Here is a 243793-nt window from a genome sequence, read left to right as displayed (position 1 = left end):
CCATATGTATGAAAATAAGATTTATTTTCTCCTTTTAATCTGCCTCATGTCAGTTTGATTCTTAGTCTAGCTAGAAGGACTTTGAAGGGCAGGGAAATTCTTTTTCCCTGATGTATAATACTAAAAACACTTGTTTGCTGTTCTGAGCAAGCAACTACCTAAGAAAAACGAAGACGTACTCCCCTAAGCCCTATATACTGACATATTTAGTACACCACTCTAGAATGTAGGTATATTATTATTATCATCCCCAGTTTATAGAGGAGGAAACCGAAGCACCAAGAGGTTTGGTAAGCCACCTAGCGGCTAGTAGGAGGCTAAGGCAGGATTCCCATGAATGCTATCTTCCTGGAGTACAGGCTCTTAAGCACTATGGTGGGCCTCCTATGGAAGCTTGCTGCTCCATTTCTGAAGATGAGTGGGACAGGACTTCTGCATGCTGTTTAGTCTTCTGTATGCTGCATAGCTATTATTTATCAAATCCTTGGCTAGTGCTTTCTAAGATTATGCCAGTTATCAACTCTTTTGCCTCTTGGTTCTGTAGGGGTGGCCTGCCCTTGGGCCCTACAGTTCTAAATCCACTCCTTATTGCCTTGCTTGTGATCCAGGAGCTGGACCCTATAAGCAGTTCTCTTTAGCCATCTCGCTTTGTCACTGGAGGGACACCACAGGAGTGAGGAAGGGGCTTTTTCTTCGCTCATTGAGCATCCCTGTGTTCTTGCTCCTGTGGTGCTTAGTTGGGGTGTGGGACCCCCAGAAGCCCTCACCCTCAGTTTTGGCAGTAGCTTCCAGTCCAACCTACCCCCGCTGGCTCCCCAGATAATTCAACAGTATCCCTGCTGGTACCCCAGCCAGATTCTTAGTGAGTTCAGTGGCACTCCTGCAGGGGGACCCCTGGCAGAGTGGCCAGCACCTCCTCTGGAGCTCCTCTCTGGCTCTCCAGTGTCCCATAGGTGGCTTCTTGCTGCCAGCATCTCAGTGAACTTTTTGACCCTCAGTGGACCACAGGTACACCCTCCTCTAGAGGATCAGAATCTCAGCCTATGGGGCCAGGGTGAGTAGGGGTGGGTGGCTCTCCCAAACTTGTTTTTTCCTTGGACAGTCTGCCTCAACTCCAGTGGTAACTGTCCCTGTGTCTGCTATTCCTGTACTCTTTAGTAGCTAATCCCTCGTTACTAATTATTTCTTCTCTCATTCATAAACACCTACACACACATAAACACACATAAAAAAGAACATATATATAAAGTTTCCCTATATAAATTTATAAAGCTTTCCCATTGTAATTACTTGGTGGTTACCTGACCCATACAAAGTGCCAGGAATTATTCCAGGTGGTTTGCAAAGATTAACTCGTTCAGTCTTTACAAAAAACCTCCAAGGTATGTATGGTTATCAGCCCATGGAGAAACTGAGGCAATGAGATGTTCAGAAACACGCCCAAGTTTACACAGCTGGGAAGTGGTGAGGCCTGGATGTGAGTCAAGCTAGTCTGCCACAAAGGTCAAAACTTTAGTAGCTCTGTTCTCTTCCCATCTTCTTTAGAATTGACTTATTGGATTATTTTGGATTTAGACTCCACAATGTTCTAGGCATATTGGAGTTGACCACTCTTTCCTATCTCTTCTCTTGTATTTATTGAGTTCCTACTGTGTGTTAGGCATTGGCAGAGGGGTAATAACATTATTGGCCAGGTTGTTACACAGTGATACTAATTTATAGAAAGTGTATGTTCTCACAAGAGACTAGGAACTGGTAAATCTAATTCAAACTTAAGCACCTGAAGTTAAAAATAGGTATTTTCTGTTTTTGATGGGAGGCACCTTTTACACTCATTTTCTGTAGAAATTCTTTGGTCATTGTTGCACTTACAGTGCTGAAATAATTATTTTTATGTGTGAGAAATCTACATATTTTCTCAAGCAAAGAAACAAATTTGCTTAGAACCTATTTATTCCCTAAAAACTGTGTATGGCAATGTCACCTGTGAGATTTGAACTTACTGGTAGCACCAAAAGCTGTGAGAAGCAGAGTTCACAAGCAAGGGGTCCTGTGAAAATCAATCACCAAAAATAATTTATAAGAACCTGAATGATGAAAGCAACCTTGTGTGCTTCTTGGACAGCACGACTGGGTCCAGACCAGAGTGCCCTTTGCCTAGGGGGCTGCTGTAATGGGATTAAACACTGGTTTGGGCTGATTTCCTCCAAGGACCAGGGAGTTCTTTGAAACTAAGAACAGACAGAAAACTTCCTTAGGATTTATAAAGCCTTGTTAGAAAAAACAAAAGGATGAAAAAAAGTTCCTTCTAATAGCTTGCAATGAATAGTATTAAAATCGTGCTTCAAATTCTGAGGTAACAAGAATCCCTGGCATTTAGCAACTCTTCATATTTTTTCTCACCAAATTAGAGCAGTTAGGATGGCTCAGTACTTTCAGGGAGCAGCATATTAGCCAGATGAATGATTTGGATGGTGATGATGAGTTTGCTGAAGAAATGTGGGAGCAGGTAACTGGTTATTTCTCTTTTGTTTCACTTTTTTGGTGCCTGGGATAACTCTGGAGTCCTAGCCCACCTGTGCCTGCATTTAGATATGGCCTCTGGATGCTCTCGTTAGCGTGTCTGTAGAGAAGTGAAAATCTTACCATCTCTAGACACAAGAGGGCACTCTAAACAGGCAGGGTAGGATACAAGGTAGAAAGGGAGAGAGGGAAAACTCTCAGGCAATTGAATTTAGGTTTTGAATTTAGGCACCCCTACCTCTAGTCTTTAATCAGTTCTCCCAACTCCACTGACCCTTCCCCTACCCCAGTTGCCCTAGGAAAAGAACTGATCAGGTCCTAGATTCCCTCTTCTCATGATTAAATTGAAATTGAGGCTCAAATCTAGGCTTTCAGAATCACAAGTTCCAAATCTCTTACTTTGGCAAAAATCTGCAGGTCGCTTTTGGTCTGGCAACTTTTCCCATTAACCTCATTTGATGTTGCTTCCCTAGGAATATTTAATTAGAATCTCTTTTTCTGATGCCAGCAGAATTGAACTACTTGTGAACTGAGCTTTAATTTGGATATGTTGTATTTCTAGTTTCTTCCCTCAAACTGTCATAATGTCTTTTATTGAGGATGAATTTTGTATGACTTCTGTTGAACTTTCTAAGTGTTGCTGCATTCAGCACCCCTAGGATAGGCTCAACAGGACAGAGCTGGAGTCTGCAAAGATTCTCAAATGGAATGGAAATTTGGAATGTAATGGGAACCCAACAGGGAGGTTTGAATTTCACAGATGGGGTCTTGGTACAATGTAGGTGAGTTTTGAAGTTATTCAATCTTCATGGGTATTAAAATGTTTTAACCTCTACTAAAGAAATGTTTAAGAGTGAAGAATCTATTTTTCTGGCTATTGTGCATTAAGCAGAGACAGGAGAGTGCTTCTGCCTGTGGATTTTTTTTTAAAGGAGTTTAAAACATTTTAAAAGAATGGCAGAATGCGACAGGATCACAATGGTTCCACCTGAGCAGACATAATATAGTATTTAAATGGCCTGACAGTGACACTACAATATTGAAATTACCATTTCAAACATACAAATTAGTAAATGCTCACATGCCCAGGGTCTCATAAGAAAGGCAAAATCTAGGAAAAAAAACCATAATTAGGTCTGAACACTTTTTAGCATTCTGTTTTATTTCTTTTCTGTGAGCTGGGAGCATTTGCAATGTGCTTACGAATGTGTTTGAGCTGTCTTAACCCTGAGAGCAGTCAGTCAAGGCTGAGAGTGGTAGGGGCCAAGGCTCACAAAGGCAGGTACACTCCTGACCTGGAAAATGTAGTGTTTTCCTGCTGCAAGAATTATTTGACTCATCTTTAAAGCGGTCACATATTAAACTGACATTTTTTCAGTGGCAGGCCAAATCTTGCTACACAAAATTTGTGCAAAGTCCTTCTGTCTTGTAAAATATAAATTCAGGGCCTCAGATGGAGTAAACAGGGATTGCAGTCCTGAACATTTATCTTTCTTATTTGAACGAACACCTCTTCCTTCCTTCCTTCCTGGAATGTGACTTAACATTTAAAATTCCTATTAAATCTCTAGGTACATCCAGAGACTTCAGAAAGCTCTCTGCGGAGAAGGCAAACATCCTCCTGTACTTGGTTGTGTGGCTCAGGGCCGCTGCTCAGGGCCGCTCTGTGGAGGGGAGCCACTGAACCCGGGCCGCCAGAAAAAATGTTAACGCTGAGCTCAAAATAAGCATTTGCACTTGAAAGAACCCAACCAATCTGTAGGACACAAAGAAGTTGGACGGAAGAAGTGCCCTTATTGAAGTGCCCTGCAAAGATAGGGGACGTGGGGTTCTGTGGGGTTTCGGCCCTCCAGTGTCCATTCTCTCTTCCTGAGGAAACAGTAGCCCTTCCCACACAGCCCCTGTGTTTCTGCGGGGCTGGACTCCCATTAGTCTATGCTAATAAGTATATCTTATTTGCTGCCCTCTCCCCCAGTCTGGTGATTGATTGGTGTAGCGACAAGCCTACCTGCAATCTGGGCCAATGATTTTCAAGACCCTTGCAGGGACTTCTGATAAGGATACTTGCTCCCCATGCATGCTATCTGCAGAGCATCTCTTTTCTTCTAGACAGTGTAGGGCATGGACTTGAAACTTAGAAGCAAGGCAGCTATTTGCCACCACTCTGAACACACTGTCAGCCTATGGAGGAAGGAGAGCGGAGGTAATCAAGAGAAATGAGCTGGAGCCCTGATCAAATTGGACCCAAGGCATAGTTTGTTGCTGGACTTTTCAGTCACTGAACCAATAAATTGTCTTTATTGTTTAAGCTAGGCTGAGCTGAGGTTTATGTCACTTGCAACCAAGGTTTCCAAACTACCACATTGTGTGTAAGATGACTGGGGTGCATATCCACTTATATGCGGGCAATGTACTGGCAGGGGCCATTGTGAGGCATTATTTTTTTTTCTGAAAAAAGACTTGTCCGAAGAGAAAGAGTATTGTGGAGAGATCTGTGCCACAACCTCTAAAGTTTTCCTGAAAGTACTACATTTAATAATAAAGTAGGCATCAATAAAAAAAAAAGCAAGCCAGGTGTCAAATGCAGCATATTTTAATTTGTTTCAAATAAAGCAATATATGTATATATATATTTTTTTCAGAAAAACACCAGATGTTAAATTCTACAAAAGCGCATGTGTCTTCAGCAGATCATGTTTGTCTGATCAGTAAGGATTTTTTTCTTTCCAACATTAACTCTCTAAAGACAATCAATGGACTGACATCACTGCTACAACACAGGTTGCTACTGAGCCTCTGATCTTTAGCCACATCTTGATTTTCCTAACAAATGAGTAAATACTGCCTGGCTAAAATGCTGCAATGTCTTGGTGAGAAAAAGCATCAACAGATCAAGCAAAGCCATGAAATGTTATGAAAGCAAGCTAGAGCTGATTATTAGAATTAGTAAAAATGATTAAGAGAGGATGACACAACCATATAGGGTTTGTATATTCTGATTGACTCTCTTTTGGCAGCGAATTGGGTCAGCACCTCGGGCAGGGAACCAAAACTGAGTGAAAACTGCTTTTTTCTCTCCTAGCTCAGGCCACCAACGTTACAGCTGGGACTGAGAGGACTGCGGCATCTGTGGAAACTTCTATTCTTGTAGGGCAGAGATTGCACTGTGAAACCCTAGTGACATTACCCCGGAAAGGCCTGGCCTCCGAGTTGTCTACAGCGTGCTGCCTTCGCCGGGGCTTTTCTGAGTGGGCCGGGGCCTCAGGGGTCTTTGTTCCCAAGGGGGCTTCTTGGTTTTTGGCGCCACCTTTGTTTTTGGGACGGAAGCCATTGTGCGGCTGTCTTCTGTGTTCATGGCGGTTGTTGCCCTTCATCATCAAATCAGCTTCATTACCACTGCCCTGGGGCTTGGCAGACCCATTTAGCCGGTTGTTATGGTACTGTGGATTAAATCTTCGTCTTTGGCTAGAAGATCCATTCTACCAAAAGAAGAAAAGAGATAGGTATTAGGTGCCAACAAACCGCAGATACCATCAGGGAAACCAAATTTCTAAGCCACAGGTAAGCTTTTTTTACATCCTAGAAGACAATGACAAGATGAAAATGAGGTCAAGCTGATAAAAGCTTAAAAGAACAGTGGACAGTCTTGCAAGTGGAACTCCAATTACTGATGTTGGAAGAGAGGTTTCAGAGTATAAGACAGACAAATCAAGAACCAGGATAAAGAAATCCCATAAAATATGCTTAAAATATAATGTAATGAATGTAACACAGAGGCAGGATAATGATGATTCTCTACCGTGAAAATTTCTTGGACCTTCTAAATAGACTAGAAATATGAATTCTCATTACAATGTATGAGGAAAAATGTAAAATTCTGTTTAAAATTCGGTTTGTAATTTTTCTTGTCTAAAGCAGTTTTTCTATTTTATCATCTTGAAACAAATATCATAGTTTAGAAATATTATCTTGGGTAAGTATAAGGATGAGGTGTATCTGGTAGATCCTGGCAGGATATAGAAGTAACATGTATTTTCATGGAGGTAATTAGTTCTTCTAAACCTTATATAGTTCTTAGCCAAAGAGTTTCGAAACATCATACTGGAAAATTGGCAGCCTTCAACAAATCAGCAACCAAGAATATAAATGGAAGAGTAGAAAGGAAGCAATGGTTAGCTTGTCTGTCTCTGTACAAGGGAAAGATTTCTGAACTCTATGAGGTCAGTTACAGCCAACATTTATTGAGGGCTTAAAGTGTTCCAGGCATCAAGCAAGGTACCATCTCATTTATCATCACACTGACCCTTTAAGACAGTTGCTATTATTTGCTTCATTTTATGGATGAGGATAATGAATTTGAAGGACTTGCCCAAGGTCTACAGTTAGAAAGTGGTGGAGCTATTCCCATTTCACATACTGTCTCCTGACAAGATTCATAAATAGGTTGTTCCATGAATACGGGCCTTGGATGAAAATCAAATCTCTACTATTAAAATGTGTAATTTTATGACTTACAAATTTATAAAGTTCTACATTTGTGCTTTGTGATGGGATGGTATAGGTTTATGGCAGATCCACCCCTAATAATTCAAGGCCCAGGCCAAGAGCACAAAGGCAAGCCCATGTACCACGAGTGAATATTGTCTCTTCCTCCCTCTGACTCCTTCCAACATTGTGAGTGGGCCTTGCACACACAAATGTGGACACTTCAGCCTGCACACTTAAGATTTGTCCTCACACCCATGAACAATCATCCTTTGGACTTAGGAGTGTGCATACTGGTAGTATGGTCTGCCCTGAAGGTGATATATCCAGGGAAGTGGTCCAAAAAAAAATCCTGAGAGCAGGCTTGGTGCCATTTGGGAATAGAATTCCAGGATCTTGAGTACTTGGGAGAATACAGATTCTGAGTAGTGACATCTCTTTGGTCTTGCTCCATAGGGATGGCCGTGGCTGGGAGAAAGCACAGGGCCTGATACAAGGGCCTTTCTTCCCTGGGTCTACAGGGCTCTGGCTTGTGTATATGTTTCCATTTAAATGAGCCTTTGCCTGAAATGCTTTGCTGAAAATGATAACAGTGAGCTGAAAAAGTATCTATGCGGCTAACATTTAATCTGGCTGCTTTTGTTTTTAAAGAAGTGAAAGGGAAGCCCAGACTAAATTTTAGACTTAATTTTAGTATGGGGTTTAATAATGACCAAAGAACAAAAGCTGTGAACAAAAGCTATGAAGATGTGAAATATGAAATGCTCCTTGTCGAAATGCTGTTTTAGAGTTGGTGAAGATACCTGGGGCCAGAGAAATGTCTGTCAGTGTAATTAATGAGAATTCTAAAAGACCTAGACCACAAAATCCAACAGGGCACTTGTTAGAAAACCAGCATTTGGGAATGCTTTAAAAAAGTCTCTTTATTTGAGCTCTCTTTCTTAGAATTCATGAAAGGTGTCTTTATAGCATGCCCAACGTCTGTTATCATCAAATTCCATTTCCTGTTCATTCTCCTATGATAAGAGGGAAATCACTTCTCAAGCATATAGTGGAGAAGCAAAGGAATGAAGGAAGACTGACCTTTGGACACTTACATTTTTAGGTGTTACGGCAGATGAGAATTAATAATGTCATTTTGAAATGTATTCTCTTTACCAAAAGCCCAAGAGAGAGAAATTTGAGCTAACTTTGGCCTCTTACTGATAAACTACACATCAATGGGAATTAAAGAATCTTCAAAACCAAATGTCAGATTCCCTCCCTCCAGTAGCGTCAGTGGCCAGGTACAGAGTCTTGTTCCCACGTCTGTGTGAGTCCCCTTTGCACATGGGCCAGTGACCAGGGCTTGGGGGTGGTGGCCCCAAAAGCACAGGAAGAGCTGGCTCATTCAGGTGGACTCTCCTAATGCCACAGTGTACGAAGGACACTTCCTCCACCTAGGAAAGTGCCTGTGAAATGTGGCTGGATGGACCAGGGGAGTTCTGCGAGGCCAGTGGCTGATGGAGGCCTCCGAGGTCAGGCAGGTGGTTTCTGCCCGGCACCTTGCACCAGGGTCTGCCTGCCCAGAGCGGCTTACCTGCTTATTAGTTGGCACGGCCTGGTGAGAGCTGTCGGCAGCACTGGGAAGATTGCTCGCCATTTTTGGGTTTGCTGCTTTACCCTCTGAGGCCTTGTTGTGATTGGATGATTTTCGAGTAAAGTTGCTCTGTTTTCCAGAGGTTGCTGCATGGGCGTTCAGCAGCGGCAGCAGGGAGCTGCAGGGAGTTCTTGAGGAATAGTTGTTCTTTGGGTGTGTAACTGCAACAAGAAAGCGCGTGGTGTTATGGGCTATGCCATGAACACTCCTGCCTTAGTAACCGGTTAAAAGATGGGAAAAAGTGGCAGAAGCTTCATAAAAACATTCCTTTTTTTTTTTTTTAAAACTGTTATTTGAAAGGGCACTTTTGTGTTTGTGAGGCCAGTGAAGCTCTTCAGTGAGAATCACTGAACTGTCATTACAGCATAATCATCCAAGTTGGGAAACATTTGTAGGAAATAAGACATATCTGAGCAACGTTAATATTATTCCTTAGGTTAAGCACCACAAAAGGAAGAGAGACAATGAAATCTTGGAAGTATCCTCTCATGCCTGTCCACAAGTGTATTTTGCCTCTTGACTGCCCCATTACCAAACCCATTCTTTGCCCTCCTTGTCAGACCCCTAGACCAGTGGGTGCTGCAGAGATGCAGAAAAACCAGGAGGCACGTGGACACCTGGCTCATCAGAGCCATGATGTCCTGTTGGGTGTCAGGAATTTTGTCAGCCTGGGTCATGCATATTTTGTGACAACAGGGCCAGACCTACCAGCCCCAAACATGCCCTAAAGCATCTTGCATATTCCATGAGAGCCACATTATCTGGCCTTTTCTCAACCCCATTTGCTACAGCTCCACTGCAAATCTGCACCAGTTCCAATGCTAAAGTCAATGCAGACTAATCAGACAGATTCCCAGCAGGCTCAGGCAGGTCTGCTCAATGTTTATTATCACCATTCCCGCTGGTTTTGAAAGAGGTGGTTTTTGATGGGATGATTTCTATGTGATTATGCTGAATCAGGGCTGGAGGGAATCACTCAAGGATAAAGTTATGACCTCCCTCTCACAGTTCACCAGAATTTGACTGCCATGCTGGACAGTAAGACCTTTGAATCTTAAAATTGTCACCAATTTTTAAAAGTAATTTTCTCTGCTACCCTTGTTGGATCAGATTTAATCCTAGGGTTCTTCCAGAGGATTAGCAGTGACTAGTAGGGATCATAGAACATTAGAAATGGAAAGGACAGGGATGCATCATTTATCCCCCAAATAAGGGATAAATAGTCCCCTTATTTATAGGTAAGGTGTGACAGCACGTTGGGGGCTGTCCGAACATGACCAGGGGGTTTCAGTGGCTCTTGTGCTCACTAGATCAGTTTCACGGGGGTCATTCTTTCCTACAGCTCAGGGACAACTATATCTGGTTCATTAGCTGTGGGTTTCCAATATGCTGTCAACAAAGCTGATCTGGAAAGAGCCTTTAGAAGACTATTGTCTGCAACAGGGGAGGCTGACTTTCATGTGGACCCTTGGAATTTGGTAACGGATGGCTCCTCCCACTAGATGGCACTGGACGTGCTCTGGAGGAAAGCAGGCAAGCTGAGCTGCCCACCCCTCTTCAGTCACTTGGCATCAGGGTCTTGCTCATCACCAGGCTGAAATGGAAAGTAGCTTGGGCAGTTAAATTGCCAACTGTGGAGCAGACTGTCTGCGTTTTTAGAGATGGGGCAAAAGCTGGGGGTAGAGAATGATAAATGGGTAGATTTTTATATATGGGAGAGAACATGTATTAAAAAAAGGAAAATAATTTAAAGGAAATGCAATAAGGGGGCACTTGGCTGGCTCAGTTGGTACAGCATATGACTCTTGATCTTGGGGTTGTGAGTTTGAGCCCCATGTTGGGTGTAGAGATTATTTAAAAATAAAATCTTTAAAAAAAAAAAAAGAAATGCAGTCAGAAAATCAAATAACTGCCAAAGATATGTGAACAAGGATGCTTACAGCAGTGTTACTTTAATGGTGAAAATCTGGGAGCAACCTAAATGTCCAAAATCAGGGGACTGTTCACATCAATTATATTTATATAAATTATGAGTTAAATATATTGACATGGAAAAGTCTCAGCCATATGTTATAAAATGGTAAAAGCATCTCATATTACTATATATTATGTAGTATAGTATAAATTGTAACATGTAGTATAATTATAGATGTAATATATAACTTACACAAATTAAACATGCGCATAAAAAGTGCAAAAGCTACATAGAAGTAATGTCAAGTTCTCTTTAACATAGTTCTCTAATTTTAGATCAAGCTTTAGATCAAGAAAAAAAGCACTTTCGACTCTGAAAAAAAAAATGCAGCCAAATCTCAAATTTTCAGCTGACTCTGAGGTTGTGGGTATTCCATGTCCCTCACTAGTCCTTCTTTCCCCCTTGTGCCTGTCCTTAAAGCCATTTCACTATTCATTCCCACCTCCCCTGGTGGGTGGGCTGGAGTAGGAGAAAAAAAAAGATCAGCCAATTTTGTTGCACATTAACTGCTCTAATTAAGGCTTAATAGCGAACAAGACTAAAGCTAATGGCTGAAGCGAAGTCTTTCATTATCTTCAGACTTCACTCAGCACAGAGAGCCGACCAGGGGAGAGGCTCCCAGCACTGCTGAGCAGAGCACATATGACAGCTGGGCCCTTTACGACAAGAGCCGATTGTTCCCAGACTTGTTAGGGAGACTGGCTCTCAGTGTAACAGGTCTCCGTGGAACCAGACTATTTGAAATCAGAGAGGCAGTTTATCTGGCAGTGCTTAAGAAAAGTTTGCAAAAGATATAGACTAGTGGACCTGTTCTGTTCTGCTTAATAAATCCTGGGGATTTACTGATGGGCAGTGGCATTTGAAGACTCTACGTTCAAATCTTGACATTTCTAGTGACTTGTGTCATGACCTTAGATCATTAAATCTCTTTAGACCTTGCTTTAACCCCGCTGGGGGACCGCACACCTGACATTTCCAATATCAACTCCAAATAGCACCAAGCTTACTCACACAGAATTATTTAGCAAGTATGCAAAACTCACTTTCTCCGCAGAGCATGATTTGGGCCTTTAGCTGTTCAATGTCACAGGAGAATCGGGCAGCTTTCCCGAGCTCTTCATCATATTTACGCTCACTGACAAAGTGCTGGAGGAAAGAGAAGTAAAACAGGAGCCCCACAGTTACAGAAATGACTGAGGCACACTGCAGATTCATTCACTCTGCTCTTTGGCTACCACTGATGGTGTTAACCAGGAAGGCAGTCATGCCGGTTCTGTCACCGTGTGGCTCCATTAATCAGGCTTGGTTTGACCGGTCTGGAGCATGATCACCTTCTTGTTCTGGGAATAGGTGAGGATCCTGTCTTTCCCCTGCCTAGACTTGGAGAAAACCGTGATCAGGCAAAATGTGTGTCTGGACTCATGTATTTAACCTTTAGCACCCCTTGTGCTCCTTCTGGCATGTTTTGTCCTGTTACAAATTTTGGGGCTGCATTCTGTCAGTCTTCCTAAGTTGGCCAATGGCTTGCTCAGGTATTATCCCTGGAGAGAAGACATGTCATCCTTCCCTGTTGTGATAGGGAGCCAGGAACCAGGAAGCGCAAAAAGCCTTTAGTAACTAGAAAACATTATCTTGAATGGTAGAATTTCAAGATTTCAATGTCTTCAATGGTAGAATTTCCCACTTCCTGTTAAAGGAAGTGGGAAAGAGATTATTTTTCAATTCATTTAAAATTTAGATCTGTGTGTAGATGTCAGAGTGAGAAATACAGAAATAACTATGACTCAGTCCCTCCTGAATTTTCCAGGGAGTTTACCACATGGCAAGGGAAACAGATACCACTAAACATAATATAAGGTAGAATGTGGAAGGTGCTTTAAGAATATAAAAGAGGAAGAATTATTTCCTACAGAGGGGAACAGAGAAAGAGTTATGTAAGGGGGAGCATTTGTGCTGGAACATTAAAAAAAATTACCGATCACTTACCAGACATGGGCCAAATTCTTAACAGATAATCTCATTTTCATCTGATCACATTATTACAAAGTCAGTACTATTATTATCTCTATTTTATATAAGGGGAATCAAGGTTCTAGGAATCTAAGAGAAAAGTAGTTTACCCAAGGTCACACGAGCTGGACTGTTTGACTCCAAAGCCTGCGCCATTATCCATTTTATGATGAGTGGGATTTTGGTAGGCAGAAATGAAACTTGGAAAATAAGTAAATTTCAATAGACTAGGAAACTGGCAACTTCATATTCTTCACCTGATGTTCTAACAAGGGATGAGAGCTCGAAGTTGGAATATATATACTGGAGTCCAGTTGTGGATTTTATTCTGATGGGAAGGGTGGACCAAACTGGGGGAGAACAGATCTGCTCTGGGGTGTAACTCTGGTCTTAGGGTGGATGACCAGGCTGGAGGGAGACAGCAGAGGGAGAGAGACTAGTTAGGAAGAAGTTGCAATTGACTGGTTGCAAGCAACAACGACCAGAAGAGCAGATGAGGAAGGAAAGGCCACTAGGACTTCACAGGACCCTCGGAGGAAGTCCTTATCCTCACAGGGCTCCCCTTCATGCTTCACCAGGGCAGAAGGGACTCAAAAGTCACTTGCCACTTTCCACCATGCCCGACCAGGTTTTGCCTGGATAAGCAGACAATCTTATGTAAAACCTAGTAGCAGCTGAGTCCTCAAGGTACTCGAGACTCTCGAAGGTGGTTAGAAGCCAAGTGCATGTATACATGTATGTATGTTTAGTATACTGGGGAAAGAGAAGAGGAGAAGGGAAAATGTATAAATTGTAATTTCCTGGTTTGTATAGATACTTGTTTTCGCCTTTCTGGTAACCATTTTTTTCTGGTTACTGTACCCCAGTGCAGTTTCAGAGATCCGCAGTGTTGGCAGGTCTGTCAATCAAGGCATCCCTTGGCCAAATGGTGTATGTGATCCAAGTGGAGGCCAATCAGAATCTCTTTCTTTGGGATGCGAATCGGGTGGGGTGGCACAAAGGGTGATGACATCTGAAGGTGACGCACTCTAATGGTGCCCTGAAGAGTGTCTGGTAATTACTGCTGCCTGTATTACCCAGGTGGCTGCCTGGGTTTCTGCCTAAGTGTAGCCTGGAGTCTTCAGATCACACTTTGGTGAGCTGCACTCATATTCTTTCAAATTCCACTTGTTCTTGAGGTTAGCCAGGGTCAGCTTCTATTGCTTGCAACTGTAGAAATCCAATAAATACATATTTGTGGTGGTATTCTCAATAAAAGGGCAAGTGAGCTAGAAAAGGATACAGAAAAGAAGTCTCTGTATATTGTGTGTGATTTAGAATCCTTACTGTTACACTCAGTTCATACTCACTGTGTACTCACACGTGTGTTTATATACATACACCTAAATTACATATGGTGAAAATAATACCCCCATTCCAGCTATAATTCATGGTTGAATAGATTTTATTTGGGTCAGTCTCCACTGCCTAAGAAAATAGCTCGTACTTCTCTGTAATAATATATCCCTTCAAACCATAGCATACTTAAATACAGTGATTAAATTGGTTCTTCGCCCTTCTGAATGCTCTAGTTCAACACTGTGAAAGAGAGCTGGGTATATGATGTTAGGTCCTCAGAGAGCAGCACTCTATGGATGCAAAACAAACATAATGGGGATCAGATCTCTGGCTCAGAGTTCAGGCTGGGATATTTTAGAACTGACCTTAATTTCTGCCCTGAGTTCAGCCAGCTGCATCTCTGCCATCTGACTGGCTAGATCTGTCAGTCTCTTTAGTTCCTCTGCTTTCTTCTGACGAGCAGTCAGGATTTCCACTGCCAAATAAGAAAGAATACTACGTTAGGGCCAGAGACCTAAACATATTAAGTGACCTAATTTCTTGGTATCAGTTCTCTCTCAACACACTGATCACTCTGTTGGACCATGGCTATGTTTTCTGAGTTGGTCACCGAGGTGGGTTTGCTCCTGGTGCTCATGACCAATCACCCATTTCTGTACGTCCTTATCTGCCAATCCCCAAATCAAACACGGTCCCTTCTGATTCACTGTACACCCACAGTCTTCTTTGCTTTCTTCACTGGCGTCTGATCTCACTTACTTAATTTGGACTTTCAAATTTGTGCATTACTCAGAACAACTATCACCAAGAAAAATACACTTAGTAAAATCCTATCTGAATGGTATTGCAAAGAAAAGGAGTCCACTAAACAAAAACCATTCTTTGTGTCCACTATTAAATTCTAACATTATCAGACCTTTAACACTCCTTTAGAGCAACTAGGTTTATTATTGGAATACGACATAGAAGTTTTACTTTACTGGCTTTATGTGAGCTAAAAAATGCTTCTGCTTTTGATACTCTGCAGATCTGTTTTCATTTTTGCAGTCAGAGAGAAGTTCCAGACCAGAGAGTGTCTTGTCTTTGTTTTAAGTGTCCCCCATGGAAAAATTTCAAGGTTAAGTAAAAGCCTGCTTGAACTGGATTTGTGTATACTCTTTAGCATCTGCACATGCAGAGAAGACACCAGGGAGTTTTCTGGTGCCATATTTCACACATCTGTCAGATGACCTAAAGGTTCAAGTAAACGTAGTAGTCCACAGGTGAACGTGTGTTTGTGTGTGTGTGTGTGTGTGTGTGTGTGTGTGCGCGTGTATGTGCTTCTCAAAAGATCACAGAGCTCAAAAGCAATGCATACAAACACATAGGGTGAGATTTAAATATGAAATTTCATCTTCCAATAGATAACTTGAAGTTCTTGAATTTAAATCACATATGAATTGCCTTCATTTCTTTTGGACAAGCATTTTGAGTTACAAGAAAAAAGAAGTCCATTCAACTAAGATGATATCCATGTTGGATTCACATTACTTCTTGGTTGAACAAAGGCCAACTGCTTTATTAGACCAGATTTATAGCACACCTGCGGAGCCAAACAATACAATTTCTGATTGTAAGAGTTCTTAATTTATAAATGTCAAAAAGTCACTTTAAAAACTCCCAAAAAAGTTCAGAAGCAATCAAGAGTTAAGATCTCCTGCAAACTATAAACTATTCCACAAACAGAGAAACATTGTCTTTCTATGCTGATACCAATGTTGAGAAGTCAATAAAATAAGTAATCTGTAACTCATAAAGCCTAATTGTTTGCCAAACTACTCTAATCATGCTTTGATTTTTTACCAGGACTCTCCCTGCTTCCCATTTACAATACCATGTAGCTGAGCAGAGGCTGATCTGTGCCTGTAGTCTTTCAAAATACAGAGGAGCTAGTGTAAAATGTGTCCCTACGATGGTTGTGAAAAGAATTTCCATCTGAACACAGACGATGTATTACTGAATGATGTCCCAGTTACCCAGTCAGACCAGAGGTCACAAAAAGGTGGCCTACTAACACTTTGGGCCATAGTGTACCTGTGTATTATTTGGTCCACACATTACTTTTACAAATTAATTGTCCACATTTGAAAATTAGGAGATTCCATTTGGAACCTGGATTTCTGGCTTCCCTTAAAATATTGGCATTTCTGGCCAAAGTTGGCCAGCATTGCCATGTGGCAACCGTTGGCTACCCCTGAGTTGTTGTTGCCCACCCCTGAGTTGTTGTTGCCCATTATAGATGGAGCATGGCGCCCAGCATGCCATGGTCACCCTCTGCCCTGCTCATTAAGGTTACCAGCCTGGCCCCTGTAGGCGTCTCCAATCATGGCAGAGGCTGCACTTTACGGTTGTGTCCATGCCGACTCGGACCTGGTACAAAGTGGGTGCCCACTATGTATGTTTGCTGAATGGAGGACTGAATGAATGAATCAATCCATTATTCAAAAGGAATATGCAAAGAAGGAGAGAAGTTCCTTTTCTAGAAGGGCCACTTATATTCAGCACTTATACCTTTGGCTGATTATTTATTTGTCTGCCATTATAATTCACCACAGGAATGGGACTAAAGTCTGGAGTATGAATAGACGATTCTCAAGCGGGAAGATGAAACAAAGTATTTTGCTCCTGCAAAGATAAAAAATTCTGAAGGCCTAGACTTGATGAGCAGATAGTGAAGGGGTCAGCAGACCATGACTACACAATTAAACAGATCTGACTTTTCTTAATGGATCATTTGTGGGACCGGTGACAATTAGGGATAATTGTACTTTTTGAGAAAAACTTGGGCCTTCACACAAAAGATTTTGTAGAAATAGATATAAATGGGCCCTAAAATAGGAATGCAGGTGCAAGATCACCAATAAACTCTGAGTTTACCCTCATGCAAATGTGCATGGAAATGAATATTTTGCATCAGCAAGTGTTGGGATGAGTTTTACATATAGTCTCATTAACATTTCAAAGCATTCCATTATGAAAAAGGCTTAAAACTTGAGATCTAAAGCCAGAATTCTGTGGGGACACCAACATTTTCACCTCAAAAACATCAACCACAGAAACAAAAAGCAAAAACAAAGACAGATCAGATCCTAAGATTCATTGATCCCCAAATTTAAAATAGAATAATAAGTTATATTTTGCAAGCACCATCCTTTTGGAAATCTGTAGAGGGAGACAGTTTCATAAAGCTTTAATTTTCACTGCATTCATGACTTCATTAATATTATTTAGGTGCTTTTATAAACAGTATCTGGTATGCTGAAATCCATTTTCTCAATAGGATTTATAAATTCCTTCAAGTTTTTGCAACACATTGGAAGCTTGCTCTTGTTGCTTGAACCATGGAAAATTTTCGGGCTTCTCAAATAATATTCCTTAGCAGAGGGTGGACTTGAAATAGGCACAAAGCTTTCAAGCACAAAGATTCTTTGGAACCCTTTTTATTATTGGGAATCCTGCATTTTTACCTCATAATATATCTGTGTTTCTGTTAATATAATGTTTTCTTCCCAGATCGGCAATCAATTTGATATCCCAAGAACACACCTATTTTGGCCTTCAACAAAATTACCCTCAAACAAATTTCAAAAAAATTTCACTCAAAGTCCGAGACCACAGCACTGCAACATGCTTTGTTTCTTCATCTGTAAATGTCATGATCATATATACCTTGTAAGGCTGTTGTGGAGCTAAATGACATCACTGACGTGACATGTTCAGTATCATACACTAAAAGATGCTAACCTCAAATGTGATTAATAAAGTGAGATATAGTCATCTAGAATATACGTCCTCTTTTTGCAATTACTAATATTGGATCCGACAGCCTACACTAACTAATTACAGTAATTCATTTAACAAATATTATGAAGTACCTACAGTCTTTTCAGCACTGTGTTAGATGCCATGACAGATAGAGGGGCTTATGTCATAATTGAGGAAATAAGGTTTATAACATGTGCAGCAAATAGAAAATATGGAAAGTACTTGAGATCATAGATGAGCAAGCTCAAGATGGTGGTTGTAAAGACAGTTCAGTTCTTAGTGGAGGGAAATTCAGTGGTTCCTTGTGCCTGTGGAGAAGACATATAGTTGACACAGGCATGTCACTTGAGAGATGCTGCATAACCCCTTTGGCTTCCATTTTCTGGCTGTCACATGAGAAGGCTGGACAAACTTCTTTACCAGTAAGTGCTTTTCCCTTTTTGTACTGTGTCAGGCACTGTGCTAAGTGCCTGGCATATATTTCTCATTTTATCTTTATAATAACTATTTGAGATACATACTATTCTTATTCCCCCTTTTCTGATAAGTAACCTTGGACTCTGAGAAGTTAACAAAATGGTACAAGGTCACACAGCCAATAAACAGGTGGAACCTGGATTTGAACTCAGTTCTGCTTGCCTCCAATGCATGCAAAATGGCTTCCCCACATTCTGGGCAGTTCTAAAACCAGAGCTATGGCATCAATTACTGAAGTTAGGCAAACCCTGCCAACCGTCTTGCCATTTCAGCTAGGCTGAAACTCTTTATGTGCAGGTCCCAAAGTTTACTGTTTGCTGCTTAACACAGTTTCTGACAGTACATAACACATACAAAGCACATAGTACATGTTTATTGATTGAATGAACTTGAAAAACAAGGATGCTCTCCTGAGATACTCCAAATCCCATAGGTCTTGGCACCTAATATTATTGTCTCAAGGAGATAGAATGAACATGTGAAATCTGTGGTCTTTCGTTAACCTGTTAGAAAGTGACGTGCTAGTAACTTTGCATTTTGGTACTAGAGAAACATTTGTGTCTGTGCTGGCTGTGAATATTTTTATCAATAGCACATGAAACTTAAAAGAAAAAATAAGCTATACCTGAGAAACAGGGAAAATCCCAAATCATGTAGTAATCAACTTTTACTGAAGAAATCAACAGATTTCATAAGAGTAAAATAATTTCACAATCAAAGGGATTGCATAACTACCTAAATATTCCACAGCTGAACCCTGGATCACATTTAGTTTTATTTAATAAAACTTGCTGCATTTTAGATTCTAACATATTACTTAAGATTATTTTTAAAAGACTGTGTAACAAACACACTGATAGCTATTTTCCATAAAAAGTGACTACTGAATTATGACCAAGGGCCAGGCAAGAAAAATACAAAAAGAATGAAGAATCTGTTCTGATCCTTCATTCTGATAAAAAGAAAGGCATTGCAGTCAAAGGGGAAGGAATTTAGCTGAAACCAGGTTGGGGTACAGACTGCCATTCATTCAATTAACAAGATAAAATTTGGGTAAGGATGAAAAACTTTAAATGCCCAGGAGATAAGAACTATAAAACTAAATCCCAGCTGAAAAATACGGTTTTAGCACTCCCATTAACAACTTCAGGCTGAATTCGATAATTAAAAAGGGCTCGGCAACTCCACTTCCGGCTTGGTGTTGAATCTGACTGAGCCATCTCGTCTCAGTTAAAATTTCCAGCCCATGAACCTCAGCCTATTTGAGATAGTCCTGTCCTACTGGCTGTTGAGTTACCTTACAACAGTGGAAAATTCAGAATTAGAAACAAGTATAAAGATAAAACAAATCAAACTGAAGGTATACTGATATTTTGTGTTAAATTTAGGAGTTTTGCAATGATCAAGATCATCTGTTTATTGTTTAAACAGTTACATTATTACATTAAACCATCCCCATTTGTGATTTTGATTTAAAACACATAACTGATTTTCTTTTGAGGTGTTAATCTGGCAGGTGTCAGCCGATTTGACTAAGTTTGTAAACAGAAGCGGGAGGGTTTTAAGAAAACTTCATTTAGTATAATTCTAAGTTTGAATTATTAATCTTATAAGAGCTGCTTAAAAGCTTGGAATATGTTGCTCTTAGGTTTGTGAGTTTGCCTTGTCAGGCATCTGAAGTGCTTGAAAAAAATCAGATGGATTAAATTTATAAATGTACTTCAAAATGTTTGAGGGAATTTAAGTAAACTTCAAATGGACTAAATTTTTTAGGGGAATTTAGTTTGTTAAACTTGTGTTAGTTGAACCTAAGAAAGGACAAGTGAAAAGGACTGTATAAGTTACATAGCAACATGTGTGAATTGCTGGGGTGTCTGGGTGGCCCAGTTGGTTGAGCATCTGACTGGCTCAGGTCATGATCTCATGGTTGGTGGGTTCCAGCCCTGAGTCAGAACCCTGTGACAGCTCAGAGCCTGGACCCCGCTTTGGATTCTGTGTCTCCGTCTCTCTCTCAAAAATAAACACTAAAAAAAAAAAAAAGATGTGTGAGTTGTGAAAGCTTAAAAACTTATGTTTTAAAATTTAATTTTAAATTCAATGTCATGTTAAACCTGATTAAAACTATCAGTAGTCCTTTATACGCACAAAATTTTAAATAGCTAACAGCTATTATTTGCCAAGTGCCTTATTCTGCTGTGCGCTCAGTGGTGCTACTCCTCTGACTTTGTTCCACATGAGGTTCCTGAGGTTTCCAGGGGCTAAGTGACTTGCCTAAGGTTACAGAGCTCATTAATCAGTGTGAGTTTTAGGACCCCACTCAGAATCCATATCAGTGTCAGTCGACCTATGGATTGCTTCTGGCTGGGAGGCTCCTGACCAAACAACCATGTGTCTACTTACTGGCTTCTTCTTTAACTTTATCCATTTCTGCCATTAATGAAACTTCTTTGTCAATGATGCTGGGGGGGAAGGGGGAGGGAAACAAAAACAAAAGCAAAGAATGCTTAATCAAAGATAAACTTTTAATAAGCGCTGGAAGCAAAAGAAAAATTATTTTCATTAAACAAAAGACAAAATTATCATAAATATTTCTATGTTACAATGCCAGCAGCACACTCTGCCTTTTCCAAAAATGAGGCAACACGGAAGGGATGCTCTCAAGTATTTCATAGTGACATCTGCTGATTAAATCATTGTCAGCAAATCTAAAAAAAAAAAAAAAAGCCTTTTCAGACTTTCAGAATTGTGCTGCTTTGAATTTAAATTTGGGAGTATTTTTGCCCTATGAATTCCAAAGTTCCACAACAATGTAATGAGTATTTGAAAAGCTGCCATTCAGGTTATCAAGGGCGGTAGTTCTCAAATGTCTCTGTGCGTGGCTCCTCCAGATTCTGGCTGGGAGGCAGGGAGGTGAGCCCATCTCTGATTCAGATGGTCTTGGGACCTACTTTGGGAAATATCATCTGGGTCTACCCATCCACATGTTCAAAGAGTCTATGCCTTATCATTCCCCCAAAGAAGCATTTCAACTTCAAATTACTTCGCCCTCCCCACCCCACTGTATTATTTTTTGGTTAGTTCTTTGAAAAAAGTATTACCTGCATAAAGTAAATAATTATCTGTCTAGAAGTTTGTTTCTCTTCCATCCTGACTCCCAGTTCCCTTCACAACAGCAACACATATGAGATTTCCTTTATACAGTTGATTCTTGAACAACATGGGTTTGAACTATGTAGGTGCACTTATATGTGGATTTTTTTGAGGGGGGGGGGAATACAGTACATTACCATAAATGTATTTTCCTTATGATTTTCTTAATAACATTTTCTCTTCTCTAGCTTACTTTATTGTAAGAACACAGTATATGATACATACAACATACAAGATGTGTGTTAATTGACCCTTTATGTTATTGGTAAGGCCTCTGGTCAATGGTTGGCTGAAAGTTAAATTTTCAGGGAGTCAAAAGTTACATGCAGTCTTTTGATTATGCATGGGGGGAGCACCCCAACCCCCCCCCGCATTGTTCAAGAGTCAACAGCATATCCTTCCATAAGGATATATCCTTATGTATATATAAGCATAGATGTGAGATGTTCTTAAATTTTCATTTCCATCATAAATATTTCAATACATATCTCAAAAAGATAAGGACTTTTTGGGACTATAACCATAGTATTACCATAATATCTAAAAATATTAACAATAATTTAATGTTATCAGATATCTACTCAGTGTTCAAATCTCCCTAATTGTCCTATACAGATTTTTTATCAGTTTGACCAGGATCTAAATAAGTTCCGAGCACTGCAATTGGCTGATTGTCTATTAAATCTGTTTTAATCTATAGATTCCCTCCCATCTCTTTTTTTTCTTCTTTGCAACTCATTTGTTGAATACACCAGGTTGTTTGTCCTGCTACACTATCCACAGTCTGAATTTTGCTGACTACATCTCCATGGGTATTTAACCCATTCTTTTAATTTTCCTATGAATTTGTGATGAGATACAGAAATTTGATTAGATTCAGATTTGTTTTTTCTTCTGAGAAGAATACCTTGTTATCTGCTTCTATTGGCAGACACAGAATGACACAACACAGTTATAAATATTCCTCTTGAAAAAAAAACCAAACCTGAATGTATTTGGATTCCTCCATCTCACAACAAGTTGATAGGAAATACAAAGGACATCTCCATTTTTATATTCACCATTGATGATTGTTGCCTAGATCAATAGGGTTTTAAAAAGGAGATATTCAAATTCTATCACTCCTTCATTTATTTACTGGAAGGCTTTCACAAAGAGAAACTTTCTCTTATCAGCTATTTGGGTTATCATGCCGTTTAAGTAGGTAAGGCAGGGTAAATGCTGGTGTATCAGTTTTCAAAACGATAGTTGGTTCCTTAGCATCCCCCCAAAGTAACCAATGAGGTTTTTTTTTTGCTTGTTTGTATAGTTTGATTATGAACTCATAATTAACATGCTTTAATACACTGCAGTTATCTCCATAATTATTATCTGTTTCAACAGATGTACTTTTTTCCCCATCGGGTGTACTTTTAAAATTTAAAGTGATTTGAAAATTTATTTCCTCTTAAGAGTAATCTTTTGTAATCTCTGTCAAGGTAAGAAGGGATATATCTATAGGAGTTCTGGGGCTCTTCATCCAGATGATGTAACCTGAACACCTGGAGAGCAAGGACAGTATGCCGAGAAGCTCAGCTCTTTCCAACCAGGAAATCCTCATGGAAAGAACTGACATGTAGAGTGAATGGCACATTCTCCAGAGCTGGGCTCTAAGCCTAATCCATCAAGTATGGATATCAACTATCCCCATGAAGCATATGGCTTAAGGTCACTGGATATGATCACTTTGGTGTAGCCAGCACATCAGGATACTTGTACCTTATTTATTGACATTAAATAGGTATGATGTCAATGTGCTTTAAATACAGGGAATACAAAAGAAGGAAGTCTTTATCCTGTCTCTGTCCCAGCTTATTCAGTTCCCTTCCTTGGAGGTCTCCACCATTACCATCACTAGCTTCTTGAATTTCTTTCCAAAGGCCATCTATTCATAAACCAGCGTTTATTAATCATATGAAATGCTGAGTTAGGCCAACAGGCTTATGCTCCTGTGATTATAAGGTATATTTAGCTTCTCTGTCAAGTTCACATGTAGCCAATACAGGCCAAGCAATTTGTTGTTTTTGTTTTTAACAACCCTCTCAGAGAGGGCTGTTCTGTATTAGTTTAGGGAAAAGAAGGCTAATGGATGAGCTATTAGGGAGATAAGAGGAGAACCTAGAAATCTGGACTCAGGAGCCCCAATTACAATGCGATTAAGCTACTCTGCCTAAGAAAATGTTTTGAATTTCCAGCCCCTACAGAAAGAGAGGCAGAAGAGAGAGGGAGAAGAGTCATCAAGAAGGCTGGGAATTGTACAGAGTGAAGGCCCTGGGAGAAATCACCAGTAGTGGGATGGGCAAGAGAACTTCCGGGAGCCAGAAGTCTAAGGTGTGCACTGTGAGGACTGTGATATGAGCCTCCCTGGGGACTGCCCGATCTTCACTGTGCTTGGTGCGGCCGGTCTGAATGTGCGCAAGTGAACACACACATGGTCAGCTGAGGAGGTGGCTGGGTTCCACGTTTGGGTCAATTTGATGCTGAACAGACGGGAAGGCAGACTGAGGGTGAGAATGTGGAGCCCACTCTCAACCCCGGAACTGGCACAAATCTTAGAGAGGGCTTTTGACTTCCACTGGACGTGAATAGGAGTCCAGGACCACTTCTTAGGAACTTAGGAGCAGGGACACTCCAGCTGAAGGATGGGCTACAGGTCATGTGAGCCCTGCAGGTAGCTTGTGCTCCATTCTCTTAAGCAATGGAGTGTAGCAGGGTTGCACAGGTTTGGGACGGCAGTGCAGGAATGTGCCACAGAGAGCACTAGAAACCACACACACTGCACAAGTATTTGCTGAGTGCCTGCCATGTGCCAGCGAGGGTGTTGAGGCAGGGAATGCTGCTGTGGATGAAGCCCCCTGCCATCCCTGTGGAGCCTACAGTCTTTTGGGGAAAGCTGAGACGAAGGGGAGAGGACCTGCCAAATTTACTGGGGAAAAGCAAAAAGCAGACGGTCAGGGAAGAAAATGACGGCAAGAAGAAATTCCTCCACCCGAAACCAATGTCCTAATTAGAGTCTGTGGGATCTGAGGGCACACAAGGTACACATAACTAAAGGACATACATGCACCCAATACAAGACTGGGTGTCCTTAGCCTTCCCATGGGTGGGGGAGGAGCACAGCACGGGGAGTGCCCTGGCAGGGTCCCACAGTCCTCCCACGCATTCAGTCCCGGAACAAGGCCGAGACCCGGGAACCCTGCAGCCTGTGTGTGCGTGTTGGGAGGAGAGAATGGTGGAGGAATGGGCCTTTGCTAATTTCTTTACTAGCTACAAGATCATGGTAAATTCTTGTTGATTAAATTTGTTAACATAATTATGTGCCCAGAGGGTTTACGAGATGGACATTTTGGGTATAACACATATCCCCAGGTCTAACGCATAACAAAGCTGGATATTCATACAGTGGTTAGTTTGGGCCTTCTGGGGCCCAACAGGAGGAATGAAGGTTTTCACAATAAATTGTTAATCTGCTTAATGCCCACTTGAGGGTGTGATAAAGCTGTGAGGTTGGCATCAAACCATGCTTCCATTCCTCTGGGTATTTCAACAAAAGATTGTCCTCAAGCGTCTTAGTAATTCAAGCATTGCTACGTATGACTGCTTTCAAACCTCATGTGCAGAAAGGCAAGCCAGGAATCTCTGCTGAGTCAGGACCCTGCTCAGAACCCATGAACTGAATGCAAACCAGGATTAGGTGCAAGACTGAAGCAGCTCCCTCCAAACCTCCCTCAAGAATCTCAGTAAGATACACCTGAGGGTTTTTGGCTTTCACTTCCAAGGCAGCAGGATTGCGGAAGGGAAGTAGATACAGAGGGTGAAGAGGATTTCATAGTAAAGGCCAGTCTGTTCCCTAGCAGGCTGTCAGACAGTGAGGAGCCAGCATTACATCAAGCTGAGAACCAGATCGAAGGAAGGGTATGAAAGACTGTGTCTAAAAAATTCCAAATGCCCTCAGGACCTGAGGTCACATCCAGCTTCATGAGCACTTTCATCAGTGCCCTGCATGAGTCCTACTGGATCTTCTTAGAGGTCCTAGGACAGATACATACACTGGGTGCACCTGATGAGAAACACTGCAGGCCGGTAAGGACAGAGGGTAGTACCAGATATGCAGGTAATCTGGAGTACCAGACATGGAGAGCAGGAGGGAGGGTCTTGAGAGAAATGACATCAGAGAGTTGAAGAGTCACAGAGAAATCAAAGGCAGTGTCACAGACCACATTCCTACTGAGGAACAGAAAGGGCACATGTTTGCTTTTTAGGTATACCTGTGCAGACAAGACGTCAGCCCTGAGTTGCCTTAAAAGGAGAGCTGATCATAACTGACACATCCTTAGTGCTTACTGTGTGGCAGCACAAGTAGAGCACTAACACTTTACTGGAATGACCTTGTTTAAGCTTCATGAAATCCCAGAACGTATGAGCTCTGTTCTCTTCTCACCACAGGGCCTTGGCACATGCCCTTCCGTCTTTTGGAAGACAACCCTCCTCCCCGACCCTGCCTTTCTTCACCTCATTAACTGTGAGTCTTCCTTCAGGTCTCCACTAAAATTATCACTTTTTCAGGGAAGCTCTGAGTTTAAAAAACTTCTACTTTATGGTCTTAGACAACTGTGGGTTGCTTGACAAGAAACTGCTCAATAGTAATAATAGCCAAATTATGGAAATAGCCCAGATGTCCATCAACTGATGAATGGATTAAGAGGATGTGGTGCGTGCGTGCACACACACACACACACACACTGGCATATTACTCAGCCATTAAAAGAATCTTACCATTTGCAGTGATGTGGAGGGAGACAGGATTATGCTAAGCAAAATAAGAGAAAGCTAAATACCATATGCTTTCACTCATATGTGGAATTTAAGAAACAAAACAGATGAACACGGGGGGAAAGAAAAAAAAAGAGGGAAGCAAACCATAAGAGACTTTTAACTATAGAGAACAAACCGAGAGTTACTGGAGGAAAGGTGGGTGGGGGGATGGGCATTAAGAAGGGCATTTGTTGTGCTGAGCACTGGGTATTGTATGTAAGCGATGAATCACTAAATTCTACTCCTGAAAGTCGTATTACAGTATATGTTAACTAAATAGAATTTAAATAAAAACTTGAAACATTAAAAAAAGAGAAACTGCTCAATAGTGATAAATGGGAAGGAAGACAACATATTCATTTTTTTCCTGTGGGATAGCAATAATGAAACTTTTTAATTGGTATACTGTAGTGCTTGCATATAAATCATGTTTAAGCAAAAATTTATATAATTTTTGTCACTGATGGAATCTAATCATTTGAGACATAAGCTTATGAATAAAAGTGCAATGATAATCACCAAACCACACAGGGTTTGGCTCAGAATCAAAACAGGTAGTTGATGATTCTGTACGCAAATTAGGGCGGTAATAAATTATTGAAATTTGTGCTTTCCCCCACTAATCATCTGGTTTTGAACATTTTTGCTTTGGAACTGCAATCCTCTGTACTTGACAGAAATACAGAACTCTTGAGCCTTTCACTGACCACTAAACTTCTTTAAACGGTTGGATAAAGTCCTCTGGAGGGCACCAGACTTAAGACACATTGAACATGTTTTACATAAACTGAGCTCACATAAAACCTATGCTGACCTCACATGTTTCAGATGTGCCCTTTATCCTTCCAAAAACACATCTTCTCATTTTATCTAAACTGTCTGGATAGTAAAATTTTATTCTGTTGCCATAAAAAAGCTTTTATTATTAAAGCAATAAGGTGTAAGGAGGAGATTACCATGGCAAAGCCTTTATGGTTTATTATATAGTTAATCACAGAGATAAAGTGTCATTTTATAAAAATGTTTCCACTGTCTTGATTCTTTTCTGTAGAGGACTTATAATAACAATAATAAAAAGAATCAGAGAGGCACTTCAGCAAGAAGAGATTTATTATTTTCTGCTCTGTGAAAGGCTCTTCTCTAAATCCAGAGGCTAAGACACCGAGTGACGAAATGGCTTCCTTTGGAAGCTGGGTGCACCACGTTGAGTCCAGTGCTCTTCGTCAATAAAGATGCTGTGATGGGGAGGCAGCCACAGGACTGTCAGTGGCTGATAAGCTGGAGAGCAGAACCTGCTGGTGGGTACGGGGGAACGAAAGCAGGATCTCAAAGGGAATTTCAAGACATCAATCTGCAACAGCAGCCAGACTCCATGTTAAAGAGTTAAAACTAGACCACAGCTCATCGCCATGAGTTTGCCTCAGGGAGGCTGTGGTGAGAGAAACGGCCCAGACCATCTGATCCCTGACTATCTGGCTTCAGGACCTTCTTGTGGATGAAGTGCTTACCTCCTAAGCTGCCAAGCAGAATAAAGTGGGCGGAGCGGAGGGGCAGGATGAGAATCCTGCAGAAGAGCTTCCTGTCCCCCCCCCCCCCCCCCCCCCCGCCCAGTACAGAGAACGGGAATGTGGGAACTGCTGGGGGGAAAGAAGGTGATGTTTCAAGCTTTCTGGCCTGTACCAAAGAGCATAAAGTGGGCAAATGAGTGATAAAGTCACAAAGCCAGACTTTGTATATAATTTCTCTCTTTCACTGAAGAGAAAGAGTAATGTAAAATCACCCCCCCCCCCCCACTGTGGGCTGTGCCCCTTCCTACTGCATCAGGAGTAGGAACTGTGAATGCCCAGAGGAATGCCAGCTGAGCTCCCGGCAGCCTCGTAGTGCCTGGTGGCTGCCACGTGGGCCTTCAGCTGCGGAGCTAGCACTGATGGAAGAGGCTGCCTGTCCTGCCCGTGACTTCCCCTCTCCTGGGTCAGAGGACTGTGCCCACCAGGTGCCACCTTTATTAAACATTTAAGGTGCGCTACACTGTTACCATGGGTACCATTTCCAGTCCAACTCCCCAAGTACTAGCAGGAATTCTTGGACCCAGGGTTTCAGCTCACCCATTTCTCAACTATTGCTGTTGTCAACAGAGCTCCTGTCCTGGCTTGGTAGCCACAAATGCCGTGAGACTATGTGTGGCTTCCTAGGGTCAGAGGACTGGCACCTCTACCACTTACAACAGGTGCCTGCAAACAGCACCCGTGACCTTGTATGCTGCCAACTCCCTGTTCCTCCTCTGTTCTGCTTCCTGAAGGGTAGCAGAGTATGCCCCCCACCCCCAAATATGGCACTTTGATGTACTGATGATTGTGAGCTGCAGGCACTTGAAAAACAGCTGGTGCAGGGAGATGTTGTCTCTGAACTCCCCTCATCTGCCTGAAGGCGGAGCCTCCAAAGGAACTCAGTTGTCATAAATCCCCTCCTGGGGAGTTTTGCCAACCAGGTAAGATTGCTGACTCCTGTCTCGGGAGAGGAGCCTAGAAGTCAACACCACACTCAGACACACTTTGTCACAAATGATCATACCTTCCGTCTGTTCTTCTAAGGGCCCACTCATCTTTTCTAAGAATCACTTACCCTCCCCTGAAAGGCCTATATCCCCCTCTCCCCTTTCCCTGTTAGCATGGTATTTAGTTCTGAATTCTAAGCCACCGTGGGAGCTCCTTGCTTCCTCCTGGGTATCTCCTCTGTATACATGAGGTGCACATGTTAACAAACTTGTTTGTTTTTCTCTTATTAATCTTTTATTACAGGGGTCTTGGCCAAGAACAAAAAGGGTAGAGGGAAGATTATGTTTCCTGCCCTATATCCCCATCTTGTCCCCTCTCCTGTGCCCTGGAGGCTGGTCACTGGTATCGTCACTCACCCAGTTTCTGTGACTCCTTTTCCTTCTCTTCCCACGTGATCACGTCCTCTAAAGTCTACCCCAGAAATGTCTCCCCCACCCTACTCCTTGCCCACTGTGGCCGCTTACACTCCAGGCTCAGTACTAAGTAGCTGGTTATGTTGCATTCTTCAGTTGTACAGGAATCCTGGGGTCTGTCACATTCTACTCGGTACCTTTTTACGTTTAGATTTTACAACAAGTGGCATTCTTTTTGAAAACTGGGATTCTTCTTTTCTGAATGCAGCCATGGTGACAAACTGATCTTTCTAAAGACTTCCTGAATCCCACACTTTTATTTGGCAAACATAACAAAACCAAACATACATGTCTACAGCATGTAGAGTAAGCTGAGACAGCCCTCTGGAAAGCTGCTTAGTCATTGGGACTATCAGGGAAATAAAGCAGCGCATGGTGCCTCTGAGCATGAATCACACTTAAAATGTAAAGCAGTTAAAATCCCTCTGGCTGTCAATGAATGCAGTAACTGCACTCAGTTTGCCAATCAGGCTGAACTCGTTTTAGTTCTGTTTCTTTTATCAGAGGTAATATTATCTGTTAATGTTAATATCTCTTAGTTTTGTATTTTATATTGGGATCCTACAATGACTTAAATCACGGTCAATGAATATTTCATCACACTGTGTGAGGTGCACTTGTGGAATGAGACACGTGCAGATTTTAGCATAAGGAATGACTTCTAATACTTATAAAATCCAGGGTTCCTCAAAAAGCAAATAGCTAATTGAAAAAAAAACAGGGATTCTTTTTCTTCTCGGGATTTTAAAAATGATATCAGAGTTGCAAAATCCTATAAATTGTACAAATTCTGCAATACCCCACGTTCAGCTGAAAAATCTATACTCCTTATATACCTCCATTTAGAGTTTTACATATGATTTCATTTAATAACATAATTTATCTTTACTAATTATTTCTTAAAAATTTTTAATGTTTATTTATGAGAGAGAGAGAGAGAGACAGACAGACAGACAGACAGAGGTGAGTGGTGGAGGGGAAGAGAGAGGGAGACAGAGCTGTCAGCACAGAGCCTGACGTGGGGCTTGAACTTACAAACCGCGAAATCATGACTTAAGCTGCAGCTGGATGCTTAACCGACTGAGCCACCCAGGCGCCCCCTTTTTATTTTTACATTTGTTTATTTTTGAGACACAGAGAGAGACAGAGCACAAGTGGGAGAGGGGCAGAGAAAGAAGGAGACACAGAATCCAAAGCAGGCTCCAGGCTCTGAGCTGTCAGCACAGAACCTGATGCGGGGCTCAAACTCAAAAACCGTGAGATCACAACCTGAGCCGAAGTCGGATGCTTAACTGACTGAGCCACCCAGGCACCCCCTTAATATAATTTTTTAATGTTTATTTATTTTTGAGAGAGACATAGAGTGCAGGTGGGGGAGGGGCACAGAGAGAGGGAGACACAGAATCCAAAGCAGACCCCAGGCTCTGACCTGTCAGCACAGAGCCCAATGTGTGGCTCGAACTCACGAACTGTGAGATCATTACCTGAGCTGAAGTCGGACGCTTAACCGACTGAGCCACCCAGGCGCACTACCAGGCGCACCTTTGCTAATTATTTCTTAGTTTTGTTTCTTTCCCTGGGGATCACTATTCAGGGAAACTGTATTTCAGTTTCTACAGCTGTAAAAATTATCATTTAATCCCACCCCCTTATTAAAAAAAAATGATACTAACTCTGGAACAAAAAGCAAACTTTTTTTTTTTTAATTTTTTTTTTCAACGTTTATTTATTTTTGGGACAGAGAGACAGAGCATGAACGGGGGAGGGGCAGAGAGAGAGGGAGACACAGAATCGGAAACAGGCTCCAGGCTCTGAGCCATCAGCCCAGAGCCCGACGCGGGGCTCGAACTCACGGACCGTGAGATCGTGACCTGGCTGAAGTCGGACGCTTAACCGACTGCGCCACCCAGGCGCCCCACAAAAAGCAAACTTTTATCTGTGGATGTTAACTGTCTTATCGCACAAAGGTGCCATTTAAGGAACAGAGTTAACATTCTTCACATTTTAATTTCATTTTACATGCTCATTTAAAAAGCTGGAAAATATAGAAAGCAGGATAAAATAAAACACATTTCAAAATAAAACAAAATGAGGCAAAATATCTCTTCGTTTCATACCCAAAATAGAGTCAACCACTCAGAACACTGTTGCATTTCTTTCCAATCTGGGGGGTTGGGAGGGGAGGCATCTATGCAGAAGCCATCAGTGTTGTTGAACACAACTAAGAGGAACAGAAACTGGAAGAGACTGATGTGGCACAAGGAGTCACAGCAATGCTGGTCCACATCCAGCCCAAGGCCCCAGCCTGGCGGAGATGGCTCCTGGCCTCCCGATGGGCTCTTGCGTGAGAAGGGGACCTGGGCACCTGATGCTCTTCACCGCCCAGCACCTCCAGCCTCACATGCCAGCACCTGCCCTGGTTTTCTGGCTTCCCAAGTGGGGGTAACAAATGAAATGTTAAACTTCATATACTTTACTCTTCATTTTAGAAAGTAGACTTTCCTCATTTCTAGTATACAGATTAAACAGTGGCATACATATGTGACTTACAAATAAGTTTTCTGGTTCGAGAGGGATATGCTCATAGTTCATTTATTAATGGAATGAGACCCAGAGAATGTGCTCCTCCCAGAGAGTGCACCGGGGTCTCTCATGCTTGTGGTTCCTTGTGTTGTTTCTTCTGCATGGAATCCTCTCTCCCTTCTCAGTCTGGCAAATTCCTAGCCTTACTTCAAGTGCCAGCTCCAGCATTACCTCTGTGGTGGACCCTTTCCCTGCCAGACAGAAACTCTACCCCATGCGTGCTTCCCAACAGTTTTCGCCACACTGCACCACACAGCTTGCTTCTGTACACTCTCATTAGACTTTGGACCTTTTTTGTAAAGACATCATCTTCTATCCCTCAGTATTACTAGCAGTGTTTCTTCAAGTGTGGTCCTGAGGCCAGGTACACTGGCACCCACTGCACTCATTAGATGCAGATGCCTTGAGCTCCACCTGCACCCACAGAAGCAGAGCCGCTAGGAATGGGGCCCAGGTGCCCCCTGTGTGTTCCAAAGTTTGAGAAACACCAGCTCGCGACACATTCATCTCCCTACTGGATGGGTGAATGAAGAAAGGGGAAGAGAAAGCAGAGAGAAGGCAGGGCAAGGTGTGAAAGGGGGAACGAGGGTTGATCTGGTGGCCATTCAGAATCAGGGGTCAAAAGGCTTTTGCCTTACTTCTCTCTTCATCAAGCAATGAACAGTAAAAACTTGTGTTGAGATATCCATATCTCATAGCTGGGATCCACTGCATGCTAAACAGAAAAGTGGAGGACAACTTCTTCCCATTGTCTTGGTACAGAGAGAAATAAATTTACTAAATGCTTATCTGGAAGGGAAGAGAACCAACCTATATGGGTCAGGCTACAGATTTACCAGAATAATCTGAGAAATGCATACATTATACATGAATCTTGTACACAAATCTTCATAAAACCTCTAGATAGTGACAGTAGTACCCCATTTTGTAGCTGAGTAGAAGTTAAGAAACTCAACCATCTTCAGGGTTAGAATATGTGGAGATGAGATTAAAACGCTATTTTAACTGTATACTCCATGCCTCCTAATTACGTGGTTAATAAGCCTTGGAAAATGTGACTTTTGTTATAATATGGCTTACTAAGAACCAAAAGTTTACAGTCACTGAAAGAACAATGTAACTGACATATAAGCAATTCTGTTACATGACTTCAGGCACAGCCTGTTCTGTGATTTCTTGCTGTCCTAGGTGACAAATTGCCCAGAATGATTCCTTAGTCTCACCCTCAGAGATTACAGTCTTACTCTATATCCGTGTAATAAACAGAAATAAGTTCTAAGATCCATTCTGAAGTTGTGATCTAGGATATCCCACTTTGAAAACTATACTGTATTTTATATCTATACTAATATACATGAACAAATTTGTCTTATTTTCCTAGTGAAAATAGATGATACTATAGAGTGAAACACACACACACACACACACACACACACACACACACACACACACACAACACATACTTCCCATATGGGATTGTACAGAGAGAACAATTTGCTTAATTCCTTTTTCAATTTCTATTCTGTGGTGAAAACTAACCCTGTATTCGGGAGCACGTTTCCAGGTGGGTATGATTCGTAGCCTTCCTTTGCTGAAAAGATTCAGAAATCTTTTCAGATTTCAAGCTGAAATCTCAATCAACTTCTTGTCCTCCAGCTCTTATTGTGGGTCTGTTATTTCACAGAGAAGGCTGCGGTGAAAGGGAAGCTGACCTCCACTGCCGAGTGTGTGACGAACATAACGAATGGAGGTAATCACACACGCAGCTCAGAAAGACTATCAATACAGGGTGCTATTTATGCTGGTTTCCTGGGGACCATCCCCAACTGAAAAGGCCAGTCCTGTACTTTTTTTTAATTTATCAACCTGCTCTTCCTTCATGTCGACTGATTCACTCAGTCCTTGCAGTGGCCCTGGGGAAACATCTAATGCAGAGGAAAACCTCGGGGAGGAGAGAAAATAGGAAAAAAGAAGCGTTCACCTCCAAAGAGTGAGCTACACCTATTTAGAATGACACATATTCACAAACGACGCAAGATTTGAAATACAGTGTACCACAGGGACTTGCCTTAGTCACAAAGTCACAAGAACCTTGAGTTTCTCCGTGGTTTATGGTATTTACCCTTTTCACAATTTCAGAATGGATGCCGGAGCTTATTTCTGTTTATTGGACTGGTGCAGAGTAAGGAAAAGGAGTCATTCTGGGCAATTTGTCAGCTAGGACAGCAACAAAAACCATACATATGGCTCTCCTGAGGCATAAATATATTTATTAGCCTCTTCCATCATTGCCTCTTGATATCCTTTGCAGGTGTATGTTTATCTCCATACTGTGAGTTCTTTTAATATGCTAGCATAACATCGAATATTGGGTGTGGGGAGGAGGAACAGGCTTGTTTAATTTCCGTTGTATAGTTCTTTGTACAAGTCGCAAGCAGGTGGGCACTTAGAAAAATCATCTGATGAGAAGGAAAGAGATTAGTCAGAAAATCTTTGTTGGTATGGGTTTTGATCAATGGGAAGATTATATTTATTTCCAAAGCAGAAAGGACATAGAGACTTTTTTTTATTAAATTTCTTTAAAAAACCATAAAAAATACAACGCAGAGTCCTGACTTTGTCTTCATTACACGTCTAAGGAGTTGGCAAAATCTAGCAATCATTTAACACATTGCTGGTATTTTAACAGGGAAGCAAAGTCTGTAAATCATTACATCACAATGGCTGAAAAGGTTCCCAACGTCAGCTCTCCTACAGGGAATCCTATTACAAACATCCCCTGTTGAATGGCCTGGAGAAAAGGACAACACTCTCTTCCAGAACTCTTGAGCTCCGCGGTGCAAGAGGAATGCGTACCACTTCAGCCATGGTTTTAAAATGGAGTCTCTACCCCTTATCCACGCTTACGTCAATATCTTCCATGTGACTGAACTCAAAAACCAAGTCTGCTTGTTGTCACAGCATCTGTTCTGTGGTACAGTTCTGATTCTAGAACCTGCCTCACCTAATACATATTTTTCCTACCCTCACCCATCGAGGTATACGTAGCGCCGGCCGCAACTTCCATGATTCTCCTAATTAAACAGTCACCAAGTGTTTGCTCAACCACAACTGCACCATAAGGCACAAAGAGACCTGTTTTCATTCAGCTTAAATAGCTCAAGGGCTGGCACACTTGAGGATGTCACTGGCATTACAGTAGCTGGACACAGGCCACGTATGCCCAGGAGCACCAAGTAATACTGCTGGCTGGCTGAAGCCAGAGAAAAATAATAATCCTTTAAACAGACACTTAATGAAACAATTCCCTACTGTATTTATCTTCACGTACCTCAGATCTTCATCCTAATCCTCGGCTCCCCCACCCCCCACCCTGCGGTATTGGTTTTATTGCAAAATGAGAAAAAGACTCAGGTAGAGACAGAATGGCTAATGAAAGGGACTGCCTGTTGTTAGCTGCAACCTTTGGTTCTTAATTTTTCCATTCTCTCCTAAGGACTGAGTTGAATTCTCTAATGCAAAATAGACAAAAAGCAAAGCCCTCAATTTTCTACACTTCAACATAATTGTTTTTTCTGGTCTTAAGGAAACAAAAATGTAATTTAACCTGTAAAATGTATAGTTAGAAAGCTTACATTTAAAATTTCCTTGGAAAGAAGAGGACACTATGGTTATGTTTTTTTGGGTATGGAAATGACTGGAAAGGAAATTTCCTCTCTCAGGTTTCCAGCAGTGGGTTAGGAGGGCAACTGAGAGAGGGGCAGATAGACACTCAGAGGTGCAGCAAAGGGGAGGAACCCCGGTCCCTCCTTCAAGGAGCCACAGCAGGGCCTGTAAAAGGACTGATGGACTCTTCCTCTCACTCTCCTCTTGCCTGGGCTTTCCCAGTGTTATTGATGTCTTGGGACAGATAATTCTTTGTTATGGGTGCTGGGAGGGGAGGGCTGTTCTGTGCATTGTAGGATATTTAGCGGTATCCAGATGCCAGTAGCACTCCCTTCCTGCAGTTGTGACAGCCAAAATGATTTCCAGACGTGCCAACGGTCTCCTGGGGGGCAAACGCATCCAGCTGAGAATAGTGCGCTAGCCCCAGATGTACCACTCCCTCTGTATGACTCTCAACCAGTGGTTTTCTTTTCTTTAAAAAAATTTTTTTCAACGTTTATTTATTTTTGGGACAGAGAGAGACAGAGCTTGAACAGGGGAGGGGCAGAGAGAGAGGGAGACACAGAATCGGAAACAGGCTCCAGGCTCTGAGCCATCAGCCCAGAGCCCGACGCGGGGCTCGAACTCCCGGACCGCGAGATCGTGACCTGGCTGAAGTCGGACGCTTAACCGACTGCGCCACCCAGGTGCCCCTCAACCAGTGGTTTTCAACCACAGAGGCACAGAAGAATCACCCGCAGTTCTTTAAAAAAAAAAAAAAACAGCAACAGCCTATTCCGGAGTCCCCGTCAGACCAGTGGCATCCACATCTCTGGTGGTGGCACCTAGGCGAAGGGTGACCACAGTGCTCTCAGAGCTTTTAATTATAGTGTAAACACATATACTTCAGTATGGAGAGAAGTAAATATTAATTTACAAGCATGATCTTTCAGTCAATGCTCGGTTATTCACAAAGAGAACGTCCTGGGGAAACCAGGCTCTTAGCATTAAATGGGAAGCCAGGTATTGACCAAAGATCAGCTAAAAGTTTGGGGAATGTGGTGGGGGGGGAGGGGGATGGTGGGGACAACCAGCCCGGGACTGCTGGAGGAAAGAATCCTGCTATGTGTAAACCTTCAAGGGAAGAAAATTGGTCTTATTTGGACTCAAACTGAAGCAGTTCCAAGGTGGTATGTGCCAATATTTTTACATTATTCAGGCACCCAAGGAGCAGCAAACTGGGAGTATATGGCACATTGTTGCATTGCTTGTTCTTAAAGTCTCCACTGGCAATTTCCCCTTCAGGAGCCCTTGGAAAAAGGACATGATGTTTCAAATGTCACAGTGATGCTATCTGGTCCATATGCGGTGCCGCCCAGCTGACCACCCTGTGGTCTATGTGTGGTCTTGCACGGCTACCAGCGAAGCTTCCACAGCAGATGAGAAGCCCCCTTTGTGGAGTGGAATTTGAGGGATGACGGAAGCAGACACACTTAATCTCAGAATGGCTTTTTCTTCCGCCTGAAATTCTCACTTTTATAGGGTTATTCTCTCGGCTGATGGAGAAGTCTCAAGAGACTCTGGTTAACACTTGCGAGCATAAAAATATGTCACTGTGGGAAGGAGGACCCATGGTCATCAAAAGGATGAGCTTATCAGTGACACAACAGTGAGTTTCAACCGTTAATATGGAAAAAAGGAACGCGATACGGGGACCCCATTACAAGTTCATCTGGTAGCCAGTGGTGTGGGGAGGAGCCCCCGGTCTGTGAGGAGCTGCAGGAGGTTCACCTGTCTTTGCTGGGAGGGAGGACACTCACAGTGGAGAGAAAGCAGGCGAAGAAAGAGGAAGGCAAGGGCTGGGGGGCCAGGGCTGGAACTGGCCTACTCCAAATTCTGCTTAAGTATGACTTGGCGCCACTTCAGGAAAAAATAAACATGAGGTGTAAGAACACTGTACAGGAATCATGCTTTGATTTCCCTTTCCTGTATGGAAGCAAAGCAGCCTAAAAATATTGTCCCTTCCAGCCTCCATTCCCTATGGCCCTGTTACCCCATCCCCAGCACACGTTCTACCCTCTGGCTCATCACCATCTTCCATTTCCTTTTAGGAGTGCTTTTAATTAGATGTTAAATTGACAATAGCACCTAGCAATTTTTACAGCTCTATTCTGGAATACTTTCTCCCCCAGCATATGGCACAGCTATCAAGTATTATTCTCCTGCCTTGATGTTTTTTGAAGTTAATGTTTATTGTTCATTTTAAGCCTTTACCATCAACTTGGACACGCACACACACAAATTTGTGATGAGAAACTAGACTAGTTTGCACACAAACCAATTAAATCTGGCAGCTATGATTCCAAAGGACGAATATTTTCCAGTTGTGGTGGGGGGCCAATCATATAGAAAGGAAGCCAGCTGTTTCATGTTAGTTCCTGATGTGACTTTTCATAGACACTCATGTTGCAAAATTTATTTTCTGTTAAGACAGTGTGGGATCACCGTGTCATCTTTGCTGCCCTCTCAAATCCCCGATTCTTTCTGGGAAAAGAGAATGATCCACATAATGGTCATTTAGCCCTATGTAACTGTGTCCTGGCCAAATGCCCACTTTGATATTATAATTTAGCTACTTAATGGTTTTCTTCAATAACTGCACTGAAAAAGTATTCTTCACAGCCAGACTGGGAAGGACAAGCATTTGGTTCATCTCGTTCTGATGTGTGCCCGCTGGGTACTGAGCACGTGCAAGCAGGTACTTTTTCCCAGCCCCCCAAAATCACCATTCCCATGAATCCCGGCAGGCTTTGGGGAATCTGATCAGGCAGGATTCATCTCCTGAATCTGGGCAGCAAAGCGAATGTTCAGAATTTCTTACCTGAGAATTTCTTTTTATTTCTAAACTACACACAATGCCTGCTGAATGCTTCGGTGAGAGCACCGGATGGCCCGGAGTAAGGACAGAAGGACCACAAGTGTGATGTCGCTGCGTACCAGGTGAGTTAACATCTGTCCCTGAACCAGCATTCATTTTGGAACTCTCTGAAAGACTGTCCCACATTTTCCAAATCTGGATGTGCCTTACAATGTGATCCTGAGGTTTAAATGTGAACAGCACTGCATTCGCAAGTCTCTCTAATGCCTGGGGTCCATGATTTCACCACCAATAGGAAAGCTGCATTTTTTAAAACATGTAAGCTGCCTTCTTCAATTCTGTGATCCGCTATTTTTTTTTAAGAGTGCCAAAATCCCTAAAATTCATCCCTTTTTCCCCCTCAGAAAACAAAAGGGAGTTATTCAAGTAAATCACCATGTTGGCTGGGCTGCAGGCTAACTTGGAACAGAGGTAAAGTTTTTCCATTTGGTAGAAATGTATGTTAATGGCCTATTAAAAAGAATTACTTTTGTTTTATTTTTAAGTTAATATATATGTAATTATTTTGGGATCATTTTATTAAAGGTTAGATAACAAAACAAGTGCTGCTGTTTACTAATTTTGTAGCAACAGCATGTAAAAAAATGGTTAATCTATATTTGTTCGTCTTCAGTTTGGAGGAAATGTGCCATTTGTTAAGAGGTGACTTTTAAGCAGCAGTACTGCTTGGTAGAGCTCATTCAGGAGTGATCTTTACCCATCAGTTTAAAACAAAATGTGAATTACAAGCAGAGAAAAGATACACAACTTCTCTGGGTGCTGACTTTCCTGGCCCCACACTTTCAGATCTCGAGGAGTGAAACAGTCAAAGAGTCTGTTATAAATCTCGAGATGTCTCGTGACCCATGTGGTATTCATTTTACTAAGGAAATAAAAAAAAGTACTCAGAGCAGCTGGAGGAGAGAGGTAATTTGAGGTCACTGCTACACTTTGTCAATTAGTGTGAGTCACTCAGATGGAAGGTATCATACAGAGGCCTCAGAGGAAGAGTTTACTCTAAAATGCCACACAAAAGAGTAAGACAGAGTGGTCTTCTCTGAATAGTTAACTAATGCCTCCAGAGACTAGCAAACTACGACCCCCACAAGCCAAATCTGGCCCACTGCCTTTCTTGCCGTAACAGTAGAGCTGAATAGTTGCACAGAGACTTTGCAGACTGTAAAGCTTTAGATATTTACTAGCTGGCCCTTTATAGATAAAGTTTGCTGACTCTGGCTCTAGAAAACAGGCCTGGAAGTTGAGTGCACTTATGTATATTAGGGTAATTTAAGGATAGATTTAAAAAGTCATAGAACTGTAAAATTTAAAAACCAACCATCATAATAACACCTTTCATTTGTATAGCATCTTTATGTTCTCTAAGTACTTTCAAACATAATCTTGGAGTTTACTTTGAACAATTACTTGGTTTATTGTCTGATCAAACAGAGAAGAGTTCCACTAAGGTCGAGATGACGTGACTGGGTGGAGGGTAAGTGATTCCTCACTGAATGATAACCGAAGGAGACGGTTTTCTTTCAAGTTTCTGGTATCTTATGCACATGGGGATCTTATACATAGCAGATGGTTTAAAATTCAAGAATTTTAGATTGTGTTAAGCGTAATCCTTGGTTTTACACAACTATAATCTGCTAAAAAGCACATCTATGTCAAAGAAAGGACTTGGAAAGGAAAACCATGCAGAAGATGTGACCAAATTCTAGAATCATGGGAGGCCAATGAGATACAGAGAACACATGTGAGCCTGGGCACTGCGGACATGTTTTTCTGTTTTTAGCACCCTGATTTTCCTCTGGGGAACTCTCCAGTGATTTTCAACTCTCAGTTCATGGGGTTCAGGTGGGGCTCACCCCACCACTATGTGGTAGGCACAGGACCCAGCCTAGCTAGTGGGAAGACCCTGTCCCTCTTGCCACAGTGACTAGTTTAGGGACAGAAGATTGACCCAACCCACCCAGTGCAAATTAGCCCTTGGATTTCCGTTGGAACACTAGAGCAAAAGCTCTCTCTCAGATCACAGGAACTAAGGATTATGTAAGGTTGGAGCTGCTTGGGGGTCATCTTTGCTACCACATGGAGAGATCATACCTAAGAATCAAGCCAAGGATAAGCAGAACCAGGAGACTGTAGGAGACACTGAGAGAGGAAAGGAGGGTGAGAAGGGGAAAGGGAGAAAGGTAGAGAGAAACTGAATTCTCATAACATAATTTGGGCTTAGAACCAAATTCACCTAAAAGAATCTTGTGGATTTCTCATGTACATCATCAGCCAAACAATTCTCCTTTGTCATTAACTAGTGTGACTTGGGTTTCCATCACTGGAAACTGAAAAAGTCTTGACTGATACACTAAGAAGTTTTCCCACTTATAATAACTTAACCTTTACCAGGAGATATTTCATTGCAGCTGTGGACATGAGCAAACATAGATGGCTCAAAGAGATGCCTTCTTTCAGCGTCAGTTGCAGAGCAGGGTAGGGCAGGACCAAAGCCACACCAGAGTACCATTTCTTAATTCCAGCCTTCAAGACACCCCAGAATGGGATTCTATCACTCAGCTTGCCTAAGATGTTTCTGAGTTTTGTTAAGGGAGTCTTTCTTATTTTGTAATGATAAAGCTGGAAAATATTTGTTCTCAGTATCACTCATTGGCCTCCCAGGGATTTGTCAAAAATATCGTTTGTTGAGGTTGTGTTCTACATCATTCATATACTTTGGGGCCAACTTCAGACTCCAATGAATTATGTGTATCAGGTTTCTTTTTATTCAAACACTTTCCCTTCATTTTTATTCCCAAGATATATGCCTCTGCCTATAGGACTTAAAAAAAATTCACTGAGGAGTTGTTCTGTGATGTTTATGCATTAAATAAACAATGTTTTCCATCAGATGCTTTTACCTGTAGGAACAGCTCAAGTGCCACAAGTTTATAGTTTCTAAGTCGAATTACTTACCAGTTGTGTAATTCAGCAAAGGCAGCTTTGATCTTCTTCACTGAACTATCCACTTCTTCCTTGATCATGACACGATATCTAGTTAGAGACACAGTGCAGCGTTGCAAATCCTTCACCGATTTCTCAATGTTTGGGCCTACAAGTAATGTCATGAAAAAAATGTTAAATTGTCTTTTTACTTGTGAGCTAAATAGCAACAGTGACAAAAGCAGCTAACTCACCCCACCCCCTAATAAGAGATTTATCTTTTGTTTCTCAATGAAAAAAAAAAGTTCTGTCAAGAAGATGTTTATATGTTTATAACCCAGAGTTTTAAAAATCCACAGTGGGGATATGTATGGCCCCTGAGACTGCTGTGATTTTACCAGTGGGTTCTGTGGGTGGGCCATTCTGGGCATACGTGTCTCCTTTGTGCTTTGGAAAGAGGCTCTGATCATCATGTTCTATCACGAACTGCAGTTTCTTAGAATCTGATATGTCTAAAGACCATTTGTGCTGCTGGCTCTCACCACTCTGTGTGGTTAGAAGCCAGCAGGGCTTTTGGATGAGGAAAATGACATGGAGATTGGGAGAGGTACAAATGAGCTAGAGAGAGGACGGAGCATTGGTGCCAGGTACGCTGGCTCTGGCCCATCAGTCCTGAGCCAACCCTGTAATTAGAGCAACAGCACTGAAAGCTGCTCTGGAGGCGCCAATCTTGCCTGACTTCCTGAAACCGTCACCAAGGTATACAGATAGTACAGTGCGAATAGGCGGACTGTACTTATCCCAACAAGGCCATGTTTCTTAGAAGAAAGAAATCTCCCTCCAGAAAAGTAAGGAAGTATATCAAACCAAAGCCAAGGAAATCAGATACAACTAAGGCTGAATGAGAAGAATATTATTTAATCTGCTGGGAATCAGAAAGGAAGTGATTTATCCCCTTTCATTTTTAATGCTAGTTATGTATAAAGTATAGCAAAGCTCAAAAAATAATAAAATATAGCGTGTCAGATATAAAACCCTCTTTCGGTGTTACATTGTCTGAAGGTTCTAACACAGAACTGAATTTACATGAAGAAGGTCATCTAAAGAAGACATCATCAGCTTCTGGATTCATCTTCATTCAATGCAAGTTAAGAACGTGTGTGTCTGGGAAACATTCAGCATTCAAGTTACTAAAAGAGCTCCTGCATTAACATTTGCTTCCTAAGACATTGGGGTAGAGAGTACTTGTGGTGCAAATTTATCCATGCCTACAAAGAGAAGAATGACCACAGAGAGGCAGAGAAAGGGGATGTAATTCCTCTTAAACACTCGAGACCTTTGATTTATATGGGAGGAATCACATCTACTTTTCAATCTATGTTGGTCACAGAAAGAAAGGCAATTTCATGTGCATCTCTCTTCACTAAGCAGCATCTTTTGGAAAGTTCTATCATTCTGGCACTTCTCTGTGTGTGTAAAATAGGTTGAATCATTTGTGCAAAAGAAATCACTTTACCTCTTTTCTTTGCCAACTCATCTGGCTTTATTTCAAGATGAGCTGCAGGGGTATTGGACTTAACAGGAGATGTTTTTGCCTTAGGCTTGCTTGGGTTACAAGGCTGCTCAGCTGACCACTGTAGGCCATCTGACCCCTCTGGTGTTCCATGTATAGGTTTGGGGTTCCCATCTAAGGACAGTTTCTGTTGCAGTGGTCTGTTGCCTTCTGTAAGAAAACACCAAATAATGACTGTGAAGTGATAAGCTAAAAACACTGATGAGAAAGTGATGGGGGGGGGGGGTGCCAAGATTTTCATTTTGTTTACATGTTGGCAACAATGTCCTTCATTGCAAGCAGTGAGGAAACTGTTTTAATAGAATCTCTAGAAGATTTGAGGATGTACTAGAAAATAGAGCCTTGCACTTGGGAGTTGGTAGACCTGGGGTGGGTGTTTTGGCTCTGGTAATTACTTGCACGGTGACCCTGGGCCAAGCCACTTAACATCTCTGAGCCTTGGTTTCTTCACTCATAACAAAGGTTATTTATTAGGAGATGAGAAGATTTTTTTTTCCCCATTCAGTAAAGGTATAGGCATCTTTAAGTATGATTTCATATGGAGGCTATAAAAATGCAGCCCTCCTATCTCCAAGCGCTACATTAATGTCTTGTAGTATTTTATTCTGAATTAATGAAGGCAGAAGAGTGATTGGAGATAGGGCAAGAATGAAGTGACAACAGGTACTATAACCATTTCACTTAATTTATGGAGGGATTAAATTGGGAAACATCATAATATCTCAACTATATTTAAAATCTAGGGAGTCAAATTCTCTCTGGAGCTTTAATAGATGTAGCAATAAATTAGCAGCACATTGCTTTCAGCATCTTTTAAAGGTAGGTTTCTATTAGTTATTGCTGGAGTGAATTAAATGGCACCTTAGTGGCCTGAGAAGGAAATGTATCACCCTTAACATCTTACTCACAACCAGAGAAAGCTATGGGTGTAAAAAAAGGGAAGCCAGCATGTTTTGAAGGCTAGGTTCTTAGAGAAAGCTGAGTGTAGTAGAAAGAGTGCAGGTTTAGACCCAGGAGACCAATGTTCTGAGCTTCCCTATGTCCTGCATGAGCCTGTAGGAATGACTTCACTTTTCTGGCTGACTGTGGCTCACTTTCAAACAGCGCACAACGTCATCTCTATGAATCCCAGCCCCTTTCACCCTGCCTCACTTCTCTCTGCTCTCATGTTGCCTCTTAAAAACTTACTGCCTTGTATTTTAACACAAGGCTTATGTGTCTGACCTTCATCCTTGCCTTGAGGAGGCTAGGACTCCCTTGAAGTCAAATACTGAAATCGGATTCATTTCTGAAGCCTAGTACTGTGTCTGGCTCAATAGCTATCTGTAAAATTGTGACTGAATTAAAGTACTCTTAAAATGATTTCATAGGAAAACAAAAACAAAGAACAAAGAACATTTTTCCTAACACTTGTCACAAACATTATAGAGACTGTACTCAGAAAGTGCAAAAGAATATGATCTGGGTCTTAGTCAATTTGATTTTAGACATTAGCCTATTTAAGACAAGTGTAAATTTGACTTTACTTGAATCCATCATTCATAATCTATATATCAAGAAAGCACAGCATACATTTTATGGTCTGAATGATGAATACTCTTTAAAGGTAAACTACATTACACAATGAAATGTTCAGCAAAGGCAGTGAACAAGTTAAATACTGAAAACACCATTTCCTCCAGCAATGATTTAAATGGTAAACAGATTTAAATGGTACTTAATGGTAGTAAACAGATTTAAACAGATTTAAATGGTAGTATACAATTTTATCTTTATTTATACTAAAGGAGAACTTCTGTATAGGGCAGTGGTTGTCAAGATTTAGTGTGTGTGAGTTCTCCCTCAGTGCTTGTTACAAATGCAAATTCCTGGACAACACATCCAGGGATTCTGATTCAGCAGTGGGCCCATGATTCTACTTGCCAGGTGATTCTGTTGGGGTGAAGGTGGATGGCACCACCCACCTGGAGAAACTCTACTGGAAAAGATGGAAAACTAATTTTTTGATGAGTCTGTAAATGTTTTGTTAAAATTGTGATAAAGGACAGGCTGGCTCCAATTCATTCCCTCTCTAAATCATAGAGAAGATTCAGCCTTGGTGAAATAGTATAAATTGAGAATCTAAAATACAGCTTATTGTGCATAGTGTAGTAAATTAGTCTTATTCTTGAAAATAAGGGGATTTGTATTATAGCTTAATGGAAATAATGACCTTAGAATGAAGGGAAAAAAATTATTCTGTTGGATGCTTTAGAATTTTAAATGGAAGGCAAGCATGCAAATGAGCATGAGTTCAGTGACCTAGAGCTGAAAATATTTTGTTTGTGTCTCAGAGAACTGGTATGTGGGCTACTGCTTCGTTTCATCATTCATGCAACAAATACCCATTGAGAAATCTGAGTAGCAGGTTTTTTTTAGGGTCCTGAAAAGCTGTCTCATTATTGGTGGAAATCACTGAACACTGGGAAGATCTGAAATTCTCAAAGATGACTTGGATATATTTGCACGTTGGCTGTACAGATCTGTCTCCAAATATAGTAAAGCTCTGGGGCTCTTTCACATAAAAGCTGGTGGTGAGTTACTCAGCTATAACAGAATTAGGTTCATCTTAACCACGAATCCTGACATTTCTAGCAACAGAATAATGGGGGTTCTTTCCTGGATACAGTGATTTCCCTCTAACATTATGGCCAGAAGTACCATCGGTTCTTTATCTTTCTGGAATCTACTTGTAAACTTCACCAGCCTGTAGCTTACCAAGAGTTGATTCCTATCCCTGTCCAACAAGGTAGTCACTAGCTATATGTGGTTACTGAACACTTGAAATGTGGCTTGCTTAAATTGAGATGTGCTGAATTAAAAATATTTCTTGGATAATTTAAAAAATATTGACCATGTCAAAATAATAACATTTTGTGTATATTAAATTACATAAAATATATTACCCAATCTAATTAACCAGTTTCTTTTTACTTTTTTAATGTGGCTGCTAGAAATTTAAAAATTACATCTGTAGCTCACATTATATTTCTACTGAGGAGCATTAATCTAAATCAGAAGGAGCGTGAGATTATTGGTCTAAAATCTGCAATCACTATTAATTCTACGCTAAGAGAGTATTGATTTTAGTGAAACCTTAAAATATCCTCTGCAATTTCTACATGAGATAAGTGGTGATAGAGTGATATATGTCTAGTTCATCACTACATGCTTGGTGCATAGTAGGTACCATGATGAATACTGAAAAAATGAATGAATGAATCAGCATTACTTTGGTACTTTCCATGCCTGGGACCCTTCTAGTTAGAGGGAGCCTAGTTTGATATGTGTCCCTGGCTGTGACTTTATCCAATATTCATCAAATACTTGAACCCAAGTAGTTACATCTTAGAAAGAAACGTTATCTCTGGAAACACCCAATCTGCCCAGATTTCAATAAATATTATATACAATTTAATTTTTATATATTTTAGTTTAATCTTAAGAATGGCTCTTAGAAGCTTTAATGTTTTTGAATTTAACTATCACCTGAGCCTTCCCTTTGTTAAAGATATTTATCAAATCCTAACACACATGGTGTATATCTTCCTGAGTATCATTCTGGTTTCTGATTCAATCTAACTCAACAGACATATATGGAGGGTCCACTACGTGCTAGCACTGGCTTATTCATAGGAGATAAACGAGACACAGTCTCTCTGCCTTTAACAACTAATATGTAAAATGTGAAAATGTAGCCTAAGACCATAGCATAGTAAACCTGAGTTCACCTTTCCCCACTGAATTATGTTGGTACCTTCGCTGAAAATCAATTGACTATATATGTGTAGTCTATTTTTGGACCACATTCTATTCCATGGATGTAGTTGTCTATACTTACCCCTAACACCACATTTCCTGTTTACTGTAGCTATATAATGAGTCTTAATATCAGGTCATATATGCCCTCCAACTTTGCTCTTCTTTTTCAAGATTGTTTTGGCTATCTTAGGACCTTTGCTTTTCAATGCAGATTTAAGAATCAGCTTATTTCAGGGCACGTGGGTGGCTCAGTTAAGCTTCTGGCTCTTGATTTCAGGTCATGAATTCATAGTTTGTGGGCTCAAGTCCTGCATTGGTCTCCATGCTGACAGCGTGGAACCTGCTTGGGATTCTCTCTCTCTCTTTCTCTCTCTGCCCCTCCCCTGCTTGAGCTCTCTCTCTCTCTCTCTCTCTCTCTCTCTCTCTCAAAATAAATAAACTTAAAAAGAATCAGCTTACTTCTACAAAAACAATCAGTATCTTTCTACAAGAAATCGGATGGGATTTTGATTGGGCTTGAGTTGAATCTACAAATCAATTTGTAGATAATCAGTATCTTAACAATATTGCATCTTTTGATCTTTTAACATGATACATCATACCATTTATTTAGCTTTTCTTTAACTGGTCTCAGCATTGTTTTTCAGTTTTTAGTGTCTTGAGCAACTTTAGTTAAATTTACTCATAGGTATTTTACGTATCTTAGGTTATTGTATAGTATTTTTAAAAATTTCATTTCCCAATTGTTGGCTGCTAGAATGCAAAAATACAACTGAGTTTTTATATATTGAACTTTATACCTCGATACTTTGTTAATTTCCTTATTAGTTTTTTTTGTAGATTTCTTAAAATTTTCTTTATAGGCAATAATAATGACATCCTTAAATGCAGTTTAACTTCTTTCTTTCCAAAGGTTAGGAATCCTAGGTTAGTGCAATGTAGAATTGCAGTCCTTGCATTGCTCTGATCTTAGGGAAACTGCATTCAACATTTTATTATTAAATATGATATTAACTGTAGGGCAGATTTTTCATATGCTTATTGGGAAATTCTCTTATATTCCTAGTTTTCTGGGAGTTTTTATTATTTTGCCAAGTGATTTTGTTTCACTAATTGAGATGACCATATTGCTTTTCTCTTTTGTTTTGTTAACACAGAAAATTACATTAATTGGTTTTTAAATGTTAAGCCAACGTTGCATTCCTGGGAAAAAGCACACTTGGTCATAGTGTACTATCTTTTTTATATATTGCTTACTTTAATGCGCTAATACTTTGTTGAAGATTTTGCTTCTTTATTCATGAGCAGTATTGTTTTGCTTCTAATCTTTTTCTTCGTTATAGGTCACATTTGATTGCTTCTTGTGTGGATTTATTTTACACAACAAAACATAAACTGTGGTGGTTGTTTTTTTGCTAACAGTACCAAAGAAAACAAATCTTCCTCTTGGGAGAAATACAGGACTTGGATTCAAAGATTTTTCATAATATATGTATAGACATGTATGTGTTCAGACTTGGAAGTTTCTGAAAACTCTTTTTTCTTGTTAGACTTTACTTTTCAGTGAAAGTTTTATGTACTTATAAGTAGGCTGAAAGAAGTATACATAGAATTCAGATCTAAGTTTAAGAAATGTATAACCATAAGAGTAGGTCTAAAGAAATTATTTTAAGCCACTGAGTTAAGATCTTCCTAATACACAGTAAAACACATTGTCTGATGATGATTAACATTGTAAAGTATTGTGAAGTAGTTCTACTTAGAAAAAATTGATAAAAAGACACAGTACAATTTAGTTGTTATAAAATTATGCCTAAAATTTCTAATGTCTGTGTTGCTTAAAGCATATTACACTCACTTAAAAGTAGTTAAGTGAATATGTTAGTGTTTTATGATAACTGATAATAATAATAATAATAATAAATTAGTTCTTTGATCATAATCTTAGTGTTTTTAAATATTCACAAAGAACAATGCAAATGGAAATTAAACATTTTAAAATGTTCCATTGCCCAATTGTCAGTTTTACAAATGAAAACAATGAGATTAGTCCAATCTTTGTGGACAGCAATATATTAAGAATTACAAAAATATTCATACTCTTTGACCCCAATAATTCCACTTCTAAGAAAATATGCCAATTAAATAATCATGGTTGTTTATAAAGATTTATATAGAAGAAGTATTCACTATAGTATTATTTATAATAGTCATAAACAAATGGAAACAATCCATAGGGACAATAGTTTGGGAATTAAAAAGAAATATGTCAAATTCATAAGAACACAATGTAGCCATTAAAATAATGTCTTTAAAGAATATGTAATGGTATGAGGTAATGTCTGTAATGTCATGCTAAGGAAAAAGAATACAAAAGTTCACATACTACATAATGTGATCTTTGGCTTAAAAAATCCTATATATCTGTGCAGTTAAGAAATTATGAAATGAAATTTAACAGTGGTTGTTTCTGTTTTTTTTTCTTAAACCTTACTGCATTTTTAAAATTTCTTCATTAGTATAAATTTCTTTTAAAATCAGAAATACACATCCTCAAAGGCAAGGGAATTAAAAGCAAAAATGAACTACTGGGACCTTATGAAGATAGAAAGCTTCTGCACAGCAAAGGAAACAACCAACAAAACTAAAAGGCAACCAACGGAATGGGAAAAGATATTTGTAAATGACATATCGGACTAAGGGCTAGTATCCAAAATCTATAAAGAGCTCACCAAACTCCACACCCAGAAAACAAACAATCCAGTGAAGAAATGGGCAGAAAACATGAATAGACACTTCTCTAAAGAAGACATCCAGATGGCCAACAGGCACATGAAAAGATGCTCAACGTTGCTCTTCATCAGGGAAATACAAATCAAAACCACACTCAGATATCACCTCACGCCAGTCAGAGTGGCCAAAATGAACAAATCAGGAGACTATAGATGCTGGAGAGGATGTGGAGAAACAGGAACCCTCTTGCACTGTTGGTGGGAATGCAAATTGGTGCAGCCACTCTGGAAAACAGTGTGGAGGTTCCTCAAAAAATTAAAAATAGACATACCCTATGACCCAGCAATAGCACTGCTAGGAATTTACCCAAGGGATACAGGAGTACTGATGCATAGGGCCACTTGTACCCCAATGTTTATAGCAGCACTCTCAACAATAGCCAAATGATGGAAAGAGCCTAAATGTCTATCAACTGATGAATGGATAAAGAAATTGTGGTTTATATATACAATGGAGTACTATGTGGCAATGAGAAAGAATGAAATATGGCCCTCTGTAGCAACGTGGATGGAACTGGAGAGTGTGATGCTAAGTGAAATAAGCCATACAGAGAAAGACAGATACCATATGGTTTCACTCTTATGTGGATCCTGAGAAACTGAACAGGAACCCATGGGGGAGGGGAAGGAAAAAAAAAAAAAAGAGGTTAGAGTGGAAGAGAGCCAAAGCATAAGAGACTCTTAAAAACTGAGAACAAACTGAGGGTTGGTGGGGGGTGGGAGGGAGGGGAGGGTGGGTGATGGGTATTGAGGAGGGCACCTTTTGGGATGAGCACTGGGTGTTGTATGGAAACCAATTTGACAATAAACTTCATATATTGAAAAAAAAAATAAAATCAGAAATACAAAATCCCTAATTATCTTTAGAAAGCTGCATAGCCACTTTACTAAATTTAACCTGTACTTTACATATTCTATCACTAATAATTCAGTGAAGACCATGAGAAAGGCTTGTTTGTCTGAGTGCCTATTGTGTCCGGTGTCTGTTTCAGGCACCAGAACAAGAATGGTGATCAAAGACAGATGTGGCCCCCATCTTTCCAGAACTTGCAGGATATTAGGAAGACATATAAATCACACCAGGACACAGACAAATGTAGAATTACAACGATGGTAAGTGTTATGAAAGAAAAGTACATAGCATTCTGCAATCTGTAATTGGTATATTTGATGTAGGGACAGCAAGGAGTAACTCCCCAAGAGATAGATCCTGTGAGCTCATCAGGTAAGAAGGCAGGAAAGTGCACTCCAGGCAGAGACAGCATTTAAGGCAGGAGAAAGCCCTGTGTGCCAGTTATCAAGTTATTTTCTCTTGGCTCAAATCCACCCTTCTTTGCCTTACTTTGGGATACAGGAGCTGGCCCCTGCAAATGATTCTCTTTTGCCAGCTCACAGAATGTTAGCTTTATCAGTGGAGGGCAATAAAGTGACCACGCAGGGCTAAGAGGACAGGAATACACTTCTCTTCTAGTTCCGGTTCTTTGTTGTTATGCTTATTCATCACAGGAGGTGGGGGCCAAGCAGAAGGGCTCCAGCTGCAGTCATGCCATGGTCCCTGGATCCCCCGCACTGGCAGTGGCTTCAAGCAGTTCCAGTCTATCTACACCCTCTGGCAATGGTAAAGTTCTTCTACAGAACAGCTCAGTCCATGCCCTGTGACAGTTTTTGTTTGTCTGTTTGTTTGGTTTTTAGTGTAGTTGTTTTGCTGCCACAAGGTTGCATGTTCCACATGCTTTCAATGAGGTCACAATCTCAATCGTGGATTGGAGGGCTCTCTTTATTGTCCAGCCTTTCTAGAGACAGTAACTACTCTCCTGCCATGTCTAGAACCCTTAGAATCCTCATTTATTCCTTTCAGTAGCTAATCACCTCTTCGTGTTTCTAGTGTTTTAGTTAGTAATTCCCTGTATTACATTCCTCCCATTCAAATAAACTGTGTGGTTTTGGTCTCTGGACTTGAACCTGACTGGACACACACAAGTCTATATGAGGGACTGAGAGGGGACCAGGAGGGTTGGAGTAGAGACAGCAAGAAGGAGCAGGCCATTCAGTGAGCTTGGAGCATCACTTAGGGGCCAGACCACGCTGGGCCTGTAGGCCATGGTAAGACTTTTGGTTCTTATCTTAAGAGTTCAGATTTGTGTTTTGAAAAGATTTCAGGATATAGAATGACTTAGAGGGGAACAATCTAAAAGCTAGGACATTAATTGGTGGACTCATACAGCAACATAGGCAAGAGAGGATGATGGCTTTGGTGGGGAGGCACAGGTAGAGACTGTGAGAAATAGATGGGTTCTAGGAACATTTGGAAAAGAAAATCGACAGGACTTGATGGATTGGATGAGGAGACGATGTCAGGACTGATGTCTAGATTCCTGGCTTTCACATTGGATAGATAGTTCACTAAGATCAGGAACACTAAAAGAAAGCTAAGACTGGAAGGGAGATCATGAGTTTGCTTTAAGCATATTGTCGAAGTGCTTTGAACTGTTGAAGTGAAAGTATCAAGTAAGAGTCTGGAACACAGAGAGGAGCCTGGCCTGGGAAGAGGAATTTGTGAGCCAGCTTACATAATTAAAACCTGGGCATGGTTGAAATGATCTAAGAAGACAGTACTGGGTCTTATAGGAGAAAGGACTTGGAACAAACCAAGTCTTGACAAGCTGTACCAATTAACAGCCTACGTAGAGAAGAATGACCCTCAAAGGAAAAAATGGAGCAATGAAGATGGAGGGGAAATCAGGAGGGTGTCATGTCAGAGGAACTGAAAAGAAAAAATAGAGTCCTTAAGGATCGTGTGATCAACAGCACTGAATGTTACAGACAGAAAAAGATAAAGTACAGATTGGAAAATGCGTGCTAAATTTAATCCACTGAGGCCATTGATAATCATCGTGGGAGCAATTTCTTTGGAGTGATGGGGCTGTAAGCCATACTGAATAAGATGATAAGTGAGAGACAGAGGTGAAGAGATGACGGTGAGTAAAGATAATTCTTTTAGATGTTACAGAGTAACGGTCTAGTGATAAAGCCCCAAGAAAACTCTCTTCACATTACAGTGACAACGCACCTGGATTTGCATGGTCCGTCATTCTTCTGTCACTGCATGACAGGATAATTAACAGAGAGTCAGAGGAACCAACAACTTTGAAACAGAGACCCAAACAGACAGGCTTATTTCAAAGACATAATGTCTGTTGGTTCTGCCTCTTTGTAAGTTCTTTATCAAAGACAGATAGACTTTATTATTTCAAGTCCTATTAAACTTGATCAGATCGGTGGGCATAAAGCTGGTAACTTTCAGATTGGAAGCAGACCTTTTAGTTTTATTTACATTACCTTTCAAGGTCTCATTTGTTACTAATACCTTTACAGGTTTATTTATATTAAAAGATAATAGATAAGAAAGTCAATGAATTAAGCTGACCAATGACACAAGGTGGACAATTTGCCTTAATTTGTTTCACTGACTTATTTCACTGCAAAACAGAGTCAATTCTCATTATATTTTGATAGAACCATTTAAATCTTTGTTCAAAAATTTAAAAAACAATTTTTTTTGGAAGGCCTTTTGTTCTTTGCAAGGAGTGCATTCCATTTAATTAAGTCTCTTTGTTACTGAAATCGCCATAACAAGGTATGGGTGGGAAGTTATGAAGATATCAGCTCTTCAGAGAGAGTAGTTTTGTGTTTTTGCTTCAGGGTTGCAGCAAAAGTAGTTTTCAAATGAGAAGGAGAAGGGAGAGGCTGTGGATTTCACTCTACCCAGGTGACAGAAAAATACCCGAGGGGTTGTGTGTTTCCTATGCCCTCCTGTCACTACACCCCATGTCTGTGTCTGTCTCTTTCTGCTTTGTCACACCCAGAGAAAGGAAGCAGAGGTCTTGGTCATGGAAAATGCAGTTGAAGGCCTCCCCTAACGTTCCCCAAACAGTTCTGACATGGTGCTGCTGAGGGTGTGAAACTGAGGGTGTGACTGCACAGCGCACAACCATGAACAGGAGCTAACACTGAGTATTTAGATGCTAAAATAATCATTAATGAGGAGTGAGAATAGCAATTACTGTGCTTCAAATGTAAACTTTCAAAATGCAAGTTCATAGGACACTACTTAGTATTGGCTACCTAGATTAAGAAAGTATTGTATCTTTAATTTTAAAAAAGAGTAAAAATCCCATGGTTATGGCTCTGCAAGGGTTTCAGCTAAAGTCCTTAATTAAGGTTTAAATAAAACATTGGCTGCTCGGACCACTGTAACCTGGTGTGAGAGAACCTGCTCTGAGGCCTCTGGGTCTCAGCTCCCATGTCTCCTCTTCAATCACTCACGGGACATGACAGCCTTATTTCAGGTTGCTACACACGTGATCTTGACCCCTGCCCTGATCTCTCTCCTACTCACTGCCTTCGCAACACTTGCTATCATCTAGAATTCTCATGGTAACTTAGCTGTATTCTGATTTATTATGCATCTCTTCACCTCACCTTCCAAAACGTATGCAAACTTCATGAGGGCAGAAGTTTTGCTGTCTTGTTTGCTTCGTCTAGAATTCCTGGCTCATGTCAGGATGCTTAAAAATGTTTACTAGACACATAAATGATCTGAGGGTTGACTCTGTGCTGGATGCTGTGCTAATCACTTTAGACACCTCACTTACTGCATACCACAGTCTTGTTAAGTGGAGTCATATTTTCTATTTTGCAGGTGAGGACACGGAGACACAGAGTGGCTAACTTGTCCCGGGTCACACACCTAGTAAGCGATGAGGCCAAGACTTGAATCCAAACACCTCTAACGCTAAAGCCTGGTTCTTAGCTACAATATTATATTGCTTCCATTGGAGGGCTGGCACTGCCGAATCCTGGAATATACACATTTGGCTTTACTATTAAAGTTCCAGGCAAGCTGCTTTCATCTTGTTGATCTTTTCTAATCCTCTGGTCCAATATAGGGGCTTAGAGAAGCAGGGGAGATAATCTTGAGGCTAGGACTGACAGTAGCATTAAAAAAATCTGCTTGGAAATCCTATAGGAAACCGCATACCATAAAAATACTGTGAAACAGTTTGGTGAGGTGTGTGTGTGTGTGGTGGTGTGGGGTGTTAACAAGACGCACAAATGAGGGACAAGCAGCGAACATTCTAAAATAACGGGATCCTTTCTCTCATGTTTGGTTCCGCTCACTTTGAGAATGAGAAAGCAGTTCTGTGCCAGTGCCATGCCCAAATAGACAATGTGTATTGTCAAGGCAAAATGACTGGGCTGCTCCTGTTCTGTGATACAGAGCAGATTGTGAAGTCCGGTTTGTGCAGGTCAGTGAACACAGCATGGAGCTTTCTGTTTGAGACAGGTAACGAATAACACAAGAGCTGGCTTCCCAGGATGCTTCACAAGACCAGGGGACATAAAGGAAGCCTGCTGGCGGTCAGGGGAGCTGGAGCCAAGAAAAGCCCCGCCTCAAAGTTTCTCTCAATGGAGTCAGTTGGTGGCCTGTAATCTGGCTCCTTTCCTATTCAGTGGGAATTGTGTCCAGTGAGAGAAAGCCACATAGGAATTTGAATTCTTATTCTGACCTATCCGGTGATAACCACCTAAACATTTCAGTAATACACGCCTTAAGAAAAGTAGAGCAGGAAGAATATTTAGGAAAATTGAACCCTAAAGTCATAATGTGCTTTAGACATTTAGATGGACTTTAGGAATAAAAATGATCCTTGGCATTACTTTTGGTAAAAATAAATCTTAATCTATTCCTTGTCTGACTTTGTACTTGGACACAGAATGATCATGATTGGATTATGTAAAAGATCTAATTTGAGCTGTTATTAAAAATTCTGAAATACAGAAAAAAAAAAAAAAAAACTACTCCAAGGCTTAAAGAAGTAATTTTGTACTAAGTTTAAATCAAACTCCCAAACTTCTAAGCTACATGCTGACAGGCAGCATTGTCCCACTCGACAGTGCTATATTTACAGCCTGCAATGATGATGCGTTTGGTGGTTATTTTTCACGTAGGAAGTCACACTAACACCCCTGAACCACCTGCATATATCTTAAAGCTAACTTCTCCCCTACCAGAAAGTGATTCTGTTTAAAATTTTTGAAAAAGAGAAATCTTGAATGTCAAGGTGTTATAAAAAGATAAAATGTGTGTTCCACATGTTCACAGCCTGCTGCCCAGCTGGGCATTCAGGGCAAGCTTTCTTGAGCCAGTTTCATTATTGGAAAGATTGATAAATGCTCCACTGCAAGCAGACTGGAGATTTCTTTTACACTCATACTTTGAACCCACTCAAGTACAGAATATCATTACATGGCTTTTTTAGGATTACCTTTTCCTAATTTTTCAATTATACATCATTTAGGAGTTATGGAGCCCACGGTTTCAGCAGAGACTCTCTGAATGCATGCATTAAATTACAGGCTTTTGCAAACTAAAAAGAGTTACCCCAGGGGTGCGGGTTATCTTCTCAACCTGAGGGGCTCTAGCTTCCTCGGCAATAAAGTGAGGAGATGGGGTTCAAGGATCACTGCCATCCTTTCCAGTGCCAAGGCTCTACATTCAAAATGGGGTACAGAATGTCCAAGACCTAACACTCATCTGTGAAATACCTGTTAGGGGTCTCGGGGTTTCCAATGGATTGGATGAGCATTTCAAGGCCATTTCACAGTTTTGGCACCACGTTCCTGATGAACTTTCATTATCTTTGGGAAGGAAAACCTAACTAGTGACAAACTCATTTTTAAATTTATGAGTGAGCTGCTGCTGATGTTAATGGTCAACCAGGAGGATTACCTTCCTTTTGCAAAATCATCTAATAATCTTCCATGATCATCATTCAGTCCTTAACAGGAAAACTTACGTGAAGTATAGATTTGAAGTGAACCAGTAACATTAACAAATAATACTGACATACTTCAATGCCTTCATGCTAAACTTACAAAACTGAAAGGATATTGGGATGGCTCTTTGTGCAATGAAGGATTCTTCACACAAAGTTTCATGTTAGAGTTTACAAAAACCTCCTTGTACAGAGAACTCCTCCAGTGGGTACTTAACTTTCAAGGCAGCTATCCACTGTGAAGTGAAGCGCTTCAATATTGAATTTGCTCTAATGTCATATACTTGATAGAGTTACCGAAATTGTTTTAGAAAGAAGGTATAAATTATAAGTAAATGAACAAATATACGTGCTAGGCTTTTAGTCTGTGATTGATATCAAAACAGCAACTTGAGTAATTAGATTTTGAAAGTAATTCGTGTGAAAGCAATAACAAGCAAAGTTGGGAATCTGCCACTCAATTATTTAATTTCTTTCCCCTGCCCTTACTATAAATCAAAACATTCTCAAAACTGTAGGCGTAGTAAAAACTGAATTAAAAAATTCCTGGAAAATTTAGATTCTAAAGGGAAATAGGCTATTTTTTTTTTAATTTTTAAGTTTATTTATTTTGAGAGAGAGAGTCAACACAAGTAGGGTAGGGACAGAGAGAGGGAGACAGAGAATCTCAAGCAGGCTCCACACCATCAACATGGAGCCTGACATGGGGCTCGAACTCATGAAACTGTGAGATCATGACCTGAGCCGAAATCAAGAGTTGGACACTTTATCAACTGAGCCACCCAGGCGCCCCTGTTGGGTTGGTTTTAAGGAAGCATTGCACAGTAAGGATGATCTGAATTATGACACTCACTATTAAGAGAGTTGGTAGGTAATGTGTTTATGGAAGAAAAAAAAATTAGTGCTTTGTGAGCAAGTTGCAAACTCACTAGTGTGCTGTGTAGCATGTCAGTTATTTAATGTATTGCTTCCTCAGTGGAGCCCTGATTTGGGACATGTCACCAGGAGATGTTCTGTTTGCATCATCTTCTATTGGACTGAATTGTTCCTAGGCAGGGCCTGTCTTACTCAGAGACTGCAGACATACAAGAGTATGGAGTCAAGTTTTCTCCACTTCTTTTCAACCTTCCAAATCCCCTCTCCTCATTCAAATTTATGGGTCCTTCAATAACTACTACTCCCACAAAACTTCCCCGGATCACTCAGTTGGATGTAGCACCTGTCTTCCCTAAACTGTAAACCCAGCCTTCTCTTCAAGAATAAATAATAGGATGTGATTCCCTCAGGGCCTCAACCATACCATACCCTTCTCTGAATTTACTGTGGCCTGAGAGCACAGTGCTTTGCGTGTAGGAAGAATTTAAAGAGTCACTGAGTCAATAAAAGCAGGATTTTGTAACTAGAAGGACTTCAGGAATTATCTGGTCCTCACTGGGAGAATCTACCACCGCTTTGAAGGCATTTTGAAAAACTGATGGGGCATTTTTAAAATTTGTGTGTGGGAGAGTGGCCTACACCTATAGCCAGGTGACTTACAATCACAGGCATCCTGCACAACAAAGAATCATCCTGTGTCCTGAACTTTCTCATGTCCTGTTGGACGCTTTACATATAAACACAAGTATTTTTTAATATAATTTTCCTACAGATTTCCAGGATTTACTTGGATTTCTGGGATTTAATACTGGGTAAATTAAGAAAAGATTGTATTTTATGGTGTTCGGAACCAATCAAAAGTTTTGCACCATTTGGGAAAATCACATGGCCAACGACACCTGTAGTCACGGTATCTAACAACTAGCACCCCTGCATCAGCCTGCATTTGTAGTAGCTGTTTTCCTAGCGATGCTGTGTCTATATACAAACATTCTCATTCAGCTCTTACATCACAGGTGAAATACAAAAAAAACCACTGTCTACAATATCTTGTTGGCCACTGTTCTCTTTTAAGTGCAAAGCGATTCATTATAAGTGGGTGTGTATATCAGACCATTTTATCAGGTTTTCTATTTTTTAGTGGTTCCTGATTTCTCACATTTTTTGCTTTATTGAAATCCTGTTTCTAGATAGATTATATAGATTATATTATCTATGAATTTTATTTTAGGATTTGTTATCAAATGGAGCATTCAGTAAGACGGTATTGAGGGCCACTGATCTAGTACATCGTAGTACAGTTTCCTTATTTTACAGAAAGGAAATGGGACACTAGAGATGAAATGATACACCCAACGTCATACACTTGATTAAAAAGTAGCCTTTGGTGGACTGATTAAGATATAGCTATAGCACAAATAATTAATATTCCAGATTCTAACACCCTGGAAGGTTAGGTTCTGTCACATAATATAAAATAACAAAAGTTAAAATAATTTGATCTACCCTTTAATAACATTTGCTCTTGTCATCAATTATTTCTCCCTTATCCCAGGAAAAGGTGTCTTGAAAGAAAATTTCTTTTAACTGGAATTTCTGTTTTCCCGATGATGCTAATACAGATTAGAACTATGTTCCTTGGAAAAAATAATCCTCTGACTTAGTGCGGGGCTAAGCTGAGTTTTATTCTTTGGCCCTGCAACATCCTCCCCACCCCCTTCCTATGGGAAGATGTCGGCATCCCTGCACGATGCAGAACAACCCTTCTCTTTCAACAATATCAACAGTAGAAACAATCAACTCAGTGGGTTCCCTCTGCATCCTTTTCTTCCGTGCCTTCCTAAGCAACTCTGTACGAGAATTACTGACCTGTGACCCCACGAAGGGACTTTGAAGGTTCCTCGAGTATCGAGATCTTTTTCTCACGAGGGATAAGGACTGGTTTTTCACTGGCAGAATCGGTGGATGAGTTGTCCTTCTCACAGCCATTTATGTGGCCATTTTGTATCTGGGGCGGTGGTGGCTGCAGGGGCCCTGCTTCCGGCCTCTCTGCCTTGTCTTTAGCATCTTTGTTGCCTTGATGCTGCTTAGACTTGCTTCTTTTTCTTTTATTGTTCTAGAATGAGAAACAAATGAGAAGATAATATTATTCAGCTCAGACCCTTTAGATACAAAGTGAACCTAGACATCAAAATGAAGTATGTTATCTTGTTTGCTTTCTGGCCCTTTAGAATGGGCGAAAACACCTACATTTTTATTAACCGCCCACATTAATGTAAGTATCTTCTTTCTCACAGTAAGTTGTGTAAACTTTTACCTCATAAACATAGTGAGCAAATAAAAGTTCCCTTAAAAGGAAAAAAATAGCAGGGAATGGCCTAAAAGTTGAAATATTATTGGAGCAAATTGAAGCCATATATATATATGAACGGTAATGTAGTAAAATCTTGTGAGAACTGCTTTCAAACAACTTGAATTCAGATATTGTGCCACTGGAGAAGAGCTCACATTTCTTAAATTGGTGATGTGGTGGTGGGAGACAAGGGTTCTGATCCTCCGGGGAGGATAGGAGGTTGAGGAGGAGAATCAGTAGGAAAAGGGCAGGCAAGTCCTTGCAAGATGAAGAAGTAGAAGGCAGGTCCCCAAAGTCCAGGTTGGGTCTGCCGAGATAGATACCAATCAACCAGGAGATTCCTGGCATGGCTGCCACTGTCCACGGAGTGCAAGGCAGCCACAGGACACATAATCATCCCCATGAGAATTTAAGCTGGCACAGACAACTGCTATAAAGCCATGCCAAACCGATCTGGGTCCACCTGGATTTGGACTGTGCAGCTGGAATCCTGGACGACCTCTCGGCTATGAGGCGAACAGCATTACATGGTTTCACTTTATTTACTTTGAAATAACACCACCCTGCATTTTAGACCATTAAAATGTTTTTGGACCCCAATTATCACAATATGGCAGGGTTTTACAGTACCTCTCCTAAGATGCCCTAATGGATGATACATAATAATATACAGGAAATTAAGAAGATGTTCCCAATTATGTTGCACGCTTTACTTGACTTTGGTTTTGTACCTTCAGGGTACTCAATGTATTTAACATTCAGGACGGCGCAGACCTTGGCCAAGCAGAACAGATGCCTGACCCATTAGAGCAGACCCTGTCCCACCCACCTGCTGCAGCAGTGAGTGCCAGTGGAACATCAGCCTGGCTTTGTTCTTCAACACATTTGAACAGAAAAAATAAAAAGAAACTGTTTCCTTTTAATTCTCCTCCTCATTCCCTTTCTTTCCCATTGAAACCACAATCATTCCCCCAGTAGTGCTCCTCTGGCTGAGAGAAGCCATTCCTTGGGTGAAGGGAAGGGCTGGCGGCACAGGTTCCCATGCAAGCTGCATGTCTGCTGGGCTGGGGAGACCATTTTCCCACTGAACCTCTAAGGTGGAGGCTCAGTGAGCTGGGTCTGCAGTTGTTCCTCTGCTCCTTTTTTCACATCAGAGAAATCTGATACCCAAACTGCACATCTGAGATTTTTCCACGGACATGTCAATATTGCCTTTCAACCACTTGCAAACCATTTTCAGCTCACACAGAAGTCAGGGAAACCATGAGTAGAGATAAGCAGAGATTGTCAAAAAGGGTGACACACAGGGGTTAAAAAAAAATTTCCCAATTCCTCCTATTCCACAAGAAACTAAAGAGAGAACAGAGGGCAAAGGGTAATTTCAGTAATCTCAGTCATCTCAGGATTTTATGGAAGTAATGCTGCCTTTTGTTTTCTCAAAACCTGTTCTGTGGGCCTGTGATCTTCCCTCATGGGGAAGGGCAGACTGGAGTATTATATTGTGGGATACCCAAAACACAAGGCCTGGCTGGGAAATTATGGGTACGGATGGGGCAGTTCCTTTGAAAACAGAATCAGACTAAAACAGGTTGCAGGCCAAGAACAAGACCGGTGCACTTTGTAGGAGCTAGTGAGCTCCATATATGTACACAAGATTAGGCAGGCATGTTCTGGAGACAGAGTGCCATGTGCACACAGGCGCACCTCACGTGTGCCCAGAAGTCAAACCCTTTGTGACTAGCCAAGAGAGGAAAATAATTCGAAGAGGGCAGAGTAAAATCTCCTTCCCTCTGTTCTCAAAGAGTGGTTTGCCAGGGTTATCAAGAAGGAAGAAAATTGGTCCCTTTCTTACTATGGCTTTAAGGTATTTTTTTGTTCCTTTGTTAAAGATCTAGTTTAGAACTCAGCAAAACAAAACAAAACAAAACAAAAAAAAACAACTCAGGGCAGCTTTGGACAGATTCTTTCAGTTGGAAAAACATGTGAAAATATATTTAGAGCTTTTCAAGTATCTTTAAAACACTCCCTAATTTTTTCCTTTGTGCTACGGAATATGTTCAGGCAAGTTAACGTCTTGAATCCTTTGAATTCTCCGGCTGGGTTCCCCTTAATACTTAAAAAGAAAAACTCTGGGACTTCTAAAGCACACCTGGTGGTTAAAAACACTCCAACAGAAAACAAGGGCATTAGTAGTGAGGGTGGCTGGTAATTGAAGAGAGTCTTGAATTTGCAAGTTTTCTCGGTCTACATACCAACATATTTGAAAGAAGCATAAAATTGGTAACCTTGTTTAAATGGTAACAACCATGGATGTTTTGATTGGAGATGTGATTAATTTACAATCAGTATTAATCTTACCTTCTTTTTTCCTGTCATATTCCATTCTTTTAGAACTTGAACTGCACTGCCTAGACAAAGACAAAGAACCTTCAACACGTATTCACATAATAAAACACCACACAAAATTCATCTCTGTCTTTCCATCCTGGTAGCAATTTTTTTTTTGTGGCTTTTTCATTTGTTTTGATACATCCTACCTTAATAAAAATGCCAGTTTCATTTTTTATTTCCAGACTTTCATTTAATTCACTGCATGATCTTGGTTTTATCAAAGTATTAAGCCCCACTACATGAAGCTTACCTTTTTATCATTATGTTGTCTTAGAGAAAATGAAATATATCTTGAGAATGTTCTGTTAGCTTCATTGCCATAGGTGGAATTAAAATTGTTCTGTTTGATATATGAATCAAAATACCTATAATCTTCCAGACCAAACATGGGATTTTGAATATTATTAACCAAGTGCGTCAAAGCTTTTTGCTTGGCCACTCCTGCTCTTTTTCTGCCCCCACTCATTATGTTTGCAACTTGAACTTGAGCAGCGTGATAAGGAGGGCAGATTATCTGAGGTTGGTTTTGCTCTCGTCACTGTGCATAAGGATGGGATGTGCTCTTTGCGAGGCTTCTACTTTGAAACAAAAGAAATTCATCGACTGACATATTAATCTCAGGTTTTCTCCATGCTATTCACATACATATGTGGCCTTGCACAGACTCAGAGGAAAAGTCTAACCTGATTAAGCTGTAAAATATTTTAAAAGACATGCATACTGTTAGTCAGCTATGATAACTGTTTTCCACGTGGTGTAACGAAGTTCTTCCCTCATTCCAACTGGGCTGGGGGTAATTTCAACAATACGTTATTGGTAATGAGTACATCATTTGTTTTCCTATAAATAGGTAATTCTAAAAGAGTAGCTCTTAAATGTATTCTTTTAACAATTTTAAGCCTTTTCATACAATCTCATTATACTAATAGTTCTGTACAATGAGTGTGTTGGCTAAATAGAGATAAACTTCAGGCCGGTCTTTATAACAAATTTCAAATTAGTAGGGTCCCAATTATTGAGTCCACTGTCACTGTTAGATAAGCAGAAGGCCATATTGCTTTGACAAATGTTTAGACAGGCTAATTATTCCTATCTATTCAAAGTTTCCAATTCAATGCCCCTCTTAGGCTTTCTGAGTTACATGTACTTGAAATAATAGCACTGCACTTAAAAGTAAGTTATAATTCAGACTTTTTATTAACTGAGCTGGTCTTTCTCTCATTTTCCCAGAGAATTAATGTTTCACAGTATTCTCCTTTTGAAGAACTTTAGAAAGTCACTTTTATTAGGCTTTTTTCTTAGCCGATCCAGTGGCTAATAATCATTAGGGTAGTTTTTACTTAGAGCTAAACTTCAGTTTTCTAAATAAAATAAAATTTAAAAGCACCGTTAAATAATGTTCTTTCTAATCAGAGAAAGGAGGTGAGTTGCTTATGGCTTTACAATTATTCCTCTAATTTTCACATTTTGACATAAATTCTATTTGCAATTTGGACAATGAGCTTTTCGAGAGCAATTCTGAAGAAGAAATACTCATGTTCACAGAGAATTTTGAAAGTGTTATTATTAAATTTTAATTATACTGAAACTGCTTGAAGCTTTTGAAGCCACTCAGAAATAGTGCTTTTAATATGCCTCATAAGTGATTCCTAACAAATATTTTTGAACTTCAGTGGTTTTTAAACAAGTTTTCCAACTGGTCCCCAACCAAAGTGATATGAGATTTCTCAGCAATCAATGGGTTTTTTCAATGAGATCTCAACACTGACAACGAGGTGACAATTTCAAGGACAAGCAAGGTGCTCTATTTAAATACAAACGGATTTGATGACAGTCTATCAGTTACTGAGCATCTGTGCATTTCATCAGGGTCACTTTGTAATGAAAACTTTCATGATGGGGAATGTGGGGGCTTCAATCCAAGTGAGGGTGGGGAAGAATGGGGATAATAACCTTTTTCCTGTCCTAAAGCTTTTTTCCATGTGAATGACGTTGGCAAGTGAATCTTGAGAGTTTATCTGCGCCAGTATGTGCAGATTTCCAAAATTTTTTTGAGACAAATTGCACCAAATGCTGCGAATTAGATCAAGATCAGATTTTCTACTATTTTTTTCTTATGACTAAAAACTCTGTATCTGCCCGTCCATGAGACAGAGAGAAACAGAAAGGTTGCTCATTATGGGTCTGCTTGCAGGTCTATTTTGAATGACAATCATTTTTTAAATCAGTTAGGACCCTAAATCTTGAGATTAGTTGAGAGAATTTAGATTTAGAGTGTGGCCTGGTTTCAAGACCTGGCCTGAAATGCAACCATACTTGTAGAACTTTAGGAAAATTATTCCAATCCTAGGAAAATAAGTAAATCAAACCATCCTTAACAAAGAAAGTATAAATAGGATATAACTGAGAAATGTGCTGACAGGTGTTCCCTGACCCGATTTATCAGATTATATTTAGCCAGTCCATATTTACAACATAGAAACTAATACCAGGACAGAACCCATATGGTAACTGAGGACAAGTACGAGACCTCTGTCCATAAGTGGAAATTGTTCAAATAGGAGGGGAGAATTTCCCCATAATATACAGGAAATATAAGGTAGTAGGTTACAAATTTATAAGATAAACATATTCCTAAGACTTTGGATTCTATGATATCACTCGCAATTGCTTGTCTAAAGAAAATTCTGTTTTAGACAGCAAAAAGGATCTAGAGGTAGATGAGCAGAATTGATATTCTGATTAATTAGGCAATCTCAAAATCATAGACTAAGGCTACTAAGGAATAAACCAGTACTGGGGCACCTATGTGGCTCAGTTGGTTAAGCATCTGACTTCAGCTCAGGTCATGATCTCATGGTTCATGAGTTTGAGCCCTACATCGGGCTCTGCTGTCAGCGCTGAGCTAGTTTCTGATCCTCTGTCTCCACCCCCCCCCCCATCTTTTTCTGCCCCTCCCCGGCACAGGGGTGTGAGCATGCTGTCTCGAAAATAAATAAACATTAAAAAAAAAAAAAAGAATAAACCAGTCCTCTCAGACTATGTAAGCATCGAGTTCAAGGACTGCAGCTAAGTACAGCTATGCTGAAGAGTTGAGGAGGCTTTCCAGATCAGGAAGGAAGTGCATTACCCTCCATTCACAAGGACACCATCAAATAAAGGGCATGTTTAATAACAAATTGGAAAGACTGGTGGACAATGGAATTAGCATCATTATAATAGGTGTCTTTCAGAAACTAGGTACAATCTTTTTTTTTACACGAGGGAGAAAAAAATCCCAAATTCTGCTCTTATTGAGTATATGGATGTGTTTTTAAAGCTTAGCATATTTTTATGAGAATTACATTGTCAGTAGCTAACTGACATTCAATGCATTTGAGGAAAAACACAGAACATATAGAATATTTAGTTCTAACAGGTTCAGGGGTCATGTATGCTTACCATCCACGAAGGCTTGAACTGCTTTATCTACATTAAAGTCAAACTGTTGTAGCACCAGCACGATTTCATTATTGCTTTTGTTGGGAACAACTGAGCGAACTGCATAGATCTATGAGGAAAAAGAAAAGAAAAAGAAAGGTAAACACTTTAAATATTGTCCATACTGGATAGACTATAACTGTTAGAAGGCCTTGAAAAGCCAACTAATCTATCTTGCCATCAAGCAGACTCAAGCATTTCAGACCAGCAAAAGTTCATCCTGCTAATCACCTTGATACCCTTTTTATTTATGTATACACGTCCACCAAGAGCTCCTTGTTAGGACTGTGGTAGTAAGTGTGAAAAGCCAATTCTGGTTTTTCACCCTCAACCTATCCCCAAGACTAAGGATGCATACAAGAGGTGTTTGCAGTGAAGACACAGATCGTTTTCTGTCTCAAGCTCTCCTCTACACTGGCTCAGGGGGCATCTTTGGAAAACTTACAGAAATAGCCCCATGCCTCAGCTTCTCTTATCTGCACAGTGCAAGCAGTCATCTCAAAGCTCACACAAGTGTGTTGTAAAACTCCATTAATGCTTACAAAGACATAAAAGTGTGGGGCATTGTACTTTTGAAATGGCAATCTTAGCCATAATACAGAATGTTCCCAAACACATTTCTAAAAATCAAACATTTAAAACATCCTAAAAGTAAATACATATATGAAAGCTAAGGATTTTAATAGGTTAAGCTAAGCTGATAATAAATTTTTAATGACCTATATGTATTTCTTAGTTAAATTTAGCATGTATTCTTTACTAATAGAATTCATTGACCTCTATCTCACAGAACTTGGAATTACTACAGTATGCTCTACTTATCTGAGCAAAACCTAACTCACCCAGCTTTCTATCAAGGGGATTACTGTAGCTGCTACTGATAGATTCTAGAGTCCTCATGGTGCAAAGGTAAGTGGTAGCCATAATGATGATCATGAAAGCACAGCACAATCTTTGTGTGTTTTTATCAATGGTTAAATTATGGCTAATTGAGTTTTAGAGTTACATGCAGTTTACTGTAATCAGATTCATGGACTACAGATTATATGGGTACGATATGTGTAATGTGACTCTCCTAACCAGAACATTTAGTTAAGTATAGTTAAATATAGCCTAGTTCCTAATTATGTCAGAAAATAGGCAGCCTATCTCATATAGATCTGTACATGAGAGTACTTAGATTATAATGAGAAAACAGCACAAGCTGGAAGTACATAACTTACAGAGGTTTGACACTATTGATCAGAAAGCTGGTTTTGAATCTTGACGTTCATAAACATGTGGGTTTAACCAAGGACTCTAATGTAATATATGAATTTGTATGTATGTGTCTCAAGATTCCTTTGCTTTTTTTTTCTATTCTCACCTTTTATAGTTCTTACTTTTTTAGATTCTATATTAAAACACTTATTTCTTCAGATATAGGTTCCTTCTCACCTTTTCTCTTTCCCCTCTCTAAAAATCCACTCAGTGAACATTTTTTGAATGCCTATTGTGTGACAAAGGCACCAAACTTCCTGGAACTTACAGACTAGAGGGGGATGTACGTGTTGATCAAATGATCACATAAATAAATATATATGTATACATTGTGATTAATGCCATTCAATCATATGACAAGGAGACTTGACCTTATATAGGTATGTTAACATCTGAAGGACAAGTGAGAAGAGATGGGTAGGAAGTAAGAGGAAAGACATTTTAGGTAGAGGGAACAGTATGAATGTGGAGTAAGGCACAGAGGGAGGCAGAACTGAGGCTTTTAGAATATAAGCCAGGACCAGTGGTGGGCAGGGACTAAATCATGCACGGCCTACGAGGCCATGCAAAGGCCATGTGAGGATCTCTCAACTATCCTGTCTTTTGTTAAGTTGTACTTTCTTATTCATTCATCATGTTAGAAAGACAGCTTTCTCTCTATCTCTATTATTGTGTAAGTTAAGATGTACAAGGTGTTGATTTGGTACATTTATATACTGAGAAATGATTACCACCATACCATTAGCTAATACCTCCATTCCATTACATAATTACCATTTCTTTTTTGTGGTGAGGACGTTTAGGATCTACCCTCAACAACCTTCAAGTACAGCATATAGCATTATTAGCTATAATCACCATATTGTATGTTAGATCCCCAGAACTTGTTATTCTCATAACTGGAAGTTTGTACTCTTTGACCAATACATCCCCATTTCCCCTTTTTTTTAAAGAGAAGCTGAGAGAAAAACAAGAACAAAAACACCTGCATTTAGCCAGGAAAATCACTAACAATGTGTGTCCAACAACAGATACAATTGGCTTAATAGTTACCAGTGCATTGGAGTTACATATAAACATTACATGTTACCCTTCTAATGTAGTTCTTTTAAATAAAATTCTAACATTTCAAGCTACTATGGTTGGTTAGTGTTATACAAAAATCTTGAGGTGCCTGGGTGGCTCAGTTGGTTAAGAGCCTGACTCTTGATTTCACCTCAGGTCATGATTTCACGGTTTATGGGACCGAGGTCCCCCCTCCCCAGTCAGGCTCTGCACTTACAGCTTGGAGCATGCTTGAGATACTCTCTCTCTCTCTCTCTCTCTCTCTCTCTCTCCCCCCCTCCCTCTCTCTCTCTCTCTGAAAATAAATAAACTTTAAAAAATAAAAATAAAAATAAATAAAATTTCTGAGGCACCTGGGTGGCTCAGTTGGTTAAGCATCCGACATCGGCTCAGATCATGATCTCACAGTTTGTAGGTTTGAGCCCGCAGCAGGCTCTGTGCTGACAACTCAGAGCCTGGAGCCTGCTTCAGATTCTGTGTCTCCCTCTCTCTCTTCCCCCCACTCTTGTGCTGTCGCTGTCTCTCTCTCTCTCTCTCTCTCTCTCTTCTCTCTCTCTCAAAATTAAACATTAACAAAACCTTAAAAATTACATTATTATTTTATCAGCCATACCCTTCTAAATAATGCAATGATTAGTTATTAATTACATTAACTGCATTATAATTACATTAGACCAAAGATTTCTTTTTTAAAAATATAGTTTATTGTCAAATTGGTTTCCATACAACACCCAGTGCTCATCCCAACAAGTGTCCTCCTCCTTGCCCATCACCCACTTTCCTCTCTTCCCCACTCTCCATGTAGTTTGTTCTCAGTCCTTAGGAGTCTCTTATGGTTTGCCTCCCTCCCTCTCTGTAACTTTTTTTTCCCCCATGTAGACCAAAGTTTTCGATCCACCTGCACAGTTGTGTGATCAGTAAAGACCCAGAATTATGGAACAAACATAAAATAACTGTTCTCCCTGCTTCCAGTCTCTCCTCTGCAAAACATATTTTACTATATTAAAGTAAAACATAATATATAAACCACAGCATATAGGGACAGTTTCTTTTTAGACGTTTATACAACACTTGCCTATTCCTCTTTAAAAGGAAAAAAAAAATAAAACCACGGTCAGATACAGAAAACATCTATCCTTGTCATTTTATATATTCTAGCTCCGAACATATCCTAAGAAAATTGTCAATAACTGAGTTCTGATACTAAATCTAACTATGAATATTGCACACAATTCTCAGAGGAAGATACTTAAGATAGGAATGTCAAGTTTTAAAGAAATGGGAAAAAAGAATCTCTGCCTATTCTTAGGTATTCCATAGTAATGTTGAATTCTAGTTGTATTTCTGGGCCAAGCTCTGTGTCTGCTTTAATCCCAGGGCTTGGCTAATGTGAAGGGAGTATTGTTTTTCCACCCTCTTATTTATAAATGCACTACGTCTACTTTCCAATGAAAATGTCTTTGAGAAAGATGGAGAAATTCTGCGTGCTTATACGTGCACATAAAAATACAGGAACCTCACAGGGTCCCTATTCATGACGCAGCAGAGTTATAAAGGGTCTAAGCATTTAAATCTAAAAAAGATCTCATTATGATGTAGCTTTAAAAATAAGGAGTGGATGACAAAGGCAGTGTTATAGTGAGGTTGTACTGAAAGGCTGCCTTTGCATTTGGAAATGAAGCTCCTGGAGGAATGGATCAATCAATGCGTGACTAATGGTAGTTTGCATACGGGGAACTCATAAAATTCACGCCTGCAGTGACTGTTTCGCAGAGGCTGTTTCTGGGGCTGCTTCAGACATACAGCCTTTACTCCACTGCCACAGCCCAAGCTGGTGTGCCTGCTGCTGCAGCTTCACGTCGAAGCCCACTGTTTGAAGCTGCACTTGACTGCATCCCTCCAGGGTTCTCACGCTACGAGCAGAGCGGTCCAGGAGGGGTGGAGCAGGCGGCAGTGCAGGCTGCTGGGCGACCGTCGGGACCTCTAGGTAGCGGTTCATTTAGCAACAGCTTTACCTTTCTCAAATCGTTCCCTTGTTTGGCTTCTACTAATTTAAATCTGGTTTGGCAAATTCAGTTTGCAATTGAGAAATCCGCCTTTTGCATCTCAGAAGTTGTTTTGATTTTACCTTCAGCGGTTTAATCTCTCCTGCCTTCCTCTCTCTGGGGCTTTCTATCTGGCCGGGCAGGCTTTGCCCCATTCTGCCTCAGGCCCGCCCTGCTGGCGTTTCGCCTGCGCTGAGCAGCCAGGCAGAGTGGCTTTCACAGACGCTGCTCAGTTTCAGTTTCCCACATTAACCTCCCTCCCCTGGACTGGCGCTGTCTGCTTTAAGAGCAGTTAGCAGATTTCCTCATTCACACTGTGCATTTTTTGAACCTGTCTGTGATGACTCCTTAGAAATTCTTCTTGGCTTACTGATGAGTCACTTAGACTGTGACCGAGTTTCAAAAACGGTTCTCTGACCAAAGTTTTCAATCCACCTACACAGCTGTGTGATCAGTAGAGACCCAGTATTATCAAATAAACATAAAATAACTGCTCTCTCTGCTTCCGGCGTCTCCTCTGCAAATTCATTCCGAGGTTCCTGCCAGACTGCATTTCCTAAAGTATAATCATGGCCATTCTACTCCCTTTCTTGAGAAGAAAGCTAAATCTCTACAATTGAGCATTCATGGCCATCAGCAGCTCCAGCCTGCCCTTCCCAACGCCCCTCACACTCTGCCCAGTGTTGGCTCCCCACCCCCACCCCTGTGAGCTTTGTCCTTGACAGGAGAGGTGTCTGCTTGTCCGAATCTTAGAGTCCAGCTGAAGTGCCACGTATTCCGTGGGGTCCTTCTCCACTAGCCCTGCCAGAAGTCACCCTGCCTCCTTACAATTCCCACAGCTCTTATCAGCAGGTATCTCTTTACACTTAGCGCCTTCTACCCTACATGCTGAGTGTGTACGTGCCGTGCTTACTAGATGGTAAGCGGCATGAGGGCAAGAGTCCTCCGCTCAGACACCTCTGCATAGTCAACATGCCCACCCCGCCTGACTGATCATGTGCATGTGTAGGTATTTAACAACTATTTGCTGAGTGAGACCATGCCAACTTGTAGCTGTATCTAGCTGCTGTTTGGGGTCAAAGGCCTATTCTGCGAGCAGGTTTGGGCCATCCTATCACTCTGCGTTTGCCATCCACAATAATATGGGTGTGGAGGTCAGGTGACTGTGATGTGACCTAAACATTATATGGGTAGAAGAATGTGTATATATCCTCTAAATTTCAATAACAGAGATGGGAGGAATATTTATGAGATCTGATCATGTTAGGTACCGTATTTTGTGAAATTTTAAAAATATAAAATAGCATAGTAAGTGCCTATCATTCCAAAGGTCAGCCCAGCAGACAGATGTTGGTTGAGCCCCCACTAAGTGACAGGCACAGAGAACACAGAGGGGAACAGATACAGTTCCTGCCCTGAAGGGGACAGTGGAGCAGTGGAGCCAGAACTGTTTGCACCTGAAAGTGTATAGTAACCCTGTGCTGTCTTTATGAACAAGGTACTGTGGTACTCCAGAGAAAGAGCCAGTAAAGTTTGCCTGGAGAAGGCAGATTACAGAGGAGACAGCTAAATGTCTTAGGAGCTTTGAATTGAAACCAACCTATATTCTAATCTTGGCCCTGCTCCATCCTAGCTCTAGGACTCTGGATGAACTGTTTAAACTGTCAAAACTTGGTTTTGCAGCAGTAAAATTAGGATATGACCTGCTAGAGTCTCAGTAAAAATGAAAAGAGATGATGCATGTTAAGTGTTGGATATAGAATTTGGCACATATTAGCTGCTCAATAAATTTTAAAAAGAAAAGGGTTGGCACATTTACACTGGGCCATGAAGGAGAAGGGTCCCTCTAGGTGTAAAAGTCGGCACGTCTTTGAAATGGACAGAATATGTGGCTAGGGTGCTGGTGAAAATTTATTTGTATACCTCTCTCCTTAAGAACCTTCCTGTACAGCCTCACTGAGCAGTCAGCAGACCCGAGGCTCTCCCTCACCTGCAAGCTGATGTACCATAAGGAAGCCCATCACTGCTTCCCCTCTTCTGGCCTGCTCATTCTTTATTTACTCACCAAATGCTTTCTGTGATCAAGTACCATACTAGTGGCTGGATATAGCACTAACGAAACAGATACTGTCATTACAAACCCATAGAGGAAAAGAGCAGTGAATATATAAATTTAAAATGTGTATTACTGCAACTCACACTGAGTGATATGTAGGAAGCAATCAGAATGTAGTGACAAAGATCACTGAGGTCAGGAAGTAACCTGGCAGAAAAGCCAAGTGGGCTAATCAGAGTCTCTGTCTTGGGAGTCTGGACTTTTTCATACAAAGGGAGAGAAGAAAATAGGGATGAAGAGGGGCTGTTCTGGAGCTGCCTCACTTCCTGCCTTGCCTGCTTCTTTAGCTCTTCTTGAAGTCCCATAAGACCCTACCCCAGACCTTTATAATAACTTCTTTTACATGCACTAGTTTGAGAGGGTTTCATTTTCTACAATAAGCAGCAAGTGCTAGACACAACACTAGCAGCCAGGGCTGGAAATAAAAATAATAAAGCCAAATAATCAATTCAATTGGCAAAAGGGAGAAACAGACGACTTTACAGGTAAATCCAGTTAGAATGTGAAGGACAGAACGGAGAAGGCCCATGAGCCTTGTTCACATACCTCTTCTAGCAACTTGTGTTGGCATAATTACTTATGTGACTATTTGTCCCACTGGGACATGAGCCCCTGAGTGAGAGAGATCACATTTACATATCTACTGGGTCTAGAACAATGGGTGGCATCAGAAGATGATCGATGAATGTACAACTGAATGAACTAAAGGAAGTAGGAAGCCTAGTAATACGGCCACTGAAATATTACAGTTTTATTTGTCCATTTTCCCCCTAGTGCATTTCTGAAATTCAGTGTAAAGTATTACAGGATTAAAAAGTATTCCAGCCCAAAGTGAACGGCGTGCCTCCTAGGTACCAGGAGGATGGTATATGGCTGTATACCATGTATGTGGTGTACATGGCTGGTCCTAGCCCTGAGGAGCCTGCAGTGTTGTCGCTCCATCCCACCCCCTACCCTAAGGACAGCAGTCAAACAGCCAGCAACCTCCTTTGCACACCAGTGAGAACCAGAGTTATTTATGGGTTTGCCATTCTTGCAACTTTGAAAGGAATTTTATAATCAGCTTTGGTCACATTTCTCAAATGCTGAGCTGTTCAGAGATGCCTTAAACACAGCTCATCTGTGTATGTTTTGCTTCACTTGCTGGACCACTAATATCCACACACTAATGAAGGCAGTTCTCTCAAGAATCTTCTTGAGGAAGAAAATACTCTTTGTAGACCAGTATCCCGGCATCATGGATAATGCTATAATTTAATTGCCTTTTCTAACATCTACTTTCTGCCAGCGGGAAAAAAAAATATGCATGAGGTGTTGTCATGTTCTACTTGGCTGACTTTTTGGGAATTAACACCAGGGGTACAAATCAAAATTAACTTTTTTTTTTTCTTTTTGGCAGGAAACCAGGATTAGAAGGAATAATGAAGATTTGAAGGTGGAAAAAAATGAGATGTGCCTTCTCAAACTTTAAAGTACATTCACATCATCTAGGAATCTGATCAGAATGCAGAATCTGATTCAGATGCTTGGGGTGGAGCCCAAAATTCTGCATTTCTAATAAGCTCCCAGGGGATATACATGCTGCTTGTCCGCAGATGTGGTTGGCATAATAATGGCCCCCAAAGACATATATGCCCCCAGTCCCCTGGAACCTATGAATATGTTAGGTTACACACAAATTAAGATTGCATAGAATTAAGGTTGTTAGCTGACTTTGAAATGGGGAGATTATCCCGGATTATCTCAGTGGGCCCACTATAACCACAGCATCTTTCTAAGTGGAAGGAGGAAGAAAGTCAATGTCGGAGTATGCAATGTGGGAAAGACCTGACCAGCCACTGCTAAGTCCGAAGATGAAAGGGGGCCATGACCAAGGAGTGCAGGCAGCTTCCAGAAGCTGGAAAAGGAAAGAAAACAAATTCTGCACCTACAGCCTCCAGAGAGGAACAAGCCCTTGCCAACATCTTGATTCTAGCCCAATAAGAACCATCTGGATTTGCAATTCCATCAATGTAAGATAATCAATTCATGTTATTTAAAGCTACTAAATTTGTGGTGATTTGCTACAACAAAGGGAAACTAGTACAATGGGCCACAATTTGAGGAGTGAAGGTCTACACCGTTCTTCTTCTTAAAATGGAGATGTCTTTCCCTTGCTCACCAACTAATCTCTTTTAAAAAAAATACACCATCCTGTTCCCCCATCACACACACATATTTTGAGGGAATTCTAACTATTCATTCAAGCCAGATTTTGTGAGGTAAAGTGACATGAATCTGACACAATCTTTGCCTCCAGGAACTGACAAAACAGTGGGAAAATAAGGCAAAATCATAAATAACAACTAGTTCAAGGATCATTTTGACAAAGAAATCATCTGATTTCACGTGTTCTCTCTCCTCTCCTTCACTACCCCCAACAGGTTCCCTTTGCTTTTCACCTGGACTCTGGAAAAAGCTTTCTGATTGGATTCTCTGGCTTGCTTTCTCCTCTCTCCAATCCATCTTAAAACAATCACTGTACAATTAATCTCCCCAAAATGGTTGAGTGTGCTAATCTGACCAAGGGAAGGAGCCAGCAATGAGAAAGGATTTGAGCAGAGGAAAGACAGGAGGTGAATTCTGAAACAAAGTCCTGGAGGAAATGAAGGAAAACGGTATCAAAATCCATGTGGAAAAACAAGGTTTGGAAAGGAGTGGAGATTCTTCTCTCTCATTCTCAAATTCTAAGAAAGTGAAGATATAATGGAAATTTGAGATCGTGAAGAGGAAAATGTAAGGAGACTATTTCCTAAGTGAGAGTGTTAGAGCTTGCTTCAGGGCTTAAAAAGTGGGAACAGGCTTAGAGCTGCCTTATGGGAAGGTGATGGGAGTGGCCTCTATACATGGAAGAATGCTGAGCAGGAGTGAGCAACCACGAATGTTGGATAGTGCAGATTTGTCATGATTTTCCCTAGACCGTTCAGTAAGCCCAGAGCAGAGAAAAGGAATGATTCAAGGTTATAAACTCTAAGGAACACACTAGGACATCCTAGAGCTCAGGGATATGGGGCATGAGAATCATAAATGTAGCCGATCAAGGCATCTGTGGTCTATGAAGAGGGATGATGGACTGGGAGTAGGGAGAGGCTGAGGGATGAAAGATCCTGTTGAGAACCCAGAGCAGATGTCAAAGAGAGCAAGAGGCTGAGAAAGGTCATTATAAAAAGGATGTGGCCAGAGAGAGGATGTTAGATACTTCCAGTCCGTGGTCCTCGTCTTCCAGAGTGTAAATATAATCCTTTTCCTAAAGACCAGCCCTTCACTTTTTTCAAGGAACCAAAAGTATGCCCCAGAATTCCATCTGTTACGGAGTAAATGTATGTTCTTCAGCAGTTTTTTTTTTTAAATCAGCTGTGCTTCCCAAGCTTTTACCACATTGGCCAAGCTCCTCTAAGTGTATCTGACTGAAATGTGCTTCTATAAAAGAAGCTTATTGTTCCTGAAGTGGTTGGATCTGAGCAGAGGACTGTGGGACCTGCACCTGTCCTGGTTGGGCTCCATTTATCCATTAAAGGAATCTAAGATGGCACTAACACTTTTAGGAGCCACACCAATTACTGGCTGAGATGGAGCTTACTTTGCTGCTAACACACCCTAGGTTGTTTCTGTGACCAGTGTCCCCTGTTCCGTACTTGTGCACCAACTAGAATGCAAGTGTAGGATTTTGCATTCACCTTTGTTAAATTTCAATCTGTAAATTCTGACCTATCCCTCAAGCCAGCTGTTAGCCTTTAGAACCTTGCTTTCGCCACCAAAATCAGGGAGTGCATTAGCCATTCCTTCTGACCTTGCATCATTTTTTAAATTAGTTGAGATCTTGTATATCTTATCCAAATTGATTTGAATTCGGATGGGCCAGAGCCAAGTACAGAAGCCAGAGTATTACTACAAGAACTTCCTTCGGAGCTAATATTTACCTCCTAATCCATGTTCATTTGTTTATTCATTCAGTAAGTCACAATGTACAGACTATGCTAAAAGCTGGACTGTAGGTGGTGACAGATAACACTCCTTGACCAGCTTTGGAGTTTATAGTGTAGGAAGGCAGATGGTTGATGAATGCTACAGAAGGGGAAATAAAGATGCTTTGGGTGCTGATAACAGGAGAACCTATCCCTAGAGTCAGGGAAACCCCCACCTGAGAACTGAGGATGAAGGGTGATTACGACCCAGAGGGGTCGGGGGGAAGAGATAGGAGTGTTCCAAGAAAAGCACACAACATCTGTTAATGGACAGGACAGAGTGACTAGGAGCACGTTCAAAGCAATGATGGTCCAGGATTGTGGGAGCATTAAAGGTTCAAAGGAAGGGGATTTTGGATGAAGCTGGATTGAAAGGCATGGGGCAAAGATGTGCAGGGCCCTGCAGGCCATCTTCTAATTTTGAGCCTTATTCTGAGGGCAAGCCATCGAACAGTTTTACTCAGAAGAGGAGAGTGGTATTTGCATATTCGAGAAGGTCACTGTGGTCTCTATGTGGATTAGCAGGAGGAGGTCAAGTGGATGGCAGGATTCTAATGCAGTGTCCAGGGAACAGAAAATAGACAAAGATGGGGCAGTTTAAAGAATGACTCACTTACAAATTAGTTGGGAGGAAGTGACTGATTTGTATGTAAGGAGATGCGAAGAACGAGGAGGACAAAGGAATATGGATGACCCAGGTTTCTGACTTGAACATTTATGTGGATAGCGGTGTCATCTGAGAGATGAGGAGCCATGGTAGAGATGGAGCACTATTCTTGAGGTATCTACATATCCAGATACTTAGAGAGCAGCTGGACCTCTGAATCTGCAGCTCCAAGGAAGAACTGAGCCAAGAAAACAGATTTGGGCACTGTCAGCATCAAATATTGGTTCTCAGCCCTGACTGCAAACTGAAATTACCTGGTGAATTTTAAAAATATTCCTACACCCAGGCCCCATCTCCAACAATTAAATCTGGGCCTGGTCATTGATTATTTTTTTGTTTTCTTAGTGATTTTAATGTCTATCCAGACTCTGAGAACCATGAATGAGAGATATGGGAAGTCATAGATAGGGTGGGGCAGTGTGGAAGAAAAAGAAAGTGGCATGGGACAGACCTCCTTTTAGGTATAACTGCTCACCTACCAACTCATTTACCTGAATGCACTATCTAGCCGCACACACCTCCATTATTTATGCAACATTATAACTTCAAAAATATCAGTTCTAGTTTAGGACAGTTTTACTTTTAGAGAGGGCATTCCAGTTATCTACTGCTTCATAAAAAGTCACCCCAAAACTTTGTGGTTTAAAAACAGCAACCTGTAATTTTTCAACATTTTTGTGGGTCACGAATCTGGGAGGAGTTCAGCTGAGTGGGTCCGGCTTGGGGTCTCGTGTATGTAGATGGAGGAGCTAGTAGAGTCAGGCAGAGGAATGCAGGTACAGGTGGGGTCTGGCTGGGCATCTCTCTGTATTTATGTATCTCAGCAATTCTCCGTGTGGCCTCTCCTTGTGGGCTAGTCTGGGCTTCCCCACGGCATGGTGGGCTTAGAACAGTTAGATTGTTTCTACGGCAGCCCAGGGGACCAGCACGGGTGTCCCAACTAGTAAAAAAAAAAAAAAAAAAAGCTGAACCACCTAGCTTCAGAAGTCACATAGTGTTACCTCCTTTTTACTGTCCTGGTCAGCTAGTTCCAAAAACCTACCTAATTTTAAGGGGAGGGGCACAGACCCCACTTCTCAATGGGAGAAATATTGTTATAGCTATTGGAGAATACAATCTACTCAAAAGGTTGAAAACAACAGCCACCACCCAGATTTCTTTCCATCAATTCTAGATCTATACCTTGCAAAGTCACTGTACATTTGAGGGAAGAAAAAGCAAATTAATTTAACTGTTGTTATAATACTAAATGAAAATTGGTATCTTAAAGTTATACAACTTCTCTAATTTCTAGAAATAACCTGATGACTTGTAGACCAAGAGATACTCACATGGACTTTTCTCCCATCTAAAGAAATAGTCAAATTAAAATCAGATAACCAAATGTCTTAAATCTTTTAATTTAGTCCATGATAAATTTTTCATTGTAGAATTCTGACCTTTAATCTGGCACTTGTAGGTTTAAAAAATATGTATCAAATGGCTGCTATTAGCAGCACTGGCCCCTGTAATCCACATGGAGACAAGGAATGAGCTTCATACACATTTCATTTTATCCATTTAGCTAGCATGGATTCAGTGTCTCCCTGCATGTTTACTGTACTTGTGCTTGATCCCTCATATTTTCCCAGAACTGCCAGTTAGATTTGCACAAAACTTAGGGCAGGGTGAGCCCCTGAGCCCACTGGAAGCCTGTTTTCAGCCAGCCTGTTACACCCACACCGTGTTAGGACTTGGGTAAATATTCTGTCTAGTTATTTTCTCTGATGAATTCCACATTTGGACTTATTAGTGAGGACACAAAAAAAGGGGGGCAATGTTATTTTTACAGGGAATTTTGGTTTTGAGATTTTAATCAGAATAGAAAAGTAAGGTGCTTTTAATTGATCTTCTGCTTCTAATTTAGAATATTCAGTAAAAATCATTCCTCCCTTTCTTTGGAATTTAAGCTCTCCACTTTGGGGGAAAAAGGTAATTAATGAAGTCTACTTTCCCCATGGATTTTTTTCCCTCTGCTCATTCACAGAACTTTTCAGATAAAGAGTACCACGGAGATATAAGTCACTATTACCAGTTAATCAATACCAGAATGAAAAAGTTAATGACCCATTAGTCAATACCAGAATAGAGGAGTTAAATTAATCTCTAAATTATATCAACTTTGGATATTTCTTCATTGTGGCATGAAGTAAGGAGACTATCTGAACGCCACAGAAACCAGGAACACTCACTTTGGGGGAAGTGTACTTGTTCACCTACATACTATGTTTTAATTCCAATGGGTTTGACCAAGTCAAAACACACAGGCTGGTTTCAACATCAGTAAAAATTATCACCTGACTGATTAGATTCTGTTTTCCCCATAATTTAATGAGTTTCACTTGCTTTTCCTCTAAAAGCGGTAGAAAGTTAAAACTTGTTTGCACATTCAGCCTTAGTTGAAGAGCTGAAATTACAATCTCAGCCAATAAAAAAGCCAAACGGGAACAAATGTCCACTGATGGATAAGTGGATAAAGAAATGTGGTATGTACTGCAATGGAATAGTAGTAGCCTTAAAAAAGAAGGAAATCCTCTCATATGTGACAACAGGGAAGAATTTTGCGGACACTATGCTGAGGGAAATAAGTCAGACACATGACGAATATGGCATGACTCCACCATATGACGTATCTAAACAGTCAAACTCCTATAGAAGCAGAGAGTAACAACAAGGGTGGCCAGAGTCTGGGGGAAAAGAAAATGAGAAGTTGCTGTCAACAGGTATAAAGTTTCAGTTATGCAAGACGATTAAGTTCGAGGGATGTGCTGTGTGACACTGTGTCTACAGTCAACAATAACACATTGTATGCTTAAAGAGAGTAGATCTCATGTGAAGTGTTCTTACCACAATAAGAGAAACACTGTTAACTTTAAGTTACATAACTGATCCCCATCATCATTTCAATACATTTTTACTGGTAATTATCTTCAAGGATTGAGAAGCAGAGTTCTGAAGGGTCTGTAGACAGTGTGACATTAGAAATGCCCTACTAGTGAACAACAAATGGAACATAGGGCTGGTTTAATCAAATTCCTTTATTTTACAAGAAAGCAGGTACAGAGACGTTATGTCCCACTTTTGAATTGAGGCAGCTAATTTGTATCACAGCTAAGACTGCCTCCATGGTCTCTGATCCACAAGACAGTCCCCTTTTCCAGTCTTATAAGACACCTATAAGGTGGGAAGGACCATGAATTCACCCAACGTTAGAGTTGGAGAGGGTTTTGGAAATCCTCTACATGAATTCTCTCATTTGGCAGATAAAGAAACTGAAGTCCAGAGAGGTTACACAGTCTACCAAAGGACACACAGTTTTTTCAGTAGAATGAACATGTTAGAAATAGACTACATTTTTAATAGAAAATGGGACCCACAAATCATCATTGGTCCAAGAAGTTAAGAACCCCTATACTAGTGGCAATATGGCTCAGCTTGCTAAGGGAAGGAGGATTCTGGAGTTTGCATTTTAATTTACTAATTAACAATGGTTCTCAAACTTTCTATTAATTCTTTTCAATGAACATATAAATCTCATGCTTTTCCTATACGATTGAATTTCAAAATAGGTATTTCAATTTCATTTTTTACTATAAATGTTTGCTATATGCTCAAATATTGTGGTACCATGGAAATCTCTCTCTGCGGGAAGCGGAGCTGAACCCAAGCCACGCTCCGCACAGGATGCTCCCAGCCAGTGACTGTGATGGTACATGGTGGTGGAAGATCATTCCCAAAGGATACAGGACCCTTCCAGCCGACAGCTTTGGCCTCAGGACTCCCCTTCCGCGGAAACATCCTTCAAACCACACTCCAAGCTCAGACTCTTCCTACCCGACTTTCCCTTCATCTCTCTCTTCTTTCAAAGACACCAGACCTGCACGCAGTGTGTAGACTCTCTCTGCTTGCTCATGCTTCCTCTCTCTTTTTATAAGCACTCCCTCCCTTCTCCTACCTCTAAGAAATCTCTTGCTCCTCTAATCATCTGGCATCTACCTCTTGGAGGACTCAAACAAACACAAACAGGCTTTTTCTAATTACTCCTGTCTTTCCCCACTGACATTCTAATGCTTGCCCCAAACCAGGGAGACATCGTCCACTCTTTCCTCCCTTCTTCCTCATGGCTGAGGACCTCCATTACAGAATCTTGGCTCAGTTATTTAGCTCTATATTGGTTAACAAATATTTTAGGGGCATAAAGTCTATGATACTGCTATTACAGGAGTCATTGGGTACACAACTAAATTAAAAGTCCATTTGTGTTTATAAGGAGCATGTAATCAAGTTGTAGAGAAATGATGTACAGAGAAAGAGAAGCTTTAATAATAACGCAAGCAGCACACTTTTAAGTGCTGAATCTATCTAATCTCATCTAATCTAACGTATCTGGATAGATTTTTAGTGCTCAAGGTCAGAAGAGAGAAAACCATTGTAGCCTTGTCATTTTTAAAAAAATCTGTACCAACTGGATAATTTAATATGAAGGATCATTGTGAGAAACAGCTAGAGTATTGGTGAAGCGCCCATAAATTCCAAGAGATTGCCAACAGAGGTAACTTCTTCCCTGCTGCCCAAAGTCTTAATTTTTGGTATGTTCTTGTATATTTTAGCATTAACCATCTCTGTTTACATATACCTCTCAGCCATAGTGCAAAAGGGGTTCCTTTTCTAGCAAAAGGCTGGAAGCAGGGGGGCAGGAGAAGCCGAACAGAAACACTGTGAATTCCAATCATGTAACCTAGAAAAAGCAATGTGATGCTAATCCTGCAATAGTAAATTTCTTCTTATCCCCTGAAACTGATGCTGACATTTCCATTTATTCATTCAGTTCCTTTAGACTCCCTGTCAAATCTCTTCTAGTTGCCAAGCAACAATAACAGCAGTTCTGTACATAAGCATTAGGCAATAACTATTGTCAATGTTTCTCCTTCCTTTGAAAGGGAAATTTAATGACCCTTTCCTATGAGAAAATGATGACAAGAACCTGTCTGTGGTGAAACTTCGAAGCTGTTTGTGTGGTTTGTGTTTTTGCTGTTCAAATTCAAGGACTGGGCTCAACTGATTTAAACACTCCTACAAAATTATGAAATTAAGATTTGCCTCAAAGCTTGCGTGATTTGGTCTTTAAAAACAACTGTGTATCATACACCTGAAACTAATATAATACTGTATGTTAACTACACTGGAATTAAAAAAAAACAAACACAACAGTGTATCATTAAAACTATTCCACATCCTATGAAATGAGTTCTCTGTTAAATGAAGTTAATATTTCACAGATGCTCTGATCCTGCTAAAATTTCTTTAATCAAATGCTTGGGTTTTTCTGATCATACTCCACTCCACATAAAGCCTTGAACTATATTTTAGTACTTTGTGAAAACACAGATCAAGATAGTTACAGGGAAAAAAAAAGATAAAATGAGACATCTGCCCATCTGTTGAGGACAGACTCTAGGACACACAGTCTACCTCAGTCATCTGTAGAAATGTTGAGATGACACCTCTCTGTCCCCACAGTGACTAGAGGCTCTTCTATTCTTCCTTCTTCATTTTAATGACTCTCTATGATTACTGTTTACAACCCAATTTACCTCTATAACTTTACCAGCTCTAAAAGCTATTTACAATAAGTGGTATATCCCAACAAGTATATTCTAGACTAAGCTATTCCCCATTTCCATATCATTCTGTTTTCTAGCCTCACTTATTTTTTGTGAAGCTTAGCAATAGCTATAAAAGTTTGAAAAAGTCAAGTCCAGTTTTATGTTATTTTTCTCATTTGGGATTTTTATTTATTTAATTTTTTCTAATCTCAATTCTATGTGAGTTTATATTTTGAGTTCCAGACAAAAATGCTAATTAGAGCTCCTCTTCCATTTTTTAAGTTGTAAAATAAACAGATGAACTCCCCAAGATCTTTTATAGTTTACATGATTCAGAGCTCATAAAGCTCAATTTGTATTTGCTGACTTTGTTAAGTGGTATTATTACCATGTCCAATCTACAGATTAGGAAACTGAGGCCCAGAAAAGTTAGGTGACTTGCTCCAGACTGCTCAGTTAGTAACTGGGGGGCTAATAATCTCTGCCTCTGTCTCCAAACTCCACAACCTTACCTCACTCGAGATCACTTCCCAAGCATACATGGTTCCCTAAAGTTGCATAGGGATCACTCTTTGTTGGAATTAGATATCAGTTCATAACTGGAAAGTCAGCAAATATTTTGTAACCCCATTTTACAAGCAAGGATCCCCTCTGCTTTCCATCACCAAATTGTACTGCAGAATTGTATTCTATTTAAACTGATTTATAATAATGCATGAAAATATCTGACTAAAAAGTTTGCCTATGTCAGTTCTAATAATTTTTCTTAGTTGACAATTACATATAAAATTTTATATGTCAATTTAGCTTGATAATCTAGTGTTTTGTAGGAGAAATAATATAATAGTAACAACTGAGCCCTATATCCTTAACTCATCCATGAGTTTCTAGTGTTGAACTTTCTAAAAAATATGTCATTTAGAAAAGAGTTGTAAAAAGTGACTATATCCCAAATAATAAGTTCCCTGATTCGTGTAAAGATTTTGTTCTGGGTATCTGTCCTTAACAAAGTGAGATATGGGGATTGTTTTTTTCTTCCTTTGGGTTCTTGGGTTCTTCTTTTTTTGTTATTTCTTTTTTTTTCTTTTTTTGGTACATCAGGATAGGACGAGTTTTACTCACCAAAGGACCTCATTTGTTATGAGGACACCTTCCTGAAGCCACCTGTATTTGACAACCATCTTATGAAGATGCTGCTTTTTTGCAGAACTACAGGTAGTCAGTCAACCGAAGCAACCCTACTTTCTGTTTTTAGAAGCAATTTAAAACTTGCTTTATTTAATAGCAAAGAGAGTACTAACATAAGATGACAATTCCATTAGCCTATATTTCAGTTTTCAAGAAGGCCTGAGATTTTGCAAAATATCATGAATGGGAAATGTAGTCTCTAAAGAACTTAACCATTCAAGTAGGCATTGTTCATTCATTCATTAGTCATTCATTTGTTTAACTGTATTTGGGGGTCAACTCTGTGTCAAATCCAAGAATATGAAGATAAGAGGGGCCCAATCCCTGCCCCCAAGGAGCACATAGTCTCATGGCGAGAAGACAGAGCTAACCATTGCAATCTGCATAGTGGTTTTGGAGCAGAATGCAGAGAGCCCTGCTGAAGCTAAAAGGAGAAGGGCAAAGAATTCAGGTAGGGCAGAAGGAAAGAGAGAGGAGATATTCCTCTGAAAGGGCTCCTGAAATGGAAGTGAATGAGGGCCAGGTGTCTGAGGAGGAGATGGAAACGACTTTTGCTAAGGCGTACAGGCAAGGAACATTGGAGGTCAGGATGGTGGCAGTGAAGGGGGTCTGTGGGGAAGTGCCAATAAGTAAGGTGCAAAAGAAGACAGGGTCAGATCTCAGAGGATGTACGTCACACTAAGGAGACTGAACTTTGATGGGAACGCAAGCTGGTGCAGCCACTCTGGAAAACAGTATGAGGTTCCTCAAAAAACTAAAAAGAGAACTACCCTATGACCCAACAATTGCACTACTAGGTATTTATCCAAGGGATACAGGCGTGCTGTCTCTAAGGGACATGTGTACCCCAACGTTTATAGCAGCACTATCAACAATAGCCAAAGTATGGAAAGAGCCCAAATGTCCATCAACGGATGAATGGATAAAGAAGATGTGGTATATATATACAATGGAGTATGACTTGGCATTCAAAAAGAATGAAATCTTGCCATTTGCAACTACGTGGATGGAACTAGAAGGTATTATGCTAAGTGAAATTAGCCAGAGGACAAAAATCATATGACTTCACTCATATGAGGACTTTAAGAGACAAAACACATGAACATAAGGGAAGGGAAACAAAAATAATATAAAAACAAGGAGAGGGACAAAACAGAAGAGACTCATAAATATGGAGAACAAACTGAGGCTTGCTGGAGGGGTTGTGGGAGGGGGGATGGGCTAATGGGTAAGGGGCATTAAGGAATCTACTCCTGAAATCATTGTTGCACTTTATGCTAACTAACTTGGATGTAAATTAAAAAATAAAATTAAATTTAAAAAAAAGGAGACTGAACTTTAAGCCCAATGGCATTTCCAACTTAAATCGTTACAGTTATAATCCAATAATAGAAAGATATTTTAAAATAAAACAGCCACAGAGAGTGTCAACTATAAATTTCAGTTGTCTTGGATATTACACCTTAAGCTGTTATTTTCTCCTTTGGACTAAAAGCTGCCTGAGGACAGAAATGATTGCCTCAAAAGTACCTTCTCCTTTTCAATTCATCCAACAGTGGATCCACTAGAGGTAACTGATGAACTCATTTCATCACAAGGATTTTATTAAGTATTAATTTCCCACAGTGCTCCATTAGGTATTGTATAAAAATACTCCATACACCTGTTCTCAGGTCTCTGAAAGCTTATAATTTAAGACAAAACAGTTGTTATTATTCTTAATTTTCAGAACTAAAATGTCATTGCCCTGTGTGACAGATTGAGAAACAAACTAATCATAAAAAGGCCATAAAAGCTAATAACTAAAGGAAATAAATGCACTAAAATAAATCAACGTAAAATTATAAATGATCACAGAATTTTCAGTTGTTTATTATGATTTATTTTATTGAGTTGAGAGATCTATTAACCTTTTGCTATAGGAAGACGGAAGGTACTAATTGAGTTGGAGGGGCCCTACTCTCATTGTCATGCAGATTAATAATATTTACAACTTAAACATCACCCTCTTTCAAAACAATGCCAACGTTTTGATAAGTTACTGAACTGCAATAGCAACAACACCATCTACTTTTAATCTTCATGTGCGTATGTGACATTGATCATGACAAGTGGATTGGTGTGGCGTCTAAGCCAATGCAGGGAGCATTCACACAGAACCTCTGTGGTTGGGGTGCTGACAGATCGGCCTCCTTCCCTTACTGGCTGGATGTCACCTCTGTTTTGAATAAGACACTTTTTCGGCTGAGCCTACAGTATCGCTCTATCCAACTAGCCATGTTTTGCAAAGAATCAATTACCATGACTCTGATTCTTTAAAGTGCTTTTCCTTCCCATAACCCAACTTTAGAAGCTGTTCAATCCGTCCATCAACAGGCATTCAGAAGAGGGCTAACCTTTGGTCGGTACTCTGGTGCCAGACCCAACTTCTCAAACAGGGAAACAAATAGTCTCACCCAAGATTAAGACTATGAGTCAGTAAGAATGTGAAGCCATGATATAAAAGGGGCACGTCGTTCTGCTATTGTTTGTTCAATACTCAATAAGTAAAAACAATTTTGTATTAAAATAATATATGCAATATATTACAGAATACAATGGCTAAAAATTTGCATTGATATCTAAGGTAACCCATGAGACTCCAAACAAATTATGTATTGTGGAAAATGGTTTTAACCATGTCCTCGGAGACCTGGAGTCACAAGTTTGTTCTCCTGCCCTGAGGGTATTTTGGTGGAAAACTGTGGGAAGCAGTAATGTAGTGGAAAGAGGACAGGCTTTAGAACCAGACACAGCACAGTCTGAACCCCTGCTCCTCCACATTTCCTGAGAGTCTGACTTTGACCAAGTCACGTCACCTTAAGCCCCCTTGTCCTCAGAATGTTATTTAATATGAAGATCTGTAAAATAGGTAGCACAGTAGTGGACAGAGCTAGGGTGAGCTCTAAAAAATACCACATAAGTCACACTCCTGCTTAAAAGCTTTCAGCAGTTACTTTTGTCCTTTGAATAAAGCCCTACATGGCTCTCTCTCTCAGGTTCTAAACCTTTTGGGGCACAGATTCCCTTTGGCAGTCTGGTGAAACCTATGGGGTCTTAGAATGTTTTAAATAAAATACATATAAGTATAAAGGCAACCACCATTCATATTGAAATAAAGTTAAAATTTAAAAAACGTATGCTACAGTAATATATGTGCTACTCTATTAACAACAAATCGCACAATGTGGCGGCCATTTCAATAGCTATCGTAATTTTGAAGTAGTGAGGAACAAACATCTCAGGGTTGTCTGCAGCAAATGTAATTTGATATGAAGAGATCTGTGGTTTCTAGTTGTGAAAGTCACAGATACTCCTGCTGCAACTGTGGGTTTTCTCCTTTCCCTGCATTCATAATCAAAGGAGATACTAAATTTCACTTAGATGTGAGTGAAGATGAAAATGTGTTTTTTCTCATGCAAGTTTGTGGAGCCCTGGATTCCACCCGTGGATCTTACGGAGGGCCAGGAACACAGATGAAGAGCCAATATCCCACCAACACTGGTTCCTGCTGTGCTCACTTATCTCATCTCCCCTTCCCATCCCTTTGCCCATTACTTTCTGGCAAGAGGAGCACTTGATCTTCAAACACATTCCATTGAGCCCACCTCAGGGCTTTTGCCTTTCTGGAATCTGCCCTCAGGTCTCTGCATGGTGCTTCTTTCTTGTTGTCTTCATCTCAGCTCAAGAATCACCTCCTCTGAGAGGGCTGCCCTGACCAACCCCATCTAAAGTACCCCCTCCCACAGCCACCCTCATCATTACACTATCTGAAATTATATGTTCTCTATTGACTCTCTGTTTCTCTGTCCTAAAGAGCAAGCTCCATGGGAGCAGGAATCTCCTCTACATGTTCAGCGCCATCATTCCAGCATCCAGAACAGTGGCACAAAGTAGCAGTCCAACACGTCTTTGCCAAATGAAAGAAAAAACGTGGAGACTCCATTAGTGCTACTTCTCTCATCCTTCACACTATGTTTTAGGTACTGTGAGGATACAAGGAGATAAAAGACAAACTCTGGCCTTCAAGTAGTTTATGGTCTAGTGGAGGTGGGAGGTAGCCCTGTGGAAGGTGGAGAGGACTTCTCACTCTGCTGTACAACCATGGACATATCTCTTCTAGGGCCTCAGTCTCTACAGTGCCAGATAAATGGCTTGGACAAATTTATCTCCGTGGTCTCATACCATGGTCTCATATGGTTCATGATCATGACGAGCTAACAGTGCAAGGTAGCATATATAGGAAGTGAGGGGTTTTGACCCTAAGGGGAGGAAACTTCACAGAGGTGGACAAGACTTGGAAGGGCTTTGAAGTGTAATCAGCCTCCAACAAATAACGAGAAGGGGGATTTTCAGAGTCATGAACTTCCAGCTGAAAGAAACTTTATAGGTTATCCAGCAGGACCACTAGGTAATGCTATGGACATCTCTGTATGAGGCCATTTCTGGAGATGTAACATAATACCCCAGCCCTCAGATGTAACCCAGAATGTGGCTGAGAGTATGAGCTGTAGAATGGCACTACCCGGGTTCAAATCCCAGCTTTGTAGCTTACTAGCTATGTAAATTGAGGCTAACTGCTTAACTTTTCTGTGTCTCAGTTCTCCCCTCTGTTAATAACAACAGTATTAACTTCATGGGGTTATGGTCAAAATTAAATGAGAAAATGAACGTAATGTGCGTTAACACATATTTACTAAATGTTCCTTATGATTCTTTCTGTTGAATGTTTTTTTAAAAATATTTTTTAAATTTATTTTTGAGAGACCGAGAGCGAATGGGGGAGGGGCAGGGAGATGGAGACACAGAATCTGAAGCAGGTTCCAGGCTCTGAGCTGTCAGCACGTAGCCCAATGTGGGCCTCGAACTCACGAACTGTGAGATCATGACCTGAGCCGAAGTCAGATGCTCAACCGACTGAGCCATCCAGGTGCCCCTGCTGAATGGTTTGCTAGCATGTCAAACTTACTATGTATCCCCCAAAACCACTTTTCTCTTCTTCCACTGCAATTGAATTTTTACTAGCTGGAGACTACATTATCCAGTTTGTGAAGTTTCTATAAGCCAATACAGAAATATATCGTACCTTTTCCTTGACATTCACATGAGTATTGAGTTCAGCCATCTTGCTTCTAGTGGAATAAGCCCTGTAAAGAAGGAAGAAAAGATTAAGTCTAAAGTTTTAAAATTGATTTCTCAATGTGTTATTTTAATGCTCTCTCCCATGCTGAAATGCTCTCGTTCAGCCATAATCATAAATACCATTTTAGAATGTAAAAATGCTTTCAAGCTAAGCATTCGTCTTAGATATGTTCTAAAAGCATATTATAACTCTAGAAGACAATGTAAAATCTTTTATTCATACTATATTGACACGAAAAATGACAAAGATAGATGGGTGTGTACCCAAACTGTGTTTTTTTATTAAGTAAAAGAAAGGTAGTCAAAAATAGTGAGAGGAGGAAAAGCATACCTATTTTAACTAAGCATTGTCATCCCAGTCCTTGCTGTCCCAAAGCTTTTATTAGCCGCTAGTTAATTTAACAAACATTTATTGAGTCTTTCCTGCATATACATAACTATACCAAAGCACTCGAGGAAGAAACAGGAGAAATGATTCCAGATTTAAACATAAACACTGGACATAACAGTTTTTAAACTGGCTTTTTCACTTATCAATATATGAACAGCTTTCCAGATCAATGCATATATAACCCTTCACCATAATTTTAATGACCATAAATTCATGATCTCTATCAAATGGAGTCTTAAAATTGCCCATAATCTTTGTTTCCCTAAATTCTTTAGGCTTTCTACTGCTGGTGTCTAATCTTTTTTGTGAAGTGACCCACTCAGAGAAGATCTATATTCTTAATAAGAAGCAGTGGTGTTTTCTTTCTTCTCATCTGGTCTAAACCTTTCATGATTATTACGGAAGACAGATCTTAAGTCTTTAATAGTTTCAATCTCTTTTTGAAATAGAACATGAATGACTTAAATGGCCAAACAGATTGGTTCAAAAATTAGCAGCAGGACAGGCCAAGGTATCGATATACTTCCTCTTTGCATGTTTTACACTTTTTGTCAATCAAAAACCCCTGAAACTCTTTCTTATATTCTTTTTGACTTATGCTACAATGAGTGCATCTAGAGTTGATACATTTCAGGGATAACTTCCAAAAATTCTCTGATTTCTCCTCATCATTTTCTTTTAAACCTAGGTCTTAAATAAAACATAAATTCAGATCTATTACATTTTGTTGATTCAGGATGAAAGCTTAGCAATATGTAAACTTTATTACCCTTCAAATAGGAATCCACATATATTATTATGCATTATCAGACATTATAAACAATAGGATTTCATTCTTGTAAGTTTCCAAATGCTAATGCCACTAACACATGCATTTGGGCACACTAACAGGCTAGACCCTGCGTACTCAATCCCCAGTAAGACAGCTCCTTCCCAAATGCTCTGCAAAGAGTGTCTGTCCCATTGAATACTCCCAGTTAAATAACTGTCCCAAATGGTAAATTCTTTTTTTAATATTTGTTTATTTATTTTGAGAGAGAGAGAGGCAGAGAGAAAGAGAGAGAGAGAACCCTAAGCAGGCTCTGTGCTGTCAGCACAGAGTCCAATGCAGGGCTCAAACTCAGAAACCATGAGATCATACACGAACTGAGCCGAAATCATGAGGTGGATGCTCAACCGACTGAGACACCCAGGTGTCCTGCCCCCACCCCCCACCCTGCAAATGGTAAATTCTGTATTCTCTGACTTGGCATATGGGAGAAAGCGAATAGCTGGCAAACAATACCTGAATTTCATTCTCATTTATTCCTGCTCCTAAGAGTTGCTAGGAAAAGAGAACGGGATTATTTTCTGATGATCTATAACAGTGAAGACAGATGGCATATGAGGTACAAGGACAAATAATCAGGAGTTTTTGTTGATAAGCCATAGATGAAAGTGGAACCTTTGATCAGTCATCACAACACCTGCAAAATGGTCTACAATCATATTTGAAAACATCTGGATGGTTGATTTTCTTATTCAAATGGGAGTTTAGGCATGTAAACACGAACAGTACATATATGGATTTTTCTGCATGGGACATTGTATGCCTGCCTGTATGTGTATGTAAGAGAGAGAGACATTGTAAGAGGGAACAAGGATGGGGGAGGGAGGGGAATATATAGATTATACCTATGGAACTATGAAGGATCAAAGGTGACAGCTGGATTTGGTACTATTTGTTAGGATAGATCTGTGAGCCACAATTCCTTTCATTAGACTAGACTAGCTAAATCTTCTGGACACATCTAATCTTGCCATTATAGATGTGTGAAATCTGATAGAAAAAAGTGTTGTGTTTTTGTTTTGCTTTGATGTCTAGGATTTGGGTGTGAAGCATTTTCTAAAGCTGGAGTGTTATAATCCACAGAGAATCAGGGACGAATTTCATTGAGGACAGAAAATTTCTGAGATCTGAGGAAGTGGCAAGACTGAATGGTGATCTGTATTTGTAGATGAAATACACACACACACACACACACACACACACACACACACACATTTCTTTGGCAATTCCCTTTCTCTTTGACCTCAAAGTCTAACTCAAGAAGACTCTTCTTTGGTAGTGGTGCCAGTAAGATTAATTACAACATTTTTGTGTGCGTGTGTGTGGAAGGAAAAGCTGGCTCCGAGGGTGGAATGGGGCTATTACAGGTTTCTCAGACGGAAAGAGATAATTACAGGGACCGTTCTTTGCTCATTTTACTCCCTTAATTTTTTTCACCTGTGTGGAGCACTGCCTCTAGGCTCTCCCTTCCAGGTGGATTGCAATGCTCTCTCTACATCAAGGCTTTCTGCTGGCTGGTGTATAACAGAGAGATTGGGGAATCAGCTACAGTTCCGGTTATGGAAACTAGATGGAGGATTTTAATCTAAATAAAACTTAAAGAATTAAGAGTTTAAATGGCTAGACAGTCAAACAGTTCTATTGATAAGGAAAAACGTTAGGGCAAGGTTGATTATCAGTGTGCTGAAGGTCCTTGTTAAATGTCCACACCCTCGGTTTGGCACTACCTCTGGATTATTGTGAAGCACACCTCACACTGGCATGGCATCATATGCCCATTACCCTTCCAGAGCCGACTCCCTCTCCGCTCTGAAAATGATACTATGCTGTGCCCCTATTCTGTTGGGATTCTGTGTTTTGCTACGAACTCTTTCTGGACAGTCAGATCAATTTCATCCGAATCTTAATTGTTTCATTTAGATAGTTAAGATCTTTTCCTCCACTACACATATTGTCATCTCCTCCAAAGTAACAAAACAAGCCCAGAGACTGACAACTTGAAATCCCAGCCCTTATAGTTGCAGACCCCTGAGTTAATCTGAGAATCCTTTAATGCTGTGAGTGATAGGTGTTTGGGACCAACACACCTCACATCACACATGGTGACAAACTTGGTAGCTTATCACTACTGGACACAACTGATGACCATATCCTAACTTACTTTGATCAAAAGAGCTTTTAAATCCTGGTTTCTAATTCCTACTATCACTTAAAAGTGTTCTCAGAACTGACTAGTGACTAAAGCCTAATCATTCAAATCTGTAAATACATGTTCCATACATATCAATCAATCAATATAAAATTAAAATAACCAGAAATTCTTCATATTGATGTAACATTTCAATAGCTTGATGTTGCTTGAAATTTTTTTCCTTAAAGTTGTACTTTAGCTTTTAGTAATAACATTACAAACATACATAGATGCCATCTAAGTTTTATATACATCCCAGAGAAATATGTAACAAATAGTTATATATTATACATTATATTAGTTATATATTACATATACAAATAGTACTATATATATATATATATATATATATATATTCCAAAGTCAAAACTTATTAGGAAAAGATATCAACCCCAAAGAAAAGAATTTCACAATTTATCACCAATATATCATCTATATACTTCTCCAGTGTAAAATTAATAACCCACAAATATGGTTACCAATCACTTCATGTGCAAAGTTATATCAAACTGTACTACTCATTATGCAAGATCTTACTTAATATACATTAATGACAGTCAGAAAAATCTATTAGTTTATAACAAAGATAAATATTCTTTATGAAAAATAAACCTGAATAGCAAATATGTTTCAGCATTTCTAATTAATACAATTCAGTGAAATTTAATATATGTGACAATCTAATCAACTACCAAACTCTGAGTTTAAAAAATGTATGTATTTATAATGTTCACACAATCATATTCAACATAAAAAGTGAAAACAAGTTATTGAAATGCCAAATTGCTTTCTGACTCCGTTTCCCTCATGTTTTACTGGGTAGACAGTAATAAAGTTTCACTTTTGTTTCTCTAAAACCTATTACTGCTCTTAGAGTCACTTTCTTTTTCCCAGGTATGACATCACTTTTCTTGAATTGGATTCAGGGAACCAGAGGTGATATGTAAGAAAAATTTTTAAATAACGATTTTCACAATTTTTTTCAAGATCATTTATGCAAAGTTCTCCCATGATCTATAAAAGTATAAAGGTCACAATGCATAATTAGAGCTGTTCACAGAGTATTTCATAAATCATCATAATATAGCTGAAGGGGATAGGTTAAGTGTCACACATCCTGACAATAAGGTGCAGAGTAGGTAAATGAGCAAGTTGATAGAAGATGGGGATCGACTGGCTTTCTGGCTGATCGTGAGAATCACCTGGAGAGCTTTTAGAAACAGAGACTCTTGGGCCCCAATGCCAAGTGGTATGGGGGGTTTGAGGCCTGAAAAAAGCAACCCCCCCAGGTCATTTTCATGCAAAGCCAGATTTGACTGTGGCTAGACTGCACTGGAATGTGCTGGGGCTATAAAATATATCCCAGATTTCAAAGACTTACTACAAAAAAGTAATGTAAACTGTCTCAATACTTTTTATACCTATTACGTGTTGAAATGATAATATTGGACATACTGGGTTACATCAAATGCAACATAAAAATTAATTTTACCCATTTCTTTTTACCATTTAAAAAATTTTTTAAAAATATTTTTTAAGTTTTATTTATTTATTTTTGAGAGAGAGTGAGTAGGGGAGGGGCAGAGAGAGAGGGAGAGAGAGAGAGAATCCCAAGCAGGCTCTGCGCTGTCAGCACCGAGCCCGATGTAGGGCTCGAACTCACACACTGTGAGATCATGACCTGAGCCGAAACTAAGAGTTGGATTCTTAACCGACTGAGCCACCCAGATGCCCCTCTTTATACCTTTTTAAAGGTGACTACTGGAGAATTGTAAATGGCCTATGCGGCTTACATTATATCCCTACTGGAAAGTGCAGTCCTGGAGCAGCTGTGCTGAAAGTTTGATTCCCAGAAGAGCAGTATCAGCGGCATGTAGGAACTTGGTAGAAATGCAAATTCTCTGTCTCTTGCTATAGACAGAATGAATCAGAAGCTCTGGGGCAGGCGCACAGCAATCAGCATTTAGCCCTCCCCATCCCCACCCCTACCCCCCCCCACTTCCCACCCCCCACCCCCCATCCTCACAGCAGGGCATTCAGATGCACACAAACTAAGCTCTGAGAGCCACTACTCCAGAGTCTCCATCCTGGGAATATTAAGAAAGGGCCTCTTCCTTGATCTCAATCACTACACACAACAAACAGATTCTTATAGAAGCCTAGAGAGATAAATGCGGGCCCAGTTTCCCACAAATTACATTAAAGAATGATCTTCCCACCAACATACTATTAATAATAATTAACACACTTATGGGGTAGTTATAATGCGGGGCACACTAAGTACTCAACACATTTTTTTTCAGTTAATGCTCCCCCTATAAAGTAAAAACGATGATTATCCCCCATTTCACACATGTGAAAGCTGAGGCATAGGAATTCAGTAATTAAGCCAGAGTGGCAGGGCCAGGATTCAAACCCAGGCACTGACTCTGGAGTCCACTTAGAGCACCTCAAAGTCATCATAAACAAGTTATGGGGCTCAGTGTATATGAATTGCAGCAAGAATTCTGCAAGGAGAATGGAACCCATCCCAGGCTTTGGCTTCTCAGGCCAGGCAGGCATGTGATATATGCCTTGTTATCTATGCAGGGCATACAAACTGCAGAGCAAAACTGCTAAACTCACACAGGAATGGACAGGAATATACTTGTTATAAAGAGATGGCTGTTTTCCTGCGGCTTCCTACCTCAGACAAGAGTGTAGAAAGCTGCATTTAGCGGGCCCTGAGCCAAGAAAGTGTTTCCTTGGCTCTCCAGTGCTGCCCAGGGGCTCCATGACATTCCAGGGCCTAATGTTTTAACTGCTTCTTCTTTCTAAATTAAAGTAGTTACAGTGTCTATGTATGTGACTTCGGTACAGCCTAGACAGTGTTGTGATCATGTGGGTAGCTCCTGAGACATTTTCTCATGGCTGCCTCAGAGAGAAGAATCAGGACTGATCTTGTGAGCTGGAAGTCAATCCCTTGATGTGATTGGCGGAAGCAGCAAAAAGCTTCTCAGTCAAAACAGAGTGTCCAACGGTCTCCCAGAGTGCCAGTTCCTAACCTGTATAAACTTAACAGACATCTGCATTTTTACTCGGTTTATTACAGCACGCTATTACCTCTGGAAGAAGGTGCACTGTAACAGATTAACTTATTTTACTGCACTGCCGTCAACTGGCCCTCAGCAGAGAGCAGTGCTCTGAGAGAATGACAAACAGGTCAGGTAAGTTTTCAATAGGTCTGTCTATATGGGGCACCACATCCTTATGCACATCTGAAGAAAGGTTCTAGATCATCACAGTATATAGCATGAGGGCCTCAGGTCTCCAGCTGTAGAACAAGAGGCTGGAGTTATAAGGGAAGTGAAATAATTTTACCTATGCCCTTCTGAGTTCTTACCTGAGACCCCTCTATAATAAAAGGCAGATTAACAAGGGAAAAACAAACAGAAGTTTATTAACATGTGCACTCACGTATAGAAGGGAGGTACGCAGGGGAAAGTGAGGCGTTCTCACCGTGGCTTAGAATTCAGAATTAAATACCATGTTAACAGGGAAAGGGCGGGGGGATAGGCCTCTCAGAGGACAGCAAATGATTTTGAGGAAAGACAGAGATCTGATAGTTTGCAACCAATGTGTTTAGGCATGACAGGAGTCAACAGTCTAACTTGGTTGACAAAACTGCCAGAGGGAAGTTCAGAGATAGCCTCTCCCTGCCTTTGTTGTTTTTCAAATGCCGAGAGCTCACAATAATCAATAGGTCAAGGTGGCATATTTTGGTAGTATGTCCTGAACTCCTACAATCACATTTTGGGGTGGCATATTCTCTACCCTTCCGAGTAGGACCTCCGTGGCCCTTTTCAGCTCTCAGACCTTGCAAGTCTGTAAGGGCCCTGGGAGTGAAGGGAGCACTTAGCAGCTAAGGCAGCAGAAAGCTAAAAATCCACCTGAAAAAAAAAAAAAAAAAGCATGGGGGCTGTCTCCAATGTACTAGGCTGTCTTCCTGTAAAGATCACCTTTAAACTGGTCACGGACTAACTGTCCAGTCCCCCAAGCATGACCAGGGGTACTTGCATGCCAGCTGAAGAGGGAAATAGTGTTCCTTCTATGAAACTGGGGCTTTGCTTAAATTTAACATTACATAGGTTCTCTGTTGCTTGACTTTCCTGTTGCCTGAGCCCTCTCTTCTGTTTTGTGCCCTCTTCCCTTTCCCTCAGTCCTTTGCTGCCCCTTATCTGGTGCTGTAATTACTGAGGTCTCTTATATTCCAAGTGCTTCAGCTCTTTCTTCTGTGGTTTAATTCCCACAGTTTAATAAATGTTCTTGTGCAGTGCCTTGTTCCTTAGAGGAAAGCTGCCTTAATTATTAGGAATGAGGACACATAAACAATGAAACAGAGAATGGTGATTAAAATATGAATTTCATATAAAGATACTTACCTAGACTTTTTTTGTTTAATTTTGCTAATTCGGAGGGGGAAAAAACCCCTCAAGGTTGCATTTTTATTCAAAGACACTTCAATGTACTAAACTCACTGTTAGAACAACTTTGCTGAAAAGCATTTTAAGGGCAAATGTCAGAAAAAATTTCACATTTAAAAGCCCAGGCTCTGCCTCTTTTGAAAGGCAGGGTTAGCCTTTGGTTTAGAAATGTCGCTGCCTACGAAGTTCTTTGTGGGGGGAAGAAAGAAAATTGAATGTTTTATTTAAACAGGTCATTAACAGTCAATACTTATTTGAAAAGGCCTGCTTCCAGAGGCAGATAAAAGCTTCCAATCACTTAGAATATCACTTGAGCGCATCTAGGGCAAGATGTGCTGATGCAAGTTTCAGACCTCTATGGGAGAACGTCTTCACTCAACAGCCCCACAGCGGGGGTAGGAGGGCAGAGTCATCCCAATTGTGCGCCCTTGTATATGCTGCACACCCAGAGCCAGCAGAGAAGAGCACAAAGCACACTTTATGGCCAGCCCAGCTTTGAATTTTTCCATTTTAGTACTGGCAAAGGCGTATGAATGAAGATTAACCATTTTTGCATAAAGTGCCAAACCACCTCTCCATGCCAGCAGAGTGTAAATGGAAGCAAAAGAGCAAAGGGCAGCTAAACTGAATGCGGCAGATCTCAGGCACTGCAAGCACACGGGGTGGGTGTGTGGCAGGCTTTATTAGCATTCAGCTGTGGCAAGATTTTCCTATTTAATTTGAAATGATTTCATTTCATAGGTCTTTGACAGCTTGAGAATATAAATAAATGCCTTTTTCTAAAAGTGACCCAACGCTGGCTCCTGGAAGGCTCTGCTTCTGATCGAGGGGCTTTCAAGCAAACACGTGTTTCCATAGAGATATGGGTGACCCGGGCCTGGTGCGAGTACCTACTTGTACCAGCAGTTCAATTATGTTTCAAGATGCAGTGATGTCAGCTCAAGTCTTTAAAACATGCCCATTCTCAGAGAAGCCTCAGGAAAGGTGAAGTGACTGGCATTATGAGGTTCAGAAGAAGAAATTCTATCCTCTCCAAGCACGCCATAATAGTTTCTCTTTCTGCAGATTACGCTAGTTTGCCCCCCATTCCCCTACTGCCCATTGAACGAATCTCTAATCCCAGAGGGGTATGGACAAAAAACCAAGCAAGTTCTTCGCACACCTGAGCACCAAGTGCCTTACACAGACTCCCCAAATGCTGAAAAAGAACACGCTTTCCCTCTCTTCCCTTGCTCCCAGTTCTTCAACTAGCCATGGGCAATTCCTACAGAGACGGCAATGCTTTTTCTTATTATCTGACAAACATTCACTAAACACCTTGGATGTACCTGGCTCTATGGGGAATGCTGTCAGTGGTTACAAAGTAACACTGAACTCTTACTGTGTACCCGACACAGCACTAAGCACTTTTCATATATTAACCCATTTAATTCTCATAATAACTCTATGGAGTATACTATCCTCATTTTATTAAAAAAAAGAAATGGAGTGACAGAGAGTAAGCTACTTACTCAAGTCACACTGCTAATAAGTGCCTGAGCTGAGCTCTCAGCTTGGACCTCCTGATTCCTTCTATTACTGGATGGAGACAGATGTATACACAAAAACACAGACAAGAGCCAGATGAGGAGGTGGTGAAGGAAATCAGAGTGTGGACTCAGGAAATCAGAGTTGGAATTGAGCTGGCTTAAGGTTCTGGGCAGGGCTCAGAATCAGGACTGTGGTCTGCTCAGCCTGCAAGTCTCCTGGCAGAGACCAGGCATAGCGGAGGGCTGGAGGCATGCTTGCAGTCAGCAGGGGCTGTATACTTTCTTAAAACTTTTCATAGCAACTTTATAAGGAAAACATAGATATTCATCTCCCAAGAAAACATGCATTATGGTTCTGCAATATAACTCCAGAATGGCAAAGAGAAGTCCTAACTAAACTTGGCAAAGAAAGGCTACACATTCAAAGCCAACTCGGGAAGCTGGCTTATTTGTCACGGAATAAACACCGGTAGAGAAACCATCATCTTTTCAGTGCAGAGTCTGGTTTCAGAAACCTCTGTTCCAAGGAGCTCACAATATTCCTAATTCATTAAGTCAGAACTCTTTTAGGAAACATTTAATGATTTTCTCAGAGGGGCAGAGAAAGGTTTTTCCTAACTGTCTTGAAATGGCACTGGCACTGACTGAGTAAAGACAGTAGAAGATGTCTACCTTACATGTACTGGCATTTGGTGGGAAAGGAATACTAGGAAACTGAGGCAGTGCCTCAATATCCAGCAGGAGAGACCCCACAAGCAGCCAGCCCCTCTAACACAATGACACCAACCCCACCCCCACCCCCAAACTCCTGGACATAATTACTCCTGAGACTTTCCAACAAAATCAACCTCAACTCACTTTTTAAGGCTTCCTGGTGTGTTCTAAATCAGCTCCCAGCGCAAAGCCCAAGTTTCTGGCTTTGTCAACACGCAGATAAGCCCTGTTCCCCAACTGGCCCACCTTTATCAACACATTTTTGCCATGACCAGTACGTCATCACAGTAGTGACGCAGGTGGAGTCAGAAACAGGGTAGGTAGCCGGATCCCGGGTGTGGCTGAGTAACTGGCAGTAGGCTGGTGGCCTCAGCCACCTGAGGCTCAGAAGGACTCACCCTCTGAGAAACGGCTTGTTCCCTTTTTGTAAAACCGGCCAGTGCTTTTGCCTTCGGGTCCCTGTTAGTGAATGCCCAGTTCTTCATTCTTCTTATCTTAGGGAAGGCGTAACTATAAGACTAAACTCGCAACCTTTACACTGACTGCCCCAGAGGCTAAGAGACAGTACAGGCTGGGACTCCAGTCATCATTCCAAAGGTCAGTTTCTGGGTATGGTCATCTGCTAAAGGCTTCTAATCTTCCTGTGACACTAGCGCAGCATATGAATCAATTAGCAAACATTCCTGGCACTATACCCGGAGGCTTGCTCTCTCCCCTCCTCCTTCTAAAACCTGTTCCTGGTGTTAGGGGTGCCTGGGTGGCTCAGTCAGTTAAATGTCAGACTCTTGATTTCGGCTCAGGTCATGATCTCCCAGTTTCTGAGATCGAGTCCCACGTCTGGCTCTGGGCTGACAGCATGGAGCCTGCTTGGGATTCTCTCTCTGTGTCACAATAAATAAACAAACTTAAAAAAATAAATAAATAAAACCTGTTCTTGGTTCTAGACCTAACTGGAAGCATCTGTTGGCTAATTCTGCACTAAATGAATAATGTACTACCATGTCCACATGTATATACATTTTACGAGGGGTCATGCTCTTGCTCAGAGGAATGAAGTTCTCATGGTGAACATTCAGTCTTTACCAGTGAAAAGCTAATGTGAGGTGCATGAGGGTGGGGATAACCATGGGTGGGGGGCTGGAGGGCAGAATGGGCAAGGCTTTCTTAACTGTTACACCTGTTTTGCCTGCAGGCAAGTTAGTCCTATATATGTTACCTCTGTTTGCTGGTTTGATTTTTAAAAACCCAGCCTGTAAGTTCAACATGTTGTCAGAAAGGTGCTGTTTCTCTTTAGGGTCAGGCCTGTCTTGGTCCCCGCCATGTCAGTAACCACCCACAGGCAAAGTCACCAGGGAGCCCCACCCCCACTCCCAGCTGGCCCTGTGGCAGAGTGGCAGAGGCATGCGCATGAATTATGGTGCTTTTTACAACATGCATAGCATCTTGGGCCCTTAACTGATTGCAGAGAGGAAACTGCCTATTTTCTGCTATTCAGCTTCTTCCTTATCTTCTTATGCTAGAAAACAAATAATTACAATTTACCAAGTTTGAAACTCAATTCTGCCTCTTACTAGTTTTGGGATTTGGGCAGATTGCTCCACGTCTCTATGCCTCTGTTTCCTCATCGGTAAAATGAGGATAATAATAATAAGTACCTCACTGGGTGGCAATGAGGAGGAAACGAGTTCCTATTTGTAAAAGTGATTAAAACAGTGCTTGGCACACACAGAATAAATAGAAATAGAGAAATAATCTCACTAGATTCCTCCATAGCCTGTGTGGTTGCTTTCCTATAATCCTCATTCTACAGATGAGAAACTAAGCCTTAAGAGGTCACGGTCATGCATCTAGCCAGTGAGGGAGCTGGCCCTTGAAACACAACCTTCCAAAGACAAATTGCCCTTATATGTCTACACTTTCCCTAACCTCCATCTCGGACACTGCCACCTTACAGGATGGGGGAAGCTCTAGAGGGGAGTGGGTGGCAGGCTAAGGCCCGAATGCAGCATTACTAAGAAGGATGCAAACTCTCAGGGCTATGTCCACAGGGTCATTTGTTTTTCATGTTCTTTTTCACGAATACCTCTTCCCCTAGGATGGATTGGAAACTCATGCCAGGTCACAGTTTCTGGCCATGGGGATAGCCAGATGTGATCAGTGCTCTGGTGACCAAATTCATAGCTAAGGTACTTGTCTTCAGAGGACAATAAACAATTACAATATAGAAAGAGCAAAGTTCAAATAAAGCCTTAGAGCTAATTAGAGAACAACTTAAAAATTACTAAATCTCCTTTTATACATTCTGATTTCAGGTTAATTGTATTAAGATGGATAAAAAAGAGAGAATTAATATGATTTTAATGCCCTTGGGTTTATTCTAATGCAATCACAGATAATAAAAACTCATTTTGACCATTTTATGATATGCTAAAAATTCTACAGGTCATATTTACTATCTTAGTAAATTTTCTTTCAATTTCTAACTGTAATAAAAAATAGAAATCTGTCACTTGAAATATGCTGTAATGGGAAAATTAGTAAAGTCCTTTAAAGCATTTCAAATGTACAAGATATTAATAGATTTAATGAATTACAAAAAGAACCCTTCCCTCTAACAAGCCTATCTCTGATAAATTACACTTCTTTCTCTTTTCCAAAATACCTAAGAGAATGCCTTTGATAAGTAAATGTTCAGGAAAGACGTGGAAAAAAGAGGAATAAATGTCCTCTCATTCTGTTTTTCCCTTCTTGGTTGCAGTGAATCTTTACTAATTCATTCCCTAGTTTTCAACACCTAGGACTGGGTTATCACTTTAAACGCCACCATTAAACCCAGCTTTGTCAAATGTTGTTCTAGTCATGTCACTTTACACACACTCCAATTCACTCCTAATCCTCCTCCCCTTGTATTACCAAACCTGCAATGTGTTGGTCATTCTCACAGCCAAGGTCCCATCATGAGCACTTAAGCCCTCCACATCTTCCCATATCGAACCCCATATATCCCAACTCTTTAACCAGGTGACTTCCCCAACGTCTGTTACTTATTTTACCTCTTCTTCATGCAGAGTCTTGTATTTGGGGTAACCAGGGCACCAGACTGGCCCACTAGTTCCCCTCTATCAAAACCTATATACACTCTGTCCAAAAGAGAAGACTGAAATTGAACCCTTTCTATGGAATATGAGAAAACAAAAAAATAGTTGCTTTTCTTTTTGCTTTTTTTTTTTTAATTTTTTTTTTCAACGTTTATTTATTTTTGGGACAGAGAGAGACAGAGCATGAACGGGGGAGGGGCAGAGAGAAAGGGAGACACAGAATTGGAAACAGGCTCCAGGCTCTGAGCCATCAGCTCAGAGCCCGACACGGGGCTCGAACTCACGGACCGCAAGATCGTGACCTGGCTGAAGTCGGACGCTTAACCGACTGCGCCACCCAGGCGCCCCAAATAGTTGCTTTTCAACCCAATGCTAAATACACTGAACCACTACCCTTACCATTTATATATCCCTGTTAACTCTACCCATAGATACAGATTTTTTTTTTTTTTTTTGGCTGTGGACAGTAAGGGCTCTTTGTAACCCTTTCCCATGGCCTGCCTGTTTACTCCTTTAGTTTACAGCATTAAGCTGTAAGAGGGGAGCAGACAGACACTGCACCATCTTTCCCTGCACTAAGCTCTAGCCTGCCCTGCAGCTCAACTCACATTGGGGGAAGTTGGGAAAGCACCAAATGCTTACAATGGTCTACAGGCCTCAGCAATATGTAGCTTAATCTCTTCCAAATCATTTTTATAAAGATTGAATCAAAACTGGTTTTTTGTACAGTAGTTCAAATATTGTACAGGCCTCTCAAATAAATATAATACATTATTTCCCTTTGGAAGACTTTCTGTTAGTCATCCAATCTACCTTAAAGCAATTTTCAGGTATAAATGTATTAGGTTTTGATCACTTGTTTGATGAAAAAGATCCCTCTCTCACAGCCTTGATTCCACTTATACCCATTCTTGGCAGTCTGATAGAGACAAGCAATTAGTGTTGTTTGATTTTTTAATAATGCTAAAAATTTCATCATCCAGCCTCAGAACATATCCTTTGAGTGAGTTCCCCATGGGCTGGACACTGCATGTAGAGGGGCATCCACACGTGTGTGTAATATGGGAAATGGTACTCGATGCCTATTCTTGAGGAGTGCATGTTATGGGGCATCAGTTCTCTTGGTCAGAACCAAGAGAACTGAGAATGCCAGTAATGGAATCTTAAATCATTCTGAAATGATTAATCATGTTTATTAAAGGGGCTTCTAGAGGGGAAGACAGCTTTAATTTAGGTCGGTATATTAGAGCTCCTGAGGCGAGGTGCTCTTTGGTACTACTTTAAGGAAGTAGTGGCAATTAATGGGAATAGCCTTTTAGGTAAGAAGAAAAGCAAAACTGAAACCTCTCCGGCAGAAACAAGTAAGTCACATGTGAGGCCAGAAAGAAAGCCTACCTCCACAGTGCAGAGAAGTCAATTGATAAATATTTATTGGGGGCCCACTATGTATCTTGGCTAGATGCAATGTGTTCAGCTTATTGTAATGCAGTATAATTTTAAGATTGGCTCTGAAGAGAGATAAGATTAGCAGGCAGTAAGCGATTAGATGATAACAGAAAGCAGTATGTGAAAGGTGTTATATGGTGTGGTTTCAGCTGTATGCTTGTTGTGTTCATAATGCTGCAAAGAGATAATGTCTTTGTTTTGTTTTCCTTTTAGCAAATGGGAGAGTTCCTTCTCATCCCCATCCCACCCCAATTCTCTGACCCATTCCTCTGTCATTTTGGTTATGGGTTCTGAAACTAGACCCAATTTTCTCTATTATTTTTGAAATGCTGAATTGAAACTTGACTTTTTAAAAAAATTATTTCAACTTGAAGCAAATTAATTCTTTGTCCTTTTAGTTTTGCAAAAATATACTCTTTAATCTGACTAATATTAAATATACACTCCAAAACAAATAAAAGCTATGTAGCTGAGTTTCATTTCGCTCCAGGAAAGCAACTCATAAATTACATTGAAGATTTCATTTGGTTTTATTTTTACCTGGTTTTGCATCCTGGGAGATAACCAACTTAACCAAACTCAGTCTTGAAAAAGAGATAACCAGATGCTGAAAAGACACTCTTGTTTGTTTTACTAAGTGGTTCTTTTAAAAATATGAGTAAGTATTAAAGAGAGAAAATGTCTTTGGAAATTAATCTACTTAAAAAAAATCTATTTCTGAACGGCTGCCAGCCAGACTTCAGTTGGTTTCATTTTTCATTTCAAGCTTTCTAACAATATATGACTAGACAGAATGAGACCACTCTAGATATCTCATGGAAAACATAGGGTAAGGACTGGGGAAAGACTACAAAGACTAAATAATGCTTAGAGTTTTAGTTTAAGTTTTTAAAAATCCTGAAGCTATGCTGCATTATGGGAAGAAAATAAATTTAGCTGTGACAAAGCATTCTCCTTCTTCAAACCTTTGAATAATCAATCAGCTTCTTGCTTTACAAAGGCTTCCCATATCTGATAACGCTGCCATGCCTTTAGCAAGAGCTATCATTTGAGGAGCTCATTCATTCATTCAACAAATGCTTAGTGAGCACCTTCTTTTGCCAGGCACTGTCCTAGGTGCTGAGGAATACAACAGCAAACAAAATAGACTCCTCAAGCACCAGGCTGGATTTTATCCCATTATGTCTATTTCACCAAGTCCTCACAATGCTCCTGCAAAGTAAGTATCATTATCTTCATTTCATAGATGGGGGAAGTAGGCATACAGAAGTTAAGGCCTAGGTCCCAGAACCAGTCAATAGCAAGGCAGGAACTCAAAACCTCTGAAACTGATTCCCAAGCTTGTGCTTATTCTATTAGACTACTGTCATTATTTTGGTTCAATGCAAATAAAGGAAAACAATTAAAAAACTATATTTAATGGGCTCACTCCACTTGGGAAATCTTTGTATTCACAAGAATTAGAATCAGAAATGTAAAGCTGGCTTGGCAAAAAAGTCAAATGGGACAAAAAAGTTATCAATGGGAAGAACAATGTTTTGTCTGTGTTTTAACTTTTGTTCTCCACTTCTCAGGGAGGACAAATCTTAAGAGTAGTGTGCCTCCTGTCACAGAATTTGTTCAAGCAGAGGCTGGTTGACTACTTAGTGGGATGCCGGAGAGGGGATTCACTTATAATTCAGGAAAATAGGGGACCTCTGAGTCCCTTGATTCTCCCCCTGGAGAATCTCTCCAGGATTCCAAAAGGGGAGACAAACTAGTTTTGTAATCTTTCCTCAGTCTTTCCTCTAAGTTTCCCATGAAGCATCTAGAATGGTTTCATTCTTAGTCACGTATTGTCTGAAAGCTTGAAATGAACACTGAAACCAAGTTAGGTCTAGCTGACACTTGCTAGGCATGCTCCCAGAAGTGATAGCTTCCCTTAGGGCTCTTTGTGCCCAGGAGTCTAAAATGGTCACGGAAAAGGCCTGCTTGCAGACAAGACTGGAAATGCTTCCAAATATATGGCTCTGTTGGAAAATAATATATGACTTACCATTAAGGCAAAATCTAAAGAAAATTGTCACCAGAAAGGCATGAATACCTTCTGCGTAACTTAGTTTTTTTGTTTGATTTGGTTCATAACTCAACCTGACTCCCATGGAACGCATCTCCAGGTCTCAACTTACTCACAGTCCTGCAAGCTGGAACAGCTTCAACACTCACCATCCATCCCTCACTACTTATTTCACAAAGAAAGGTCTAGTAATTGTCCATGTTTCCAGAATCTGCAGTTATAAGGGATTCAGAGTTCTCCTGTCTTCCTAACCTGTAAATGAACCTCCTTTCCAATATCCTCAATAAGTGGCCATCCAACATCTTCTCAAATTCCCTGATGGAGATTCAATGCCTCTTAACATAGCTTCTTCTGCATGAGGCTAGTTGTGAGTAAATCCTTAGGTAAAACTGAGTCAATCGCCTTCCTATAACTTCCCATGCAATGCTTTCCTAGTCATGCTTTCAGTTAACCCATAAATCTAACCACTCTTCCCCAAGTGTCACATTTGTCCTAAGTATGCTTTCTCTATACTAGTACACAATCATTCACAGAATCACAGGATGTTAGACTTGGAAAGGACTTCATAAATCTCTAAACTATTTTATGGACAAAACATTTTGTATTGTCAGACCTTTAGAACTTTGAGAGTACACTCATTCTTCATGTGACATAGTGTTGAGTATTCTCACTCTGATATATATGATATCTATACCATATATATTGTTATGTTATATCTATCATGTACCAAAATATTATATACCAGTATGTATATATATTGATTCTATGGTTTTATTATTATTATTTTTTAAGTTTTTTAATGTTTATTTATTTTTGAGACAGAGAGAGACAGAGCATGAGCAGGGGAGGGGGAGAGAGAGAGAGGGAGGCACAGAATCTGAGGCAGGCTCCAGGCTCTGAGCCATCAGTACAGACCCTGATGTGGGGCTCAAACTCATCAACTGCAAGATCATGACCTGAGCTGAAGTCGGATGCTCAACCGACTGAGTCACCCAGGTGCCCCTATTATTTTTTTAATGCAACCTAAGATTGCATTTTATTGACAATCACATCACACTGTACATTGGTCATAATGAGCCTATATTAATGAAACCCCTAAGACATGCTCATTCAATCAATTAGTAAGTCTCATTTCCTCAGTCTTTACTTTTACAGATGATTTTTTTGGAACTTAAGTGCATGAGGTTATATTTACTTCAAATTAATTTTATCTTATCAATTCAGCCAATTTTACAGTCTACTAGAATTTTTTTGGACACCAAATCTACACCTTGCCACTTCAGCTATACATTTCACTTTGGTCATTAACAAGCTTGAAGGATATCATTGATATAACTATGCCATTAAGTAAACAGTCTGGGCTTGAATCTCAGTGCTGACACCTAAGAAATGTGTGACCTTGAGGAAGTTACTTAAACTCTCTGTGCTGCAGATTACTCATTTATAAAGTGGAGATAAGGGGGAACCTGGGTGGCTCAGTCAGTTAAGCATCTGACTCTTCATTTCAACTCAGGTCATGATCTCGTGGTTCATTGAGTTCAAGCCCCACATTGGGCTCGGTGCTAACAGTGCAGAGCCTGCTTGGGATTCTCTCTCCCTCTCTCTCTGCTCCTCCCCCACCTGGGCTCCCTCTCTCTCAAAATAAATAAATAAACTTTAAAAAATATATAAAGTGGTGATAAAAGTATTGACTGCATTGGATTATTGTAAGGATTAAATAAACTGATGCATGCAGAGTAACTGAACAGTATTTCACACCTAAGAATCTAATAGGTGTCTGTTATTTTTTTTAAATACTTTATTTTTTATTTTTTAATATAATTTGTTAAATTGGCTTCCATACAACACCCAGTGCTCATCCCAACAAGTGCCCTCCTCAATGCCCATCATCCACTTTCCCCCTCCCCCACCCCCCCATCAACCCTCAGTTTGTTTTCTGTTTTTAAGAGGTGTCTTTTATTTCTATTATTTTTATCAAATTCATCATCATTGAAGTCATTGCTAAAGAAAAATCTAGAATAAAACAGACATAAATGTCTATAGATCCCTCTCTGTGATAACATGGACCTATTCTTTAGCACTCTTTGGATTTGGTTATGCAAGCCTACTTGTGAATTCATTTAAGTACTGTTATTCCATTTATATTTCTCTATTAAATCCACAATGAAATCTTGAGATATTGTGAAAACTGGCTGGATCATATTTCTATTATTACCATAACTACCACATTTTCTTCATCTTGCATTCCAATTACTTTATTGACCAGGAGTATCATTTAGTCCCCCTGGACTTCTTGCTGGTGACTAATAATAATCACTTTCTTTTCTGAATATTCTAAAAAATTTCAGAATAAATTCTAAGATTTTGCTGAGATGTTACGTTTTCTCTTTTTGCTAATCTATAGGCATTTGGGGCTTTATCTGTTTGCTGACATTCCCTGAAGATGGCTGGCTGGAGTGGGAGAGTCACAGATGTGATGTTCTCAGTCCCATAGCTGCAATCTGGGCCAGGAGACCCCAATCCGTGAGGAAGGGCTTAGGATCTGGTATAATGCTACGGTGGGCCTCAATTCCCTCATCCACATTTTGTTCTACCCTTATCAGGTGGGAAATCATGATCCTTGATTAAAAGCCAAGAAAAAGAAGAGATGTACAGTCCTTTGTTTTGCCCATCAGAGGTCCTGTACTTTTCTTGTTCTTTTTTCTCCAAAAGTAAAACAAAATTCTATGGTAAAAAGTACAACTAAAAATAATATTCCACTCTTGACAGAAATTGTAACCATGTCATTATCAAAAATGAGAATAACACACTTGACATCATGAGCATTCCAGTGTTCTATGTCTACTTTACTTTATGACTTTAATTTTTTGTAGGATTGTTCCTTGTGAGCTTTTTTAAGTCTCTTTTGTTGTTTTAGTTTTTTTTTTTTTTTTTAAACATAATTCAGCTCACTCTGGACTTTAGGCTTCTTGACACCAATCTAATGGGATTATCTCTCTCTTTGGTATTTGTTATTTGCCTGTCCTTGCATTCTTCTTTAAATAATCTTTTATATTTTGAGTTAATCTGAGCATGCCCTTTGCAGCCATAGCCATCTCTCTTCCTCATTGTTTTTGAACATTCAAACCTCTAGTTGCAATTGTTCAAAACATTGTAGACTATTAGACTTGACAAATGTGTGTGTGTGTGTGTGTGTGTGTGTGTGTGTGTGTGTTTGTGCATTAGCTTTGATAATTTGGGAAATACTCATGATTATAAGAATTTCATTACTGTTTATTGCTTAACTCATATATACAATAAAATGTGCATGTGTGTGTGTCAGAGAGAGAGAGAGAGAGAGAGAGAGAGAGAGATTTATTGGGTATCAACTATGTACCATGTTCTGTCCTATTTACTAGGATATAAAGATAAACATTATAGATACACTCCTGCCCTCTTGAAGCCTGAAGTTTTGCAACAAATAGAAGTGACTGGGGGCGCCTGGGTGGCTCAGTCGGTTGAGCGTCCGACCAGCTCGGGTCATGATCTCACAGTCTGTAAGTTCGAGCCCCGCGTCGGTCCCTGTGCTGACAGCTCAGAGCCCGGAGCCTGTTTCAGATTCTGTGTCTCCCTCTCTCTCTGACCCTCCCCCGTTCATGCTCTGTCCCTCTCTGTCTCAAAAAAAAAAAAAAGTGACTGAAAAGGCAATCCTGATCTAGCATGACACTGAGAGCACATAGCAAGAGCACCAATTTCATTTGAAGAATTGAGTTTCTCATCCCTTTAGTCTAGAGTTTCAGGCCATTTCTTCGCTGAAATGTGAAATTTCCCTCCTAAAATCTGTGGTATGCACCTGGCTATATCCATCACCTGGTCCTTGGTTATCACAAAAGCTAAAATGACATGGTCACAATTTTCCAAATGTTGAGCACACAGTAGACACTCAAATATTATTGAATAAATGAATAAAGTTTCCTTCTACTTCTATTTTACCAACCAATCTCTTGGTGAAAATCAGATCCAAAATAGCAGTTCTTTTCATTTCCTTTATCCTCTTAGAGAAGAAAATGAGGTAAATTGGTATCTGGAACCCTGTTTTCCTTTAAACACAAATAAGACTTCTATTTTTTTAAGTTTATTTATTTTGAGAGAGGGGTGGGGGGACAGAGAGAGAGAGGGAAAGCACAAGCAGGGGAGGGGCAAAAGAGAGAGAGAGAGAGAGACAGAGAGACAGAGACAGAGAGAGAGAGAGACAGAGAGAGAGAGAGAATACCAAGCAGGTTCCACACTGTCAGCATGGAGCCCAATGTGGGGCTCAAACTCACGAACCGTGAGATCATGACCTGAGCTGAAACCAAGAGTCAGACGTTTAACTGACTGAGCCATCCAGGTACCCCTAAACATGACTAAGACTTCTAGCAGATGCCCAAATAGTTTAAGTTTTTCGTCACTCCTATTTACTATTTTTGTGTTACTTTTGTATGCTGTATCAGAAGTAAATTACACCCATGCTTATAGGGCTGAGTGGTTTCAGTTCATTCATTCAGTGAAAATGATTTATTGAGTGCATACTACATGCAAGAAACTGTTCTGGACACTATTTTTTCCTTCCTCCTTTTAACTTCGCCAAGTGTGTCCTCTCTTGGATTTTTAGATACCCACCTTTCTGTCTATCCTAAAACATCTGGATTCCTGCTCCCTAGGAACAACTCATTTTCCTTGTTTCGTCTCTGTCAAAAACTGTGCGTTTACTAACTTTTTCTTAAGTGCAGATTAATTAAAGCAGGTTTCTCAATCTTTTGATGAGGAAAACATTCTTATTTTCTTGTGATACTATTGAAATATCAAATTAAGTAATTTTTATTTAAAAAAATTTTTTTTAACGTTTTATTTATTTTTGAGACAGAGAGAGACAGAGCATGAACGGGGGAGGGGCAGAGAGAGAGGGAGACACAGAACCGGAAGCAGGCTCCAGGCTCTGAGCCATCAGCCCAGAGCCCGACGCGGGGCTCAAACTCACGGACCGCGAGATCGTGACCTGAGCTGAAGTCGGCTGCTTAACCGACTGAGCCACCCAGGCGCCCCTCAAATTAAGTAATTTTTAAAAATCAGAGCTACAAGAGAAAGCACTACATTGTTTATGAACTGCATCTATAACCACCTGCCATTAAGAATCATTGATCTTAATGATGGGAATAACTAACATGCTAACAGAATATAGTCAAATCTCTAGTATAATTTAGTTGGTCATTAACATGACCAGTAACTTTTAGGGTTTGAACTTTAATTTATATATCTGTATACCCCACATGCAGCCTAAAAATTAGAATTCACTTTCAACACTCAGGCATGTAAATATGAACATTATTTTCTTAATTTCTTTGATCTACTTTTTACAAAGTAATTTAAGCAATTTGTAATCAAAATGCAAAAACTGTGTTCCCAATAAATGCCAATTTATTTTCCATATGAAATAAAGATATATTCTTATCTTCCTGAAAAGTATACATTTTTTCATCAAGGTTTCTATATCAAATATTTGAATCAGGTCATTTTCACTGGCTGTGAATTGAGCTCAGAGTAACTTGTCAGTAAAGGAACAACAAATCCATTTGTCTTTGGTGTTTTCTTGGTGTGTTGCTAATAAACTGCTCTGTCTACATGAGGTCATGGTCACCTGACCTGGAAATGGGCTCTGCTGAGTCAGGAGGTCAGAGATCACCATGGATTGCTAAGTAAGCAATAATGCATAAAAATAATGGAGACAGAGGGGAAAAGACCCTAATGCTAATTAGCCCATAAGCTAGGCCAAATACAGTTTTGTCCAAAGATAAAAGGAATTCGGCATCAGGCAAGAAAACTTTCAATTAAAAGCAGAAAATAAAAATCATTTGTAGTGAGTTTACTTAGAGTACTGATGTTTTATCGCAGTAGGTGTATCATTTCAATAATATTGATCAAGACTTTGCAATAGGTTTAGGAACTAACTTTGAAAAATTTTAAGTCTGTTTTCAAGTTTGAGTTTTCACAATTACAGGAAATATAGAGGAAATTTTAGGAAAAAGTAATCATACCAATAGAAATTCTTAGTAAATGACTACTTTAGATTATTACATATACAAATGAAATATCTAAACATGTTTGATTTACTAGCAAGAAGTATCTGAGATATACTAAGATTCTGGTTCCTATGATAATTAGTGCTAGGAATGTAGGAGAAAGCAACCTCCAAAGTATATAAGCACAAATACAATCTGGTAGTTTGACATGGATTCCTTCACCAGGAAGTTAACCTAACAGACACCATGTGTGAATTACTACAATGGTTTACATTTGCCATTAACAATTTTACAACAGGATGTTAGTGGTTCTCTTTTTTCCTTTTATTTCAAATATTTCACACAGTTATATATGGTATTATATCTATTACCAACTCAAGTCCATGAATAATCAGTAAAAATTGCAGATTTTTTTCTTATTTGGAACTACTGTTCTCACCTAGTAGTTTTTTTTTTAATTACCTTCACTTGAAATTCTTAGTACAGCAAAAAGTTTCATTAACTCCCAAAAACAGATGGACATAAGAATAAGAGAGTAGACATACACAGACTTTGTTATTTTCTCAGGCTTATGAGGCTCTTTTCGTTTGTATCAATCAGTGTAAGATGAAGAGAGTATCCTTCAGAAAATAAACCCTTGGGTCAAGAACAAAAATATCAACATAAGAACAGGTATGAATCTATTGACTATTAATGTATGTAAGTGAATGGAATGAAATAATCAATCCATGTTCAAGAAATTAAGTCCATGGAAATGCTCCCAACTTGTCATTTGTAAACTTTGATCGTGGATTTATGGTTTCTGGATAGCTAATGAGTTGCATTAGAATCCCAGTATGTTCATGTTTGAAGAGAACTTTGTAACATCTCAGTGAAATTTCTCTTTTTATAAATTTGGAAACTGAGACCCTAAGTGTATAAGGAACTTGTCAGAAGTCACACAACTAGAAAGTGGCAGGGCCAGGACTTGAATATAGGTTTTCTGTTCTTTATATATTCAAGAACATTTTATCAAAAACATCCTATATACACGGACTTGCACCAAGTACCTAGGGAGAAAAACAGTGAGCGGAATACAAACTCTGGCCTCAGAGAACTTTGATTCTGATGAAGGTTACCAGACAAATAAACAAGACACAAGTCAACACATGCTATTATAGAGGATGTACAAGGTTTTATTAGAGCACTTTGACTTGGGGGGCAAATAAGATCAGGAGGGTCAAGGAAATCTTCAAGATGGATGTTAGATCTAAGTTGGGCCCTGAATTATCCAAATGAATGGGGTGCAGTGAGGAGGGAACAAAATGGAAGAACGTGATCTCAGCAGAGGGATTAAAATACACCAAAACCCAGATGCAAAAGACATTCAGGCCTGACAGGGTGTTCAGTATCCCTAGAACCAAATGAAGAGAAAAAAGATGAACCTAGAGAGAAAGAGGTCTGTGAATCAGGTTATGGAGCCTCAACTTTATCTTGAGGGTAGCAAGCAGTCCCTGAAGGGTCACAAGCATGGGAGTGAAATGGCCAGGTGTACATTTCAGAAAGAATGCTAGGTAGTGTGGGGATCAGACTGGTGTGGAGGGCAAGAGAAGTCTATGAGCCCCTGATATTGGAAAGGGGATGTCCTGATCCTTAGATAGAAATAAATGCCCCAATAATAAAGGTTGATATATCATTATTTTTTTTTTTAAAGTTTATTTATTTTGAGAGAGACAGAGAGAGAGAGCAAGGAAGGGGCAGAGAGACAGAGAGACAGACAGGGAGAGAGAGAGGATCCCAAGCAGGCTCTGCACCAGCAGTACTGAGCCTGACGCAGGGCTCAAACTCATGAACCGTGAGATCATGACCTGAGCTGAAACCAAGAGTCAGATGCTGAACTGACTGAGCCACCCAGGTGTCCCTGATCCATCATTCTTATTAAAACTTTGTTAGTGCACTGTAGAGTCTGAGCATCTCTGAGCTCACAGAAAAAGTCCAATTTATGGACCTTGAAGACTAAAAACCAAGGTTTAAAATATGGCCTCAACCAAAAGGTCCTGCATAGGCAACAGGCTAGCAGCAGTTCCAGTCAAGAGTCACACTGCTATTGCAGCCAAACCAGTACAGATGCCACCGTCCCTGGGCCCCTGAGCACCTAGCTATAAATGGGGCTAATTATATCTACTTATCTACTCCATAATGATATTGTGAGGACACTCCCTCTTCCTCAGCAGGAAATGAGAGTAGTAATATCTATTTCATAGCAATGCTGTGAGTTAAAAGATAACATATATAAACACACAGAGTTTTTACACTGGGTATTAAGAATACAATACTGTTAGTTTCTTTTCTTGTAATAATGCAAAAGCTGTTCTCTGTGAAAATAATTGACTCGACAAAGATAGAGAAAAACCTGTGGACTTCACTTCATTTACACTAGGCTCTACCCAACTCACTTAATGAAGCAAGTCAGTGAATGTTACATTGTGAAGATTCTCATTTTCAGCAGGGATTTTCTTAGTTGTTAAAAAAGTAAGAATAAACACACACAAACACACACACACACACACACACACACACACACACACACACACTTTCTTAAAGTTAAAAAAAAAAAGAAAACAATACACCCGAGTTCATCCTTCCCAGCCCAGCCAGGCTCTAACTTGGAATGCCTCTTCCTGGAATGGAAGTCCCACATGGCACTCCCCTCCCTTACTGGGGTGCTTGGTAGCTGGCCCTTCTCTCCTCTCTACCACTGCTGGGAATTTCCTCTTCTACCTCTTCATAGACCCCACCAAAGCTTCAGGTATTACTTCAGACAGGGCAGAAAAGAGGGAAGACACAGGAGGAGAACAGCTTTGAGGGAAGGACCTAAGAGCTGGTTGTACACGGAAGTTAGCAAATGGAATTTCCCACAATTGAAATATACAATCAATATTATCATGGATCTGAGGAGAAATCTACAAAATCCTTTTAAAGTGACAGGGCCAGCATAAAACTTGACTGTTGTCACTGACATAAAGAAAGAAATATATCAGCAACATCAACATGGGAAAACTACACTCAGAATGCAAACCTTGCTCATCTGAATACTGGAAAGGCCAGGATGTCCCTATGCTCTTGATGCTAAAGTACTTCTCATGGATTATTTTATTTAATGCTTACAAGAAACCTGTGACATAGATCATTCTATCCTTCTCTTGAACAGTGAGGAAACTGGTGTACTAGTTTGTTATTGCTGCTATAATAAACTAGCACAAAGTTAGGGGCTTTAAGGAACACAAATTTATTTATTATCTTTACAGTTCTGTAGGTCAGAAATCCAACATGGATCTCACTGGGCTAAAATCAAGGTGTCACCAAGCTGCATTCCTCTCTGGAAGTTCCAGAGGAGGATCTGCTTCCTTACCTTTTCCAGATTCTATGGCTCATCTCCGTGGTTTAGCTCCTGTACCCCTTCATCTTCAAAGCCAGCATTGTGGCATCTCTCTGATCGTTCTTGCACTGTCACAATTCCCCCCCACGCTCTGACTTCAGCCATAATATCTGATTCTTTCACGCCTCAGGAGCCAGTTTTCACCCTCTTGGGGGTAATGTAGCACCTGTTGAGAATGCACAATCTATTCACCTGGGAGTATTAATACTGAGCTAGAACTGCTGTTTATCTTCCACCCAAAACTCCTTGGCTTTTCTTCCTCTGCTGTGTCAGCAGCCATGTAGTTTGAATGGAATGGATTCAAGGCTTAAGCACCAAGCACAGAAAAATTTGTGCAGGGCAAGTGCATACTGAAAACTCAACACATGAGAGTTTTCATTATTATTATATTATTATTTCTACAAGAGATGATAGAAATGTTAAATGTGTACATCAAATAAATAATCAGCTGAGAAACATATTTTGAATGCAATTTTTAACATCCCCATATACTTAAATTAATCCAATACTTGGGTAAAGCTATATATTTATTTTGTGTTCCTGGTTAAAATAATGGATGTCCCTGATCTAATTCTGGCTTGGTTTTTATTACTTTTCTCAATAACAAAAGCCAGGAACAAAATCAGATTTTGCTTCTAGCAGTTTAAATAGATAAAAATCAGTGTGACTGTCAAAATCCAGGTTGGTCTTATCAGGCTGAGATGAAAACCAGGGTTACATTTGAAAAAGATGAATGTGGACACTAACAGGAAAAAGCGCCTGGCTAATCGAGTAAACAAATATGACTTGCAAGTCCCAGATGGAGTATGTATAGCATTGTAATCAGCAAAATGTCTTTTTATGGTTATTTTCCTAGAACATTCGTAAAGTGATGCAGATCTTACAATGGGGTAGTACAATTTTTTTAAGTTAAAATTTTCATTTACTATCATTTAAAAAGTTTTACTTTTTTTTCATTACAGTCCTCAAATATATGTTACTGACTCTTTCATGGAAATGTAGTAATACCTTAAACTAATAGGATGACCTAGATCAAGGGGCAATAGAGCAGTGTGGTTTCTGTGTCCTGAAAAGAGAGTAACCGAGCAAAGCTGTGATCTTGGTTTTATGCCGAACCTAGTTAGTTTGGAAACTTCACTTAGATAATCTATTTATTAAATTTATTTTTCTGACAGAGAGAAAGAGCGCATGTAGGGCAGGGGTAGAGACAGAGAGGGAGACAGAGGATCCAAAGCAGGCTCTGCGCTGACAGCAGTGAGCCCGATGCAGGTCTTGAACTCATGAACTGTGAGATCATGACCTGAGCCCAAGTCGGATGCTCAACTGACTGAGCCACCCAGTTGCCCCTAGATAAACTATTTTAATTAGGTTGTACAGAAGCCAAAGAATATTCTTGGAGTTAAGTAAGTTTCAACTTCACTCCTAGTAGCAGGAGAGGTGTACCTTTATTACTGAATGCCAAGCCTGAGATCCACTAGGTTACAATGCCGATCTTACCCAGTAGACTGGGCTATTCTATGGCAGAGCAAGATTCTCTCCTTCTTCACATCCTTAGGTATTTTCTACACCACTTAAGAGTCCCCTCACCGAATTCATGGTCAAAGCATGCTTCTCAGGCTGGCTCTATCTACAAAGCCAGGGGCAGGGCTGTTATCCCCATTATCCATTCTCTCCTTCTCTCTTTAGTACTAGAACTGTGAAGTCCTACCTGGGCACATGAGGACCCGGAGTATTTTCCAGCCTCCCTTGCAGCTCAGTCAGTATGCTCATGCAGCTTCGTTCTGGCCAGTTGGATATGAATGGAAGGGAAATGCACAACTTCTTGGTTGTCCCCTTAAAATGAGAGATGCGGTTTCCTCTCCCTCTCTCCCCCTCTTGACAGCTAAAGGGTGACGATATCTTGAAATGGAAGCCATAAAGACAGGATGACAGAGCAACGAGATAAGAAGACTAGTCCCTTCAACGTAGAGCCTCTATGTCAGTCTGCATGCTGAGGAACACTTAAACAGGGGCAAATTGATTTGTACATTTTGAAGCCACTGTTGTTTTGCTTTTACCACAGCAGAAAATCCTAACTAATATTTACTCAAAAATTTCCTTCACTGACCTTCCTAAAATTTCCAGGATTCACATTTTTGGATTAAGAAGATTTCTGTATCCTAAAGAACTATGTATTAATGTCTGAATACCCCAAAGAAATAAAAATGCACAGGTAAGAAGCTGTAAATTAGCACTGTATTTGTTTCAAGCTGACTACTTGGTATACATACACAGAAACACACAGAAACCACCATATAATTCTTTTGTTTAGTTTCCACAACTAAATCAGGGTGTGAAAAACTGAAGAGGATACAGAGAGGCACCACACAGAAGATTCAAAGCAAACAAAAAGAAGTATATGATGGCACTGGATTGACTTGCTCAGTTGTAAATCTAGTGGTCAACTTAATATTGCTATATCACACAGAAGATGGTGATGAACTGTCTCTTCCACAATGGAAAGGAAACCATTTTAAACTGAAGCAAGAATGTGTTGACGGTTTGGAGAAAAGTGCTATCCGAGCTTATGTTTAATCATTTGAATTAGTTATTGAGGGGAGGCTGTAAAGTCTTTCTCTGTAAGTATTTAAAAACTGGGTAGATTTTAATTTTCCAGAATGTCATGTTAGAGTTTTGCCCTGTGAGTGCAGGCAGGAGGAGCGAGGATGGACTAGAATGGACCTTAACGAAGTCCCTCACTCCAAGATGGGGTGTGCTTTCAATGCATCTCTCTCCTTCTCCCTTCCTCTCTCTTTCTAGAATAACATTAAATTACCTTCTGCTTACAAACAATGAGAAGCAATAAGCTTTTGTTTCTCTTTGCTTTGTTTCCCAGACCACATGCCTTCACCTTTCATCACCACCACCATCATAGTGGGTCTTTCATCCCACTATGTGCTCCAAACTGCAAAATTTAATGTTAGGGAACCATATGCACATGCGTGTGCATGTGAGTGTGCGTGTGTGCGTGTATGGTGGGGAATAGGGAGGGAGAGCTAGGAAAAGAGTTTTACAATATATCCAGATAAGACTGACAGCCACGCCATTCTTTTCAAACACACACACACACACACACACACACACACACACACACACACACACGCATTCTGTTCTAATGCAGGGTTGGGAAATCAGATCGAGAACTCTGGGGAAGGGCCATAAAATGGCATCAGGTTCTAGGCCTCAGTCCAGATACATCTTAGGCCTTCAAACACTCAATTCAAAATCCTGTCAACAGGTTTTATGTGTTTTGCTTGTACTTTCAGTGAAAAGAGTGCTCCTTTTTAGGGAGATACATTTGAAACAAGAGAAAAATCTTATTTATTAAGAGGTGATAAAAGCCAAAAAAACAGTGGTGTATTTATCAGGAGGCACCCCTATATTAGAGAAACACCATGATCTCTCTCCACCTGTTACCTACTTTCCCTCCCTCGTGAAGAAGTGGCTTATCTCGTAAGTGCATTTGAAAGAATAAACTGAGCATATCCCACTCAACTCCCTCCCTCTCTCCCCTCTGTTAGGATCTTTCTGCCTGCATACAAAGAGGATGACTTCTTAGCTGCTCTGGGTCATGCAGTAAAAGCTTTGGTCAAAGGCCCTGCCCCGGGCTAGGAAGGAGGGAGGTAGAAACTGTGCTGTAATTGCCCACTTTGCCTGTGACTGGGTCTGCTTACTGCAGGGGTAAAGTATTAGCAAACCATCCTGGCCCTGATATAAAGCTACATTTTCCAGTGAGCATCTATCAGAAATAATGCAGACATTTTGATCTCCTCTTACCTGACTTCTCTCTCTCCATACTGCTTGACACACTCTAGGGGATTAGCAAATAGTTTTTGAATGAGGGAATAAATGGACCTGGGTGGGCCAGTTTGCCGACCTCCTAAAACCCCAAAGAAAGTTCTGAATTTGAGGCTCAATTTTTTTTATTTGAGAGAGAGAGAGAGAGAGAGAGAGAGAGAGAGAGAGAGAGAGAATATCTTAAGCAGGCTCCATGCCCAGTATGTAGCCCAATGTGGGGCTCGATCTCATGACAGTGAGATCATGACCTCAGCTGGAATTAAGAGGTTGGATGCTTAACCGAATAAGCCACCCAGGCAACAATCTATATTTTTCGATCATTCACTCCATTAGTAAAAATGCTTACACATGGACATCTAATATGTGTATACTATTTATTTGTAAACGTTAACCATGTACCTTTGTACTAATATATACTTTATAAAAATACTCTAAAATAGAAATTTGAAATGAGGTGAAAAAATGTAAATGTTAAGTTCCAGTACTTTCTTCCTGCACACCAGTGGATTATTTTGAGCAGTCCACTCTGTAGCCCACCGGTCTAGACTTGAAGTACTACACAAGTCTGGAGAAGAAGAATCTGGAGGTCTGGAGCAGTCCAGACAGATTCAGGCAGCACAGCAGGGACCCTGTTTCACACAGCCTTGCACTCCTCACCATGCGTAGTAAGGACAACATTTTCTATTTAATGGTGCATCCTCAGGAAGAATGTGTTGAACTGACTTGGAAGGAGAAAGTGGATGAATGGATGTTTATTGATCTAGAAGGAAAAAGGGAAGGATATTCCAAGTGAGACTTATCTTGGAACACTTTATTCCAAGACCAGACATCACAGAAATAGGATAGAGGTTGGCTTTCATCAGACACTGGCTTCAGAACCACATAATGTGAAGGAGCAGGAAATGAAGTTGGTTATTGGAAGAGAGAGAGAAGTGAGAAGGTGGCTCTGGGCCATGAAATCTAGGCAGATATATCAGCATCTGATTCCCTGTAAGAACAAAATATGGAACTTCTGGATGCTTTAAAGATGTAAACATCATCACATTTTATCTTTTATGAAGATCAGACTGGGGTTAGGAGGCACATCAGATGGAACCATATTTGCATTTGGTTAGAACAGCTCTGAAGAGTCTAGAATGAGACCATGAGAGTCTGGCTAGAGTGATGAAGGAGATAAGGGAAAAGAAAGTATGAAACAAATAGTCAATTAGAAAGAATATGATCAAACCTTCATAACCAATAAGATGTGAAGGAAGAAAGAGAAGAAACCAAATATGTCTAGAGATGATCCCACCATTTGGAAAATGAACAATCTTACTTGATTTCTGGAAATTTTCCTCCATCTTGATTTGCTATGGTAAGTAATCCTAGCGTGAATTAAAATTTTTTTTTAATGTTTATTTATTTTTGACAGAGACAGAATGCGAGTGGGTTAGGGGCAGAGAGAGGGAGACACAGAAGCAGAAGCAGGCTCCAGGCTCTGACCTGTCAGCACAGAGCCCGACGCGGGGCTCGAACTCACAAACCGTGAGATCACGACCTGAGCCGAAGTCGGACGCTCAACCGACTGAGCCACCCGGGCGCCCCTCCCAGTGTGAATTGATGTTTCTCTGTTCCTATTTAAATGCTTGAGGCTCACCCTGTAACCTCAAAGTAAAATGCTGAAACATGGAACAGGGACTAAATTTTCATGAGTCCAAGGTACCACTTACTAAGTTTGCTGGAAGATGCAATTGAGAAATGGCACTTGGCCTTGAAGGAAAACGAAACATCATGTTTGTGTGTATGTAGTTGACAACAACTGGCTTCCCACACACAACTGAACAATCCAGTCAACCACAAAGTGAAGACTAGTAATAAGTTCATGACATTTTCAGCCACGTTTATTCCTATATGTGAACTCCACATTATTCTAAGCTATGGAGTTTACTCTGGGGTAATTCAGACAGCTGAATAATAAAAAAGGATAGAGGATAGAACAGATAACAATGCTGGAAAGAAAAGAAACCAAGCTTTTTTTGTCAAATAGCTATAATCCTGTGGACAGGTTATATGATGTGTCTATGTCCATGCAGTTCATTTTTTGAAACCTGTCTGACTTATTCTGAAAACAGTCTCCTAAGATGGGAAGAAATGACCAAAAATTACATAAAGCTTACTTTCCAAATGGAGTTCTGCAGAAAATACAGCTGCCATCTGGCCTCCTGGCTAACTTCACTTCTTTCTTTTTCGGCAGATATTATTTAATCCAGACCACACAGTTTGTTAGTCTAGTTGGTTCATGAAGATTTCAGAACATGAATCTGTAGCAGGAATGTTTGGCAAGTGACAAGACATTAGCTGCTTGACATGAGGGCAGTTTCCTTGTCTCAGTGGTTAAGTAAGTCTCTCCCTGGCTCTGTGTGCCTGGGTGCCTTCAGCTATGAAGTCAAACTGATTATCCTTGTCATCTCTCAAACATGATGTCTGCCATGCGCTGTGAGACAGGTACTGCTCCTGCATATATACCACTGCTCTAAAATTAACTACGAAGACTTTAAACCCAATGTTAGTTCACAGTTAACATTATGATGGTCTACTTGCATGTAAATGAACTGAAACTCTAGTCACTGTATATAAAATACAACCTGTGCTTTAAAATTTAGCCAAGATGTATTAAAGCACGGAAAAAATAATTTGGTCTGGGTAGGTTTTTAAAATCATGTTTAAACTAAGAAAAGAGGTATTTAATAATAAAAAAAATCACATCAGTTACATAGTAGCTTTCAAAAGGCAGAAGTTGCTGGTCTCTATAGATGCCTACCTGCCTCCAAAGAAAGTGAGAGGGTGAGCTGAGATTTACAGCCTATAAACTTCTGGCAGGTTCAGACAGGAAGAAGTCTTTTCATGACATTGGGTTTGGCTTCATTTCTCAGTGGTCTCACTTGGCCAGCAATGCTAAAGACTGCAGCAGAGTCCAGGCGTAATTCTATAGATACTGCCATTGGGAGGACCAGCAGGAATAGGGGTAACCTATCCTGGTGAGGCAGATGAGAGGGGTAGATATATGTCCTCAAAAACCTGGCCATAAAAGAAAAATCAGTGACACAAAAATTCAACATCTATGAAGAATGCTGGAGGACAATTGCTATAGTTTGAAAAAAAACATTTAGGTAGAAGTTTACATAATTTTAATCATAAACAAGATTCTAACAAATAATAATCGCATGATCCTTAAGGCTTTATTAGCTATTTACCACACTCTTCAGATTTTCATTTCCTATTAAATCTGATTGATAACAAGTTTATCATTCATTTGCATAATTCCATTTCCTTCACCATTTCTTATTCAGAGTATGACATCATGGAGTTAGAGAATGGAAACTGTTTCTATACTTTGGGAGGAAAAAAAGCAATGTTTGTGATAACCCAATTTTTTTCCCTCCTTCTAAGCTAAACACTTATAATTCTTAACACATGTTTTTTCTTGGAAACCATTTTTACTTCTGGCTTTATGTAAAATGTGAGAATTTTCTATCTCAGAAAATGGCACTAGTTCATCTCTTATGATGTCCCCATTGTATGTTCATTGCCAGCGAAACAATCTGTTTAGAACTCTCATTATTATGACTATAAATAGACCTGTAAAATGTGCTTTTCTGCATGTTTCATCATTTTCAGTTTCAGAACTCTGTTATTTAAACCCTGATCAGAAGGTTAACACATGAAAATATCTAATGAACCTGGCTTCCTGGTATGGAATTCAAATACACTCTGTAGATACAAGTAATACCCATTAACCAAGAATGGAATGACTTACTGTATATAAGGAATTCAAAACCACAGATGGAAAAATACTATGAGTGTTGGGATTAGGCCTGTTAATAAAAATATATTTCATGAATGTTACGAATTTTTTAATTAATGGTTACATAGCTATTTCTTAGTCAAGTTGTAAAACCTTAACATTCAGGTTTTTAAGTATGTTTTATAGGCACACACAATACTCTCAAATCTCTAAAGCTCTTGAAATAAAGCCCAGTTATCTAATTTTCACCATCCAGGTATAAGGATCTTATAAAACAGCAGCATATCAAGATGAGAGATGGTTGAGATTCTCTGCATTGTATTGTTTCTTTTTTTTTTTTTTAATTTTTTTTTCAATGTTTATTTATTTTTGGGACAGAGAGAGACAGAGCATGAATGGGGGGAGGGGCAGAGAGAGAGGGAGACACAGAATCGGAAACAGGCTCCAGGCTCTGAGCCATCAGCCCAGAGCCTGACGCGGGGCTCAAACTCACAGACCTCGAGATCGTGACCTGGCTGAAGTCGGACGCCCAACCGACTGCGCCACCCAGGCGCCCCTGCATTGTATTGTTTCTTAATCATCTGCCCATGGGTTTGCTTCACTATTTAAAAAGGCAGAGATGTGTGCACATGTGTGCATATACAAAAACACATACATGCGTAAAAATATTGACACACACAATGGAATATGGAATGGAAGGAGAACTAAATTCAGAATTTAAATTTGCAGTTTTTAGTTCTGCTTCTAGCAGCTCAAATATTTCAAGTTCTCTGAGTCTGTCTCACCATTTGTAAAGCAGCTGAAGAACAAATGTGTGTGTGGAAACCTTTTGTAAACAGTGAGACAGAAAGCACTAAACATACACAAGGGTTGTGTGTCTGTATGTGTGGTCACTATAGCCTGACCCAATCCACATGAACATATAAATGAACAAAGGTGGTTTTCCTCAACTCTCTCAAAAACATCTAGATCTTAAAAAAAAAAAAAAAAGGATACTTTTAAGTCAAGATGAATAGAAGTAAATGAAATTAAAAGGAATCATGCCACATTAAAGAAAATATTGGTGAATCCACCTGGTCCTCCCCAGGAGCTATCTCTGGGGCCAGGCCCAGTTGTGCCTACTGTATATAGCTTCTTCTTCCACTTTTTTTCTATAGAAACCAAGCTTTTTCCAGAAGAGTCAAGTTTTTCCACAGGCGGTCTCCATAGCAGTGTTGAAATGGCCTGGCACTGAGGGGGGACAGGAGGAAGGTGGGTAGTAGGGCAAAGAGGAGAAATGAAAGGGATCCTGAAAGGGGAGAGAGGGAAGAAGGGCAGCCTTTTATGTCTACTGGAAACTTGTTTGTCAAGTTCTTGTAAGTCAGGGATTGTACGTATATCCAACCATATACTTTACTACAATTTTTTAAAAAGTCATTCAGAGTTGACATTTCCTAAATGTCATGTTTAGCTACAAAACACAACCCTGGCAAGACGTGAAAGGTAGTGCCTTTGTTGCTAAAATCTGGTTTGTCTGGTCACAGCAAATGACTAACAAACTCAATTGAAAAGCATTTTCTTGTGTATCCCAGAAAGCACTTTAAAACCTATCTACAGTTAAAGCCACTTATATTTTCTACAAACTACCCCTCAAAATGGGAAGAAGGGATAGTAACAAGAATCCTTGGCATCACTTTGATGGGGCGCCTGGGTGGCGCAGTCGGTTGGGCGTCCGACTTCAGCCAGGTCACGATCTCGCGGTCCGTGAGTTCGAGCCCCACGTCAGGCTCTGGGCTGATGGCTCGGAGCCTGGAGCCTGTTTCCGATTCTGTGTCTCCCTCTCTCTCTGCCCCTCCCCCGTTCATGCTCTGTCTCTCTCTGTCCCAAAAATAAATAAAAAACATTAAAAAAAAAAAAAAAAAGAATCCTTGGCATCACTTTGGTGAGGACTCCAGAGGCATGTGACCAAAGTGCATAGGCAAGATGGAAACTGCCCAATGTGGCTCTTTACTAGGGCTGGTTACACTGTGTAAGACCTGAGGCTCCATTTCTAGGGTCATGAGGCTAACGCTAAAGTCATCTCATCGTACAAAGGTGAGGAACATCAACATTCTTTTCTACTAAGAACAAAGAGCCTTCACTAAAATTCATGGTCTTGGCCAATGCATTTTTTCTTCTTTGGGATAAAAGAGAGGGTCTGAGCTAATGATTCACACTGTTAAAATTATGGACATAGGCAAAGAATTACTCATGGTTAGCTAAGCTTAGATCTGTTCCAACATGCCTTCCTGAAGTAACTCCTCTCAAAAACAAATTCACTAGGCAAATGTTTAACTTCATTAAGCCTGTACTGACATCAAGAGGGTAGATTTCCAATGGACTCTGCCATGCAAAATGTGGATTGAGCATCTTTACCCAAGGTCCACTTGGATATTTATGGAATGTTCTCTTCTCACTAAAAAGAGGAGCAGAGTTCAGACAAGAAAATGTAAAAGCTGTAGCTTCCTACAACGGTGTGATGTATTTCTGGTTACAGCACAGTACTTGTAAAAGTCACTGCTTCAATAAGAATTGATTCTATGTTTATTTTTCAAGAAATGTGTCTGACTAGGAAACACCTTCAGAATTATTTTTTGGCAGATAAACTAAACTCAGATTTTGTGTGTGTGCAAGAAGGGATATGACAAGACAAGGAGTGTTTAGATTTAAATTTTGAACATTTGGGGGATTGCAGCAACTGGGGTGTGGGGTGGTTAAGGGTTAGAAGTGAGTGAGAAAATCAGGGACTACATCCACATGCTCTCATTTTCTCCTTTGGGGGTAGTGACTTCCTATAAAAAAATGAGAGGTTTATTTTCATAACAGCAGTGAGGAATCGCTAGGCAGATGTGTGTGGGTTGGTTCTGGCCCTTGATTAGCACACAGGAATGATACTGCCTTTACGTTTCACCAAATATATCCATTGAAACACATACAAGGGGCCTCCACTTGAGTTGCACAAGCAAGATCCCACATTTCAATGCAGTGATCATGCTGTTTGAGCAAAGTTTAAATGGGGCCAAATTTCCATTTGCAGAACCATTCTCAGATGTGGTTAACAAATTACACGGACTTTTTCTTCCCCTCTTCTCTGCTCCTCTAGGTTGAAAAATCTGAAATCAAGGTATTTTGAAAATGTTTATGATTAAGAAGGTACTTGATGGTAGCTGGATGTAATTCTTATGGTAAAGCAGAGGATATGACCACAGTCCCCTTCTGCAAACCAAGTATGATCCCAAGCCTTTTTAAAGACCATCTCTGCCATGTACAACCTGTAGATGCTCTCGTCAAAGTAGCTTCGTTTTCTGACAGCTAAAGTTGGAATGTGGCTTTGAGCACACACGAAAGAGCTCACTGTGCCCCTATGTTTGTGTGTCAATGTGGGTGTTCCCCCTCCCCCGCTTTTTCAGTTTTTTTTCCTCCTAGAAGCTGGCTTTTTGTGCTGTTAATCCTCTTGGAATGTAGCTCTTATCACCACCTAGAGGAATTCATTACCCTTTCGCCCTCTCTGCTCCCCAGGCCCATGAGACTAAGGAACAAGAGAGCAATTGTCTGGGGAGCTGCCCCCTGAATTCAGGTGTGCTGGCACTGAGTAACGTTGTACCCGATTTTTCCTATAATCAAAAGGGAAGGGGAGAAATTAATCATGCTTCCCTCTCCAAGGGAGTGGGAGGAAAACAGCCTTCAGGAACAGAGGCTGAGGCCCCCTGCCATTAAATCCAGCTATTCTAAAGCCAAGGGTTTTAAAAAAAAAAAAAAAAAGGCAGCAGGTTCACAAGAGCATTCCATAGCTGCATCTGTACGAGGCCAGAGCAACTGATCAATAGAGTGGGGGAAAACTAGTTAAACCAGTTATTTGGAATGATGTTTAAGAGAAACACTGCTTGTTTGCCTTTACTTATTGTTTTAGCTTCTGCTGGTTATACAGCAGCTTCAAAACCAAAACGTTTTGTATTTTATAGAGAGCTTGCAAAACTCATTTTATGTCTTTAAGTGTATGCCCTTTTCTATTGTCCTTAAATCGGCAGTTTTGCTCACACAAGAAAACAAACTCTGAATACAAATGCAGCATGCTTCTCTTTTGGTTATAAACCATGAGGCGTTGTCTCATCAGCTAGGCACTAACAAAACGCCAAGAGGGGGGACACGGAAACACATTAGTCTCTGGTTCTTTCTTCAAGAACATACACGTAGGGGCGCCTGGGTGGCTCAGTGGGTTAAGCAATTCGACTTGAGTTCAAGTCATTATCTCATGATTCGTGGGTTTGAGCCCCGCGTCAGGCTCTGGGCTAACAACTCAGAATCTGGAGCCTGCTTCAGATTCGGTGTCTCCCTCGCTCTTTGCCCCTCCCCTGCTTGTGCTCTTTCTCTGTCTCTCAAAAATGAATAAACATTCAAAAAATTAAAAAAAAAAAAAAAAAAAAAAGAACATACACTTAACACTTGAGATGTACACTGAAATGGGAAGCTACCCAAACCAGAAAGGTAGCCAAATACACTGGAGAAGACATAGGACAACATTCTCAGAATCCATTAAAAGGTAATAGAAAGCAACCATTAATTGAACAATACTGAACTAGATTTACCCTCTTAAAGAACAACGTCAAGGGGCAGGGATTTATAACCAAGCTCTTTAGGTATTTCTAGAATCCAGTACATCCTGAATGCAGTCCACAGGGCTACTTCACACTAAAGTCTACATTATTGTTAGCTATGTTTTTACAAGGCTGAACTGGAGTGGTATTAAAGCAAAAGCTCAATTTATAATCTCCCACTGGAGGAATGGGGGAAGGGATAAATGCAAAAATTTTTATGCCTCACCTTTCAGTTTAAGGCTATGTAAATCAGTCATCAATTCCGAATACAGTATTAGTGACTCCCTTTGGTAACAATTATGCATGTCAGAGCACCAGGAATAAAGTAGTATTAACCAAAATACATCAGATGTTGGAGAAAAGTTACTGAAAGGCTAATATATTTATTTTTTAATGGAAAATTTTAGTCCTTGGCAAAATAAAATATGTGCCACTCATTTAATTTTAACTTCTCAGGATTTTGAAAAGTGTCTTGCCTTCAAATGTTTTTACTGCAAACATGTTGCTTCAGTCACAAAAATCCACTACCATACGTTAAGTGTATTCACTTAGCACATATTTGTTCCCCTGCATCCCTGATATGTGCACACTTGTGGGAAGGCTTTCTATTGCTGGTTAGTGCCTCTAAAAACACAAAACACTGAGAGACTTGTTTGGCACTTCCTCCCAGCAAGCACTCAGCTACAGAAGAAATATACAAATCCGCCTCTCTCTCAGAGTTCTCATTGATTTCCATCCATTGATTTCATAGTGGCGCATTTCATTTTCAAAACACTTTCATAAACATGATTGTGAACCATGCTGTGAGGTTAATTTTTAGTGATAACACAAAACCTGAGATTTCTTTTTTGGAAGGTTCTTGGTAGTGACTGAACATATGGTGTGTTTGTTGCTGGGGGCAACGCCTCACACATCAGTATTGAGAGATTTCCTTAACCCACTCTCTGTAGCTGAAGGCCAAGGTCTGGAACACTCATTAAAAAAAAAAAAAAAAAAAAAAAAAAGAATTAAGTGCAGTCATCCCTGGTCAATCCTTATTCACCAGGCTTTAGGTCCATGTTAGACCTAATGGTTCCTGTTAGTCCATCCTTCTATTAAGAGAGATGAAATTTTGGACAATACACCAAAAAGGGAGGCTACAAACATTCTGGGGGGTTGGGAGAAGGTGGTTAATAGATATGGTGATCTCTGCTTCCTTCCAAAACCTACTAGGATGGTGAGAAATAAATAGAAATGGTAAAAGTCCAAAAGGAACAACAAATGGGCAAGGAGACACAAATGGCCGCGAGGGGACACAATTTGGGAAGATGGAAGGCAAACTGAAGAGTGGCAACTGACTCCCCAGAGGAGACTGAGACCTCAGGGCCCACAGACATACATACAAAGGAGAAGCCAGCCAACTGGCTCCCAAAGAACCCCAAGAGGGCTCAGGAGGGTGACATATCCACCCCACTCAGAGCAGCCAAGCAACCATCCTCCCCAGCCCTTGAGACACGGGTTTATTCTCTGAAAAAATTGCATCCAAGAAACAGGAGGCTTCAGGTGTAACGGAGGGTGGTCTGAGGCACCAGGCCGGAAACGAGGGGCTTAGGAGGAAGTCTGGGCACTCAAAGTGAGACTTTTGGCCCTTCTCTGACTCAACAGCTTAGGAGGGGGTTACTCCTAGACCTCTGGGCAAGAGATATGGATTCAATTCATGGGAAATAGAGTGACCACAATAGGAAGACCTATAGATGTTGACATTTGGGGAGGGGGCAGGTAGCTTCTAACAAACTGAATTTGCAGAAGGGAATGAATTCCTATCTGTCAGCGGTTGGATGAGCCTGGCAAATAACAGGAGACCAGAAGGAGAGGTTTTGAGGATAACCAACAGAGTTAGTGGCTCTAGTGGCTACAGTCATTATTTCCCCTGACCTGGGCATCAGAAACCTTGGCTTTAGGTCCTGTCTATGTCACTGACTCTTCATGTGACCTCTGAGTCACTTTTCCTTTCTAGGCTTCAGTTTCTCATCCTTGGGTCCTGGAATTTTCAGATGTTCACTGTTACCAGCAGGTCTAAGATGACAGACAGACAGAATGTCAGGGGTCTTCAACAGGGCACCATCTGCAGCCTTAAGTTTCACTGACTTCTTGGAATCCTTGTTGCTCCCACAGCAGATGGCTGCCATTCTTACATGTAATGCAGTGACACCATCCTTCCAGAGAGGCTGTTTTCAACACACTTGCATCCCAAGTAAGTACAGGACAGACTCTAGGGGACCTACAGCATCCCAATATCAGCTCTCCATTTTTCCACATCATCATCATCATCAAAAACAAAACCAAAAAAAAAAAAAAAAGCAAAAGCATCATCAGGTAGGGCTGCCTGGGTGGCTTAGTCAGTTAAGCATCTGACTTTGGCTCAGGTCATGATCTCACGGTTCGTGAGTTTGAGACCCACATCGAGCTCTCTGCTGTCAGTACAGAGCCCACTTCAGATCCTCTCCCTCTCTCTCTCTGCCCCTCCCCAACTTGTGCTCTCTCTCCCTCTCTCGTAAATAAATAAACATTAAAAAAAATTTTGTAAAAGCATCACTAGGTAGAGTCAACCCAAACTCAACTTCTGTACTCTCACACATTTGTTGTTGTTGTTGTTACTTAATGAAACTCAAGAAAAAAGAGTGAAAAATTCAATACTCCTCCCTCTTTTCAAGGGTCAACTCTGAAAAGAGAACAATAGTTAACACTTACTAAACACTTAGATAGGTCTGAGGCACTTGCTAGAAGCTTTACATGCCTTTTCTCATTAGATTCTGATGTACCTCCATTTTACAAACGAGGAAATCGAGGCTCCGAGAGCTGGCGTGATCTACTGGTACATGTGAAAGGGCTGGAGTCAGACCCAGGTCTCGCTCTAACCGAACCCGTACTCTTGTTCCTACTATCTTCAACCCAGATAGCCAGTCTCCCAGCTGCGGCAAGAAAGCTTCTGCAGTCTACTCTCCAGTGACATTTCCTGTGACTTCAAAGGATTGACATGATCAGCCCTTCTGTTGAACAGCTATGAGGCATTCTGAAAAATCAATACTGGCTTCTGCAAGAAGCAGACTTTCCCAAAGCTAATTGAAAGCCATCTGAACATTTTCAGAACTGTGGCCATAATCATCTGTCTTGCTGCATACCATGTCCCAACATGCAACTGCAGTAAATCACTTCAAAATCACTTCTGCATGTTCACTCATACAAAACAGAAGCCCGCAATATTTTTTGTCATTGCCCTGTAGCTCCTCCATCTAAACTCAGAGCACTGGTATTATGGTTACATAATAGGCAGCTTGCTGACATTACTGTTTCAAAGTACCACTTTTTCAGGGTTTATCACAAGTCATTTTAAATTCCATTTGGCTCTAACTTGTTATACAACTTTATGTTCGGAAACAATGTCCTCTGCTGCGTCGACAAGCTATACTAGAAAATACAGTTGTTTGGGGTTTAAAAACAGTTTTTGCTAAACTTTGATTCTACCCTTGTACAGGGCCACATTATAGGGTGGTGATGAGAAAGAGAAGTTAGATGGCTTATTGCAAGACATTGATCTGGAAAGTTAAAGACAGATATATTTTGATATCTAATCTGGATTAATGGTATGACCTTTCGACTTCAATCTCATCTACCATAAATGAATACAATGGCCAAATCGTTGTTTGCTGTAACTCTGCCAACCAAATGATTAGTTTGCCCCATTACTAGAGGCTATAAGAACTCAAGAGAAGAAACTGGCGAACTTGGTAGGGTGGGTACTTGTGCCCTGATCATCCAGTATCTATCCATTCCCACAGCAGTTCTAGTTTGCTTGGAGGACTCAGCGAAGCCTCCTTCAGAACGGGGCTGGAAGCTGGGGGCAGGGGAGAGATGTCTCAGGATGAACCCAGAAGCACATCATTCTGTGTGTCGCAGCCATGGCTTTGCTGCAACCTCCAACAGGCAATCAGGCCAAGGAGAAGCAAATCTGGAGCTTTGTTTGTGCTATTAGGAAACTGGACTTTCTCTCTGCTGGGTCTGAAGGAAGACGATGATGGGACTAAAGCTGCCTTAGCCATCTTGTGAACATGTGGAGCTCAGAGAAGAGCCAACACAGAGGAACGTAGAGGAAGCAGAGTCAAGAAATGCACAGCCCAGGCAACTGTTGCTGAAGAGGTTTCCTCGAAGTCCCGTCTAAAGATTTCTTTATTGGCCACCTCTAAGGGCAGCAGGCTGGGAAATGCAGTCTTTTGGCTGGGCACATTGCCTCCTTGAATCAAATCAGTGTGTAACTAAGGAAGAAAGAAAGAACTGGTATTGAGTGAGCAGTTCCCAGTTTCTTCTGTGGCCTGTTTAGGTTGGGTTTTCTGTGCTTACTGCAGAAAGCAGATCTCTTATATACAAGGGTTAAGGAGCTATTACATTTTTCAGAGTCTACAAACGAGACATCAAGCTAAAACACACAAGTAAAATCTTTGATTTGTAAATCTTTCATTATAGTAACCTGATTTTTCTTTTATAGTAGATTCATTTGAAATTGTTGCTCAATTTTAAAACGTGCTATCTACAATTAAAAATGCAAGATTGGCACATGTGCAGCAGCACAATTTTTCATATTCAATGTAGATACTGAAAAAATGTTGCTAAAAATATCAAATATCCTAATTTTTTTCTTAAATTATAGGGGTAAATCATACTACATATTTATGAGCCCACTGTCTCAAGGCAGGAATTTCTCTGTTTCAAATTATGTCTTAGACTTCTATAGGTTAGGTTAGAAATGATAAAAAATGTACGAATGTTTGAATTGACATTTAGTTCTCAGGGGATAGCTTTTAAAACTGGAGAATAATGAAAGTAGCTGCTTTTAAGAATTTTTTTTCACTAGTCACAAAGACATATCATACATTAGAGGATATGGAGAATGCCAAAATGAGATTCTCCCTGAAATCATGTAGTGTGGCATGAGAAAAGGAAGATAAACAAGAAAACAATGGTTTATTACACCAAGAGAGATAAGAGGCAGGGGAGTCACAGGGCTGGATTGTTAACAGAAGCTTTGCCTTCAGTCTTGAGTTATGTAGACAACAATAAATGGCCTTTGCAGATCATTTTCATACAATCTCAGAGCTGAAAGGAAGCTTGAAAACCACTGAATTCAGCCCACTCACTGTACAGAGAAAACCTTGGACCTAAAGAGACTGGGTCATCTCTCTAATGTTTTACAAGCTCATGCCAGAGCCAGATTCAAAACACAGGTTCCCTACCCCATGGCACAACACTCTTTCTACTAACGCCCATTTCAGAAGATACAGAATGAAGAAGCTTGCCCGCCAGATGCGTACCATAATTTACCTCTATGTTTATTGTGAACTTGTATTGAAATTATACTCTTATTTTAAAGTTTGTTTATTTATTTTGAGAGAGAGGAAGCGCACTTGTGAGCTGGGGAGGGGCAGAGAGAGAGAGAAAGAGAAAGAGAAAGAGAGAGACAGAGAAAGAGAGAGAGAGAATCCGAAGCAGGCTCTGTGCTGTCAGTGAAGAGCCCAACACAGGGGTCGATCCCACAAACCAATGAGATCATGACCTGGGCTGATATCAAGAGTTGGATGCTCAACCGACTGAGCCACCCAGGTGCCCCTGAAAATTGACTGTAATACCATGACATCTGCCAAGAGTGATAAATGAGTGAAAATGTATGATATCACCCATCCCTGAACTAAACTGGGCCCAGGAAGCGTGGACAGACAGAGGCCTCCATGATACCAAAGGAAGAGGCTGAGAGGTCATCAGGGTTTAACAGCTAGTGGAAATTTTATTTTCTAATGGAAGTGAGTTCTTTGCCACTGTCTGCTTCAACTGCTTGCTATTTACTGCCAAAGTTTCCCTGGAACACGGAGAGGTTCTCGGCTGTGTGACCTTCACCATAAGCTTTCGGCAAAAGTTCAAAACTAGGGTAATCAACAGGTGATGGAAAAACTAGGTCTTTTGAAGGTCTCCCTTCAAAAGAGCAGAAAATAGACATCAGGGAGAAACTTGTAGAGTGGGTTAATTTGTGTACTACAAATAATAAGATGAATCCTTCCTAATATACTTTCAACACTTGACAACTTATAAATAAGAGAAATGCAGGGAGTTCCCAACACAGCAGTTTCTCTGCATAAACCTAGAAAGTGTAGACCTGGGGTTTGGATAGGAAGAAACCCCGGAGTTGGTCTAATAAGTTGAGTTCCTTCATTTTGCAGAGATTCAGAAAAAAGCTCATAATCTCTGCTAAATCAGGTGTATGAAACAGCAATTGCTCTTCTCAAATCATGGCATACATATTCAGCTGAAATGTGTTTACAAATAAATTCAGCTGAAACACATCACATGAGGTCTCTAGTTATCCACAATCAGTCATTTTCATATGGTTTGGCTCACATACTTTCCTTTCTTCAATTAAAAATAAACTTTGTTGGTTCTTTCTTGTTATAAAAGCAGTGTATGTTTAGGAAAATTAAAGACCCAGATAAACACAAAAGAAGAACATTTTAAATGCCCATGATCATACCACCCAGAGAACCACTTAACCCTTAAATATATTTCTGGGTCATTTTCTAAGAATACATCCATACATTAACAAAAATGTCATCACCCTGGGCATATTATTTTTTTAGAACATGATTTTATCACTTAACAATATAGAATGAACATCTTCTCATCACCAACATTTATCTACAATATCATCTATAGTAGCTGAAGAGTATTTCACTCTGACCATACAGCATAATAGTTTTAACTAATCTGTTTTGTACACATAAGCAATTTCTTATTTACCCTATTATAAACAATGATGTGATTAACATCTTTGTGGCTAAAACCTTTGCACATATCCTTAGTTACCTCCTCAGCATAAATTCCTAGAGATAAAATTTCTGTGATGAAACAGTGAACACATTTTAAAGGACTAAAAGGGGAGTCTGGCTGGCTCAGTCAGGAGAGCCCACGACTCTTGACCTCAGGGTGGTGAGTTTGAGCCCACGTGTGGCATAAAGTTTACTTAAAATAAAAAAAATTAAGTAAAGGATTAAAAAAAACACATATTGCCAAACTACCCTCTGCAAAGGGACTCACACAATTTAATTTACTTGAGTTACCTGCACATCAAGTTTTTTGGTCAGTTCAGCACTTCATGAAGAGAAATTGTAGGTACACTTGGGTTGGTCAAATGGGATAGATGTGCTTATATCTATAATTCTGATGAATGTTAACTATAGACACTTTAATCAATTAGATGATTTTATACTAGAAGCTCCCTATATATACACCTCCAGCCATGATGAACTTATACATTTCATTTTGACTCTTTCTTTGGGATTTGATGCCTTTTTCTCTTTCCCTGGTTAAATAGTCTTTTTATAAACTTAACAACATTCGTAAAGAGATTCTAGACAGTCCCTGGCAACATTCTTGTAGTGCTCTGATTACATGCATCAGCTAAAAAATCTATCATCCAAGTTATGCTCCCAATTAGATGCCAGAACCAGTTTGCAGTCTGACATTTTAATGAAATGATAGAAATAACATCTTAAATTCAGGCAAAATCAACAAGTACCTGTAAGACTAAAGAGAGGAAGTGGAATGTGCTGTCAGACCACACATATTCTTTTAAGTTTTTTATTTATTCCTTTTTATTCCACCTGATTCCAAAAAGGACTTAAAGCAGCTTTTCTTTCTAAACGTGTTTTCTAAATTGGACATTTTCACATCACTGAGGCTGCCAACTTCTTTCCTAACAGAAGGATATTCTTCTATCATAACCGTTTGCTATATTTGGAGACTGAATGACAGAGATATTGTTCTTATCCAGAAAAGAGGAAAAAATAACTCATTACGATCATGAATCCTGCCTGGAAGACCCCTTAAAACAAAGTGACCCTCGGTATGCAATACCAGTCCCACCAAAAACAAACCAAAACAGGAATAACTCAATATCTAGGATGCATAAAAGCTTCAAAGAATCACAAAAAGTCAGGCCCTTGGGCTATTCATTCCCCGCAAGGGACAGTAAGAATTCAGATCCCAACATTCTAATTTGTGAGAGAACTGTGAGACCTGAAAATTCAGGAGCCTGACAGCAGGGAAGGCAGGCCCAACATCAGAAGGAAGAGGAAGCTTCCCACTTCCCTAGAACAGTGGCAAGGAAACCCCATCTCCAAGAGGCTTGTCATTCCCAATCTCCTCTTCCTTTTTGTTCCCTGGTCCTCCTCTTCCAGCACCACCCATCACATCTCTCTGGGGTCTAGCTCTGCTTCTCTGTCCTACATTTTGAAGCTTTTTTTGAGGGGAGGTGGGACGGCGGGGAGGGGGGGAGCATAGCTTTTCTAAATCCTCATCCGTTGCACTTGATTTCCACTGACCTAAACCTTGTTCAACACCTCTTCTGTTTCATGGGCCATGCTAGCAGTAAGAGACAAGGTCCCAGACCCTGTATTACACACTCAAGGACACTTAATGATAAGTCACCAGTACATGGTGAGCAGAGACTTGAAAGAAAATTGATTCCCCCCCCCCATTTTAGGGGGAAAAAAAAGGAAGGGGTGTTAGGGGCTACATTAATCAGGGAGAGTTACAGGGAACAAGTGTCACTGAAATTCCCTGGCATATTAAAAGTGCTAGGCTGAGTTGGCCGATGCTCTAAATATTCCCAAATGCCACCATTTTGGAAGAAAAAAAATCATTTTCATTGTGAAATTTGAGGTTTTGCTGAAATTTCCAGGAAACCTCAAGAAAAGCACGCAGTTTTTCATCTGAACCAGCAGTATATCCAAGGAGCAAGGGCCAAAGTCAATAATAAGACCCACACAACTAATAGAAAATATCAACAGTTGGCCCAAACTTAAATGTCATGTTGTAGATCTTCACAATGTACAGAGCCCTTTCAAATAGGTATTTTATTTGATCCTCCCACAATTGAGTAAGGCAGGTGTTATTATTCCCACTTCAGAGATGAGGAAACTTAATGCTCCCCAAGGTTACATGACACAGTCAGGTCACTCAGGTAGTTTTTTCAGCGACTGAGAACGTGGACGCTGAAGTGAGACCACTTAGGTTCAAGCCCAGGCCCTGCCCACCATTAATTATGGGAACCTGAGCAACCTACCTTCACTGTGCCTCAGTGTCTATGTCATCAAATATAGACAAATGACAATACTATAGGACCATTTTGAGAATTAGCTGAGTTAATACATTAGAGCAGTTATAGAATTAGAAAGTCAGTCTGGCTTACACAGTAAGCACTTAAAAAATGTTCAGAAGACTCAATTCCCAGAGCTAAATATTATAAGGCCAAATGAGGTATCCTTATTTTTAACAATTACATTGCTTCTACGATTCATAATTTTATCAGTAGAGAAATTAGCTATTTCTCACAAAAGGAAAATGCATGCTAAAAGGAAACCTTGAATTGGATATAATGAGTCAAAAAGGAAGAAAAGGGCAAAAGTTCAAGTGTGGTTTCTTGAAAGAACGCCATTAATTTTTGTTTCCAGAAAAATACTGTACACGATTTAAGTATTTTCAGTCATTTTCGAGCACAATGAAAGGTCAGGCTAAATGGAAGTAATATTTGTGTAGCCCATGGTGACTGTCGGGGAGTCTGTTTCCCATGGTCTGGTCCTTGATGTGGACAATGAAGCATTTCTCTGGGTGAGTGCCGAGAGAAAGGGCTGTGGCTCCCCCCAAGCCCTTCCGCCTCCCTCGGCACCCACTCCACGTGAGCTTTCTGTGAAGGGAGAAGAACAAAGATGCAGCTGGCAACTCTAGAGTGCTGTGGAAAACAGCAATTTCCCTCAGCGAAGAGGGCAGTGGGGAATCAGCAGAGGGGTACCACCAGGACACATTCTTGTTTGTAGTTTCCTGTGGCTGTGGGGGGCGGGGGGAAGAGGCTGAAGTGCAGAGAACGTGGTGTTGGGAGGCTAGGAAGGAACAGAGAGAACAACCAATACTCAGGGCTGTCAGACGAAAACCGCAGGCAGCTGGAATAACTATGAAAAAAGAACCAGCGTGCAGAACATACCAAAGCAGCAAAGAAAGTATCATGCAAAGAGCAAAGAGAGCGTCATGGCAGAGAGGTTCTGGAAAAGTGGACATGTCAGAGGACCATAAAAGGAGCCACATAAGACCAGCAATGAGTGACTGCTCAGTCTTTTTCTCGTGCACGGGAAGGACTGGGTTCTGAGCCACCATCTAGACTGCAGATGTGATGTAGGCTGAGGTTCCTTCCTAGAAACTGCATCTCCTTCTAAAGCAACGTGCGAAGCATGCTTCTAGTGGCACAAGTATGGACTGGGGGTTCAAAAGTCAAGTGTAGTGTAAAGGAACCAAGTTAAGGAACTCAGGGTGTCTCTAACATAAGAGTTGCATGTGAAGGAGGTGCCTGGGTGGCTCAGTCAGTTAAGCATCTGACTTCGGCTCAGGTCATGATCTCACACTTCATGAGTTCAAGCCCTATATCGGGCTCTGTGCTGACAGCTCAGAGCCTGCTTGGGACTCTCTCTCCCCTGCTCACACTCTTTCTCTCTCAAACAATAAATAAACATTAAAAAAAAAGAGTTATATGAAAAAGGAAATCTCACTTGAAACAGGAACATACTGAGCCTTAAAACACACAGTTACAGACTGCTGTCCAGCCCAGAAGTCCTGCATGTCACAAGTGTTAAAAAGAACAATAATGAATTACATTTGTATACTACTTTAAAGTTTATAAAGAATTTTAATACAAGTGATCTGTCTCACATGTATATTTTTATGCCCCAAAAAGACACATTCTTCACATTATAAAAGTCCCTAACAATTGACTTTTATGTTACTGCAAACATTTAAGTCTATAAATACTACTCATAGAATTTTATCTATAAATATTATATATAAAAGCCAAATGGTGGGTTTTAGGTATTGAATCTACTCTAAAACATCTACTACTCTTCCAGAGTGACTAGTTAAATATAATTTACATTAACTGAACTAGGTGTAAACATTGCTATACTCTGCATAGACCATTAAGCATATCTCATTAAGAAGTTTCTATATTTCCAAACCCTCAGACATTCTAAGGGGGTACTATAGATGAGTAATTATTTTTAAACGAATATATTAAAAGATATCCCTCAAGGGTCTTTAAAAACAGCTCTTAATAGCATCAACAGGAAGCATGCTATAAGGTTATGAAGAATGGTAGAATAAAAATGATTGTGGCCTATTTCCATAAAGAAGCAGGGAGAATAGAAAATAAGCTAAAATTACTTCCAGCTTGCTGAGTTAAAATGAACTGTTATGTCATTAGGCGAGTGTCTTATTTACTCTTTGCCCTATATACAATAATAACATGTGTTGTTGAGAGTCAAGAGTTCACATTAGCATTTTTTAATTTAGGAAAAAGAGGAAATTGTAAACCCTAAGGAACAGTTTTCTGGTTGACATAGTTCAGCATGCCTGGAGGGTGATGTGTACTTTGTACCCAAATCTTACTAAATGTTCTGTCCTTGAGATACAAAGATAACACTTCTGACCCACCGTCAACAGAGCATTCACTTTGAGGTTCTTTCTTTCTTTCAGCTTTGATGATAAATTTGTGCTGATCTACCTTCTTTTGGTCACCTGGTTTCCTATGTGACCGGCATCATACGTTTGGGGAGACAGCTGCCTGGCTTTGGGACAGAAGTTGCAGCCTGGAGAAGGGAAGTGAAGCAGAGAGCTAACCCCTGGCCTCGGCATTAACTGATGTGTTAAAGCAAAATTTTACAAAGTAGAAACACATATGGTCAGTATGGTAAGAACTCTGCAAACCTATTTACACTAAGAAATGCTGCAATCAGCTGAAGCTTTTCTTTGGATATGTTAACTTCTGGAGTAAATTAAGCCTTCTGTATCAATTCCTTCTGTACCACTGAGTTTTTACATTTTTCTAGGTTTTGGTTTCTCCAATCCCTTAGTTCTGATCATTCACCCTGTTTAGGTCTTTGGTAGCCCTTATCGCTAGTTGTAATTACTGTGTTTATTCACTTGGTTACCTGTGTCTTCATTGTATGGCTCCTCCACTAGAATATTAGCTCTGTGTATTGGAAGATCCCAATCTACTAAAGTTGGGTACCGATTCCTTGATCAGAGTTTATCTGGCCCAATATATAATTCATCAATATATAGATCCCAGAAAGAACTGCCAGAATATATTCCTTCTTTCACCAAATACTAATTGAACATCCCTATGTACTGGCAATGGGCACAGCACTGGGCATACTGGTGAATGGAACTTACGTTCAGACAGCCGGTGGTCTATTATGGGCCTGGCTGAATATATCGGGTGCTATCTTGCTAAATCTTTGAGCAGACCACAGAGAAAGAAGAAGGAAAGAAGACATCGGTTCATTAATCAGAGTGCAAGCTCACAGAGGACAAAGCCATATCTCTCCTACTTCTTTGATTTAATCTCCCTTCACTCTTGGTTGCTCTAGGTAAGCAACGCATGCCTTCTTAATTGGCTGCCAGAGCCGTCTTCAAGATCTCCTTTCAGAAAGCTTTGCAAAAGTCCTAGAAACAATTTTGCTATTCTGGAAAATGTTAATGTTCAAGGTACTCCTTTGAAAGAAAAGGAAAATTCCTTTGAGATTTTTTTTTTTCCTCAGTAACAAGGAATGCAATTAGGCCTATACTTGGCACTTTGTCAGTTCCCAGAGCCAAGAGATCTCAGGGTTAGGAGAACAAAGCTACCAAGATGCTTTTGCTATTGACTATGGCTGACTCAAAGTTCAAGGGTTAAAGCCTGAGAATGTTTTACCCCTTGACTTGAATTTCCCATGTAAGTAACTTCCAAATACCAAAGCTTAGAGGAACCAGAATACAACAATCTTTTCCATTACTTTATTGAAAAATTATGTATGCTGTGATTTATTGCTAATGCTGGACTTTCAAAGCATTAGACAGGACACCTGCAAACTTTTGGACAGCAGCTGCCAATACAAGTTTAACATTTCATGGCTCAGCACTTAAAATATGATGAATAATAAATCATCCCTGTAACCAGCATGAGGCACTTGGTTGGTAATGTATTGAGAGTTGGTAAAAAAAAAAATGAACTATAGATTATGTTGTAACTCAGCATTTTGGAAAATGGAGGCTAAGTAAAATGGTGATTGCTATTAATGTCTCTCTTTCTTAGTGGTACACTTTCTCTTCTTAAGAAATTTTTTTACAGAAGGACCACGTCACTGTGTACTAACAATAAAAACCCTGGTGATTTCAGATGTATATATGTGCTTGAAAAACAAAGAATCTTGGAACTCCTTATAGGTTTATAGTAAATGATACAAATGGGACAATACTCAATTTAGGACCTATCAGGGCAATGTTTGAAAGTGATGTTTAACTTGTTTTGGAAGATATTCATCAGTTTTTTGGGCATATATTTTTATCATTTCCATTCTTGAAATATTACAAATAGTTGCTTAAGCTCTGGCAGAACAAATGGTACTTATGAAATACTGGTTTGGTGTGAGGAATGGCTATAAACATCCTGTTTAAGAATGGCTATGATGTATTCAAATATATTTTAATAGGTCCCCAAGAGAAAAAAGTTAAGGTCCTTCAACAGTGTGATGAGTTGCTGACAGCACACAGATCCTGTGCCCCTTTCTTACTATCTTTCCGCTTTGGCATAAAATTTCAGGGCAAGTCAGGCAGTCAGTGAAGAGAATATAGGCATTAGGAATGATAAGGTGGATTTAATACCTTGTTTCTAATAAGAGGTCAAGCAGTAGCTAAAGGCAGACACGGAGTCAAACCCTAGAGAAGCAGCCTAAGCAGAAGGATGGCCCTTGGGACCTACACAGCAATTACCACGTCAATGAAAGTGAGTTCAAGGTCAGTGTCCACCCAAAGAAGAACAAGAGAAGCAGCGCAGGCTCAATCAGGTGTGTTGACATTTGTTGAAGAAATCGCTCATATATAATTTCATACTTATACTTGATTCTTTTTATGTAAATTCCTTAAAGAAAATTGAGTCATCAGCAATTATTGAAACACTACTACCAGTTGTAGGTGGAAGCTCACTGGGATCCCGGATTTTCTTTTTTTTTTGAAAAAAATTTTAAGTTTATTTATTTTGAGAGAGAGAGCATGCACTCGCACAAGCAGCGTAGGGACAGAGAATAAGAAACCCAACCAGGCTCTCTACACTATCAGCATGGAGCCTGACATGGGGTTCCATCTCTCAGGACCGTGAGATCATGACCTGAGCTGAAATCAAGAGTTGGATGCTTAACTGACTGAACCACCCAGGGGCTCCAGGGATCCCTGATTTTCTGAGATGGCCCAGGGCATATGAAACTAGACCTCCTGGGAATGCTGTCTATACTAGGTGATGCTGTCCCATCACCCAAGGATGACTGGTCAAAAGTGGTCAGTCAACCAAAATTGGATGAATTAGATTCTCTCTTCCAAGGGCTTCAAACCTGGAAGCATGAAAGAGAGGACAGAGGACATCAGTGCTTGGTCACACTAACAATATCTTAGAGAAGAGGGACACAGAACCCTATGTTGTGATTACCAGAGCTTCCCTGGTCACGGCCCTTCATGCAGTTTCATGGTTCCTCCCTTCCTTCAAGTCTGTGAGACACCCCAGGATACTTCCAATAAACAATATTAAAATAATTGGGAATTTTGTTTAAGCTAGTCAGTCAGTTTCTGTAGCTTCCAATCAAAGAATCTTGTAGGTTAAGGACATCAGCACTTTAATAAAAAGTTACATTTCAGTAAAAGAGAAGTATAAGAGACATGATCATAATTGGTCACATTTGTAGGAAACTCTACATTTTACAGATGCTCTCATACATGATCTCTGTAAGGGTTGGAGAAGGGCTGCTATTATCACCCTCATGATAGAGAAAAGGCAATGCAGCTCAGAGAGGGTAGCACCTACATGCTGTGGGGCCTGGCTGCTGTCAAGAGGCAGAACCAGGCTTAGAACCCATGTCTCCTGACTGCTGGCAGTGCCCTTCCCATTGCAACCCAGGACTTATACGCCATCTAGCACTTTCTATCACTTATGCTATGGGAATGCCTACTGGATGGTAATCAACTTTTTTCTTAACATACCAGACCCTAATTAAAAGGATATGTTTAGGGGCTCCTGGGTGGCTCAGCTGGTTAAGTATCTGACTCTTGGTTTCGTCCCAGGTCATGATCTCACCGTTTGTGAGTTTGGGCCCCACATCAGGCTGCACGCTGACAGCATGGAGGCTGTCTGGGATTCTCCCTCTCCGTCTCCTCCAATCTCTCTGTCTCTCAAAATAAATAAACTTAAAATGAAAAAGAAAAAAGGTTAGGTTTATACAAAGAATACAAGCAAAATAGAAAAATGGAACTATTCTGAGCTCTTCTACTCCAACTCCAACTCAGGCTTGAGAAAAGTTTTAATAAAGTAAAATATATAAGGTATTGCCTTGGTGTTGATATTTGCCAACAAGAAAACATTAGGGCTTGGGCGCCTGGATGGCTCAGTCGGTTGAACATCTGACTTTGGCTCAGGTCATGATCTCACAGTTCGCGGGTTTGAGCCCTGCTTCAGGCTTTGTGCTAACAGCATGGAGCTTGCTTTGGATTCTCTGACTCCCTCTCTCTGCCCCACCCCTGCTTACATGCGGTCTCTCTCAAAGATAAGTAAATAAACATCTAAAAAACCATCAGGCCTGAGAGGTGCCTCCTTTTGGGTATCAAGCTTACCATCTTCTACATATTTTAACTATTAGCAGGAAATGTCCTTTGAACTACACGGCAGTGGTGTTCAAGATGTTTTCAACATGTATCTTCAAATATGTGTGGTTGTTTATTTATAATTCATACACATGTATTATTATATTAACATGTTATATACCTTATAAACATGAACAAAATAGAAAAGGACAGATTTTGCTAATCATGATTATCTCAAGGCAAATATACACAGGACAAGGTTAAGGATCAATTAACCACAGTGAACATAAATCCACATGTGTCCCAAGTAATTTATAATTTTCGTGGCTAGATTCTTAGAAGATCTGATTAGATGGTCACAGTCATCACTTCGTAATGTGGCTGACAGAGTTCATGCTCAACTCAGTCATTTTCTTGTTGCCTGCAATATGAAAACTGTCTTCCATTTATGGAAATTCTTTATAGAATCTTTTAAAGACTGTGTTAGTTTGTGAGGGTTTGTTAAAACTAAAATATAGAATTTGCAACTCCAGTTAAAGTGGCATGATATATTTCACAAAATAACCCAAGTAGAGGAACCAGCAGGGAAGTCGCTGTGAAGGGGGTGGCCTCACCTCCCTCTCTCCAGGTGATAACTGATCACCTGACATGTGGGCCCAGGGACGATGCCAGTGTCAGTACAGTCACCATCAGTTATCATAATGTTTCATGAAAGCAAAATGAATCTAAATGAAAGTTCTAATCAATTTCTTTTCCACCCAAATGATTCTTCTCAAGAGCTCCCCAGGGTGTATATTCCACTTGGAGGCCACTTTGCTATGAAACAAAGCAATAGTTTATTTCTAGAGCACCTTATAATCACAGGAATCTCTAGGCCTAAAACTATGCAGGACAAGGGACAAACCAACTCAGGCCACAAATGAAGTTATTTTGCATTTAAAAATTTAAAAAAAACTTTTAAGATTATGAACTATAACTCACAACCAGAAAAGCACATAAAACATTAATGTTTGATGCAATGTGCTGTGATATTGTAACTACCAGACCAGTAAAAAAACAGGACCTTGTTAGGACCTTGCAAGCCCTCAAGGTCCTTTCTCTTCCCTAGCACACCCTCCTCAAAGAGGTAACCACTATCCTAATTCTTTCAGTAATAAATTCCTTGTTTCTCTTTATAGTTTTAGCCACTTATGTATGTACCCCTTAGCAACAGAGTTTAGTTTCTTCTGTTTTCACACTTCATATAAATAGAATAAGATTGTTATATATTCTTTTGTATATTCTTCCTTTCAACATCCTGTCTGTAAGATATATCTGTGTTAATGTGTATAGCTCTAGTTTATTCTTTTTTAGTGATGTGTAGCTTTCTATCTTACAATCACATCTGCAGTTTACTCAGCCATTCTGCTACTGAGAGGTATTTTGGATGTTTCTAATTTGAGATGAATACAAGCAATGCTACTAGGAACATATTACACCTGCCTCTGGATGCTCATGGGTATACATGTCTCTAGAATACATATATACATGCACATGCATCTGTGCACAAGTGAAACTGCTGAGTCCTAACATAGTTAAAAACCCTAATCACAGTCCCTGATTTCAAACTATACTACAAAAACTACAGTCATCAAAACAGTATGGCATTGGTACAAAAAACAGACAGAAAGATGGGACAGAATTGAGAGACCAGAAATAAACCTGCACATATACAGACAATTCATTTATGACAAAGGAGCCAAGAACATACAATGAATAAAGGACAGTCTCTTCAATAAATGGTTTTGGGAAAACTGGACAGTCACATTCAAAAGAGTGAAACCAGATTACTGTCTTAAACCATACACAAAAATTAATTCAAAATGGATTAAAGACTTGAATGTAGTACCTGAAACCATAAAATCCTAAAAGAAAACACCGGTGGTAAGTTCCATGACACCTTTGTGAACCTGACTCCAAAGGCAATGGAAACAAAAGCAAAAATAAATGGGACTACATCAGAGTAAAAAGCTTCTGCACAGCAAAGGAAACCATTGTCTAAATGAAAAGGCAACATACTGAGTGGGAGAAGGTATTTGCAAACCATATATCCAATAAGGGGTTAATATCCAAAATACACGATGAACTTATATAACTCAACAACAAGAAAAAACCAAACTCTATTATAAAATGGGGATCTGAATAGAGATTTCTCCAAAAAAAGACATCCATATAGCCAAGAGGTACATGAAAAGATGCTCAATATCACTAATTATCAGGGAAATGCATTTCAATACCACAATGAGATATCACCTAATACCTGTTAGAATGGTAATTATCAAAAAGACAAAAAACAACAAGTGTTGGAGAGGATGTAGAGAAAAGGGAACGCTTGCATACTGTTGGTAGGATTGTAAATTGGTAGAGCCACCGTAGAAAATAGCATGGAGGTTCTTCAAAAAATTAAATAGAACTATCATATGACCCAGCTATTCCACTTCTGGGTATTTATCCAAAGAATACATAAATACTAATTCAAAAAGATAATATGCACCCTTATATTCACTGCAGCATTATTTACAATAGTCAAACTATAAAAACAACTTATGTGTCTGCAAATGAATGGATAAAAAAGATGTGGTCAATTTACACAATGGAATGCTATTCAGCCATAAAAAGAATGAAATCTTGCCATCCACAACAACATGGATGGACCTTGAGGTTATGATGCTAAGCAAAACAAGTCAGATGGAAAAAGAGAAATGTCATATGACTTCACTCATATGTGGAAACTAAAAAAACAAAACAAAACAAAACAAAAAACAGAAGAAAAAAACAAAACAGACCAAAAACGCACTCCCAGATACAGATAATAGACAGAGAGGAAGATAATACCAGAGAGGAAGGAAACTGCGGTGGGTGAAATGATGATGAGGGTCAACTGTATGGTGATGACCTGTAAACTAGTCCTGTTGTGTTGGTCACTTTGTGGTGTACACAGATGTCAAATTATAAACTGTACACCTGAAACTTTTATTTTTTTGAAACTTCTACTTAAAAAAAAAGAAAAGAAAATAGAGATTACTACAGCTTATAAACAAAACCCAAAAACAAAATACACCTAAGGGAAGGTAATTCTAGTGCATCTCTTGGCAATCAATTTTAATATCAACTAATTCTTCCGTAGCCATGATGAAAGCTCATTAAATTACTAGATTTATCTTTCCCTGGATTTTCACTCCTGCACATTCGTTAGGTTTGAACCACAATATTAAATACATTTAACTCTGTTAAAAAATAGTTTGAAATTTTCCAATGAATTTATTGAGGCCAATTCCCTCAATACCCACCCCCCTCATATAGATATTTTTTTATATATTATAATCACATTTTTCACTTTAATGAGGGCAAACATTATATCTACAAAAAGTTCATTCAAATTTTAAAGCAATTTTTCACCAAAAGGGTTCAAGTTAACACTCATATTGATCAAACATGAAAAGCCAAAAATATTAATTCTCTAGTCAAACTGAGGAATACAAATACAAGTAAGAGATGAATTCCAACTTTAGAATCTCCAATGTTTCATAACTATCATGAATGATCTCCAAATTGAGTGTGTAAACGGGGCATGCTTAGATGACAATATTGCGGCACTAGCAAAATCGTCCTGCTCATCAGTCTCCCATTGTCTTATTGATCATAAACACAGTAACTAACATTTGCTGTAGCGCCAGGTACTTTCTGCATATTAGTTCATATACAATGCTATTTTAATCCTCAAAACAACTCTATGAGATAGGTACATAACCCTATGTAATAGGTCCCAATTACAAAAGAAAGCTGAGACACAGAGAGGAAAGTAACCTGACCAATGTCCATGGCTGTAAGTAGTTGAGTTAGTCATCCAAACCAAGCCTCCCGGTGTCTCAGTCCAGACCCTACTACGCTGCTTGGCAACACATTTATTCATTTTGTTGTTGTCACTGTTGGCCTTGTGATTATTTTGATAACACCAAGAATAGTTCTCTAAGACAAGAGCAAAATGTGTGAACCAATAGGAGGGCGGGGAAATCTATGTACACTTGTTTTGATTTATGAAAATTTTGTGAAAATGACTGTAACCAAGCAACTCTAACTCTGGGAGAAGTAATTAAGAAATGAATTAAGGGATTCAATGGATACCCAAATTAGTCATCAGAGCTCAAAGATCTGGAGTTCTGGTCTATATCCAGCTTTGGCACTTGCATCCAAAATAAACACGACCAGATAAGTACCACAAGCTCACAATTAAAATGGATTTAGGGAGTTGCGGCAAGATGGCGGCTTAGGAGGACGCTGGGCTCACCGCACGTCCTGCTTATCAATTAGATTCCATCTACACCTGCCTAAATAACCCAGAAAACCGCCAGAGGATTAGCAGAACAGAGTCGCCGGAGCCAAACGCAGACGAGAGGCCCACGGAAGAGGGTAGGAAGGGCGGCGAGGCGGTGCGCGCTCCACGGACTGGCGGGAGGGAGCCGGGGCGGAGGGGCGGCTCGCCAGCCAAGCAGAGCCCCCGAGTCGGGCTTGCAAAAGCGGAGGGGCCGGGCGGACTGTGTTCCGACAGCAAGCGCGACTTAGCGTCTGGGAGGTCAGAAATTAACAGCTCTGCTCGGAAAGCGGGAAGGCTGGAGGACAAAGGGAGGGAGAGCTGCTGAGCCCCCTGACAACAGAGCTCAGTTTGGTGGGGAACAAAGGCGCTCGCCAGCGCCATTTCCCCCGCCCATCCCCCAGCCGAAATCCCAAAGGGAACCGGTTCCTGCCAGGGAACTTGCTCGCTCCGCGCAAACACCCAACTCTGCGCTTCTGCGGAGCCAAACCTCCGGCAGCGGATCTGACTCCCTCCCGCTGCCACAGGGCCCCTCCTGAAGTGGATCACCTAAGGAGAAGCGATCTAAGCCTGCCCCTCCTGCCCCCGAGCACCTTGCCTACCCACCCCAGCTAATACGCCAGATCCCCAGCATCACAAGCCTGGCAGGGTGCAAGTAGCCCAGACGAGCCACACCACCCCACAGTGAATCCCGCCCCTAGGAGAGGGGAAGAGAAGGCACACACCAGTCTGACTGTGGCCCCAGCAGTGGGCTGGGGGCAGACATCAGGTCTGACTGCGGCCCCGCCCACCAACTCCAGGTATACACCACAGCACAGGGGAAGTGCCCTGCAGGTCCTCACCACGCCAGGGACTATCCAAAATGACCAAGCGGAAGAACTCCCCTCAGAAGAATCTCCAGGAAATAACAACAGCTAATGAGCTGATCAAAAAGGATTTAAATAATATAACAGAAAGTGAATTTAGAATAATAGTCATAAAATTAATCGCTGGGCTTGAAAACAGTATACAGGACAGCAGAGAATCTCTTGCTACAGAGATCAAGGGACTAAGGAACAGTCACGAGGAGCTGAAAAACGCTTTAAACGAAATGCATAACAAAATGGAAACCACCACAGCTCGGCTTGAAGAGGCAGAGGAGAGAATAGGTGAACTAGAAGATAAAGTTATGGAAAAAGAGGAAGCTGAGAAAAAGAGAGATAAAAAAATCCAGGAGTATGAGGGGAAAATTAGAGAATTAAGTGATACACTAAAAAGAAATAATATACGCATAATTGGTATCCCAGAGGAGGAAGAGAGAGGGAAAGGTGCTGAAGGGGTACTTGAAGAAATCATAGCTGAGAACTTCCCTGAACTGGGGAAGGAAAAAGGCATTGAAATCCAAGAGGCACAGAGAACTCCCTTCAGACGTAACTTGAATCGATCTTCTGCACGACATATCATAGTGAAACTGGCAAAATACAAGGATAAAGAGAAAATTCTGAAAGCAGCAAGGGGTAAACGTGCCCTCACATATAAAGGGAGACCTATAAGACTCGTGACTGATCTCTCTTTTGAAACTTGGCAGGCCAGAAAGAATTGGCAAGAGATTTTCAGGGTGCTAGACAGAAAAAATATGCAGCCAAGAATCCTTTATCCAGCAAGTCTGTCATTTAGAATAGAAGGAGAGATAAAGGTCTTCCCAAACAAACAAAAACTGAAGGAATTTGTCACCACTAAACCAGCCCTACAAGAGATCCTAAGGGGGACCCTGTGAGACAAAGTCCCAGAGACATCACTATAAGCATAAAACATACAGACATCACAATGACTCTAAACCCGTATCTTTCTATAATAACACTGAATGTAAATGGATTAAATGCGCCAACCAAAAGACATAGGGTATCAGAATGGATAAAAAAACAAGACCCATCTATTTGCTGTCTACAAGAGACTCATTTTAGACCTGAGGACACCTTTAGATTGAGAGTGAGGGGATGGAGAACTATTTATCATGCGACTGGAAGCCAAAAGAAAGCTGGAGTAGCCATACTTATATCAGACAAACTAGACTTTAAATTAAAGGCTGTAACAAGAGATGAAGAAGGACATTATATAATAGTTACAGGGTCTATCCATCAGGAAGAGCTAACAATTATAAATGTCTATGCACCGAATACCGGAGCCCCCAAATATATAAAACAATTACTCATAAACATAAGCAACCTTATTGATAAGAATGTGGTAATTGCAGGGGACTTTAATACACCACTTACAGAAATGGATAGATCATCTAGACACACGGTCAATAAAGAAACAAGGGCCCTGAATGAGACATTGGATGAGATGGACTTGACAGATATATTTAGAACTCTGCATCCCAAAGCAACAGAATATACTTTCTTCTCGAGTGCACATGGAACATTCTCCAAGATAGATCATATACTGGGTCACAAAACAGCCCTTCATAAGTTTACAAGAATTGAAATTATACCATGCTTACTTTCAGACCACAATGCCATGAAGCTTGAAATCAACCACAGGAAAAAGTCTGGAAAACCTCCAAAAGCATGGAGGTTAAAGAACACCCTACTAACGAATGAGTGGGTCAACCAGGCAATTAGAGAAGAAATTAAAAAATATATGGAAACAAACGAAAATGAAAATACAACAATCCAAACGCTTTGGGACGCAGCAAAGGCAGTCCTGAGAGGAAAATACATTGCAATCCAGGCCTATCTCAAGAAACAAGAAAAATCCCAAATACAAAATCTAACAGCACACCTAAAGGAACTAGAAGCAGAACAGCAAAGGCAGCCTAAGCCCAGCAGAAGAAGAGAAATAATAAAGATCAGAGCAGAAATAAACAATATAGAAACTAAAAAAACTGTAGAGCAGATCAACGAAACCAAGAGTTGGTTTTTTGAAAAAATAAACAAAATTGACAAACCTCTAGCCAGGCTTCTCAAAAAGAAAAGGGAGATGACCCAAATAGATAAAATCATGAATGAAAATGGAATGATTACAACCAATCCCTCAGAGATACAAACAATTATCAGGGAATACTATGAAAACTTATATGCCAACAAATTGGACAACCTGGAAGAAATGGACGAATTCCTGAACACCCACACGCTTCCAAAACTCAATCAGGAGGAAATAGAAAGCTTGAACAGACCCATAACCAGCGAAGAAATTGAATCGGTTATCAAAAATCTCCCAACAAATAAGAGTCCAGGACCAGATGGCTTCCCAGGGGAGTTCTACCAGACGTTTAAAGCAGAGATAATACCTATCCTTCTCAAGCTATTCCAAGAAATAGAAAGGGAAGGAAAACTTCCAGACTCATTCTATGAAGCCAGTATTACTTTGATTCCTAAACCAGACAGAGACCCAGTAAAAAAAGAGAACTACAGGCCAATATCCCTGATGAATATGGATGCAAAAATTCTCAATAAGATACTAGCAAATCGAATTCAACGGCATATAAAAAGAATTATTCACCATGATCAAGTGGGATTCATTCCTGGGATGCAGGGCTGGTTCAACATTCGCAAATCAATCAACGTGATACATCACATTAACAAAAAAAGAGAGAAGAACCATATGATCCTGTCAATCGATGCAGAAAAGGCCTTCGACAAAATCCAGCACCCTTTCTTAATAAAAACCCTTGAGAAAGTCGGGATAGAAGGAACATACTTAAAGATCATAAAAGCCATTTATGAAAAGCCCACAGCTAACATCATCCTCAACGGGGAAAAACTGAAAGCTTTTTCCCTGAGATCAGGAACACGACAAGGATGCCCACTCTCACCGCTGCTGTTTAACATAGTGCTGGAAGTTCTAGCATCAGCAATCAGACAACAAAAGGAAATCAAAGGCATCCAAATTGGCAAAGATGAAGTCAAGCTTTCGCTTTTTGCAGATGACATGATATTATACATGGAAAATCCGATAGACTCCACCAAAAGTCTGCTAGAACTGATACAGGAATTCAGCAAAGTTGCAGGATACAAAATCAATGTACAGAAATCAGTTGCATTCTTATACACTAACAATGAAGCAACAGAAAGACAAATAAAGAAACTGATCCCATTCACAATTGCACCAAGAAGCATAAAATACCTAGGAATAAATCTAACCAAAGATGTAAAGGATCTGTATGCTGAAAACTATAGAAAGCTTCTGAAGGAAATTGAAGAAGATTTAAAGAAATGGAAAGACATTCCCTGCTCATGGATTGGAAAAATAAATATTGTCAAAATGTCAATACTACCCAAAGCTATCTACACATTCAATGCAATCCCAATCAAAATTGCACCAGCATTCTTCTCGAAACTAGAACAAGCAATCCTAAAATTCATATGGAACCACAAAAGGCCCCGAATAGCCAAAGGAATTTTGAAGAAGAAGACCAAAGCAGGAGGCATCACAATCCCAGACTTTAGCCTCTACTACAAAGCTGTCATCATCAAGACAGCATGGTATTGGCACCAAAACAGACACATAGACCAATGGAATAGAATAGAAACCCCAGAACTAGACCCACAAACGTATGGCCAACTCATCTTTGACAAAGCAGGAAAGAACATCCAATGGAAAAAAGACAGCCTCTTTAACAAATGGTGCTGGGAGAACTGGACAGCAACATGCAGAAGGTTGAAACTAGACCACTTTCTCACACCATTCACAAAAATAAACTCAAAATGGATAAAGGACCTGAATGTGAGACAGGAAACCATCAAAACCTTAGAGGAGAAAGCAGGAAAAGACCTCTCTGACCTCAGCCGTAGCAATCTCTTACTCGACACATCCCCAAAGGCAAGGGAATTAAAAGCAAAAGTGAATTACTGGGACCTTATGAAGATAAAAAGCTTCTGCACAGCCAAGGAAACAACCAACAAAACTAAAAGGCAACCAACGGAATGGGAAAAGATATTCGCAAATGACATATCGGACAAAGGGCTAGTATCCAAAATCTATAAAGAGCTCACCAAACTCCACACCCGAAAAACAAATAACCCAGTGAAGAAATGGGCAGAAAACATGAATAGACACTTCTCTAAAGAAGACATCCGGATGGCCAACAGGCACATGAAAAGATGTTCAGCGTCGCTCCTTATCAGGGAAATACAAATCAAAACCACACTCAGGTATCACCTCACGCCAGTCAGAGTGGCCAAAATGAACAAATCAGGAGACTATAGATGCTGGAGAGGATGTGGAGAAACGGGAACCCTCTTGCACTGTTGGTGGGAATGCAAATTGGTGCAGCCACTCTGGAAAGCAGTGTGGGGGTTCCTCAGAAAATTAAAAATAGACCTACCCTATGACCCAGCAATAGCACTGCTAGGAATTTATCCAAGGGATACAGGAGCACTGATGCATAGGGCCACTTGTACACCAATGTTCATAGCAGCACTCTCAACAATAGCCAAATTATGGAAAGAGCCTAAATGTCCATCAACTGATGAATGGATAAAGAAATTGTGGTTTATATACACAATGGAATATTACGTGGCAATGAGAAAAAATGAAATATGGCCTTTTGTAGCAACGTGGATGGAACTGGAGAGTGTGATGCTAAGTGAAATAAGCCATACAGAGAAAGACAGATACCATATGCTTTCACTCTTATGTGGATCCTGAGAAACTTCACAGGAACCCATGGGGGAGGGGAAGGAAAAAAAATAAAGAGGTTAGAATGGGAGAGAGCCAAAGCATAAGAGACTGTTAAAAACTGAGAACAAACTGAGGGTTGATGGGGGGTGGGAGGGAGGAGAGGGTGGGTGATGGGTATTGAGGAGGGCACCTTTTGGGATGAGCACTGGGTGTTGTATGGAAACCAATTTGTCAATAAATTTCAGAAAAAAAAAATGAATAAATATTAAAAAAGGAAAAAAAAAAAAAAAAAATAAAATAAAATAAAATGGATTTATATGGCTTATGTGTCCACATGGGAGAGCCTCTTCCTAATTGAATTCGGACACCTCTTCAGTTATTGTGGGCTTCATTTGCCATCTTCCTACTCTTTTGTAACTGCTGGCAATAGGATTATACTGAGGGAGAAATCATTTCAATCATTGATGTCTGCAGAGCAAGCATAAAAAGATAAAAGAAAAGCCTGTGAACTGTAATTAGAAAATTCCTTAAGTGTGCTCATGTGACATATGTTTGAGACTATGACCAACTGGTGAGGCGAGTTACAGAATGGATGTCCAATGTCACTGTTCTGGGATAAGCAGCCAGTAAAAGTAGTGTCCCAACATGCGATTAGAGTAATCTTTTGCAGGCCGAAACATTCCTGCTTTCTACCTCTAATATGATTAGTGACAGACAGCTGGAGGCATCTCATTCTCCTGACAAAAATATGATCAGAATTGTTTTCAATTGGTATATCTTTCCATCAAGCTGTTTGTTGCCTTCCAGCAAAATAATCAGAGTTTCTGATTATTTGGTATGTTCCAAGAAAACAGTAATTGATTGTGCCCTTGCTTGTCTGATAGGGAGAAGTCTGCCAGAATTTACATAGTAACTCTTCAGTTGCCTAACCCAAAGAAAAACTAAGCAGTGTGTGTATGTGTGAGCATGTGTGCATGCGTATGTGTGCGCAACAGAGTGAGAGAGAGAGAGAACCAATAGTTTCCATAATAATTCTCTTTCGGGGGCGCCTGGGTGGCGCAGTCGGTTAAGCGTCCGACTTCAGCCAGGTCACGATCTCGCGGTCTGGGAGTTCGAGCCCCGCGTCAGGCTCTGGGCTGATGGCTCAGAGCCTGGAGCCTGTTTCCGATTCTGTGTGTCCCTCTCTCTCTGCCCCTCCCCCGTTCATGCTCTGTCTCTCTCTGTCCCAAAAATAAATAAACGTTGAAAAAAAAAATTAAAAAAAAAAAATAATTCTCTTTGAACAACTATAAACAAAGTGTTTTCCATGGTGATTCATATTTCAAATATGAGGAAGTAAAAGTATTCTATACCACTCATGGAAAACCACCAACTCCCACCAATGTTAATGGCTCTTTTCAAAAAGTTACAGTCACCTTAATACTGAAATTTCAGGGTTATAGAAAAAGAATCAAGTTCAGATTAACATTCATGGAAATATTCAGGTGCAATAAGACCTCATTCATTTGGACTACCTCAGTTTAGAATCTACAATCATTTGACAGTTGTCTGGACCAGTGATGATCTTTTCACAACAGCTTGCTAAGCAAATTAACTTAAACGAGCAAGACTGCTGGGGGGAAAATAAAAATTCAGGTAAAGTATGATGAATCAAAAATAACAACATGCTTCCTGTACAGCAAACACTTTTCATGAACCCATTAAAATACCAGTGACTGATGACCATAATAATTACCATTTAATTAAGTGTCAATCTTATATAGCTCACATTACATACATGAGCTAGAACTATCCCAACAACTCTGCAAGATGTATATAATTATCCCCATCTCAGAGAGGAGGAAACTGAGACTCAGAGAAGCAGGTAACACACAAAGACATAACCATCACTAGGCAGCCAAAGCAGTATGCAAAGCCACGTGGTCTGGCTCAGAAGCCTGTGTCCTTTCACCCCAACTCAACACTGAGTCAGCACTGAAGATTGCAAGTCAGACTTCTAGAGTCACTGGAGCAAGTTCTTCAATAACAACAACAACAACAACAGCAGCAGCAAAAATAGCGATCACTGCAAGGAGGGCTAGCTAGGCAGTCTGGCTCCAGAGCCCGCCACTCTTAACCATAGTTCCTTTCTACATCACAAGGGCATCTATAAAATACCCTTTGCTGCACTGAAATATTTTATATGCATGAAACTACTCTGAAGAGATCCACAGAAATGCCAATGGAGGTGGTGAAGGGGGATGCAGGTGAGGTAGGAGTGCCTTGGGTCCACTGCCCCTCCCCCGCACCCCATCATGAGTGACTTTAGTCCACACATCTATAAACAAGAACCGGTGTTGAGATCCTGAGAGACTGATAAGGCTGTGAGGAGGCTTCTGGGAGTCTGCAGAAGCCTCTGGTGGTGGGCAGTGGAGGAGCACACGGAGAGGGGAAGGAACATCTCTACTTACCCAACTATCCACAGAGATATTCCTGAAAGCAGCCTGCGTTTCGGAATGCTCTAGGAAAAAAGTAAATTTTGGAGGTCAGATCTCACATTTAGCAGCCACACCACCCATTTCCATCACATGCACATCCAAGCACAGGATGTGGAGTCAAGCAGACATGGAACTGGTCCTTACCTGTGACTTAAGAGCTACTAGGGAGAGCAACCTCTCTGTGTCTCAGTTTACTCAACTGTAAGATGAGATAATAACAGTACCCTCCTCACAGAGTTGCCATAATTCGTACCATGAATTCAAAACACAACAGTGCTATTTTAACAAGTACAAGAGCTAACATTTAAGGCTTGTTTAGACAGTGCCTACCACTTCTCTAGGGCTTCAAATAAGCTAACTCTTCAACATTTATCACTGGCATTCTGCAGATGTAGAAAGTGAGGCACTGAAAGGTCAAATCATGTTTCGTAAAAGTATCCCTGGCAAGTGGTGGGGTGGGGACATAGGACCATCTGGCCTCTGAAGCTGGATAGTGATATCCTGCCTAATTTATTACAAGTAAATGTTATCTATTGTTACTATTGCTGTTATAATATTCTCCTCTCCGACCCCAGGGAGCTCACCATTTAGCTAGTAACCACTTAGGCACAGAGATAGGTGCCAGGGTCATAAGTCAACCAACCAATCACTCACTAAGTCAACAATCTCTTCAAGTGTTCCATGAAAATCCCTGTGTACCTGATGCTCTGTTAAGTACCATGTGGGACTTCAAGGGCTCTGGTCATTGACCCTGCAGTCAGATAAACTTTCACGAAGCAAATGGGGAATGACAACAAGAAGGAAGCATAGAAAGGACAGGAGAGGGTGGTGTCAGGACACTGGATGCCGTGTCTGGCTCTGGCACTAGCTTTCTTGGTGGCCTTCCCCAAGTCAGCTGACCTCACTGGGTTTCATCTTTAAATGAGTTCTTAGCCCAGAGATTCTTAGCCCAAAGTTCTTAGCCCAGAGGTTCTTAAGCTCAGAGATTCTAATTTACAATTCTATTCTCTCCTTCAATTTGACTTATTTTCTCCCAACAGTCCATTTTTGAGAGAATACATTATAACCCTTCATTCATCCAACAAACATTGACTGAACACAATGCCAGGCACTGTGAACAGTGCTCAGGATATTAACACAAGGCTTGGCTTAACATTTTGTAATTAGCTCTGTGAGCATGATCCAGTCCTATCATGGAAATCTCAGGGAAGATTGCAGCCCTGAGGACAGCAGCACATGCCCATTCTTCCCAATGTGAACCTTGGGAGTGGCTCCAATGAATTTTGCACCAATCCAAAATCCAGGGTCCCACACTGGGCAAGAGGGTGCCATGCTAAGTATGATGGGGAAGATAAGAATCTCTATGAAAAATAAGGCAGAAACTAGACCAGTGAAAAGGGGCTGAGGGTTAGGTTTGTTTTCTAAAAGTAAGTGCTGTATGCAATAAACCAAAGAGATGAAAACTGTTGACACTTTACTTGACTTTCTTGACTTTATTAATGTATACTAATGGCCGCTTTGATAGCAATCTTTTTTTTATGTATGTGTGTGCATACCATGTATGTTTGCACATGTGACTGCTTCTTCGAGAAGCATTTATTTTGACACAAGGTGCTACTGACTTTATTTAAAGATAAGTTCATCACACTTAATTATGTTCGCTTTCACAGAAACTCCTCGGAGGGGAATAATTCCATGAGTATAAAACTTCCATTGAAAAGAAACTGATTTTAAAATGTGCTTTTCGGGGCGCCTGCGTGGCGCAGTCGGTTAAGCGTCCGACCTCAGCCAGGTCACGATCTCGCGGTCCGTGAGTTTGAGCCCCGTGTCGGGCTCTGGGCTGATGGCTCAGAGCCTGGAGCCTGTTTCTGATTCTGTGTCTCCCTCTCTCTCTGCCCCTCCCCCGTTCATACTCTGTCTCTCTCTGTCCCAAAAATAAATAAACATTGAAAAAAAAATTTAAAAAAATAAATAAATAAAATGTGCTTTTCAAACTTTTGACAAAAACAATTTCTGACTTTATTTATGAACTAAAAAAGGTAAACACTGCGGTGGAGACAATTTAATGAGTAATATGAGTTGTCAAATGAGCTATTAAATATTTACAGATATAATTTTAGCAAAGACTTTTAAACATACTTCAAAATGTCCATCAACCTTTAAGTAGCATTTTGGTAAATTATACCTCCCACCACAACAGAAGTCAACACAAGATGTTTACGGTTCCGTTATTATTATTATTATTATTATTATTATTATTATTATTTAGAGACAGAGAGTATGCACATGCATGAGCAGGGGAGAGGGGCAGAGGGAGAGAGCAAAAGAATCTTAAGCAGTTTCCACGCTCAGTGTGGAGCCTGATGCAGGACTTGATCCCATGACCCTGAGATCATGACCTGAGCTGAAATTAAGAGTCGGACACTCAAATGACTGAGCCACCCAGGAGCCCCAAGATGTTTGTGGTTCTTAAAAAAAAAAGCTATGATGGTATGCTTTGCAGGATGGTTAAATATTTTCAGCATATAATTTTAGGTGGCAAAAAAAATGAGATAACATATAAAAAATGTATCATTTTGATAGGTTTTCAGGTAAAGTAACCTGTCCATGGCATTCTACAGAGAATGTGGTTCCTAAATTGGCCCTGAAAGAGATTCCAAAAATGTTTTAAGCAATGACAACATTGTTGGAGTACATGCATAAATGTCAAAGATGACAACTCTGAGGAACAATACTCTCTTGGATATATAAATTATAGCTTTCTTAAGCTTGGAAAGAAAAAAAATTAGAAATTTAGTAGTGATTATTCCTGAGTGAAGAATTATGGTGGTTTTTTTTTCCTTTTTCTTTATAATCCCTCTACTTTCTAAACTTCCTATAATGAGCGTGTGTTACTTGAACATTTTGAAAAAAATAAGTTTTTTTCAAGTTCATGATATGTTATGGAAAATTGCCTGATATGAAAAGTGAAAAGGCTTTGGGATGACACAAACTTGGGTTCAAATCCCTTTTTAGTTTGGTGCCCTCAGATGAGCTACTCAGCAGACCAAGTTTGTACATAAAATGGAAATAATAACACATGCCTTGAAGTACCATGTTGCCTACTAAAGGTGAGATATATTGTAATTGCTTAGCACAGAGTAGGAGCCCAGTGAATGATAATCACTCTTCCATCCACAGCACACAAGGAAGAAAGGCCTTCCTGATAACAGTAAATAAATTGTTGGTGTTTATAAATTGTATTTCAGCCATTTGTTTATAGAAACATTGGGAGTTTTTAACAGGTAATTTTCAGAAATCTTCTGATAGTTAAACGTTCAGAAGAAAAGTAGGAACGGGTTTATATCCTACCCTCCTTTCTATCACAATTATTAGGGTCTTACAATCTAAAACTCTTGGGTTCACTTGCACACGCCACTATGCTATGTTCAGAAATCCTCTGGTTGGGATGGGAGTTGAGAGAAGGGTTAAGGCGGACCCAATGGAGCACAGAGAAACCACAGCTATCACAATCAAGATCTTTTCCATTTTGTCATTCCTTATGAGTAAAGTGAGCAAAATAAAGTATGGGACTGCTTAAATGAGGGGTGAGGGACAAGATATTTTTTATGGCTTTTTTTTTTAATGCTAGCTATGTTGATATTTTCATCCTATTCAGCTGAAGGTAGTTCAATCAGTTAGGTTTATGACAAAATATATGTACTCAACAAAATATGGCTGTTGGGGATATGTTGCCTTTGGATATATGTTGCTGTACCTTGACTACAGGAAGAAATATTGATTTAACTGGCTTTAATATCAAGTCAGGTATTTGTTGACACGTGGAAATGAAAAATATCAAATCCATGAACAGCTTGATATATAGGTCAAGTCCTATTTCACCTCCCTCCAAGGGACTGTCCAAAGTCTTCCACTGTATTGGAACTGTGTTCTAATGATGCTTGCCCCAGTCACAGATAACATGAATTTTCATTACAATGGGGTTTGCTACATAAATGAATATTGGTATTGATTTTTATGTAGTATAATTTATTGTAGAAAGTACAGCAAAAAAAAAAAAAGAAAAGAAAATCATTATGTATTTAACTTCTCCCTTTTCCCAACTCTGGAGGCATATCTTGCTTTCCACCAAAGCTATATAATGTTCTCTCCTTTTCACTATCTGATTACTTCTTACTCCCTCTCACAGTGCCTAGTACTGAGTAGACACTCAAAAAAAAGCTGATGAAGAAATGAGCTGAATAAAATGTGGTACCAAAGCAAATGAGGAAAATTCGAAATAATCCCCAGTGTAAGAGAAATAAATTTAAATTTCTTTAATGTTTATTTTTGAGAGAGAGAGAGAGAGAAAGAGAGCAAGACTGGGGGGCGGGGGCAGAGAGAGAGAGGGACAGAGAGAGAGGGAGAATCCGAAGCAGGCTCCAGGCTCTGAGCTGTCAGCACAGACCCACATGTGGGGCTAGAACACATGAACTGTGAGATCATGACCTGAGCTGAAGTCGGACACTGAACTGACTGGGCCACCCAGGAGCCCTGAGAAATAGATTTTAGAAATTGCTTCAAAATGAGTACAGCAAGCAGGCTGAGCCATTGCCAGCTAGCATGTTCAAGGTGTCCAGGCATCTGTGGACCTTCGGTTGGCTCCCTATTGCTAAATGGTCATGAGACTTGTCTAAAATGTCCAGCACCCAGCTCACACACTCCCATCGCTGGGGAATGCCACAGAGACATTTCAATCATTAATTACCTGAAACACCTTCATAAAAGTCCTACAGACGTTCAGCTCTAGGGCAGCTACTGATCAAATTCTGTCCTTCTAAAGGACTGAGAAAGGACCACCATGACTGGGAGCCAATAAAGGCAGAGAGGTTGGCCCACAGCAGCCCAGGGAAAGGGAGTTAGCACAGCTCCAGAATTGGGAGTTACTTTCTTACAGCCAGACTCAGAAGCAGTTTCTGTGCCTTTAACGAGGACATAACCAAGGCTGGGGGAAAAACCAAGAGGGACTACTGAAAAGCTTGCATAGACACTATCCAGTGTCTAAATTCTTAATTTCTTGTTCTCTTTTCTTTTCGCCTCCAGCAACAATGATTACTTTAATAATCAAAGAGTTTCCTATAATTTTTTATAAAGCAATCTATTTGGAATATGTTTTACCACCTGATAGTTTTTTCCTTTGAGTCTTTTTTATTAAAAGCTACAATAATGCATCAAATATAAAAGTTTTGTGGGGCACCTGGGTGGCTCAGTTGGCTGTCAGCACAGAGCCTGATGCAGGGCTTGAACCCACGAACCATAGATCATGACCTGAGCCAAAGTCGGACACTTAACCGAGTAAGCCACCTAGGTGCCCCAAAGTCTTACTGTTTTATTTTTTATTATTTTTTAAATGTTTACTTATTTTTGAGAGAGAGAGACAGAGGATGAGCAGGGGAGGGGCAGAGAAAGAGGGAGACACAGAATATGAAGCAGGCTCCAGGCTCTGAGCTGTCAGCACAGAGCCTGACAGTGGGGCTCAAACCCACAAACCGTGAGATCATGACCTGAGCCGAAGTCAGCTGCTTAACCGACTGAGCCACCCAGGCGCACCCATTTGAAAACATTTTAATTTTTTTTAAAACGTTTATTTATTTTTGAGACAGAGACAGAGCATGAACAGGGGAGGGGCAGAGAGAGAGGGAGACACAGAATCTGAAACGGGCTCCAGGCTCTGAGCTGGCAGCACAGAGCCCGACACGGGGTTCAAACTCATGGACTGTGAGATCATGATCTGAGCCGAAGTTGGACGCTTAACCGACTGAGCCACCCAGGCACCCCTGGAAAACATTTTAAAAGGTAAATCAGCTTCTCTTTGAGAGGGATGACCTGTGGCCATTAATTAATAACTTGGAAACTCATCATAAAAGCGTTTTTGAGTTAACCAAATGGTTTGCTCAATACATCTAATCCTCTATATGCCCTTTGCCTGTGCAACAGTCATCATCTCTGTTTTAGAGCCCAAGGAGTCAAGCATCAGAGACAGTAAAGCACTTTGCCCAGGATTAGACAGCTACTATGCAATGAAGCCACCTCTTGACTCCAATCTGCAGATTCATATCCAATTCTCTGTTCACAGTTAAAACCTCACTAGCTGTACACAGAGCCCAGATTTAACTTGTTGGGCCTCCCCAGCTAAGATATCACCATGGGGAATATACTCTCATCAGGTCAAATTGGTAGTCATGTTCTGTCAAGATTCAAACTTTTTTTAGTTATTGGGCTATGGGCAACATTGTTTATCCCTTGCAAGAACTAAAATGACTTAAGGGAAACTGGGAAAATTCTAAGGTAAGAATGTGTAAGCTCAAAGGCTATAAAAATTCAAGAGCTCAAAACCAAAGATAGCTTCCTTGACTAGACAATAGTTGGTTATAAACTCTGCAACAAAGTACCTCTTCAATGTGAAATTTTACTACTAGGATTTTTTTTTTTTGTTGTTCATTTTTACTAAGAACTGAAACCTACAAAATGACAAACCAGGATTACCCTATTAAAAGACAACTTCAATTGTTCCTTTGTTCTAAGAAACTGTGTTAGGTACTGACTGGCAATATCTACACCTTGATCTTCATATTAATTATGCATTTTTCCTACAAAATTGACTGCCACACTACATGCTGTAAGTCAGATTTGAGAGCTGCCAAGATAAATGTTCCGAATGGTTGACTTTTTAAAGACAACTTGTCAGTTCACCAAATAATTCTGTGGGGGTTTATCCCAGTATATTCTATGTCTCCCCTGTACCTATACTTATGCCTGTAGCAAATATTATAGCTCTTTCCTGATGTATCATCTTACAGCTAAAGCTAAAGATTTTTCCTTTCAACCCTTAATATACAAGTAATGAAACTTACAATTCCTTTTGACACCATCAATTTACTTTGGCCATTATTATCAGTTAATTCCTATATGGATTTGTGTGAAATACCCTGCTTCCTGGGGAGAGAAGTAATTCTGGCCTAGTCCATACAACTAAAACACGGACGACTTTTGTATTATTGACCAAATAAATGTCTTCTTCCCGGAGGTTTGCTTTCATCAATCATATCAATGTCTTATTTCCTTTAGTTAACACCTTATTTTAATGAGGTTTGATTCCAAAACATATAAGAACATACGCACACAAGAGGTACTATATTGAGTAAGCCAAGAGTTCCAGCCAAGTGTCCTATCTTTTACGTGGTACAAAGCGACAGTTTGTAAAAACCACAATGGTAACTATTCATTCCGCCAGCCTTAAAAGGATAGGCATGAACTGCATGCCAGAATGGAAAAGCTTAAGCTTTGAAATCAGACAGCTGGCTTCAAATACCATCTCTACTACCACTATCTTTGTGACCTTGGGCAAACTACTTATCTCCCCTCACAGCTTTCTCATCTGAAAAATGGGGATAACAGATTTGCCTCAAAGGGGCTGTAGAAGAGGCAAACAAGAATTTTGCTATAAAAAACCTAGCATACAACCTGGTATTTTAGCATATACGAAGGAACTGTTCATTTTTTTCCCACCTCCCTGTAAAATGTGATTAGTGATTCATTTTGAATCTGTTGTCTATGCACAAAAAAATAATGTAAAGGATATTAATGCTGGTGCTCCTATGATAGCAAAGAACTGAAACGGTCTAAGCATAGGGAAATGACCACATTAAGGTATATTCATATATTGAAATGTATGCAGTTATTCTAAATATTTTTCCAATAATATTTTATGACAAGGGAAACTGCTCTCCTAGAATTTAAGTGAGGAAAACAGACAAGAAGGTCTGTATAATGATAACAGCTCACATTTACTGAGCATTGACTATGAGCCACGTACCATGCTATGTACTTTACATGTATTACCTTATTAATTCTTACAATAAACCAACTAGATGCATACTATTATTATCCCCATTTTATAGAAAGAGAGACTACAATTTTGATAGTTTGGGCAACTTATAGTCACTATATAAAGTAGCATGGCCAGTACTGGAATCTCAAACTGTCTGATTCCAAAGCATTTTTAACTACTATGTCACACTGATTCTTCAATACAAACTTCCTAGCTCCACCAGGAGACTAGTTTAAACACACACACACACACACACACACACACACACACACACACACAAATGTATGCATGCATGCATACTCAGATCCACACACACATGCATATCTGGAAGGAAAACACACCAGATGCTAGCAATGACAATCTCTGAGTGGTGAAATTTTAGCTGACTTTTAATTATTTTTATCCATTTTAGTATCTTTTCCAAAATGAAGGAGTATGAATTGTTTTTATAATCAGAAAAAAAATTTCAAAGAAGAAAATGTGTGAGTGTACTTTGTAAAATGTGAAATATTACACAAATACAAGTATTTTTATGAAGCCATAGACTTCTAGATTTGACTTATAGATTCAGTGCTAGTATTCCTTCAAAATTTTTTTTCTTTCCACTGAGTCCAAGGTAAAGAGCATGTAAAAAACTATTTTGAGGGGCGCCTGGGTGGCTTAGCTGGTCAAGCATCCGACTCTTGACTTTGGCTCGGGTCATAATCTCACAGTTGCGTGATCAAGTCCCAGGTCCGGCTCTGCATTAGGCGTGGACCCTGCTGAGGGTTCTCTCTCTCCCTCTCTCTTTGCCCCCCCCCCCCCACTGCATGCATGAGAGCATGCACACACTCCCTCTCTCTTAAAAAGAAAAACTATTTTGAATATGAATACAACCAAATGTAGTATGGGAAACACCGTATGTGTATTTGACAGACATTCGATATTAATACAAAAACTGAAAGAGCTTGTGTGAGGGGGAAAAATCTTTTCAAGTAATACAGAATTTTCCACTTAGTGAAAACACATCCATTAGTGACATGATGCCGTTAGTGCATTCCCTGTCATGGTCATGTTAAGTGATACTGTCACGGAGCCATTTACGTAGACACCAGCACACTGTTTGGACATGCCTCAGCCTGATTACTGTCTACCCCAGAAGGTGTGAATATAATGATGTGTTGAAGTGACACCTAAGGAGTGATTTCCTGTCACACCACTGGTACATTTTCAGAGCAATGATTCTATAAAGAGAACTGAATGATGTACAAAAAAGCAATTCCTTTGAACCAAACAAGTTCATATGAATTGAATGTACAGATGAGACAAGAATTTATTCTACCAAATTGTTCTTTTTAAATTAAATTTAAAATAAGGTCATTTAGATATGATTTTAGTAAATTTTTCAAAAGAAAAATGCCATCTAAAAGTAACCCCAAACTAATCTTGTTTCACTTCAAAATGGAGGTTCTAAGATTGGCAATAAGAAGATCAACAATGATAGCATTACTTAGGCATTTGACTAAATATTTCCTGACTCTATCCTCTTAGACAGCCTGGGGAGAAGAAAGGAAACACAAGTGAAAGATTATCAAACTAGTAAGAAAAGAAAAAAGAAAAAAAAAAAGACAAGACAAGACTAACAAAATTCACATACTGATGCCAAGTCTCCTGTAGAGAGTCACAGGTCTCTATCTTTGGCCTGTCCTGGTCAACATTTTATCAATGAGAAAGTACAATTCTCAAATGTGTAATTAATAATAAGTGAAAGAAGTATCACTAATAAATTGAATTTAAAAATTAGAAGTCAAAAATGTCTTGCTAGAGAAGAAAAATGATTTGACCAAAAGAGACAATATGTAACAAGGATAAATGTAAAATCATCTACACAGGTTCACACGATTAACTGCATAAGCACCGAGTAAGGGAGACTTGGCTTTGTAGTAGTTGTTTAAGAAAAGACTTGGAAATTTTATTTGACTTTAGTGACAAACCAACAATGTGCTGGCCCAGGTTTAAAACGGAGGCCAATACAATATTTGACTAGATTAATAAAAGAAGGGTGCCCTGAACAAGGGAGTTTCCTACTGCTCAGAGAACTCAGGAGGAGGGAGTGGAGTTGAAGATCCTCGCTTTTAAAACAGCATGGGCAGAGCAGTGGGCGACCAGAGGAGTGTTAACAGGATGGGAGATTTCAGTTCAGAGAGCTAGGACCACGTATGCCTGAAAAGAGAAGACTCTGAGTAGCAGGTCCAATAGCTACGGTCAAATATTTGAAGAGCTACCACACAGAAGGTGTCTATTCTGTGGCACTCCAAAGGGTGACAAAAGACAAACGGGGAAGCTGCAGGGAAGCAGATTTCAACATTTTTGTCTGCCTGTGCTTCATAATGAGTACTGGTCCAACCACACATGAGACTAGGTCCAAATCTAAAGGCGCTTAAGAACTAGAAGCATTGTGATGACTGTCAAAATTCCTCAGCATAGCAAAATCGTGAAGTTCTCGCTCCTGGCAGCGTTCAAATGGCAGCTGGCTGACTGGGATACCACGGAAAGGAATCCTGCATTTGTGGGGGGACATTAAACCATAGCACCCTCTATCCCCTTCCAACGCACATTCTACGCTTCTAATTTCACATTAGTAACTTTCATGAAGATAGTCCTAGGGCTTTATGGATGCAATATCTAAAAATGCCTGCCTTAATAAATGAGAAATAACTATAAATTTAAATGCAATCTGGAAGAGTCCAGAAGGTGAAATTCTACCAAAGTTTGGAAATTATAAATTAATGTTGTCATGGCAACCTTAGTTGATATCATCCATCGCAGCTGAAACAGTTCTTGCTCTGGGACTATCAAAACAATAAGCGAGTTTATATATTCAATGCTACAAACCAGCACTAAATGATATTTTTAATGCTTTTATTTTTAATTTTGGGGGCAATTGATTTGCATTTTCTCCTTGAGAGTTTACAGTTTTCACATGACACTATACTGAGGCTATCATATTACAGTGCGGGGGGAGGGGGTCAATTGCATCAAGAGCTGAGGAAGTCACTGGGAGACCCATGCGTGCACTGAATTCAGTCCACTATTCAGACCTCACAGGGGAAGTAAATAGAAGGGACAAAGACCTTCTAGATCAGGATGTTAGCAGCCACAATAGCCAGCATAACATCTACTGTTCCCTTAAAAATTACAGGACTGCCCACATTCCTATAATAACATTCATCGATCAGAAGTGGCAGTATGTCAGATCAGAGTATTTCACAGCTGTTTACGGCTCTTCAATAAATGCGTTTTCTCAGCTATGTATTAGAAATCACTACAACCAGCCCACACTGAGAACAATATTGCCTCCGATCAAAACCACTCTTTCCTTAGTATACTAAAGCTTTTCCTCCCTTCTTGTAAGCAACAAAGACTACAACAAAAGAACTTTCCAAACATCCACAGTTAAGGAAAGAATGGCTCCAACAAAATGAGTGTGAAATCTGTCCCCAGTGTCTAATTTGTATATGAATCTTCCTTTTCAGGGTATTTTAGTGACTTCCTTTATTTGTAATGTATCAGCAAAGAATAGAAATAAAAGTTTATTTTGATGGCAGTGCACCTGGCTATTCAGAGATTCAAAAACTTGCTTTGTTTATTCTTATGCTATCCTGGCAGACGATGTAAACAAGCCTTTTTTCCATGCCTTCATGCTGTACTCATAATCCCAGATGAATATTTTCACAAATGCAAACCATTAGGTAGGACTGGCCCTAAGCAAACCATGAAGGCAACTTCCTTATGGTCCTTTGTCACCCTTGCATGGGTGAAATCTGGGCCCCTTGACCCAGATTGCTTTTTCTCTTCCTTATCAGTTTTGGGTAAGGGTCTATAAAATGATTCAACCTAAAGAACACACATCTAACAAGTTTATGTTACCACTTCCCTAGCGTTTGCATTTTAGGCCCTGCTGCTGGGCACTTTATATCTTTTTTTATTTAGTCATAACAAAACAAGCGGGTATTATTAATTTCACTTCATATATAAGAAAATGGAGATTCAGGAAGATTAAATAATTTAAATAATATAGACAGTCAGTTACATAAGTCAAAACCAAGTCTTTCAAGTGACAAATTTGTCCTCTTTTTTCCGATAAACCATATTGATCTTAGGAAAGGGAGTAGAGTTTGTATAATGTAGGCTTTCACGTATTACAGAGCAGGAAAAGAGAAGCTGTTGATATCTGAACTGCCCTTTCCAGTAGTACAGAGTCTGAAATCACACCACGAAGGCTACCTTTCTCATCTACACACGAGACCATCCTTCCCACAGGAGACAAAGAAGTGGATGTATCATAATTTAGGAAAAACAGCCCTATTTTTGCTTTCCTCTTCTCTTCCCAAGTTGCACATATGGTACAAATGGGACCCAGAGGCCAGTGGGGCAGCTCATTAATAAGCAGTGCTCAGTGTCATGGGTCTGGAACCAGGTAACAGCCAGTATCCAGGCAAGCTATTCAAACATCTATCAAACTGAGTTTCCTGCCCATTGCTGGCAGGTGTCGGTATTGAAGAAGCCTGGAAGTGAGCAGCAGGGGACTTACCTTTAAGGCTTGTAGCTCAGCTGCAAGACTACTGTCCTAAGAAAGCGTGGAAGTACATGATGGGACCCTTACCTAAGGCAACTTGGGATTCTTACATGAAAACGAAAAGCAGGGACTTGGGAATGAAGGAGACAAAGTGAAATCTGGGGCACAAAGTGAAAATGTGGTACCCAAGAATGAGGCTGAGCTCTGGCTTCCTAGGCAAACTGCAGGGCCGATCCCATGGAGAGTCCCTAAGGTACATATGCAAGGGAGTGGCAACCCTCCTGCAAAGAACCTACACTGGTCCCACACCCTGCAGATGGGGGAACAATAACCACATCGACTTGGTCGCCATTTTTCTCAGGCCCTTTTCTGTACATATGTGACTTTCAAACTTTTCTTTTTAGCACATGAAACTTTCTCCGTTTGTATACTAATGCCTAATAAGTAGACACAAATAAAAACAACTGCTCAAAGGGATTCTGCCCTGAAATGAAGGGCTTAACAGAACAATCTGCAAAAGACCAGGAGAGAAGGCACTGAGTCACTCTGCCTATCAGACTTCGCTGGAATCCGATCCTGCTGAACCTTTATCATGATAGTTATGGTTTCTTCCCCTCACCTCCAGGTATCTCCCTCTTGCTCCAACTCGATAAGCTCTGGTTTCTATCACTGGTTGGCTTTTCCACTGTGAAAACATAAACCTTTGTGTATCTCCTAGGACACCATATATTATCTTCTGGGTCTTTCTGACCACTCTCATGCCCTTAGCCTTTTGGGCCAACTGATCCACAGACTGCTGCTCTTAGTATCTTAAGTGCTTTACCAACAGTTGTTTGGCACATCACTTTGTTTGATGCACAATGACTCTATAGCACACATATTGTTAAGGCTCAAGACCTACTGGTTCATTAGTTTGTTCAGAATTCCAGAGCTAGACAGTGGGGAAGCTGGGCCTTGGCCCACCAGAAGGGATCAATGGCAGGACGGGGCATCTCAGAGACCTGGGCAAGGCTCCCGGTGCTCCACCTGGTGCCACACAAGTTGAAGGCTTCTCAGGAATGTGCCTCGACCTGCCCTTCCCCAGCTCCTACAGTTTATCTCAAATCTTCCCTCTACTACACAAGTATCCCTGCTTCTCACTCCTGACAGCGACTGGGTAGGCTAGGGAGACAGATGTGCTTTAATCATGATTTCAGCACTGTGCACATTGTATGCATGACTCCTGGCTGTAGCTTTCACAATCTGTTTCTTTGATTCCGAATCTTATCTAAAGCACTTTGTATCTCTGGATTTAAGAAACTGAGCAATTGCTGCTTCTCTATATCTGTAGGGTTGACTTAATCATTCAACAAGCTCACGGGCTTGGCTCATACAGGATGCATCTCCTGGGAATGAGGAGATGTTCTGTAACAATGCTGTCCAACAGAACTATAATAAGAGCCACACAGGCAATTTAAACATTTCTAGTAGCCATGTTAAAAAAAAGGTAAAGATAAATATGTGAAGTTAATTTTAATAATATATTTTATTTAAACTACTATATCCAAAATATTACTGTTTCATTAAGTAACCAATATTTAAATCTTTTAATGATATACTTTACATCTTTTTCTCATATACAGTCTTTGAACTGTGGTGTATTTTACTCTCACAAAACATCTCACATTATTTCAAGTGCTCCACAGCCACATGCAGCTAGTGGCTACAGTACTGGCTAGCATAGTTCTATAATCTCTTCTCTGTTCCCATCTTTCCTCTCATTTCTTTCCTGTAACAACTCGTTTCCTCTAGTAAGGATGCCATGGGCAGGGGCAGGGACCAGGATCGTTAGAGAAGACTTTGATACACACACGAAGGGAGAGCCCAGATCACAAAGGAGCTTTTGTGCCATGCTAGGAAGCTTAGATTTTATCCTGGAGACTGCTTCTCTGACTCTGCTGAAGGATTTTAAGCAGCAGAGAGTCGTGACCAAATCTGCCTTTTAGAAAGGCAGCAGTGTGGGGAATGGATTGGAGGCAGGCCAAGCAGAAGGCAGAGGCCAGTTATGAGGCCCCTGCAGTAATCCTCAAGGGAAGTGATGAGGGCCTAGACCAAAGCAGTAATGGTGGTGGTCTTGACAGGTCAGGGCAGATTCCAATGAGATTGAGAGATATGGCTTCTATAGGCCTTGGTGATCAATGAAATGTAGGGGTTGAGGAAGAGGGAGGAATCTAGAACGACTCCCAGATTTAAAAACTGGTGAAGTGGGTTTCATTGACTAGAGAGAAAATACATTAGGAATATGCTGTAAATGGAAAGCAGGAGAGAGGAATGCCTCAGAAAACAAGTGGACAAAGTTTCAAAGAGCAGAGAGTAATCACAAAGGCATACAGGTCAAAAATCAGAAGAGAATCCTAGACAAAGGATCTGCCAGTTTGAAGGTCAGAGGTGGTCATCGTGAGAGGACAGGACTGTGGGGGTTTGGAGAGAAAGGGGAAAAAGGGATGTGCAGTTACTGTGTAAGAACAGGTCCTTCTGACAACAGCAATGGGATGGAACACAACCAGACCAAGAGGGAAGGGGCCAAGGGGATTTTGCTCGTCTTGTCTTCTGTTTTTATAAAAGATGAGAAGACTTGCGCGTGTTAATGCGCTGAAAGAAAAGGTTGGTTGAGACCCTGAAGAAAAGAGAGATAATGGAACAAGGTCCCTGAGGAAGCAGGAAGGGATGTTGTCCAGAGAGATTAGTCTCCGACTACAGATAATAAAGGGAAGAAAAGGTGTGACGAGGAAGAACCTGCCATTTATAAGGAAGATATAACATTACCGTTGCAAAACTATTTTTCTTTATTTAGAAATAGAAATGAAATACAATTTTAAAAATATGTATTTATTTTTGAGAGAGACAGGTGTGAGTGGGAGAGGGGCAGAGAGACAGAGGGAGACACAGAATCCGAAGCAGGTTCCAGGATCTGACCTGTCAGCATAGAGCCCAATGCGGGACTCGAAGTCAAGAGCCAAGAGATCATGACCTGAGCCGAAGTCTGACATTTAACCAACTGAGCCACCAATGCACCCCAAGTTACACAGGAAGGCTTTTTAAAAATAGTCCTACATATCATGTAGAAAATCAGATAAATACTGAGCATAGAAGTCACTAGTTTCCTGGAGCCCAATTTGTGGTCTTGGTATACTACCAAGCCTTTTGCATACCTTTGGGCTCTAACTAAATCACCTCAGGTTACTCAGGAGAGCCAGAGCGGTTGTTTATAGTTTGTGGCCTCTCTGGTTGGTCAGTGTCTGTGCTGAACTGATAGGTAAACATTTCAGTATCACCACACATTACTTGGCAGAGCGGTGTAAGAAAAAAAGCAGTGTAAGAAAGTGCGGTATAAGAAAGCCCAGACTTGTGGGGGTGAGACACCAAACAGACTCTCCTGCAACTTATCAACGATGCAGATTCAATCAAATTCTGTAACTTTCCTGACTTTAGTATCTCCCTCTTTTAAAAGGTACATAATCTATACCTTGCAAGATAACCCTGAGGTTTAAATGAGATAATCAATAAGTGATACCTATCATGATGGTGATAATTGTATTCACTTTGTTCTGAATTTCTAGCATTGGGCTCTGCTGCTGCTGAATCTATGCTTTGCAACAATCAACATCTTGATCCCTAAGGAGAATTAAACCACCAATCGTACTGTTAGGAAAGGTCCTTAAAAATCCTAATGGCCGTCTGGGGACGCCTGGGTGGGTCAATCAGTTGAGCGTCCAACTCTTGATTTTGGCTCAGGTCATGATCTCCCGGTTCGTGGGATCGAGCCCTGCATCGGGCTCTATGCTGACAGTATGGAGCCTGCTTGAGATTTTCTCTCCCTCTCTCTCTGTCCCTCCCCAGCTTGCTTGTGCACATGTTCTCTCTCTCTCTCTCTCAAAATAAATAAACTTAAAAAAAATCCTAATGGCCATCTGATGTTTGTGTCCTTTCTTCATCACGATACACATTCAGTCTCAGCCCTCAAACGCAGGGGTGACATCTGCTCTACACCTAACTCACTACTCAACCTTTCTAGGCTTCAATATTGCTCTTCAGTAAGGCAGGGGTAATAAAAGTATGTACTTCAGAGCACTGTTTTGAGGAAAAAAGGAGATAAGGCATGTATTTAAATGAGACACTACGTATTATAGCATGTGCTTGAATACATTTAGTCATGTGGGGCTTAGCCACCTCATGAAATAGCACAATCTCTTAATAGGACCACCTTTCTTACACTGACCCCAAATCTGTCTTCCCTGAAACGTAAACCCATTGGTCCAAGTTTTACAGCTCATGGGAATTCTTCTACAGAATCAGAACTAGGGTTCTGTATAATAGTATGTTTACTCATTCATTGAGCTCTGCTGGATGCACTGGGCAGTGTCTCACAGATGGCTGGCTACTTGAGATCACAATCAGGGCAGACCTCTCCCTATGTAGAGCACTATCAAAGTTTCAACTTTCAGCTGTGTCTCCATAATGCAGGAGACCTTTTTGAGCATTCTGAGCAAGTTGGATGCTACCCAGGAATGCACTGGTTATACTGCTTACAAGATTTATTTTGTGATTTATGTCATGGTCAGTTCAGCACTTGGCACCAAAAGTAATTATTGCTGGGATCTGTAGATGCTTTAAGTTTCATTATTGAACGCTGCAGCCCACCAATGCCCAGGAGAGCTCTGGTGGGATTTCAGCTTAGGAGCAGTGGCAGGGTAAAAGAATACTGATACTGGACTCAGAACTCTAGAATAGGCCTGCCCTTCCCTACCCCCACACCCAGCCACCATTCCCTTACCCCTGTACTCCCAATGATAGCTACTGAACTCTTGCAATAAACAACTCAAGATCCCCACCATATCCCAGGAAAGGAAATTTTCCCTTCTGAGCTCTCTTAGACCTTTGTTTCTGGGATACATTTGTCATTTCTCCTGTTAGACTATAAACTCCTTCCTGGCAAAAAACAGGGTCTTGTACAAGGTGAGTCTTATTGGAAGTTTGAAGAATTTAATTTTGTCCTGAACACAGTATGATGGGTGCCAACTCTTCCCTACCTTACCTTTCATCCCTGCTTGAATCCCCAGATGATTTTTTTTTAATTTACAAGGAAGTTTTAAAATGAAAAAGGTTGGGCAGTCCTGTGATACAGTCTGGGATTTTATGGCCGATTAGCTGAACTTTTATTTAACTGAGAACTCTAGCCTAATTGTTTTATGTATAAAATACTGGCATAAAGCCTGAATACTTTTATTTTTTGCTCACTACTGGGACCCATCACTCCACCTTAAAATAACGACAGCCTCCTTAATTCCAACTCACAACTGCCAGCCTCCATCATTATCTCAAGACTGGAAAATGCCGAGGCCTCAGAATCTCACAGCTGATGAATGGAGAGGCTGATTAGAACCACAGAAGAAAAATGAGAAAAACTCCTTGACAGATGCCTCCTTCAAATGCCTCTCCCTTTTATCCAATGTCAACATTAATTTCTATGTTAACAAATATTTATTGAGGTCATGACTAGGTGTCAAGCTGCAAGCTAGGCTCTGGGGACACAATGGTGAGCAGTACACAGGCAATATCAAAGCCCATTATTTAGAAAAAATTCACCCTTATGGCTTATTGACTCCACTGGTATACTTATCAAGAGCTTCCTATGCCAAGGGCCATAGACGGTTAAAGGATAGCATGCAAGTTAGAACAGTGCCCTCAAGGAACTTTCAGTCTAGTTGGAAAAGCAAGAATTAAGCATACAAGAGTACCGGAGAGTACCTGATGGTCTAAAGGGATGGTGCGGACAAAAGGGCAGAAGAAGAAGAAACCAGTGAGTAACATGATCAGGCTGACTTTAACTGGGAGATGGTTGTTAGGTTAGAGGAAAAAGGAAAAAAAAATGTTCTAAAAAGCAGAGCATGAACAAAAGGGTACAAAGTCATCTTAGAAGGGCAGTGAGATCCGATTACCAGGAATAGAAGGCTCATGTTGGAAAGGACTAGAAAATAAACTTGGTAAACCAAATTTGGGCAAGACTGTAAAGTACATTCAAACCAGGTTGAGAGGTGGAACTAAAGGCAAGGGCATGGAAAGTATATGAACTAGTGGAAAGAGTACTGGCTTTAGAATCATATAAACCTGAGGTCAACACAGCCTTCCAGCGAGACAATCCTTGGAGAGGAGTTCTAAGGAGAAGAGTTTAGGAAGGCTGATGTGGTGGGAGCACACAGAGTGGGGAGAACTCAATTAGTGAGAGACCAAGGTACAGCTCACTCTAATCATCCTAGAACAGAGATGGCCATGGACCTGGGCTATCCAGGAGAGTGAGGAATGCAGAGGAGATATGGGGACCGGTTCAGAGACACTATTAAAAAGGAAAAGTTAACAGAACTTGATGCACAGTATGAAAGAAGGAGGAGCCAGAGGATGGTCCCTGGGTCTCAAGTCCAGGTGACAAAGAGAATGCCGAGTATCAAGGAAAATCTTCTCATTGTGAAAGGAATAGGTTTAGCAAAGAATACAAAAACTTTGTGTCAGGCATGCAGCCTTTAGTCTGACAGCAGGGCATCCACCATGAAAAGTCTATTAAACAGGTGCATAAATGGGAACAGAGTTTGTCTATACTAGAGACAAAAATTTGCATGCTATACAAATAGGTAACACCATCATATTTAAGAAAAACATTTTGAAGTTTTTATTTATTTAAGTAATCTCTAAACCCAACGTGGGGCTCAAACTCACAACCCTGAGATCAAAAGTCACATGCTCCTCTGACTGAACCAGCCAGGCACCCCATGTTTAAGAATTTTTTATTAGAAAATAAAAATACTAGCTGTTGAACAAAAATAATGGAAATGACATAAATAGTAGAGAGAAACACATCTTCACAGACTATTATTCTTAGCTATGGTACTTAGGGGATCCTATCCATTACAACACTGAATGAATAAACTGGAGAAATACGGCATATGGCCTATTTACATAACAAGCATCACAACTCCAAATTAGCCATTTTGATGTGTCAAGGAAATAACACCTTCATAGCAGACTACTTCAAAAAAGGAAAGAAAAAAGAAAGGTTTGTTTTTCCTCTATAATTATGTGTACTTGGTCTTTAACTGTTTGTGTCATGAAAATCATATTTTAATTGTGTGATTACACTCTAAGGCATAACAGTGATGGAATGAATTGATTAGCTGAATTATGCACAATCATTCAAAAATCAATAAACAGCCTCCATCACTTAAGTCTTTCCATATTATGTATCTTCCCTCATGTCCTGTGCCACGCTTATAAAAGTGGCTATTCTGTGCACAAAAATTGTAACAGACATATGATATAATTATCACAGTCAGGAAAGGGTCTACAGAACAGGACAGGGCAGTGAGCAGGCAATATCTTTCTATTGCATACAAAACCCACTCCACTTTTATCAATGTGGCCAGACAGGTGGTGGCAGCCTGGATCTTACTACCAGCAACCTCAACTTCTTCCATTTTATCAAAACTGTAACCAAAAGTTCTTGTCCTAGCTCACATCATGAGATGCTGATTCAAATTATGTAAAGAAAATAGAATAAAGACCACCAAGGCGCCTTTCACACATATGCCATAAGTGAAAATTCATTGTTAATGACAGGACCATTCTATGATCACAGACTGAGAAACTGATAAAACTTAGAACCAAAAATGAGACATCTCTAAAGCTTAACTTCTTACAGTGAGTATTTCTATCTGCACAGCAAAATTGATCTAGGAGATGCTTCCGACTGGCAGCACTTCAAAGACTGCAATGGTGTGGCCTAAGCATTTTCTTTCCCTGATCATCATGAGGTGGTGGAACAGCTTCACAAGCCCATAGATACCCATCCCCACAATGGCCACTTGAAAACCAGTGGGAACACAGAAGCAAATCAATTTAAGACTTTCACTAGGGATCTCCCTAAAACAACGTAAATACAAAAGGAGTCTCGACTGTCTAAATTAGTACGTTAAACTAATTGATCCCTAGGAAATAATTTAATATTTTCAGAGGCAGGGATTAAAGAAAGAAAAAAGGAGTATATTACTCCTTTCCCAGATGTTGAGTTTTTACTATGCTCTTAAATATTCTTTGCATTCAAGTCATTTGTATTTTTATGCAAATTATCTTTGGGGCTAGTCGTGTGTGTGTGTGTGTGTGTGTGTGTGTGTGTGTGTGTGTAAAGCCACACAGATACAGAATTTGATATATTTTACATTCTATTCTCCATAAAATAGGTTTTAACAAAGCTTGAGTTTAATCCAAAACACTAATTAGAGATTGCAGCAATGTTTGCTTTGTTTAAATAGAAAATCATTCCCAAAGTTGATTTTGCCCAAGTTAAAGATCCAATAAATATTAACATACACAGATATTATTTAACAGTACAGTTACTTGTTAAAACTGCCCCATGCATGCAACACACTGCTTTCTGGTTTAATGATACAGTTTTATAAAGCCAATGAAATACTTTATCCAGAAGGCAACCTTAGTCTTTAATTTTCAGAGAATCTTTCACAATAATTGGATTTGCTGCTTGAATATTTTCTTTTTCAGAATGAAGCAATTTCTGACTTCCTGTCCTCTTTTTTTCCCTGCCATATTGCACATCTGCTTAATCTCCAGAAAATAAAATCAATCAGAATGGCAATGAATTGTTCCTCTAAGACCAACTAAAACCATGTCATAAAGGTCACACAACCATACTCTTTCAAATACTGGAATAAGCCTTTTCCTCTGCATAGGTTCTAAAATGTGAGTCTCTTTTTTTTTTTTTTTTTTTTTTTTACTTTTGAGAGGACTAGTAAAGTTAACATAACATTTAATTTTTTTTAAATAAGTGAAAAATATTACATACAACATTTCACGTAAAGAAAGAGGCTGTGTTTGAAGTTCAAGGTTTTTCACTAGTTCTCAAGCTACAGATTCTGTAATACACTGAAAAGAAAATGCTGTACCGAAAGAATCTTTACAGCGTCAGGTCTCCAAAACCTTGACATCCGCTGAAACCAGGACTGCTGGGAACTGAAAGCTCACGAAGTTCACAAACACACACACCCCAACCCCCCAAGAACGGGAAGCCTCCACTTGCGAAGATGTGAAGCCTCGGTAGCATCTCGGTCCCGGTGAAGTCTCAGCCCTTCACCTCCTACGTCTGCAGTAAGTATAAACAACCCAACACGGTGCGAGCGAGCAGGGCCGATCTTCTGAGGCACGCAAAGTCTAGCGTGCTGAGGGCGCGAAGAACGCTCTCCGCGTTTCTGAAACAACTGACGCCTTGGGCTTCAGTCCGCCGCCGCCGCCGGATCCGAGCCCCGGCCGCCGCCTGCGGACTCCGGGTCCACAAGCCCGGACGCGGCGGCGCGACCGCTCTGTCCCGCGGCCGGGTCGCCCGGCGTCTGCCCGCGTCACCCCGCCTGCCATCGCGGCGACTTCGCGGCCACCGCATCCCGCTCCCGCCGGGCGCCGGGACGCGGTCGAGGGTGGGCCGGTCCCGGCTGAGGCGGGCAGCTCCGCGGCTCCGAGCGAGGGAGGAGGGCGGCGGGTGGCCGTGGGTCTCACTCCGCCCCGTGAGTGGAAGGGGGCGCTCGCGCCGGGGAGGGCCGGCGAGGGACCGCGGCCGATTCAGATCCGGGGCGGGCGGGTCCACGTCGGAGCGCGGCGGCCACACGCTCGCCCTGGGCGCGCAAATGTGCGCCGGACCCGGCACCTCCTCCCGCCCGCCGGCTCGTTCGCTCGCGCCGGCCTGAGAAAGGAAGGACGGCGACCTCCGCGTCCGGTCTGTGCCGCCAGCCCGCGTCGGCGCCGAGCGGGGGCCACACCCAGCGCCCCGAGAGGCGGCGGGGGCTGGGCGGCCCAGGCTGCGGAACGCTCGGCCCGGGCCGAGCCTCCGTCCCGGCCGCCCAGGCCCCGCCGCGTCCGCCTGAGCCCCGCATCCCGGTCCGGGCCCGGCGCGCGGGGAGGGGGAGTCCCGGGCGGCGGCGGCCGCGAGTCCCGGGCTTACCTCTGTGCCGAGCGTTGGTCGCTCTGTCCCGGGCCGGGAGACGGCGGCCGGGGGCGCGGTCGCCGGGGGAGGCGCAGCAGCAGTAGCGGCCCCTGCGGCGCGGAGGGCGGGCCGAGCGGGAGCCGCTGCCTGGGCCGCGCGCCGTCCGGAGCTCGCCCCGCGCTGCCGGCGCTCGCGGCGGAGGGCGCAGCCAGCTCGGCCCCCGGACTGGATTCCTTCACTGACACAACTCAGGATCGGCCCGCTCCACGCAGGGACACTCCCGCCCCTCGCAGGCTGCTCCCGCCCGCCGGCCGACCGGCCAGCCCGCCCCTCAGTGTCACTCACCCAGGCGCACACACCCCGAGCCGGCGCCCCTCGCTCCCGCTCGCACACACAGCGCGCTGCTCACGCCTCTCTCGGGTTTTGTATCCGCTCACACGCACGTTCTGACACAGATGCCTTCCCTCCACACGCCCTCCCTAGCTCCTTTTCCCACCCCACTTTCTAGAAGAATCCCCGTACAGCTTCCGCACTTTGCTTGCTTGCCCCACACCTACCTCGTCGCCTCTCCCCAATCCTCCACCTCACTTAAACTGCCCCTGCTATTCAAAGATTTTGTCACAACCCGCACGTGTTGCAGGAGAGTCGTCCTCCCACACGAGGGAAAATGAACTTTGCTCCCCACAGCACTATCTACAAATGCAGGATGCTTCTCCTTTTAGAAGGTAGTAATGCTTTCTGGTGCTGGGCCAAGCTCAAAATGTAAACAAAGATAGCAGATTTCGAAATGACCTGAAGAACTAACCAGGCGCTCAAAAAGTACCGGGGCTCTGGTCTGTCCTTAGAAACCCTGCTAACCCGGAGTGTTCCCGCCCCTTCCTTTCCTTCTTGTTCACAATGGGCTCCTGGAGGATGGGTTACTCTAACGTGTGTAATAACCAAGTTCCAGATAGACACCTAGGCATCCGTCCACGGATTTGTACCTGGGAGTACAGTAGTCGGGAGAGTAAAGGCAGTTTCTCAATCATTATTCATGATGGAAGCACTTTAGATAACACACCTCTTCCAGAGGCAGTAGAGTGAAATGCAGGCAGCGCTCCAATTTAGTTTATTTTTTAAAAATGGTGACTTCTTAGCCTCCCGTATTCTCAATACTAGTAACTGTTTCTCAACGGTTATTTGGATGTCAAAGCCCCTTAACAAATTTCAGACCAGAGGTAGTTATGTATCTCACACTCCGAACTCCTAAGGGGTCCCTGAGTGTATAGCAGAATGGTACATCATCCGCTCTTTAGGAATTCATAATTTGATATAAAATCTAACACCTTTCCGGTAAAGTTCAAGTCTGCTAACATTATGTGCCTCTGTTGACAAAGCACAGCCATAATAAATGGAGGAGTTAAAAGTTCAGGAACTCATTTTCTTATGCGACTTGTGGTGGCAATACTTGTTACACTGGATTTATGCATTGATCACATAATTTATTTAAATATTTGCAAATGCTTTATAAGTATTAACTCATTTAATCTTCAAACAATCCTATCAGGTAGGTACTATTTTTGTCCATTTTGTTTTGTTTGTTTGTTTAGATAAAGAAACAAGCATGGAGAAGTTAAATAACTTGCCTAAGTTATCTGGTAGCAAATGGTGGAGTGAGGATTTGAACTTGTACAGTCTGGCCCCACCTATGCTGCAAATAGGAAAACTTGCTTCTAGAAGCCATATTACATATGGGGGGCCTGCATGGCTCCAGCTGTTAAGCATCCAGCTTTGGCTCAGGTAATGATCTCGTGCTTGTGAGACTGAGCCCCTCATGGGGCTCTGTGCTGACAGTGCAGAGCCTGCTTGGAGTTCTCTCTCTCTGCCTCTCCCCAACTTGCACTTTCTCTCTCTCTCAAAATAAATAAGTAAATGTAAAAAAATAAAAGCCATATCACATATAAATATGAAGGATAAACATCCCATTGCTTATTAAATTTAGGTATAAAGGTAACTTGTAGCAATTAGACTTAAATTTGATGTACCTTTTAGGTTCTGTGGCAAAATAATTTATTTAATGGAGGGGGTTATCTCCATAATTAGAATTCCAAAATGAATAATAAATTAATGTTTTCCTGGGAAGGCTTGGGAAATAACATTGAACTCAGACTTCATTCCTTTCCTCTACTATTTCATACTCTTCCCAGGATGCCAAATCTGACTTGTTTAGTAAAATCTGAAAGAAAAATGCTTTCAAGAACTGAATATGACCAGCGAGAAAAAAGACTTTTCAGAAGCCCATACTTGGCCTTTTGCATTTGAGGGCTATTTCCCAGCAAGTAGATAGTAGCTACAGCAATAACTGGCATGCGTATTGAGAGCAAAATGTTAAAGCACTGAGTTGATGAAAAAAAAACAAATGGAGAATAAGAGTGTAGTAGTGGCCCCTGTACCACAAACTAGACTAAAATTAATCTTCTCGTGGAAATGGCCTAGCCCATGGAAAGACAATTATAAAGTAACTAGAGAAAATAATTATTGACTCTGGAAAAAATGAAAACTTCTGTTTCTGGGAGAGAGGGTTTAAAATGCTTATTGAGAAGTGTGTAAAAACTTTTTGCACATCGAATAACTCACAAAGCAATATTTTGATGAGTTAAGCATAAATGATAAAAAAACCATACGAATTACATTTCTATGACTGCATAGAGATATAAAAGTTGAAAAATAGAATATGGAAAAATATGAATCAGTGTTTGTACCAGATACTGAAAATTCATTTGAAAAATTATATTATTTGAAATTTTTATCTGGGGCTTATCTAATGCTAGTATGATGCTGTTGTTCAAAATGATTCTCCATAATTATAATCCATGAATCTCATTTTACCATTTTCTAAACTAAATAAAAAGTGAAGGTCTTTTCTTATGCCAACAAACAAGAATCATAAGAGTAAATGTTCTCTGAGAGATGGACAAAGTATGTTATATATTCTAATATTTCTATAAAGGCATTTTCAATATGCTTTCTTCCATATTGTCACCCACATCCTTTGTCCAATGTGCTTAATTGTAATTGTGGAGCAACACTGATCTATCTCTCAACGAGGCTGACTCTCTGCAGTATGGATTTCGGCAAAATCCCATATTCCACCCCTTTAGATTGTGCTGAGCTCCTGATTCTCTGGGCATTCAGAGTAGGGTTCACTCTCACGCAAGCAGCTCAGATCCCAGAAGATTGTTTTAAGCCATAATTAGTTGTTGTCTCTATTAGAATTTTGGCATCTGAATAAGTGGTGGGGACAGAGAGTGATTTTAGTTGCTAGGCTTTAGCGTAAGACTACTAGGCCACCAGGCTCCAGACCACTGTTCAGACCTGCTGCAGAGCCATTATTTAGAAATCCTTGACTTTGACTAGGTGGAGTGACTGGATGGAGTCTGGGTGATTTCCCGCAGGGAGGAGATGAATGTGTTCTTTGTATGTGAGTGTGACATTTATTAGGGCTGTCCACAAATATTCCAGCCCTACTTCCTTTGAAGCTCATGGTAGGATTGCACTTCTCCACCCTACCGAAGGGCAGTGTAGCACTGCAACTTGCTTAGAAGTGATGAGTATCAGTTCTGGGCAGAAGTTAAGAGCTTCATCCATCACCACACTACACTCCCTTTTCCCTTTAGTCCTGCAACCAGCAAGGTGCCTGGTGGTGGCTTCTCCATTGGATTGGAGTGTGCAGTCACAATGAGCAATGCCACCCCTGCTCATCCTTACTGGATATGTAGTTCAAGCAAGAAAATAAACCTTGTTAAAGCTACTGAGATTTAGGGGTTGTAATGTTTCTGCAGTATAAACTAGCCTATTCTGATTAAAAATAGAGAGGAAGAAAGAAACAAATCATTGCAACGTACCTGTGGCAGAGATTGGCTAATAATTCCACAAATCTGTTTCTCTTTCACCCTGGGCACACAGCTAATTCACATTTCCTATTCTTCTGTGTGGTTAGGTGAGGCCATGTGACTGAATTCTGACCAACGTTTTATACCCCGCTTCCAGGCCCCACCCATGGAAGACCTACTACATGATCTCTCTTTTTAATCTGCCAAGTGAAAACTAAGGAATCTGGGACTCTAGAGCAAGAGTCAGCAAACATTTCCTGTAAAGGGTCATATAGTAAACGTTTTTAGGTTTTGTGGGTCATAAGGTCTTTATTGCAACTACTCAACTCTGTTGTTTTATGGGAAAGCAGTCACAGACTCTCCGTATACAAATGGAAATGGTTGTGTTCTCATAAAACTCTGTTTTCAAAACTAGGCAGTAGGTCACTGTGTCCTGAGTAGTCATTTACTGACTAGTTACCTAGAGGAGAGTAAGAGTGAAAGGAACTTGAGTCTCTGAGTCACTCTATGGTATCTACTTGCTGACTACCCATGGGGAATTGTTATCTGAGTAAAAAAACCTGTTGAGTTAAGTGTAACTACTATCTTGTTCCACTATCTTATTCCATATTTCAGAAAAAAATTCCAGGTGAATTAATAATCTAAACAAAGAAAAATAAAAATGACTTAAAGAAAGCATGGCAGACTCACAATATTGTTTATAATACTTGTTAGAAAAATCATGATAAAAACTCTAGAAACTATAACAGAAAAGATTAAACAGATTTGGGTACAAAAACCCCCATTTCTGTGCAGTGAAAGATACTATAAACAATGTTACCTAATGGGAGAAAATACATGCAACATATGTACACAACAGGAAGAGGTTGATATGCAAACAACGAATAGCTTCTTGAAATCAATAAGAAAAAGAAGCAGCAAAGTAAGAAAATAGACATGGGATATGAAGTAAGAATTCTCAAAAGAAGGAATATGTGCTAATAAGCATGTGAAAACATACTCAATCTCACCAATAATCAGAGTGTAAGTAAAAACAAGATAGTAAGTTTTACTTATCAGTTTGGCAAAAAAAATTTTCAATATCAAGTGTTTGTGAATTTGTATAAGTAACAACTTGCATACTCAACTGACTGTGAATTGATAAAAATTCTGGAAAGCAAGTTTCAGTATGTATAAATATTAAAAATACATATGTACTTTGATCAAACATTTCCATCACAAGTAATTTATCCTACAGAAACACTAAGTGTGCAAAAATATATTTATGTGTATGTCTATTATAGTACCACTCATAAGGGCCAAAAAAAACTGGACCACACCTCAACATTTATGAGTAGAGGAATGGTTAAATAAATTTAATACATCTACATTGTAGAATAATAACTATTAAAAATGAGAGAGACATATATCTGCTGACATATTTTTGAGTGATAAGAGCAAGTCAGAACAATCTGTACAGAATGTCCTGTAAAAAGGGGGCGGGGAGGAAAGGAGGTAGAAATCTATGTATCTTGAGGGATATGCACATTGTTGACACTGATAACCCTTGGAATGAAGGACTTATTCCATTTTTAACTTTATACACTTCTTTTTTCCCTTTGTATATCATTTTTATAATTATAATTTTTTTTTAAGTAAAAGGACGTAAGTCAAGAAAGACTGAAAGAAAAGCCCATTGTGGACACTGGCCAAGGCCAAGGGGCTGAGGGATGGCTGGGCAGAGAACAAAGGCTTGTGGAAGGCTTGCTGAGGCAAATGCACAGGCTTGAGTCACTCCCTCCAAGTTCCAATGGCAGCAGATGGAGCTGTTATGACCTGGAACCAGGGTTCTGCTTGGAAATTTTCCAGAAAAGAGGAAGACTTGGGGTGAGAAAAGAAAGGGTAACCCTGCCGGCCTGAGGGCAAAGCATGCTGGAAACAAACAAAACAAAACAAAACAAAACAAAACAAAACAAGTAATGTCCTTTGGCTGAACTTGCTTCGTCTATCCAGGAGCTAACTACTAGGTTATCTTTTCACTGCTTCACATTTGTTCAGGTTAAAAACCTCTTCTCAAAATCTGTTGCTTGAAATGAATATACACCTAGTGGAAGGTGGGTATTGGGGGTTTTGGTTTTGGGTTTTAAAGGTTACATGTTACTGTAAATCCTAGGAAGATAATTTCGGGTTCATTCAACCTTGTGCTAACAGGAAGACAAATGGCACCAGTCTGTGTGTGTGTTATAGGTGAATAGGCTGTAGTTCACTCTGGATGCGTGCATTTGTTGGTTCTCTGATGTGTATTAGCATCTTTCATTTACCAAGTGTACTTTTGTCAAAAATCGGATCACATGTGAGATGGAACTTCTTTTTGTATGTTTATTAACCATTTTGTAAGTAGTGCCATATTGATCTGTTACTTACCAGAAAGTTTTATCCATTGGGTATTGCTTGTACTCTAATATTCCCCATATTCTTGTATTATCACTTACCTTATAAACAAAGGCCGATGGGTGGTATCCATACTAGAGAGGGTAAAAGAAACTTGTTGCAGACTCAAAGTCACTATTTAAAGAAACCTCAAGATTCCTCTGAGTCACAGCATACTAATGAGCCAAAGGCAGATTCAGGCAGTTTTCTGATTGGTTGTGTTCTAAGTGCGTTGCCTAGAATGGAGCTTGAGATGTGGGGTATACTTGTCACAGTGCAATGGTCTGTTAGTCAGCTAGGGCCACCATAACAAAATGCCACAGACTGGGTGGGTGGTGTAAGTAAGAGGAATCTATTGCCTCACACCTCTAGAGGCTAGAAGTCCAAGATCAAGGTGTCAGCAGGATTGACTCCTTCTGAGGGCTGTGAGGGAAGATGCGTTCCTTGGCTTATAGATGGCTGACTTCTCCCTATGTCTTTTCACATTGTCTTCCCATCATGTGCTTCTGTCCTTGTGTCCAAATTCCTCTCTTTTGGATTAGAGTCTACACTAATGACCTCATTTTAATAACCCTATCTTCAAGTAAGGTCACATTCTGAGGTAGGATATCTTTTCTTTTCTTTTTATGGGAGGGAATATGATTCAACCGTAACAGATGGCATAATAAATAACAAAATAAATAGTAAGCCTGGGTTTAGAGCCTGGGTCTCTGATTGGTCACCCAGGACTTTTTATCAGACCCTCTCCACATTCCAGGGTACCTTCCCTGCCCCTTTTCCCCACGTTCCTGTTGCTTTCTCTGCATTGCTCTATTGTAATTAGGTAATTGTGCATTTATCTCCCTGATGAGACCTGCACATTCCCTGTGAGAAGGGACTGTGTCTTTTGTTCCCCGTATCTAGCACAGTGCCTGACTCAGACAAGGAGAATGAATGAATGAATGATTAACAATGACATAATATTCATCTTTTCAACATTTATTTTTTTCAACATTTATTTATTTTTTGGGGGACAGAGAGAGACAGAGCATGAACGGGGGAGGGGCAGAGAGAGAGGGAGACACAGAATCGGAAACAGGCTCCAGGCTCTGAGCCATCAGCCCAGAGCCTGACGCGGGGCTCGAACTCATGGACCACGAGATTGTGACCTGGCTGAAGTCGGACGCTTAACCGACTGCGCCACCCAGGCGCCCCAATATTCATCTTTTAAGGAACACCAGTCCACATAACTATTTAAATGTCTTCTTGGTTTCACAACTAAATGTAAATGAATCTGTACTCACCCCCATGAAATAAAATGATGTGCAAACTTGAAAAGCTTTTGAATTCTTATTATGTCGGAACACTTTGTGGACAGCAGCTTCTAGATAAGAAGGTGGGATAAGAAAGTCTAAAACGGGATAAGGACCCTTATATCCAGCTGCTTCATAAACAAAGCAAGTTCAGCCAAAGGATACTGCACCCTACTTACATTAATAATGAACTTCAGATTTAAGTCTAATTTTAAAATTATGGTTAGAGAATGTGGAAATGCTCTGCAGAGATTATTCTATGGTTAATAAATACAGTTCATGAAGAAGGCCTGTGGGACTTGTGTGTTTTCAAAACCTGGAGAAAACAAGTCATGAAGGGAAACTTAATGTCTTTGAGTGGAAACACAGGATGTTATTGGGTTTTTCTGTCTTTGCTGAAGACAGAACAAGAATAGTTTATGCTATAGCATGCAGGGGTTCGGTTGACTACGAAGGAAGAATTTCCCAATAGAATACTAAATATCAGGATGGAATGGATTGGTTTTACACCTTTCTATCATTTAAGTGGGAACTCCTAGACCACATTGAGCCAGGCCCTTTCACTTACCATCCAGGAGAACTTGGAAAAGTTATATCATTTCATTGAGGGTTTATTTTCTTATAAAATGGGCCTAATTTGTACCTCACACTGTTACAGGAGATTGAATCTAAAGCGTGTAGCACAGTTGCTGACACATTATAAGCATTCCAAAAATAGCATTAATAATAAAAATGATAGCAAATATTTATTAGTTGTTTGGTACATACCAGACATCATTCTAAGCACTTTATAGGGCATTTCATTTTGGTTTCATGGTAATCATGTAAGGTAGGTGCTTTTATTTCTGTTTCATAGGTGAGAAAACTGAAGCACAGAGAGATGAAGTAATTTGACCCAAATCATAGAGCTAGTAAGTGACGAAACTTTAATACGAACCCAGGAAGTCTGTCTCCAGAGCCTGTGCTTCTAGTCACTATATGTGGAAGCTCTAATGTTTATAAACATGTTTATAAACATTAGACTTTTAAAGTAAGAAATTGACACACTGTTAAAAAATTCATAGTCTAGTGGTCCCTAGCTTTCCATCATCCTTCTATTATTTTCCCTTCCATGTTTTGGATGGTTTTATTTACTAAAATACTATAATGATAAGCAATAATTCATTCTTTATTGTTATTCATCAAAGATATATGTCACAAAGCTCCTGATCATTGTGAGGCAACAGAATTATCTGAATTGATAATTCTTGTCAAAGGCAAAGCAACTTGACAATTTTGGTTGGCTTATGAAGCTTTTTCATTGCACAGTTTACACAAGGCTTTCCGAAATACCTATAATAACAAATTGACTCTCTTCCTTCAAATATTAAGTTTAAAGAAGCTAATATTCTGTGATGAGGCATCTCTGATGCTGATACGTGAATTCCCTCTACTGAAACACCATTTTAAGTATCTAGGTTTTCCCCCCCACAAATGATTTCTGCGTATGGTTATATGTGTTCTGCAGACAGACAGATATGCTACATTAGCAGTTTTCAAACGGTGTGGTCAGGAGTTTTGGATAAGTCTATTTAGGGTCCAGAATGTATTTCTAAAATATATATTCAATTATCAACTGTTACAAGTGTTTGTTTTAAGGTAGGAGCCAAAATATTGAATTGTTGGATGTAGCTAAGTATTAAAAGATTATCTGCCATTGAAAGCTAAGAGATAGACTGAAGAGATGAGTATCTGGAGTTAGACTGTCCGCTCTGTGTGTGTGTGTGTGTGTGTGTGTGTGTGCATGTACGCACACATGTGTATGCACAAAGGACGATTATGGAGAGAAACAAGCAATGGTGTGCTACTAAACCACTTTTTAGGGGAATAAAAGGCCCTAATTGGTAGCATTTGCTAATTTCCATGTTTTAAATACTCCTATCACAGCCAGTTTCAAGCTATCAACAGTTCAACAACTTTATATATTTATTTGTATTTTTAATATATTTTAAATTTAACAATTGGCTCTCTCAAGCCAGTATGAGCCTGTTCTCACAAATTTGTTTATCACCATTCTCAGGGGTAGAGCCTGGAGATGCTATTATTGAGAATGGGCATCTGACAGCTCAGGTGAAGGAGAAAGTGAAGAAAACATAATTTCTAAGATAAAGTCTAAGACTGAAGAATTACAGCCAGAAATGATTCTGAACCAAGGAGGCCACAATGGGGAGAAATTTTGGAAGGTAGCAATCTGGTTAGCAAACAGAAAACGAAGGCCTTGGATGCAGGGGCATATCCCAGACATGACAACTGATTAGACAAGGAGGAGAAAAAGATGCTGTAGTTCAAGCAGGGCAAGGATCTGCTTACTTCAGAACAGATGTGTTTCTGTCCGACATAATGATTGTCATCACCCTTCTCCACATTTGCCTCTTGTGTAGTATGCTCATCTATCTTCCTGTCCCTGAGGGAACTTCAAGCATCTTTGGCAATACTGGAAAGTATTGTTCACCAGGAATTCATAGACAAGAAGTCCAAACCTGGTGTCAACATCATTGAAGCCCAATTAGGACTAATCAAGTAATTTAAACAAGTATATTGACACTTGACAGCAATAGAAACTCTAGAAACAGACAAAATTTGGAGACCCAGATGGGTAAACAGCAGACAGTCAGATTTGTAGAAGTTCATCAGCAGATATTAGGCTCAGAGAGATAGGTTAGGACACTGGTCCAGGGAAAGAGGTGGATATAATATGAATGGCAAAAGTTCCTAAGCTGAGCAATTATGTCAGAGACTTCTGATTATCTATCCAAAAATCCATTCTTTCCTTCTTACTTAGAACCTTTGTTTTATTTGGTTTGCACAATAAGGTACTAGGTAGTACTTTCTAGAAAGTTCTGTAAGAAGAGAACAAAGAGCTATGTGCCTCCTCTATCCTGCCTACTCCCCCCCCCCACCCCCCATTACCTCCTTCTTGTGCTTTTTCCTTGAAAGACAGCAATGATGGCTAGTGCTTCAACAGACAATTTGGGCCATGAGGTAACCTTGAAAATAGAAACAGTACTAATGATGTTATTCTAGAAGAAAAGACAGAATCTTGGTCCCTGACCACTGAAGCACCATCATAACATTCCTGGACTATCTACTTCTGGGTGTCTTTTATATTAGAGAAAAATAAACTTTTATCTTGTTTAAGCCACTGTTGTTCACTACTTTAGTACCAAATTAAATTCTTATCTGATATAGCCAGCCAATAAGCCAGGTACCAAGGAAAAGGAAGGAAGCAGAGATGGGGATTTTATTTCAAGAATTCTAGTACAAGGTAGAAAAGAAGGAAGAAGCATAGTTGCTAGGACAAGGACATGAGATAAGAGCCAAACTAGCAATACTACTTGAAGCCTACTTCTCTGAAAGAGCTACTTAAACCCAAATTCTAAAAATTTTTTTTTCAACGTTTTTTTATTTATTTTTGGGACAGAGAGAGACAGAGCATGAACGGGGGAGGGGCAGAGAGAGAGGGAGACACAGAATCGGAAACAGGCTCCAGGCTCCGAGCCATCAGCCCAGAGCCCGACGCGGGGCTCGAACTCACGGACTGCGAGATCGTGACCTGGCTGAAGTCGGACGCCCAACCGACTGTGCCACCCAGGCGCCCCTAAACCCAAATTCTAAAGTCACCCACCCAGCATTGCCTTTTGCCAATAAGTCAAAAGCAGGGTAGCAGATGGTCTAGAGAGAGCAGTCAAGTGCCTGGTGGCTGTGAACAGAGAGGGGCCACCTCAGGGAAGGGGGCTAGGTAGGTCATTATTCTAAAGAGTGAACTGCATTGGTAGTGAAGATTTCAGAGACGTATAGAAGATTTCAAGGCATGCAAAGGTTTCATGAGAAACTGTAGTTCCCATCTAGAAGATCAACTACATTTGGCTTCTCACAGTCTGGTGATCAAACTCTCTAGGCTATCCCTGATCTGACTGTACAATCCCCACCCACCAGCATGTCAGACCCAGATGTCAAGATGCCTGAAGATGGGGAGGAGAGGAGAAAGTGGAAATTCAGTTTGCAGGACAGAGATGGAGCTAGAGACAAATAAGGGATTTAAATGAAGGGCTTGAGTGCAGGAGAAAGAGAATAATGAAGTGGTGCCTGCCATTAATTCTGATGAAAATTAGGAGAGTATGATTGTGTTTATCTGGAGGAATGAAAGAGAAGAGCAGTAAAAACCAGAAGTTTAGACTCACACGTTATCTTTTCAGTGCTCTGGTGTGCTATAGAATCTTATCTGACAAGGGATGATCCAAATGTCTAAAACTGATTCTTTTCTGCCTCCTTTACGATAACCAAAGCGCAATGCAAGAATATTAGTGCACTGGTGTCTGGCTTCCTCTCTACAATGACATCCAAAATGCTGTCACCAAGAGACTTCCTATTTACCAAATTCAATTGACATTGTTCATTCCTTATCTATGGCCTCCTCTGACACCGCCTTCTTTTGGAGAAGGCTCAGCTCCTCTGTGCCATCATTCAGAGTTCTCATCCAAGCTCTCCGATCACCTCCTATCCATCTCACACTGGGCACATCTTCCCTCTCCTGCCTCTGATGGTTGGTGTCCCCAGTGTTCTGGACTCAGTCTTTTCACTTTTCAGTTTATAATCTACTTCTAGACTCCTCTCTCATGCAAGGTTTTTGTTAGCTCTCTGTATCCCAACTCCAGTATCTATATTTTCAGCTCATACCTTGTTCCTTGGCTCTAGACTTCTAGATCCTAAATCTATATTATATGTCCTACAAATAGCTCCAACCCCACGAGTTCAAAATGAGAACTCGCCAACAACTTTGAAAGCCTTTGGAGTACAGGGCTAAGTCTCATGCATTTTCTTATAGCTTCAATACATGGAAGTATTCAGTAAATGTTGTCAAATGACAACATGGCTGGATATTTTCAACAAACAGATTTAAATGTCATTAATGTATGTATGTATGTATGTATGTATGTATTTATAAATATGGAATGCTTCACGAATTTGCTTCACATCCTTGTGCAGGGGCCATATTGGTCTTCTTTGTATCTTTCCAACTTTAGTATATATGCTGTGAAGCAAGCAGTAAATATTCATTTATTTAACATTTTACTGAAATGTAATTGACATACAAAAAATTGCACACATTTAAATTGTACAATTTGATGTTTTGCCGTATGTACACTTGTTGAATGTTCACTGCAACCAAGACAGGGATCATAATCATACCCCCAGAAATTCCCTCTTTGTGCCCCTTTGTGATCCATCCCTCATATCCTCCCTGCCTCCCACCCCCCACTGCCAGGCAACCACTGATCCAATTTCTGTCACTATAGCCTAGTTCCCATTTTCTATAATTTTATATAAATGAACTCATATATTATGCACTCTTCTTTTGGAGACTGGCTCCTTTTATTCATCATAATTATTTTAATTACTCATATTACTTCATGTATCAATAGTACATTCATTTTTATTGCTGAATGGTATTTTATTATATCCGTATACCACAATTTGTTTATTCATTCATCTATTGATGGACCTTTCTTTGTGTTGTTTCCAGTTTTTAGCAATTACAAATAAAGTTGCTATGAACATTTGTGGAAAAGTCTTTGTGTGGACATATGCTTTCCTCTCGAATAAATGAATAAGAACAGAATGACTAGATTATATGGTAGGTATATATTTAACTTTATAAGAAATTGCCAAACTTTCCCCAAAGTTTTGTACTATTTTGCATTCCCATTAGGGGTCTGTTCTAATTCCTCTACATCCTCAACAACATTTGATGTGGTCAATAGTTTTAATTTTAGCCATTCTAACGGATGCAAAGTGGTGTCTCACTGTGGTTTTAATTTGCATTTTCCTATTGACTAATACTGTTGAACATCTTTTCATGTGCTTACCTACCATTCCTATATCTTCTTTGGTGAAGTGTCTATTAATTTTCTTTGCCCATTCTTAAAATGTGTTATTTTGAGAGCTATTTTTATAGTTGACCCTTGAGCAACGTTGGGGTTAAGGGCAATAACTCCCCCACATAGCTGAAAATCTGCTTAGAACTTTTGACTCCCCCAAAACTTAACTACTAATAGCCTACTGTTAACTGGAAGCCTTACCAATAACATAATCAGCCAATTTAACACATATTTTGTATAAGTATAATATAAGCTAGAGAAAAGAAAATATTATTAAGAAAATCTTAAGGAAGGGAAATACATTATAGTATGATATTGTATTTATAAAAAAAAGTCCATATATAAAGTAGGCCACAGTAGTTCAAATTCATGTTGTCCAAGGATCAACTGTATATTCTGAATACATTTTTTTACCAGATATATATGAGTTGCAAATATTATTTCCCAGTCTATGGCTTGTCTGTTCACACTTTTAACTGTCTTTTGAAGAACAGAAGTTTTTAATTTTAGTGAGGTTCAAATTATTCTTTTATAGATTGTGCTTTTGATATAATTTCCAAGAAATCTTTGCCTAACTGAAGGTCACAAATATTTTCTCCTCTATTTTCTTCCAGAAATTGTATAATTTTAGCTTTTAGGTCTATGATCCATTTTGAGCTAATTTTCATATATGATGGAAGGTATGGATTCAAGTTCATTGTGATGCAAGAGGGTATTTAATTTGTTGAAACACATATAAATTTAAACAAATTATAAGAGAACCTTTTCTTGTGAATCAGTGGACATTTTTACTTTAAAATTCTGTAATCAAGGACAATATGCTAACAGCTCAAACTAACTGTATGCCTAATTTTTAAAAACATATTCTTTATTGTCTTTTCAAGGTGTCTTATTAACTTTTTTATTTGTATAGTAAAGGAATAAATCAACATTGTTTGTATCTTGTGTTCCATTGGCTTATTACCAAGTGTGAGTTCTATAAGTCTGCTTTGATTTAGATAGCTCATGGGCCTTGCAGGTAGGAGAGAAATAATAGGAAACAGGGTCGGTATGAAATGGGGATGAATATATCTAATTGGTACCTCATTAAAATGCTAAAAACCCTTAACTTCCATATTAGAGAAACTCCAGAGTTACTGCATGAAGCATCTTTTCTGTGTGGATTTTGACCCATGCAAGAATTGAATACTTTAACAGTGTTTGTATGTCCGTGTGTTTTAGTAGGAGGCAGGAAGAAAATGGCTGATTATAGATGTTACTTCAGTTCAGTAGAGAGACAAGTCCTGGGATAGACCCATCTTTCCCCTTTGGTGTGGCTTACCAGAGCTTAATAAAATATATCTGAAATATTTGAAATGGTCTTTGAAGTCCTAAAGCCAAATGCCAGGGCTCAATAAGTCACTGGAAGAGGTGTGTTTATCTTTGGGTCGCCATTTAGGCTAGGTGGTGGACATATGTGGATAGGTGTGTTGCTTTCAGCATCCATTCTCCACTTACCTCATTCTTCATAGCCCCCATATCTTTAGTAAGTCAGATCGTTTTATAAAAGCCGATCCCACTTCTAACTTCAGGTGTAAAGCATTGATATGTTAGCTTTATGAATGCCCCTGGCCCTTGAGATTTGTTCATGGATGGGAATGTGACATGAGTTGACTCAATGAGAGTGAATCTCAAGACTTGTACAGAAACTATCAGAAGTTTTTTCTCTACCCCTCTAAGCACTTGATAATAAAATGGTAAGAGCTGAGAGGATAGGTTCTGTTTGAAACCTAGAAATGAAGCCAACATTGTAGATGGCAGAAGGAATAGACAATGAGAAAAGTCCTTGGTGATATAATTGGGTGGCTAGATCAAACTTCACTTGACTACTTCAAGACTGCTCAACTGTGAAGGCAGTAAGCTTCCTTTTTCTTTTATGCCTGTCACTGAATGAAAGGTAAGATACAATTGGGTATATTAAGTTTGCAAGGAACTGAGATCTGTTAGGGTTTCTTCAGGTTTATTGGGATATAGCACAAAACCCTAGCAGGCCTCTCAAAAAATTGAAAATTGGTTCAAGAAACAGTTGAGATTTAGCAAACCTGGTTTTTTAAAAAATCTCAGAAGTTAGAATCTAACTCTATTCAAGTGCTCTATTATACTAGTGATTTAGCTGCTTTCTGCTACAAATACTACCAGTTACCTGACTCTGTCTCACATTCAAATTTTAGTTCAGTCAGTCAGTTACAATTTCAAAATCTCTGTCAAACATCACTGGCAAATGTACAGATACCTGGCTTAATCAACCCAAGACGGAGTGTTAAAAAGCATGGCAACGAGGGGTAAGGGAATCTTCCACAGTAAGCTGTGGGTATGGCAGTTATGCTGAGCTTTCTCAGAAAGGAGTCTGTTAGGCACCATGAATGTGCTGTCCAAGACTATGCTTTCTGGAATCCCTAAACTTATGATGGGTAGTGTGAGAGCTGAAGGAGCTGGGAAGCTGAGAGTTGGCAGAGATCTGATCATGTGTCTATGGGGACTTCTGGAATGGTCCTGTTGGCAAGTCCTGTGTAATCATATAATAAAAATGTTAAAATGTGATTTTGACAAAAATCATATGGAAATGTAAACGCCAAGGTGATGAGGGTGGGCCCCCTACAGTGTCTCCTACAACTGTATCAACCAGCTTCCCTGCCCTTGGCTTCTGGCTGGATTCAGTTAAAAGGGAGCCCTAGTGAAAGATACGAGAGATGGAAGAGAGTCATGGTAGGCTGTTTTTTTCCCTGGCTCTTATGCTATGGGATTGCCCCAAGCTGGCTATGTTTCTTGACTGAAGGTCACTGATCTGCATTCTGGAGATCACAACTCCTCAATTCACTCTCATTGAGTCAACTCATGTCACATTCCCATCCGTGAACAAATCTCAAGAGCCAGGGGCATTAATAAAGCTAACATATCAATGCTTTACACCTGACGTTAGAAGTGGGCTCAGCTTTTATAAAAGGTGACTTTTTCCACGTGATTCTCTCCTTCTATGTTCCAGTAACCTCTTCCTGCCCTCTGCTGTTACCAGCTCTGGTCCGGCACTATCTCTTTTGGTTTCCCTATATCCTGATCACATCCTTATAAATAGTCCCCTTCTAAATAAATCTCAGTTTTTACCTACTTTGTGGCTTGTCTATTCTTTTTTCCTAACAGTGACTTTTGCTAGCAGAAGTTTTTGTTCTTGGTGAAGTAGAATTTATCATTTTTCATCATCCATGATCGCTTTTGTATCCTGCCTAAAAAATACGTTGCCTATCTCCAAGTCATGAAACTGTTTTCCTAGGTTCTCTTCTAAAAGCATTATGATTTTGATTTTTATTATGGATTTGGCAGATCCATGGCAAATTAATAGTTGTGTACAGTGTGAGCTAGGGTTCCATTTTTTTTCCATATGGATAATCCACTTATTTCAATGCCATTTGTTGAAAGACTCCTATCACCATTGAATTATTTCCATTCATAGGGTTGGACTTATGTCTATCATTTTGTTATTCATTTTCTGTTTGTTACTGCTGTTGATTTGTTCCTCTGTTTATCCTTTTATGCCTTCCTCTGGATCAACTGAATATATTTTAGAATTTCTATTTAATCTATCTATTGGCTGTTTAGCTATACCTGTTCCCATTATATGTTTCAACTAATTCCTACAGGAATTATAATATCTATCCTTAATGTTCTATGGCCTTTTAGAATTATTCTTTACTATTTTATATAAAATTACCCAGCTGTTTACCATTTCCAGTGTTCTTTATTCCTTCCTGAAGATTCATATTTCCATCTAGTATCATTTTCTACAGCCTGAAGAATGTTCTTTGTAATTCTTGTAGTACTGGACTTCTGATGATGAATCCTTTTAGTTTCTTTTTTCTTTAAATCTGAAAATGTTTCTATTTCATCTTCATTCTTCAAGGATATTTTCACTGGATGTAATTTTTTTTCTTTTAGCACCACCTTAAATATGTCACTGCACTGTGTTCTAGCCTTTGTTGTTTCAGATATGAAGTTAACGATAACCAAGAGGAAATGCATTTTTCTCAGACTGCTTTCAAGACTTGTTCTTTATTTTTGTTTTTTAGCAGTTTGATTATCATGTGCTAGGTAAGGGCTTTTTCATATTGATTTTGCTAGGGGTTTCCTGAGCTGCTTCAATCTGTCAATTTATGAATTTTACCAAATTTGGAAAAATTTTGACCATGATTTCTTTCAGTGTTCTTTTCTGCTTCATTCTCTACCATTCTCCTGGTACTGTAATTATAAATTTGTTAGATGTTTTGATATGTTTGGATATTGTCTTTCAGGTCTCTGAGTTTCTGTCCATTAATTTTTCCTTTCCTTTCCTTTCCTTTCCTACCTCTTTCCTTCCTTCCTTCCTTCCTTCCTTCCTTCCTTCCTTCCTTCCTTCCTTCCTTGTCTATTCTTTAGAGTGAGTAATTCTATTGAGTTCACTGATTCTTTCCTCTGTCATTTCCATTCTGCTCCATCCAGTGAATGCTTTATGTCAAGTATTTTACTTTTCAGTTTTAGAATTTCTATTGTTTGACTTTTTTTATACTTTTTATTTTTCTCCTGAAGTTTTTTTGTCTTGCATGTATTTTGAGCAATTTCTTCTACCTCATTGACCATCCTTTAATAGCTGCTTTAATACTCTTGTCTCAGGGCGCATGGGTGGCTCAGTGGGTTAAGCATCTGACTCCTGATTTCAGCTCAGGTCATGATCTCAGGGTCATGAGATCAAGTCTGGCATTGGGCTCTGAGCTGGGTGTGGAGACTGCTTAAAATTCTCTCTCTCTCCGTCTCCCTCTGCCCCTCCCCCTGCTCATGTGCACTCTCTCCCTCTCTCTAAAAAATGTTCTTGTCTCCTAATTTTAATATCTGAATAATTTGGGGTTTGATATGCATTGAATGTTGTTTCTCTTGAGTCTGGGTCACAATTTCCTGGTTTTTATTTGTTGGGTATTTCAAACTATATCTCAGGCAATGTGATTATTATTATTGTGTGGAGCCTGGATTGTATTAAATTTCTCTGAAGAAAATTTTTGTTTTATCTCAGTTGATAAATATAGATAGATTCTATTGCCCTGAAAAATCCATTAGACAAAGAGTTGCAAGTTGTTTCAGTTAGAAGCCATTGAGTAGCATGCATGGCAGTAGGCAGTGCCAAGATGCCAAGATGATTTGGGTGCAGTTCCCATGGTGTACTGGTATTAGTCAGGATTCTCCAATTTATCTCAATTTTGGTTGCTTTATCAGGCAATTGACTTGCTTAGGTTCACACTTCAAACCCTGTTTCTTAGGTAGGCACTCAAATCTCAGTTCAGTTCTCTTATCATTATCTAGACTTGAGGGGTCCAGCAGAGATTTGTGAAGAGTTATTTGGAGCTCTAAGTACTTTCTGGGAGAATTCTCTCTGTTTCTTACAGCTGTATTTCCTCACACGACGTCTTCCGGTTCTCCAAGATGGAATAACTGGTTTCCTTTCAGAGTTCTAGCTCCTCTGCATGATGCCAACTGCAGCTTATCCCTGAGCTAAAAGTCACAAAAATGGGAAATTCACCTCAGTTCATCCTCTTCTTCCAAACCTCTACTTCTTTCCAAAATCTACCTTCTTTCTTTCACTCTCTTAGACTTGAGATTATTCTCTTATTGTATTATTCCTGGACTTCGTAGTTATCATCTGCAGTCTGAGAGGAGTTTGTTCAGCTATTTCTAGGAGCTGAACCACTTAATTCTGTGAATGCTTAGAGTGTGTTCTTTCCTAGGACTGGCAGTTTCTGGGTTCATGCTACAATAAATGGGCCACTGTGAAATTCACCTACCTAATAATGTTTTGCATATTCTATCTTGATCTTCTTAGTTGTTTTCTCTCAAAAGCTGTTCAAGTTTTCTGTTATCATTGAGTAGAGATATTTTCATTCTCCAAGGGGTACTTCCCAGTTTGTCTTGTTATGGGCATCCTATTTATGGCTTTAAGAGAATGCTATTCATTACTTCTTACATCTGAATTCTCTCAAAGGATGCTATTCTACTTTTCTCCCTGAAATCTTGGGTCTTTTCTCTTTTACATTTCTTTTGAGCATTATTTGCCTTTCAAGGACTAGCAATGACTAAAGCAAACTACACTGTTTTATCCTCCCATATTTATAAGTGGTTAGACTCAGACTCAGGCACATCTTCCCTTCTATACTGTGTAGATGAAATCCGTGTAGATTTTTTTCCCTTTATATCTTTCTGACCTGATTACTAAGGTCCCATTTCTTCCAAGAAAATCTCTTTCTTCTTCCAGCTTAATCAACCAGTATTTCTTTATTTTTGTTCTCCCCTGCTGCTCCTATTCTGGAAGTAAGTCAAAAGCATATTTAATATCTTTTATTTTCATAAAAGAAATACATGTACATATATCAAATAATCAAATAATATTGCAAAGTTTTAACAAACACCAGCTGTTCCTTGCCTACCTGTTTCCCTAGCTCTCTATGAGATCTCCTCCCCAGAGGCAATACTTTCAGCTGTTTTATCTGTTTCTTCTGGCATTGTTCTCAATGTTTCTAAATAATATGCTTAGACTGTTACAGACTGTTATTTATTGATGCTTTCACACTGTATGTACTACTGTTGTAGCTTGGGTGCACCCAGAGCCAACCCTGAATCAAGGACTTGAATAAAACAGTTTGCTTAGGAGGTAGTCCTTAGAAGTGCAAGTAGGACTACGGGGAAATGAGAGAGGGAAGGGAAGAAAGCCTCATAAAGAGCGTGTTTCAAGCATATTGCCACTGTGGACAGCTGCAGTGTCCTGCGGTCCTATGGATGAAGTCTGAGAGGTAGTGTAGAATGTGCCTTGGATTATCCCTGGGAAGTAAGGGACAACCAACTCCTGTCAGTCAGTGGTTGAGGGTGCTTTCAGGATCCACTCTCTGTCTGGCACTTTCAGCTGCTCTGTGTACCGGTCAAGTAGATCCTATTGCCCTGAAAAATCCATTAGACAGAGTTGCAAGTGTTTCAGTTAGAAGCCACTGAGTAGCATGCATGGCAGTAGGCAGTGCCAAGATGCCAAGATGATTTGGGTGGGGTTCCCATGGTATACTGGTATTAGTCACGATTCTCCAGAGAAGCATAATCAATAGGACTGGCATTAGGAGTATCACCTGAGAATTTGTTAAAATGCAGATTCTCAAGTCCCACCCAGATGTACCGAATCAGAACCTTCAGGGTTTGGGTCTGAGATTCTGTGTTTTAACAAGTTCTCTAGGTAATTCTTATGCGGGTTAAAGTTTGGGAAGCACTGGCCTATAATTTATAGAATCTCTTGACTGGCTAAGCTAACAGGAGTTGAACATAGGTGAGAAAGAACAAAGGTAAATAAGTGCATATGTCTGATGCCCCTAATTAAACCTCTTGGAAAATGGAGCCAAACAGGGAGTTCAGAATCAGTTAGGGACCATTCTTATCTTGGCCTGCTTTTAACATCAATATCATCTATAATAAGAGAATGGTAATAATGTTGGAGAACTTCCCGAGCTGTTGTGCAAATCAAACCAGAAGGTACATGTGATGGTTCCTTGCTCCCAAATGTCAATAACTGTTTCTAATAACATGACTCTTTTAAGTTACTGGAGTCCAATTTATTAAATTTCCACGTTAGTGAACTGCAATAGCATGTGGCCATTCCCCCCAAATGCTAACTTTAAATCAGTAAAAATGCCACTGTCATTGCTACTGTAGATTTTAATATTTGAAAATATTTATTAGTCTCTTAGCCATGTTTTTCTATTTATACATAGTTAAAGAATGTGTTCTTACACTATACTTTCTACAAGTTACTCTTAGAAGGGGCAGACTTTTGTTTTGTTCTTTCTCTACAAGGATGGAATTTTTGTAACCTTTTCTCTTGGTGACTATTCATTGCCAATCAGGATAAAAGAGCTTTGCCCTTCCAATAATTTCTATTTTATGATAACATGCTTGGACAATTTCAGTACACTTTAGAGGTACGAATGGGTCTATTTAAGTGCTATTATTTTTTTTAATTGCTATTTTTTGCTGCAGACTCATTAACAATTCAAAACTTGAATTAGAAGTAACCTAAAAATGTCTTACTTTATGTCAATGAAGTCTATTAGATACAAATGATACCCATTTTTGCAACACTCAATGAAGAACATATCATACCTAATGAAAATCTGTTCTCAGACTTTCTAGAAAATAAACTGAGCCAAGGGGACTAAATAAAAATGTAATTTTAATATTACATGAACATGACAGAATAGGAGAAATAGAAGGGTCAAAATGCTAAACCTGTTTTTAAATAATCAAGGTTATCCTGGAAGATTTTACTTTAATTATACATCAGAGAGGATGTTTTTAGAGAACTCAAATAAATACTCATTATTCAACTTGAACTTAAGTAGGCATTGAAAAAAATCTTCATAAATTCAGTAAAGTCATCAGACTTCTGCTAAATCCTAGAAGTTCGTTTATACTTTTTTTTGGTTTTACTATAATATTTTTCTCTATAATTAAATGAGAGTATATACATAGGAAAGTACCTGGCATATGAGTTAGCATATATACACATAATCGATGTTAGTGTCCTCTCTTTCCCTGTTATAGCATAAACCTAAAGAGACTTAACTAAATTTCTGGTCAGACATTTATCTAGGCTTTCTCTGGCCATTTTTAACACAGCAAGTAAATATACTTAGAAAATGAAATTAAAACTCTGGGGAAAATTAGAGCTATAGGAAGATTTCTAAGTGTGAGTAAGTGCTTAAAATATTATATAATCACACTCATTAATAGTAAACATTTTAACTTGAGTGTAGTTGTGTGTATGTTGTTTATGCTTGTGTTTTTAACTACTATTTTCAGGCATTACAAATTCACACATGGAATCCAATTCAGAGGGAAGCTAGGAACCTCACATGACAGATGATCAAGTCTAAAGGAATTCATATTTAAAATCAAAGTAAAAGAACTTCTTTAACTATTTTTAGGTCATTGGCAGGAACTCTCAACCAAAAGAATATTATTGAAATGACTAATTATGAATTATGAACACTTTGCTTCTTACAATTAAAATTTTTAGACCCATACAAAAGACTCAATTGTATAAAATCAAGTTAAAAATCAAAGTTATTAATATGCACAACAGATGTTACATATTAATGTCATTGGATTTTTGGGTGTGTTTGTGTGTGAACATGTTAATGACACAGATGGACCATAGAATGTTGAACTTATTCTAAGTTTGGAAATGCAGGACCGATTTTATCCCATTCCAAATTGAAATTAGAGCTCTCAAAGATTCCAGACTTGAATACAGGAAATGAAAGTCCCTGAAATGCCCACAGAATAGGTACCAGATGGAGACCAGGGTTACCCAGTATTTGGGCAAGGCAGTACAGAAGATTATATCCAAGTAAATGACAAAATGAAAGTAACCAAACCATTCAGTACATGCTGTGGCTCATCATGCAGCCAAATGCACCAATAGTGTCTCTTCTGTGTTTGATCAGAGGTTGGTGTCTTCGGTAGGGCCATACGGGACTTTAGATCAATCCAGTTTGATCTTTTTATTGAACAAATGAGGCTCAGAAAAATTAAGTGACTAGGTCAAATCACAAAGGCAGTAAGTGGAAGAACAGAGTCTTGAATTCCATTCTCTCAATTCACAGCCCAGTGTTTTCCCCCTTATTTCCTAAGGCCTATATCTATTATTACCAGCATCACAGACATTCCCTGAATGCTGAAGGCAAAACTTGGCTCTGCCTTTGGGGGTGCAAATAGGGAGGGAATGCAGTCTTGCCCAGATCTGCCTTGAGGGTCAGACTGGTACAAATAGGAAGTTCTAAGGAATCCTTGGAATGAAGGAACATACATCTTCATGGGTAAGTATGGGTTACATGATGATGCACCTGGAAAAGCAGGCTGGAGCTACATTGTGGGGCTCTCAACTGCTAAGATACTTACTGAATTTGGAATTTATTTGACCTGCCAATGGGCGTTCCTCCTGGTGTTTGGCAGTGTAGGTATTAATGTCTATGTGTTATATGAATGAATAAGCTGTTGATAGTTTGTGAGTGGTTTCTGAGACATGTTCTTATCAGAGATGCACTTCAAATTATATTAGACTTTCAGTGAGAATTTGAGGCTCAAGGAGGCAGGCAGTTGGGAGAATAGATCTAATCACAAAGATGAGAGACTACAGTGAGTTGTAAAATTTTAACATATGTATCCATAGATTTTTAATAGCCTTATTGATATATAATTAGACTTTTAAAATTTATTTTTTAAATGTTTGTTTATTTTTGAGAGACAGAGAGAGAGAGGGAGCAGGGAGGTAGGGGGCAGAAAAAGAAGGAGACATAGAATCCGAAGCAGTCTCCAGGTTCTGAGCTGGCACAGAGCCTGATGCTGGGCTCAAACCAGGAACCACGAGATCATGACCTGAGCTGAAGTCGGAGGCTTAACCGACTGAGCCACCCAGGTGACCCTATAATTAGACTTTTTAATAAAAGGTTTGCTCATGGATCAATCTCACATGTATAATGTTTATTTGTTTGTTTGTTTGTTTGGTGGCTTTAAACAACAGAAATTTATTCTCTCACAATTTTCGAGGCCAGAAATCAGAAATCAGTTTCACAGAGTCAAATCAAGTGCACACTCTTGGTTGGCGGGGGAGGGGCAAGGTGGGACTGTGTCTGTTCCTTGAGTCTTCCAGCTTCTGGTGGCTCCCAGCTTTCCCTAGCCTAAAGTTGTACCACTTCATAATCTTCGAGGCCAAAATCAAACCTCTTTCTGCTTTTTTTCACATGGCCTCCTCCTTTGACCATGGAATCTCCTTCTGCCTCCCTGTTATAAAGGCACTTGTGATTAGATTTAGGGCTCACAGAGATTATTCAAGATAATCTTTCTGTCTCAAGATTTTTAACATAGGGGAGCCTGCGTGGCTCAGCTGGTTGGTCTGACTTCAGCTCAGGTCATGATCTCATGGTTTGTGAGTTCTAGCCCCCACATCAGGCTCAGTGCTGACAGCTCAGAGCCTGGAGCCTGCTTCGGATTCTGTGTCTCCCTCTCTCTCTGCCCCTCCCCCACTTTCGCTCTGTCTCTTTCTATCTCTCAAAAATAAATAAATGCAAAAAAAATTTTTTTAATAAAAAATAAAAAAGATTTTTAACATAATCACATCTGCAAAGACTCTTTTCCAAATAAGGTTAACAATTACAGGTTTGAAATTAAGGACTGATTATCTTTAGGTGTCATTATTCAGTCTATTTTACCATAGGGTATTCTCTTCTGTAAAACACTATATAACCACTAGAACAGTACTGCCAATAAAGTTTTCTGTAGTAACAGATATGTTCTGTACCTGTTGTCTAGTACAGTAGCTTCTAGCTGCATGTGACTACTGAGCATTTGAAGTCACATATATAATGTTAAGCAAAAGAAACCAGACCCCAAAAAAGTGTATCAGTTCAGGTCCTCTAGGAGCAGATTCCACATGGAATTGAAGTTCCAAGAGATGTAATATGCTAAATAAAGGAGAGAGAGTGGAAATAGATAGGGAGAGCTGTCATACCACAGTGTAGTCTGAGACCTGTGAAAGAAAAAGGGGAAGGAAGAAGGATAGATAAGAAGACTCTCGGAAAATAGGGCAGCTAGGCTGATGGGGATAACCTAGAGCAAAGATTGCCTATTAGTGGGTAGAGCACTGAGCAGAAATAGCTTGATTATTGTACCCCCACTATGCTCAATCATTGGCTGGGTGCAGCCTAGGGAGAACATGGTCTTGGTATAAACTCTGCAATGGATCTTGATGGTGCAATAGGTAGAGGCAGTCAGCTCACTGCAGTCCTCATTGCAAATTCTTTCCTCAAGGGAGATCTGAATGGCACATATCTGTGGTTGCTACGATACTATTTGCTCCTATTTACATAAAGTTTAACAACAGACAAGTCAAGATAGTGGTAGTATTTTTCTCTATTAGGTAATGTTAACATCAAAAGATGAAATGAAAGAAAAATAATATTGAAGAGTTTAATGTAATAGAAAATAGCAAAGAGTTTGAGGCAAAAATCAAGTAATTACTTCAAATATAATAAAAAATGAAACAATTGGCCCAGTCTCTTGTCAGGGCTTAGAATTGGGCTGAAATGGACCAGTGTGGACTAGGGCAGTCCATGCAGACTGGCATGAATCTGGTAGAATCTGGCAAATCTGATCAAGCCTTTCAGTTGGTGGTGGGGGGAGGGGTAGGTAGAGTGGGGAGAGGGACCTATGAACGGAGGCCAGTGGTGGTGGGTGGGGAACAAACATTACCATAAAGAATGACTAGGCAAGGTGTGAAGTCCCAGAGGACAGAATGGCATCAGCACCTACAGAACCAAGTTGGGCATGAGAACAAAGATTATTTTGTGGTCTACTCTTGGCATTTAAGTATTTAATACACACCTTGTCAACTACCAAAGAGAAAAATGTCAATATGTACACTTGGGCATCAGCTCAATTATGAGACTGGACATCAGGCCCAGACAGATAGTTTTCTGGTCCAAGGCTGGCTATGAGGTAAATGGATAAACCTCCTGACCCATTGATTCTATTGACCCTCTGCTCATCACTGATTATATCTCTGGTAAAAGGAGCAAACACATAACAAACAATTGTTTCTGTGCATAAGGAAAAAATGACTGCCTTGTAAAAGAGATTAAGCTTGAGTAAAGTTGAAAAGGTGGTTTACGTGTGGTGTGAAAATATTCATAGATTGTATGTGACTCCAAGCAAAAAATATGATTCAGGAGAAAAGCCAGGATGCTATAAAGCATTTCCATATTCTCAATTTTAGGAACTTGAGGGTGTTTCAGGTCATCCCCTTGGCAATTTTAAGAATCTGTAGGGTATATTTTTGGGCAGGGATGGTGTCTTTATCATCTTTGGACCCTTGGCACACCAATGGATTTTTCTATAAAGCCTTGTTGAATGCTTAAAAATATGAATGAACAAAGAGATCTCTGTCATCAGTCTGGTCTTGGTGAACACAATGTATATGAATGTATATGAATATCAGAGGTCATCTGGAAAACCCAGACCTATTAGAGACTGATTAGGACCCCTCTCTTCCCAAGAGCTGGGTAAGCAACTCAGAGAGAGCAACCTTGATTTTCATTTAGAAATAGTGCCACTTCATCTGAGGCCCTTGGGGCCATACTTGGGTCAAACTTGTTAGAGCCCACTGGTGGGGGCCTGACCAAAGAAGAGAAATTCATGCAAGGGCTTCTCTTCAGAAAAAGAAATTTCTTGTGCTCATCTTTAAGTAAATTGCTGATTTTCACTATTAATCTTAAGTTCCTTATATTTGTTCAGCTCTTTATTTCAAATCTCTTTTGCCCATATTATTTCTTTAGCTCATCATACCAGTCATGATGTCTGTAGAATGGATTCAGTTTACTCCATAATTTAAAATGGAAGAAAACGTGTTGTATTATGCAGTGTTCTCCAGAAAAATAGAACCAATTAGACACACACACACACACACACACTCACTGAGAAACAGATTCACTTTAAGGAATTGGCTCACATAATTATGGAGACTGGAAGACTGGCAAGTCTTAGCAGACTGGAGACCCAGGGATGAGTCAATGTTGCAGTTAATCTGAAAGCCAGCTGTCTGCTGCAGAATTCTCTCTTGCTTGGAGGAGGTCAGTAATTTTGTTCTATTCTCGCCTTCAACTGATTAGATGGGGCCCACCTACACTATGAAGGCAATCTGCTTTATACTAAGTTCAGTGATCCAAAACACCCTCACAGAAACATCCAGAATAGCATTTGCCCACATAGCTTGGCACTGTGCCTCAGCCAAGCGGACACATAAGATTAACCATCACCAGGGTCCTAGAGTCTGGGAATTACTCAAGCCTATGGAGTTAGTCACAAGATGTTTTCTAAAATTCTGGTCTCTGACATTTACGCCTCATGAGAGACTTACTGAGCACTAGAATTAGATGATAGTTTTTCATAAATTCTGATGTGGGGAGTAAGAATGGAAAGGAGCTAGCTGGTGGTCAGAAATGTCAGTTATTCAGCAGATGCTGAAAGAAAGAATCAGACCCCAGCTAGTTAGGAACATGAAAAACCAAAATCCTTCTTAAATGTTATGTGTAACTATGTAAAATCACAAATTCATAAACAAACTCAAAATAAGAGAAAAGAAATGAAACCATCTGCCTAAATTTAGAAAGACACCTGTAGAGATGTTCAAGTTTAGATCTGGGAGATCTGGGCGGAGAATTTCATTACGTCTAGTACAGATGTAAATAACCACAGCCTAGGGTAGGTTGGGGCTGGTGAGGAGCTAAGCTCAACTGGGAGGCTATTCTATTCAGGGAAGTTTGATCTCTGCTGAGGGGCAGACTTAGGCTTTCAGACTTCCAAACAAGCCAAGAAAGCAGGAAATCAAGTAGCATACAGTTCTTTCTTCTTCTTTTTTTAACGTTTATTCATTTTTGAGAGAGAGAGAGAGAGAGAGAGCACAGCGGGGGAGGGACAGAGAGAGAGGGAGACATAGGATCTGTGCTGAGAGCACAGAGCCTGATACGGGCTCGAACTCATGAACCGCGAGATCAGGACCCGAGCCAAAGTCAGGCTCTTAACCGACTGAGTCACCCAGGCGCTCCTGTAGTTCTTTCCCACTCTCATATGGTTCCCCACCCTTCTTCATCTTGGCAGGGGCTTCTGTGTCCCACACAGCTCGGCCAAAGCAACTCCTCATCATGATAAGTATGTGATCCATGGCAAAAATTCATATTCAAAACCCATAAATCCATGAATTGATGATTCTGGAGGTTTTCCTGTCACAATGCTGGACAGTACATTCTCATGCATTGCAGTCTCTCCTATGACCTGTGATAACGGAGAATACAATTTGTATGAATATTTGAAGACCTCAGATAATCCCCAAACCTAATTTTAAGTTAAAAGCTTTTAAGTTTTTAACTTCTTGCCTCATGAAACAGCTGTTCGTTCTGTCAATTCTTCCTCTAACCTTCTTTTGCAAATCCTGATGGAGGTGAAACGGCACGCACAAACGTTTGCCCTGTTTCTTACATACTAAAAGTGTTGCTGAAAAGTTGTATGTAAATTGTGCATTTTAAATGCACCTCAAGTAAGGAAACTTTCAGTTTAAAATTAACCTGAGGCAAAGGAAAGAGTCCTTTGATTTTGCATATTTGTGTCCTAATTTAGCTGCCTTATGGTTTTGTTTTTTTACAAATTGTATTTGCCTAAAGAAGATGGTATTAGTGGAAAGATGGGCAAGAAATACAAACGACTGAGCACCTACTCAGTGCCAGGTAATATTCTGGACATGGCACAGAGGACTCAGGGAAGATGCCTCTGCTTTCCTGGAAGTATCTTGTAAGCCCAACACCAATGCTAGGGATAGGCATTCTATTCTAATGAAAGGCAAACTCCAGTATTTAGCATAGTTCTGGAATAGTAAACGTGTGACTGCTTAAAACCGAACAATGAATCACGTTTCATTTCCCTGCCTGAACAAGAGAAGCAACTCTTTGTCCTGCCTTTCCTTCATGCTCAGCAGATGCTGGCTCCCCCAAAGATAAAGCGTTCTTTGTGTGCTGTGCCCTCAGCTTCGCTGGGTATTGGATGGCAGTTTCTGTATGCAGATGCTGAAAAATCTTTCTGAGGGTGTTTACATAGTAGTTGTCTCTTGAGCACATGTTTATTTTTAGTGGTAAATTATCAGAGCTTGTGAGGCTGAAACCTCAGCTACTTTTTGCCTGTTTCAGTAGCTGAATTCCAGACCAGTACACCATAGACCACATATCAGCCATGAGGTTAGTTTCCAGACCTCACCTTCTCATCATGCCAGGTCATTGAAATTGATTAATGACTTAGCAATTTAACAATGGTCAGTGAGGGCCCGCAAAATGCTTATTTTCAGATTATTCATAGTCAGAAGTCTATTTATTCAACACTAAGAAGAATGAGCTAAAATATTTCTCTTTGTGGAGATAGAAACCTTAGATCAGTGATCTCAATTCATTACTCAGCATCTGCAGAGAGTCAGAGCAAAGAAGAAGAGTCAAGTCCCAATACCTGATGGCAAACTGTTCAAATTTCTAATGGGGAGGTGAAGGCTGGCTTTGATACTTAGGATTCCAAGATGCTGCTTTCAGTGACATCCTTGGTACTGACAGACAATAGCAGAAATTGCTCTAAATTCTTCCGGAAGATACCTGGGAAACACAGTGAACTCATACCCAAGACAGCTGTTTTTATGGGCACAGCAAATGAAGAATGGGGCATCTGCACATGGCCCTCTAGTTTGTGTCTCATAACCTCAGAGATTTAAGGATGTGGCTCCATTAACTGCTAGGTTTAAGGGTATTACAGACTTTTTTTCTTTTTTAAGTCAGGACTCTTGGTTCCAAGCAACAGGTACTCAACCTAACTTCTTGTACTTTCAATCTAACTTCTCATTCGGCTTCTTCAGCTGGATCAACTGACAACAAACAAACTCTGAAAAAATGGATGCATACAAGATGTTTTGCTTATGGGTGTATGGGTTTGTTTCATAAAACTGAAAGTCTAAGTAATATAACCAAGAGCTCAAATGATGTCATCAGAGTCCTGTGACTCATTCCATGTCTTGGCACTGCTTTGCCTTTGGTTGGCTTTATTTCACCTGCACACTTTATTTTGCTCCACATAGTGGCCAAATTTTACATAGTCCATGGTTAGAAATCACAGTGGAAAAATAGTTTCTTCTACTGGTGTCCATATATCAATTTCAAAAGTGGATTCTTATTGGCTCTATTTGGAACACATGTACACCTCTGGACCAATCACCATGCCTTGAGGGACATGACTGTATAATCTGAGAAGTCATGGGCCCACTCCAATGGCCAGTGGAGGCAAGGCTGTGTGATTAATAGCTCCATGGGGATCTCACCATGAATGAAAGGAATAGATTCTCCAAGGAAGGGATGGTGACACATAAAAAGAAAGCCCACTACGACATATGAGTGGTCCATACAACTCTGATAGGCTTAAAAATAAATAAGAGTTTACCAGCTGCTCCTCCTTTCCACTCATGCTCTTCCTCTGCCATTCAGGGTGGTCTTTGATACTATATGGAATGTATGGATTTGGCATAGGTCCAAGAAAGTCCTGTATTATGTACCAATCTACACCTAATAAACCTTAGGTTATTGCTGCCTTCATTAAGGTAATTTCTTCCATTAGGATAGCATGCCATTCAGTGATGTTTGATATCCAAGAATGGAGACAGGGGCACCTGGGTGGCTCAGTCCATTAAGCATCTGACTTGGGTTTGGGTCATGATCTCACGGCTCATGGGTCTGAGCCCCACTTGGGGCTCTGTGCTGACAGCTTGGAGCCTGTAGCCTGCTTCTGATTCTGTGTCTCCCTCTCTTTCTGCCCCCCCCCCATCCCCCACTTGTGCTCTGTCTCTCTCTCTCTCTCAAAAATAAAAAACATTTGAAAAAAAAGGGTGGGAAGAAATATGTGCTTCTTAGAATGTAGAACTTGGTTTCATTTATCTCTATTTCTGCTATAACACTGAGCACAGTGCCTAGCACCTGGAGGCCTTAAATCATTGCTTGCTAAATTTAATCAAGTAGGCCAACCTAACATGTCATTTGGGGGGTTGGTGGGTAGCTAAAGAATCTACATCCTCTGAGAATTTCTAGCTTCCCTCAACTCTTCCATACTGAAAATTTTACCTTTTTTTTCCCCAAAAGGATTCTCTTTAGCTAAAGACCTTAGAGGAGCCCAGGCAGGTAACATATGAGATCAGCATAGTGTAATAATGGCTGAGGTTTTAGAGTTAGGCCTGGTTTAAAAATGTCCAATGTTCTGGAAAACAGTATGGGGTTCCTCAAAAAAATAAAATATAAAACTACCACATGATCCAGAAATTTCACTTGTGGGTATTTATCCGGAAAAAATTTGAAAGGATATATGTACCCCCATGTTCACTGTAGGATTATTTACAATAGCTGAGACATGGAAACAACCTAAATGTCCACTAATGAATCAATGGATAAAGGAAATATGGTATATATACACAATGGGATATTATTTAGCCATAAAAAGAATGAAATCTTGCCATTTATGACAACATGGATGGACCCCAAAGGCATTATGCTAAATGAAATAAATCAGACAAAGAAAGACAAATACTGTATGACCTCAAATATATGTAGAATCTAAAAAAAAAAAACAAAAACCAAAAACCAAAACAAAACAAAACCAAAAAAACCCAGAGGCTTCAAAAGCCCAAGCTCATAGAGAACAGACTGATGGTTGCCAGAGGTGAGGAGTGGGGATGGAAGAAAATGGTGAAGAGGTCAAAAAGGCACAAATTTCCAGTTATAAAATAAATAAGTCATGGGAATATAATGTACAATATGGTGACTATAGTTAGTGATTCTGTATTACATATTTGAAAGTTGCTAGGAGAGTAGATCTTAAAAGTTCTCATCACAGGAAAAAAGTTTTTGTATCTGTGTGGTGATGGGTGCTAACTAGACATATTGTGGTGATCCTTTTGCAATATATACAAATATTGAATCATTACTTTGTACACATGAAACCAATATGTCATTTATATCTCAATAAAAAAATTCCAATGTTTAATGAAATTACCAATAATTTGGGTTAACTTGGGCAAATTATTCAACCTCTTGGCTTCTCAGTTTCCCTTGGTATTATTCTCCTCAGTGAAAGAGTAATTACAACACCTACCTCACAGATTGATATGAGGAATTACTGAAATAATACTTGAGAAACCTGGCACCTAATAGATATTGTGATTGTTGTTGAAGGAGCAGAGGCAGGTACTGATAGGTGGGCAAGAGAATGGAAGAAGTAACTGCAGTCATAAGGGGTCAGATGGAAAAGTTGAGGGTCCAAGAGACAATTCATTTATTTAAGATTTGCCCACAACAATGTATTTGTGCTGTTGTGATAACAAAAGCTAAAATCATTAGTGGGAAAGATGTGTCCACTAATCAATTAATTGCCTGCCCATCTTGCATCCCTGGAGTACAGCCTCTATAGTTTGATCACAATGTGGTGTGTGTGTGTGTGTGTGTGTGTGTGTGTTTATGTTTATTTATTTATTTTGAGACAGAGAGAGAACAAGCAGGGGAGGGGCAGAGAATCCCAATCAGACTCCATGCTGTCAATGCAGAGCCGATGTGGGGCTTCATCTTACAAACTGTGAGATCATGACCTGAGCCAATATCAAGAATTATACCCTTAACTGACCGAGCCACCCAGGTGCCCCTGATCATATTTTTTTCTTTATCACCACCTGGTGGCATCACAACAAAATTGCAAGGACAGCTTTCAAAGTGAAACAATCACCCTGAGAGTAGATGCCAAAAAACTAATCCCAGAGGTAAGCACAGCTTTGACGGGGCACACAATTCCATGGCATTTTTATTAATCCCAAAGACACATTTATAAACTTCACTAGAATGTGAACGTTTCAGGGAAACAGCTTAGTATTAAACCTTTCTTTTATAGTTACTGGAAGTTAAAAAGTTTCTCCAGAGACACCCCTTCCCCTGCCATGGCTTGTGTTGAATTAAGTAGTACTATATTTGAGGAAGTTTTACATTTCTCTGAATGCAAATCTATTTAAAGGTCAGCTAAGCTCAACTAAAAATAAAAGCCCAAAGTGGGCCTGCTGCTAATGCTTTATACATCCCATCTATTAAAGGAGTGGTTGACTTATTGCTGTATATTGATATTTGGTGGGCCTGTTGTTATGTATTGATTATTTCTATGTTATCCCAAATGGGAATTATGGATTGTGTGGTCATCAGTGTATAATCATTCATTTTTAGTATAAGCCATATGTTACAAACTTACAAAGAATTGGAGTTTTCATAGTTTTGACAACATTTTGTACTATGATTTTAAAAAGAATAAAATATAAAATAATATGGAGAAAAATTCAGTTCCATATTAGACTTCCATGGACCCGCACATGGCACTAGGCTTGGCCTAGGGCTGTTTCAAGTTCGGGCAGTCTCTATGGCTATTTTGTCTTCCTTCCCACACGTCCTCGAGATCTGTTTGGTTTCCTCTCAGGAAATAGGAAAGGCATGACTGAAGTAATAGCAGAGAAGTTTTTTGTTTTTTTTTTAATTTAAAAAATCTTAACAAAGTATTTCTTTGGCAAATATCTTGCTTGATAATCCCTAACGGCTCTACCTCTATGCCCTACAGGCTTCTCACAATCAATATGGCTAAAACTTGAGTTAGTTTTTTCCTTACTTGTCAATTCATCGTTGATTACCAAATTGTGGATGACACCGTTTCCACCCAGTCCACCTGACCAGAAACTTGAGTTACCTTTGAATAGTTTACCTTTATCTCTCTATCGAATTGAGCACCAAGTCCTTCTCCAGGATATTACCCAGGAGGTTTCTTGGTTTGGTTCCTTCTCTCCGTCATCACTGTCACCATCTGACTCCAACACTTACTGTTTTTCACTTGGACTTTGGTAAGAGTTCCTCAGTGCCTTCTTTCTCTTCTTCCCTGCACCCTTGTCTTCCATTCATTATCCACAGAAACAGCAGGATATATTTTTTACAAAACATAAATAGTCATTTACTCTCTTGTTTAAAAAACTGAAAATAGTCATCCAAGATTTTTGTTGATGACTCTGGCCCATGTAAAATCTTATCAATATTTAAGGATTCCATCATGCAAAGAACTGAGAATCAATACATTAATATTGCAACAAAGTTTATGGAAAGACAAAACTCAATGAAGCAAGATCAGCATAAGCAATTTGTTAAAACTTGACCTGGGAAACTATCCTTTATCACATTGAGAATGCTACCTCAAGAGTCCTGTTCAGATCATGACTTCTTACGGAGATATATCAATCTCTATCTGCACCTCAAAATGGAGACTTAAAACATTGATTGGTTAAAAGCTAAAATAGAATATATTATTAAAAGTTAATTAAGCCATTTTTCTATTCAAAATCAATTACCAAGATTACAATAAAAAGTGACAAAGATAATGAACTACCACTATTCTTAGTTAATTCCAACAGACCATATATACTTTTAACAACAACAAAAGAATATGTATACTGGTTTAATATGTTTTTACTACAGTAATGCTTTTTCATAATTTTCTAATTATGGTAGCATAAGATGCTATGCACTATAAACAATTAATAAGCAATTTATTTTTTGACTACTTATCTTTAAAAAATATTGTTAAAAAGACCCAAAAGATTATATGTAAATATATGTAAATTACCAGATAATAAAATAAACAACAGCGAATCTCAACCACTCAACCCAAGAACAAGAACATTAGCTATAATTTCCATAAATCTATTTGCTCTGCCCTATAGCTCCCATTTCTCCTGCAGAAGTAACCTTATCTGAGAAGTTGGGGTACTAGGAGTAGTCAGAGAAACTGGATGATAAGATGAGACTTTGGACCTGGACCACATTGAAAGTAAGGCCCCCATCACTGTGGTAGGATGAGTACCTGTAGCACCTGGCCCAAGATGGCAATCTGCTGGTTAACGCTCTCACCAAAGATGAATTGGCATGGTGTGTGGGAGAGTAATACACTAGCTGTTATGACATATCAGGCAGTTGAGGAATATGTGGGAAATAGCAACTCTAAGGGCAATGAGATTGGATGACTATTGCTAAGCACCGTTGATGCCTTAGAAACCGATGATGAAACACTATAAATGCTGAACAAGCAATTGAAAAGCAGTCATGAAAAACAGAGGACTTCTCCGATAACTTACAAAGGAGCTCTCATCTCCTGCAACAGAAGGGTGGAGAAAGTTGAATATAAGACCAAGGCCCAGGACTTAATCAAATGACCAAGCCCCAGAGAAGGTTAAGGATCCAACCAAAATGGGTCTGCTATGCCAGGTCAGGCCCAGTTTGGGGAAAAGTGGAGCCCCACTTTTGGGATGTAGATATCTTGGTTAATCACCCCTTGCAATTTGAGTGCACAGATTTCCTGCACCTCTGAGCTTTCCGAAGTGTTCCACTTGTCCCTATTAAGAATGAGCGCAATCCACTTCCTTGAGACAATAGAGCAGTTTCTACCGCCCATGACAACATGTGCCCCCTCAGGATCTGCCCCTAGCCCTCCTCTGGACCTCTTGACTTATAATTAAGTCTAAGTCCCCCAGCTTAGAGGTGTAAGGTGATTGATAAGAGAGGAAAGGGACTATACACTAAAGAAGCTACAGCATCTAATCAGCACATACCAGTACAAGCAAGGAGCATGTGCATGGGATGAGGTCTAAGGGACCTTGATCAAGGGGATAAGAACCTAAGGTTGGATGGGAAGAAATATACTGATTTAAGATAACTGTCCTGAGATCTAGGATTTAATACTATGACAGGGACCTCAGGAGATACTTCAACCTTGCTATTAGAGCTGCTTCTAGAAATGTGGAAAATATGATGGTTCACATGAAGTTGAAATGCCCAAATTGCTATGGGAAACAGCAGAGGAAGCAACTGAAACGTTTAGTGAAGTGAGCATGAAGGCTCATTGGAAAATTATGTTCCATGGGAGTATCCAAAGGATATACTGTTAACAGCCATAGGAATTGCTGGTGAGAGGGGCGTCAGTGTCACTGGAAGGTTCAGTGGTGGCTCTCCTCTGTAGTCCAGAGCTGGATTAGGAAAGGTCGACATTTGCAAGCAGGATGACACTGGAGATGATAAGACCTGATACGATAAAGGCCAGATAGACACAATTATTGTAGTAAGTGGCTAAATTGGAGTGGCAGGCAAGGGAGCCTGCCCTCTAGAGACTTACAAAGATGGTTAATAGGATATGGCATTTTTATTTTTACTTATTTATTGTTTTTGAACATGGCATTTTTAGATGCAAAATAGATGGGCAGCTGACAAGGGTACTTAGCTTGTGCAGTCAGAAAAAAATAAAAGGTAAATAACCGGAGACTAAGGACAGTAGCCCCAATAAAGAGTCACAATCCTTTGTTTAATTTCTGAACCTGCAACAGTTTGTAAACCTAGGACCCAGAGACTGAATAGAAGGCCAGGTCCTGGGGAGGAAGAATTTGGTATACAATGACAAGGGCACATGATAATGATTACTCCGGAGCTTCCCCACAAAGACTTATGACCATTTACTTAGGTAACTATACACTTGGGAAAGGGTAATGCCTGAATATTTCCAGGACTATTGGCTAGAAGGTGACATCATAGCCTATTAACATGGAGCACACAAGGGCCAGGTAACAAATAAAGTCCTGGCCAAAGTCAACTTATAGTGTATTCCCTGGGTTTATTGACTCAGTGGTCCATAGTCAGTTCTTTGATCTCAGAATCTACAGTTAGAATTCCTATACATGGTAATTGGAATAACCCCCATATTAGATCTTTTGTCTGTGGGGGTGGAGGGCAGTGAAGTTGAGGCCTGTGAAACTGCTCCTCTGCCCAGCCATGATAGTAAATCAAGAACAGAATCCATTTGGGAGGAGGGAGGTGATAGTGGAATTGACATCATCCTTAAGGCTGTAAGGTGTAAAGGTCCTTTCTCTGTAAAGGTCCAGATAGTAAATATTTTAGGTTTTGTGGGCTTTACAGTCTCTGTTGCAACTATTCAACTTTGCTCTTGTAGCAAAAAGCAGCTATGGGTAATATGTAAACACATGAGCATGGCTGTGTTTCCCCAGATTTGATTTGCTTCTGTTGGTGGCCAGGGACCTCTGTATCAGGGATCAGGTCAGCCTCCTAAGTGTCTTGGTTAGCACAGAGAGTCTGAGGTTCCTTTTACACTTACCCCAGTGGGCCAACCGGCCCACTACTGCCCAAGCAGCCTCAGGTAACCCTGTCCCTTCCAGTTGCACCAGACTCTGGTACTTCTGGTTTCCAATGATTTGGGGGGTGTGGAGAGGTAGGGGAGGGAAAGACCTCTGAACACATCCCCCATCTTTTGTGAAATCAGTCAGGTCTCAGAGTTTGTCTTCAATAGATTTCATTGTTTTGCAGAAGGAGAGTCCCTCAGAGCATCTGGTCATCCATAATGATGAAGGTGGTGACCTTTATTTTAAAAATATGAAGGATAAGGATTTATTAGGTCAAATGAGTGAGACTATTTGCATTTCATTTGTGTTCACACATATGTATTGAGCATGACTCTAATGACAGTTTCTGAAGCTAATTGTGTGCTTTATATAGTTTTTCCCCCCAAAAAAGATTTGATCGTTTTGTAAAAGAGAATTTCAAATATATACAGAAGGAGAGAGCATAGTAGAATGATCCCCTATGTACCCATCACCCAACATCAACAATTTTCAATTCATGGTCACTCTAATTTCATCTATCCTTTCCTCCCTCCTCTTGATTATTTTGAAGCAAATCCAAGACAGCATACAATTTTATCCATAAATATTTGAATAAGTATCTCTAAACAATAGACTATTTTTCCAAAACATAACCACAAGAGCAGGATCACACCTAAGAATTTGGCAATGATTCTTTCATATCATCAAGTATACTAGGAACATTAACCCTTTATCAAATATTTTTTCCATATTTGTCATTCATCTTTATACTTTGCTTATAGTATATTTTTACCATTCAAAGATTTTTTTTCTAATTATATATAGTCAAATTCATCCATCTTTCCCCTTATTACTTCTGGATACTTGAATTCTGGATACAAAAGTCTTTCCCATGGGGCACCTGGGTGGCTCAGTTGGTTAAGCATCTGACTTTGGCTTAGGTCATGATCTCATGGTTTGTGAGTTTGAGCCCCGCATTGGGCTCTGTGCTAACAGCTCGGAGCCTGGAGCCTGCTTCGGATTCTGTGTCTCCCTGTCTCTCTGCCCCTCCCCCACTCATGCTCTCTCTCTGTCTCAGAAATAAAAACATTAAACAAAATTTACAAAAGTCTTTCCCATTCCCAGGTTACAAATTCACTCATGTCATTTTCTTCTAGTTATTATATGGTTTTACTTCTTTACATTTAAGTATCCTATCCATTTGAAATTTATCCTGGAGTGTGGTGTGAGGAATGGATCCAATTTTACATTATTCCTTGTAATTCTTCAATTATCACTTGCCATTTACTAAAACGTACATTTTCCCCCACTGATTTGAGATTTCAAGTTCATCACACATTATATTCTCACGTGCACCTGAGTTTGTTTCTGTGTTTTCTATTCCTTTCCATTGGTCTCTCCCTCTCTTTATGTGCCAATACCACACAATTTTAATTATAGAGGCTTGATAATATATTTCAAAATACCTCCTCACAATTGATCCTTTTTTAGTTTTCCTTGCTGTTATTGCTTAGTTGTGTGTGGTTATTTTTTGTACAAATTTTTAAAAAGCGTTTTTCCTGCCACTCTTGCTTATTTTTCTTGCAAATGAACTTTAAAATGAACTTAAAGTCCTCATTCTTAATAGATATGGTTTTTACTAAAACAGAAATATCTTTTTTCTCTTTTTAAAAATCTTAAAACTTTTATTTAAATTCCAGTTAACATACAGTGTAATATTAGTTTCAGGTGTACAATTCAGTGATTCAGTACTTCCATACGACACCCAGTGCTCCTCACAACAAGTGTACTCCTTAATCCCCATCACCTATACCATCCATCTCCCTTCTGGTAACCATCAGTTTGTTCTCTACAGTCTGTTTTTTGGTTTGCTTCTCTCTCTCTCTCTTTCCATTTGCTCATTAGTTTTGTTTCTTAAATTACGCATGTGAGTGAAATCATATGGCATTTTTCCTTTTCTGACTGACTTAATACCCTTAGCCTTATACTCTCTAGCTCCATCCATCTCATTACAAATGGCAAGATTGCATTCTTTTTATGATAAATGGATAAAGAAGATATATATATGTATATATATATATGTATATGTATATATACACAATGTAATATTACTCACCCATAAAACAGAAATATCTTGCCAGTTAAGTTATATTTACTATTTTTCTTGCCTACATATACATTGGTATTTCTCAATACACTGCAGTAATATTTTTGAAAACCATGTAATATATAATACAGTATCACTTATTTGAACAATTTCTTATATTTGTCTTTGCACTAAGTTGAAGTAGATACTAACTGAAGGAGAAGGTAGATCTCTAACAGCCTGTGTATAAAATGTCTGGTGGTTTCTTGGATAAGTAACTCTCCTTTCACTAACATGATTTTAAATATTTGTTGGAGATCATGTCCTTCCATTGGGATAGCATAATGTTGGTTACTTAGTGGCTATTCAGTAAGTATTAACTTACTTTTAGCTTTTGCATGCAAATACACATTCGCATTCTGTTAGCAAAGTACTGTTCTAAGTGCTATCAGACAAAAGTGTGATAGGTGAATCACACAAAGGTAAAGGAGCTTACAGTGTAGTAGAAAGGTAAAATGTATACCTAAGTAATTATACTATAAGACTGATGATCCAGAGGAGATGTTCAGATAAATGAGACAGAGAGAAGACAGAGACAGAGAAACAGAGACAGAGAGACAGAGAGAGAAAAATTAGTTTGAAGACCGGGCAACAAGTTAGTATACTAGAGTCTTGTTTATTATGAGAATTAATCAACTAAGAACAGTTACCTATTGAAGAATCAGGGCAGAACTATCAGTCTGTCAAGTCAATTTTCATGAAAAGAAATTAAGGCATATTTCCATGTAAAGCAGTTAATTCTTTCCTTCTATATTTACTTACTGTCATGTAGATATGCCCTGGAGAAGTGCATATTTTTGGCTGGTGAGAAGGAAATGAGTTACTTGTAAGTCATTATTATAAAGAAGCTATTACTCCAGAGTGATATTCACTAAGGATTTCTCATCTGGATGCAAGGCACACCTTGGGAAGAGTTGGTGCCCCTAATATAGAAGAGTGGGGGTGTGACTTAGATACAGTTTTAAAATGAAATTTATTTCTGGTTGCAAAACAAAATGAACTCTGAGAGACAAAGCAAAGAAGAGAAATTGGCTCTCTGGGGCTGACGTATGAGCTCAACAACTGGTCTGAGCTTCCTTTGTTTCCTCTTTGAGCAACTTCATCATGCCCTTAGCTGTAGATCTCAAAGGTTGTCCAACTCTTAAATCTCTAGTGTGGAGGCACGAGGTCTTGGGGGTTTCGTGTGGGAGGAAGTGGTTTCCATGCATGTGCTCTAGGGACACATCCAGCTATGAGCCTCTGGGCTCCCATGAGCCCTCTCTGGCTCTTACCAGACCTTGCCCATCCTGCTCTCAGCCTGCTGCTGACCCTGCATTTGACCTCCCTTCACTTCAACTCATGAGAGGGCTTGTTCTTCAGGAGCAACGCCAAATAGGAAAACATCTATGAGGGGCCTCCCTCAACATCGGCATGGCCTTACCCAAAAAGATGAATTCTTGGCTAGTTCTCAGGCAGAAAGGTACATCATATACTACAGTCTGTCAGATGAAAACATGGTTTTATTTATAAATTTTTAAATCCAGCTGTGATGGTTAACTTTACATGTCAACTTAACTGGGCCACAGGGTGCCCAGAACGCTGACTAATGCACGAGCCTTGTGATAACATGGCTCATTTTGTTGAAATGTTCAATATGGCACAAATGATACTGATACAAATGATACTCAGATTTATTCTCTTACTACATTCTCGGGAGAGTTATAAAGAGTCAGAAAGGATGACTTAGCCAAAGTGAAAAAATATCTGTGGTTGTAACTGGAAATAGATGATAAGACTCACGACTCACATATTAATTCCTACTAGAGCATATTGCATCCTTAGAAATACTCACTTTCATGTGGAAAAAAGAATCTTTTGCTTTCCACATCATTGTGAAGATCTGAAAGATTTTCTAGTTGTTTCAAGAATTTTTGAGGCACATGAGGAGGAAGGTCTCATTACTAAACTCTCACTAGATTTATCAGATGAGTTTTGTCAGTGATATCATTCAGACAATATATATGCCATTAAAAGATACTGTGGCTAGGGTGCCTAGATAAACACCTAAATTAACACCCCAGCTTCATGCAGCCTTGTGTTAGTGTATCATCCAAAAAAACCATAGTCTAGCATCCAAAGGTAATTAAAGAGCCATTCAAGCCTGGGGCACCTGGGTGGCTCATTTGGTTAAGCATCTGACTCTTGATTTAGGATCAGGTCATGATCTCATGCTCCATGGGATTAAGCCCCACATCCAGCTCTGTGCTGACAGCCCAGGGTCTGCTTGGGATTCTCTCCCTCTTTCTCTCTCTCCCTCTCTCTCTTTGCCCCTCCCCTGCTTGTGATATCTCTCAAAAAGTAAATTAATTAATAAAAAAAGAGCCATTCAAGCCTTACTTTAAAAAATTTTTTTAATGTTTTTTTATTTATTTATTTTTGAGAGAGAGCACAAGCAGGGGAGGGGCAGAGAGAAAGGGAGACACAGAATCAGAAGCAGGCTCCAGGTTCTTAAGCTGTCAGCACAGAGCCTGACACAGGGCTGGAACCCACAAACCATGAGATCATGACCTGAGCCAAAGTCGGATGCTCTACTGACTGAACCACCTAGGTGCCTCCTTACTTGTGCTTCTGAAGGAACTTTTATCTTCTGGCTAGTGTATGGTTTTACTTTATGGGCCACTCTGCAATCTTTAGAAACCTTTCTGAGGGTCTCTCTTCCTCTCATTTTCTCGGACACAGTGAACAGAAGTTCCTCATTTTTTTTTTTTTTTTTTTTGAGAGAGAGAGAGAGCAGGAGAGATAGAGAATCTTAAGCAGGCTCTATGATCAGCACAGAGCCCAACACGGGGCTGGATCCCATAACCCTGGGATATAACCTGAGCCAAAATCAAGAGTCAGATGCTCAGTTGACTGAGCCAGCCAGGCACCTTGCTTCTCATCCTTTTAACTCTCACCCCTTACCTTCTGGTCAGGTCTCTTACCAAGGCTTATACTAGAGTCCTGTTTTTCACGTGTCCATTTACCTGATTCTGCCTCACAGAACCTGGAAACAGGGCTGGCAAGGAAAGAAGGCTATTTCTAAGCTAGGGGAGAGAGGGAAGTTGAAAGGATACAAATGTAAGTTGTTTCAAGATAAAATCTGTGGCACCTCGGTGGCTCAGTTGGTTGAGCCTCTGATTGATTTATTTCAGTTAAGGTTATGATTTCACCGTTCATGAGGTCAAGCTCCCCATCAGGCTCTGTGCTTTGTGGAACCTGCTTGGGATACTCTTTCTCCCTCTCTCTCTGCCCCTCACCCACTTGTGCAGGCCGTCTCTCTCTCTCACACACACACAATAAATAAGCACTTAAAAAAAGGAGAAATCTTAAAATGCTGATTCTTTTCTTTTCTTTTCTTTTCTTTTCTTTTCTTTTCTTTCTTTCATTGTCATACTTAGAGGTAGCCCTGCATGTCAACCAGGGGTAGGAGCCATGTTAGCTGTTCCCTGAAGGCCCTGAGGTATGTTTCTGTCATCCACAGTTGCCTGCACAGTGGCCCTGGATTGCCTATTGGGAGGAAAATGGCCCATCTCTGAGACTTTGCCAGGCTCCACCCAAACTCCCTTGATACATGCACATTCTTTTCAATGACCCAAGACATGTGTACCCTGCGTCTTATATAGAGATAGTGTTGGGCCTTGATGATCAGAGGGCTGTGACAGAATGGACAGAAAAAACCCTGTGCTGGTACAGAATTGGACTCCTGTTGTGCATACTACTGGCTCATTTTATTTTCCAGAATATCCCTGTGGGATGGGCAGGGACCACTATGAATATTACCATTCTCATGTGATAGCCCATCAGACTTGGCATTTCTGTGAAATGTTGGTGAGTGATTCAGACAGTACGGAGAGTTGTTCACACTAATTGTAATTCTATTAACTCACATTAAGCATCCTGGTATTTTTTCTTTCCTCAAACTGAAAAAAAGTCCACTTTCAGATATGAAATAAGCATTTTTTTCTACTAAAAATCATGCATTGCATCTTTTACAAAGAAAAAATATTGAATTTATAAGCATACTTACACTGTAATCATTTCCTGTGATTACTTTTCATTTTTATGCTAATATAAGTAGAATTTACGTAGTGCATTATTTTTCCATAGTGCATCTATTCTGATAAATACAAGAAAAGAAAAGGCACTCGAAAACATTTTCTGAGAAGGGCTTTATTCTCTCTTCTTCCTCTCTTTTTTCTCCCCCCTCTTCTTTAGAAACAATCTGTAATATTTATAGATATTACATGGATTCATAAATCTATTTGTTTATAGAAATAAAGTAGATATGGACCCTAGTTCACTAAAAATAAGTCATTCATTGGTTTCTATGAATCTCTGAAATGTGCACCCTCTTTAGATGGATGCTGACCCTTACTTAGTCTGTGAGGTATTGGAGGACCATTATGCTGACCACCTCTGAGTGAGCCGATTGCTTTGATGGACACAAATTACCTCTTTGGGCAACCAACAAGGGTATGAGGGAGGCCCTCAAAGGCATGATCCTTGACAGCCTGAGGGATATATCTGAAGTAAAGAGACCTGACCACCGAAGCTCAGATGTCCATATGTCATATTATGGACACTGGCCAAATAACGTTTTGGCACAACCCCCACCCACCCCCGGACCATGTCTTACGAGGTAGGGGTGGGGCACAAACTAAATGGCAGGTCTGTGTCCTGTTAAGGAGGTGGGATTAAATCCACAGTTGCTCAGCATTGTGTTTTCCACTTAAAGTTTTTCTTTAATAATCATATTTGAGTTTTTTTCTAACCAGGAAAAATAAATCAAATTGAAATCAGTAGAAGTATCTGTTTTCCTCATGAGGGCGGTCCAGGAACCTCCCTGTTCTAGGAACATGTGTAAAAATCAGCCACCTCTAGGAGCTTGTCTTTTATTGTTTTTTAAGGGATTGAATAGAGATAGATAGAGTAGAGAAAAGCCCAAGACTGATGAAAAATTCTGAAAAGAGAAGTCTGATTGTGCCATGTTTAAGAGGTCAGCAAGGCCACCCCTGCCTGTATCCCAGTCATGGACATCAGCCTTGCCTGGACACTCCTGACCTCACGGGCCTGCATCTACGCTGAAGCCCCACAGAATGGAAGCCCACGCTGCACCAGTGGCGTGGTGTCTTACTTTCTTCCCCAAAGCTCACTTCAGTTTTGCTTCTTTAGGGCTCATGCTGTACATCCCCCCTCCGTCTCCTGCATCACCCCAGTCTTTGCACAGCACTGCTTCATGACAAAGCACAACAGCTACTTGTTCATTAACCAATCACTCAAACCCCTTTGGTCTCAGGCCTTCATCTTCTGCAATGTGGATTACATTTAGAAAATACTCAGCAATGTGTATGTCGTTCTTCTCCCTCATAAATTGTGTCCTCTGACAGCATTGAAGCTCCAGAGAAGGGGGGTAATGCCCTCAGAAGAGAATGGATATGACCAGAGCTGCCGCTCATCCCTACAATGCTTTCATGCCAACTAGAAAAAGGACCTCCTAGCTCTGAGGAGAAAAAGCCCAATGCCAGAACAACTGGCTGGGTAAGCAGAGAGCAGGATTTCAAGTCCTGCTCGTTGTCTCATTTGGGCATTCTTGTGCAGACAAATCTGTACAAGTGTACGTGGTGGCCCCTGATGTACCATTGGGCTGAACCTGACTAAATACTGCTCATCCTGCGGGGCCTCAGGGGGTTGTGGGGAGGAGAAAGACAGCGATAAGAGAAAGATCAACTATGAGCCCTGATCTTCCTTCTTCAGAGAGAAATCCCAGAGGGTAAAGCATCTGGGATAAGTATTAGGGGAAAGCTCAAAGAAGAATACATTTACTCCTATTTCTATTTGAGACTCCAGGAAGATACCCTTTTGCTGCATGTAGCTTGTATTTACTATAAAGTGATGACACAGTGTGACTGGGCAGAGAGGAAGATGGGGCTAGGCTTGCTCTGCTTTTCTGTGGCATTACAGAGACCTGAATGTCCTTCATCATCTGTAGGAACATATGCAGACTGAGAGTGTGGCTGGGGAACCTGCCAGAGGGGTCACCACAGCAGGGACATAATGACCTGTGACAAGATGTACAGAGTGCCATCCAGGTGGCTATCAAATGGAAGTCACAGCTAAACTTCAGGAGGTCCTAATGTCAGAGAGATTCTTAGGGAAGTCTAGACAACAGAGGAGTAGGTTATGCTCTGATCCAGCCAAGGGAACTGCTGGCTGTTGCCGAGCCGTAGATCCAGTCCCCAATACCAGCAGGGTGCCCGAGAGCTCGGTGGACAAGGTCAAAGAGACCAGGCAGCAGGAAGTCAGGTCTGAGTCCTTGACCCACAGCTCCGACGTCTTCCTTTCTCCTGCAATTCGGAGGTAACATATCTTCCTTCTGTTTTCCCAGACACCTCAGAGAGGAGTAGGACATCTGAAAGAATAGCATTTGCCTGATAAAGACTGACTTATATATAGAGTTTATTTAAATTATTGGATGAACTACATTGATTAGGCTGGAACTGCATATTCCAGAGGCTTATAAGAAAAACAAGATCAGCTCTAGGAAGTAGAGAAACTACATTTTTCCCATTACCTTTGTTTGTGAAATTGCCTCCCAACTTCACCCTCATTCGTATCCCCCACACAGCCACCATATTGCATCCATAAGGAACAGAAAAAGACAAAGGTTTGGGACTTGACCAAGATCAGACAGCTGGTTGATGGTGAGGCTTGGACCTGAACCCAAACCTTCTCATTCAAGTCTCTTCTCTGGATGTTCCTTCAAAGGCCATAAACACACTGACACTGATCTGGGAAGAAATGTTTACCCAATTGTCTTTGGTCAGGTTCCCCAGAAGCTACGCTGAGACAAGGATTTATGTGCACGGGAAATATTAGGGAATATCTCCCAGGAGAAAGCAGTAAAGGAGTGGGGGAAGCAGGACAGGATGGGAGGGAAGCCAAATAGGGGTATGACTTCAGGGACAATCCCAGTCTCAGCTTGAACATGAAGAATTTACTCCCCAGTGGTTGTCCACCTCTAAGGAAGGGAGCAAGGTTTGCACACTCAGGCACACCCAACTACTTCTGGGTTTCTTGGACATTAACCCAAGGCAACTCTAGAAGCCTGAGGGCAGTCCTCTAAAGAAAGTTGCTGGTGAAAACAACCAGAAGCACAGCAGAGAAGCTAGGGGGTGAGCACGAAAACCAGTAAGAAAGATCAGAAGAGAGCTAGAATGACCATGGGATCCCCTAAAAGTGCTTTCCTCCACCCCCACTGTTTAAGGTTACCAACCATCCTGTCTTGGGAACAATGGTCCTTTATTCTGAGATTATGTTCTTCCTGCTGTTTTGGTATTAGAGTATTGTTCCTTTTATGAAGGATCTGGTGATCATGACTTGGTATTGTTTTAATGTCTTACTTGGCAAAATACAAGGAGGCAACTGTCTCTTGGTTCTCAAACTTATTTGACATGTTACTGGTCCATGAAACTCAAAAGTCTGGGAACCTCTGCGTTAGTCCACATCACTTCTCTTTTTCAGTTGGTTTCCAAAATACTTCCTAACCATTCTCTCTGATTTAAAACAGACAGCTAAAACAATAAAGAGTTTGGAATCCAGCTCAGTAATAATTGTGTAAACACTGCTTTTCCTCCCAGGAGGGCCTCTGCAATCATCAGCAATATGCACTTTCCCATGCAACTTGCAGGCAGGGGTGAGGGGAGAGCTGACCCAGGAGTATCACAAGAGCTACCCTTGCCTCACCTCTCCCCCTTGAGTCCTAGGCCGAGTGGGACTGGATGCAACTGTAGGTGGGAGAGAATCTCTCTCCTGTCTGCTACCCTTTCAGTCCCACCAAGAAATTCCTAGAAACCACTCGTAAGTGAGTGAGTGAATAAGTGAGTGAGTGTGTGGCTATATGTTACAGTACAATTAGAGAATGAAGAGTAGGGATAATTGTGATGAGAGTCCAGTTTAGTGTGAAAATTAGGAGTTGCCAGTCTATGTCTGCTGCATTTCAAATAAAGTGCAAATAAGGTGCATCACCTTAATATTCTTCCCAGTGACAAATTCTTAGAACTGACAGTTTTTTTTTCCTTCTCCTTTACCAAGAATGACTGAGTTTTCCATTTGGATAAAGCTTCATGCGTTTCTCATCTGCCAGCTAAAAATTGCAAGCAAGAAAATTCTGTTCATTGGAGCAGTTCCTGGAGCAAAGGAATAGTTGCAGTTGATCGAAAGAGTTCATAGTGCCTGATGGTTTTGACTTTAAACTTTAAGAATCAAAGATTTATTTGTAGAAGGGAATATGGGTGACAATTCTGTTCAATTATTTACTACTGACTCTTGAAAAATGCATGACAATCAATAATGATGTTTTATTAGTCTCATTTTAATGAATAATAATCATGATTTCTATTTTGATTCCATAATTATCTTGCAGCAAACTTTATTTTAAAACTATGGTTTATAATATGATGATATGTCTAAGGTTGATCTAATGGATTATTATTATATTCAACTAATACTTCCCGTGTGCCAAGTATGTGCCCAGCACAGTGCTAGGTACTGGGATGCAGCAGTTAACAAAACCATTAAAGCTGTTGTGTAGTAATTGCCAAAGAGGTAAGCTAGCATTTCCTGTGAAATTGCCTTTGAAATAAAGTATTTTATGGGGTCAATCTAATGTGATATGATGCAGAAATTGAAAGTTACCAACAAATATAGAATTGCTATTATTTTTGTCCCTAGAGTGAAAAAGAAAGTTCCCCAAAAGGCAGAAAATATCATGCTTTGATACTGGTGTTTAATAGATGAAATCTTCTCTCAAAGTAAGTAATGCATTTAAATAGAAAATAATTTTTGAAGTTCATAAATTCCTAAGTCTTTAAGATTTAAATGGCGTAAGAGCCAGGAAAAGAACCTGGATTTCATCAGCCAGACAACGACAAGGAAATCACGTTGAGAAAAGCCTCGATTTCCTTCCCTGAGACATAGCGTGACTTGTCGATTATCTAGATAATTGTCTCAATTCTCTACCTTTAAAGATGACCTGAGTGATATGCTAGATAACACAAGTCTTAGTATTGTTTAGTTCTCCAGATCTTTTAGTAATGTAAAGAGATTTTCCTTGCACTGCCCAAATCAGCAAACCAGGATTGTATATCTGTTGAGGCATGTGGTGTTGAAACCCAGGAAAGTCCCAGAGTGTTTCTCATCCAGGATTCTGGGCAGGCAAATGATCAGGGGAGTGCAAGAGGGAATTACACTCTGGAATGTGATATGTATGTCACTACATCAGACTGATGATACATCTTTTTCTCCCGAAATATAAATTAATCAGCTGTATTATTTTGCCACATGATGCCAGTAAAGGGCCTTTTTATTAAAATTTAGAGAAGACCAAATTCAGTCTATAGAAGCCCTTGAAAATAAATCTGGAGTTTTATAACAATAATAGTGCCTCTCTAACCCAAAGGGATCTGTTCATGAGTAATTTAAAAAATTAAGCCTCATAGGTCCTTGTGAAGTTCCTTTTTTGGGTCCTAAAATTTAATTTAATAATAGCATTTATTGTTCATTTTCCATATACCAGAGGTTTTCCAAGTACTTTACAAGCATTATCTCATTCAATCCTCATATAGTCCTGTAATGTAGGTAGTCCTGTGTTACAAAATTAATTGAGGAGGATTTGGAGAAGTTGAGAAAATTGCCCAAAGTCACCTAGGTAGTAGGAAGAAGAGTCAGAACTTAGAACCAGGTCTGCTTGAGCCCAAAGCTCGTGCTCTCAGCTTCCTTCTACATGTCTACTACCTGATGCCACACTGATGCTGCCAGAAAATGAAGTCCAATTCCAGGATCAGAAGCCAATTCCTGTTAACTTGGAGGAAATGGTGGACATCTCTCCTCCCTAGGATAGTATCCTTGAGCTCCTCTCCCACATCGCACCAGTATCTGGTAATGATGCTATTGTGCTTGCAGTGTGCATTTCTCAGTTGAGGAAACACTCACCTAGCCAGCTGGAACCTGCACCTAGTTAGGCGTTTGCTCATACAAATAAACACTCACTATTTATAACACTAATTACCCTCTGCAGTGCAATTCTTCTAGGAAAATGTATGAGGTGTGCTCAAAAAAACATTTTTTCCCCACACAATCTTGTTAATCAAAAGCGTTGGCAAGAGATCATAAGAACATCATAAGCCTTGCATAGAATGTAAGAAAAATAAAAACGCAACTGAATTTAAAGAGGGCATGTTCGTTTCAGAGATGTTTTTGCTTCTTAATGATTGGTGTTCCTTGAAGACCAAGATGGCGGTGTTTCCACCAAGGTTGGTGCTCTTCCTCCTCCAAAAGCTACCTTTTAGTTCTACTCTCCTAGCGACCCTGTAATTTGAAAATCACATTGTGAAAAAAGAGGGAAGCCCACATATCATTTTAGAATTTTGCATACCTGTGTGCTTAGAATTTTTTTTTCAGAGTGGAGATTTAACAAGTATATTTAGCGTTGTGAGGCAAGACGTTTTTAGAATTTAAATATTTTCTGAGAGAAATTTGAGTTCAGGATTAAAACAGATGTGTAAAAGGGAAAACAAAATCTAATCCTTATTTTTAAACTTACTCGATTCAAAATACTTAAATATTTATAAACTACAGGTAATATTTCTATAAGTGGTCATCTTCTCATTTAAATATATAAATATATACACAACTCTAAGTGTGTGTGTGTGTATACACATTTAGCGGTTAATATAAGATTCAAAATAATACAAGGAGCCTGTACTTCAAATGCTGATTGGAGAACAGCCCTTATATTTCAGGGACATCTTGGTTGGTCTTCACATGAGCAAGAAATACACTTCTGTTGTATTTGGACTCTTATAAAATGGTGAGGGGCTGTTTGTCCTGAGAGTCAGTGTTACCCTCGCTAATCCAGAGACATCCAGCAGCTGGAGGTACTGAATTACTGTTTTAGGTTCTGTGTTTTTGTCCCGCATGTTTAAGAACTCATAGAACATGTGTTTAGTAGTTTTGCCTTTTGCTCACCTTTTTGACCAAAACTTTCTGAATGCATATTAGTTTCTTCTGCCTGTCTGTCAAAAAGCAAGAGAACAGAAAGAAAAACTCTCTTCTGCTGTGATAGCCTCTTCATAGCAATTAAGAAAGTAAAAGCATATTTCAGCATCTAAAGAAAGCCAGAGTAGGTTTAGTTTTAAAATAACTTCTTTCATTTCTATTTATTTACTTATTTACAAATGTTTATTTATTTTGAGAGAGAGAGAGAGAGCGCGCCCAACTGGGGGCTTGATCTCACGAATGGTGACTTTGTGACCTGAGCCGAAATCAAGAGGCAGATGCTTAATGCCCCTCTCTTTTTTAAAGTAACACGTGTGTTTCTCTGATCCCGTGGAGCCTGCAAAGTACTTGTACATATATGATATATCACTTGATTCTGCCGACAGTCTTGCTGGTAGGAAAGCAAGAATGAATTGCCCCATTTTACGGATGAGAAAATAAAGGCTTTGTAAAATGAAGTTAAGTTTGTGCCAAGAGTAGCAAAGCCAGCACTTCAATGCCACAGTTTTAGAGCCCAAGTCCTTTTCTTCTCTGAGATGATAAAAGGCTTGGTCTTGTTTGCTGCTGTATTTCCAGCACCAGCCTGGGACATTATAAAGGTCTGTCATCTTTGCTGCGGGAAGATGCTTTTTCTTTTATATCCAGCAATGGAGCAGTGACCACAGACCTGAAGTCTGAATTAATTAAGATAGTGTTAAAAAGTGAAAAACAGAGTGGCACAGACTCTGGCGATTAAAAAGAGTAGTTTTTGGACTTAATGAGATTTAAACATTTTGCAGGGTTTTCCAGGGAATTCAAAACTCCCTTGAAATTATAACATTTATTTTAAGCTGCATAATGACAATATGCATAGCATTTTTAAACATTAAATGAAATAAAAAATATCCACTACCATTTTTTGCAAGTTTAAATATAGGATGGTATGAAACAGAACAAAATGCACCTAGATTTTCTGGGAAAAAAATCCTTATCAAGGAAACATCAAATCATAAGTAGGTGGATGGGCCCTGTTTTACTTGCTTTTTGTAGTCTTGGTTACACTTACAGAGGTTGCTGTTGAGGAAAAACAGAAGAGCTTTGGACTTTGCCAGTTGAAAGAACTTTTCCAGAAGTCATGAAAAGATTAAATACTGGGCCCCACATAACTATTTCAGAAATGATATTTTTTTAGCTGTGTATAAATAAAACCATTTCCAAAGCAGAGGTCTCTGTAGGAAATTTTGGACCAGTGTTTCCATTATTAAATATGTCTATGAGCTAAAAAGTTTCCTAGATCCAAACCCGGCCTGTCTAGTTATTTTTGGACACAGTGAAGTCTCAAACTTGCAGGAAAACGTCTGCAGTGTTCTGCTGTGTCATAGGGCAACCATCGCACAACTAGAGATGGTCTTCTGGGGTGGGGGTGGGAGGGCGGTATGCAGCCGGCACAGCCTGGCTTCATCTTGATGCACATCTTGTGAGGCATGAACCAAAATAGTCACTGTGTCCATTCTCCAGAGCATGGTCTGGAGCTTGTCTGAAAATTTAATTGCTAGAGTTGGAGGTAACGCAGTCCATGACCACAGGGCAAGTCTGAGGGGTCTGGAAAGGGTGGCCGAAAGCCTGGAGCCTCGTGCAAATGTTTTCATAACTGGGACATCGCTCTTAAACTCATTCATAAAGCCTTTTGTTGCAGAGGTAATCTAGTTTGGTGATCAGCCCAACACATGTAAAAACCAAATGTTCTGCTCTGTTTTTAGATTAGCTAAGCTGATGAAGTATTCTAAAAACCAATTACTGTGTGTGAGTGTGTGTATGCATGTGTGCTAAAAGTTCCTTCTAAACATTAGCGAGGGAGAGGAGCATTCTTTGATTTAATGACTTGAATGACCACTCCGTTTTGGAGACTCTGAGTCCACATGGACTGGGCATCCCCTAGGAGACTCCTTCTCAAATCTGGAATTAATGAAAAGAAATTACCAATCCAATAAACATATGTTAATTACCTTTGCATTCAATAATTAAGAGGTGGAAAATACTACTACTCTGAAACCATCAGATACATGCCGATAAAAGAATCAGACATCTTGTCATAGAATATGCATAATACAGCTCCCAGCTCCCAGCATGGTGCACTGTTTAATGAAAACCCTGGCTGGGGAGCTGACTGCATAAGGAAAGGTTCACATCAGACAGCAGTGTTTACCAGAGTACATTACATGTTCATTGCAATGATTAGAGAAAAACGGTTTTCTAGACATGCAATTGCTGCGGGGGAAAAAAAAAGCCAACATTAGCCTTTCTCTCTGTACCAGGCTTTATATTTCCTATAAACGTGAGCAGGAAAAAAAAAAGTCCTATTAGTGCATAATTCTTTTTTGGGGAGAAAAAACATATTCTACTCCACAAGGATTTGGAACATAAGAGAACCATGATGGATGTAGTATGTAGACTGGTTGATTATTCATTCACTAAACACAATTATGGAATGCATTGTAGGCCAACGGCAACATGTGAGAAGATAAAGGGATCTAAACATACATTTCTAAATGCCTGTTCTTAAAGATTTACAAATTAGAAAGTGAAACAGCAAAGACGACAAAATATCTATAAAATCAGGCACAATGTGAGGAGAGATGCTAGATGTTACAGGAGCAAACAAGGGGGAGGAATAATTCTGGGGATGAGGGAGGTTTTGAGAAGGAGGGAACATCTAAGCTGGGCTTGGAGGGATGAGTAGGATTTCAGCAGGGGAATTGCAGGGAGGGGAGAGAGGCATTCTCTACAGAGGAGGAAAGAACAAAAGCACTGCCAGGAAGGAGATGGGGTGTTTGGGGGGAAAGTAGGTAGCATACACAAATGGAATCTGTGTTTCAGGAGGTGTGGGGAGATAGGCCTGGCAGGGAACAGTAACAATTATAAAATTCCTTTAGAACTATTTTACAGAATCAGGGTGTTCCCGTTTCCTTCAGGGAAATTGCATTCTTCACCTTATACACCAGCTGAATTGAGGACATAATTGGTTGTTTTAAGTCCAATTACATTTAACTCCGTTGAAGGTAAGGATTATGGATTTTGATATTACTTATGATGGGGTATGCATAATAAGGCCTTTGATAGAGGTTAAAACAATGGTATAAAGTACAGTGGTCTGGCCCTGGGCTAGGAAACAAGAAAGAGATGACAAAAAATGAGAAATGAGCCAATTAAATTACGCAAAAACATCATGCTTGCAAAGAAACAGAGAAAAAAAATCAGTCCTTGGGGTTGTACTTCAAAGTCTAATTTTCTTTCCCCTTTAACCAGTACTCTTGCTTCGTTAGGATTTCTTCTAAACCATTTAGTAATTGGATTACACTCAAGAAAAAAAAAGGGGGGGAGAATGAATCCAACGACTAATTTTAGGCAGGAATTAGAACGACAGATTTGACTTAGAATTGGTTATTTCTGATATCTCAGTTTCCTCATGGTGGGAGGGTGATTCATTTTGTGTATCTCCCTCTCAGAAGACAGTTCTATGAATTATATTCTGCTCCTGATAAAGTTAGTAAACATTGGATCCAACCATATACAGCCCGAGTGAAAAAAGAGAGGGATGATTATCTGTTATTCTTAACAGTTGTAACAAAATGTCTTAAATTAAGAGATTTAGTTTCACATGATAATTTAAAAACAAAAATAGGGTATTTTAACAGAAGGAAGTAACCCTAAACCCCTTGGTTCAACGCTTTACACAAGACTTTACAAAAATGACTTTCCCGGTTTTTCTATCAAACACTCCATTGTTTCCTTCAAAGTGGTTATCACACTGTTACTATCTTGCTTATTTTTATGTATCTTATGTCTTGCCCAATGAGCAAGGAAGGTACTCAAGGTCAGAGACCATATTTTTCTTGTTCACAAAAATACGTCTTGCAGTTAGCACAATGCTTGGTAAATCATCATCATGGTGATGACTATCCTCATCGTGTAACTGACATAATCACACAGTTAAATTCCTATGTCTACTTTGTATGTGTTCCCTCATCGAATATTACACTGAAGGTGATAGATGCATGTTTGTTGAACAAATGAATGGATTTCTTTTAAAGATATAGCATATAATTTGGGCAAGTTTACTAAAGTTAAATTGGTTCTTGTTTATGCTTTAAAAATTGGGGGTCTTGGAGAGATTTTAGAAGGGAAAGAGGTACCAAGTAAAAAGAAAAGGGTAATGAGGTTAGGGCCAGAAGTTTTACCTGTCTTCAAGTCATTCTTCTTCAAAATTGCTTTCTTTTTTCCTCATTATTTAAGTATGCATGCTGAATGCAAACGTTCAGAAAAGTTCATTCCATTCTAGAAGCATTTCACTCATTCCCCATGCGTGAGCATCTTTTTCCCACTTTGCAGAAGGAGGCTGCTTAATGGCATGCCACCACCCATGTAACAGAAATTTAGGTCCTTTGTAGTGACTCAATAAATTCACTGATGATTAATTTAAGGCTGCAGCCCAGAGAGAACTAATTTTTCATTGAATGAAATTTCAAATCAATATATTAAATTTCTTTCTTAAGAACTACACAGCTTAAAAATTAAAGGGCAAATTAAAAGTTAGCAAACTCTTTACTGGCATGTATTGATCTTCAAGATCTGCAAATATTGAGGCATATAATAGAACCAATTGAGTTTGTCCCAGTGGAAAATTAATATGCCCAACTAGCCTCTAAAGCACAAGTATTTAAAATTTTCTGAGTGGTTTAAAAGTACGTGCTTAAAAAGTCTCATTAATAAATATGTAGTGCCAGCAAACAGATGATCAGAGATAGTCAACTAATCTTGTCTCTGCCATTCCTGATCATCAGAGGAAGTGATGTGATTATGTGTTCTGAACATCTGAATGGCGATGGCACAGCCTCAAGAAGCTGTGTGCCTTGTAAAGTTCTCTCTGTCTGAGCTCATCTGCCTAAGTGCTTCCCTACAATGCACAAAATGCATACACGTGTGATGTCTCCATCAGATAATTTTGTATCATGTGGCTTCTATGGGGTCTGGAAATAGTGGGCAATCTGGAAAAGTGTGAGAAATGTTGGAATGCTAGAAGAAAGATGGTAAAGGCAAAGTTACTGTGGAGTCTTGTTGGTTTTAAAAACAAGGGTGATGATTCATACAGAGTGAGGCTCAGGGTGCCTGATTAAAGGCTGGGGGCTCAATGGATCATATTTCTCCTCCCTGTCCTTTTTACCCCTTCTTGATCCTTCGCAGACAGAAGTTTGTGATAGGAACATTTTCCTATGGCCACTGTTTCACCCATATTCTGAGTGCTCTGTGTCCCTCTCTGCTAGGGAACAGTAGAAGCTAATGCACTGTGTCATATCCTTGTAAAACTCTGAAAAGATGTCCATGCCTGATATGCAAAGCACTCTCATGTACAGCCTTTTCTTTTTTTCTTAAAAACTCCTGTGAAACAATTAGGGTTAAGGTTATTCTTCTTTAGTAATTACAAGAAAGTGCAAATAGTAAGTGTTGGAGCTGAGCTCCAGCTCTTCTGATTCCAGCTCTTCTGATTCCATGCTCACTATCATACTAACATTGATCTTGTACCTCTGTTGTCCCCTTCACAGTGCCTAATATGCCTGGCACATCAATAATCTTGTTCATCATTGATTGATTGCAAGTAAATTCTTTAAAGGGAGTTATCTTGTCTCTTCCCCTTGAATAATAGAGATATTGAGGAGAGGTACTATTTTATTTATACTCTCAGAAAGAATCAGATGGTTAAATCAAGAGGTTTAATGGATAGAATTTAAGAAAAGTTCTTTTTATAGAGGTGTGGGTAGGATAAGAAGAACCAGCAGGGGATCGTGAGGCACCCAGGAGTTAGCAGGAAGCCACAACCACCCCTAAGCCTGAAGAGGAAGGGGAGTGATATTACTGGAATCCAGTACAAACTGAGTCCTTAAAAGAGGAAGCTTTAGAGAAAAGCTGAGGACATCAAGAAGCCTAGAAGAATCCAGAGGAATGTGGCCGCTGCCCAAATCCTTGGGCTGGCACAGGGTTGTGATGGGGAGAGGTAGGGTGACAGGAAATAAATACTCCAGCCTACTGATTGATCTACTACTGATGTCTCTACAACCAAAGACAAGGGACTAGGTGAAGCAGTCCATGGAAGTCAGCCTCCTAGGACTCAGGGTGGGAAAGAGATAGTAGACAGCAGATCTGGAGAAGCAAACCAAGAGAGAAATCAAGAAATACTTGGTGACTGAAGTTTTTGCTTTATTCTGTCACTTTTATATCAAGATTTACCATTGCCTTCTTTCCTCCTTCTGTTCTTTATAATCAAGATGCCTATTACTTACTTTTGTGTTTTTCTGCAAGAAACACAATTCCTCACTACATATATACACATATATATGTACACAATAAAAAGGCATAAAGCATATTTTTCTCTTTTGCTGCATAGAACCAGTTTAATAAATGAACTAGAGTCTGTGGAGTGGTATTGTGAGGCAGCCTTATTTTCTCACACCAGAGTGTTTCAGAACTGCTCTATCTGCCCTCCTTTGTCTGCCACTCAAAGACATCTAAGGCAGGCCCCATCATTTTCTCCAGTCACTTCTATATCCTAACAAACAATGCTAGCCTCAGGTATTAAAAAAATCCAGCTTCATTTAGGTCATAATCTCCCATCTCTCATGCATTCTAAAGCTTTGCTCCTTCTCAGTGCTTCCACCTGACCCATGCTTGGACACTTGCAGAGAGGAAAGGAGGAGACAGAGGGCCCTCTTTTCTCTTCTTGTTCCTTGTTACCTGACTCAGAGTAGGAGAGGTGCAAGCAATGGTTTTCTCTAATGCGGGACATTTGGCCGTTCTTTAGCGACCTTCTGCTCTTAAGATTCTTTCACTGTACCCTTTCTAGACACATAGGCTTACCCTTCAGTACCACCCTATTTCACATGGAGTTGGGCAGTACAGCGGCTCATTACTACTTCTAATGGTACCCTTCTCACAGAATCGGGGATGAGGTCATCTCAAGACAGATCACACTCGGCTGCCTGTTGTGATGTCCACTTTTCCATGTGAAGCACCAGGAATATTCACTTCGACAGCTGCTGGAAGTGTTGACTATTTCCACTGCAGCTCTCTCTGCCTACAGCCCTCACTTTGGACTTATCTAAGCGAAAGGAGGGTATAGGTCTATGCCCTTCAAACCTCATGGGCCCACATCAAGCCCTCTGAGGGGTATTCTTGAGCCAGTCCCTTCTTTGAAAGTGGCTGAGAAAAGCAGAGCACTCCAGCAAATCTCTTCCCCAGATACCTTCTCTGCTAACCTTCTCTTCATGCTGACCTTTTCTTATAGAGAGACACTGAAGGCAGAAGAGCCTAGAAGTGATGCACACAGGGTTTGGAAATGTTACAAGAATGTGTGAGCACTAACAGGTATTGTTCTGTCTCAATTCATAAACTAGAAAAGTCCCGTTTAGACTCTTGTTACAACCTTGGTACTGTGAAAATAGTAGAAAGTAAATTCCATAATCTCACCCCCGCAGGGAAATTTTCAGCTTCAGCATTCTACTCCAGTCCTTTTTGTAGGCATATTTTATGTAGTCGTAAATTCAATATTAATGACTTTTTTTTCCTTTGGTTGCTCAACTATTTGGTTATGAGCACTTTTCCTATTTCTATATGGCTTATCCAATAATTTAACGTTATTAATGGAATGCAAATTATTATTAATAATAATATAACATTATTAATTGAGACTATGCAGCCACCAAGAATATAGTAGAGAAGAAAATAGGCATATAGATTAAAGGGCATTCTCAAAGGGCAGTTAGGCATTAAACAGATAATCACAAAAGTATGATGAGTTGTGTGATCATCTAACATCTGTAGCTAATATTTCATCAGGTGGATAGGCCATGTTTTACTTAACTATTTCCCCAATGTTTCCTATTCTGAGCAGTATTCATAATCATGTAAATGGTATTTTCCATATTCTGAATCATTTCATTAGGCTTGAATCCAACACAGAAGATTAGGCACAGTGCATTTTTAGCCTGAATTGAAATTCTTGTGTTTTGAGAATTCTGTTACAATTGTTCAATATCCATATAAAGCACTTAGAACAACATTGGGCATATTATAATCACTCAATACACATTAGATATTATTGCTGTCACTGCTATGCTTTTGAGATAGAGTTGTCCTGAGATGTTGTGGCATCAGACTTAGGAGTTCTACTGTTAAAGTTCTACTGTAAGGAGGTATAATGTTAGAGGAACACCACCCTTTGATGAAGAAAGTATATCCCATGATTCCTGTAAAGGTAAAATAGGATACATAGCATATATCTCATGAAAACAAAGCACAAACCACTGGAAAAAGAAGTAGAATTAGACATTTCATTTCAGTCTCTTTGGCATTCTGAGACTTCTAGACCAGTGCTTTTATTCCCTAATTTCTCTTTGCCATAAAGCTAAGCTTCGGGCATTCTAGACTTGAGGATGGGGATCAGAAAATTAAGTTCCTCAGTTTGTGATCCCATCACCATCTGAATTTCTATCAGTTGCTTCTTGCTTATCTACCTGTTCTTTACGAGGTTTTTGAAGGAATGTTTGTAAAGTACAAAATATAAAAACATGTCTGTCACAGGAAACAATATACATATTTTTGCACATAACTCATTCATGCTTGCATCATTTATTATTGAATGTTTACTCTGCATATGGATGATCTGAAAATGTGAACTATAAAGTATATCTGTCTCCTATCAAGCTTCTCCACTGAAGCACAGTGCTTTCTTAAAAATACAAATTCAACCATTTCAATCCCATGTTTAAAACTCTTCAGTGACATACTTCAGGGGGAATTCTAAAGTAGTCTGAGATTTAAGGTGCTAAGTTGTCTGATAAAACCTTAGGAACTAGGGGTGGGAAGGCATAAGAGGGAAGTAAACATATTATTCTAAAGGTCATCTTCTACTGAGGCAGAAGACAAACAGAAGGAAAAGGGCCTATCAATGGGAAAACAGTATATTGTGTTGGTGAAAATAGTATTTTGTTTTCAAATAATAAAAGAGAAGTTGATGAATAATGATGAGAAGAGTGTAAAAGAGGTAGCAACTTAATAGATTAGAAAAATACTGTGGGGGTGCCTGGGTGACTCAGTTGATTAAGTGTCTGACTCTTGATTTCAGCTCAGGTCATGATCTCGCAGTTTGTGAGATCAAGCCCCGCATTGGGCCTGTCAGCACAGAGCCTGCATATGGATGCCGCTGTCAGCACAGAGCCTGCTTGGGACTCTCATTCTCTCTCTCTGCCCCTCCCCTGCCTCAAAAATAAATAAATAAACTTAAAAAAGAAAGAAAGACTAGGGAAAAATGGAATGAAAAGCAATTTGATCATATCAGGAAAAATAAGAGAAAAAGGGAGAAATGAAAATGTAAAATAAATATGGACTATTTGAAATATAAATATAAATATATATATTGAAAAAATATATAAAACATAAATATGAAATAAATGAAATAAAATGAATTATATCAGTGATGGTAGTACGCAGGATCCGACATAATTCTTCCATAAAAGGAAGAGACTATTACATTAGGATCAAAACAAAACTCAATTACACACTGATTAAAGAAGAATCACTTGAAATGAAGGATAAAAGTAAAGTAAGAGACACCAAAACAAAACAGACAAAAACAGAAAACCATAAAAAGGTAAAAAAGAAATCAAGAAAGCAGGAAAATAATATTAATATTGAACATGTTAGAATTTAAGATTAAAAGTGTTAAATAGCACAAAGAAGCAAATTAGACAATGGTAAAAGGCATAATATATGAAGAAACTATAATACTTACAAATCCATATGTACCAAACAACCTAGAAAATAAAGCAAAATCCATTGGGAAGTCAAGGAGAACTTAATAAAAATGATAATAGGAGATGTCAATATGTCTCTTTCAAAATTGGTTATACCTAAGAAAGCCTTCAGACTACTCATATTTCTTCTTCTGCCAAAATGGCTTTATCCTAATTTGTCACCAGTGGGAATTGTGTTCACCTTTTAAATTTTATTTTGGAATCGTCTTCTCCAGGAAACTTTTTCTTCATGCCTCTTTCCAGATGGAACTTACTATTATCCTTTGGATTGCAATAAATTCCTTGCATACATGTATCTAACACAGATCTGAGAGTTTTCTTCATATTTACTGGTGAAAAGTCTATCTCGCCTAGGAGGCTGTAAGTTCTTGGAGAGCATCCATTGGGATGTCATGTTGATTTACTAATAAAAGTATTTCCACCCCACCTTGGACTCGGCTGAATTTCTTCTCTTGAAATCTAATCCAACCAAACTGTAAGCTACCAAACATGGGCCTACCACATCCAAAAGGTGGTAAAGAGCAACAATAATCCCATTACAACAGTGTGGTTTCAATAAAGTACAAATGTTCATCATGGCATGTGTTCACTGGGAGGCTTGACACCGTCCCCAACAGCCTAAGAGAGTCTCTGACAATTCTGCTCCAAGAGGGTTATGCAAATGGCTGAGGGTAGACTTGTAATATCTGGATGAGAAAGACACAGAAACGGTGGACTGGAGACATGACTCGATTAATGCCAGATAGAGGTGTGGCTATGCCTGAGAACCCAAATGATTGATTAGTCACCTTGGCATATGCCAGCACAGAACTGACAAGCGGATTCCTCCTCCTCCTCCTCCTGCTACATTAGCCTATGGGAACTCAGAACCCCATGACCTGGAGAGGGCAAGGTTGGAAAGGAAAACTCTGGGAGTAGACTTTGAAACAATGGATTTTTTAAAATGTTTGTTTATTTTTAAGAGAGAGAGAAAGAGAAGGGGAAGGGCAGAGGGTGGGGGGTGGGGTGAACAGAAGACCTGAAGCATGCTCTGCGCTGACAGCAGAGAGCCCGATGTAGAGCTCAAACTCATGAACTGAGTGGTGAGATTGTGACCTTAGCTGAAGTTGGATGCTTAACAGACCGAGCCACCAAGTTGCCCCCAAACAACTGGTTTTATTTGGAAATGACTAAATTAAGGGATATGCCAACAGACAGAAGCTGATTCCAGTTAGCAAAAAATAAATTGCATGTGTGCTTTTCCAAGCTAGTTATTTGGAAATATGAGACCTGTCACAAGTGTGTATATCCCCCCATCCCTGGAACCCTGGCTCAGTGTCTGACAGTTAGTAGATACTTAAGAAATGACTGTTTATTTGAAGGAAGGATCAAATAATACGTGAATAATTAAAATCTAAAATTTCTTATTTGTTATTGGAATTTGGGTAAATTATTTGCCATTTGAGACTTTAAAGATTTGCTTTTATTTGTTTATTTTTTTGCTTTTCATTTTAAAGAGAATGGTTTGAGACAGTTATGGTCATCTAGATATTTGATGTGATTGAGTTGTGATTTTTAAAACTAATACATGTAAAAGGGAGGCCAGACATGAAGGTCTACTTCCTCAGTGAGGGCCAGGTCTGTTAATGAATATCTGAGATCTGTTCTCAAAATTCACTTGTTGTTATTCAGGACAGAGGCTTCGCATCTTGGAACACCCCCCCCCCCCTTTTTCTTTTTCCCTCTATGCAATTCAGGACAAAGTAAACAGAAAGAGTAAAAAGATGTCCTACCACATCTTCAAATACTTGGCTATACATATGAGCAAAGACAGAAACAGCCATTTATCTTTGGGGATGATCAACAAATTTAATCCCTGGTAACTAATGAGGTTGAACACCATTTCATATGTTTATTGGCCAATTGGATATTTTTGTTTGTGGAGTACTGTCAAATCAATAACCAGTTTTTCTACTGAGTTTTCTTTTCCTTTCTTAGTGATTTGCAGGAGGTTTTTTTTTTCTTTTTAAATATTCTAGAATCAAATTCTTTATGTTAATAATATTTTCTTCACTTCTGGGGGTATATTCTCTTTTCATTAATGGCATCTCTTTATAAACAGAAGGTATATATTTTAAGATAATCTAATTTATCCATCTTTCTTTTATGCTCAGTGCTTTATTTGTGTCTTGCCTAAGACATTTTGCCTACTTCAAAAGCATAAAGATGTTCTTCTGTGTCTTTTGTACTCTCCTTTGAAAACTAGTTTTCAAATACTTAATTTTCCCCACTCGTCCTGTTGTCACCTTTTCTCCTTCTTGTACTCTTATGGAACAAGAAAGATTGCTCTGTAACACTTCCAGTCTTGTATCTCAGAAACTGTGTGTATTAGGGGCGCCTGGGTGGCTCAGTTGGTTGGGCGTCCGACTTTGTCTCAGGTCATGATCTCACAGCTTGTGAGTTTGAGCACCCTGTCAGGCTTTGTGCCGACAGCTCAGACCTAGAGCCTGCTCTGGATTCTGTGTCTCCCTCTCTCTCTGTCCCTCCCTCGCTCACACTCTGTCTCTCTCTTTCAAAAATAAGTAAACATTAAAAAAATTTTTTTAAAGGAAGAGAGACTGTGTGTATTCTAAATCATCACCATCACTAAATGTCGAATCTCTGTGTGCAGAGTGTTGCACAAGAGCAACACGTGCATTTATATTTTGGGTGTTTGGAAAAGGACTCTGAGAGAAACCCTTGAATTCTTAGCAATTCTCCTCCCTCCCAGTTTGCTGAGACTTTTATGTGCTTTAATAGTTTATTGTCCCTCCAGAATGCCTATCCAAATCCAAACCCCACAAAACCACACTGAGCTGAAGCCATGCTTTCCTTAAGATAACAGAAGAAGCAAAAGTACAGAAGGATACTGACTTCAGCCCAATAAAACTGGGTTCTAGGCCAATTTTAGCTCTGAATGTGCCTTTCCGTATAGCCCTCAAAAAAAAAAAAAGTAATTCTTTTTGTTACTATTAAGAAAGAATAGCAACACCCAATTTGTTATTCCATAAGATGTCACCTGATGTAAACTCTGTCAAGGGTTTGTTTAATGTGTCATCTCTATTTCATCTTCTTGTTTTTTTTTAATTTTTTTTAACATTTTATTTATTTTTGAGACAGGGAGAGACAGAGCATGAACAGAGGAGGGTCAGAGAGAGGGAGACACAGAATGTGAAGCAGGCTCCAGGCTCTGAGCTGTCAGCACAGAGCCCGACGCGGGGCTTGAACTCACGGATGGAGAGATCATGGCCTGAGCCGAAGTCGGATGCTTAACCGACTGAGCACCCAGGCACCCCCATCTTCTTGGTTTTAGATGCAAGATAGAGTTCAGTTCGTTTCTAGTTGAGAGAAGATGCTATGAATGCTAGTATTTGGGATGAATCCTTAGGGGGAAAAATAAAGTGTTTCTCTTGTGAAACTCTTCCAGAGTTTAATTTTGTTTCAACAATTTGACCAATATTTTTTCCAGAAGAATAAAGCCATTATTTAAGCATCATTTTGAAGCTGCTGTCAGATTAATGAACAAATTTTATGCCCTATGCCAGACCTCATTTTCTCTATAAAATGGAAAACCGTAGGAAACTAGAGTATAAAGAGAAATACAACCAGCATTAATCTCTAGAAGCCCTGCAAATCAAGGAGAGTCTACATGGAAGGCTTTTACTCTCCCATTTCAGTCTGTTTTATAGGAGTCAGACAGTAGTTCCACAAATGGTATTACAGTTCCAGTGTACTAAATAGCCATAACTATGAAATATGCTTACTTAAAAAAATGAATGCTTTCTCTCAACCACAACATTCTGCTTTAGAATAAAATTCTGTTCTTCGAGGTCTAGAAGCCAGATTCTTTCTCCAGATTCAACTTGTCACTTCTTTCAATCAGTTATTCACCCATTGCACCCTGAGTGCTCCATTTGTGCCAGGAGCTGTTCTAGATGTTGAGAATATTAAGATGAATACACTACGGTCTCTGTCCTTCAGGATTTTATAGCAGGGAGAAAGATAATTAAATTCACACCTATATTATATGATGCTAAGTGCTATGGAGAGGAGTCACCAAAATCTGATGTGGCATTCAGGGAAGACTCCTCAAAGGAGGTGATATGTGTGCTGGCAAGTGGTGGATGAGTTTCATTTGGCTAACTGAAAATGAGAGTAATCTAGGAAAAGTAAATGCATGAGAAGAGCCATACATAAATAGTACTACTCTTCCAATAATGGTAAAGAAGAATCCTTGTGGGGAACGGTGGGGAGGGAAGCTACAAAGGCACGTGAGGAAAAGGTCATAAACTGTGTTTGGGCTTAAGGACCTGTACTTCTACGAACAAATTACAAAGGGTGTCAAATGCTGCAGGGACGAAAAGTAGAGGAGGACAGAGAAATGTTATTGAATTTGGTGGCACTGAGATCATTGGAGATTAAATCAAGTCATTTCAGTTGGGTAATAGATAAGGATAATGGATTGCAGTGGGTGAGCGTCAATGAGAGGTGCAGAGATTTCCAGACACCTTCTTCTGGAATCTTGATTACAAGATGAGGAATTAAAAGAAGTATGATTGACTTGTGGTGATGTTTTTTTCTTTTTGACAGAATTTTAGACTTCAGATCATTTCCAATAGTGCAGATAGTTCCTGTATAGCTCTCGTGTTTCCTAAATGTTAATATTTTTATCACATTTTCCTCATTTGCTTTATTTCTCTCTCTGTCCATGTACTATCCTGCCCCCTGACACACACCTCATTATTTATTTTTTTTCTGAACTGGTTGGGAGTAAGTCACAGATACGATGCTGCTTTATACTTCATATTTCAGTGTATTTCCTAAAAAAGAAGGATATTCTTTTACATAACAATAATCCAATAATCAAAATCAGGAAATCGATGTGATATAATATTATTATCTAATTTACATATCTTATTTAGATTTTGCCAATTGTTCCAACAATGTCCTCTAGTGCAAAAGAAAATCCCAGATCAAGTGTTTCATTCATTTGTCATAACTCTTGAGTCTCCTTTAACCTGGAATAGTTCATCAGTCTTTCTTCATACTTTATAGTGAACTAGCATTTTTGAAGAAAATAGTCCAGTTATTTTGTAGGATGTTGCTTGATTTGGGTTAGTCTGATGTTTCTCCTGATTACATTCTGGTAATACATTTACTGCAGGAATACTATAGAAGTGATGTTGTGTCTTTCTCAGTGCATTATATTAGGAGGCACACGGTGCTGATTTGTTCTGTACTGGTCATTGTAATTATTTGATCAAGGTGGTGATATTTGATAGATTTTTTTCACTGTAAACTTTCTGTTCTTCTCTTTATAATTAATAAGAATCTTACGGGAGATATTTTTGGACTAAGTAAATGGCCCATTTCTCTTCAAATTTTCACCCCTAGCTATAGCATCTGTTGATGATTCTTGTTGAATCAATTACTATTATACTGGTTGCAAATGGCAATTTTCTAAATTCATTATTCCTTCTACATTTAATTCCCGCAGAGTATGAGGAAGAGCTTTCCCTTCTCCTCCATTCATTTAATTATTCATTCATGTCACTGTGGACCCATGGATTCTTACTCATTCAAAGAGTTAAAATCATCTACTATGGGTAGTTATTTTAATTGAAGTATAATTAATACATAGCATTATATTAGTTTCATGTGTATATTCATGTGTAAATAAACAAGTCTATACATTACTTGACGCTCATCAAGATGATTGTGCTCTTAATCCTCTATTTCAC

General features: G+C 40.0%; 1 protein-coding gene and 1 non-coding gene across 7 annotated transcripts; both read right to left on the bottom strand.

Annotated features, from left to right (window-relative positions):
• Window positions 1-5100: 5100 nt before the first annotated feature.
• On the bottom strand, window positions 5101-177995 carry SPATS2L (spermatogenesis associated serine rich 2 like). Of its 6 annotated transcripts, none has more exons than XM_043577430.1 (13): window positions 177944-177995; window positions 155129-155178; window positions 88529-88589; window positions 65375-65483; window positions 61901-61950; window positions 59059-59305; window positions 42825-43031; window positions 41342-41477; window positions 20652-20710; window positions 14336-14445; window positions 11666-11768; window positions 8588-8808; window positions 5101-6002 (listed from the first exon to the last, which is right to left on the bottom strand). In XM_043577430.1, the coding sequence occupies exons 3-13, from the start codon at window positions 88565-88567 to the stop codon at window positions 5607-5609; spliced, it is 1677 nt and encodes a 558-aa protein (XP_043433365.1). In that variant the 5' UTR covers window positions 88568-88589; window positions 155129-155178; window positions 177944-177995; the 3' UTR covers window positions 5101-5606. The 6 variants fall into 6 exon arrangements, with proteins under 6 accessions (XP_043433365.1, XP_043433361.1, XP_043433366.1 ...); XM_043577426.1 differs by having other exon boundaries at window positions 177617-177991; XM_043577431.1 differs by lacking the exon at window positions 42825-43031 and having other exon boundaries at window positions 177944-177990.
• Window positions 177996-190151: 12156 nt separating this feature from the next.
• On the bottom strand, window positions 190152-190257 carry LOC122482257. The gene has a single exon (XR_006297060.1). It is a non-coding gene; the product is annotated as a U6 spliceosomal RNA (small nuclear RNA).
• Window positions 190258-243793: the final 53536 nt, after the last annotated feature.

Source organism: Prionailurus bengalensis, chromosome C1 (assembly GCF_016509475.1).
Source record: "Prionailurus bengalensis isolate Pbe53 chromosome C1, Fcat_Pben_1.1_paternal_pri, whole genome shotgun sequence".
In the NCBI taxonomy this organism is placed as follows: domain Eukaryota; kingdom Metazoa; phylum Chordata; class Mammalia; order Carnivora; family Felidae; genus Prionailurus; species Prionailurus bengalensis.
This window is presented reverse-complemented; position numbering and strand designations above follow the sequence as displayed.

Bases quoted from the DNA above. Each gene is read 5' to 3' on its own strand.
- SPATS2L (XM_043577430.1), bottom strand. From the start codon at position 88,567: ATGGCTGAACTCAATACTCATGTGAATGTCAAGGAAAAG. The intron at 59,306-61,900 runs GTAAGATTAATA...TTCTCATTCTAG, and splicing joins ATATGACAGGAAAAAAGAAG to AACAATAAAAGAAAAAGAAG. The intron at 20,711-41,341 runs GTAAGTAATTCG...CTTCCCCCCCAG, and splicing joins TTTGCTGAATTACACAACTG to CATCATTGACAAAGAAGTTT.